The sequence below is a fragment of the Sus scrofa genome, chromosome 10, assembly GCF_054392235.1.
Source record: "Sus scrofa isolate SSC_HxYL_T2T_F1_AM1 chromosome 10, Sscrofa_HxYL_maternal_Yorkshire_Landrace_v2.0, whole genome shotgun sequence".
Taxonomy (NCBI): Eukaryota; Metazoa; Chordata; class Mammalia; order Artiodactyla; family Suidae; genus Sus; species Sus scrofa.
The window spans coordinates 26087926-26346201 of record NC_139392.1 but is presented as its reverse complement, the minus strand read 5'-3'; the positions used below and the strand labels follow the sequence as shown (position 1 = coordinate 26346201).

General features: G+C 57.8%; 6 protein-coding genes and 1 long non-coding RNA gene across 35 annotated transcripts; 4 read left to right on the top strand and 3 right to left on the bottom strand.

Annotated features, from left to right (window-relative positions):
• Positions 1-14702: 14702 nt before the first annotated feature.
• On the top strand, positions 14703-43040 carry TMEM9 (transmembrane protein 9). Of its 6 annotated transcripts, XM_084980745.1 has the most exons (9): positions 14703-14968; positions 17982-18121; positions 21464-21603; positions 23321-23481; positions 29030-29132; positions 30377-30468; positions 33731-33839; positions 35827-35958; positions 41211-43040. In XM_084980745.1, exons 5-9 carry the CDS (start codon positions 29067-29069, stop codon positions 41355-41357), a joined length of 546 nt encoding a protein of 181 aa, XP_084836871.1. In that variant the 5' UTR covers positions 14703-14968; positions 17982-18121; positions 21464-21603; positions 23321-23481; positions 29030-29066; the 3' UTR covers positions 41358-43040. The 6 variants fall into 6 exon arrangements, with proteins under 6 accessions (XP_084836871.1, XP_084836873.1, XP_084836872.1 ...); XM_084980746.1 differs by lacking the exon at positions 17982-18121 and having other exon boundaries at positions 14723-14968; XM_084980747.1 differs by lacking the exons at positions 17982-18121; positions 21464-21603.
• A 15787-nt stretch (positions 43041-58827) lies between these two features.
• ASCL5 (achaete-scute family bHLH transcription factor 5) lies at positions 58828-59609 on the top strand. Its single transcript, XM_005656790.3, has one exon. It carries the CDS (start codon positions 58934-58936, stop codon positions 59468-59470), a length of 537 nt encoding a protein of 178 aa, XP_005656847.1. The 5' UTR covers positions 58828-58933; the 3' UTR covers positions 59471-59609.
• A 1305-nt stretch (positions 59610-60914) lies between these two features.
• On the top strand, positions 60915-125435 carry CACNA1S (calcium voltage-gated channel subunit alpha1 S). Of its 6 annotated transcripts, none has more exons than XM_084980731.1 (44): positions 60915-61215; positions 62759-62864; positions 77274-77413; positions 79630-79772; positions 79888-80040; positions 80894-81099; positions 82293-82396; positions 84933-85078; positions 85510-85591; positions 86771-86931; positions 90408-90633; positions 91163-91370; positions 92593-92713; positions 93387-93501; positions 94283-94376; positions 95014-95083; positions 95660-95792; positions 96681-96810; positions 97538-97597; positions 98802-98908; positions 99331-99418; positions 99749-99856; positions 101750-101802; positions 102052-102198; positions 102599-102800; positions 103169-103327; positions 105602-105712; positions 106644-106727; positions 112661-112714; positions 113530-113658; positions 113841-113906; positions 114513-114604; positions 115148-115307; positions 116233-116360; positions 117548-117644; positions 118018-118120; positions 119265-119366; positions 119605-119729; positions 121065-121193; positions 121791-122041; positions 123579-123664; positions 124380-124471; positions 124658-124798; positions 124899-125435. In XM_084980731.1, exons 1-44 carry the CDS (start codon positions 61064-61066, stop codon positions 125160-125162), a joined length of 5628 nt encoding a protein of 1875 aa, XP_084836857.1. In that variant the 5' UTR covers positions 60915-61063; the 3' UTR covers positions 125163-125435. The 6 variants fall into 6 exon arrangements, with proteins under 6 accessions (XP_084836857.1, XP_084836856.1, XP_020920163.2 ...); XM_084980730.1 differs by having other exon boundaries at positions 121791-122044; XM_021064504.2 differs by having other exon boundaries at positions 112661-112717.
• LOC146398869 (uncharacterized) lies at positions 120167-137691 on the bottom strand. The gene is made up of 4 exons (XR_014818274.1): positions 137495-137691; positions 134405-134547; positions 120998-122784; positions 120167-120695 (listed from the first exon to the last, which is right to left on the bottom strand). It is a non-coding gene; the product is annotated as an uncharacterized LOC146398869 (long non-coding RNA).
• A 184-nt stretch (positions 137692-137875) lies between these two features.
• On the top strand, positions 137876-184142 carry KIF21B (kinesin family member 21B). 10 transcript variants are annotated; one of them, XM_084980735.1, is made up of 37 exons: positions 137876-138211; positions 151537-151759; positions 152150-152332; positions 154491-154640; positions 154722-154856; positions 155173-155334; positions 155624-155739; positions 156173-156368; positions 157716-157905; positions 158288-158351; positions 158519-158719; positions 159042-159123; positions 159435-159552; positions 160234-160425; positions 160872-161071; positions 164504-164611; positions 164988-165056; positions 165941-166173; positions 166308-166455; positions 166559-166753; positions 166851-166952; positions 168029-168194; positions 168310-168361; positions 168509-168566; positions 169234-169439; positions 169527-169601; positions 171393-171506; positions 172847-172885; positions 174332-174468; positions 175532-175712; positions 176749-176913; positions 177128-177245; positions 178207-178377; positions 178873-179072; positions 179504-180090; positions 180486-182994; positions 183633-184142. In XM_084980735.1, exons 1-35 carry the CDS (start codon positions 138171-138173, stop codon positions 179601-179603), a joined length of 4890 nt encoding a protein of 1629 aa, XP_084836861.1. In that variant the 5' UTR covers positions 137876-138170; the 3' UTR covers positions 179604-180090; positions 180486-182994; positions 183633-184142. The 10 variants fall into 10 exon arrangements, with proteins under 10 accessions (XP_084836861.1, XP_084836864.1, XP_084836860.1 ...); XM_084980738.1 differs by lacking the exon at positions 179504-180090; XM_084980734.1 differs by having other exon boundaries at positions 180486-184142.
• Positions 184143-188696: 4554 nt separating this feature from the next.
• LOC110255593 (maestro heat-like repeat-containing protein family member 7) lies at positions 188697-214399 on the bottom strand. Its single transcript, XM_084980728.1, has 24 exons — positions 214377-214399; positions 213927-213953; positions 213707-213826; positions 211650-211720; positions 211206-211328; positions 211006-211085; positions 210556-210685; positions 209618-209704; positions 208254-208361; positions 207743-207878; positions 206981-207069; positions 205243-205392; positions 204418-204572; positions 198829-198973; positions 198184-198359; positions 197314-197451; positions 197111-197225; positions 195524-195664; positions 194685-194861; positions 194220-194378; positions 193088-193189; positions 190110-190212; positions 189543-189602; positions 188697-188971 (listed from the first exon to the last, which is right to left on the bottom strand). The coding sequence occupies exons 3-24, from the start codon at positions 213792-213794 to the stop codon at positions 188838-188840; spliced, it is 2667 nt and encodes an 888-aa protein (XP_084836854.1). The 5' UTR covers positions 213795-213826; positions 213927-213953; positions 214377-214399; the 3' UTR covers positions 188697-188837.
• Positions 214400-214872: 473 nt separating this feature from the next.
• INAVA (innate immunity activator) lies at positions 214873-237871 on the bottom strand. 10 transcript variants are annotated; one of them, XM_084980726.1, is made up of 10 exons: positions 237513-237871; positions 230573-230721; positions 229797-229892; positions 229152-229268; positions 228407-228620; positions 222517-222570; positions 221219-221429; positions 220854-221027; positions 218167-218797; positions 214873-216569 (listed from the first exon to the last, which is right to left on the bottom strand). In XM_084980726.1, exons 2-10 carry the CDS (start codon positions 230612-230614, stop codon positions 216477-216479), a joined length of 1632 nt encoding a protein of 543 aa, XP_084836852.1. In that variant the 5' UTR covers positions 230615-230721; positions 237513-237871; the 3' UTR covers positions 214873-216476. The 10 variants fall into 10 exon arrangements, with proteins under 10 accessions (XP_084836852.1, XP_084836846.1, XP_084836851.1 ...); XM_084980720.1 differs by lacking the exon at positions 237513-237871 and adding an exon at positions 236976-237094 and having other exon boundaries at positions 229797-229921; XM_084980725.1 differs by lacking the exon at positions 237513-237871 and adding an exon at positions 236976-237094.
• Positions 237872-258276: the final 20405 nt, after the last annotated feature.

Genomic DNA, 258276 nt, shown 5'->3' with positions numbered 1-258276 from the left:
CTCCAGCAGATCCTAAAGGACAGATCCCAGCATGAGCCTAAAGGCTCTGCCACAGGGAAGTGTGGGCAGGGCAGGGCCCCAGGAGTCCTGCAGCCAGGAGGCCTCCCAGGAGGAGGTGAGCTTTCTTGGGATGGAAGGGGTGGCCCCGCCAGCCGAGCTGGGGCTGAAGGGCACAGCGGAGATGGCTGGGTTTTTGAGGATAGAAGTGGGGAATGGAGGAGTTCCCTGGTGGCCTAGTGGTTAAGGACCTGGCCTTGTCACTGTTGTGGCTCATGTCACTGCTATGGTGAGGGTTCAATCCCTGGTCCCAGGACTTCTGCATGACAAAAAAAAAAAAAAAAAAAAAGAAAAGAAAAGAAAGAAAGAAAGAAAAAGAAAAAAGGTGGGAATTGGGGTAGGATAGCTGGTGACAGGTTTCCCTAAGGAGAGTGGAGGGCAGGCAGGCCTGGAGGAGGTGAGGTGACAAGGCCTCTTGGTCTGCTTTGGGACGTTGATGGGCTCTCTCCTTGAGGACAGAGAACTGGTTTGCTGCCACCGAAAAGCGAGGCTTGATTAAGGGTTTGGGCAAAATTGAAGGAAAGGGGCCAGTATTTCCGGGAGGCACTGAGTATTTACAACGTTAGCACACGGCCAGCCCACGGAGTGACCTCTGCGTGTGAGCCAGGAGGCCAGGCGCCCAGCCTCTTAGACTGAGGTGTGTGTGTGTGTGTGTGTGTGTACACGTGCCCATTAGCATGCAGTCAGTCCACGGAGTGACCTCTATGTGTGATCCAGGAGGGCAGGTGCCTGGCCTCTTACACCGAGGTGTGTGTGTGTGTGTGTGTGTGTGTTTGTGTACACGTGCCCATTAGCATGCGGTCAGTCCACAGAGTGACTTCTGCTTGCGATCCAGGAGGGCAGGTGCCTGGCCTCTTACACCCAGGGCTCTGTTCGCGCGCGCACGCGCACGTGTGTGTGTGTGTGTGTGTGTGTGTGTACATGTGCCCAGTGCCCATTAGCACATGGCCAGTCCACGGAGTGACCTCTGTGTGTGATCCAGAGGGCAGGTGCCTGGTCTCTTACACCGAGGGGTATGTGTGTGTGTGTGTACACACACCCACAGGCATATCTGTGTGTTCCCTGACTCCGAGTGTCAGAAGAGAGTTCCATTTTCTCAGCACATACGTGTCGGACGCCTCCTCTGCGGGGCCCAGTGTCTAGCGCTCTTTTGGGTTCTGGGAACATGCGGGAGACGGGGCGCTGCCCCTGTGGAGCTGACAGTCTAGGGCGAAAATGCCAAATAGCCAGGGACTACCTGTCTGCCCTGGGGACCCACCGGGAGCCGGGAGAGCGGGAGGAGAGCCTTGCCAGGTGAGTTTGCACAGGTACGCTTTGGAAGCTGTTGGAGAGTCTTCATCTGTATCCTGAGCTGGTGGGTGATGGGATCCCTTTTGCATTTTGCAAACCCAGCTCTGCAGAGGGCAGAGAAGGGATCGAAGGAGGGTGGAAGCGAGAGGCAGGAGTGCGGACAGGAGGGTGGTCCCATAACCCCATGGTGTCCTTTCTCATGGGGGGACCTGGGCCACAATGCCACGTTGTCCCAGGGGGCTGGGAGGAGGCTGTGAGCATGGCCCAGCGCAGAACCCCCAGTGCTGCAGGTGCTTCTGTTGGCTCCCAAGGAGCTGGCAGACCACCCCCTCCCCGACCTGCCCTGCCAAGCCTGGGGAGGCCGGACCTCACTGGACATGCCTCGAGTCCTGCACTGCCTGTCCTGGGAGCCTCTCACTGAACAGAGGTAGAAACACCAGCCCTCTGATGCGGGAGATCATGGGCTTTCACTCGCCCTCTCCCCTCTGTCCCTTACCCTTCATCCTCTAGCAAAGGAACGGCCGGTAACGGGCAGCCAAGGGAGTTCCCGTCGTGGCTCAGCGGAAAAGAATCTGACTAGCATCCATGAGGATGCAGGTTCGATCCCTGGCCTTGCTCAGTGGGTTAAGGATCCAGTGTTGCCATAAGCTGGGGTGTAGGTCGCAGATGCAGCTCAGTTCCTGCGTAGCTGTGGCTGTGGTGTAGGCCAGCAGCTGGAGCTCCGATTGGATCCCTAGCCTGGGAACTTCCATATGCCACAAGTGTGTCCCTAAAAACCAAAAAAAAAAAAAAAAAGGCAGCCAAGCCTCTTCACCGTCCGTATGAAGGTGAGAATCTTCCACTGCATGAAATGATCTGGGCCAGACACTGACGCTGCCCTCTGTGATTGCCAGAAGGTAAGAAAACATGCAAACGAGGTACCTAGGGTCCCTAGCCCCTGGCCCAGCCCCTTCTAGGAATTTCCTGGCTGCCTCTCAAGCCAGTGATAAGTGTTCTGATTGTTCCCCAGTGGCCTTCTCAGGGCCCAGTTGGCCAGTGGGGAAATCTTCACACACACACACACACACACACACACACACACACACCCCACATCCCTGCCCTCCTTGATCAGGGGAATCTCCATGGCAAAGGGCTCTGGGCAGGGGACCTGCATGGAATGTTCCCTGTGACTTCAGGTAGAAAAATGATCACCATGTACGAACACCCTCCCGCCCCCACCAGAGGGACATGCATTACACAGCAGGTGCCGCATGGGGACCGTCTTGCTCCTGTGGCTTGGGTTGAGTGGTGTGATCTGAGGCTCAGGCCAGCTTGAACCTGCTAGAGTCCTATGACCTGCTGAGTGGGTTCCTGGGGCCAGGCCCCCCTGCACTTGGGTTATTTCACAGGAGTCAGTGGAGAAAGGGAACTTGCTCGCGGGCTGCCATTGCCTCTGTGTTGGCATAAAGAGGCTTTTCTCCAGGGAGGCAATCGTGGAGGCTGTGACAATGCTTTCTTTACTTCTGCAGAGCTGCGGAGGGTAAGCTGGAAGGCCACGGCTCTGATTAAGACACACACACAAGACACACGCACACAGGTGCAGTGTCACCAACAGAGGGGATTGGGGCCCATGCCTGGGCCCGGGGTTGAACACGGGATGCCACTCCCCTGACCCCATCCTCAGCCCAAAGGTAGAAGCAGTAGCTGAGAGCCTGCAAGGGTGCAAACACCCTGCCCCATCCCAGCCAGCCTCGCTGCTGCTCTCAGGACCCATCCATGCCCCTCACACACACATGCGTGCGCACGCGCGCACACACACACACACACACACACGCGCGCGCGCATATGTGCGAGACACAGCTGCTCACTGCAGCTCCCACTTCCAGCCCGGCCTCCGGTCAGCCCCAGTTCACATCTTTCTCACCCCCTGCGTGTAATGAATCCCCCGTGGCCTTGGGGACCCGAGGCCAATTTCATGCTTGGAAAGCTGACTCTTGGCATCGGAGAAACTCCAGTCAGAGCCCAAACGTCCTGAGTGAAAGCGCCCAGCCCGGCAGGCCCAGCGACCTGAGGCGGCAGGGCGGGAGCAGGTGGGAAGGGCCCTGCCCCAGTTTGCAGGAGGGGCCGGACCTCAGCGGGCAGGTGGGGCTTCCCAGGGGTCAGGGCTGGACAGAGCCTCTGAGCGCATCCAGCAGCAACAACACGACAACCACCACGCTCAGACCTTTCAGAGCCTTTAGCACAGCAACCCCAAGTGTGCATCTTTTTCTTTAAGTGAAACAGCCAACACACGGCAGCCTGCTAGTGAGAGTGCGCCACATGGTAATGTGGCATTTGGCCCCTTAGGTAACAACCCCCAGGATAAGCATCCCCAGCAAAGGCGTCCCCACTCTCTTGACCACGCCCCTGGTGCTGTATCCTTCATCCCCCAGGCTGGTGTATTTTGTAGCGGGAGATGGGTCCCTTTTAATCCCCTTGGCCTCTTTCCCCCCTCCCTCGGGGACTGCTCTGTTCTCTGTGTCTCTGATGGATCTAACCCAGATCCCTCCTGTTCCGAGATGGGTGTTGGGGCCTGGGGAGGAGCACAGCCTGCCCTCCAGCGCTGGGCATCACACCTGCTGAGCTGCTCTGCAGATGCGTCCCCCAGGTGCGTTCCTGCAGGAGGAGGGCTGGAAACCCATCCTGCTGACAGTCCGAAAGCCCACCTACTTCAAGAGCCTGCGTGACACAGAGCCAGCATCTCGTCCACCCTCACATGGTCCCAGGAGATCACAGCCCTCGCAGTCCCCGGCTGCTTTGTGACACTGACCTCCTGGGGTGCTTCATTTGCCCACATGACAAACGGAGACAGAAGTGTCACGTCCGCTTACAGAGAAGGATGCTGGAGCTGAGAGCAGCTACACAGAGCGGCGGGGGTGAGGGTGGGGGGGAGTCCTGCGGTACACGGCCCGTAAGTGATGCAGGACAGTGTGAAACCGGCCATCTGCTTCCATGCCGCTCGGCCTCCTGGCCCTGATGTTCTGAATTTTAAAAACTAGATCTAGGAGTTCCCGTCATGGCTCAGTGGCTAACAAATCCGACTAGGAACCATGAGGTTGCTGGTTCGATCCCTGGCCTCGCTAAGTGGGTTAAGGATCCGGCGTTGCCTTAGCTGTGGTGTAGGTTGCAGACATGGCTCGGGTCCTGCATTGCTGTGGCTGTGGTGTAGGCCAGCGGCTACAGCTCCAATTAGACCCTTAGCCTGGGAACCTCCATATGCCGCGGGAAGTGGCCCCTGGAAAAGGCAAAAAGACAAAAAGACAAACAAACAAACAAACAAACAAACAAAAAACCTAAAAAACTAGATCTAACATTTTTCACCCCTCATAGTTGTACTTTTCTCATGAAACGTATCCTCAAAGGCCCTATCAGGGCCTGTCGGAAGTTAAGAAGGGCCCAATCATTTGTAATTTTTTTTTTTTTTTTTTTTTTGTCTTTTTGCCATTCCTTGGGCCGCTCCCGCGGCATATGGAGGTTCCCAGGCTAGGGGTCTAATTGGAGCCTACGCCACCAGCCTACGCCAGAGCCACAGCAACACGGGATCCGAGCTGCATCTGCAACCTATCTACACCACAGCTCACGGCAACGCCAAATCGTTAACCCACTGAGCAAGGGCAGGGATGGAACCCGCAACCTCATGGTTCCTAGTCGGATTCGTTAACCACTGCGCCACGACAGGAACTCCCATTTGTAATTTTTAAGCTTCTGGTATTTTTTTCCTCTGGCCATACTCATGGGCGTTCCCCGGCCAGGGATCGAACCCCAGCCGCTGCAGAGACAATGCTGCATGCTTAACTCACTACACCACAGTGGGAACTCCCTTCTGGTTTTGGGGTTTTGTTTTGTTTTGTTTTGTTTTGCTTTTTTTTGCTTTTTAGGGCCGCTCCCATGGCATATGGAGGTCCCCAGGCCAGAGGTCCAATTGGAGCTATAGCCATCGATTTACACCACAGCCACAGCAACACAGGATCCGAGCCACATCTGCGACCTACACCACAGCTCACAGCAATGCAGGATCCATAACCCACTGAGCGAGGCCAGGGATCGAACCCGCCATCTCATGGTTCCTAGTCAGATTCGTTTCCGCTGTGCCACAACAGGAACTCCCCTTCTGATATTTTTGAAAAGAAAGGAATGATAATGGAGTTCCCTGGTGGCTCAGTGAGTTAAGGATTTGGCATTGTCACTGCTGTGGCTCAGGTCACTGGTGTGGTACATGTTGGATCCCTGGCCCAGGAGCTTCCACATTCCAAAAGCACAGCAAAAGGAAGGAGGGAAGGAAGGAGAAACAGGGGCTAAAATACGAGTGTTATATTTAAAATGTTCACATTTCGCCACTTAAACACGTTTAACCCATGCAGGCACAAAATGCAGGCACAGTAATTTTGCTGCCCACAAATTACAGCAGGATCTATAACCGCTAATCCTTGGTACCCTGCCCACGTGTAGCATGAATGAACATTGCTTGTGCTTAAAAGTATAAAATGAGTGTCCTTTCCTTCATTACCGTGGCCCATGTGCACAGTTCATTGGAGATGATTTAGGCCCCGACAAGGGGCAGCCCCCCCAGAACGTGCCACTGGGATCTGCAGGGGTCCAAGCAGCCTCGGCCTCACCCCAGCCCCAGCCCCAGCCCCCACCATCACTCAGCACAGCGCCCAGCTCACGCTGTCCTTGGAAGCCCAGCCGAGGGATGGGCATCTCAGGGGGCGGGGTGGGGGGTGGAGAGCTGTGATGAGGACAGCCGTGGGGCTGTCGCCACCTTGCAGCATTCATGCCTGTGTCCCACCCCCAGGGTGCTGCCACTGCTCCTGGTGGAGTGAGGTCTCGAGTCAGAGGCTTTCTGCCTGCAGGAGGTGGGAGGGGGCCTGCTCCCTCCCCGGAATCCCCCCCACCAATCAGGTCACAGCTCTGAGCAACTCTGCCTGCCATCTGCTCAAGGGGATGAGCTGGGTCCAGAACAAGGTGGGGACCTGGGGGGTCTGGAGGGGACCTGAGACAGATGGGGCGGGGAGCCAGGGTGGCCCCTGGAAGCTGCGAGGGTGCCGGGCTCAGATTCTTGTCCTAGATGCTGGGCCCCAGGAACATCACAGCCCTGCAGTGACCCTGTTTGCCCCAAGTCTAAGCTCCTGGAGGCATCCAGGGCCTTTCTGCCAACCGACACCCTCCTCTGACCTCCTGCTTGTCTGCTGCAACTCAGACTCCCCACCTCCTGGCCCTCCGTTCACCCTGCTCCTGTCTGCAGGAGGACATGCCTCCTTTCTGTGATTCCCACGTGAAGGACAGGCCTTGTTCCCCGCTGATTTGTCAGCCTTCACCCCTCAGGCCACTTGGGGGTGCACGCAGCCTTCCTCCAAGCCCGGGGTTCCCCAGCCCACCCTGACCTGGTACCCAGAGCTGCATGTTCTCCAGAGCCCACAGCTCTCGGGTTGGCAGGTGGTTAAAAGCAATGCTACCCTGTCTCCCAACGTCGTGTTCCCTTTGAGCAAAGGAGGCTCTGCTTCAATGCAGATGAGCAGGTGCCCTCGAGGGAGCATCCGGGCCGAAAAAAGCCTTTGAGCAGCAGCCTGCCACCTGCTGCTCACTCTGGGTGTTTGTAGTGACTTTGGTGCCCTGCCAGGAAGTTGGGTATTTATTTTGGAGTCGTTGAGGAGCCACAGAAGGCTTCCAGGCCCAGAGGTAATACAACTGTATTTTAGGAAGAGCTCTGGGGTGTCCGGTGTTGGCTAAATTGAGTGGGAAGTCAGGGCCTGTCTCCCCCATTAGACTGGCACCCCTTAGGAAGGGCTGCATCTCCCACATCAGCCAGGGGCTGGGGGCTTCCGAGCGTGGGGACTGGGACATCAGCCCCTGTGCCTCTGTGCCTAAGCCCAGACATGTCCCCAGGGAAAGCTTGAGGCTGTGGACTGATGGACTTGAGGCCCAGAGTGGGTATGGATTGCTCAGGCTCCCACGCCCATGGGCCACTGGGACCAGGACCCTGGGGGTGAGACTGGTTGACGCCACCTCCTGCCCTGGGGTCTAACGGCAGTGGCTCCTTCCCCAGGATCAGCTGTCCTCTGTCTGGCACCAGGCTCCCAGATTCCCAGCAGCCTGGCCACATGCAGGCTGAAACTCCATCCCTGATGGTGTCTTGGCCTGGAGGCACCGAGCCAAGCCCCAGGACCCAGCGGGGAGTGTGGCTGTGCCAGCTGGGCACTCAGGTCCCTGGGAGGCTCAGCTGTGGAGGAAGGTGGCTGTGAATCCCCTGCTAGAGACCCAAGAACAGGACTCTCCTGTGTCTCCTCTTCTGATGGGGACCTAGCCCCCACCTTCTCTACATGGTGACAGAGGCACCGCCCTATCCTCAGACGGCGCCGGTCCAGCTGGGGGGCTTAAATGGTGCCTGTCACTGCTGTGCTTGGCACAGATGGCCAGCCCTCACTGACAAACAGGGATGGAAACTAGCAGGTCCTGAGATCCATGGTGGGCAGCTGAACTGGGCTCCAGGTACCACAATGCCACTCGGTTGTCACATTTACTCTCACCGTTTCCACTACGATGGTGGGGAGCTGGTCCCTCCCATGGCCGTGGGCACCTTGGGATCTCCTCGTCACCTTCTCTGACTTTCCAAACCCACTATGTCTATCCACCCCTGCATTTGCTTCTTGGCGCTCTCCCCAGCTTGAAATGCAACCCCCATGAGTGATCCCATCTTGTTTACTGAGCGGAGCACAAGCTTGGCAGTCATTGGCTGAAGGAATCACCACCTCCCTGGAGCTCCCTGGTGGTTCAATGTGTTGAAGATCTGGAGTTGTCACTGCTGTGGCTCAGGTCACTGCTGTGGTGCAGGTTGAATCCCTGGCCTGGGAATTCTGGTATGCGGCAGGCCCAGTCGAAAGAAGCAAAGAAAGAAAGAAAGGGAAAGAAAGAGAAAGAAAGATAGAAAGAAAGAAAGAAAAGAAAAGAAAAGAAAAGAAAGAAAGAAAGGAAGGAAGAAAGAAAGAAAGAAAGAAAGAAAGAAAGAAAGAAAGAAAGAAAGAAAGAAAGAAAGAAAGAAAGAAAGAAAGAAAGAAAGAGACAGACAGGAAAGAAGGAAGGAAAGACAAAAGAAAGAAAGAAAGAAAGAAAGAAAGAAAGAAAGAGAGAGACAGACAGGAAGGAAGGAAAGACGAAAGAAAGAAAGAAAGACAGACAGACAGACAGGAAGGAAGGAAAGACGAAAGAAAGAAAGAACGAGAGAGAGAGAGAGAAAGGAAAGAAAGACAGACAGACAGGAAGGAAGGAAAGATGAAAGAAAGAAAGAAAGAAAGAAAGAAAGAAAGAAAGAAAGAAAGAAAGAAAGAAAGAAAGAGAAAGAAAGAAGGAAAGAAGGAAAGAAGGAAAGAAGGAAGGAAGGAAGGAAGGAAGGAAGGAAGGAAGGAAGGAAGGAAAGAAGGAAGGAAGGAAAGGAAGGAAGGAAGGAAGGAAGGAAGGAAGGAAGGAAGGGAGGGAGGGAAAAGAAAAATAACCACAACCTGCCTCCCCGGGTATCCACAGACTGTTCCCTGGACCCTAATTGGGGTGAGACCTTTTCCCACCCCCACTATGTGATTTCTGGTGGGCACACTTCGGGACCTTCGGTAATGGTCTGACTGACAGGCAGGGAAGGAGATGCCGTCGGGGTTCTGTGCAAGAAAACAGACCCAAGAACAAAGAGCTTCCCAACGGAGTGGGACCCCCTAGGAACCACACAGCCAATTTGGGAGCGATTGTTAGCACAAAGTGAGGGGCAGGGTGTGGGATTAATAGAGTGGTCCTTCCTGTCCCAACCGTGTCACTCCCAAGCTGTTGCACAGTCACCAGACCTGTCCACCCCCGCCCCCATTCTGGAGGATTGTTTACATGGGAGAACGCGTTCCTGTTGTGGCACAGTGGAAATGAATCCCACTAGTATCCATGAGGAGGCAGGTTTGATCCCTGGCCTTGCTCAGTGTGTTAAGGATCCGGCATTGCCATGAGCTGTGTGTGGTATAGGTCGCAGATGCAGCTCGGATCCTGTGGTGGCTCTGGCTGTGGCGTAGGTTGGCAGCTCTAGCTCCGATTAAACCCCTAGCCTGGGAATTTCTGTATCCCAAGTGTGCGGCCCTAAAAAGAAAAAAATTTAAGAAATCCACAAAGGCAAGAGCAGCAGAAGAACAGGAGGACATTAGACATGGCCACATAAGAATGGGGACCGTGCTGTATGTGGACCATTTGGTGACACACAAGACATTTGTCCCCAGGGGGAAGAGCCAGCCTGGGGTCTTAGTGTCTCAGACCAACGTCACCTCTTTAACCTCCCCCAGATGGTTTCACTGCAATTGGTCCCCATCTGGTTAATTTCTCAATTGCGGCTCCAAATAAATGTTTGGTTTCTTTTCCAAAGATTCAATCCAAGACCATGGTGTGTGTGGGGGGAGGTGTTCACTGCTGTCAGAGTCCAACGGGTGGTGGAGGGGTCAGGTGGACGTGACGACCTTAGCCAGGACAGGAGCCAAGTGCTCCAACCTCATGCCAGATGCCATCTGCGCTCTTACACTTGTGGGCACCTGCAGGCCCACAGCTCTCCTGCCAGGGGGCATTCCTGTCCCCATTCTGCCAAGAAGCTGAGACACTGAGAGGAGAGGGGGGCCCTGACCGACGCAGAGGCAGAGCCGGGAAGGGAGCTGGACAGACACGCCCATTTGTCCCTCCGAACTGGGGCTTCTCCGTTTATAAAACAAGAGTTTCAGGTCTGCCTGCCTGCAAGCCTGTCCAGTTCCCCCTACAGAACTTCCTCCTAGGAAGAAAAGATGGAAGGGAAAGAAAGAGGGGAGGGGCATTCCCATCGTGGCTCAGTTGTTAACACACTTGAACAGGATCCCCGGCAGGTTCGATCCCCGGCCCCGATCAAAGGGTTAAGGATCCGGTGTTGCTGTGAGCTGTGGTGTAGGTAGCAGATGCGACTCAGATTTGACATTGCTATGGTTGTGGTGTAGGCCAGCGTCTACAGCTCCAATTTGACCCCTAGCCTAGGAACCTCCATATGCCGCAGGTGTAGCCCTAAAAAACCAAAAAAAAAAAAAAAAAAAAAAGGGAGGAAAGAAGGAGGAAGAGAATCCCCTGACTCCCCAAGCCCCTGAGAATCCTGCCTGTACTCTGCTGCTGCTGGTCATGAGGAAAGTGACAGAGCCCTTCGGTTTGTCAGCTTAGTGACACTTTGGTGCTATTCCTTCCAAAGGCCCAGCCAGCATCCACCCGTGATCTCAGGGCCCAGAGCTGCACTTCCCCCTGTGTCCCCACTTCCCCTTTCCTAAGACACTCCTGCCTCCCACTGCCTCACAGTTAATTCTGGAAGATGCTCCAGGCAGTCCATGCGTGGGCTCCCCCTGGATCGCATCCCAGGGGGCCACCTGCCAGCCTTAGGTCATTGTTAGACGCTTGCTCCTGGGAGATTGACGGGAGCTGGCTGGATCTCATTAATGCCCATGGCAGAAAAGGGCTTTACTGCCTGGTGATGGATCTGTGCTCCCGGAGGAATTCCTGATGAGGCCCTGGCCTGGTGGCTCCGTGGACTGCGAGCCTGATGACCTGAGGCCCAGCCTCATGTCCATCCTGGGGACAGTAGATCTGGTGACCCGGAGAAGCCTCCAGGGTCCTCTGCTCGCGTTCAAAGGAACCCGGTCCACGCCTGGGCAGAGGTACAAATCCAGAGGAATTTGGTGGTAGGAGCGACGTGAACTGTCAATGCTACTATTGTCTGGTCTACACTGGGGGATGCTTCTGATCTTCTAGAAGGAGTGCAGGGCTCGGTCCCAGGGTTTGCCATTGTGCAGCTAAGTGCAGGTGTCTTTTCCCAGCCACGCCCACACAGCCTAATCATCAAATTATGAAACATCACTTTCCTCCTTGGTAACAGGGGCTGGTTCTATGCTTAGTGGAGAGGTGTGGACTCCTGGATCCAACCCAGGTTTAAATACCACTTTTACTATGAACAAGACGGAGGGTCATTGCTCAGTAGGGCCATGAGCCATGGCGGTGGCTTGCGTTTTACCCTGAGAAAGATGGGAAGCTGCTGCGTCAGTAGGCCTGACGTGTTTTTAAAGAACGCTTCTGGCTGCTGGGTAGCAAATTGGCTGAAGGGCAGTTAGAGTGGACGCAGAGGGAGCAGACAGGCAGCCCTGAAAGAATCCAGTGAGAGATGGGCCCCCCGGACTCCTAGGGTGGGATGGACGGGATTGGCTGGCTTGCATGGCTTGGAATTATCTGTGGGGTAGTTATTTCAAAGGTTTGTCTCTCACTGGAAGCTCTGGGGACAGAACTGTGTCTGTTACCCATGGATGGAGCCGAACTCAACCATACTTGACGAGGGACAATGAAACCCCAGGCGGTTTGTCACCGCTGAGCCTGCAGTGCCCTGAGCCGTGACCTTGTGCCCATCCAGCAGTGCTGACTCCACGGCCAAGGGACTGCAGGTCTGGAGGGGCTGCGGCCGGAACAAAGGGGCCTGGAGGGGCCTCGATGGAGGTGGATGGTGCTGATGGGAGGAGAGGGAGGCTGGAAGGCTGAAGAGTCGAGAGGCTGAGAGAGGGGGACATGATGGGAGGGGACTTGTGGCGGGGGTGGCATGGAAGCGCTGCCCCAGAGGACAGAGAAACAGGCTTTTTCAAATACAGACGATGGCACAGGTGCAGCCCACACGATGCAGCTCATGGCAGGAGCCGCTGCGGCTGTGGTCCGTCCTGGGCAGCAAAGTCTCATGTCTGCATCTGGACCCCCCCCATGCCAACTCCACCACACACACACCACACACACACATACACATACACTTCTCCTGGGTCTGATCTGGAGAGAAGCCTCTCGTGCCGCTGGACTGCTCCCCCGGCCAGCAAACCTCCAAGGACGGCAGTCCTTCCAGCCCAGGCCCCCTGGTCGCCTGGGAACTCTGTTCTGAGGTCACATAATCTGCCCTGAATCAGGGTCACCTTCTTTCTATCAAGTACCAACCCTCAAAGCTTGTGAAGGCTTCTCTGCCAGAACCCTTCCACTGTTAATTCCTCCTGACCTAGTGCCCCCTCCCCCACCCCCGCCTCCCATCATCCCAGCATCACACAGGCATGGCAGCGAGTCAGGCCAGCCTGGGTGCCCTGCTCTCCACCCCCCCCCCCGGCCCCAGACAACACCCTTGCCCCTCTGGTTACCCCGCTGCTCCCATCTTGCGTTCCACCCAGGAATCACTCAGCCTCAGGGCAGCGGCCCCAGGAGATGGATCCCATCACAGGCTCACAGATGACTCCACAGGGCATGTGGGGGGGCTGGGCACAGTGGGTGGCGTGGTGGGAGGCTGGAGACCGGGCTCATCTTTGCTCCTGAATGATCGACAGGCAGCTGCCCTTGACCGGCTGGAGAAGGTTTAGCACCTCTTAGCTCTAGCGTTTAATGAGCTGCCCAGGCTCTTAATTGCTTCGTCAGCTTTTTCTGCCAGGGACACTGGTGAGGGGAGAAGACGAGTGGGCCCAGGAACAGCCTGGAGGAGCGGAAGCCAGTCTCCAAGCTGGGGGGAGCCGGGGACATGGGAACACTTGGGAATCTGGGCCAGTCAGGCTCCTGTGTCCAGGGCCCCAGAGATGAGCTGAGAGAGCAGAGGGGAGGGTCAGGGGTGGAAGGAGGCTCGTGTATTTGTGCCATCTTTTTTTTTTTTTTTTCTTTAGGGCCGCACCTGCAGCATAGGGAGGTTCCCGGGCTAGGGGTTGAACTGGAGCTGCAGCTGCTGGCCTATGCCGCAGCCGCAGTAATGCTGCATCAGAGTCGTGTCTGTGACCTACACCATAGCTCATGCAAACGCCAGATGCTTAACCCACTGAGCGAGGCCAGGGATCAAACCCGCGTCTTCATGGATGCTAGTTAGGGTCATTACTGCTGAGCCACAGCGGGAGCTCCTGTACCATCTGTCTTTAATACCCCATCCACAGGCCTTGCTTGTCACCAAGGCCTGGTGGAGCTTGTGCCCCCTGAGAATCCTCAGAGCTGATTGCATCAAAGGCACGGGGCCCTGAAATCAAAAGAGGGGGCCAGTCCCTGGTCACAGGCCAGTGTTGCCCTGGGGCTGGGACTGCGACCATGACGATTGGCCCCAAAGGAGAGGTGCACCAGACTGGTTTCCCAAAGAGGTGAGGGGGTGGCGTGGGTGGAAAAAACTCCAGAACAGGCTGGATGGCACTGCACCCCCACCCTTCCTGCCTGCAGCACCCAACACTCGAAGATGCAGCGGCTTCTCCACACAAGGTGGTCACAGCAGCCTGGACAGCGCCAGCGCCACAACGGCCACCTTGAGAGGGACGAGCCGGGGGTGGGGGGTAGGGGGCATGGAAGGCTGTGATTTGAACTCAAATTCTCATGGGCTTTGACCTGACTTTCTTCAACCTGCATCCCAGGCTGCCCAGCTCTTTGGTGCCCATCTCTGCCCTTCCTGTTCCCTGGGGAAATTGGAACAGTGGGCAGGATGCCATCCGGAAGTGCCGCAAGTTCTGCTTGTTCTTTGGGAGACGGCTCCCGGGCCCGGGGCTACTGCAGAGCCCCAGCCCCAGCCCACGTGTCCCCAGTTGAGGGGGGTGGCAGGTAACTAATCCCGGTGATAACCGGAGGTCTCTAAAACATACGTGAGCTCGGAAACTCCCCTTTCAAAAGGAAACCACTGCAACCTTCCAGAGGGGCAGTTCTCTCTCCTGAGGGCCCTTCAGCCCCCTCCTCACACCTACCCCCCCAACACACACATCCCCCACACACACACACCATGAACACACACACACACACCAGAACACACATACACACCACGAACACACACACACACCACAAAAACACACACACCACAAGCACACACCCCCCTCATCCCCCCCACACACCATGAATACACACACACCATCAACACACACACAGCAGAACACACACACAGCTGAACACACACAGACACCAGGAACACACACACTCACATCCCCCCACACACACCGTGAACACAGACACACACCACGAATACAAACACCATGAACACACACACACACCATGAACACACACACACACCACAAATGCACACACACCATAAACACACATACACACCACAAACGCGCACACACCCACCTCCCCCCACACATACCACAAGCACACACACACCACGAACACAGTACCTCCCTGTTTATCCAGGGGAAACTAAGTCCCAGGAAAACAGGGCCCAGAGGGAGACAGGAAGTCTCGCTTCCAGGCAGAGTCCAGGAAAACATCCCTCCACCACCCCCCTCCCCACACGAAGGCCACTAAGACAAGGTGCCCGCCTCTGTCCAGCCCACGCAGACATGTGCGCAGCCATCAATTCTCGGAAACGAGCGGAAAGGGAAGGCTGATTCTCTCAGCAGAGAAAGGACTGTAAGCAGATGCAGGGGGTAGGGGGGTGGTCCCCAGGAAAGAGAACCGGCGTGGCTCCCTGGACATAACAGAAGCCACTTTCCTAAGCCGTGCTGATCTGAGCTGGGTCTGGCCACCGACCCTGCCTTTGAACGGGTCTCTGTCATACTGATCTCGAGGAACAAAAGAACACCCGCCATCAGGCTGAGGAGTAACAGCAGCATCAGAGGTAAGGACTCTGGCTGGGTTTCCACAGTAAAGATTAGCCGGAAACCCCAACCTCCAGATCAGCTGGGACCTGAGGGAGGTTGGCAACTTTTTGACCCTGGTGACATCAATCCGCTGAAGCGAGGACTCTGTCCCTTCCCAGGCACCTCATGAATATGCATGAGCCCACAGCTTAAAGCCTTCCCCGTCTGGCTGTGGGAGACGGGCTTTGGGCAAGGGCCTGGTGGTCTCACTACTGCTCCCCCCTCCACCCCAGCTCTGGCTTGGTTGTCCTTTGGCTCCACACCCACCACCAAGAGGGGACCCCAGTATTCGGAAAAGAAGACCTCTGTCCCCTCAAACTTCTTGGGCCACTTAAAGAGAATACATTTATTCCCATAATAGTGACAGGAAGGCTCTGGCCAGCGTATGGGTGAGATTCACGTGTTCGTTTGGTCAGAATTTGCTGAGCTGCTGCTGCCTGCCAGCACAGAGCAGGGGCCTCTACCATCAGAGTTCTTACTCTGACTCGCATTCTAGCAGAGGGCCAGGCAAGCATGGGATTGCAGCGAAGCACGATAAAGGCCTGCGCAGGGACTGGCAGGGCTCAATGGTAACACACGGGCCACCTGACCCAACTTCAGGATGAGACAATCCAGGGAGGCTTCCTGGAGAAAGTGGCAGGACAAGCATGTTAAAGCGAAGCAAAGACAAAGGAAGAGTGTTTCAGGGAGAGGGAACAGCACGTGCAGAGGCCTCAGGGTAGAAAAGACACAGGTGGAGTTCCTGTCGTGGCTCCATGATAACAAACCTGAGGAAGTTCCATGAGGACACGGGTTCAATCCCTGACCTTGCTCAGGGAGTTAAGGATCCACTGCTGCTGTGAGCTGTGGTGTAGGCTGCAGACGGGGCTCTGATCCCTTGCTGCTGTGGCTGTGGTGTAGGCCTGAAGCTGTAGCTCCAATTGGACCCCTAGGCTGGGAACCTCCATGTGCCGCAAGTGCGGCCCTAAAAAGCAAAAAAAGAAAGAAAGAAAGAAAGAAAGAAAGAAAGAAGGAAAGGAAGAAAGAAAGAAGGAAAGAAAGAAAGAAAGAAAGAAAGAAAGAAAGAAAGAAAGAAAGAAAGAAAGAAAGGAAGGAAGGAAGGAAGGAAGGAAGAAAGGAAGGAAGAAAGAAAGAAAAAGAAAAAAGAAAGAGAGGGGTGCCCCGAAAGAAATGACGGAATTCTGTCTGAGAGGATTCCTCCCCAGCAGAGACTTCCAAACAGGGAGCTCCCCACCAGCCACACGACCTCAGGGCACTGGCTTTGGGTTTTCTTCCAAGGGCATCAGCGGGAGATGAGACCTCAGTCACTGCTAAGGCTGGGGGCCTCCTGCCTCAGGGGAGGGCCGTCTGCACAGGTCACAAGGACTCTTGACAGCAGTCAGGGCCCCATTCCAGGTATTTCCAGGACCATAGCCGTACCCTTGGTCAGTGCTCCCCAGGGACCTCCGTCCACTCAGGATCTCCTCCCTATCTCTGGGGTGGGCGGGCTGGTGCCCAGCTGTGCAGGCCCAGGGTATGCCTTGGCCAGCTGCCCACTGCCCCAGCCCTCTGCCCCACCCAGACCGTACCCCTAAACCTCCTTCTAGCCCAAGTCTGCAATGATGGCTCCAGGCCAAACCTGGTGCAGTCTATTATCGTAAACAACATTTTATTTATTTATTTTGTGTTTTTTTGTCTTTTCTAGGGCTGCTCCTGCAGCATATGGAGGTTCCCAAGCCAGGGGTCTAATCGGAGCTGTAGCTGCCAGCCTACGCCAGAGCCACAGCAACGCAGGATCCGAGCTGCGTCTGCAACCTCCACCACAGCCACAGCAACGCCAGATCCGAGGTGCATCTGTGACCTATGCCACAGCTCACGGCCACGCCGGATCCTTAACCCACTGAGCGAGGCCAGGGATCGAACCCTCAACCTCATGGTTCCTAGTTGGATTTGTTAACCACTGAGCCACGATGGGAACATTTTATTGGAAACAGCCAAGCCCTTTCCCTTTCATGTCATCTATGGCGGTTTGTGTGTGACAACAGCCGAATTGAGTGGCTGGGATGGAACTTGTGTGGCCTGCATAAAACTGCCCCTACCTGGCTCTCTGCAGACCCCTGGGCTAGATGAGCAGAATACTTTAAACCCATGGTTGGTCAGTGGGTGGAGGTTCTGGCCTTTTCGCTGCTCTGGCTCAGGTCGCCGCCGTGGCTCAGACTGGATCCTTGGCCTGGGAAATTCCGCATGCTGCTGGCGAGGCCAAAGAAGGAATAACTAACCATCTAACTAACTAACTAACTAACTAACTAATCCCTGTATGTACCCCAAATTCCTGGAAATCCCGTCTCACCTGGCCGTGGCCTCATAACTTTGTCAAGGATGACATGTGTTGACACAGAGCATGAGGAATCTCCTTGGATGTGGATTTTTTGTGTTTGTTTTTTGCTTTTTAGGTCCGCCCCCACGGCATATGGAGGTTCCCAGGTTAGGGGTCGAATTGGAGCTGTACCTGCCGCCTACGCCAGAGCCACAGCAACGTGGGATCCAAGCTGCATCTGGAACCTACCCCACAGCTCACAGCAACACTGGATCCTTAACCCACTGAGCGAGGCCAGGGATCGAACCTGAAACCTCATGGTTCTTAGTCAGATTCGTTTCCACCGCGCCACAATGGGAACTCCCCAGGATGGAGATTTTTAAGAAGAGCTTCGGGAGGGCAGGGAGGGGGACGTGTCCTCTGAGAGGAGGCGGTGGGCTTCTGAACCGTCGGCCCTCGGTGGGGCGGAGGCCAGATACCAGGGCTAACCTGGAGGGACTGACCACCACACGTGAAGACAGCAGCTGTGAAGTGGGGGAGGGAAGCAGAAGGGCTGGGTCAGGGGAGGCCAGGCTGCGGGCGGGCGCGGGGAGAGGGCTCTGCGCTCGGCCCTTGCGAGGGTGAAATGGAGAGGCCTGTCAAGCGATCCTCTTCCCTGGCGGCCGCCTTGTCCATCAGCACCCCTAATCTCACAGGGGTTTGCACGCTCCTCCGCTGGCCCCACAACGACAGCTGACATCCATCGGTGGCCTGGACCAGCCTGGGGATGGTGCAGACAGAAAGCAAGTGAGATCAGAGAGCAGGGAATTCTCCAGGGAGCGTGAGGCTGTCACAGGTATGGAGGGCTCCCGAGGACTCCCGAGGTCACCCAGACCTGCGCTCTCCAGGGAGGGCTGCGCGCACCGGCTGGAGGGGCCCTTGGGGTGAGGCCTGATCCTGTCAGCACCTGCTGGCAGCTTCTCCAAGCCCATCCTCTCTGGGTGGTTGAAGCAGGAGCCCCTGGAGCCGGGCAGCCTGGGTGTGAAACCCAGCTCTGCCACTTCCTTGCTCTGGGACTTTGATCAAATCATGGAAGCTCTCTCCGCCTCGGTGTCCACGCTTGCAAAATGAGGATAAGGTCACACCTGCTCTGCAGGATCGTTGGGAATTGTGAGATGATATTTGAAGAATGCAGAGCAGAGTGGCTGGCGAGGCAAAATCCATGCATGCGGGGGCTGGAGATACAAGTGTTGCAATCCTTTCCCCTAATTTATGTCCACTTGCACTTATTTTAGATTCCAGCATTAAAAAGAAGCAGTTGGCACAAAACAGCAGATACACCCTCTGATTTAGACCTTCAGGGGCCATGGTGGCTCCGTGTTTGGCTGTAGGGCCAACTGGGTAGAACATTCGGGGAACAGGTGGGCTGGCCTTCCCACCCCCTCTGCACTGAGCTGCCTAGGACTCTGGCTAGAGGCCCGGAAGACTGGTCCATCTGAGTCCTGGTCTCAACCCTAATATGCCCAAGAGGGTCCAGAGTTTCCAATCAGGCCTTTTGGATGTCTGGGGCTCAGAGCAGAGTGGGCCCGGAGGCCCTGGGAAGAGATGCTGACACCTGAAGCCCACCTAGCAGAGCCTTGGGGTCCCTTCACATTCCCTGCCCCCCCCCCCCCCAGCACCGTTCAGGGAAGAACCTGGCCCGCACTGAGTGGCCACTTCTCCTGCCTTGAGGTATCTGCCATCGGATCAGCAGCTGAAACCCCCAGAACCTCTCCCTCCCTCTCTCCTGATGGTGGGCAAAGCCTCCCTCATGCCAGGCTCCTTGGTACCAGTATGTCCTGAATGTGCCAGGCACGGCACTTGGGGCGGGGGGAACCCTGCTGCAAAGAGGGAGAGATGTTATGGGTGCTGATGTCCTCACATTAGGCACTTGTCCCCTGCCTCCCTCCTGGGACTGGTTTTCAGCCTGGGGTGGGGGGGTGACTGCAGGAGGACGCCTGTGTCCTCCTGTTGTGGCGGGCCAGCCAGCTGCAGTTGGCTGTGATGGATGGCCTCTATTAACAGCAGGCTGTAAACTGATCGAGCCCTCGGTGCCACGTGGCTCTCACCCTGCTGAATCCCACACCCAGGGACACTCCAGCCCCGAAGCTTCCTGTCCCTCAGCACGAGGACAGAGGGTCAGAGAATGCCTCCACCTGAGGAGTTGAAAGCACTTTGGAAGCAGGAAACAACCCCACGACCACCTCTGGGTAGAAGGGCCCAAACCCTGGAAACTGGCTTCTCCTAGGGGGTGGAGGCGGGAGGGGGCAAGCTGGGCAGGGAAGACAGGCCAGAGCTGTGTGCCCTCAGGCAGGTCACATGCCCTATCTGGGCCTCAGTCTCCTGCTGTGTCCAGGGGCCTCCTGCTCTAATGTGACTCACCCAGGGCTCTGACCACAGGGACAATTTACAGAGTCACCCTCCCTGCCCTCCTGCCGGGACTTCCTCCCTGAGGATCCCTGCAAATAAGAAGCCCTCTGTGAGCTAGCTGCCACCGGCCTCACCTCCCACCTCCTCTAACCAGTTAGGCTGGTTTCCTTCAAGTCCAGTTATAGACTTTTGGTGGCTGCACCCAAGGCATACAGAAGTTCCTTGGCCAGGGGGCAAACCCACACCATAGCAGCGACCTGAGCCACAGCAGCAACCTGAGCTTCTGCAGTGACAATGCTGGATCCTTAACCCACTGGGCTGCTAGGGAACTCCCAGAATTTTGAAAAAGGAAATTAGCTGGCGTGCCAGAGAAGGGTGTGAGATTCCTGGGCAGGAAAAACCTCTCCCCTCCTGAGGTTTTTTTCCATGTTCCAACATTCTGTGGAATCTCTTTTACCTTAAAAGGCAGTGAGATGCATTGGGTTTGGTTCCACCCATTGAACAGGTGAGAAAACTGAGTCCAGAGAGTGGCTGTGATCTGGAGCCAGTGGATGCTCCGAGATCAGAGTCAGAACCCCTGGCGCCCCTCGCCCTCCGCCAGGTTCTGTCCCACAGGCCCCCACCCTGGGAACATGAGCCCAAATCCTCTAAAATCTCTGATCCCGCCACTATGAGAGGAACTTGAGGTGTGTATGGAACAGTGAGTATCTCATGTGAAGTGATTACGTGTAAAAGCAGAGGATTAGTGTCGCTGTGCCACCGTGTTCCCTGGGATGGGCAGGATCCACCGGAACGGTGACCTCAGGGCCCAGTAAGTCAGGCTGGCGCCAGTCTGTGGCCAGTGCCCCCTGCTGTGCCCAGCTAGCTTTCCGACTTGAGTGTCTGTTTCTAGCAGCTGGCGGGCAGGGAGCCAGGGCTGGAGCCTGGGACCCCCACTGGACCATGCAAGCTCCCTGCCAGTGCTCCAGCATTTGGGGGAGACCCCCAGCCCCTAGATTTCTTCTCTGAGCCAACCAGACCCAGGCCCCGCCTGGCGGGGAGGGCCTGGGGATGCGCCACCGCCGCAGGGCAGGGCCCAGGATTTGTCACATTTTTCCCAGGTTAATTACCTCGGGATGGAATCGGAGCTGAGCCCGTCTGGGCACAACAATCTCAGTTTTTCTCAGGTGACAGCTGCTGGCCCCGGAAAGAACTGTCCTTATTCTGGGGACGCCACCTCCTCAGGGGACCCCAGCTGTGCAGGGCGGAGCCTCCCAGGCGGCGCATGGGGATTGGACGTGAGGGTGCGCGGGGCCCATGGGCGGGGCGGGACCCAGGCCTGAAAGGCGTCCCCTCGGGCGGCCCGCCCCGCTTAGCCCTGAGCGCTGCCCTTGCCCTTTGCGTCTGCAAGGGGTAAATATGTAACCTTTCCATTTTTGCCCCGGCTTAAAGGCTCGGTGTCCAGCACAGCACTGGACACTCAGCAGGCACCTGACACCGCTGAGGATGGTGAGGCCACCGGCCCGTCTGTCTCCCAGGGGAGTCATGTTCCCAGGCTCCTTGGCACCCTCCCCCCCTCCCCCGAAAGTGAGGACGTGTCACATGTGCTGCTGGTGAAAACTCAGGCATCCAGATGGATGCATTTTTCACTTGCAAAGATAAGCCAGAACAGATTGAGGATTATTCCTGATGAAATATATCAAATACTCACCCCCGGATCTCAGCGGGAGAGAAGAGGGTGGCATCCGTGGGGGACACGTGATTGTCCCTTCCCGGGCTATGGCTTCTTTTTTTTTTTTTTTCCTTTCAGCCACCCCAGCGGCACATGGAAGTTCCTGGACCAGAGATCGAATCCGAGCTGGAGCTGTGACCTCTGCCACCCCTGTGGCAACACCAGATCACTAATCCATTGCTCCAGCCGGGGGATCGAACCAGCGCCTCTGCAGAGAGGTAAGCTGGATCATGAACCCACTGCACCACAGCAGGAACTCACTCCATCAGGTTATGGCTTCTGATTTCAATTTGGTGGCTGACCTTGGGCTGACCTTTCTTGCCAAGGGGCAGACATGAGAGTTGGTTGATTGAGGAACTGAGTCCCTCTTCGTGGCCCAAGGACAAGGGGAGCCCACCAGCTGCCAGTTCACCCCGCGGCCTGCCATGGGGGTGCTCTAGCTTTTGCCCTCTTACGCCTGTTCTTCAGCCATCTCTCAGATTTGATGGAGTCCCCCTCTGAAGATTGCGCCTATTCCCCCCCCTGCAAATGCACCTCTGTAATCCGACTCGATCTTATGTGACAGGCCTGGGGCAAGGACACAGGTCATCTGGAAGCCTCATACCCTGATGGGGGGGAAATTGACACATCCAATTTGTCGAAGTGGTAATATTTTTTTATTTTTATTTAATTTTTTTATTTTGCCTGCACTTGCGGCAAATGGAAGTTTCCGGGCATATGGAGTTCCCGTTGTGGCTCAGTGGTTAACAAACCCGATGAGTATCCATGAGCACGTGGGTTTCGATCCCTGGCCTTGCTCAGTGGGTTAAGGATCCGGCATTGCCGAGGGGCTGTGGTGGAGGTCTCAGAGTCAGCTTGGATCTGGTGTTGCTGTGGCTGCGGTGTAGGCCGTCAGCTACAGCTCCGATTCGACCCCTAGCCTGGGAACCTCCATATGCCATAGGTGCAGCCCTAACCCCGCCCCCCAAAAAAGACGAAAAAAGAAAAGACCCCCTGCGCACATGAAAGCTGCAACCCCAGCACAGCTGAAGCAACTCCAGATCCTCTAACCACGCCCAGCAGATCCTCTAACCACGCCCAGCAGATCCTCTAACCACGCCCAGAAGGCGATTGGACACCTCCCCCCACCCCGCCCCGCAGGAACTCCAAGCTGGAAGGAAGAATGGACTGAAGTTAAATGTGTGAAGTCTCCACAGCCCAGCAGCTCCACTCCCAGGCCCTTGACCAGGATAGAGGAGAGCACCGGTCCCCTGAGACTTCTGCCGTCATTTCGGCTCTGCTCCCGACAGCCCCCATCAGGAAACACCCCAAATTCTCACCTACAACAGAATGGATAGGCAAATTGTGGAATATTCTATGATGCAATGCTATTTGGCAACGCAAGTGAATGAAGTAAAAAGAATTCCTTGAGTTCCTGTCATGGCTCAGTGGTTAAGGAATCCGACTGGGAACCATGGGGTTTCAGATTCCATCCCTGGCCTTGCTTGGTGGGTTGGGGATCCCGCGTTGCCCTGAGCTGTGGTATAGGTCACAGATGCGGCTCGGATCCTGCGTTCCTGGGGCTGTGGCGTAGGCCGGCGGCTACAGCTCGGATTGGTGCAGCCCTTTTCGAAATGACAAAAAAAAAAGAATTCCCTTCAGCAGAAACTACAGGCTGTGTCTGAGGGTCTGCTCCCTCCTTGCGTGTCTGCCGTGAGCATCACACACGTGGCCCCTATGGCAGGCCTGTCCCTCCCTCCATCTCTAAGGTACACATACAACTTTATGAAAAAGGCCTTTTGAGAAGTGTGGCAGACCTCAGGCCGATCAGGACTTCCGTCTTTCCTAAATATTATAGTGGTAGTAATGACTACATGTATTTTCTCTCAAGAAGTGATCAAATGTGACCCATGTTTATTAAAAGAAAAAAAATTAAACAAGAAAATTTACTTTTAGAGTTCCTGCTGTGGCACATGGGTTAAGGATCCAACTACGGTGACTCATTGGGTTAAGAACTCGACGTGGTCTCCTTGAGGATACAGGGTCGACCCCTGGCCTCGCTCAGTGGGTTAAGGATCCGGCGTTGCCTTGATCGGCTCTTAACGTGAGCTTCCCAGGTATGTGAGTTAATATAGTCCTCTTGTTTTACGTTAAGCCTTGTGAAATTGTCATTTTTGTTTGTTTGTTTGTCTTTTTGCCATTTCTTGGGCCGCTCCCATGGCATAGGAGGTTCCCAGGCTAGGGGTTGAATCGGAGCTGTAGCCACCAGCCTACACCAGAGACACAGCAATGAGGGATCCAAGCTGCGTCTGCAACCTACACCACAGCTCACAGCAACGCCGGATCCTTAAACCACTGAGCAAGGCCAGGGATCGAACCCGCAACCTCACAGTTCCTAGTTGGATTCGTTAACCACTGCACCACGATGGGAACTCCGAAACTGTCATTCTTTAGGCCCAAAGCAGTCATATATTGGCCACTTTATATGGTGTAGCTTACTAATTTAAGCACATTTGAGTTACGTTTCTAATATATATTTTGTTAGCATCTTGACTAATTCAAGTGGGCTTTTTTTTAAAAAAAATGAAGCTTTCTGTTTGGAGATAAGTAGATTCCTGTGTCCTGTGTCATTATAAGAAATAATACACAGAGACCCCCTACACTTATTATGCAGTTTCCCACATTGCTAGCATCTTATGAAACAATACACTATCACACCCGAGATGCTAGCCTGGGAGTTCCCGTCATGGCTCAGCGGAAACGAATCTGACTAGCAGCCATGAGGACGCAGGTTCGATCCCTGGCCTCGCTCAGTGGGTTAAGGATCCAGTGTTGCCCTGAGCTGTGCGGTAGGTCGCAGACCTGGCTCAGATCTCCTGTTGCTGTGGCTGTGGTGTCGGCCGGCAGCAGCAGCTCTGAATGGACCCTCTAGCCTGGGAACTTCCCTATGCTGCAGGTATGGCCCTAAAAAGACCAAAAACAGACAAACAAACAAAAAAAGATGTTAACCTTAATGCATTGATACCGAAATTGTCACGGAACATTTTCATCCCTGGAAGGACCCCTCAGGTTGCCTCCTACCGACACGCCCTCCTTAATACCTGGAAATCACCAATCCCTTCTCCATTTCTTTCTTTTCTTCTTCTTTTTTTTTTTTTTTTTTTTTTTTTTGGTCTTTTTTGTGCTATTTCTTGGGCTGCTCCTGCGGCATATGGAGGTTCCCAGGTTAGGGGTCCAATCAAGCTGTAGCCACTGGCCTAGCCAGAGCCACAGCAACGCGGGATCCGAGCCACGTCTGCAACCTACACCGCAGCTCACAGCAATGCCGGATCCTTAACCCACTGAGCAAGGGCAGGGACCGAACCCGCAACCTCATGGTTCCTAGTCGGATTCGTTAACCACTGCGCCACGACGGGAACTCCCCTTCTCCATTTCTATAATTTGGCCATTTCAAGAGTGTTCTGTAAATGGAACCACACAGGATGCAACCCTTCAGGGGTGGCTTGTCAAGTTCAAGGTAATGGCTGGGGATCTCATGCACCTTTCCACGGACTTGTCTGCCATCTGTACACCCAGCTCAGAGTGATCTGTCTCCTTCCCTTCTGCCCATCTTCTAACTGGATTTTTCTTTTCTTTTTTTTTTTTTTTTTTTTTTTTTGTACTCTGAGGCTTGGAAGTTCTTGATAGATTCCAGATACTAGTCCTTTGTTGGAGAAGTGATTTGCACATCGTTCCCTGAACAGAATCTTTAGCAGAGCATACGTTCTCATTTTGATGAAGTCCAGTTTCATCATTTTTTTCTTTTTCTTGTTGGTCTTTTTAGGGCCGCACCCGAGGCATATGGAGGTTCCCAGGCTAGGGGTCGAATCGGAGCTACAGCTGCTGGCCGACACCACAGCCACAGCACACAGGATCCAAGCATCATCTGTGATCTACCCCACAGCTCATGGCAACACTGGATCCTTAAGCTACTGAGCGAGGCCAGGGATGGAACCCCCGTCCTCATGGATGCTAGACAGGTTTGATAACCCCTGAGCCATGATGGGAACTCCCATCATTTTTTCTTTGACATATTCTGCCTTTGGGGCCAAGCTTCTGAGTGCTTTTTTTAGCCCTAGAGTCTAATAGTTTTTCTTGTAACTTTTGTTTTTCTAAAATAGTGTCGTTTTGGAGTTCCTTTTGTGGCTCAGTGGGTTAAGAACCTGACTAGTATCCCTGGCCTCGATCAGTGGGTTAAGGATCCAGCGTTGCTAGAACCTGTAGTGTAGGTCATTGATGCGGATTGGATGGGGTGATGCTGTGGATGTGGTGTAGGCTGGTGGCTATAGCTCTGATTCGACTCCTAGCCTGGGAACTTCCATATGCCGCGGGTACAGCCCTGAAAAAATAAAAAATAAATAAAGACTCGTCTCATTAGACTGGGCCCACCCAGAAAACCCAGAATCCTCTCACCATCCCAACGGCTTGCACTGAATCACTTCTGCAGAAGTCCTTTTTGCCACTTAAGGTGACACATTCACAGGTTCCAGGTTTAGGATAAGCACATGCAGGGGGGTTGGGAAGATGACACATTATTCTGCCCCACACTGTCCCAGCTCAGGTAGCCCCCTCATTTCTTTTTCTTTTTCTTTTTCTTTTTTTCTTTTTTTTTTTTTTTTCTTTTTATGGCCACACCTGTGGCACATGAAGTTCCTGGGCTGCAGGTCGAATCTGAAGCTGCATCAGCTACACAGCTTGTGACAACACCGGATCTTTAACCCACTGAGAGAGGTCAGGGATGGAACCCACATCCTCACAGACACTATGTCAGGTTCTTAACCTTCTGAACCCCAAGGGAAACTCCAGCCTCCACAACCCTCAAGGCGTTCTCTCTACCACCTGGGCTGCCCTCGCCCTCGGTCTGGGTTTCCTATGGGCTTCCCCTTCGAAGTTTCTAGCACCCTGCATTGTCACTGCTTGTTGATGTGCCATTTTCCTGTGATAACTTCAAGTTTCACAACAGCAGGGACAGAGTCTGTCTTGTCCACCAATACGTCCTAGCAATTAGCACAGTGTGGGGTGCAGAGGGCCCCCAAAACATTTTAGTGAGGAAACTCCTCTATGACGCATCAGTGTATTCGATTCCATTTTGGCCACGTGTCTTCTCTATAAGACACCTCGTGAAAGCAGGGTTCCCATGTGGCTTGTTTACTGTGGGCCCCTGGGAGCATCTGGACAGCACCCACTTGTGGAACTGGATTGAATAAAGAGGTTCAGACTCATCTCAATGGCACACCTCTTAAACACAGGGCATATGGAGCAGGTGTGGGAACAAGGAGCCCTGGGACAGGTAGGGCTACTTGGGAAAAGTATCTGGAAGAGAAGTGCTTGGGGCACAGATTGGAAAGAATGCAGGCTGAAAGGGTGACAACATCCTGCCAGAGGACTGGAGGAGCAAAGCCAAATGCGGGGGATGCAGAGATGGGGCAGAGATGGCAGCCAGGTCTCAGGTGCCGGGCCGAGGTGTCCAGAGTTGATGGGACAGGGCGCTCCCAGGGTTAGAGAGCAGTGATTGACCACGTGCTGAAGACAGAATTGGAAGACGGGGATGGAAGCAGAGGACAGTGGAGTTCAGGATGCTGGCAGGGTGATGACCGCTGTCTCTGGGGGTCACTGGGATAGACTAGATGTGCAGAAAGGAGACAGCAGAGTCAGAGATAATTTGACACAGTCTGGGACCTGAGAAATGCAGGATGATGGCCAGAAAGGAACCTGGGAGGCCTGGCTTCCGTTTGATGGGGAAGGTGGTGAGACAGGCCCTGGTACCTTGAGCCCTGGGTGTCAGAGGACCGTGCACTGGAGGTGACCGAGACTCAGCCCCATTCTTCTGTCCCTAAGAAAGTCCCCACCTTCACATGGGAGGTAGATGAGGGGGGAGGGTCTTTTTCCAGTGCCTGAACTGCCCCTTCTGCCCCAGCCTGCTCCCCAAAGCAGTCACTCTAACCTCCAAAATGAGGTAAGGTCTCCATTGATAGATGCCCCCCCCCAGTGGTCCAGGTGCTTTGATCACATCATACCCATTTATGGATGTGGAAACTGAGGCTCCCTAAAGGATAAGCCAACCACCCAAATTCTCACAACTAGGAAGGGAGGAGCCAGGCTTGGTGCCCTGGCCATCCTAGCTCCAAAGCCTGTGAGCTTGTGTCACACCGTAGTGCTCCCCCCACCTCCTGCCCATCCTCCTGCCTGGCTGACTCTAATTCCACAGGGACTCTGCAGGTGATGAGGGTGCAGGGAAGGAGACATGTCAGTAGGAAGGCCCAACACAAGCCCAACCATGCCCACAGGAAGTGCCCACCACTGGCCACTGGCCCCATGAGGGCTGCAGGCCATGTCAAGCCCCCACCTCACCCCAGGGATCCCGGAGTATGGACTGAAAGGGACCGCAGCATCCAGCTAACTCATTTCACAGACAAGGAAATGGGCACAGAACAGGGGAGGTGTCTTTTCCAGGCAACACCACTGCTTAATGGCAGAGCAGGACCAAAGCCCATGTGGCCTCACAGGGTCGAAGCCCTGAAGACTCTTTCATTTGCAGCTGTAACGAGCTCGCTCCTGCCTCTCAGCGACCCGGACAGCCCCCGCCGCCCCGCACATCCTGCCCCTACCTGACGGGTCCAGACCAGCACCCAGGCAGGGGGACCAGGCTGGGCCTGCAGGGTTGCACTCTTTACGGGCCCCTAGCCGCCCCTATTCCTCCTCCTGGCGGCCGGGGTTGGGGTGGGGGGTTGGGGGGAGGTGGGGCCGCCCTCTGCAGCAAAGATCTGACACCAAATAACATTTTCACATTATGAATGAGGACAGAGCCCTTTAGTCTGCTTTTATCGTGTTGTGGTTATCGGCTTTATTGTTTACTAAGTGCTTTCTCTTTAAAAAGACAAGATTGACTAGCTTAAGCTCCCTCCAAAACCCTGGGTTTTAAATATGAGGACGGGGCGAGCTTCGCAGTGGGGTTCTGCAGCCTAACGGAAACCAGACCCTACCGGTTTTTCGCTCGCTTGGCTGACGCTCCCTTTTCCCGTCTGGTGGGGTTGAGAAATACCTCCCTCTCCCTTGCGCGGAGCCTCAGCGCCCTCGCGGAGGCGGGCCTCGTTGCCTTGGAGACAACCAGGTAGCGCTGAGCGGCCGCTCCGGCAACCAATAGAAGCGGGAGGGGCGGGGCCAGTCGGGTCTTGTGCCGCTGCGGCGGGGATCGCAGGTTAGCTACGTGCGTTGGGGGAGGGGTGCAGGGGTCTTAGGGGTCGCGGGGGCTCTGGGATCCATCGCGACCTGGCGGTGGGGTCGAGGTTCCTGGACTCCGCGCCCGGAGTTCTCCTAGGCCCGAGCTGGAGGAACTGCGGGCGGCTATGGCGGAGGGCGGAGGGACGCGAGGCGGGGGTCTCAGGCTCGTTTCGGGTACCCAGGGCCCATGGCCCCGCCCAGGAGGTCCCGCTGCCGGGCGTTCCATGTGGGCAGTGGGAGCCCGAGGTCTAGGGTAGATGGAAGTGGTCTTCGCCGACCGGGCTAGGAAGGCTCTGGACCCCGGGCCCAGCTCCCACCGCTTTCCTGCACCGGAGCGGGGCGGTTTGGGGCTGAGTGTGCCGCGTGGCCATCCGCCCCTTCTCTGCTTCCGTATTTCTTTTCCAGGTGTGCAGTCTTGCCGGCCCCCCCAGGCCTGAGAAGCATGAAGCTGCTGTGTTTGGTGGCGGTGGTCGCGAGTCTGCTGGTGCCCCCAGCCCAAGCCAACAAGGTGTGTGGGGGGCAAGGAGCCGCCATGGGGGGAGGTGCTGCTGCTTCCCGGCTTCTCACTCCCCTGTGGGCCCTGTTGGGGGTGTTCTGGCGGCCCTAGACTGCAGGCCTCCCAGAGAGCCGAGCCGGGGAGAGGGGTGGTCTGCTGCGCGCTGGTCTGATTTGGCCCGCCCATGCCCCAGGTAGAATTCCAGCCTGGGTTCTGTGTTTGGGGAAGTCTAAGTTTTCCTTACCTTCCTTTGCTTCTGGGTGACCTAGGGGTGGTGAGCTTTGAGCGGTGTAAGAAGTGCATGGCTGTGACTGGGGGTGAGGTCTGCATGGATCCAGGATGGGGGGGGGGGGGCTTCCCTGGAGATACTTCTTTGCCTTAGTTTCCTGTAAATGGCCAGGAGCTGGATGGGGGCAGGTCTGTGGAATTCAAGATTCTGAAGACCTTCAAGACCGCATCAGACTGAGTCTAAAGATTGGTTTCCACTTCCTCTGAGGAATTCCTAATTGGAATGGAAGTTGTGTCTTAACTGACCCTTCCCCAGAGGGAGGACTTCCAGAGGGTGTCCATGGAAACGTCCACGTTTTCGGGTTCACCCCCACCTTTTCTTTCCCTGAAGCTCACCTAGGAAGTTGGAGGTGGGGTTGTGGGACAAGGCTAGCTACCAAGACTGTTAGATCCAGGGACACACAGCAGTGTGAGGCCCAGGGCCGAGGACTGTCACCTCGCTTGCCCTTCTCCCAGCACCGTCTACCTGAGCATGGCAGCCCTTGTAGTCAGCTTTCCCTGAGTCTCATTTGCCCTCCTGGACAGTTTCTACAGGACCCTATGTGGTAGCATCCTTCCTACAGGGGTTATTCCAGCTGAACTTGGGGATGGACAAAGGTCATGATCATTCATATGGGGAGTTGTCTTTGTGGCTCAGCCATTAACGAACCCGACTAGGATCCATGAGGATGCAGGTTCAATCCCTGGCCTCGCTCAGTGGCTAAAGGATCCAGCATTGCCATGAGCGTGGTGTAGGTTGCAGACACGGCTCGGATCCTGCATTGCTGTGGCTGTGGTGTAAGCCAAGAGCTGTAGCTCCTATTTGACCCCTAGCCTGGGAACCTCCGTATGCCTTGGGTGCAGCCCTAAAAGGCAGAAAAAAAAGATCATTCATATGGTCAGCTTGTGAAACAGGGAACCGAAAGTTGAGTCTTGCTAGAGCTTGTATCCTGGGCCCCCGGCTACCTGACCGGTGCTTTCTCTTGCAGAGTTCTGAAGATATCCGGTGCAAATGCATCTGCCCACCGTATAGAAACATCAGTGGACACATTTATAACCAGAATGTGTCACAGAAGGACTGGTAAGACATTGCCCAGACTGACCCTTGAAGTTGTGGGTGTTGACGGGGGTTCTTGGACCTCTGCAGGTTAAGCTTACTCTCCCATTTCCATGGAGAATCTTACAAAAGAATATTTTGTCCCTAGTCACGCAACCAATTAGAAATAGGATCCAGATGTTCTGAATACCAGCTTAGGGGTTCCTGGTCCGAGGAATGGGTTTTGTACTTTTGCTTTGACCCGGGTGTTTGTTCACATCCGCAAAAGGGCACCAGAGAAGTCGGGAGAGGTGGGTATGAGGGCCACATACTGTGGGAGCTTCTGCTTACTTGACACTTTGGCAAAGCTCCATTTCACGTGTCAGTTTGGTGCCAACCTCATAACCACCTTGTAAGGCAGTGGGATGGGCTGTGGTCCCATTTTATGAGTGCAGAGACTGAGGCCCAAAGAGAATTTCAATTATACTCCTGGAGTCCCAAATTCATTTCCGAATGCCTCGCTTCACAGGAGAGAGAACCATTCAAAAAATTCATTCAGGGAAAGGAGATCAGCTTGCCCAAGGGCAGCGTCAACATGCTTTCCTGGAAGGAATGGTCTAAGGAACAGTCCTCTGAAAAGGAGAGGGCTTGGGGGCACAGGGGAGAGGGGCTGGCACGCCGCAAGGTGCCCACCCTGTGTGGTTTGGGTGTAGGATTGCGGCCAGTGGGTGCGAGCTCCAGGCAGACAGATGTGTGAGTGGAACAGGTACTTTCCAGGCTGTTTTAGGAGCCGGGGCGCCTCGTCCTTGGAGGGGTCTGAGCACAGGCAGGGTGTAGCCCAATCTGGTCACTGTGGGTAGGTTAGCCTCCCGTGCGGTGGGGGGGACCTAGTCAGTGTTGCCTCTGCTCTCATGAGATCAGGATCATCAGGTGAGCTTTGAGATGAGAGTTTCCCATGATTTGGGGGTTCTTCTTGTTGTCTTCCCCAGCTTTATTGAGGTACATTACAGGTAACATCGTGTAAGGTTAGGGTGGACGGTGCAATGACTGACGCATGTGTGTGTTGTGAAGTCGGGTTAGTTAATAGCTCCATCACCTTATGTAGTTACCCGGTGGGTGTGCGGTGGTGAGAACGTTACCGTCTACTCTGTTAGCAGCTTTCAGATGTGTGATGCATATTGTTAACTGCGGTCAGCACACTGTACATTAGGTCCCCTCTCCTCCAAGATTTTGATTCAGTTGGGGTGGGGGGGGCACGGCAGCATCCTTTTTCTGTTTTTGTAGGGCCGCGCTCTTGGCACATGAAGGTTCCCAGGCTAGGGGTGGAATCGGAGCTGCAGCTGCTGGCCTACACCACAGCCACAGCAGCAGGGGATCTGAGCCGCATCTGTGACCTCCACCACAGCTCACGGCCATGCCGGATCCTTAACCCACTGAGCGAGGCCAGGGATCAAACCTGTGTCCTCATGGATGCTAGTCAGATTCGTTTTCCTCTGAGCCACGATGAGAACTCCCAGTACCCTTTTCTTAAATAAGTGATTCTGAGGCTGTTGGTCCAGAGCAGCACTTGGGGGGTTTTTGAACTTGTCCGACTCTGAGATAGTCTGAGGGTGTGATTTCCAAGAGCCGGTCTGGTTAGTTGCAGACTCCAGATCCGGCTTGCTTGGCTTCACATCTGGCTTCACATCTGGCTTTGTGCCTCATTCCTTGTGACACAAAGTTACTTAATCCTCAGTGTATTCAGTTTGCTCATCTGTAAAATAGCAGCAGTATTTTGAGTGTGTGTGTGTTCAGTGCACGCTTGTGCAACGCCCGTGCAGGTGAGCATAGCGCTTGGAACAGTTCCTGGCACGGAGCAAGAGCTGCATAAACATCAGCCGATGTTACTAGTTATGTGCACAATTACGCCTGATTAGAAGCCGGCTTACATCGCAGCCCTGAATGCTCACTCGAGCTCCCCCACAGCACTCCCTCTGTCTTTGCCAGTCCTGATGGGGTCACAGAGCCCTAATACTTGGGGTCTTGTGAGTGACCTCCTTGTACCTTGTGGTTATAGTTTAGATAGCTCAGGAAGAAGGTGATGGGTGGGGTGTCCCAGCCACACACCAGGTAACAGGGCCACATCCCATGGCATCAGCACCCCCCCACCCCACCCGCACTGTCTGCATCCTGCAGCATCAGCACCCTTTCCCCGCACTGTCTACACCGGCAGCATCAGCTCGCTTTCCCTGCACTGGCTATGTCCTGCAGCATCAGCATACTTTGCCCGCACTGTCTCTGCCTTGGGGTTAGACTCGGATCTGACAGCCCAGGCACAGAGATGGGCGGACAGAGCCCTACCCCGGCCTCTCAGGCTGTGCTTTACCGCCTTCTGAGAGGGCAGTGTTAGGGCACTGGCTGATGAATGGTTCCGTTAAGGGCAGCAGATAGAAACAGCCTGGGACCTAAGACCCCCGGACCCAGTGACTGCCCAACAGGGAGGGGAGGCATCGCAGGCCGCCTGGGGCCCCTTAGGGGACAGGTGTGGCCCTACGATCTTGACCTTGGTGCCAGGCCCCATGGAGACCAGCCGTGTCCTCAGGCTTCTTCTCCATGGCCCCGCAACTTTGGGGTGAAGCCAGGGCAGCTGAGCACACAGGTCCTGTTCCCGTGTTGCAGGGCCTCTGCCATCTCATGCACGTGCCTGTGAGGGACAGGAACCCTGAGACCTTCACCCTGATGGTGGGTCCCCTGAGGAGATGAGCTACAGAGATGACCCCAGAGCAGGAAAATGCCCAGCCAGAGGGGCCCTGGGGCAGCTGAGTGATTTCAGGGATTCGGGTCAGAGCTGGAGGGGCTGGAGGGACTGGAGGGACATCTGGCACCACCCCTGCAGCTCGCAGAGGAGACAGGCCCAGGCACAGGGCCTGGGCCGGGACCACCAAGAAACAAGGACAGTGGGCTGCAGAACCAGCTGAGAGGAGGGCGGGGTCAGAGATGGTTCCGTGGGACCTGGTCACAGGAGGGGACGGTCGCGCCCGACTGGGGTGGGTAGGGTGGAGCTCGAGACTGTGGGGCTCACTTGGGTGGGTCAGGCCAGGATGGAGGGGAGGAGGGGTCCTGACTAGAGGCGCTCCCCTGAGACTTCTGCATGGACTCTGAGTAGATGAGCCATGGAGGGCTGGGGGCAGGCAGCTGAGGGCAGGACTTGGGGGCCTTGTGGGTGCAGTTTGCAAGTTTTGCAGGGTGGGGCAAGCGGGTGGAGGGTCAGGCCCTCCCCTCCTTGGGGAGCCTCCAGCCCACCTCCACAGCCCTCTCTCTGTTGCAGCAACTGCCTGCATGTGGTGGAGCCCATGCCGGTGCCGGGCCACGACGTGGAGGCCTACTGCCTGCTGTGCGAGTGCAAGTACGAGGAGCGGAGCACCACCACCATCAAGGTGCCCGGGCGCCCCGCCCCTCGCCCCGCCCCTCGCCCTGCAGGGCTGTGGCCTGTACAGCCCCGCCCTACTCCACCGTCCTGCACCATTACTTGTGGCTATGGGGCTGGCTCACAGGCTGGCTTGGACACCCACAGGGATCCTCTTCCCGCCCCCTGTTGGAGCCGCCCTCCCCTGACATCCTCCCACTTGCAGGGGAAACCTGGAAGGCGAGCTGGAGACCCCTTTCCTCCACTTTGCCTTTTTTGCGCTCCCCTCTGTCCTGACTGTTTCGGTGCTGTGTTCCTGGCACTGTGCAGGATGCTGGGAGCGCAGGTCGCCTGCCCTCTGGAGCTTTCAGTCTGGTAAAGCTTCCAGAGCGACACCAGACTCCCATGAGATGCTGTGCAGAGTTGCAGGCCTGGCCGGACGGGTCCCCCCTTTCCTTTCCCTGAGCCTCGTTCCCAGGATCTTCATGGGGTGACTTCAGCGGAGGTGGTAGGATGGGCACCAGCATGGAGTGAGGATGGGAGGGGCCTAATCCCTCCAGCAGGGCTCGCCTGGGCCACACTCTAGCAGGTTGTCCCCCCTGTGTCCTCTAATCACAGTGAGCAGGCTGTGCTTACTGATGTCGAACAGAAGCCCTTCCTGGTCCAGCTTTTAAGCTTGTTTCTGCGTGTCCTGTGAAGAAGGGTCTGGAAAGAACTCCCAGGAATTTAGTGCCACTGCTGAGCCCATGGCCCGGCTTCCTTTTTGAGGCTGTTTGGAGGGGCTTTGGTCCTCAACACTGTCCCCCCTGCCTGGACTAAGGAGCTGGCACTCACTTGTCCCAGGGTGGTCCACACTCCCCGCCGAGGTAGAAGCGCTTGCCTGTGTCCACCCTCCCATCCCCTCCTTGGGGGGACCAGGTGCCCAAGACCTTAAATTCTGAGCCAGATGTTGCCTCACCCATTTGGCAGGGAAGGGGCTTCCCACCCTGAGGCCCTCATCAGACACACTTCTTAATCCCCAGGTTCCCTCAGGTCCTCGTCCCTAAGACCCCTCCCCTGCCACCAACTTCATGCAGTTAGGGACTCCACCGGATTCCCCCCGCCACCTCCTGGGGTGCAGGAAAGAGGTCTGATCCTTTCCTCTGTCTAAAGATGCCGCAATCACGGGGGACGTGGTTTAGCTGGACTTGGCTCTGGCCTGAGCTTGTCCTACGTCACAGTCAGATCCACGCCAAGCAAGGATCAGAAGCCAGGGATGGTCAGGTTTGGGGGAGCAGAAAAGGCATTGGTGGTGTTGCCGGCAAATCTGAGTTCAAGGCACATCCACCGCTTAGTGTCCTTGGTGTGGCATCGGGGACCTCGGAGATGGACGGAGGAGCATCTTTGGCCGCAGTGACTGAGGTGTGTTTCTGGCCACCGAGGCTGAAGTCCTAGAAAATCCTACCTCGGGTGCCTGGAGGCCGCACGTGGAGGAATATCCAATTAGCCTCCTGGACGTGGCTTTTTCTGTAAAACAGAAACAACTCCTTGTAAGGCCATCTGGGTATATAAGAGATGGGTGACATTGTCCTTCTGCCCCTGGCTGGCCTCCTGCTGATGAGTGATGGGAGGGACTGTGGCCACCTGCCGGTCCCTCTCTGCCCAGGGATGGTGACACGCCTTCTCAGGACTGAAACTCCCACCCCGTCCTGCCCTCGGTTGGGTTCGGTGTTTAAATGGCCCCTGGGGGCATCTCGTGGTGTCTGGACCAGGCGTCTTCCTTCCTTGTCTGCCGTCTTTATGCTGCCAGAGAACTGATGGTTCCTGTGCCCGGGTGGGGGAGGGGGTGTGTCCCCGGGGGCAGGGGGTCCCCTCCTTCCAGGGCAGTCAATGCACAAGGTACAGGCTGGCGCTGCCCTCCCTGGCGCTCTTGCTGCGCCTGTGGTCTCCTGGCCCAGCCGCTTGCTGTGGATAGCCGGCCCGGGGAGGAGCCATCAGGGGTGGGTCTGCAGGGCTCGCTGCGTCTCTTCCGCACCCAGATTATCATCGTCATCTACCTGTCAGTGGTGGGCGCCCTCCTGCTCTACATGGCCTTCCTGATGCTGGTGGACCCTCTGATTCGAAAGCCCGACGCCTATACCGAGAGACTGCACAACGAGGAGGAGAACGAGGTACCGGCACCAGGTGCAACCCCGCCAGTCCCGCTGCCCATGCACGGAATCCTTGGGCACCGAGCGGGGCCCACGTCCCCCTCCCCCCTGCTCCAGGTCGCTCTCCTGTTTGGTGTCCAACACGTTACCCCTGTGTTTCCTCAGCGGGAGCTACCTTGTGCCCTCCCGGGTGCCTGGGCATGGCCTGAGTTGTCCCCCACCTGGCGGCAGGCAGCCCCGGCGCACAGGCTGGGGATTCATCTCCCTGTGACTGCTGCGTTCCAAGCAGAGGGGAGGTGAGCCCGCCAGGAGCCACACCCTCAGGAGCTCGGCCCTCAGGGTCAGGTTGGCAGTGCACTTGGAGAGGCACCTGGAATGTTGGGGTTGCCCTTCAGGGGAGGCTAGGGTGGGACAGAGGAGTGGAGACAGCGTTTTGTGGGAGTGAGAGGTGGCGTGCGCCAGGCAGCAGGGCCCCCAGGCCAGTGGTGGTGGCAGTGTCAGGGGCTCCTGGCCCCATGCCTTGAGCCCACCCCTCGAGTAACCATATGAGCCCCACACAGCAGTGAGCAAGGAGGGTCACCCCAAAACTCCATGTCTTCAGGCAGGCGGGGCTCAGCACGCCTCCTGCCTTGGGGACGGGCCCCACACAGGACAGAGGGCACCGGCGCCTGCCCGCCGCAAGGATATGCTTGAGTTTATCCATGGAGGGAGGACAGAACAGCTGGACTGGATGTTTCCAGGGGTATCTGGGCGTGGAGTGTCTCACCAAGTCTGGAGAGAATTTGTTGAAGAGACTGAAAGATGTTTAGTTTAAAAGAAAAAAAATCCAGCCCCTGAAGGTGCATGGTAGTTGCCTTCTAGTGCCTGTAGGGGGAGCTTAGCCTCACCCACTCTACACACGGGGGCGGGGGGGGGGGGGGGGGGGGTGGGGCAGAAGGACCACAGCCAGGAGTGGGGTGAGAGGGTTGTGGTTGTTCAGGGAGGGAGGTTTAGCAGAGGCACAGGGAGCAAGGAGGGAAATGTGTTCCTTGGTGAGATGGTGAGTGGTCACTAGGGCACCAGGCTCAGGCTGTCAGCCCCGGGAGCATGCCACACGGTGGGCACGGCTGGGAAGGGTAGGTTCCTGCCAGGAAGAGGGTCCGGGGCTCAGCCCTCAGCTGAAGCACCTAGCTGGGAGGGGCAGGCCTGCGGGCAACCGGGGAGAGAGGGGGTCTGGCCCGTCCATGGCCCCTTGGCCCCTGTGGGGTGTGCGCCTCCAGCCCCCTGCTGACAGGCGCTTGGCCAGAGGTGGAGTGGAGCCGGGCCGGGAGGTGGTGGGGCTGGCGGGTGGGTGGTCTGTGTCCAAGAGGAAACCTTGAGTCCTACCCGGTTATTAAGGTGCGGTAATAGCAGCTCTGATGGGGGGAGCGGCCTGCTGAGCGCTGGGCGATGAGGGGAGGTGGTAATTGCAGCCCTGGCTGGGGAGTGGCTGCAGTGGCGATGATTACGTGAAGCCCGGGGGGTGGGGGTGGGGCAGTGTGTGGTTCTGTGTGGCCCCCGTGTCTCTTCCTCCCTCGGGACTCAGAGCTGGGGATGCAGGGGGTCGGGTGGGTGTTAGGAGACGGTGGGGGAGCTGGATGCCTGGGGGCTCCTTCCCAGACGCAAGGTGGGGACTTGCTCTTCCCTGGGTACCTCCTATGTGGGGAGGAAGGCGGGGGTGGCCTCTCAGGGCTGAAGAACACAGAGAGAGAGGCATGAGGCACTGGCCGGGGCCGGGGGAGGAGCCCCTGACAGGCTGAGGCCACAGCTCTGGGCGCACAGTGGTCATGAGGGCATTCCCCCCAAGAAGGATGGGCTCCCCCCCCGCCCAGCTCTCACCCCAAGAGGAAGAAAGTCAGGCCCTGGGCCTGTGCAACTGTGTGAACTTGAGGAGAGAGCTCCCCCCCGCCCAGGAGTCAGGGTCAGAGGTGAGATCCGGGGGTCATCACAGTCACATCCCTGGCTGGAGGCCCCTTGGCCCCATCCCCAGACCCACAGCCCAGAGCTGCCACCCTGGGACCAAGGACCGAGGCAGTGGGGGGCCTCGCCCACCCCGGGGAGGGAGATGAAAGCCTTGCAGCCTTTGAAGGCGCGCAGGCCTCGGTGGGCCGAGCGCTGGGCACCGCCTCCCCCGGGATTCCAGCAGCATTAGGACTAATCCCTGGGCTCAGACGCCCTTTGAAAGGAGGAAGCCAGCGTGTTTGCCGGGGCAGAGACGGCAAACAGGGCTGTTGGATGTTGGAGGCGTGGCGCCCTTTGAAGACGGGAGGAAGGGTTTCCATGAGGCTCTGGCTGTCTCTGCCCCTCTCGCCAGGCCTGAGGGGGGGGAGGTCCCCAGACCACAGCCCATCAGGCAGGGGTGGGGACGGAGGGGATGTGGGACAGTTCCCGTGTCCCCTCTGAGCCCAGGGCAGGAGGGTGCAGAAGCTTGTGGCTGGGGTGTCGTGGTTCTGGGCTGAGGTCCCCACGCCACACCTGCCACCCTGCTGTTGAGTTTACTCTGAGTTCTAAGCTCAGTGTAGTTGCAGTGAAGCCGGGTGTGCAGCTTTACAAGTGTTTGCTCAGCTTTAAGAACGAGAGCTTTCTATGGGGCCCTGACCATCGGAGGAGGGAAGGCCAGGCACGGCGGGCGGCCCCTGGCAGAGTGAGGCCAGAGGCTGGGATGCACGGCTCAGCTGTCCCCGGAGGCTTGAGTGCCGGGCAGGCTCGAGAGACACGGGTTCACATCCTAGTAGCGGGTGGTTGGTCTCCCGGAACCTGAATGTATGCATCACCCTGAGGCGCCCTCAGGGCACCTGGGCAGGGGATGCTCCTCCTTATGCTGCTCTGGCCAGCGGTGTCCAGGGCTTTCCTCCTGCTCGGCGCGGGCTCCACCCATCCCACTGCCCAGGGGCTCAGCTCGGAGGGTTGGAAGTAGTGGTCCTGCAGTGGAGCCGGTCAGACGAGGCTTCTCTGGGCGTCCCTAATTCCCGTTAATCAGACTATTAGCGATGGGACTCGGAGCCTCTCAGCCGCAGCTTTGCCCCACTTAGGAGCTGTTTGTCAAGACTTTACGCAAAGGAAGAACAAGCGCTACCGCAGTGATGTGGTGCATCTCAGCTGCCCCAAATCTCACTGCCCGCGGCTCCTTCTGCAGCCAGTGCACAGGAGGAGTGGGGCCGCTTTCCCGCCACCTCCAGGCCTGCCCCCCTGGTCCCAGGAGGGGTGGGAGCTGGGATGGGCAGGGAGAGAAGCCCCCACCCCCACCCCCCAGACCCCGGGTAGTTTAGTCCTGGAGGGCGGCAGCTTCCCACGTGGGCCGCCTAGACGGCCATGCAGGGCTGCCTGAGCCAGAAGGAGCGGGTCTGAAAAGGGGGTGACGCCAGCACACCCCTCATCCTGCTGGGAGTTCCCAGCGCCGGCCTTCCGCTGACAGTTGTTGCTGTGAACTGAGCGCTCGCTGCATGCCAGGCGCCACGAAACACTAAGTGCTCAACGTCCCTGGAGGAGATGTTCCTGCAGGCTCCATCTGGGTAGGGAAGCAGGTCCACAGGACAGGTGACATCCGGGGTCGTGCCCCGGTGGGTGTCAGATGCCGAGTCAGGTTCGTTTGATTCCACGGCCGCCTTCCCACCGTGCTGAGTTGCCAGGGAGGAAGGGGACGGAGCGCTCGTGGGCGCCGCCGACCCTGACAGCCAGTGCATGAGGATTTTACGCATATGCTCTGTTTAAGCCTGTCCTCCTCATAAAGCAAATGTTTTCACGTTGTGGGCCTCACCTGTTGGGTCAGGAAGTCACCATTGTGAGTCAGGACCAGCCCTGAGAAAATGAAATGGAGCAGAGAGAGTTGACCTGCATCATCACCCTGAGTGTCATCTGAAGCGTGTTTTTTTTTTTTTTTTAATCTTTTTATTTTATTTTTTAATACGGCCACACACCCACAGCATATGGAGGTTCCCAGGCTAGGGGTCAAGTCGGAGCTGTAGCTGCCAGCCTATGCCACAGCCATGGCAACGCCAGATCTGAGCTGCGACCTACACCACAGCTCACGGCAACACTGGATCCTTAACCCACTGAGCGAGACCCAGGATCGAACTTGTATCCTCATGGTTACTTGTCAGGTTTGTTACCACTGAGCCACAACCTGAGGCGTTTTTAGTGTGCGTTTCTGGCCAAATCATCTGGTAAATGTAATTCCTGTTGACGATACAGTGGAAAAAGTCTAAGAAGACTGGCTTTTTTAAATTGGAGCCTGGAGAAAGAGTCGCCTATCAGGGACATGGCTGCTGGGGGACCCAGGCCAGGAGAAGGTGGCCCCCACAGCCCAGGTGGAGAACCCGGGGGTCCTGACTCTGACTTGGTACCCCTGCCTGACGCTGCTGGCACCTGCCTTCAGGCTGTCGCTGCGGTCCTCACCAGCCCAGCAGAGCAGCATCCGCCAACAGTGGGCTCCCGGGGGGCAGAGCTCCGGGTGACAGTGAGCTGCCTGCCAGCCTCCCCTCGCCTCGCCATCCTGGCAGCTGCATGGCGACAGAAGCCGTGCCAGCTCGGGGCATTAGAAGCAGAGTTGCATTTACTGGGCGGCTCTGGGCTTAGAGAGGTGTGCTAATCCCTTAAGAGGTATGTGGCAGGAGATGAGAGGCAGGGAGAGCTGCGGAGGAAATCCCCGGGCTGTGGGCCTGGCCCCCGGCTCTAATTCCCCCCGAAGATCAGGTTCGGGTCCTGCAGGAAATGCATGGGCTCTGGAGCTTCAGAGGCAGAGAAGTGGTAATTAGGGAGGGGGCGGGAGGGGGAGGTGAATTAGCCTGAGGGGTTCCGAGAGCGGGCTCTAGGATGGGGGCGAGGGGCAAGCTCTCTGCTCTGTCCCAGCAGCTCTTCTTCCAGGCCCCAGGGTCTCCCTGCTGTCCTGGGTGGTGGCGGGCAAGGCCGGGGACACCTGCAGCCTGGTACCAGCCCTGGGAGCAGTGGGTGTATTTCCCCAGACAGCGTCATTGAGCCCTGTTTGCTGACCAGGGAGGCCGGGGGCTGACCCTCCCTGTGCTCCTCTCGAGGGTCAGAAATGGACCTGAGGGGCAGCAGGGCCAGACAGAGCACCCCCTTTCCAGGCTCCCGCCCCATCCTGTGAGTCTGGGGCCTGAGCCTCTAGCTACCAGGCGCCCAGTGCCGGGTGGACCCTGGTGTGTGTCGGGGGGCAGCCTTTGGGGTTGCTCTCCTGGCACCTTTTCCATGTCAGGTGTTTGAGACCCCGAGTTTCCTTCTTTCTCTTCCCACAACAGGATGCTCGCTCTGTGGCGGCCGCCGCCTCCTTCGGGCCCCGGGCAAACACGGTCCTGGAGCGCGTGGAGGGCGCTCAGCAGCGGTGGAAGCTGCAGGTGCAGGAGCAGCGGAAGACGGTCTTCGATCGGCACAAGATGCTCAGCTAAGTGGCCGGCGCAGCCAAGTCATGGTCAAGGCCAGGGCCGGATGGTGCTGGGGCCACCGTCCCGCTCAGTGCCACCTCTGGGTCTTCCCTTTAAAGCCCGAGGCATTTTTTCTTCTCCCTTATTTAGAAATGTGCTCAGCCAGTTAACCTGGGACGCGTGCTGGGTCCCTGGTCTCAGTTTGCCTGCTTGGGGGTTTGGGGGAGGGGGGTGCCACAGGCCAGGAGGTGGGGGGGGGCTCCGACTGTCTCCTTGCTGTCCCCGTCACCACTTTCCCGGCTCCAGATCTTGGGAAGTGAGTGTGTGAGAGGAAGGCACCACCAGCTTCCTGCCGACACAACTCCTCAGCCCAGCTTGGCCGCATTCCAGCCCTCACCGGCTCTGCCGGCAGGGCAGATGCCACAGCCCTGCTGTGGCCCTCAGGGCACACCTGGATGCTGTTCCAGTTTCCCTTCCCTGCCCTTTGCTCCTGCTGCCGCCGCTGTGGGCAGAGCCCAGGACCTTGCTCAGTTCAGGAAGCCAGAGGTGCCCCCGCCCCGGCTGGCAGCTGCTGAGCATTGGTGGGACAACAGGCCCCCGAGGCTGAGGTGGCTCTGAGCACCTGGGCCCCTGTCCTGGGTCACACTTGTCCCTGCATTTTGTTGTACCAGTGCATGCAGAGAAATGTCATCCTTCCATCACCTGTGAATCAAGGAAGCGTCATTAAATTGTCTTTATTTCTCTCACTTTGTGGATTTCAAGAGATTTAGGGAACTGAGAGTGTTTCACAAGCGACGGGTAAGTGTGGCCCCGAGAGGGCACGAGACCTCAGCTAAGCAGTGTCCTTGACGGGACAGTGTCTGATGTCAGTATCTTATAGATAAGCCAGGGGGTACTTACTGTTAAACCCACGCGTTCCTCAAATGAAACTAGCAGGTGCTCTGGGGGGTGGGGGGCACAGCAGGAGAAGCTTCAAGCCCCCCCCGCCCCGGGAACCCAGTGCTGTCACCCCCTTCTGTCCCAGCAGTCCAGTGAGCCCTGCGTCCAGGACCCAGGCAGAAACAAAGACCTGGGGCCCAGTTGGATCTGACTGAGTTTCTGCCCCAGGGGTTTTGTCCGAATCACTGGGGTGGCAGCAGAGTCCCTGTGTGGAGCCCCAAGCCAGGGTCTTTCCACTTTGCAAAGATGTGCCCAAGTTCACAGCTGAGGGCAGGTACTGAGGGGCATGAAAGGAACAGAGATGGTGTTGACAGCGGAGAGGGGGCTGGGTTGACCGGGGGATCCGGGGCCGGCGTGAGGCAGGTGGCTTAGCAGGGGCTGCGTGGGCCGGGCGGGCCGGGCAGAGGAACCGGCACTGGCTCCGTTCCCACCCTCTCGGTTTGCCAAGCTACATGCTGCCTAGGTGCTTTGGCGGGCCTGTGGGTTCCACAGTGGGGTGCTGGATGAGATGTGGCCTTTGCCCAGGTGGGCACAAGGACACGTTAGCTTATCAAGATAACCGAACCCCAAACTGGTGTCCAGAACTGCCAGCTGCCCCTCTAAAACCACACCACCTGGGGGTAGTTTGGTGGTGTGAATTCCAGAATCTCCATCTCCCAGCCCCAGAATGTCTGCCTGGCTCTCAGCTGGGCCCTTTCCCCTCCCCCAGGTGCCCCAGAACCTGTCAAAATCGGCACATGCAATAATAAACTCATCCTTGCTCAAAAACGGGCTTTCTATTTCTTTTCTCTGCATTGGTGGTGCCTCCACCCGATGGTCCCGAGGCCTTGGAGGTTGACTGGTCTTGATTCTTCCCGAAGTCCCACCAGCAGCTAGGCCTCTGTCCCCTCCCCTCCGCCAGCAACACTGCCCAGTTCACTTCTCATGGGGTCCCGGAAGAGCTTGCTTTACTCCAAGACTCCAGGGCCCTAAGGCCTGAGTTCTCTATTGAGGTTGCTAGCTGCCTGCTCCTCTGGCCTTAGACCCCAGAAGCATTGGCTGTGGTTACTGGTGGGCCCTGCGGGGCCTTGGAGGGCACTGATGGGCCCCCAGACATGGTTCCCTGGTAGGGGGGAGGGTGCCAGTCGAGTTGCCCATGGGGCCTTGTGGCCCCAGTAGGAGGCCCTGGGAGGGGGGGGCATCACCTCCCCACCCAGCTGCCATGGGTCACCGCCCTGCCCTAGGAGACAGGGCTGAAGAGGGCAGAGCTAGAAGGTGACTGAGGGGCAGAAGTGAGCTGCCTGGGCCTGGCTTCACTGTCCAGTGCCCAGCATGTGGTCTCCATGCCAGGTGACTCCCACAGGCCCGGGAGCCAGCAGAGTGGGTGGGCAGTGCCAGCCTGAAAGCGTGATGGCCTGGCCTCTGGACTGCTCGGCCTCCCAGGCCCTTGGTGTCCGAGCTAGTCTGCTTGTCCATGATGACACTGGGGCCCCGCCTATGGTGAGTGCTCATCAGGGGGTGCAGGGACCCCAGCTCCTGAAGGCCAGCCCTGCATCAAGTGAAGCAGGTGCAGCAGCCTGGGGCAGGTCCCCGCTCTGCCTGTCACCCCACGGACCCTGGAGGCCATGACTGCATTGCCCTGAGCTGTGGGAGGAACCAGTTGTTACTGTGCCTGAAACACTTAAAAGCACCCTGGCTGTGTGCTGGCTGTTCTCACTGTCACAGCATAGCCCCGCCCTGTGAGGCAAGGGTCTGGGGGCTCCACTGGGAGTCCTCCTTTGAGATGGGGGACCCTCAGGGCTCCAGAAACCCCGATCTTTTAGCCATATGCCACCTTGTAGAAGTTCTGTCTCCAGCTTCTAGGGGTGATCACTCCTGCACCCCCCACCCCTACCCCCCATACCAGGGCCCTGGGTCTCAGACTCCTGGGACTCCTGCATGGGGAAGACTGGGGGGCGGGCACCACAGGGGCGTCGGGAGCCTGGGCCCCACCTGGCCCTCTGCTCCCGCCGCCAAGGGACAGCTGCTGTGTGTCGGGGCATAGCTGGCTCCTCTCCAGATAGGACATGAAACCAGCCAATGTCCCCAAAGTGTGGCTTACACGTGCAAGGGGACTTGACGCGGTGCCTGAAAGAACGCTTTTTATTCTGGTAGTTGCGTGATTATCCTGATGTGCCTTAGAATCAAATGCAATTAGCACATAAACTGTGATTTTGTAGCGATTGACGTGAGGACCACGTATAAAGGGGGAAGTGGGTACATGGAAGGGAAACTCTCAGGAAACACTGGGTACGAGGGATGCTCTGAAATGGCAGAAGTTTTGGAAGGAGTTGCGTGCCAGGGGTGCTGGTTTGGTGTCTGAGGTCCCATCAGCCCGCTGTGGGCCACCTGAGCTCTAGATTTCAGCCTCCTCAGTGGCCTAACGGGGGGACGGTACTGAGAGGGGTCTCACCCTGGCTCTGCAGGCGCGATGGCACAGCACGGCTGAGACCAGGCTCCAGATGGACCCCGGCCCGGAAACCCCGGGCTCTCCAGACCAGAAAGGGTCTCTCACGTATCGACCAGGCTTGGCGACACTGGGCCGGATTGCCTGGTCCAGGCCCAGCGCTAACCCTTGAGCTGCATGACCTTGGGAAAACTAATCTTTCTCTTTACTTTTTTTTTTTTTTTTTTTTTTTTGCTTTGTAGGGCCTCACTCGCAGCAAATGGATGCTCCTAGGCTAAGGGTTGAATCGGATCTGTAGCTGCCGGCCTACACCACAGCCAAGCAACGCCAGGATCTGAGCTGCCTCTTCCACTTCACACCACAGCTCACGGAAACACCGGATCCTTAACCCACTGAGCAAGGCCGGGGATCGAACCCGCAACCTCATGGTTCTTGGTCGGGTTTGTTAACCACTGAGCCACAAAGGGAATTCCATGGGCAAATTTATCTTTGTTTCCTCATCTGAAATGTGGGAATAGGAAATCATTTCACTGAGGAGAATAAGAGCCCGTGGGTGTGGTTTTTGTCCACGTGGCAGGCACGTGTCTCCACTGCAACAGAAGGGGCACCATGGGCCCCTCACCCCAGCCCCACACACCTTCTGTCTTCAGGGAGGCCCCATGGAACCCAGCGTTGGGCAAGGTGACAGGGGTTGGAACTCAGGTCCCCTTGCTGCTGACTCCCCCAGGCCAGCAAGGTTCACTCTTGTTCTGCAGGCTACACAGCTGCTGGCCATGAGCCTAAACCAACCCTGCCTTCTAACCCGGCCAACCACCAAGGAGGGTGGCCTGGGTGACCTCCAAGAGCCCCTGCCCAGCCCTGGAGCTGTGTCCCTGGATAGACCACTATCCCAGTTCCCAGTTCCGCCCCAGGGGAGCCCCGTGATCCCCCACAGCGCCAATACCCAAACTGGTGTCATCAAAGCCACTATGGAGAAGAGCCATCTCCCCTAACCACCCGCCAGGCTCCCCCGCAGGCAGACCCTTGTCTTCCTGCTCCTGCACTGTGCCCCCCTCCCAGGCACCTCCCACACCCGCATTCCCGGGCCCTTGCTGCACAGATGCCTGTTTCAGAGGCTCTCAGCTTCCTGGCCCCCACTGGGCAGCCCCAGAGAACAGCATCTCCCCTTGCCAGGGCTCGGCCGGAGCAGCTCCGGCTTGCGGGGACTCAGGAGCCAATCACAGGAGGCTGGGGTAGCCCTCTCCCCCCCAGGAGCCGATCCCAGATCACAGGAGCCCCCACCCCGCCCTCCGCCCTCCCCTTCTGGGTGTGTCGCTGTTTGAAGTCTAATCAGGTCGAGTGTACCTGGTTCCTGTGCCGGGAAGCCAGCCAGAGGCTGCCGAGGACGCCGAGGGGGCTGGTGGGTCCTCCGGCTGGTCCTCCCGTGGGCCCCAGGTCACAGTCCTGGAGCATCGGAGCATCGGGGCGGGAGGAGCAGCCCCAAAGGTGAGTGACATCATGACACCCCCAGCTTGGGAGAGCAAGGCCAGGCACATGGCTGGTCAGGGCTTAGTCACCTGCCGGCCACCTGCTGGTGGGGGACAGCACCCACCTCCAAGAGGACAGAGTGGCCATGCTGCCAAGGTCACTGCCACCCACGGGAGCTTTCTATGGACTTGCCTCTGGGTACCGCCAGCCAGGATCCAGAGGCCAACGTGTGGGTTTTCCAGGTGGAGATCAGCTGGGGAGCCAACATGGAAAGGCACTCCTTGCAAAGGGCCAGGGCAGCGGGAAGCCTGGTCCTGTGTCTGACGTGGGCGCGGGCTTGGGGGTGCAGGCCATGGCAAGGGGGGGGCATGGCTCTGGAGTAGACACCCAGGGGCCAATCCCAGCCCCTCCCTCAGGGCCGTGTGAGCACAGGCTGCTGGCTTGACGGGGTCTCTCCCATCACCTGTCCACTGGTGTCCAGTGGTATCTGCCTCGTCGCATGGCTGCAAGCATCCAGGGAGCCCAGCACAGAGCCAGGGCTGGAGAAATATTTTGGTGGTTTTTCAACCCTGCCACTTACTAGAAGCGCAAGCTTACTGAAGCTCCCTGAGGCTGCCTAAGCCTCGGTGTCCTCATGGTGCAAAGCACAGTCAGCAGTCACCTCGAGGGCATTAAATAAGTTGGGAGCACAGGGCAGGAGCCGTGGAGGAATGGCCTCCTTCCCGGTCAATTCAGCCCAGGTCCATCCCGGTCCAAAACCCTCATGTCCTCCATTTAAGGCTCGTGCTTTTAGCCTGCTCCCGAAGGAAGTGTCTGGACAGGAAGGTTTCATTTTTAGGACCAGAACCTCTGCACAGATGCCCCACCGCAGACGTTAGATACCCAGACGTGGCCCATGATGGCACCTGCTTCTCAGTAACCCTCTCCGATCCGTGTGGGGACACCCACACCTGACCACATGCTTGGGTACCTCCCGGTGTTGGGAGCAGTGCCCTCACTTCAGGAGGCTGCTTCCTGCGCTTCTCCTAAGCGAATGCCAGGCACACAGGGGGCAGGTGAACAGCAGGCCAGAGGGCCCCCGAGGAATACACCCCCAAATCCTGAAGATTCAGGGGACAGAGAGAGACTGAGCAGAGCAGGAGAGGGCAGGGCCTCCTGTGGACAAGAAGGGACCCAGACTGTTTGGAAAGGGGGCCTAGGATGCTGAGAGGCCATGGGAAGGGAGCAGGTGCTCCAGGAGGGGAGCAGCTGAGATGGGAGTTGGTCGTGCTGGGGTGAGAGGGGGGCTGGGGGCCGGACAGGGCAGGGGGAGCAGGCGGCAGGCTGCAGGCTGCAGAGGCCCTCCAGCGCCAGGCCACGGAGCACAGGTTTCAGAAATGCTCAGTTGTCCGTGGGAGCCACGAGGGCCAAAGGCTGCTTTAAGAGATGAGCAAGGTGATGTGTGTCCAGCATGGGTGGGGGCAGGGCTGGAGCTCAGAGAGCCCGAGGTCTCCCCTGTGACGTTGCTGGCGCTTGCCCCCTGCCCCACAGAGGAGTATAGGACTCGCTGTCCCAGGGCCTGGGATAGCCTGCATGCACAGGAGAGGGACCTGACCCCAGGCCTGGCTCTGCCTACCCTGTTCCTCCCTGCGACACACCAAACCGCTTCCTTGCAGGGACATGCTGACAATCCTATGAGGGCCCTGTAGGGGCGATGTGAGGTCACCGCTGTCCCTCCTGCAGACCAAGGCAACGCTGTGTTGTGTTCCCAAAGCCCCATGGACAGGAATGTCTTCCACCTGCAAAACCCTGGACTGATGGACTGATGGACTGATGGACTGTTGGACTGACAGTCGGAAGGGGCTCCATCCCGCGGCCCCAGAGAGTCTCCCCACGAGACACGGAGAAGGGGTGGGGGCTTCCTTTTGCGATCGAAGAGGCAAAGCCTCTTTCCCGGTCCCCCAGCTTGGGTACCTGGGGCCCAAGCGCAGTTCTCAGTCTGAGGTCAGCAATGGATGCAGGCAGGAGGCCGGGGAGGGGAAGGGGGGAGTGGGAGGCAGCCACACGGACGGTCAGGGCTGGGTGGGGACCGCAGCCCGACGGGGCAGAAGCTTCTGTGCCGCCCTCTCAGCTGCAAACCCAGCTCCAGGAGACAGGTCGCACCAAGGGAGACCCAGACACAGCATGATTCCCTGGCTGGAGCTGCTGCCCTTTGCAGAATCGCCTGGTTTATGCCACCTGTACCTTCATGGTGCCTGAGGCTGGTTTTCCTTCCTCTTCTTTTTCCTTGAAATGATACCGACTAATCCCCAAAGTTCAGAAGCCCCCTGGAGGACACGCTGTGGACAGGCAGGGACCAGAAAAGGCTCTGGAGAAGAGCATTCAGATTGTAGTGTGTTACCTTCCAGATGGGAGGCAAGGCTGGACCCTGGGCTCCCATTGTCTTGCCTTCCCCAGCCTCCCTCCCTCACCCCCAGCCCCACCTCCACGAGGCATTGGAACCCCTTTGACCCACTTTATTTTATGGTGAGATTTGTCCGCCAAGTCACATTAGCACTTGTTGGTGGCTTTGGGCCAGGGGTCCAGATGTCCTGGCTCCTAAGCTGGAATTCTTCCTGCCATTTTAGGGGCTAGATGGCGGAGCAGGGTCAGGAAGGGCCTTTCTTCCGAATCTCAAGTTGACTCATCCTCTTGGGCTGTTAAGAAAGACTCATTCCTGGAAAGCCCGTTGTGGCACAGGGGAAACGAATCTGACTAGTATCCATGAGGACGCAGGTTCGATCCCTGGCCTCGCTAAGCAGATTGGCTATCCAGCATTGCTGTGAGCTGTGGTGTATGTCGCAGATGTGGCTTGGATCCCGCGTGGCTGTGGCTGTGGTGTAGGCTGGCAGCCGTATCTCTGATTCGACCCCTAGCCTGGGAAATTCCATATGCCGCAGGTGTGACCCTAAAGAGCAAAAAAAAAAAAAAAAAAAGAGTCATTCCTGGACAGGATGAGGTGTCCCTAGGTGTACACACCAACTTTCTCTTGAATGCCAAGTTCAAAATTCATCTGCTCTGTGATCCTGGGAAAGGTACTTGATCTCTCTGTACCTCAGCTTTCCTCTCTGAAAAATAAGATGAATGCCCTTGCAGTGAGGATGCATGGCTCTGCATGCGTGTGTGAGTGTGTGCACACACGTGTGTTGCTGAGAATTGTGCGTGACACCGACATACAAGTGAGCCCTGTTCTCTGTCAGCAGCACAGAATCCCAGGCTCCTGGTGGCCTTGACCTAGCAGGTCCCAGGCTCTGGGGGTCAGCTCAGCAGGTCCCTTGGTGGTAAAGGCAAGAACAATTCCTCCCAAGGCTTGTCACAGGTCTGAGAGGACGTCTGAAGAAGCATATGATTCTCTAGTTCTCGCCCTTCCAGCCCGGAGGGAGGGTGACGTCTGAGTTGTGTGGTTGCTTCTTTTGTAATGGCAGCCACAGGAGTTCCCGTTGTGGCTCAGCAGTAACAAATCTGACTAGCATCCATGAGGATGCAGGTTGGATCCCTGGCCTCACTCAGTGGGTTAAGGATCCGGCATTGTTATGGCTGTGGCATAGGCCAGCGGCTACAGCACCAATTCGACTCCTAGCCTGGGAGCCTCTATATGCCCTGGGTGCAGCCCTAAAAAGACAAAAAAAAAAAAAAAAAAAAAAGGAGCAACCGCTGAGTTATTATAAACCTTTTATATTGGCCTGAAGCCTTACAGTCCATGAAGCAATTTTACATACTCCCTTGGTCATGACACTGACCCTGAGTGGACAGGATGTGCCCTGATGCCCACACATCCCAGCTCTGGGGAGTCTGGGCGGGGCCAAGATGGAGCACAGGACACTGCCCTCCACATCAGGCGGGTGATTTTTCATCTTCTTCCCCTCCCTTGGCTCTTAGCTCTCACCATGTGCAGGGAGTGAGCAGTGTTGCTCGGGAACTCCCGTGCCCAGATATGAATCCCAGCTCTGCCCGGTACCAGCTGTGTGACTTGGGGCAGGTTGCTTAACCTCTCTGGACCTTCGTCTCATTGTCTATAAAACATGAGGACGCTGAGCTCCCAGGACCATCATGAGCGCACCCAGAGCAGAAGTGCGAGGTGCAGCCCTGCCTGGTCCCCCCCCAACCCCCGCCCCGGGCACAGCAGTCAGGGTGGCCCTCTGCTGAGCTCTGCCTGCCAGGGTCCCTGGGATGAGCTTGGGAGATGTTAGGTGGGTCGATCCTCACGTGGCAGGATGCGTGCTGAGTACATTCAACTGATTTAGAGAATTTGGGGAACCGCTGGACACAGGCATTGGTGCTGTGTCCAGTTGCATTGTTGGGGTGGCACTTGACAACCTAGGCCTTCAGAGGCATATCCGGGGGTCTTAGCGCTTCAGGGCTTCTGGCTGATGAGGATCCACGTGACTCACATATGTTCCTGCAACTTTTCTTTTCTTTTCTTTTCTTTTTTTTTTTGCTTTTTAGGATTGCACCCGCAGCATATGGAAGTTCACAGGCTAAGGCATGAATCGGAGCTACAGCTGCCAACCCACGCCACAGCCACAGCAACACAGGATCTGAGTCACATCTGCAACCTATGCCACAGCTCACGGCAACGCTGGATCCTTAACCCACTGAGCAAGGCCAGGGATCGAACCCACAACCTCATGGTTCCTAGTGGGATTCGTTACCGCTGAGCCATGGCGGGAACTCCTGTTCCTCTTATCCTTCCAATGACCTCTGAGGCGTCGCTGCTCCAGTTCTGAAGGCAAGGAAACTAAGGCCTGCAGATCAGCACCTGGCTTGAGGCCCCTCTGCCAGGAAGGGCAGAGCCGGGATCCAGCCCGGGAGAGTCTGGCTTAGAGCTGTGCTTCCTGCTTGTGCGGCTGCCTCTCACACGAGGCTCCTAAGCCTGTGGTGTGTTCTGGGAAGCCTGATATTCCTCCTGGGGTGGGGAGGTGGGGGCAGAGGCCTCCAAAAACCTTTTCCGGTGACTCTCCAGTGTCGTAAATACCAAGGGAATTAGGAAGGAGAAGGGGAGTTCCCATCGTGGCTCAGTGGTTAACAAATCCAACTAGGAACCATGAGGTTGCGGGTTTGATCCCTGGCCTCGCTCAGTGGGTTAAGGATCCAGTGTTGCCATGAGCTGTGGTGCAGGTTGCAGACACGGCTCTGATCCCGCATTGCTGTGGCTGTGGTGTAGGCTGGCAGCTATAGCTCTGATTAGACCTCCATGTGCCACGGAAGCAGCCCTAGAAAAAGGCAAAAAGACAGGAGTTCCCGTCGTGGCGCAGTGGTTAACGAATCCGACTAGGAACCATGAGATTGAGGGTTCGATCCCTGGCCTTCCTCAGTGGGTTAAGGATCCGGCATTGCCGTGAGCTGTGGATCAGACAGCTGCAGACGCAGCTCGGATCCCGCGTTGCTGTGTCTCTGGCGTAGGCCGGTGGCTACAGCTCCGATTCGGCTCCTAGCCTGGGAACCTCCATATGCCGTGGGTGCGGCCCAAGAAATGGCAAAAAAAGACAAAAAAAAAAAAAAAAAAAAAGGGCAAAAAGACGAAAAAAAAAAAAAAGGGAAGGAGAAGGCCCTCTCCCGGCTCCGGTCCCAGGAGATCCTATAAAGTTCAGCACTCTTGCCAAAAAGTTGGTCACCCCTGCTGGGCCAAGAGGGTCCTCGTGCCCACCCTAGTGAGCTGCACCCCAGCTATGGGACCCTGGGCCACTCTCCCAGCCTCTCTGAGCCACCAATCCCTCTTCTGTGAACACGTTACACAAGGCAGGAGAGCAGGGCAACCCACAAGGCCGAGCATCAGAGGGCTCCTGGTCCACACCAGCCTTCTTTCTCGGCGTTTGCCCTCTTTCCAAAGCCCCAGCCCAGAGCCTCTGCCTCAGAGCTGTGTGTGCCTCCTGGCTCCTCTCGGGGAAGTGGCCAGAGATGGTGGCCTGGGGCAAACCCCTGCTCCCTGGTCAGATGGCAGGCGTTGTCATGGAGATTTGGAAGCCATTGGCTGTTTAGTTGGGATTGTGGCATATATACGACGCAAGGTTATCCTCCTAAAAAAGTTACAGGCTATCAAAAAGACACCCCCCACCAGGGAGATTGTGACATTTCTTATTTTAAACAGAAAAGGCATTGGCCTATCTTGGAGATTTTAAGATAGAAGTCCCTGAAATTGTATTCTATTTGATGTGAGAAGGCTTATTTAAAAAAAAAAAAAAAAAGTGTCTTGAGGTCCACCTGAGAATCCGGGTTCAATGCAAGCAGCTTTCTTTTCTTTTTCTTTCTGTTTTTCCTTTGGTCTTTTGAGGGCAACACCCACGGCATATGGGGGTTCCCAGGCTAGGGGTCAAATCGGAGCTGTAGCTACCGGCCTATGCCACAGCCACCGCAACGCCAGATTCCAGCCACATCTGCGACCTATACCACAGCTCACGACAATGCCAAATCCTTAACCCACTGATCGAGGCCAGGGATCCAACCTGCATCTCATGGATACTAGTTGGGCTCCTTAACCACTGAGCCACAACAGGAACTCCCAAGCAGCTTTCTTTACTGCAGGGCTGTCTCTGCACTAGTGCTGGGGGATCCCCAGGGAGGGCATAAAGGGGCTGCTTTTCTCGGAGCATGTGACTGTGGAGCCCTTTGGGGAGAGGTTTCAGTGGCTACCTTGCCTGGAGGCGGGGATGGGTGAAGGCCCCACATGCCAAAGCCTTGGTGGGCTAGCAAATCGTCCCCATGAGGGGCAGCGGGGAGGCTCTGGGAGAAGTCTTCCTGAAAGTGCCCATGTGCCCCATCACACTCCATCTACTGTCGGAATCCCTGAGTGGGAGGGGATGCAGGGGGTCGTGAGTGCCCCTCCCCCACAGCCACTTCCGAGCCCTGTTCTGACCTCAGACCCCCACCTCTGGCTCCAGGCCCGGTGAAGACAGTGAGGGAAGCTAGAAAGGGCTGCAGAGGGTCCAGCCTCCTCCAAGTTCACATACCCCTTGGCTTGACCAAGACGGTCAGCTCTCCCCAAGGACATCCTGTGTCAATCAACAAACATCTGTGGAGCGGAACTGTGTGTTTCAAAGACAAAACACAAGACAGAAGTCCTTGCACTTACCATTTATAACCTGCATCGGGAAGGCTCTGGGGAGAGGGCTCTTAGGCTGCCTGTGAGCAGCCATGGGGGAGGGCTAGGAAAAGGGGGGAGATGAGGCAGTGTAGGAGAGGGAGGCTCAGGGGTGGGCAGGCCATGCTCAGGAAACCATCAACAAGAAGTTACAATGACGTGCCGTTTGGGGGCAGCAGTGAGAGCCTCTGGCCGTAGGTGATGACCAGGAGCTAAGAGTGGGTGGAAGGCAAATGCCACGGGATGCAGAATTACAAGTCCAGGAGACCCCGCTGGCAACTTCTTGACCCTCTCTGTTGCAAGTTGGATTGGGGGTCATGACGTTTCTTGCACAACATCTGGCTGTGCGCGCGGCATGACTGTGAATACCACGTGGTCATGAGGCGAGGCTGGTGCAGCTGCATCACGCAGTGAGCTTCGTGGAAGAGCAGGTACCCCCACCACGCACACTTGCCCTCACTCCCGCTCCCACTCTGCTGAAAGTTAACTGGAGGGGGCAGAGCTGAGGAACCGGGTGCTGAGGGCAAGGAGGGCCCCATCCGAGAGGCCCCTTAGCTTAAAAATGAAGAGTGTGGCCCGCAGTTGTTCTGCAGCAGCTTAAACGGACCCACAAGTTAATCCAACCTCTCTCTTCAGATCACCTCTGGGCTCACGTGGGCAGGGCAAGCCCCCAAGCTCTATTTCAGAAGCACCCTTTGAGCTAGTACGGTGCTTAATATTAACACAATCTGCTATTTTGTGTTCAAAACAAATAACCAAATATGTTTAATCATGCACCTTTAACGTCTTTGTATATACTGAACGTTTAAGTGCTGTGCATTGATCCACCCACTCAGGGAGGAAAGTAGTCGAGGTTGCTGAAAACCCCATGGCTCTTCGTTGGGGTCCTCCTTTACCCTGAATTTGCCAAAAGATCTGGGGGGGACTCAGTCCCTCGCAGGGGAAGTTAGTTAGAAGGGAGTCGGGAGGCGAAACTTCAGCAACCTGTCGCTGCCATTGCGCCTCACCGCCACACGGTGCCGCTGTCGACAACGGATCCTCCCAGCAGGTAGACGACTCCAGGGATTGGTTCTCCGCTGCTGGTTCCATCCGGCCGCGTTCTTTCCGCGGATCTTTGCGTGAAGCGCATCTCAGAACTCAGGGTTTCCAAATTCAGGCGAGGGGGCTCCTCACCAGGCTCCTGGTACTTGACTTAGCCTGAGTACGCCCGGCGCTCCTCTCCCAACAGCAGAAGGCCGTGGCCATCATCCTAAGAGCGTTTTCGAGGGGGCCTTCCCTTCCCGGGTTCCCACCCTTCAAACAGTGCCATCAGTTGAATCAGCAGTGAACAGCCACCTCCCCCCCCCCCCAGTAGGAGCCATAATTTAATAAGACACTCGTATTAGGTTAGCACAAGCCCCCATCGGAACTTTTGGTTCAAATGTGGAGCTCTAGGACAAATACTTCAAGAATAGGGGGAGGAAGAGTAGGGGGTGATGAGCGTTTATGGGTTCGTAAGATCACTAACTGCGGACCTTAGGCAAGTAACTTAAACTCTACGAGCCTCAGTTTTCTCACCTGTAAAACCATATGAAATTAGCACCCACCTCGCAAGAATGGTGTAGGAATTAAATGTGATGATTCAAGTAAAGGACTTGGCAAGGTGCCTGGCACATCAGGAATAATAACGACTTGAGTTCCTGTCATGGCGCGGCAGAAAGGAATCCAACTAGGAACCATGAGGTTTCGGGTTCGATCCCTGGCCTTGCTTAGTGGGTTAAGGATCCGGCGTTGCCTTGAGCAGTGGTGTAGGTCGCAGACATGGGTTGGATCTGGTGTTGCTGCACCTGTGCTGTAGGCTGGCAGCTACAGCTCCTATTGGACCCCTAACTTGGGAACCTCCATATGCCAGGGGTATGGCCCTAAAAAGACAAAAGACAAAAAAAAAAAAAAAAAAGGAGAATATTGATAGCATTATCATCTCACTACTATGTTTTGGGGTTTTGTTGTTGTTGTTTTTGTTTGGTGTTTTCTTGTTTGTTTTTTTTGGGGGGGGTTTATACTTCCATACTCAAGATGTATGGAAGTTCCCAGGACTGCGACCTATGCCACAGCTGCAGAAACGCTGGATCCTTTAACCCACTGCAGAGGGCCAGGCATTGAACCTGCACCTCCCCAGTGACCCAAGCCACTGCAGTCAGATTCTTAACCCACTATGCTACAGTGGGAACTCCTCACTACCATGTTTTCTGTTTTTGTTTTGTTTTGTTTTGTTTTGCTTTTTAGGGCCGCACCTTTGGTACATGGAGGTTCCCAGGCCAGGGGCCCAATCGGAGCTGTAGCTGCCAGCCTTCGCAACAGCCACAGCAATGCAGGATCCGAGCCTCATCTGTGACCTATACCACAGCTCACAGCAACGCTGGATCCTTAACCCACTGAGCGAGGCCAGGGATCGAACCTTCATCCTCATGGATGCTAGTCAAATTTGTTAACCACTGAGACAGGAACTCCCCTCACTGCTATGTTTTGTTCACAGCTCCATCCCAGTGCCTGGACCAATCCCATGCACAGGCGGCTTTGGTACATACCTGCTTTCATGCTCCCAGACTGTAATCTACTACAAAGCCCTTCCTCTCCACTCTGGGGTGGAACATCCACAGAGGAGAATGCAGGTGAAAATTCACCTGCAGCTGTGTCCTGACCTGAGCTCCCTGCCAGGCGATCAGTCCTTTCCTGGCAGGAAAGAGAGAACTAGTTCAAGTAATAACATGGTCAAGCTGTGAGGTTTCTTGCTTGAGTGACTTTTCTGAATAGTCTTATGAAAACCATAAATAGCATGTGAGAAAGATCAATAGGTATTGTATATAGAATAGACACAAATAGATCTTATGTAATATTTATTAAAATGGTCATTTGAGGAATTCCCATCGTGGTGCAGCAGAAACGAATCCGACTAGGAACTATGAGATTGCAGGTTCGATCCCTGGCCTCACTCAGTGGGTTAGGGATCCAGCATTGCCATGATCTGTGGTGTAGGTTGCAGATGCAGCTCAGATCCTGCATTGCTGTGGCTGTGGTGTAGGCCAGCAGCTTCAGCTCTGATTAGATCCCTAGCCTGAGAACCTCCAGGTGCCATGGGAGCGGCTCTCAAAAGCCAAAAAAAAAAAAAAAAAAAATTGTCATACGATGTTAATGCACTTCTGACCTCTCAAATTATATTTAAATAATTAAGTCAAATATGAATAGACAGGGATCATGTGGGCGAGGACAGTCTGAAAGTCACGTTTTTATAAAACAAGAGCAGTGATAGCAAATAATTTGGGGCACGTGTTACATGCTTAGCACTGAGCAAGGGACTAAGTGGCTTTATTTGGAATAAAAAGAAAGCCCTCCCCTCTGGTGGCTTCAGTCTTCTGGTTGAAGCCTCCAAATGCGTAGCATCAAAAGCCCATGTTGGGGGCTGGAGAGAGAGCTCAGGCAACTGGCATGGCAGGATGGCGGGAAATACAGGGACCTCAGGACCTGACCTCTCTATGAGCCAAGGTGTGAGGTCAGGAGCAAGCAGAGTGTCAGGAGAGACTGGTCCTGGCCGAGCCCCGGGGCCATTTGGAAGAGATTTTCTAGAACCTTCTCTTGAAGGAAACTTCCTTGCAATAGGGAATCCTTGGAGTCTGCAGAGCGGGAGAGGGTTGGGTGACTCTGTCCTGAGGCCTCACATGCAGGCTCCCCGCTCCCTCTTTTGAGAGCAAGTGCCTAGAAATCTTGCGTTTTTCCAGTTTCTCTTTGGCGAAGAGTAACCAGGAACAGACTTGGGACCAGCAGGTGCAGGAGCCTTTCTCGAGAATCACATCTGCATGTCACCGACCTTCCCCCATTGGGACAGAGCCTGCCCCTTTCTGTCCCCTAGGGGGCCTGGCCTGGCACCCGAGGCCCCACTGCCCCATCATTCCACGTGGGCTGTGGAGTCTGCTCACTCAGTGAACCCTGACACCTCCCGTCGTGGGGCGGGGGGGGTGTGTCACCATAGCAGGGCCGTGTGGCACCTGCTAAGATGGCATCCTCAGGACACTGTGGACACAGGGAGGCGAGTGGGTCAGAGAGGTGCCTAGAACAAACAACAACTAAGTGGACCCTGATAACCACAGGTGTGGGGCTGGCCCTTAGAGTCAACCCAGGCTCATTCTTTCTCTTCTTTTTCGGCCACCCCTTGGCACATGGAGTTCCCGGGCCAGGGATCAGATCTGAGCCTCGGTTGTGCCCTAACACTGCTGCTGCGGCAGTACCGGATCCTTTAATTCACTGTGCCGGGCCAGGGATCGAACTCGCGTCCTGGCACTGTAGAGACGCCCACGATCCTGCTGTGCCACAGCGGGAACTCCCCATTATTTTCCTGGCGTCTGGGCAAGGCTGCGTGCAACTTAGTCCTACCCCCACAAGCCCAGCTTTCTGCCTCATCCTTCCTCTCAGTTCTTCAACACATATTAGTGCAGAATCTATGTCCTGCCAGGCTCCGGGCATTACAAAGGATGGACAGGCACTTGAGTTGAGTGGCAGGAAGGAGAAACCCAGGGAGGGGGCTTGAGAGGGCTCGTTCTGGCCCCGGAGCCTGGGGTCTGAGGTTACCCTCTCTATGGGCAGAGGGCTTTGAAGGTCCTGAACACAAGGGGTTCCTAGGAACAGAAGATGCATTGCCTTCGATAAAGGGTCAACACCTTTGCTGCCTTGTGGCTGTCATGGAGATTGATTTTTTTGTTTTTTTGTTTTTTTGTCTTTTGTCTTTTTGGGGCCGCACACGTGGCATATGGAGGTTCCCAGGCTAGGGTCTATCAGAGCTCCAGCTGCCTGCCTACACCACAGCCACAGCAACGCCAGATCTGAGCTGCGTCTGCGACCTACACCACAGCTCACAGGCAACACCAGATCCCTAGCCCACTGAGCAAGGCCAGGGATCAAACCCGCAACCTCATGGTTCCTAGTGGGATTCGTTTCCACTGCATCAGGACAGGAACTCCTGTCATGGAGATTTCTACTGCTCACTCAGCAAGCAGGCAGGGGAGCCTCCAGATGTGAGGTCCTGGAATGCGTGAGTGACAGACTCGGTCCTCACTCTCCAAAGCAAGGCCACTGCCAGGCATTTTTAATAAGACAGGCCCTGGAGGAGGTTTCTTTGGGTATATTTTCTTCTCATTTGATCCTCACACATTATTATTAACCTCCTGGGAGGGATGCTTTCATTATCTCCATATGTGGAAACTGGGGGCATGGCTCAAGAGGTCAGCCAAGCATTAAGGGGTGAGCTCTGGGTTTGAATCCCAGTCGGCAGGTGTGGATCCTCTTCAGCAGCCCCCCCCCTCATTGATGCTTACAATTGTGTCGGGGGTGGGGGACAGAATGGAGCCTTTCCTAATTGATACCTTCACTCTCCTCTTTAGCAGCCCAGGATCCCAAGGGCCGCGAGGACCAGGACCCAGGCGCGGGCCCCGCTGGAGCCACGGGCTTGGTGCCCCGGGAAGGCTCGCGATGGCTCGCGTTAGGGGGACCTCGGCCGCCTCCCCGCAGAGCGAAAAGAAGCCCTGACCAGTCCCGGCGCCCGGAGCTGCGGCTGGCGATGTGACTCGCCCGCGGTCAGGGCGCGCAGACCCCGAGTGGGGCCGACTGGGGGGGCTCGCTCCGGGTCCGGCTCCGCGCGGCATCATGAACGACGACTTCTGCCGGGCGCTGGTGGACCGCCGGCCCGCGGCGCCCCCTGGCTGCCTGCCTCTGGGCGTCAGGCCCCCTCCCCGGCCCGCGCCCCTACCCCGCGCCGAGCCACTGGGCGCGGTGCCCTTCCTGCTATACCCTGGCGCCCCCGAGCCGCCCTACTGCGACGCCTACGCGGGCGTGTTCCCCTGCGCGCCCTTCCCCGGCGCCCTGGGCGTCTGCGACTACCCCTTCGAGCCCGCCTTCATCCAGAAGCGCAACGAGCGCGAGCGCCAGCGCGTCCGCTGCGTCAACGAGGGCTACGCGCGCCTCCGCGGCCACCTCCCTGGCGCCCTGGCCGAGAAGCGACTCAGCAAGGTGGAGACCCTGCGGGCGGCCATCCGCTACATCAAGTACCTGCAGGAGCTGCTGAGCGCCGCCCCCGACGGCCCCCGTGAGCCCCCGGCGCCCCCGGCCCGGGAGCCCGACTCTTCCGAGCCCACCTGCTGCTCCTCCTCGCCCCTCTTTGAGTCGGAGGAATGCAGCCACTGACCGAGCTGGCGTTCCACCGGGCACGGGGTGCCAGGGCCCCCTGCCCTGAGGCGATTCCTTGTCTGCAACACCCTCCTTCTGCCACCGCCACCCCGGCCCCGTCCCTTTCAGCTGGAGTGCAGGGCGGGGGGCGGGGCGAGGGCACGACAGAGGCCAGAGTGGCCAGAGCGGCCGGCAGGGTGGGGAAGCTCGGTGCGTGCTGCTGCGCCCGGTCCAACTTGGGCCCTGGCTCGGCGTCAGCCCAGTTCCTGTTGTCCCAGTTCCTGCAGTGTACACCGGCTGTGGGGGCCCTGCTCCGTCCTTGGGGGCCACAGGCTCAGCCCTGCGCCTGCGAGTCCCCAGGAAGCGGGCCTGCTTTGGTGCGCACGTTATGCCCCGGCTCTCCGGGAGATGGCCTCCAATACCAGCGTCCTCTTTGGGAGCTTGCTTGCCACCCCCCGCCCCCAGAGGAGCCTGGAGGGTGAGGTGCAGGCCAGGGGCAGCGTGCATTCAGCCCAGATCCAGCCAGAGACTCCGGAGGAGGCAGAGCGAGTGCGCCAATGGTGCTCTCTCTCCTGCTTCCTTCATGGAGGGTGTTATCACCCCAATACCCCCCCCCCCAGTGTGGCCTTTTCCTCCCCCCACCCGGGCTAGGAAAGGACTGCGTCCCCCTCACCCCCAGACTACTCTGTGGGCGTGGGGACCACATGGACATATTGGCGCTGTGTTTGCACCAAGGGGCTGAATAAAGACAGGTGTGGAGTTTTGTGATTCCTGGGTCCCTGTCCAACCTCCCTTCCCCCTGCGCCCCTTTTTCATGCCGCCGACACTGCCTAGAGTACTTGCCTCCAGCGGATATGGGGTGTTCTGTTAGCTCCGGCATTCAACTAACATTTACAGAGAGCTTAGAGCATGCCAGCGGCAGAGCCCGGAGGGGACAGAGTCCCGGAGTTAGACACCTGCCCCTTGCACAGTTGGGAGTGGGGGAAAAAGGGCACATGAGGTGCTGCACCCTAGGTGTGCAGACTCAGGGAACTCCCACTCGATGCATGGGGTGGGGGGGTCAGGGTGGGAGGGTCTCCACCTGGTGGCTGCAGGTAGAGATGAGAGGATGAGCTGGGGACGCCTACAGAGCTGGGCCACCAGCTCCTTTTCTGGACAGTGTCCTGGGGGGTGTGAGTGGGGAATGATTAATCTTGCCAGCAAGAAGACAGCCTGAAGCTTCAGGCTCCATGTCGCTTCGTGAACTCTCAAGCGCCCCAGCCTTGAACCTCACATCCTGTCTCCCTCTGTCCCAACCCAGGCCCGTGTGTGAGTCCCCCCCACCCCCAGCCTCCTTGGGGACACTCTGGGATGTCACTGGCTGGGCTGGGGAGGATGACAGCTGCCTGGCCGCAGGAGCTCAGGCTGGGCAGCAAGGAGCCAGCGGAGGCTAATTTTACTCCCTGGGAGCAGGGAGCGCGCTCCCCGCCCCGCCTGGCTGGCTCAGCAAGGCAGGCTCCCCAGCGGGCTCAGCCGCCCAGTCCCCAAGGCGGGGGTACCGGACGGACGGACGGGACGCAGGGAGGAGAGGGCAGTGGTGGGTGAGCCGAGAGAGTGAGCCTGCTGGGAACCATGGAGCCGTCTTCACCCCAGGACGAGGGCCAGAGGAAGAAACAGCCTAAGAAGCCTCTTCCCGAGGTCCTGCCCAGGCCACCCCGGGCCTTGTTCTGCCTGACCCTTGAGAACCCAGTGCGGAAGGCCTGCATCAGCATCGTGGAATGGAAGTATCCTTTAGGGCTGCGGGGCCATGGGGAGAGAGAGTGTGTCCTGGGGGTGTCGGGGGTGGGGGGAGAGTGGTCCCAGGTCTCAGGCTTTGGGGCCAGGAGGCGGCCGAGACGGAGTCAGGAGCCTGGGGAAGGAAGTCCTCCACGGAGGTGGTGGAACTGGTGGGGCTTCCAGGGGCTGAGGGTGAGGCCCAGGCCCTGGGAGCCGCCTGTGCAGAGTCTCTGGAAGGTGCTGGGGTGTTTCGATGGGCTGCTGGAAGCTGAACCCAGTCCCCAAGTCATGGGCTCCATGCAGCTCCCTGTGATGTGGGGGGAGGGGGAGAGGGGAACAGTGAGCCTGTGGGAAAATCCCTTCCACCGCCCCCCCCCACATGGGAGGGGGTGAGAGTCAAGCGAGGTGGGGAGGGGTCTCAGCGGGGGAGGAGAGATGAGTTTGAACCAAACTCTGCCATGAACAGCAGGCCCGGCTGGGCCTTACCGCCCCCGGGCCCAGGGACCAGAATGCCATTCTGTGCAGACATTTGCTCTGGGAGGAAGAATGATGGAAATTTCTGGCTTATTTGGGGAAGGGAGGAAGGAGAGGGGCCAAGGGCCTCTCCAGTGGGTCTGAGAGAGCGGGCAGGAATATTTGAAATATTTCTGAAGGGTTTTGGAAGACCGGGCTCTTACCAGCTGTTCCCTTGAAGAAAGAGAACATGGGAACTGGGGGACCAGGAAAACCAGGACTGGGCTGGAAAGTCGGGGTCAGAGTCGGTGCTGCTCCCTCGCTGGGCGTGGTCCCAGGTCCTCCTGCTGTCCCCTCATCTTCATCTCTCACCTGCATCCTCTCTCCTCTCCCAAGGCCCCTCTCTTCAAACCCAGAGGAAGGTGGCTGGGAAGAGAATGGGATTTACCCTCAAACTGTCTACACAGAGTGCCCTGCAACCACTCACAGACAGCCCCCCCTTCTCCCCCTCAGCTCCCTGACACCAGCCTTGCAATGATCAGCGCCCTGGGGGCTGTGCTGCTCACCAGCAAATCCAGGGAGCCAGGGGTGCCCCTGGAAACGGCGGGCAGAGGCCCGTGTGAGTGGCTGCTTGGCTCTGGGGGCACTGATGCCAGGTTCCCATGCCCTCCTCAGGCTGTGCAGTCCTGCCCCGTGGGTGCTCACTCAGCCTTCAGCAGCTCAGGGGCCTCTCATACTGTTTCTCCGAGGGACCTTTGGTTGTCTGGCCATGGCTCCTCGGGGATGGGGAGAGTAGCAGTGGGCTGGGCAGGGGGCCTTGGGGGGGGCAGGTGCTGAGAAGGGAGGGTTAGGACCCCCTGGCCCTTGAAGCTGAGAAGCCCCCAGCCAGGACCCAGAGCTTTGTGGTCCCAAAGCATCTTAGTGGGTGCTCCCTGTTCTGGATGAGAGGGGGGCCGGCCCGATTTGTGCCCTGCAGGACGGCACTGTGGGCCCATCAGCCTGGCCCTGTGGTCGGTCCAGACAGACCCCCAGTGCACTCTTCCCCTTAACCCCTCAATCCCAGGCCTCCCTCGAGCGTGCTCCTTAACCCTTTGCCAGACCCTTCGAGACCATCATCTTACTCACCATCTTTGCCAACTGTGTGGCCCTGGCCGTGTATCTGCCCATGCCCGAGGATGACAATAACGCCCTGAACCTCGGCCTGGTAAGAGGGGTCTGCCCTGCCGGCCTGCTGTGCCCGCTGGGTGAGGCTCGAGCTTCAGCCCCTGGATGATACAAGCCCGTGTCCCCACCGCCTGCAGAGCTGATGCAAAGCTTTGCAGGGTAAACCTGCCTGGGCTGGGTTCTGTCATCTCAACAGCCAGCACTGAGCGAGGAAGCGCGGCCATCCTGTCCACAGCCCCTAATATGGTCCCATTTGACAGATGTGGACAGTGAGGCTTAGTCAGATCGGTTCTGAGGGCTGAACGCCACCGTCTCTTCCTTGGTGATAATTGGGAAGATGCTGGTTGCCACGGAGCTTGCCTTTCGAGTAGAGTTTGCTGCAGGCATCTCCGAGAGCACGTGTGTTACAACCACGTCTCACCTCATGGCCAAGACCACATCCGGGCCACCCGATGCCACAGCTGGAAGGGCTTTTCCAGAATCAGGTGGCCCTGCCCCTCCCATCTCATGCTGCTTTGTGGATGAGAAAATGAGGGCTGCAGGAGATAAAAGACGTGCTTACCTGAGAGCTAGAGAATGATAAAGTGCTTGATATGTATTAAGGGCTTATTAGATGCCAGGTTTTGTCCTAATATTTCTTTTAGACACATATCGTCTATATTGTCTATTAGACCCATTGCAAGACAAGGAAACTGAGGCTCGGGGAGTCTGGGTACCCTGCCCAGAGCCTCCCCACTTTCACATCTTCTGCTAAGGCCTCAGACACAGGCCCTGGATTTTTGGACCTGGCCTGGATCCGCTATGCTGCCTGCGTGGACACAGCGCCAGGGCTCCTGGGAAGCTCCTGGAGACATGGTCCCAGGCTCTCGGCGGGGACAGGGAGGGCAGGACGGTGGCCCTGGCACTTGTGCAGACTTTTCCTGCACTTGCTTTGCGGGGTGGGGAGAAAGGGGGCCCATCAGGGAGCGTCCCGGGCCTGAAAGATGGCCTTTACCTCTGCCTCTGCTTTCTGCTGCTTTCCATGGAAATCTGTTCTGAGTTGGTGAGAGGCTGGGGGTCTAATCGTGGGCTTGGCTCCACCTGGAAAAGCTAGAGTGGAAACCCCCCCCACACACACACCTAGGGGACTTGGGCCCTGCAAGGCAAGGCTGGCTCACTTCCCTCTGCTCTGGGGTCCAGGAGGCCTTGGGTCCACCCCATCCTTCAGGAGCTCACATCGGGGGTCGGGGGGGCCTTGGATCCATTTCAGCCCCTTAAGAAGTTAAAGACATTGGGAAGAAACTACCTTCCTGGAGGATATTGAAGTCCTACCTTAGCGGGTGTGTTTCCATCTTGAAACAAAATGGCTGCCCTAAAACGTTCGGTGCTGTGCGCTTGCCTTTAGCCTGTGGGCTGAGTTACAGAGCCGGGGGAAAGCTCTAGAGCTTGTTGAGATAGGGTGATGAGCTCCTGGTGGAGATAAACAGGTCCGGAAGCCTGCCCAAAGCAACGACCATCACGTCGAAGTCAGAGCTGGGCAGGCTATGGCTAGTCAGTGAGGGACCCTTTGCTGTGAAGCCCAGAGAGGGCAGGCAATAACTCAAGGTCACACAGCCCACTCCCACTTGCCAAGTTCATCTCCACAAAAGCCAACAAGAGGGACGTGGGGGCAGTTAGAACAGGAAGAAGGAGATGGGGGTCTTTCTTCCTTGCCCAACTGGCTGCTTTGTGGGCATCTGAGAAAGGTCAGGGGACCCACCCCCAGGCACCCAACATAACTGTGGCGAGGAGAAGGGAGGCCCAAGCTTACACTCTTCAAGAACGTTCTTTCTTATTCATTTAACAAATATTGATTGAGGGCCTATCACCTCACTGGCACATTCAGGGGACACATTCGTGAACCAGACATAGCCCCGACCCCCTTCCCTGAAGAGTCTGATTCAATCAAATGAGTGGTGACAGTGCAAGTGGGCAAGGTTTGGGGGCCTGGGGACAGGGTCCTGGAGGGGAACTGAGTGAGACATGGGGGCAAGGAGGCTTCCCAGAGCACCGCGTGCTTGACGTGAGCCTAGAGGTGAGGGCAGATGTGCTCTGCGTGGTCCCCCAGGGGCCCGCGCTAGGGGGTCACGCTCTATGGTCATGGTATTGAAACATCTTTTTTTTTTTTTTTCTTGCTTTTCAGGGCTTCACCCACAGCATGTGGAAGTTCCAAGGCTGGGGGTCAAATCGGATCTACAGGCGCCAGCCTACACCACAGCCACAGCCACGCCAGATCCCAGCCACGTCTTCAACCTACACCACAGCCCGTGTTAATGCTGGATCCTAAACCCACTGAGCGAGACCAGGGATCAAACCCACATCCTCATGGATCCTAGGTGGGCTTGTTAACCACTGAGCCATGATGGGAACTCCCGTGGTAGTGAAACAGCTGATCCTTTCATCTTTAGTCCATGATCTGTAAGCGAAATCCAACAGGGACCACGTGCTTGGACCAGGAGCTTGATGCCACGGCTCACTCACGTCCTGCCTTCTGCCCCCTGCCCAGCCTCTCCGGCACCCTGGGGCCCTGGGCCACCTGGCAGGGAGGGTCAGGCTGGCCCATGTGCTCTTTGATGTCAGGACAGCTGTCCCCACCCTGGGCTGACAGTACCACCGCCCATTCAGAGGTGGCTCTGCAGGGTCCAGCCCCCGGCCCCCCCATCCAGGGGCTCCGTGTTACTTCTGGAGCAGGTGTGAGCTGAGGACTGGGTGTGAAGTGGAGGCTGCAGCAGCCCCGAGGGAAGAGGGTTCCAGACTGAGGGTGTGTGGAGGGCTAGGGGCAGGACAGGGACATGAGCTGGGATTTGGAGGGTCTCTCGGCCGTCACGTAGGGCGAGGGTTGGGGTGGGGGCGGGATGGGAAGCAGAGAGGTGGTGAGTAGGCCCCAAGAGTGTCCAGTGGAACCGCGGCCTCGGGTGAAGATGGAGATGTGGGTGCCCCCAGGGGACCCATGCACTCGGAGCCTGAAGGGTGGGGACGGAGCGTGGGGGAGGGGAGGAAGAAGACAAGGATGACACTTGGGTTCCAGAGTGGGGGATGGCGTAGGTGGTGGTATGACTTACCTGCTGAGACAGGCATCCCTGGGGAAGGAATAGGCTGGGCTGGGAGCAGGGACAGAGTGTGGTCGCCCAGCGACACAGGTGAACTTGCAGGTCTGAGTGTCAGATGATGGAAGCTTCCTTGCTTTGAGTGACTCCAACCTCGCTGGGGTGAGGGAGGGGTGGTCTGGGGCAAGAAAGACTTCCCACGGTGGCCTCGTGTGCAGATCCACGGCCTGGGGTGCAGAGCCGTGGCCTTGTGTGCAGACCCAAGGCTGGCACCCCCTGCTCCTTGGAGGGACGCCTGACACCTGTCCTGGGAACAAACTCCCCTGGACGGCCGGGCCCCCTGGGGGCTTTCTCTCCTGCTCCCCTCCTCCCTGCCCAGCGCTCACCGAGGCCGAAGGACTGAGCAGCAGGGGCTCCCTGACTCTGCCTACTCTGTGTCAGTGGGAAGCCCAGGGTCAGAACACAAGGGGAAACTGAGGCTCAGCAAGGGCCAGGCGTCCTGGGAGACATCGTGGGTCAGAGGACGGCTGTGTCATCCTGGTGGCGGGGACGTGGACCCTGAATCAGCTGGGCTGGAGAAGCAGAGGGTGGCGCAGAGGGTGGCTCAGGGAGTGGGTTCTGGAGCTACAGCTGTGTGATCTTGGGCCAGTTACTTAACTTCTCTGTGCCCTCTGTTCCCTCATTTGTATGATGCGGCTAACAGTAAACTTGAGAGAATTTCCTAGATGAGTTGAGACCTTGTTAAGTTGTGCTGCCTGATCTAGTGACACAGGGGAACTTTACGGTGCGGGTGACACAGTGTCTCGGCAAGGGGGCCCCAGCCACAAAGTCCCGGTCACAGAGACCCTAGGTTGTGCTAGAGTCAAAGGAGTAACCCCTAACAGCTATGACCGGAGGGTTATTTCAGACAAAAGAATTCCTCTTCTTCCCGCTCACCATCTGTCCCCAATTTCACAACCCCCCCCCTTTTTTTTTTTTGTCTATTTGCCTTTTCTAGGGCCGCTCCTGCAGCATATGGAGATTCCCAGGCTAGGGGTCCAATTGGAGCTGTAGCCGCCGGCCTACACCAGAGCCACAGCAAGGTGGGGTCTGAGCCGCATCTGCAACCTACACCTCAGCTCACGGCAACGCCGGATCCTTAACCCACTGAGCAAGGCCAGGGATTGAACCCACAACCTCATGGTTCCTAGTCGGATTCCTTAACCACTGAGCCACGACGGGAACTCCTCACAAACCCTTCTGTTCTCCTTCCAACCTCCGACTTTGCAGAATGGCTTTCCTGGACCCCTGCCCCCATCCCTCAGCCAATCATCATCATCTTCATCATTTTCATCCCCATCTGTTGGGCACCTGCCGTGTGGCAGCACGACTCTGATGTTTCCCATACCTTTTCCCATTTAGGGCTCCTCACAGCCCCCCGGGCAGCACAGTTACATTTCTCATTTTCACAGATGGCGAAGCTCAGGCACAGTGAGGTGAAGTCACTGGACATGCCCACTGGGCTCCGTGGGCAGACCTGCACCCCTTCTGGGGCACTGGATGTGGCTCCCCAGGACATCAGAAGGGGACACAGGAGATGCGTGGTTTCTGCTTCCCTGGGGAGTGGTTCGGGGGAGTACCAGGCCAGCAAGTCCCAGCCCCCCACTGTGGCCCCGCTCTCCCATAGCCCACCCCCGATTATGGAGCACGTGGAGGCCAGAATGGACCTCAGAAGTCCAGCAGTGCCTCTAGGCTGGACCCTGCTGGCCCAAGAGAGGAGGCTGCTTTAGACCCGCGGGATTGGTGCCTGCAGCCCATCCAGCATCCTCCCAGCGGAGCGGAGGCAGGGGACACAGGTCACGGAGGGGCAACCCTTTGTCCGAGAAGCAGGAGGATGGACTAGACTCTGAGCTGCCACTGAGGTCACAGAAAGGGCTGTGAGATGTTCGAGGGTGGCCAGAAGCCGAGACCAGAAGGCAGGGCGCTGGCCCCCAGTCCAGCCCAGGACCCTGCAAGGCGAGCTGCGGCCCGGAAGGCCCATCTGCTCCCTGAGGCCTGAAGGAGCTCTGCTCCCAGGGGGGGTCCTCTGCCTGAATTAAAGGAGACCTTTGGGAGGGTCTCCATTCTAGCCTGGGCCTGCCTGGCTAGAATAGTTACCAGTTGTTGGGAAGGGCTAGAAATGATTGTTTTAGCTGCCTTATCTGTCCCTGTGCTCTCCAACATAAAGTAAAAACAGACTCTGGTTAAAATATAGAAGGAATAGGAGTTCCTGTCATGGCACAGTGGTTAAAGAATCGAACTAGGAACCGTGAGGTTGCGGGTTCGATCCCTGACCTTGCTCAGTGGGTTAAGGATCCGGCGTTGCCGTGAGCTGTGGTGTAGGTTGCTGATGCAGCTCAGATCCCGAGTGGCTGTGGCTGTGGTGTAGGCCGGTGGCTACAGCTCTGATTTGACCCCTAGCCTGGGAACCTCTATATGCCATGGGTGCAGCCCTAGAAAAGGCAAAAAGACCAATATATATATATATATATATATATAAAAGAAACAAATGTCAAAGGTTTATTCACGAGTTCCCATCATGGTTCAGTGGAAACAAATCTGACAGACATCCGTGAGGATGCAGGTTCGATCCCTGACCTCACACAGTGGGCTAAGGATCCGGCGTTGCCGTGAGCTGTGGTGTAGGTCACAGATGTGGCTTGGATGTGGCATTGCTTTGGCTTCAGCGTAGGGCGGTGGCTACAGCTCTGATTAGACCCCCTAGCTTGAGAACCTCCATATGCTGCAGGTGCAGCCCTCAAAAGACCAAAAAAAAAAAAAAAAAAGGTGTATTCAAGGCATAAGAGAACAAGGACAGTAGGGCTGGTTCAAAGAGAATTCGAGAAATAGGTGTCTATGATCTTGGAGAAATACTGATAGGCCCGGGTTGCCAGGTGAGACACAAAGCTGGCCGGTCCTATGGGGAACAGAAGTGTGTCCGCTGGGGCGGTCTTCGTACAAGACAGAATCCTGAGTCAAACAGAGCTGCAGCCCTCAGGCCAGTGGCTTTCAGGCAGGCGAGGGGAGGGCCATTTGGCAATGTCTGGACGTTGGAGGGGGGAGCCTGTGTCCTGAGTGGGCACAGGTGCTGCTGTCCGATGGGCAGGGGCCAGGGACCACACTGCGAGTACACGGGACAGCACCCTGCCGCCAACAAACAACCATCTACCCGAAACTTGGGGTTGGGATGGGGCCGAGGCTGAGAAACCCGCCCTAGACAGCAAGACTCCTGGGCCAGGCCTGTTACAAGAGGCTCCAATAAGACGTGACAAGGGCACGGCGCCCTCGCGGTGACTGATTTCCAAGTTCTGGGTGATTTTTGGTAACACGGGTCATGGAGGCCTTGGTGCTGCGAGCACGGGGCAAGGCTGCAGGACTGGACAGGCCAGTGGCCCCTCCTGGGTCGCCTCCCCTCCCCCCAAGCGCTCCTGCCCTCAGCCCCGCGGCCCCTGCACATTCCTGGGGCTCCGGTTGCTGCCGCCTAAGCCTCTGGCATCCAGGGCTGCCGTCTTTTTATAGGGTTCGGAATGTGCCTGCTGCGGCCGCAGCCCACTCCACCTCTCCTTGGAAGGACCCCACCTCCGGCCTGGCCCTTCAGGGACCCAGACCTGCAGGGCTCCAGCATCCAAGCCGAGGCCACCAGACAAGGGTCTGGTGAAACGGAGGGAAAGCCTGGCTTCTAGGCCAGCTCAAAACCTACCCCGTCCCACCATGGGGCTGCTGCGTTCCCCTCCTTCATCTGCACCCCTCACCCCAGGCACAGGTTGGACCCCAAGAGAGTGCACGAGCCAAGGCTTCGCAGAGGCCCTGGGGCCCTTGGCCCAAGCTGTTGGGTCTCGGGCCTTCAATCAGCCAAAGCGGCTCCGACCTGGACCTTGGCCCGAAGTGTCCTGAGTCTGTGAGCCTCCGCACCCTGCTTTGTGCCCCTCCTCTGTACCTGATCGAGTACCAGGCTGCCCTCCAGGACGCTCATGTTGGAGGGCGTCCAGCCTGGTGCCAGGCCTGGCTGATAGGTGGTCCTTCTGCTTCCTCTCTGCCCTCCCAGCACCCCTGGGAGCCAGGCCTGGGGCTGGGGCAAGATCAGGGGGGCCCATCCAGTTGTCCCCGCGTGCCCTTTCTGCCCTCCTGGCACGGCTCTGCTTTAGCTGTGTGACCCTGGAGAAAATACTGAACCCTCTGTGCTTCAGTTCCTTGTCTGTGAGGATTCAGTGCATGTCTGTGGCTAGAACAGTGCCTGGCACACAAGTGGGTGTTTAATGAACTGGAGCTGTTGTTACTACGATTACACAAGATGGTACCGTTTCCCGCCCTCTTCCCGGCGGCGGGGGGTGGGGGGTGCTCCACTTTCCCCTTGCCTGTCACCACCCCCCTCAGTTACTCTCAGCCCTGCTGGCTCCCTTGTGTAGACAGCCCAGGCGCACCTGATCCTGCCCCCCCACCAAGCTGACTCTCCACATGGGAAGGGGAGGGGGAGGCAGGATGGCGGGGAGACCTGCAGAGACCCGTCCATTTGGGGGAGAGTTCATCAGAGTAAATACAGCCACTTCCCTCACTCCCGTGGGTCACTTTCCAAACCTGGAGGCTGAGGAGATCACGGAGATGGATGCCAGGGCCCTGGGCACATGTGGGCAGTCTGGCCACAGGATGCCACTGACTTCAGGGCAAATGGGCCAGGTCTCACCCCCCCTGCCATCCCCAAGCCCCAGCTCCCTCAGGTACAAAAATAGCAGAGCAGGAAGGACCCTCCACCCAGCCCCGAGGTACCCAAGAAATACCACCGTTTTTCCTAGAAATATTTTTGTGGGTTCTGAGCCCGCATCCCTCTGGGCTGGAGGGACCGTCAGTGGTGGGTGACACCTGCACTCTGGGCATTGCTGCCCTACGTGGTGCCCAGGTCCGGGGCTCAGGCAGGACCAGGAGCAGGACCATAGGCCCCCGTCCACCGTGGTCCAGGCCATATTGTTCTAGTTCCTGGGCTCTGCTGGGCCACCAACCCCATCTCTGTGTGAAGCTGAGGAAGCAGGAAGCCTTGGCAAGGCTGGAGCCTGATTTCTCGGGGGTTGCCAGGGCCCCTCCCAGACCCTGCCCCCTCCTTAGGGGGCTATGACGAAGCAGGACCAAGGCAGAGCTACCCTCGTGACCCCTGAACCCTGGGGTGACTCTGTTTTGCTGGTGAGAGGGCCCCTCTCTTCAATCCCTCCTCCAAATAATGGTTGGACTTTAGGAAACAAGTGTTTGGGGCCTGTCCCACCGTGTCCTGCATAGTCACTGAGGTTGTAAAAGCATCTCAAAGCAGCAGCAGGGAGTTCCCGTTGTGGCTCAGTGGGTTATGAACCCCACTAGTATCCATGAGGATGTGGGTTTGATCCCTGGCCTTGCTCACTGGGTTAAGGAGCTGGTATTGCTGTGGCTCTGGTGTAGACCAGCAGCTGCAGCTCCGATTGGACCCCTAGCCTGGGAACCTCCGTATGCCGCAGGTGTGGCCCTAAAAAGACAAAAAAAGTAAAGCAGCAGTGGCCGATCAGCCGGCTCTGCGCACTGGCTGTGAGGACCCCCCGGTGCCCCCCCATCCCCCCCAGCCTGAGTTCCCTACAAGCACTGGCTTCCCTCCCCCTCAGTCAAATCCAGTTTGATTCATTGAAGCAGATGTGCCTTCAAGAGTTAACTAGGAGTCAGATGCCCTAACCCCCCAGCCCAGTGCCTTGACCCGAGGCTGGGAGGGGGCGCAGCTCCGTGACTGCAGTAGCCGGGGCTCCCCTGAACCCCAGCCCCGATCAGCCTACTGGGGTCTTTCCGTGGCCTCGGCAGGTCCCAGCCCTCCAAGGGGCTGCCAGGCCAGCCTCCTTCAGGCCTTAGTGCCGGGGTGGCTGTGTGGTTAGACAGGGAGACTCCGATGAGCAGGGGAGCCCAGCCCGCTCCCACCGCTTCCGCCCAGAGCCTGGGGCCTGCAGGGCCAGGATGGACTCTGGACATAGAGACCGTGGGAGGATGGGGGAGAGGCGCGGTCCAAGCCTGCTCTTTTCAGCCCAGGACTTTGGGAGGATCTGGCTTCCACGCCCCCAGGAGCAGGTGCAAGGCCTGTAGGTCGGGGCTAACCATGGGCCCCAGTGAGAGGCATGTCTGGGGCCGGATATTTGGTAATCAGGCCCCTTCCTTGCAGGGAGCTGGCATCAGAGCCCTCCCCTCACAGTCAGGCAGGCTCATGGCCCCCCACAAAAGTCAGGAAGCCCAGGGCAATGTCTCCCTGGCTCTGGTGTCAGAGCTTGGAGTCTCCCATCTCTCTTCAGGAATAGTGATCATGAGATGGCACCTGCCTTTGAAGTGAGCAGTGGCAGAGATTGTATTCTCCTTTGTTTGTTCATTCAACTAAGTTTTTCTTTTCTTTCTTTCTTTATTTATTTATTTATTTATTTATTTATTGTCTTTTTAGGGCCACACCCATAGCATATAGAGGTTCCCAGGCTAAGGGTCGAATCGGAGCTGTAGCCACCAGCCTACACCACAGCCACAGCAACATGGGATCCAAGCCATGTCTGTGACCTACACCACAGTTCACGGCAATGCTGGATCCTTAACCCACTGAGCGAGGCCAGGGATCGAACCTGCGTCCTCATGGATACTAGTCAGATTCGTTTCCACTGAACCACAATAGGGATGCCAACAAACTTAAGCACCTACTGTGTGCCAGGCAGTACTGTGTTCTTTTTTTTTTTTCTTTCTTTCTTTTTTTGTCTTTTTGCCTTTTCTAGAGCTGCCAGATCCTTAACCCACTGAGCAACGCCAGGGATCGAACCCGCAACCCTGTAATTCCTAGTCAGATTCGTTAACCACTGAGCCATGACGGGAACTCCTCCAGTACTGTGTTCTTTAGAGCAGAGCTCTGCAGATGATCTGTGAGGAAAGACCAGTTTGTTACTTTTAAATCTCAGCCAGGTGAGGACTGACCCCATTGCAGCAGGCGATGGGTGGGCAGGGGGGCACCGCCTATGCCAAGGGGGCCTCGCCCTGTGGCTTTCATGAGCCCAGGCTGATCTCTGCTCCACCGCGTGCCAGAGGTTGGGACATGTCACTCTGATGGTTTCCAAATGCTCCTTCTCAGAGTCTGCACATTGCTCATCTCAGTGTGACAACAGTGGACCAGGGGCACTACACCTGTGTGGCCGTGTGTTCGAGACGCAGGTGACAATGCAAAAGCTCTGGACTGTGCAGTCAGGTCAGGGGAGCAGTCAAAGGAAAGAGGGAGACGGGGCGTGGCCAACGGTGACACCTGCTGACAAAACTCAAGCAGAGAAGAAAACCTGTGGGGGAGGGGAGGAGGGTCTAGAGGGTCTTGGTGACAAGGTGACATTGGAGTTGGGGTCGAAAGAAAGAAGACAATAGCCATGGGGCTGGCTGGGAAGGACATTCCCGGCAGAGGGAACAGCAAGGGCGAAGCCCTGAGCCCTAGGTGTATTTAGTGGGGTGTCGGGGAGCCACGCCCAGGGAGACCCAGAATTTCCTGGCATGTGTGTGTGTGGGGGGGTCCCAACCACAAAACCTCCCCTCATGCACCACCATGGGGACTCTAGAAAGCTGCCTGAGGGTGACCCTTGCCTCCTCCCCAAATCCCTTTGCTGATTGGGGGTGTTACCTCTTCTGCCTGGCAGAGAAACCATGGGGCCCCTCGCTGGGCCTCGTGGTCTCAGGCAGGCTCCAGTTTGAGGGAGCAGGACCATTATGGGTTGGAGGGGCCCAGGATGATCTTGCCTCGTGGGGTCAGAGGGATTTGTGCAGATGAGAGGGCTGCATGGATCATGGGCCTTGGGGACAGTCCAGGCAGAGGGGCCGCTGTGAGCAGGGACACAGGGACACCGGGAGAGCCAGGACATCACTTGGGACCATCAGTAGGCAGGCCAGGGGGTCAGGGAGTTGTGCGGCCCCAGACAGGGTTTGGGCCAGGCCATGGTAGGGTCTGTACAGAGCAGGGGCCGAGGTGACAGGGGAGCAGACAGCGAGTTTGGGGGCAAGTGGTGCGGGGCGCAGAATCCAGGGGGATGTAGTGGACATTAGGGCACAGAAAGGCCTGGACTCGAAGGGTGGCGGGGCCCGGACAGAGCAATGAGGGAAGACAGGCTGGGACTTCTGAGCCTCAGAGGGGTCGGGCGAGGCAGACACCCCCACAGGACAGCCTCCCCCCGACCCCCGGGCGACTCTGCAGGGAGCAGCCATCATCTCAGTTTTACAGATGAAATTCATGGACACTTCGGAGCTGCCCAAGGAAGCAGAGCTGCCGAGAGAACCGTTACACCCTAAGCCTCCTGTGTCCACCTGCAGGTGGGGGGCAGCCAGAGGAAGCGGGGGTGTTTCAAGTTCATGGCTTGGATCTTGGAGGGATGCCAGGGGCTGCCCAGATCATCCAGGGTAGGACTTGGTAAACCCCCTAGTGTAGACAGCACAGGCTGCACCTGAGGTGACACGGATGGCACCATTCCTATGATGACGCAGGAAGGGACACACCCCTGCCTCTCCTGAGGGCGGGCGCGGGCCACGGGCACACCCAGGGCTCCCACAGCAGGTGCTCTAACCCCAGGTGCTCCAGGGTGGGTGGGGGAGCTGGGGGGCCCCCGGAACCGGAGTGACCCCATCTGTAGCCCATGGCCCTTGACAACTCCCTGGGGGCCAGGCGGCAGCGGGACAGGCAGTGGCAGGTGCAGGCAGCCCTCCCGGGCACAGGGCCGGCCGCCGGGGCTGTGAGCTCTGCAACTATTTTGGGCCCTGTTTTCCCTCCCCCCACCCCCATTTCTGCTGCCTCGCGCCGGGGTGGCAGCCACTTGAACACTTAAATGCTGACTTGACTCCCCTGCTCCTTTACCTTAAAGCTGTGTCTGACTCCCAGAAAGCCTGCCCTGCAGGGGAATGGACCCCCCACCCCACCCCACTCCCAATAGGGAGCTTCCTGGACCCCCCCTCCTTGGTAGTGCCTTTCCACAGAGCCATTGACCCCCAGTTCCCACCTAGTGTCAGGTCAGGCACAGTCCCTGCGTGGGCCACTTCGTAGACCGTGCAGCTTTGCCTTTAATCCTGCATAATTGTTTTCTTTTTCCTTTTAGGGCCACACTCGCAGCATATGGCAGTGCCCAGGCTAGGGGTCGAATTGGATCTACAGCAGCCGGCCTACACCACGGCCATGCAGCGGGGGATCCGAGCCACGTCTGCGACCTAGGCCATAGCTTGTGGCAACGCTGGATCCTTAACCCACTGAGTGAGGCCAGGGATCGAACCTGCATCCTCATGGATACTAGTCAGGTTTTTAACCTGCCGAGCCACAATGGGAATGTCATATCCCATATGATCATTTTCTGGAAGGAGAAAGTTTGGGATGGAATTAGGGGCGTGGTTAGGGAAAAGCAGGCTTTGTTTGCATATGCCTCTGTTTTCCTCTCTGTCTAGAAGCAGAAATTCAGGAAAATTCTCTGCAGACCAAGCTGGGAGTTTTTGGGGTCCTCATCCCTATTAATGAGTTATTGGGGACCTGGTTCCTTTCTTCCCAAACCTATCTGCTTAGACGGAAAAGCAGGAGTTCCTGTCGTGGCTCAGTGGAAATGAGTCTGACTAGTATCCATGAGGTTGCGGGTTCGATCCCTGGCCTCACTCAGTGGGCTGAGGATCCGGTGTTGCCGTGAGCTGTGGTGTAGGTCGCAGACGTGGCTCAGATCTGGCATTGCTGCGGCTGTGGTGCAGGCTGGCAGCTACAGCTCCGATTCTACCCCCAGCCTGGGAACCTCCAGATGCTGCGGGTGCGGCCCTAAAAAGACAGAAACAAAAACAAAACAAAACAAAAAAAGAGAAGTAAAAAAAAAAAACAACCAAAAAAAAAAAAAAGAGAAGCAAAAGTTGAGTCCCTTCCAAGTAACTAGCGGGGTGGCCCAGATAAGTAGCAGCTTTGCAGTTTGCAGGGTGCTGGCAGAGAGGCCTGGGGTGGGTGTGGGTGACTGATGGTGACACAGGTGTGGGTGTGGGGCCCAGACATTCTCGCAGCTCGGCTCCGGGGGATGCGGTTCTGTTCTCTGTATGTGTTCTTGGCCGCAGCCCCTTCCGGGGCCGGCTGGCATAAGGAGGCCTGGCTGGGGCAGGCAGCACAGCGCTCCTGGAAGCTGCGAGCCTGGCTCGATGGCTGCAAGGACAGCGGCATCAGCCTGGAGCCCTGACAGAGTGACCTGCTTCTTTAGAAATAGCTCTCTCTCCTGGGCCCAGAGGAGAAGGAAGGGTGACCAGGCCAGGGACAGGGTGACCAAGAGAGTTGGGCCACAGCCAACAGCCTGGAGGAGTTGGCAAGGGTGGGGGAGGGGGACGGAGCAAAACCCTTGACCTCTGACCTGCAGGGCATCCTCCACGCCATGTACCTCAACTCCCCTACCCTGCGTGATAGTGCTGTGCCCTTTAAGTGGCTGCCTGCAGGCCGCCGGTGTGGTGGGTGGGTGGGCTGGGCAGGGGAGGTTACAGAAAAATGAATGAAAGCTAAGACCCTGACCAGCCAGGAGGGCAATCTGAAGTCCTGAAGGACCCCCCCCCCCCCAATCAGGCCTCAGGACAAAGGAGAAAAAAGATGCCCAACAGGAACCCCCTGGGGCCTTCACTTTGAGGACTGCCCAGACTGCTCACTGATTCGTTCAATTCTAGGCCCAGGAAGCAGAGTCATGAGAAAATGAATACAGGGAGTTCCCGCTGTGGTTCAGCGGGTTATGAACCTGACTGGTATCCATGAGGATGTGGGTTTGATCCCTGGCCTCACTCAGTGGGTAAAGGATCCAGCGTTCTGTGAGCTGTGGTAGGTCACAGATGCAGCTGGCATCTGGTGTTGCTATGGCTGTGGTGTAGGCCAGCAGCTGCAGCTCCAATTCAACCCCTAGCCTGGGAACTTTCATGTGCCACAGGTGTGGCCCTAAGAAAAAGCAAAAAAAAGAAAAAAAGAAAAGAAAATGAACAAATCCCCCCACACATGAAATCTATATTCTAGTGGGCGAGATAGAGCTTGAACCAGAGGGAGCTCCCTGGCGATACCGTGGGCTAAGGACCTGGTATTGTCGCTATTGTGGCACAGGTTCCATCCCTGGCCTAGGAACTTCCACGTGCCCCAGGTATGGCCCCAAACACACAAACAAAAGACCCAGCTAGAAACAGGTAGGACACTTTGGCCAGGGATAAGCTAAGAACAAGTGGAAAGAGGAATAGAAAAGCTCAGAGGTCACTTCCGTGTTGGGACCACGTGGTAAAGGGAGGGGCTGGCAGCGGGGGCGGCCATCCAGGCAGGGGTCGCCGGGAGCAGAGGCTGTGGTGTGTGGCCCGAGGAGCAGGGGGCAGCTGAGCGATGACCACCTCGCCTGCAGGAGAAGCTGGAGTACTTCTTCCTCATCGTCTTCTCCATCGAGGCCGCCATGAAGATCATCGCCTACGGCTTCCTGTTCCACCAGGACGCCTACCTGCGCAGCGGCTGGAACGTGCTGGACTTCATTATCGTCTTCCTGGGGTGAGGCCCGGGTGGGGATCGGTGGGTCCCGAGGCAGGAGGGGACCCAGCGTGGTGCAGGCCACGGCCCCACGTGGAGCCACTGGGGGCGGGGCAACCCACAGGTGCAGCAGGGGGAGGGGGAGGGCACAGCGGGCACAGCCTCCCCTGCCCAGGCACCGCCAGTGTCCTATTCTTTTTTTTTTTTTTTTTTTTTTTTTTTGTCTTTTTGCCATTTCTTCGGCCGCTCCTGCAGCACATGGAGGTTCCCAGGCTAGGGGTCTAATCAGAGCTGTAGCCGCCAACCTATGCCACAGCCACAGCAACGCGGGATCCAAGCCGCGTCTGCAACCTACACCACAGCTCACAGCAACGCTGGATCGTCAACCCACTGAGCAAGGGCAGGGATCGAACCTGCAACTTCATGGTTCCTAGTCGGATTCGTTAACCACTGCGCCACAACGGGAACTCCGAGTGTCCTATTCTGCTCTCATCACACGGAATTGCAAATGCCTGCATGGTTCCAGGGCCTGGCCGTTTCCGGGGGCTCATACGTTTCTCAGCCTTGACTCTCACCTACGCGCAGATTCCGTGGACCTGTATTGAGCGCCTGTTGTTTGCATCCTTTTTTTTTTTTGTCTTTTTGCCATTTCTTGGGCCGCTCCCGCGGCATATGGAGGTTCCCAAGCTAGGGATCTAATCGGAGCTGTAGCTGCCGGCCTATACCAGAGCCACAGCAACTCGGGATCCGAGCCACGTCTGCAACCTACACCACAGCTCAGGGCAACGCCAGATGCTTAACCCACTGAGCAAGGCCAGGGATCGAACTGGCAACCTCATGGTTCCTAGTCAGATTCGTCAACCACTGAGCCACGACAGAAACTCCCTGTTGTTTGCATCCTTGAGAACAGGTGTTTAATAACCTGTAGGAGCCTGTTCAGTGGCCATAACCAGATGCCACAGACTAGGGTCTAAAACCACAACAGTGTACTTCCTGGCAGTTCTGGAGGCTGGGGGTCCAAGGTCAAGGTGTTGCCAGGTCTAGTTTCTTGGGAGGGTCCTGTCCTTGGCTTACCTATGGCTGCCTTCTTGCTGTGTCCCTAAGCAGTCCTTCCTCCATTCACATGCACCCCTGGTGTCTCTGTATGCATCGAATTTCATCTTCTAAGGACACCAGTCAGATTAAATTAGAGCTCACTTTAACTGGCTCCTTCTCACTTCATTTCCTCTTTAAAAGTCCTGTCTCCAAATACGGCCGCATTCTGTGGTCCCAGAAGTGAGGGCTTCAGCAGGTGAATTGGGCGGTGGGGGTGGGGAGGGTCATGACTGAGCCCATAACGTCGTGTTGAATAATCACCACCTAATTATAGCAGCAGCGTTTATCAGGCACTGACTCTGTGCTGTGCCTGTAACATCTCATCTGATTCTTCCAACAATCCTCTTATGTTCTCCATTTAAGGACGCTAAGGCTCAGAGAAGTCTAGCACCTCACCCAAGGTCACACAGCTAGCCAGTGGCAGTGCCAGGACATAAACCAAGGCCCCCTTGCTGCCCTTCAATTCAGTAAAATTAAGTTGTCATCTGCTAATTGTCCAGTGCTGCTTTAGGCACAACAGGGAAAAGAGGGCAATTCTGGGAATCAGCCTCTGCCCTGATGGACTGACTGCCCTGGCTGGAGGCCAAGGCCAGTGTGTATAGATCAAGTGCACACAGGGCACCGTTGTCTCACACGCAGTGCAGCTCAGGGGCGGGGCTGGGGGGGGTAGTTCCGAAGAAGGACTTGAGATGACTTCAAAGGATAATGGCCATTTGAGTCAATTGGGAGCCAGGAACACAAGGGGCTTTGTCAGAAGAGCAGTGTGGCGGGGGCGGGGGGGGGGGGAGTGGCTGAGGGAGACCAGCCCACCAAGTGCACCTGCCACTGGGGGGCTGTATGCAGCCTGCAGGCCTGACTGGGGGTGCCTGAGGCTCACGTCCCTGCACCCTCTCTGGCCCCAGGGTGGACATCACATATGGACCCACCACCTTTCTCACTGCCTGGAATGTGGCCTCAGAATCTTTTCTAAAGTCCCCAGACAGGCATCCCCACATCAGAGCCAGTGCATCATCCGTGCCCCCCACCGCCCCAGCCTGGTCTTCCCACAGGTCCCTTGTGCATGGAGGGGACCCAGGGTCCTCGACCCGGCGCAGTGGCTTAGCTGCCCGCTGGCCCTCTGGCCTCCCTCTCGTCCACTGTAGGGTCTTCACTGTGATCCTGGAGCAGGTCAACCTCATCCAGAGCAACACAGCCCCGCTGAGCAGCAAAGGCGCTGGCTTGGACGTCAAGGCACTGAGAGCTTTCCGCGTGCTCAGACCCCTCCGACTGGTGTCCGGGGTGCCCAGTGCGTGGCAGGCCCCTCCCCCCTTCCCCCTCCCTACCCCAGGTTTTGGCCCCTCTCTCTGGGAGGGCCAGGAGACCCAGAGGGGAGATGAGCCCTCCCTGCCTTTCCCCCACAGGCCTGCAGGTGGTCCTCAACTCCATCTTCAAGGCCATGCTGCCGCTGTTCCACATCGCCCTGCTTGTGCTCTTCATGGTCATTATCTATGCCATCATCGGGCTGGAGCTCTTCAAGGGCAAGATGCATAAGACCTGCTATTTCATTGGAACGGGTGAGCTGCCGGGGCTGGGCTCCGGGAGGGCTCCTGGGGTGTCTCGAAGGGGGTCCACCCAAGCCACCAGAAGCCCCCAGGATCAGGCGGTTGCTCCCACACCCGGGAACCTGGGGACAAAGGAGATTGGGGGGAAACACCTGTCCAGGGTCCACGGTCAAGAGGAGTGAGCAGCAGGGGCCGGGGCAGAGTTTGCTCTGAGGCGCCCCTGCCCCAGATAAGGGCACTGTCTGGGCTCTCTGGTCACCCGTGGATTAAGATGCAGGCGGTTTGGGATCCACCAGAATTGCCATCTGCACTTGCCTGGGAGAAAAGGGACCCAGGATGTCATCCAAATGGCAGGATTTTAGGGACAATAAGAGCATCATGCAGGGGTTCCCTGGATGCTAAGGCAGACCTGCCCCGAAGCTGGATGTCTGTCCAGCACATCCCAGCCCCAGGGGTGCCCTGGTTTCAGTATCCTGGAAGGATGCTGGAGTGCCGGCAGAGGCCCCGCCCACAACTCCGCCCACAGCTCCGCCCAGCCAGGCGCTGCCTTCTTTTCCAAAGCTCTGTGGGTTCAATCACACCAGCTTCAGGAGCTGTGGTTCTAAAAGCTATGCCTCCAGAGAGGCCCAGGGTCCGAGCTACTGCCCGCTGGCTGTACCCTAACCATACCCCTATCCGCAGCCGTGGCCGTGTCCTCACCGCAGCCTACTGTCATTTATACCACGCTCTCCCGCAGTGCTGTCCGGGTCTGCCGGGGGCATCTTAGGCCCATCTTTCCCGCTTCAAACTGTTGTCTCGACCCTCCCCCCATTCCCCCCCTCTCCGGGCCTTGCCCGGGGCTCACCTGCCCTCCGCCCACCCACAGATATCGTGGCCACTGTGGAGAACGAGAAGCCGTCGCCCTGCGCCCGGACAGGCTCGGGACGCCCCTGCACCATCAACGGCAGTGAGTGCCGGGGCGGCTGGCCGGGCCCCAACCACGGCATCACCCACTTCGACAACTTCGGCTTCTCCATGCTCACGGTGTACCAGTGTATCACCATGGAGGGCTGGACCGACGTCCTCTACTGGGTGGGTCTGGGGCTTGTCAGGAGCGGGCGGGCCTGCAGTCCCAGGCTGAGGGTCTGCTGCTTCCCCTTCCCACCCCCCTACCCCACATCTTCTGGGCGGGGCCCCAAGGTACCACCTGCCAGCGCAGCCCCGAGATTGGGTGGGGATGGACGCCAGGCGCTCCCTGGGTTCTGGTCTCAATTCCTAACTTCTCCCTAAGCTTGGCTCTGGGTGGCTTACTCCTCCTGGCCCAGAGTCTCAGATTTCCTGAGGGAGGAAGGGCCCTTCGAGTCTCTTCTTGCTGCTGGACCAGACTGCTTCCCCATAAAAATACTACTGGACATCAGGTTCCCCTTCTGTACCATAAAAATACTAACTGCATCATAGGGTAGTTATGATGGTTAGTGGGGGAATAACTGAGTTACCACAGTAACGCACTCAATGCTGCAGAAGCTCTCTTCCTGGTGAAGGTTGCTTATTTTGTGTTACTAAGAGCTCGGTGGCATTTATTTGCTCCGCCAACAATGGAAGGCATGAATCCCACTTTCCAGATAAGGAAACTGAGGCTCAGAGAGGTTCGGTAACTCGGCCACTGTTGGACGGATGAGAGACAGAGCCAAGAATCAACCTTTAATCCACCTGGCTGAAATCTGAGGCTCCAGCCACAGGGGAGACACTGCCCTCGGGGGGATTTTGTAAACCTGCCAAATGCTTTGCAAATATAAAGGATTAGCATGACCAGTTCTCATCATGCTAATGACGGGATGATGATACTAATTAAATGTTTCCAAGGGCTGTCGGGGGTGTTATCTCACCTGTGACCAGCCTGTGAGGCACCAGCTCATATCCTCACCCCAGGAGGCAGAGGGGACAATGCTCAGAGAGGCCGAGCTAGACTTGGTCACAGAGGTGGTTCCTGAAGGAGCCGGCCAAGCGCAGGCCATGGCTTTTTAGTGTTTCTTCTACTTTGAAAAATCTCGCCTGTAAAGGAGCCGACTGGAGGCTTAGTCTTCAGGACAGGGCAGGACAGGGAGCCAGGACGGAGGAAGGGAGCCACCAGCAAGGCTACTGTCCCAGGTCCTCTGGCTAGAAGAGGCTCCCTCCTGGGACCAGAGGGCCTCTTTCCTTGCCTCTGGGGTCAGGTGCGGTGAGGGGCTGGTGTGAGAAGGGGTTCCTTGTGTTGGGGGTGGGACTCACACCTGCATCTGGACCAGGTCAACGATGCCATTGGAAACGAGTGGCCCTGGATCTACTTTGTCACCCTCATCCTGCTGGGCTCCTTCTTCATCCTCAACCTGGTGCTGGGCGTCCTGAGCGGGTAAGGGGCTCAGAGGCAGCTGGGAGAGGGAAGAAGAGGGGGAGGGGGAGGGGAGAAAGAAGGGGAGGGGGAGATGTGGCTTAGAAGCCCACTCCTCCCTGGGTCCCCTTTAGCCCAGCACATGCTCCCCGTTAGCAAGGAGGAGAGCAGGAGCCCCCCCACTCGTCACGTTTCTCTCTTCTCCCCAAGGCTTTTCCCATCCTCTCTTCCTTCCATCCCCTGCATGAAGCCCCCAGGATCCCAGCCTCCTGTCCCTGCACGGGCTGGGCTGGGCTAGGGCTCAGCCCTGAGCCTGGCCTTTGGGTTGAGCACACATTCTCATGAGCAAGAGGGCCCAAGTTTAAACCCTTGCATTACTGCTTGGTGGCTATGTGACCTGTGCCTCATTACCTAACCTTTCTGGGCCTTATCTGTCACATAGGAATAATTCGGTTCCTGTTTCGCAGGGAGGATTACATGAATTAACATCTATAAAGCGCTTTGAACAGGGTCCAGCACATCATAGGCGCTAAGTATTCATGGGCATCATTAACAAGAGCTGTTCTTCCTGTGACGGCTCCGCCCCGGCCGCAGCAGGCAGCCTGGAGTGGCCATCAGCCCCCTTCTGCCTTGCCATCATCCACTCCAGAATCCCAGGCGCTGGACACACAATCCAGGGGTCTGGGGACTTGGATGGGAAGAACTTGACCTTTATTTGTATTAACTCTCACTGAAATTTGCCTTTTCCTTTCATGGAGAATGCAGGCAGCAAGCCACAGTGGCAGCAGCACTGCCAGCGACTTGTCCCAATAGGAATGACAATTGTTGCAAAGAACACTGCTTTGAAATTGTGATAGTTATTAGACTTTCGACTACATCTTGCTAATTAATGAATTAATAAAGAAGCACATATAGGAGTTCCCATTGTGGCTCAGTGGCTTAAAACCCGACACAGTGTCCTTGAGACACAGGTTCAATCCCTGATCTTGCTCAGTGGGTTAAGGATCTGGTGTTGCTGTGGCTGTGGCTGCAGAATAGGCCTGCAGCTCCTATTCAACCCCTAGCCCAAGAACTTCCATATGCTGCAGGTGCGGCTATAAATGGGGTTGGTAGATGCAAACTATTGCATTTATTTATTTATTTATTTATTTTTGTCTTTTTGCCTTTTCTAGGGCTGCTCCGGTGGCATACGGAGAGCAGAGGCTAGGGGTGGAATCAGAGCCGTAACCACTGGCCTACTCCAGAGCCACAGCAACATGGGATCCAAGCTGCATCTGCAACCTACACCACAGCTCACAGCCACACTGGATCCTTAACCCACTGAGCAAGGCCAGGGACCAAACCCGCAACCTCATGGTTCCTGATCAGATTTGTTAACCACTGCACCACAACAGGAACTCCAGAAACTATTGCGTTTAGAATGGAAATGCAATGAGATCCCACTGTACAGCACAGGGAGCTATATCCAATCTCTTGTAATGGAACATGATGGATGAAAAATATCATGAGAAAAGGAATGTATATATGTGTATAACTGGGTTAGCTGCTATACAGCAGAAATTGACAGAATGTTGTAAATCAACTGTAATACAATTTAAAAAAAAAAAAAAAAGAAAAAGAAAGAAGCAAATATAGGAGTCCTCTTTGTGGTGAAGCAGAAATGAATCTGAACAGGATCCATGAGGAAGCATGTTCCATCCCTGGCCTCGCTCAGTGGGTTAAGGATCTGGAATTGCCATGAGCTATGGGGTAGGTTGCAGATGTGGCTCGGATCCCACGTGGCTGTGGCTGTGGCGTAAGCCGGCAGCTACAGCTCCGATTCAACCCCTAGCCTCTGCTGCAGGTGTGGCCCTAAAAAGCAAAAAAAAAAAAAAAATTTTTTTAAAGAAGCGTATATATTATCACAATTTCTTTGTATTTCAATAGCCACACTTTCATGAAATCCATTCCTCTGTCAGGCTGTGGTTTTATTTTGAGCATCTTATAACATAGGCTTCCTGGGATCACCAAAGGGGCCAGGGCACAAAACAGTGAAGAGCAGACCTGGCCCCTGCCCCAGGGAGCCCTGCCCGGCTGGATCCCCATCCACCCTGCTTGGGTGCCCAGGGCTGCCTCTGCTGCTGTGAAGGCTCGCTGACCCATGGGGGACCTTGTGTTCCTTTCCTTGCTGCTAGTTGCTTCTAGACCCAGGAGCATTCCCCCAGGCCTTCAGTCTGGAAGTAGAACTCAAATCCCCAGGCAGCTGAATGGGTCAGGGCAACAAGGGAGGGCAGAGGTCCCAGGACCGATTCTGAAAGCAATGGATGGTGTGTCTCTAAGCCCATGTCCAATGTCACCCAAAACAAGGAAGGAGAAATGAGCCGGGATGAGAAGAGATGCAGGAGTGGCCTGGGTCCCAGAGGGCAGGGCTGATGAGGGGGACAGGGGCTATCCCTCAGCCACCTCAAAGGGCCCCTGGACCCCAGGTGACAGCCGGGCCAGAGGGAGGCACACGTCCAGCCTGGAATGAGCCCCCTCATCCCAGAAGCATCACTCTCCCCACCTGCTCTTCCTGCAGAGAGTTCACCAAGGAGAGGGAGAAGGCCAAGTCCAGGGGAACCTTCCAGAAGTTGAGGGAGAAGCAGCAGCTGGAGGAGGACCTCCGGGGCTACCTGAGCTGGGTCACACAGGGCGAAGTCATGGACGTGGACGACCTGAGAGAAGGTGGCTGCTGCGGGTCACGGACGGCACCCCCACCACCACCAGAGCTGCCCTGGCACTTGGCACCCAGAGAGGCACTTCCCAATATGACCCCCCCCACCTGCGTCCTGGGCCCCTGGGGCAGGGACAACATCACCACTTCGCAGATGAGAAAGTCCTGGCCTTAGAGGGTGTGCCTGACACCTGGCAATGGGGGCGCCAGCTGGGCACAAGGCCCTCCCGGAGCGCAAAGGACCAAATTTCTGAGCTGTCCCTTGTAACCCTCCCTCCCGGCAGATGCAGGGGACCTGGAGCTCAGGAAAGCGCAGAGGGAGGGGTTCAGGCCCACCAGGCCCACAGTCACAGGTGTCCCCAGTCCATGGGCCCTTCCCAGGTGTGTCCAGCCCAGAGGGACCCAGAAGCCTGGCCAACTGTATGTACCTCTCTGTCCCCAGGGAAGCTGACTTCAGATGAAGGTGGCTCCGACACCGAGAGCCTCTATGAAATCGCGGGCTTGAACAAAATCATCCAGTTTGTGTGAGTACCAGCCTAGCTCCCGCTCCTCCCAGCCCCCCAGCTCCCCAAGACTTGGAGTTAAAGCGGGCACCTCCCCTAGGTGGCTTTGGGTCACTTTCCCTTAGTGCAATCAGAGGACACTCAGCAGCTGCCCTATTTAGACTCCGCATAAGGCAGGAACAGGGAGCCGGGGGTGGGGTGGGATGGGGTGGGGTGGGGGTGATTAGTCCTGAAAACCTCTGCTCCAGAGGGGGAGGCTGGGGCTATAGAGAAGCAGCAGAAGCATCTCAGGCAGGGGGCTGCAGACAGGATGCTAGAAGCTCGGGTGCCTTTGTCTCAAGAGGACCATGTGTTCGTTGATGGGCTGCTTCCTTTTGCAAATTCATACCTCATGGTGGTTTTGAAAGACCCAACAATAAATACATCAAAGAAAAGATGAGGGCCCCTCCCCTGCTGCCCTTCCTAGAGGTAACCATGGTAACAGATTCGAATCCCTCCAAGGCCTCTTCTACGCTTTCATCTCTCTTACACGGGCTCACACACGGGTGTGCACACAAACACACACCCTAGGTTTTTTTGGTTTTGTTTCCGCTTTTTGCATGGTGGGGTTTCTCATTTAACCACAGTCACTTTGGAGCCAAAAACAGTACCCAACACACAGCGGGGCTTGGTGGATAATTGAAAACGATCCACGTATAAACTAGTAACTGACATTTTTATTGTAAAATGATCTATGGATGGCAACTTTATACGCACATAAACCTCTTTTTTAAGACTTTCTCAGGAGTTCCCGTCGTGGCTCAGTGGTTAAGGAATCTGACTAGGAACCATGAGGTTGTGGGTTCAATCCATGGCCTTGTTCAATGGGTTAAGGATCTGGTGTTGCCATGAGGTGTGGTGTAAGTTGCAGACGGGGCTCAGATCCTGGGTGGCTGTGGCTGTGGTGGAGGCTGGCAGCTGTAGCTCTGATTCAGCCCCTAGCCTGGGAATTTCCATATGCCGCAGGTGTGGCCCTAAAAAGATAAAAGACAAAAAGAAAAGACAAAAAGAAATCAGTCTGCCTCTGCAGCTCACCTCGTTGGCTCCTCCGAGTGGCCAGAGGAGGGAGTGGGTGGGCAGGCTAAGCGTGGCTGGAGTTGGCTCCCCTGAAAGCAACCTCGGGAAGGTAACCTTGGCCCCATCCCCCCACCTCCTCCGCAGCCGACACTGGAGGCAGTGGAACCGCATCTTCCGCTGGAAGTGCCACGAGGTGGTGAAGTCCAGGGTCTTCTACTGGCTGGTCATCCTCATCGTGGCCCTGAACACCCTGTCCATCGCCTCGGAGCACCACCACCAGCCTCTCTGGTTGACCCACTTGCAAGGTGAGACATGCGCTGGATGCCCAGCCGGCGGCACCTCAGGTTTCGAAGAAGAGGTCAGTAGATACGGACATTGTTTTCTAGAAATTCTAGGCAGTGGGACTCTCCCCCTCATGACATTACTGGGGACTGGGGACAAGGACACCACCACTTAGGGACCAGGAGCTTGCTTGCCAGGAGTCTGGGTAAATGATTCCAGTTACAGACCCTGGATGCACAGATTACCGGCAATTGAGCACTTTGTGCATTCAAGTTCAAGTTCAACTCCAGAAACAGCGGTCATCTGCCAACTATTTATTGCACATATGCTCTATGCAAGGCCGAGAAAAGAACCTGAGATACACAGAGAGGAACGTACGGCTCTTGCCCTCGGAGGCTTTGTTAGCCAGAGAAGAAAACAGACTCCACTTACTGGTATCAGGTCGGTAGAAGCAGGGCTGTGATGGAGGGGAAGAGTTCCCACTGTGGCGCAACAGGATCGGCAGTGTCACTGCAGCACCAGGACGAAGGTCCGATCCCCAGCCTGGCATAGGGGGTTAAAGCATCTGGCGTTGCCGCAGCTGTGGCAAAAGTCATAACTGCAGCTTGGATCTGATCCCTGAACCGGGGGCTCCATGTGCTGTGAGGCGACTAAAAATGAAAAAAAAAAAAAGAAAAGGAAATTCCCATTGTGACTCAGCGGAAAGGAATCTGACTAGTATCCACGAGGACACAGGTTCAATCCCTTGCCTCACTCAAGTGGGTTAAGGAACCGGCATGGCCATGAGCTGTGGTGTAGGTCACAGATGTGGCTTGGATCTTGCATTGCTGTGGCTGTGGTATAGGCCAGCAGTTGTAGCTCCGATTCAACCCCTCGCCCGGAAACCTCCATATGCTGCAGGTGTGGCCCTAAAAAGACAAAAAATAATAATAATAATAATAATGGAGGGGAGGTTGGAACTCTGTGAATTTTAAAGACTGGGTAGACAAGCCCCACCCTTGTCGAGGGTGGAGGGAATTCCCATGGAAAGAGCAGCAGATGCAAAGATGTGGGGACATAGGGCAGGGCGCTGAACCCAGGAGCCACAGAACTTGGTGTGTGACTGAGAGCCGGTGGCTGTGTTTGCTCACACACTTCGGTGAAGTGTCAGGACTTTAAACTGCAGCCACTGGGAAGCTGAGGAAGAGTTAGAAGCAGGAACGGAATATGATCAGACTCAAGTTCTTGCGGACTGTGTGGGAGGTTGATCAGTCAGCGGGTCCCTGTAGCAGGGGATCCTTGCATGGGGAGCTCCGGATGGTGACCAGGAGTAAAGAAACCTGTCCCCTGTCCCTCCAAGCACTGCCTAAGCCATGATAGCAGAATTCCAAAGAGAGAAAAGGAGGTCTCTGGTGGCAGAAATGAAGAAGCAACTTGGAGCTGCAGCAGGGGCTCGTGAGTTGACCTCCAAGAACATTCTAGACCTAGACCCCAAAGGAGGGCTGAACACCCACACAGAACAGGAGACAGGGCCAAGGGTCTGCAGAGGTGGGGCTGGGCTGACCGCCACACAGAGCCTGGGCCGGAGGGGTGGGGGCTGCCCCAGGTGAGGATGTAACAATCTCGCTGCCCATGTCCGGGGACAGCTGGGAGCTTCTCCCTCTGGTGGCTCTGGAGGAAGGAAAAGCATCTCAAAGGAAACAGCAAAATCCAGTCTCTGCCTATGCAGGTGTGGGGTCCAGCTTGCACATCCCTTGTGGTACAGGGATCCTAAAGGCAGGACCAAGGAACATCAAAGCCTCGGGGCACACAAGTGAAACCCTGAGGGCACCCAGTGGAAGCAAACGTGATCCACCCTTTAAGGCCACTTTCCCACCAAGGCAGACAGAATTCCTCCAGGGAAAAGTGTCTCCCAAAGATGGGCTTGCAAAAGAACTGCCAACCAGATAAAGGGCAGGGCCACTCTAGGAAGAGTGATCAGCATGACCAACAGGAGCTAGTGACCCCAAGGGCCTGAGAGTAGAACAGCAAGGAAGACTCTATGTTTAATATGATGGCAGAGATTAAAAGAAGGAAAAGAGCTAGAAAAGAAGACTGTGTTTTTCTATGAGAATGAGATAGGAAACTACAGATCAAATGCAGGCATCTATGTATCCATCCATCTATTCGTCCTTCCATTATCCATCCACCCATCCATCCACTCATTATCCATCCATCCACCCATCCATCCATTCATTATCCATCCATCCATCCATTCATTATCCATCCATCCATCCGCCCATTATCTATCCATCCACCCATCATCCATCCATCCATTATTCATCCATCCACCCATCCATCCATCTATTATCCATCCATCCACCCATCCATCCATTCATTATCTATCTATCCACCCATCCATCCATTCATTATCCATCCATCCATCCACCCATTATCCATCCATCCACCCATCATCCATCCATCCATTATTCATCCATCCATCCATCCACCCATTATCCATCCATCCACCCATCATCCATCCATCCATTATTCATCCATCCACCCATCCATCCATCTATCCATTATCCATCCATCCACCCATCCATCCACTCATTACCCATCCATCCACCCATCCATCCATTCATTATCCATCCATCCATCCATCCATTCATTATCCATCCATCCACCCATCATCCATCCATCCATTATCCATCCATCCACCCATCCATCCATTCATTCCTTGTAACCAATTTTCTTGAGAGCCCCCGAATGTGTCAAGTATTGCCAATGCATTGTCCACGACCGAATGTGGGCAAGATGTGAACACTGCCCATTGAGAGGAGTCAGAGATGAATTTGAGTTTCCTGACCCACACAGATAAATGGATGGTAGTTCCCCTTGCTGAGATGGGGAAGGCTGTCAGTGACCAGGTATTTGGGGTGGAAGGAAGATGGCCAGTTCCCATCAGCTTAGTCTTGGGCATGTTAATTGAAGGTGCCATTGAGACATCCCAATGAGATGTTGAGAAGGCAGAAGGAAAGTAGGTCTGGGACTCAGTGGCGAGGTCTGGGTTGAAGAATTAAAATCTAGAGTATTGGTAGGCATGACCAATGACACTAGACATCACTAGCTCCCCAAAGGACAGCGTGTACTCATATACACGGCTAAGTCCAGCACTCAGGGGGACCTAGGGGGTACACCTGCAAAGGGGCACAGGAGAAGTCCAGAAGGATGTGGTGTCCGGGAAGCCAAGGAAAGAATATTTGAAAAAGCAAGAGGCTGCTCACCAGTGCCCATGCTTCTAGGAGGATCCCAAGGAAACAAGGTTAAGATGCTCGCGGGATGGTGGGTGGGGAGAGGAGGGGTGTGTTTGCCAAAGACAGGGTGGTTTAGCTTCTCAGAAATCTAGATTGTCCCTTCAATGGTGAAAATTCACCAGGTTTTACTGGATTTGGAGGGTAGGTTGCCTTGGAAACGTGGGGAGGGGGTCGGGGCAGGACGGGGAGGGAGGGTGGCACTGAGCCGCGTGGCCACCCCGCAGACGTGGCCAACCGGGTGCTGCTGTCCCTGTTCACGGTGGAGATGCTGATGAAGATGTACGGGCTGGGCCTGCGCCAGTACTTCATGTCCATCTTCAATCGCTTCGACTGCTTCGTCGTGTGCAGTGGCATCCTGGAGATCCTGCTGGTGGAGTCGGGTGTCATGACGCCCCTGGGCATCTCGGTGCTGCGCTGCATCCGCCTCCTCAGGATCTTCAAGATCACCAAGTGAGCGCCCCGTGCCCCCGCTCTGCCCCGCCCCCTAGAGGTCACCTCCGGCTCAGCAAGAGGAGGGACCTTCCTCTTCCAGCTTCTCTCTATTGCTCTCCTGCCTCTTGCCATGGGCTATGGCCATGGTGCAACGAGGGGGCGTGGAAAAGAGGGAAGAGGAGAAGATGAGACTGGGAGTGAGAGGGAGGAAAGGAAGATGAAGTGGGGGAGGAGAAGTAGGGGGAGCAGAGAAGGGGGTATAGGATCATCGCCTGAGCTGGGCTGCGCTGGGCACAGGAGCTCAGGATGCACAGCCAAGAGTGGTCCTTCCCCTCGTGGGGTTTGTAGTCTCGTGGTGGCAGCAGAAGCTAAACTGCCCTCATCCTACTAAACAGAATGAAATGACAGAAATCTGAGCTATGGCGAAGAAAGCTGGGCACCCCCTGAGATCCAGGCAGCCCCTTCCCCTGCGTCCCACAGCCCCAGCCTCCCTCCCTGCAGCCCCCCAGCCTCAGGAACCCCGGTGGGGGCCGCCCCCCTCCTGCAGGTACTGGACGTCTCTGAGCAACCTGGTGGCATCCCTGCTCAACTCCATCCGCTCCATCGCTTCCCTGCTGCTGCTGCTCTTCCTCTTCATCATCATCTGTGCCCTGCTGGGCATGCAGCTCTTCGGGGGTAGGTACGACTTTGAGGACACAGAGGTGCGGCGCAGCAACTTCGACAACTTCCCGCAGGCCCTCATCAGCGTCTTCCAGGTAGGCTGTGCCAGAGGGCCAGAGCCTGCTTCTCCCCCCTCTGAGATCAAGGCAGGTACCACCTCCTCCAGGAAGCCTTCTCTGATCCGATGTCCCTCTCCGCAACCCCCCTTCCCCACCACCGCATCCGCTGTCTGTCTCCTGCCTGTCTGTCTCCTCCAGGCTCCAGAGCCTGGGTGCTGTGCCCAGTGTGTCCTATTTGTCCTCATCCCTGCCCCAGCAGAGTGCTGGCCCACAGTAGGACAACAGTGCATGAGTGAAGGGGTTGGTGGGTGGCAGCTTTCTCTTCCATGTGCTGACAGTATCTCTGAGCCCAAGGTCACAAGGTGGCCCGTCCCTCCCCACAGTGAAAGCCCCAGAGGGACACACAAAGCACATCCTACTGCAGAGACACAGCTCAGCCAGTGCTCACTAACGCCACCTAAGGGAACGCGCCTGGACTTCCCAGGCCCTTAAGGCCATAGCCGCCTCCCTGGGGAGCTGCCCCAAGCTAGAGACGCTCCTCTTGTCACAGCCACTGCTCAGGGGACCCTCCTCTAATTGCCAGCGGGAAGGGCACTCTGCCAAAAGGCTGACCTGCCACCTGGCGCACCCTCTGTCTTCCACCCAACCCCAGCTGCTCGGACTTGGTGTCCTTCAAGGCACCTGACCGTTCATGTTCTTTGTGGCAGCTGGAGGGGCTGGAGGGACAGGGGGTGCCACGGGGGCAGCACAGTTAAGCCTGGGCATTAGGAACAGAGTGTGGGGAAGCCGTGACCCCACCACCAAACCCCTCGGCCCAGAAGAGCCAGCAGCGAGGTTTTTGATGAAGTTGAGGAGAACAGGGACTTTCACCCTGTGCGGGGATGACGACGAGAGGACAGGTCTGGGGGCAGCTGCAGAGGTGGGAGGGGACTTTCAGACAAGGCGGACCTGAAGTTCTCATTGTGGCTCAGTGGTTAACAAATCTGACTGGTATCCATGAGTTGCGGGTTCGATCCCTGGCCTTGCTCAGTGGGTTGGGGATCCGGCGTTGCCAGGGACTGTAGTGTAGGTCACAGATGTGGCTTGGATCCCGTGTTGCTATGGCTGTGGTATAGGCTGGTAGCTACAGCTCCGATTTGATCTCTACCCTGGGACCCTCCATATGCCACGGGTGTGGCCCTAAAGAGACAAAAAAAAAAAAAAGCCAAGGCAGTCCCCAGAGAAGATGCTCTAGTCCCTCTGTGCCTCGTCCCGGCAGGTGCTGACAGGGGAGGACTGGAACTCGGTCATGTACAATGGCATCATGGCCTATGGCGGCCCATCCTACCCTGGTGTGCTCGTTTGCATCTATTTCATCATCCTCTTCGTCTGCGGCAACTGTATCCCCCCCGGACAGGTGCAGGGAGCAGGCAGAGCCTGGGGAGGGGGCTGGGCTTACAGTGGGGGGCAGGGTGCCCAGGCCCCCTGTGGGGGTGCACTGGGGCTCACTGGATGGGGAGATAGGACTGGGCAGGTAGCTTCATGGGTACGGCTGCAGGATGGTGCTTCCAGCAGGGAAGCACAGGTGATGAGAGATGAATCAGTCCCAAGAAGAAGCGGACCTGGAACAGGAAGGACGGGCTCTGCTGAAGAGCCATGAAGGTGGTGGGACAGTCAGGGCCAGAGGTTGGGGGCAGGCAGCAAGAACCCAGGGACCCAGGGGGTTTGAGCGTGGTCAGGTGCAGGGGCGGGGGAGACGGGACAGGACAGCTGGCCATGCCCCTGGGGACTGATGCCTGCAGGGAAGGGAGGGACGAAACCTGCCCTGAGCCTGTGTGACTCCCCTCCCCTTGCGGGGCCCACTACCTCCACAGCCAGCACAGGAGCTGGGGTCAGTCCTGGGCCGGAACAGAACAGTGTTCAAAGGCCACAGTGGGTGGGGGCCCCTCATGGGCCCCCCGCAGGCTGCCTGCCCTGAGGTCCTACCCCCAGGCCTGTGCCCTCCCCCGGGGCAGCTCTGGAAGAGGGACCCCAATGACCCCACCACCAGAGCTCCTTAGCAGGCGGCCCCAGACATCCTGCTCAACGTCTTTCTGGCCATCGCGGTGGACAACCTGGCGGAGGCGGAGAGCTTGACTTCTGCCCAGAAGGCCAAGGCTGAGGAGCGCAGGCGCAGGAAGATGTCCAAGTGAGCCAGGCACCGCCCAGTGGGCGGGACCTGCGGGGAACTGGGCGGGGCCTCCCTGGGGGCAGGCGACCAAGTCCCCTGGGGTGGCTGGTGGGCAGGATGAGAGGGAACCGGGGTCCAGGGTCCCTCTGGCCAGCCCTGCTGCAGAGTCGCTGCCCTTCCTGGCTGGGGTCCCTTCCTTGTGCTGAGTCCCAGGCTCCAGTGAGTTTGCAGGTTAACCCTTCGCAGCCTGGGACCCTCCCCCTGGGAGGCGAGGCAGGGTGGGTCTTCCAGACAGTGTTTCTCAAACTCTAACTGTGAAGGAACCGCCAGGAGATTGTATGAAAATACTGACTTGGATTCAGGGGGTCTGGGGCGGGGAAGGGTCTGCATTTCCAACCAGCTCCCAGTCGGAGATGCACGGAGAGGTTCTAGGCACAGACCTGCTTCCTCCAGTGTCTTTCCAGGGGGAGGAAGAGGGAGACAGAGGCCTGCCCTGGGGTCCAGACCTTTCCTGAGAGTGGAGCCCTCTCTTGAACCAAACCAGGCTCCCCATGTCTCAGGAACCAGGTCAAAGTCAGCTCCGCCCACTCGCCGCCCACCAGCCGCTGGCTGTGGCTGACTTGGGGCCTTGCCCAGCCTGCTGTCCTGCTCCCCTGTCTGCCTTGCTCCTCCCTCCACAGCCCCACCCACCTCCCCAGCCCATGGGCCAGGTCTGCCGAGGGCATCATCAGGCCGAGCCCGTTCCCCAGAACCTTCTAGCTGGGGTTCCACTCTGGGCCTTCTTGGTCTGCTAACTCAGGGGGCTCCCTGACAAGTCAGAGGAAGAGAAGACGATGATGGCCAAGAAGCTCGAGCAGAAACCCAAGGGGGAAGGCATCCCCACCACTGCCAAGGTGAGCCCTTAGGTGCAGGGGGCAGGGCCACAGAGGGCTGTGTGCCTGGGTACCAGCCAGGTGACGGCAGCTCTGCTCCATCCTGGGAGAGTCAGTGGCCACAGCTCCCTCAGGGAGTTCTTTGCACTGAGAGCCACAGATGCCCTAATCCGGGAACCAGACTTGCTCTGAGTCCCAGCTTCACACCCAAGTCAGGTGTCCCCTGCCCCCTTGACACCCCTGTTCCAAGGAGAGGAAGCAGAGCTCAAGTGGACCGGGTCCTGGCCTGGGGACCAGAAACAAGCAGGGGTGGCAGATGCACAGGCTCAGAGGGCTGGGGTTCTGGCCTGGGGACCAAATATAGGCAGGGGTGGCAGGTGCATGGGCTCAGAGGGCCAGGATTCTGGCCTGGGGACCAGAAACAAGCAGGGGTGGCAGGTGCACAGGCTCAGAGGGCCAGGGTCCAGGCAGCTCAGGAAGCCTGTCTGATCTTTCTGGCCCTGGCTTCTCCTTTGTAAGACGGGATGGACCTTAACAGCACCTGTCTTCCAGGCTAAGGGAGGCTTAGGTGAGCCGGCACCTGCCTGGCCCTCCAGCCCACGTTCAGCACTGGGAACAGCAGCTTTGGTTTTCATCTTCCTCGTGTTCTTTCCTACAGCTGAAGATTGATGAGTTTGAATCCAACGTCAATGAGGTGAAAGACCCCTACCCCTCGGCCGACTTCCCTGGTGAGAGTCCTGGCACAGGGGTGGCACGTGCTGGGGGACTTCTCCCAGGACGGAATCCCTCTGTGTTCCCCACTGGAACAGCTTCTGTGCTGAGGACCCGGTTTTAAAGGAGCACAGACACTTGCAGGCATATGTATCTTCCAGTCCAGCCCCACCGGCCACATGGAGCAGATCATAGGTGGGGGGTGGGGGTGGGGCTGGGGCTCAGGAAGGACAGAGGCCCGCCTGGTGACACGGAGGATCAGGGCAGAGCCAGGCCCAGAGGCAGCCCTCATCCTAAGCAGGGCCCCTCCTCCTCCAGCTTGTGAGCATCTGAGGGGGTGGGTCCAGCCCTGACACCATGCCATGCCAAGGCTCCTGAGCTTGCTTCTGGCCCCACTTTTAGGGGTTCTGAGCCAGGCAGTTGAGTGGACAGCCCAGATCTGTGTGCCACAGGAAAGGGAGGTGCCTGGGTGCAACTCTGCTGGTGCCCTGGTGCGCCGGTGCTCTGTGATGCTTGCTGGCTGCTGGGGCTTCATGGCCCAGAAGCCAGCGGAGCATGGAAAGACACCCCAATTTCTCTCTCTCCTCCCTTAGGGGATGATGAGGAAGATGAGCCTGAGATCCCAATCAGCCCCCGACCACGTCCCCTGGCTGAGCTGCAGCTGAAAGAGAAGGCCGTGCCCATTCCAGAAGCCAGCGCCTTCTTCATCTTCAGCCCCACCAACAAGTGGGTGGCCCTTTGGCAGCAGTGCTGGGTGGGCAGTGGAGCTCTCAGAAAGAGCTGCTTCCTGCTTTGAGAAGCCCCTTCTCCTGACTCTCTGGGCCTACAATTCAACTATGAGAAAGTCTTTCCTTTAGCTTAAGATCTCATGCCCCATTTAAAATGCTTGTATGTCCAGGGGGGAGGAATGCTTTCAGCCTCATCAGTTACTACACCTAAGAGGGTCACATATAGCGGTTCCTATCTGAGAGTCATTTTAGGCAGGATGAGGCAGTGAGAGCTGCTGGGGCTGTAGTTCTCACTAGCTTCACATTTTACATCTTTAAAATACAGACTATGGGAGTTCCCGTCATGGCGCAGTGGTTAACGAATCCGGCTAGGAACCATGAGGTTGCGGGTTCGATCCCTGGCCTTGCTCAGTGGGTTAAGGATCCGGCGTTGCCGTGAGCTGTGGTGTAACAGATGCAGCTCGGATCCTGCGTTGCTCTGGCTCTGGCATAGGCTGGCAGCTACAGCTCTGATTAGACCCCTAGCCTGGGAACCTCCATATGCCGCGGGAGTGGCCCAAGAAATGACAAATAGACAAAAAATTTAAAAAAATAAAGTACAGACTATGGTACTCACGGCTCTCATCTGTCTGCCTCATGGATGGAGGTGGACTGTCCATCCCGCTGTTCTGGTGGAAACAATGGGAGGGGGTGAAGTATTGGGAGAGGGTCTGGTCAGGGGGTGGGATGGGGACTGCAGGGACAGAATGTGGGGCTGGGCCCTGCACGTCCAGCCATCTGGATACGGCCTCTCCTCCTCCACTGACTGGGAGGGAGGTATCCAGGGATGGAGGCTGGTGGTGAATGCCTGGATCCCCACCTCCTGACTTCCCCCCCGCCCCCACAGGATCCGTGTCCTGTGTCACCGCATCGTCAACGCCACATGGTTCACCAACTTCATCCTGCTCTTCATCCTGCTCAGCAGCGCCGCGCTGGCCGCCGAGGACCCCATCCGGGCTGAGTCCATGAGGAACCAGGTGACAGAGGCTAGCCCAACACCTTCCCAACTCCAGGCCTCAGTCCCCTGCACTCCCCACTCGGATGCCCAGAGTTCAGCTGTATCCCCATCCAGGATAAGCGTCAGAGTCGCTTAGAGTTTAAATCCCTGGAGGGCCAAGACTGCCCAACCCACACTTCTGAACAGTGTTGTCACAACACAACAGCATAGACAGGCTCTTGTTGCTGGGTTTTAGAGGTGATGACAGTGGTAATGGTGATAGTGGTGATGATGGTGATGGTGGTGATGATGGTGATGATGACGGTAGTGTGGTGCTGATGATGGTGGTGGTGATGATGGTGGTGATGATGGGGATTATGATGGTAGTGATGGTGAGGGTGCTGCTGATGGTGGTGATGATAGTGGCGGTGATGGTAAGGGAGGTGATGGTGCTGATAATGAAGATGGTGATGATGATGATAGTGGTGATGATGATGGTGATGGTGGGGGTGGTACTGGTGCTGGTGATGGTGATGATGGTGATACTGATGATGATGATGATGGGGATTATGTTGGTGGTGATGATGGTGGTGGTGATGTGGGTGGTGACAATGGTGATGATGATGGTGATCGAGGTGGTGGTCATGGTGACGATGGTGATGGTGGCAGCAATGATGAGGTGCCAATGGTGATGGTGGTGACGCCGAGGAAGATAACGATGCTCTCATTGCTCTGCCTCTTCTCACTGACCCCTGCCCTGTCACCAGATCCTTGGGTATTTTGACATCGCGTTCACCTCTGTCTTCACTGTGGAGATTGTCCTCAAGGTGAGTGACAGCTGTGAGATCGCTGGGTGAGGGGCATCTCCAGGCCAGGGACCCAGACCTGCTTACACAGCTGCATTCCCTCAGGGGCTGAATTGCAGGGAGGAAGGAAAAGCAGGAGGTGGCTGAGGGCAGCAGGGAAGGACCCACAGGACCCAGGAGACCGGGTGCTTTCAGCTCACAAGCTGGAGTATAGGGGCCAGCGGGGGGCTGAGTGGAGGCACATGGTCCCATCCTTCTCGGCTGTGTGCCTCTCCGCAGAGCGCCCTCTGTGCCCGGAAGCCTTAGGCACTGTCTTCCACAGCGACCACACAGTTGCCTAAGAGTAGACCCAGGAGCTGTGATTTGTTCCCAGACCTTTGTTATCAGAGACTGCAAGGCGACCCCCAGGGTCCCAGAGAAGGGACCTGGTGGGGTTTCTGGCAGCTCTGCCCACTCGTGGCCCTCCCATCCCTCATCCGCAGCTCATCACCTGGGTCACACCATCATGGTGGGGGTGGGGGCAGAGGCCTCCCATCTGTGACTGACACCCATAGCCCCAGCCTTCACCTCCATGAACCAGGAGGGGAGGGGGAGCTTTGTGGGGGGCAGTGGGACCAGGACAGGCTCAACATGAAATCAAGACAGTCTCTCCTTTCAGGGCTGCCATTACTAAAGGAGTTGAGCAGAGGGAGATGGTGGCTTCCCTAAGGTCCAGGAGGACTTCCCAGAGGTGGTGACATTAGAGTTAGGCCTTGACGTTGGACAAGACTTTCCTAGGCAGAGAGCAGGGGCAGGGCAGGGGGACAAAACCCTGGCAAATGCATTGAATGGCAATGTGGGGGACATGCTTGGGAGGAGACAGTGGCCCCTCTGAGCTGGGATACAGTAGGTGTGCAGAAAATGTGGGCTCCTCTTTTTTTTTTTTTTTTTTTTTGTCTTTTTGCCTTTTCTAGGGCCACTCCCGTGGCATATGGAGGTTCCCAGGCTAGGGGTCGAATCGTAGCTGTAGCCACCGGCCTACGCCAGAGCCACAGCAACTCGGGATCCGAGCCGTGTCTGCGAACGACACCACAGCTCACGGCAATGCCGGATCATTAACCACTGAGCAAGGCCAGGGATCGAACCTGCAACCTCATGGTTCCTAGTCGGATTTGTTAACCACTGCGCCACAAGGGGAACTCCGAAGTGGGTTCCTCTTGACCCAGGACCCTGCCTGTCTCCCCAGATGACAGCCTACGGGGCCTTCCTGCACAAGGGCTCCTTCTGCCGCAACTACTTCAACATTTTGGACCTCGTGGTGGTGGCTGTGTCCCTCATCTCCATGGGCCTTGAGTGAGTGGGGACCGGGGCCAGAGCGGGACCCCACCTGCTGTTGGCTTGTGGGCATGGAGATGCAGGGGAGGGTCTCCCAGGGCCACTGAGGGGGTCGGGGGTCCTTGGTTTGTCACTGGCTGGACTGAAGTGACAAGGCTGAGTGGGCAGAGCGTGTGCTGGAGACCAGGAGGAGATGCAGAGAGGGGGGGTGGTCCTCCCCCCGCCAGGGGGCCCCGGCCCTGGTGCCTGGGTGCCCCAGTCTGCGAGCAGCCCTAGGGGAAGCCCTAATGGTGCCCCAACCAGTCCAGCCCAGGGGCAGGTGGCCCCTCCATCCTGGGGCAGAGCGCACGCGGCATTAACAGGAGGGACGGGGAGGCGGGCGCTGGTGTGCAGAGCTGGGGGCAGGAGGCGGCCCTCAGCCCCACCCTGGCTGCCCCCAGGTCCAGCGCCATCTCCGTGGTGAAAATCCTGAGGGTGCTGAGGGTGCTCCGTCCTCTCCGGGCCATCAACAGAGCCAAAGGGCTGAAGGTGACCCCAGGGAGGAATGGGGAAGGGAGGACCCTGGGGAGGGCCAGGAGGATCCTGGGGAGGGACATGCCCTGCAGGACCCCAGGGAGGGACAGGGATGGAGGACCCTGGGGCGGGGATGGGGCCGGCAGGCCTGACTCCAGACACGCAGCCCAAGCATTGTTGGGACCATTCCATCTCTTTTGTGTCCAAGGAGGTGGCTGAGGCTGGGCAGCCGTGCCCCCACAAGCCCCTCTGCCCCCAACAAGCTGGGCGCCCCCCCCCCACCGGCCCTCTGGGCTGGGACAGCCCTGGAGGGCTGGGAGGTGCTGACCGGGCTTCCCTCCCCAGCACGTGGTGCAGTGCGTGTTCGTGGCCATCCGCACCATCGGGAACATCGTTCTGGTCACCACCCTCCTGCAGTTCATGTTCGCATGCATCGGCGTCCAGCTCTTCAAGGTGAGCCCCGCCTGCTGCTCCGGGGCCAGCCCTCGGCCAAGGTGGCAGCCGGTCCATACTCCCCGCAAGCAAAAGGGGTCCCGCATCTTGAAGGCAGCCGTCCTGCCGCACAAGCTTAGGGCTCAGCTCTCCTGAGTCTGGGTTCGGCTCCTAGGTGACACCCGCCTCCCCCTTCCCCGGGCTCTGCCAGCATCATCACCACGGGTACCTGCTGCCTCGCTGGCCCTCCCGGATGAAGGTCCACCTACCAGGCCTGCCGCACCCTCCCTGCTACCACCCACCGCCCCTCCAGTCCTGTCGAATGCCTCCCTGCCCCCGCCACCCCGGACCTCGGCACTGCGCATGCGCATACCCATCATTGTGTCTGGCGTCGTTGGTTGCATCCACACGGAGCCTCCGCAGGGGGGTATCCATCACCTCCCAGCCAGGAGCTCCCCTCTGGCTCTCACTTTCTGGGGAGAATCTATCTTCCCCCACGGAGCCCACCCCTGGATGCCTCTGGCTTTTAGATCACCTGCGGGATGCAGACATGGACACCTGGGGACACGTCCATTCATGACACTTCCTTCTAGGGCCTGGTGTGCTCCTGCCCCAAAGCACCATCTTTTAAATCAGGATTACGTACCTTGATCATTCTCCACCTGCAAGCGGCCCCTTACATTCCCTCACTCATTTAGCAAACACTCCGGAGACTTTTCTTGGTTCTGGGCCTCTACTAGGGCTTGCAGGGCCAAAAAGTAAATCCCACAAGGCCCTCCCTGTGGGCAGGGGTGAGCATTCAGGGTGGGGCTCCCAGAGGACCCTCAGGGGGGCCCAGTCCTGTTGGTCACTGTCCTGGAGGTGGGGAGCACCCGGGCTGAGATAGCTTAGCCTCAAAACCTAGCGCATCTAGTGCTCTGCACGTGGCCGTATCCCCAGCTCCAGCCAGCGGCCCCCCACCCTGACCCCAACCCCACTTCCACAGGCTGGGGGCCCTGAGACCACCTCAACCCCCAACTCCCTCTGTGCATTCGTTTGTCATTACCAGACCCCCAGTTCCTGCTCAGATACCAAACATGGGGTATAGGTGGCATTTACATCACGGTAATGCCCTTGTCACGTGCCTCTGTGTTATATCAGGAGATTAACCCTGCTGTCCATGCTGGAGCCAGTGTTTGCTTTCAAGTGCCCAGAAACTGGCCTGCCTGCTTCTCCCCAGTGTCCCCTGTGTCCCCTTCCGTCCATTCGATCTGGAACATTAAGGGTGAGGTGGTAGGACAGGAGCCTGCAGGGAGGGGCGGCTGCGCTGTCAGCTGGTCCTGTGTCCTGGGCTCAGGCATCTTCCTCTCCGGGCCTTTGCGGGAAAGATTCCAACTTAATTTAGCCACATTGAGACCTAACAATCAACTCCCTTTGTTCAAACAAATTCTGCGGGTGCCCAGTATGGGATGGAGATCAAAGGAGAAGCCACCCGGGCTGAAATCAGCAGAGGGATCAGAGCCCCCTACCCAGCCCTGGGGTGTGGGAGGGCTGTTGGGACGCCTGCTCCATTTCCAGATGAGAGATAAGCTGCGTCATCTGGGCCCAACTGGGCTCCATCCCTGGGCCACCCCAGGGGCCTGAGAAGGAAGGTGGGGGAGGAGGACACTACCTCTTCTTGCTCTGTGGGGGGATACCCCGCAGTGGGGGACAAGGCCGGGGCTCCAGATGGGGGAGGGGAGCCCCAGCTGCACATGTGTTTCCCCTCTGCAGGCCCAGCCTGGGGCTCCCAGCAAAGCTCGTATCTAAGAAGCTGGCACCCAGCCTCCCAGCTGTCTGCCTGGCAGGGAGGGAACAGTGACCCAGGCCCTCCCTTCCACCCCATCCTTCAGTTCTGTTTCCATGACAACCTGTCTCCCTCTTTCCTGGATGCAGGGGAAGTTCTTCAGCTGCAACGACTTGTCCAAGATGACGGAGGAGGAGTGCAAGTGTGTGTGTTGGGGGGGGGGGGGGCTCTGGGGCGGGGGCAGGCAGCCCTTCCGCTGGGGGAACTGGGGGACCTGAGTCCCTAGGCCCAGAGAGGTGCTCACAGAGGCCCCCTGCCTTGGGCACTGAGGGGAGGGTCCCTGGTCCCGATCTGCCCTGCTTCCGCATGCTCACCGCCCTAACCCAGAGGAGGCGGTGAGGGATGCGCATGCGCACAGCACGGTGACCCGGCCTCCCCACCCCCACTTCAGGGGCTACTACTATGTGTACAAGGACGGGGACCCCACGCAGATGGAGCTGCGGGCCCGCCAGTGGATACACAACGACTTCCACTTCGACAACGTGCTCTCAGCGATGATGTCACTCTTCACAGTGTCCACCTTCGAGGGGTGGCCTGAGTGAGTGAGGGCGGGGCCCGGCCCACACGGCCACGGGCCGGGCAGTGCCCACGGGCCGCCTGGTCTACTGCACCCCGGGGTGCCAGCGAGCTGCGCCGGCTCCCACGCTGTGTGCGCAGGGCTGCTGTGCTCACCTCACCCCAGAGACAGCCTGCCCGGGGCTCCCACGGCTGTGGCCCTCTGCCCACCGGGGGCCCAGCCGAGTGATGGGGAGCATCAGGCATCCTCAGAGAATGGCTGGCAGGCCCCTTCCAGGCTCCAATGCAGCCTTTCCTCACGTGGTCCTAACTTCCCCATCATGTGAGGGTCCAGAAGGCCCCCCGGGTCCCCAAACCTACCCTTCCCGGCCTGGCTCTGCCTCATCACACACCTCCCCCCTCCACCCCCCTGCTCGCCCCAGGCTGCTGTACAAGGCCATAGACTCTTACGAGGAGGACAAGGGCCCCGTGTACAACCACCGTGTGGAGATGGCCATCTTCTTCATCATCTACATCATCCTCATCGCCTTCTTCATGATGAACATCTTCGTGGGCTTTGTCATCGTCACCTTCCAGGAGCAGGGCGAGACCGAGTATAAGAACTGCGAGCTGAACAAGAACCAGGTGCCCGGCCACCTGCTCCAGGCCTCCTGCCTGCAACCACGGCTCTGGCCAGGGACAGGGGCCCTTGGGCTGGGGGGCAGGGGGTGACCCCGGGCCCTCCCCCTGGACGCCCAGATCCCACTCCAACCCTTCTCTGCCCCGGGCGGTGCACTCGGTGGTCAGGGGGAGCCCTTGGGACACCCAGGGCCCAGGGCTGGGTGGGGGCTGAGCTGGAAATGGACCGTGATTGGCTCCCGGGGCACCCTCTTCCCTCCACAGCCCACAGGGGCCCCTGGCCTGTGGAAGGCGGGGTCCCCCAGCCCGGGGAGGAGGGAGGGGCGGGGGAGAGGGCCCTGGGGTGCTGACCGGCCTGTCCTGTCGTGTCTCAGCGCCAGTGTGTGCAGTACGCCCTGAAGGCCCGCCCCCTCCGGTGCTACATCCCCAAAAACCCTTACCAGTACCAGGTGTGGTACGTGGTCACCTCCTCCTACTTCGAATACCTCATGTTCGCCCTCATCATGCTCAATACCATCTGCCTGGGCATGCAGGTAAGGGCCCTGGGACCAGCGCCGATGGGCCCAGGACCCAAGCAGGGCAGGGGAGGCGGCTCCCAACTGGGGGCCCCAGCACACTCTTCCTGGCCCCTGCTCTGTGCCAGTAACCACGGTGAGGTGCCCTACAGGTGGAAGAGGTGAACTAGATGCAGGCCCTGGTGCCAGGGGCTCAACACTTTATTTCTTTCTTTTTTCTTTTCTTTCTTTCTTTTTTTTTTTTTTTTTTTTTTTTTTTTTGTCTTTTTCCCTTTACTAGGGCCGCTCCCATGGCATATGGAGGTTCCCAGGCTAGGGGTTTAATCGGAGCTGTAGCCACCGGCCTATGCCAGAGCCACAGCAACGCTGGATCCGAGCCACATCTGCGACCTACACCACAGCTCACAGCAACCCTGGATCCTTAACCCACTGAGCAAGGCCAGGGGTCGAACCTGCAACTCATGGTTCCTAGTCGGATTCGTCAACCACTGAGCCACGACGGGAACTCTGGGGCTCAACACTTTCTTAAGGAGGTCACCCATGCACACACATGGTTGTGGCCATCCTAGAACCAGGAGAAGTCCAGGCAGAAGAACGGGGCTGTGTGGGAGAGACGAAGTGCCTGCTCTGTTTTCCTCCTGCTGTGGCAAATCTGGAGGGTGGCGTTGATTGGAATGTTGACTCCGGTCCCGAGAAAAATGGGTTTCATGTTCACAGAACAGGTGTCTCTGAGATGAGCACCCTTTATACACAAGGTTATAATCAGCAGCATCGTGGGAGTTCCCGTCGTAGCGCAGTGGTTAACGAATCCAACAAGGAACCATGAGGTTGCAGGTTTGATACCTGGCCTTGCTCAGTGGGTTGGGGATCCGGCATTGCTGTGAGCTGAGGTGTGGGTCGCAGATGCGGCTTGGATCCCACGTTGCTGTGGCTGTGGTGTAGGCCAGTGGCTACAGCTCTGGTTCGATCCCTAGCCTGGGAACCTCCATATGCCGCAGGAGCGGCCCAAGAAATGGCAAAAAGACAAAAAAAAGTCAGCAGCATCGTTATCCAGCCTTAATTAAGCATCTGACCATGCACACCCTGTATAAATAGAATTGCACCGCGAGGCTCCCTGGCTCCTCTGGAATCCTAGGTTCTCCCAACAACACAACTACACGTTGCCAGGTGGGGAGGATCTGTAAAGGGAGCCATGGAACCAGCAGGCCCAGGGTGGACAGAGGCTTACAAGCCGCAGCTCAAGTTCAAGCCCGAGCTGGGCAGCGGAGTCCAGCAGTTCTGCCAAGACAGAGTAGGGTGAGGCAGCTGGCAGAGCCTCTACCTGGGGAGGTTTTATGGAAGGAGTGGGGTTTTGTCAGCTTTCTTTAAAAGAAGATGAGAGAGGAGTTCCCATCGTGGCTCAGTGGAAACAAATCTGACTAGCATCTGTGAGGATGCAGGTTCGATCCCTGGCTTCAATCAGTGGTTTAAGGATCGGGCATTGCGGTGGCTGTGGTGTAGGCCAGCAGCTACAGCTCCGATTCGACCCCTAGCTTGGGACCCTCCATATGCTGTGGGGGTAGCCCTAAAAAAACAAAAAAAAAAAAAATAAGAGGGCATTCCCCTCGTGGCTCAGCAGGTTAAGAACCCAATATAGTGTCCATGAGGATGTGGGTTCTATCCCTGGCCTCACTCAGGGGGTTCAGGATCCCACATTGCCATGAGCTGCGGTGTAGACTGGCAGCTGCAGCTGCAATTCAACCCTTGCCATGGGCACGACCCTAAAAAAGATCAAAAAAAAAAAAAAAAGGTGATGAGGGATTCCTGGGAAAGGTTATAGGGACACAGATTTCAGGAGGGTGACAGGGGCAGGTGGATGGGGCTAAGGCCATTGCTTAGGGCTGCCTCTCAGTCTCCAGGCCACACGCAGGCACATGGGCCTGGTTATCTCAGGCCCCACCTGCAGGCAATGGTGGTCCCAGCCTGGAACCAGAGCTCTTCCCTCCTGGTCCTGCGCCAAATGGCTCCATAAACTCCTATAAGACTGTCCCTGAGCACCGCTAGGGGCCTCCCTCCTGGCTTCCAGAAACAGACGTGTGCGTGTATGGCTAACCCTGCTCACAGATGGGGGTCACCCCCCACCCCCAACTTGGGGTCCTTCGGAGGAGAGGGCATGGCCATTGGACCTGGTAGGATTCCAGACGTGGCCGGAGCAGGCTCCGTTTTCTGAGATTAAAGAAGGGAGGACAGGGGCCCAGGAAGAGGGGGCTCCGGGAGTCATCCCGGCCCCAGCCCGTCCTGTGCCCCCCACAGCACTACAACCAGTCGGAGCAGATGGACCACATCTCAGACATCCTCAACGTGGCCTTCACCATCATCTTCACGCTGGAGATGATCCTCAAGCTCATGGCATTCAAGGCCAGGGTGAGTCCCGGGACTCCGGAGGAGCAGGTGCGGCCGGCAGGGTGGGGCTTTCCCACAGAGCCCTCCACAGCCTCCTCCTACAGGAAGTCCTCCCTCCAGGAGTGCTGCTCCCAACCTGCTCACCATAAACACCCCACCTCCCAGCCTGCCGCCCCTACCTTCAGCCGTGCAGGCTGCCAGAACTGGCCACCGCCCCTTCTTTGAGCCTGGCTTATGTCCCCGCCTTCCCTAAGCTTCTGAACAGCAGCCCTGGGGGCTGGGGGCTGGGCAGGGTGTCGTGCTATGCCCTCAGTTCTTTTTTTTTTTTTTTTTGCTATTTCTTGGGCTGCTCCTGCGGCATATGGAGATTCCCAGGCTAGGGGTCTAATCGGAGCTGTAGCCACCGGCCTACGCCAGAGCCACAGCAACGTGGGATCTGAGCCGCGTCTGCAACCTACACCACAGCTCATGGCAATGCCGGATCGTTAACCCACTGAGCAAGGGCAGGGACCGAACCCGCAACCTCATGGTTCCTAGTCGGTTTCGTTAACCATCTGCGCCACGACGGGAACTCCTATGCCCTCAGTTCTCAAGTCCACTCCCTTGTGTTGGGTCTGCCTATGATCCCCAGGCCCGGCTTCCGGGGGGTGGGGGTAAAAGTCTCCCTCGTATGGACCAGGACCCTGACTCCTAACTCCCAGTTACACTGCCCTCCCCTGGGACCCCTTTATGCCCTGGAGGAAGGGGAGCCCCTGGAGCATCCATGGAAAGTGGCCTCACGGCCCACCCCTACGGGCCCAGCCCTTCTGCATCCTCAGACATGGACCACTGCCCTCAGCTGTCAGGGGAGCTGCTTCCCCCACAGCTCACCCTGGGGACCCCTCCCCTCGTGGCTATTTTGGGGACCCCCAGCCTCTCCCCCACAGCTCATCCTAGGCCCCCCTCCCTTTAGGGCTATTTTGGGGACCCCTGGAACGTGTTTGACTTCCTGATTGTCATCGGCAGCATCATTGACGTCATCCTCAGTGAGATCGACGTGAGTACCGAGTGGGCGGAGCCATCGCTGGGGTGGGGGCTGAAGGGCTTGTTCAGGGCACAGACACTTGTGGGGTACCCACTGCCTCTCTAGCCCAGCACCCTGGGTTATAAGGGCTGTAATCCTGCAGAGCAGACGCCTCAGATGTATGCCAGCACCATAGTGGAGGGGAGAGGTCCTCTCTGCTTGGGGCAGTCAGGGAAGGCTTCCTGGAGGTGGCGCCATCTGAGGGGGGAACCTGCTGGGTGGGGCAGTCAGGGAAGGCTTCCTGGAGGTGGCACCATCTGAGGGGGGAATCTGCAGGAAAGGGAGATGGAGAGGGGAATGAGCACCACAGGCGGGGCTGCTGCAGGAGGGGCCCAGGAGGGAGACGGAAAAACAGAAGGTTCAAGCACGTGAGGCTGAAAAGGAGTGAAGGGGACACGGTTGAGAGGCAAGTGGAGGGGCTTAGTCCTTGTGTAGCTGGCGGGGGCGGGGGTGGGGGGGGTCACTGGAGGCCTTTGAACAGGGCGGTGGAAGGACTGAAGCTACACTTCTGATAGGTTTATCTGGAGGTGAGCTGCAGGAGGTGAGAAAGACGGTGACAGGGTTAGGGAGGCGGTCACCCATTGACTCTGCAATACTACTGAGTGCCTCCCGTGTCTGCTAGAGATGTGCTGTGAACGAGAGTGTGGGCAGAAGCAGTAAAGACAAACCCACCCTGTGGCAGGTGGGGCCAGTAGGTGTGAGGAAGAAAAGTCCAGCAGGTGGAGACTTGGGGGGAAGGGGTGGAGGTGGTGTCGGATGGTGCAGAGGGCAGCCCTGCAGGAAGCATGCAGTGGTGGCCGGGGGGTGGTCACCCTGCAGCAGGAAGGGAGCCACAGCCGCGAGAGGTGTGGGAACGTGTGGGCCAAGTGTGAGGACCAGTGGGAGGCCTGGCAGCCGGGGTGGAAACTCAGGGCAGGGCCAGATGGTGCGTATGATCTTAGGTTCTGTTCTGAGGGAGCTGAGAGCCTGCTGTGACTTGAGTCCCCAGAGGATCCCTCCAGCGGCTGTGTTGAGAGGAAGCTGCAGGGGACACTAGGGTGACCCAGGGAGAGTGGTCAGGAGGCACTGTGATGACCCGGCCAGGGATGGCGGTGGCCAGGCGCGAGCTGCACAGGGGAGAAGTGACTTCAGGGTGAGAGGAAAAAAATCAATGTTGATGAGAAGGATTTTGCCCAAGAAACCAAGCTTCCATCTAGTGAGATGTGGAGACTCCAGGAGGAGCAGGTGTGGAGCAGAAAGGCGGGGTCCTGCTTGGGGCATGGCACTTTAGGATGCTGTCACCCCGCAACTTACTGATGTTGCCCTAGTCACAAACCCATGGCCTTGCTGGCTTGAACTCTGGGGGGCAAAGGGAGACCCCGAGCAGGCTTGGATCTGAGAGCCTGCAGCACAGAGGCTGCGCCTGCTGGAGATTCACCTCCAACTCTAGAGTGAACTGGCACTTGGAGTCGAGGCAGTGGGTGAGGTCACCTCCAGAGAGACGGCGGTGGCGGGCAGCCCGGGGCTGCTCCAGTATTTAGGGGCTGGGAGGGAGGAGGGGAGGGATGGGCCACTGACGCAGGGGGATGGAGAGAGGGTCCCAGAATCAGGAGCCCAGTGCATGCGGGAAACCGAGAGAAGACAAAACGGGCAGACAGGAGCTGAGCGTCTGCTCCATTCGGGCATCGGGGCCAACGTGCCCTGGGAATCTCGGGGCAGCACGCCCGGCTGAGTAGGTTTAGGAGAGGCAGGGCAGGGTGCCGTCTGGACCAGTCTCTCTGGCTATTTTGTGACAAAGAGAAACAGCCTAGCAGTTGGGGGAGAGTGTGGAGCCAAGGAGAGTTTTCCTGAAAATGGCAGAAGTGACAGCACCTCCTGGCAGGTGGAACTAGGAGGCAGTGAGGATGTAAGACCCTGTTGTGGGGCGGAGGGGGGGAGGGGTCCTGTTCCCAGAACCGTAGTCACCCTGGCAGGGTCAGGGCTGGACGTGGGTGGGAGCATGTGCACCCCCCCAGGCTCAAGGGTGGGGGGCAGGCAGCGAGATGAGTTGAGGGCCGCCGGGGCCTCCGGGAAGGAAGCCAGCGCGTCCAGGACACTCAGTGTCTCAAAGGGAAGAAGGACTGGGGGCATCCCCAGGATTCTGCCCTGGCACTGAGGATCGGGTGCTGATGTGCAAGTGGGGACGGGCTGCCTATCGTTGGGAACGTAGCCCAGGAGCTGAGGGTCACCGCCTCCAGCACGTGGCAGCCACTCCATAAACAAAGCCAGGGTGGGGCCAGATGGTGCCCAGTGTGGAGATGCCGCCAGAGTTCAATCCAAGCAAGGCCACGGGTTTGTGACTAGGGCGCCATCAGTGAGCTGCGGGGTGACAGATGGCGACCGTGGGGCTGGCACCAGTTTTAAGGACAGAGGGTGACTCGAAGGCCAGGGAACAGCTTCACGGGAGTCTGGAGGGAGGCGGAGACTGCAGGTAGTTCATTTTAGGGAAACGGAAGCTGTAGGTGGGGCCAGTACAGAGGAGCAATTCAAAATCATGAAGAAGAGGAGTTCCCATCGTGGCGCAGTGGAAACACATCCGACTAGGAACCATGAGGTTGTGGGTTCGATCCCTGGCTTCGCTCAGTGGGTTAAAGAGCCGGCGTTGCCGTGAGCTGTGGTGTAGGTTGCAGACGCAGTTCAGATCCTTTGTTGCTGTGGCTGTGGTGTAGGCCGGCGGCTATAGCTCCAATTCGACCCCTAGCCTGGGAACCTCCATATGCTGCAGGTGTGGCCTAAAAGGTGAAAAAAAAAAAAATGAAGAAGAGGTTGTAGTGGAAAGCTATTAGGGTTTCATAGGAGGCAGGAAAGGACATGACTCAGAACACTGGAAAAAGATGCATGTAAGACCGAGGCGGTGAGAAATATGAAGTGGGGAGGGGGCAGGGCATGGGGAGGGGGCAGGGGGGCGTCCATCCTGGGTGTCAGAGAGCAGGCAGAATCCTTGTGGGAGGCAGGACAGTGGGTGTGACACCACTCTGAGGGACAGCCACCGTGATGAATCCACTGCAGGAAGAGAATGGGTGGCCAAATGGCCAGGAGGCAGGGACCAGGGGTGACTGCTCAGTTTCTCCCTGGAGTCACACTTGGCAGCCCTGGAGTCTGGGACAAAGGATCAGATTCCAGCATCACTGTGGGCTTGAGGGCCAGCATGCTGGGTCTCTCAGTACAAGTTCCCAGTGCATGGGGCCCAGGAGCCGGACTGGGAGGGGACAAGGTCCAAGAGCTGGACCAGGAGGGGAAGAGGCCCAGGAGCTGGATCAGGAGGGACGGGGGCCCAGGAGCTGGACCAGGAAGGACAGTGGCCCAGGAGCTGGACCGGGAGGGGAAGAGGCCCAGGGGCTGGACCAGGAAGGACAGTGGCCCAGGAGCTGGACCAGGAGGGGAAGAGGCCCAAGGGCTGGACCAGGAGGGGAAGAGGCCCAGGGGCTGGACCAGGAGGGATGGGGGCCCAGGAGCCAGACCGGGAGGGGAAGAGGCCCAGGGGCTGGACCAGAAGGGACGGGGGCCCAGGAGTTGGACCAGGAGGGATAGGGAGGTGGGGAGCAGAAATGAGGCCTGGAGTGGGAAGAAAAGCAGCAGGGCACCAGGGGAAGTTTCTGCCAAAGGTCCACATTAAAGATCCCAAGGATGGAGCCCTCCAGGGTAGCCTCCCGAGGATCTGAAGCTGAGGTGGCTGCTGGGTGAAGGAGAGGAGCAGGGGAAATCAAAGGCAGCTTTCCCCCAGGGCTGAGCACCTGCCAGCTGCATCCCGGGAGAGGGTGGGAAAGAGCAGCATCCTTCCCAGCCTCTGACAGTGGCCGTGGTAGGTCTGCCCCAGGGGGCTCAGGACAGGACCAGCTCCAAAGCCAAGGCTCCCCGATGAGCCAAGGCTGAACCTCCTGGTGGGGGAGGGGAAGGAGAAGGCCAAGGATGAGGGAACAGCAAGGGACAAGTCTGGAGGCTGTGAGGAAGGGGCCCCTGCTCCTTAAAGGCAGAGCCTGGCAGGGAGCGGTGACTTCTGACTGTCAGGGGCAGGCCTGGCTGGGGGTCTTGTTCACCCTGTGTGCAGGGACAGACAGAGCTCCATCTGTGTCTAAGCAGGCCTGAGGATGGCACAGCCGATGGGGATGGGGTTCTGGGCAGATCGGGGTGCCCTCCCTGTCTCTGTGTGCGCATCTTTCACGCTCAGGTTTCGCTGGGAACCAGCACCTAAAGCCCAGGGGTTCAAGGCAGCATTTCTTGCCAGCACAGTCACAGCCCAAATGACAAACAGTTACTCCCTGGGGTTTGAGGTCCGTGGGGGGGGGGGGGGGCAGGACAAATCAGAGCAGTTTCTTCGGTGGAGGAGGGCTGGAGGGCACTGTCGGTCACCATTTGAATTTTAGGGACAGCAGGTGTCTCTTACCAGTACCGTTTGCTTGAAGTCACGTTAAGACTTTGAATTTAAATACTGATTTTTGGTGTTTCCTTTGTGGTGCAGCAGAAACGAATCCTACTAGGAACCATGAGGTTGTGGGTTTGATCCTTGGCCTTGCTTAGTGGGGGTTAAGGATCCAGCATTGCCGTGAGCTGGGGTGTAGGTTGCAGACTTGGTTCAGATCCCGTGTTGCTGTGGCTGTGGTGTAGGCTGGTGGCTACAGCTCTGATTCTACCCCTAGCCTGGAAACCTCCATATGGCTGCGGGTGCGGCCCTAAAAAGCAAATAAATAAATAAATACTGATTTGTATCGTTGTCATATATCCAGGGAACAGCCTAGGGCAGCACTGTCTGTTAGCATTTCCAGCGATGAGAGCAATGATCCACTTTGTCTGGTGCAGTAGCCACAAGCCACACATGTCTATTGGTCACTTGAAATGTGGCCATTGCCACTGAGATGAATTTCCAAGTGTGTGTGATTTTCACTGCAATCCAAATAGCCACGTGTGCCTGGTGGTACCCTGCTGGCAGCACAGGCCTGGAACACGGCTTGTCACCCCCGGCTGCACAGGGCTTGTCACCCCTGGCTGCACGGTTAAATCGCCTGGAGTTCATTTACACCTCGAAGCCAGGTGCAGCCTCCAGGGGCCGACTTAATCGGCCGGGGTGGGGACCCAGCAAAGGCGTATATATTTTTAAAATGCTCTGTGTGATGCTGATAGCAGCCTGGGTTGAGATGCAGTGGTCCTGGTAAAGGCTGCCCGGGAGAGTGTTGCTTGGTGGGGAAACCAGCATTCTGGGAAGCAGCCTCCTCCCCACAAAGACCTAGAAGATACAACCATGCCTACCCCATCCCAGGACTCCAGAAACAGGGCTTCTCCTGAAATGGGGCTGAGGGAGAAGCTCAGAGTAAACAGGGAAAAGGGCTCCCACACACCCCCGCCTGCCCTTTAGAAGCCCCCGAGTTGGAAGCCTTGGTCCTCCTCCCAGGCGGAGGCAGAGGTGCATCCATCAGCTGGGGTTCTCAGACACCCTCACAGGGCCTCTGCCCCTGGAGGATGGGTCCTCCGTAAGGGCCTGAGGGGCACAAGGGCGCTGGCCAGCACCCCTGGACTTGGGGCGGTGGGTGTGGCTCCCCCTGTGACAATGAGTACTAGGTCCCCTTGTGCCCCACCTCCACCCCGATGGCCCCAGCATCACAGGCCCCAGACACTTGGGCTGCATCTTGGAGGGACCTGTCCGATTTCGGTCCTCCCTCCTCTTCTGCTCCCCTGCCCCCAGCCTGTCGCCTCCCTGTCCCCAGCTTCATCCTCACACCCACTGCCCCTGCCCCTACCCTGACCGGCAGCCTTGGGGTCTTCGCCCCCCTGCCTCTCTGCCTTGTTCTCTCTTTAACTCTTCTGTGGTCTGTCCTTTCTGACGCCTCTCCTCACCTCCCACCGTTTCCTCCTCCTCCCCTCTCTCCCCCCTCCCCTCCTCTCTCTCTCCACAGACTTTCCTGGCCTCCAGCGGGGGACTGTATTGCCTGGGTGGCGGCTGCGGGAACGTTGTAATTCCAGGCTGCATGAGCCTGCCCTGCTCGCCCGCCAGCTCTGCCCTGCAGCATGCATGCGCCGGCCTGGCCGCTGGACTGCATGGGGCGGATGCACTCAGGGTCCCCTTTCCCCGAGCAGGCCCCAGAGGGTCCGGGTTGGGGTGGGAGGGGGTCTGTGCCACTAGAATGTGCATGGATGCAACAGCTTTCTTGGAGCCCTTGGAAATGGGGCCTCTGCTGGTGGGAACATCCAAAGAAAACCAGATGGCACAGACCCTTAGTGACAGGTCGCCAACACCAAGCCTATGGGGACACAGGAAGCCGGGCAGGGGTCTCTCCCCAGCCAGAGTCATCCAGTGTCTAAGGCTGGCACGGATTCAGAGGCCGGTGGGCTGGGACAGCCATGTGCTGGGCGGTGTAGGGCGGGGAGGGCCATTGGATTGATGGCCACTGAGAGCTGAGCTTTGGGGAGACTGTGCACTGGGGGGGACCCCGGGGAGCTCCCGGGGTCCTCAGCTGAGTGGCCGCTTGCGGAGGAGGCGAGATGAGGCAGGAGCCCCAGAAGGGCAGGTGCTGGGCCTGGCTGCCGCCTCCCCGCCAGGGCGGAACGCCTGTCCATTCACCTGCACTGCTTGGTGCTCAGGCCACCCCGTCTCCAGCTGAGCAACCCCAGGGCCCTGAGCCCAGGGAGGGTCAGCAGGGGCCACGGGGAGGCTGGAAGTGCCCCCACCACGACCTGTCCCCCACACACTGCCCCTCCCGCTCGCCTGCCTCCACCCCTGCCCCCTACCCCCGCCCCGGACTTACCCTGGGGCTGCGCCCCGCAGGACCCCGACGAGAGTGCCCGCATCTCCAGCGCCTTCTTCCGCCTGTTCCGGGTCATGAGGCTGATCAAGCTGCTGAGCCGCGCCGAGGGCGTGCGCACGCTGCTCTGGACCTTCATCAAGTCCTTCCAGGTGGGCGACCCCGCCCACACCAGGCGCCCCGCCCACCAGGCGCCCCGCCCACCGACTCCACCCCGGTCTGCGGTGGCCCTGGAGCCTCTGTAGACTTCAGTGCAGTCCAGGGAGCAGACTGGGGCGCGTGGTGCCTGTGAGCTAAGGGAGATGACCCTAAGCCTGCGTCCCCACTCCCGCAGGCCCTGCCCTACGTGGCTCTGCTCATCGTCATGCTCTTCTTCATCTATGCTGTCATCGGCATGCAGGTGAGGAGCCAGAGTGGAGGAAGCAGGTTGTCCCCAGCGTTAGCTGGGCAGCGTTAGGCAGAAGCAGCCCAGGAGGGACCAGCAGGCAGCCCGACAAGGGCCAGATTGGCCTCCAAGCCCCTTCTAGAAGCTCCGGTGGTCTTAGGCCACTTTTCCTCTCCTACTCAGCTCTCAGATGGGAAAACTGGTCGTCCCTCCCCCCAAACTCCCCCTCCCCCGATTCTTTGGCTTGAGGGGAAGAACTTCACCCAACCTCAAAAATGCAGGTGACCTCGAACAACACAAGTGTGAACTGCCTGGGTCCACTTATACTTGAATTTTAATAAACACATGCTACGGCACCGCATGGCTGGTTGAAGTTGCGGATGCGGAATCGCAAATATAGAGGGCCCAGAGGCTGACTCTAAAATTATGTCCTTGCATTGCTCAAGGGTCAGCCAGCCCAGTTACTTGGCTTAAGGTCTGACATGGCCTGAAGTGGAGGTGCTTGGAGGAGGCCGGGGTGGCGGGGAGGGGGCATGGGGGGGCAGTGGGGAGTAGGTCAGGTGAGAGATGAGCTGGGGGAGGCCTACCCACGGCCAAAGTCGAGCTCTTTGTGGTTTGCAGATGTTTGGGAAGATCGCCATGGTGGACGGAACCCAGATAAACCGGAACAACAATTTCCAGACCTTCCCCCAGGCCGTGCTGCTGCTCTTCAGGCACGAGGCGCCCACCCCTGATCCCCGCTGCCCTGATCCCCCTGGCCTGGCCCTGCTCTGATCTGCAGGAGACAGGCTGGCTTCCTGCTGGGTCCTGCAGCTCGAAAGGCCCAAGACTCTGCTGTCCTTTTGCAGGGCAGCTGTGCTTAGCACTGTACAGCCAGCACCACTCTTTAAGTCATTGTGCCCTGGGCCCTTCCCGGGAGCCAGCCAGTCCTGAGTAGGGTCTTGCAGACCCGCAGGCTTGTTGCACTGAGGTGGGGAACAGGTGGAATGTCCCTGGGTGGGAGGGTGAGGCCCTGGGTCACAGCTCCCTGGGTCAGCGCTCTTCCTTCCCCACCTGTGACTTGTCTTGTGCTGATTTTGCCACTTTTCTTTGCTCAGCTCCTGCCTGAGGTGCCCCCAAGAGGGGTAGAGCTGGGGGTGGGGGCACAGGGGAGGAAGCATGTGAATCCTGGGTCCCAACCCCTGCTCCCAGTGGCTGGGCTGCTGGCCTCCTGCGGGGCCACCAAGTGAGAAGCCAAGGGAGCCTGTGCCTTCCAGGTGCGCCACGGGTGAGGCGTGGCAGGAGATCCTGCTGGCCTGCAGGTATGGGCAGCTGTGCGACCCCGAGTCAGACTACCTCCCTGGGGAGGAGTATACCTGCGGCACCGACTTCGCCTACTACTACTTCATCAGCTTCTACATGCTCTGTGCCTTCCTGGTGAGCGCATGCGCGGGCCGGGCGGGCAGCCCAGGTGAGCCCAGATGCACGGAGATGCACCTGCTGAGGCAGGAGGAGGAGGGACTGAGCACCTGGACACAGGAGACCAGGGCTCTGGCTAGAGTGTCCCTGTCCTGGTCATCCTAGGTGTGGCTTCATTTTCTGAGTGCTTCTGCAGGCTCCATAGGCATTGCTAAAACGGTTTCCTTTTTTTTTTTTTTTGGCTTGCAATTAGTAAGCAAAAACATTTAATGAGGTTCTGCCCTAGATCGGTAGGGGCTTCCAGTAAATCGGCTTGCTACACCCCCTTCCTTGAGAGAGAGGTTGCTGCCTGTGAGGAGGGTGAGCCCCTGGAAACCAGATCCCGCAGGAGGTCACGGGGGTTGGAAGCAGGGCTGCTGTCTGTGCACGGGGGAGGCAGAGTTCCCCAGCGGCCCCAGCCCTCGCCCCTCCACTCCTTTTCTTTCCTGTGTTCATTCCACTAAAACCATGTTTGAGCATCTGATGTGTCTGAGGCCCTGGGCTCAGTGCAGGGGACAGAAATATGACTAGGACACAGCCCTGGCCCTGAAGGGGGTCACTGGGTGCCAGGGGTCCGGGTGCATGAAACCTTGCATTTCAGAGGCACACCCGCCAATATAGGGCAGGCAGGAGGAGCAGGGGCAGCGTTCAGTGGGGACTGGTGTGGCTCTGGGGTGTGGGCGAAAGCCCGGGATTGGGGTTTAAAGGATGAGCCCAAGAGTCCCAACAGAGATAGGACCTGGACTGGATCAGAGAGAACCAGGCTGCCCACATGTGGATGCCGTTGTCCAGAAGGGCCTGGGGCCCCGGCAGGGACTGTGCAGGGAGAAGCCAGGACCCCATACTCATGGATACACCCAGCCCCCGCCCCGTCCCTGTGCCACCCCCTGTTCTCCTCCTGCAGATCATCAACCTCTTTGTGGCTGTGATCATGGACAATTTTGACTACCTCACCCGGGACTGGTCCATCCTGGGCCCACATCACCTGGACGAGTTCAAGGCCATCTGGGCAGAGTACGACCCAGAAGCTAAGTGAGTCTAGTCCTCAGGCTCTGTGCTGGGCCCTCCCTCAACCACCTGCCCCACTGTTCTAGACCCTGTCTGGGTGTCCGGGTGTCCAGATGTCCGGGTGTCCAGCAGGAAGTCGCTCTCCTGTCTCACAGGAGAAGCAGGCTTTCCTCCTTTTATGGCCTGAGGCCCCAGATCAGAGGATGGAAGTTTCTCAGGTCAGGGGGGCATCCCCCAGCCCCCAAGCACAGAAGCCCCCTTGCCTTTATTGGGAAGTGGCCATCCAGCTTCACTTGGACACTTCCAGGAGCAGGGAACTCACTCCTTTGCCAGACACTCTAGGCCTGGCTACTCAGCATGTGGTCCACTGGCCAAGCAGCTGAGCCCCTGGAGCCACCCCAGACTGAGCGAATCAGAACTCGCATTGCCCTTAACCAGACCCCTGGTGCATCTGTCTGCCCTTTAACCCTGGGGAGCACAGCGGCCTTAAGTTCTTCCCAAGAACATGATACGCTCACCTCTGATGACCGTTTCCCAGGTGTCAGGTGCTGTGCCAACCACGACACACTCCTTACAACTCTTGACACCACCTCTCGTCTCCACCAGTCTCTGGATGTGGGTCCACCTCCCTTGATCCATATCCTCTACTTCTATTAATACAACCCAAGAGCCTCCCATCAGCTTGACTAAAACTCAAGGAAGGCTCCACTGTGGGAAAAATGAAATCCAGATTCTAGGCTCAAAGGTTCCTTATCTGAAGGGTCTCTGGCCTCTTATCACCCCTACCCCCCGAAAAAGAGAGCCCATTCCTAGTGGAAATACTGTTTCTTCTTTTAAAAGGAACCTTGGTGAGAGTTCTTGCTGTAGCACAGTGGGTTAAGACTCTGACTGCAGCGGCTTAGGTCACTGCAGAGGTGCGTGTTTAATCCCCGGTGCAGCACAGTGGGTTAAAGGATCCAGTGTTGATACAACTGCAGCTCGGATGCAGTCCCTGGCCTGGGAACTTCCATATGCCACAAGTGCAGCAATAAAAATAATAATAATGAAAAATTTAAAAATAAAAAGGAAAGTTGGGGAGTTCCCTGGTGGCTCAGTGGGTTAAGGACCTGGCCAAAAGAAAAGGGGGAAACGTGGGAAGAGATCCCTGGCTCCCCTTGATTCTCTGAGCAGGAAGGGCTGCCAGGTACACCAGTCTGGGTGCCCTCCCACAGGGGCAGAATCAAACACCTGGACGTGGTGACCCTGCTGAGAAGGATCCAGCCCCCTCTGGGCTTTGGGAAATTTTGTCCACACCGGGTGGCATGTAAGGTAACGGGGAGCTGCCAGTGAGGGGCGCCTCGCTCCCGCCCAGCAGGAGGCACAGGTGTCCTGGGTGTGGGAAGCTGGCGAGGCCAGGTCAAATGAGTCATTTCAGAGCAGTGGTCTCCTGGGGGCCCGCATCCATCCCTGGGACCCGAAGTCTAGGTAGTGTTCCCCCACTCACCTTCCCCTCCCCTCCTAGGGGACACCCTGGTTGGTCAGCACCCCAGCCCTCCTGTCCCCTCCCCTCCTGGGGGACACTCTGGTTGGTCAGCCTCCCCCAGCCCTCCTGTCCCCGCCCCTGCTGGCCCTCAGACCAGGTAAGGATGACCACCTGGCCTGGTGGTCCCAGTGCAGCAGTGAGCCCCCCTCTCCCACACAGCGGCTGGTGGGCATGAACATGCCCCTGAATAGCGATGGCTCGGTCACCTTCAATGCCACCCTCTTCGCCCTGGTCCGAACAGCACTCAAAATCAAGACGGAAGGTGAGGGCCTTTCACGGGGGCTGAGTTTTTAGCAGATTCTACCAGGTTCTCTGAGCTAAAGGTTGGAATCAAGAGTCATGGCTCAGTGGTTAACGAATCCGACTAGGAACCATGAGGTTGTGGGTTCCATCCCTGGCCTTACTCAGTGGGTTAAGGATCCGACATTGCCGTAAGCTGGGGTGTAGGTCACAGATGGGGCTCGGATCCCACGTTACTATGGCTGTGGTGTAGGCTGGCAGCTACAGTTCCGATTTGACCCCTAGCCTGGGAACCTCCATATGCCGCAGGAGAGGCCCAAGAAATGGCAAAAAGACCAAAAAAAAAAAAAAAAAAGTCATGGGGGAGTTTCCTTGGGGTGCAGAAGGTTAAGGATTTGGCATAGTCACTGCAGTGTTTTGGTTTGCTGCTGTAGCGCAGGTTCGATCCCTGGCCTAGGAACTTCCACATGGCCAGGAAAAAGAAGTCACAGGGAGGAGCAGAGAGAGGACACAGGCTATGGTCGCCAAGTCCTCATGCCCTCAGGACTCAGAAGGAGCCCGAAAATTCTGCAGGGCCAAGGTCACCATAGATCTGTTCCCACACAGCTGTGTCTGATCAGGGCCGGGGAGTGAGTGCACAGGCGTGGGGCCCCCGGTGCAGCTCTGGACCAGAGCTGCTGGGCAGCTGCTGGGCTCCCGCTTGGCCCCCTCAACCCTGAACTTGCAGGTGCCCACCTGCCAGCCAGGCAGCGGGGTGGGAGGGGGAGAGTCAAATGGGGCTGCCCCTGACCCCTCACGCAGGCACCAGCCGCATCAGAACCCCTTGCAGGTCGTGGGGACCATGGCAGGCATTGAGGAGGCCAGGTCAGGGTGGACAGAGGCGGCGCAGCAGGAGGGCTCCCTGGTGGAGGCGGGTGGAACAGAGGCATGGAGCGGGGGTCAAAGGCTGCTGGGGAGAGGGCCGACAGGAAGGGACAGTGGCCTGTGGGATCACTGTGTGACCCAAGGTCGGTTCCCTGCAAAGCCAGTGCCCGCATAGCAGCTGCCACGAGGGAAAACCCCCCAGCATGTGCTGAGTGAGAGGTCAGGAGTGCTAGGTGGCTTTGTCAAGCTCCACCGGCTCGGCTGGGTGACTTCAGGCTGCTCCGCATGTCCCTTGCTGGCAGGTAACTTTGAGCAGGCCAACGAGGAGCTGAGGGCCATTATCAAGAAGATCTGGAAGAGAACCAGCATGAAGCTCCTGGACCAGGTCATCCCGCCAATTGGAGGTGGGTGCGGCATGGGGAGCCCCGGTCTAGAGGCAGCCGAAGAAGGGGGCCGGGCGCCTCCAGGGTGCCCCTTGGGAGTCTGCTTGGTACACCCCCTGGCAGCCTCAGGTGCAAACTGCCCGCCGCCGGCCCAGTCAGCAAGAGGAGGCTGGCCTGGGGCGCCCGGTCCCGGCCTCACGTGGTCCCCATATGGACCCCGGCATCTGATGCCCACTGGCCCCTCTTGGCCCCTCTGCAGATGATGAAGTGACAGTGGGGAAGTTCTATGCCACGTTTCTCATCCAGGAGCACTTCCGGAAGTTCATGAGGCGCCAGGAGGAGTATTATGGGTATCGGCCCAAGAAGGACACCGTGCAGATCCAGGTAAGCCCGGATCCAGCCCCCAGCTCCAAGGAGCTCCAGCTGCTCCCTGTCTGTGTTCTTGGGGACCAGGGGTGAAGGCCAGAGGGTGGGAGGGGCCAGGACGAGGGGTGTCAGGTGACAGCCCTGGATGGCCCACCACCGTAGATGCTCCAGCCTCATGGGAAGAACTGGGAACCCTTCCATCCCTAGATGATACAAGAGAGAGGCTGGGGTGGGATCAGAGCAGTGGTCCACAAGGAAGGCAGATTTGCTGGGGGGAGGGGAGGTGCTTGAAATGACCCATTGGGTATGCAAAGAAATGCAGAACTCTGTTATACTGCCTGTTTTTATGTGATGCATAACGCACCTGATGGATGCAATTATATATTTGGATGCAAATTATATATATGAATGCAAAAATATATTTTCAATTATATACTGAAAAAATATATAATGTATTTGGGCTGTGTATTTCACAATTTATTTCAATTTTTGCTTTACAGAAATCTCACAAGTGTAAACATTGCACGTATAACACAAAAACCTTCTTTTCACGGATCGGATATGGTGTTGCTATGACTGTGGTGTAGGCCAGCAGCTGCAGCTCCAATTCGACCCCTAGTCTGGGACTTCCATATGCCAGCAGTGTGGCCCTAAAAAAGCAAAAAAAAAAAAAACACATTTTTTTTCCCCAGAACCATTTGAGAGTCATTCCCAGTGTTCCATCAACCCAGAGCACCTTAGCCTGTATTTCCTGCAAACCATGATGCATACGCATGAAGCAGCCATGAAAATCAGGAAACCGATGCACTGCTGCCACAGAATCCTCAGGCCCCATGCAAGTGTCACCAGTGGTCCCATAATGTCCTTTGTGGCAAAAGGGTCCAGCGTTGACAGATCAGGGGCGTGCATCTTGGACAGGAATGTCCCAGAAGTGAGGCTGTGTTCTCATTGCAGACTGTCAGGTGACACCAGTCTTGTTTTGTCCTGCCACCGATAACAGGAAGTTTGATTAGCTCAAAAAATGGTACTTAGGTCACGTGCAGTCAAAAGAGGTCCTTTGTTCAGAAGATGGTACTGAGTGAAAGGATGTCCCAACCCAGAGGCCTGGGCAGCTGCAAAATCCCCCGTGACGCCCAGAGAAGATGCCTCTCGGGAGCCATGGGGGTTGGACTGAACCCGAGGCCAGAGCCGGAGCCCCGGCACACTGAATGAGAAGGAAGTGGTGGGGCTGGAGCTGGGCCTTCTGAAGGCTCTGGTTGCTGAGTTAGAAACCAGTGTGGACTCACTCGTGGAAAGCAGTCTCTTCTGCCCTCTTGGCCTGGAGGAGTCACTGAGTCCCTTCTCTGTCCTCAGGCTGGACTGCGGACCATCGAGGAGGAGGCGGCCCCTGAGATCCGCCGCACCATCTCGGGAGACCTGACCGCGGAGGAGGAGCTGGAGAGGGCCATGGTGGAGGCCGCGATGGAGGAAGGGATATTCCGGGTGAGCGAGGCCATGGCCTCCCTGGGACCTGTGTGGTCCAGGCACAGGGGCAGCAAGAAGGCTGGAAGCCCAGCCTCGCAGAGGGGAGGCTGAAGACGCCCGCCGCCCACATCAGGGCTCAGCATCCACGATCCACCTGCTTGAGGGAGGGGGGTCCCATAGCGTGCCCTTCCCACCTTCCTGTGCCAGCCTGCCCCCTCCCCACCCCAAACCCCAGGCGACATCCATCCATCAGATGCCCTGCCTGCCTCCCATCACACTGGCCTCAACCCTTAGCTCTGTCTCTGTTCCTTGTGACACCAGAGACCTGAAGGTCCTTCACGACCCCCTAGTTAAACCTCCTTGGGTTATTGGTGAGGAAATGGTGCCCCCAGTAAGTTACCCTCGGAGGTGAGAATAAAGCCATCCCTCCAGGCCATTTGGGGCTCTGTCACCCTGCATGTCCCATCCGGATGGCTGGTCTCCCCTACGGTCCCTTTGGTCTCCCCTGTCGACCCCATGAGACTCCCACAGCCCAGTCCATTCTCCTCTGACCTGTTGCCAGTGCATCATCCAGGGTGGCCCTGCTCTCAACCCCTCCCTCTGCTCCTCCCCCAGCGGACTGGAGGCCTGTTTGGCCAGGTGGACAACTTCCTGGACAGAACCAACTCTCTGCCCCCCCACATGGCCAACCAGAGGCCCCTCCAGTTTACTGAAATCGAGATGGAAGAGCTGGAGTCCCCCGTCTTCTTGGAGGACTTCCCTCAGCATCCAAGCACCAACCCCCTTGCTCGTGCCAACACCAACAACGCCAACGCCAACGTTGCCAGTGGCAACATCAGCCATAGCAACAGCCAGGCATTTACCAGGTAGTGGTGGCAACTGTCAGCCTGGGCTGTAGGGGCAGGCATGGTTAGTGGGTTCTGGGCCTCTGGGGGGCACTGCAAAATGTGGAGGGTGTGCTTTGCTTGCCTTTGTGCCCTTCCGGACCCAGCCTGAGCCTTGAGTCTGGCCTGGAAGGCAGAGATGCCTGTGGCCAGCAGGGGGCAGCCTCGGGACAGCATTGGCTGCAGCATCTGGCAGTTCTGTCCTCTTAGCAGGTGTGGGAAGGAACACGCTGGGTTAGGAGAGGAAGGGTACTTTGTGCAAACACCTGAACAGTTAAGGCACAAATGTTGGATCTGGGTTCCAGGCGGCCCCAGTCTCGCCAACCCCAGGCTATAGACTGAATATGGACCATGATGACACAAGTGTCGGGAGAAACGGGATCAGCCAAGGGTCTCAGCGACTGTAGCCTCTGGGGTGGGCTCCAAGCTGAGCTTCTGTTCTGGACAGGAGGCCTGAGGACTAGGGGGCCCTCTGGCCTGGTGAGGCTGGGTCCCCCCCCCAACCCCATCAGGAACAGGTGGGACACAGTAGGGGCCAGGGGAGTCAGTACTTCCCAGGTGGGGCTGCTATACCCTCTTCCAGCCAAAGACCCCTGGAATTCAGCCCACAAGCCTTGAAGGGCACCTGCACCATGAGGTCACACAGACCCGGGCTCCGCCCTTAACGTCTTCTTGGGGGATGTGTCACGTGATCCGACGACAGCCAAGTGACCTCAGAGCTGGTCCTGCAAAGGCAGAGGGCATCCATCACCATGGGCCCAGGTCGCAACCACTTAGGAACATTGAGGGGGCTTCCAGAACCATGGACTCGGGGTGGGACACCCCACGGCCAGACCTTAGAGCTCCAGGTGACCCCACGCACAGCCAGGTTAAGACGCAGTGTCCTGGAGTTCCCTTTGTAGTCTCCTATGTAGAACCAGATGTAGTCTCGGTGAAGATGTGGGTTCCATCCCTAGCCTCGCTCAGTGGGTTAAGGATCTGGAGTTGTTATGGCTGTGGCGTAGGTTCCAATTCGACTCTTAGCCTGGGAACTTACATATGCCCTAAAAAGCAGGAAAAAAAAAAAAGAGTTCCCATCATGGCTCAGCAGTTAATGAATCTGACTAGCATCCATGAGGACGCAGGTTCGATCCCTGGCCTTGCTCATTGGGTTAAGGATCCAGCATTGCCGTGAGCTGGGGTATGTAGGTCGCAGATGTGGCTCAGATCCTGCATTGCAGTGGCTGTGGTGTAGGCCAGAGCTGCAGCTCTGATTCGACCCCTAGCCTGGGAACCTCCATATGCTGCGGGTATGGCCCTAAAAAAACAAACAAACAAAAAAAAAAAAGTGTCTTCAAGAGTGTGAGGCGCATCTGGGCAGGTTTGGGAGGGGCAGAGGGAAGACCAGCCAGATGGGTGGGCATTGAGCAGAGGATGCAGGTCTAAGAGAGGAGGCCGGAGGGGGGAAGGGTGTTGGGGCCACAGAGGGCAGGGTGGCAGGGGGCCAGCAGCCCCACTCAGTGCCCTGCTTCTTTTCTAGTGTCTGCTATGAAGAAGAGTTCCCAGGAGAGACAGAGACACCTGCTGCCAGAGGAGGAGCTTTCAGCCAGCCCCGGGGAGCCCTGGGTCAGTGTCTCCTGTGCTCCCAAGGTGCTGGCCCCCTCCCAGAGAGACCAGGGAGCCCTGCTCCTGTGTACAGCTGGGGAGCCTGTTCAGCAGGGCTGGGAACCTGTGGTCATGGGAACCAGCGCCTCACCCAGGCGAGGACGGGGGTGCCAACTGAGCAAGGTCCTCACCCGGGGCTGGGGGTGTCACCTAGAGACTGAGCGAGGCCCCTAACCAGGCAGAGGGGGGTGCCACCTAGGGACTGAGGCTGTAGCGAAGGGGCGTGCACTGCAAAAGGGCCCTCCCCGCACAGCCAAAGGACCACCCTGGGCACACTGGCACCCAGCTCTGCCCTTCGGCAGACAACCTGGCAGTCTCTCAGTAGGTCCCAGACTGCTGTGTGTGACAATGGGAGCCCTGAGGGTGCCTGTCCTGCTTCCCAGCACACACACACAGACATACACACATACATGCATGCACAGACACACACACACAGGCACAGACAGACAGACACACACACACACACATAGACACACACAGAACAGCTTGGCCAATGCCGGTCAGACTCTGGCCTTGATCCGCCCCAAACCCTCAAGAATAGACGCTGGATTGGCTGGGTTTCTAGGACCTCAGGAGTCTCAGGATGGGGCTGGCCGGCCCAGGAAAGCTCTGTGGACCCAGGGCTGACCAGGGCCAGGAGTCAGCAGCCGTCTTGCCCTCCCCCGCCTGCCCACAGGACCCCGCAGCACCTCCCATGTGGACAGGCCACAGGGACGGCTGGCCCAGAGACCCACGCCCGGAGCCCAGGCACCTCCCGCCCCCCGTCAGGTAACAGGGCAGAGGCAGGAGTCAGGTCCACGCAGAGGCCTGGAGGGGCTGGTTCAGTGTCTGTAGCAGACGGCACAGGACTGGGACCTTTGCTCCCTGGGGTCCTGGCTGGGGCTCCTTCTGAAGAGGCGGGGCTCCTGAACCCCGCATCCCTGAGGGGACTTTGCTTCTGTGCATTTGGAACAGCACACAGGGGCCAAGACTCCGGTGCCCAAGGCGAGGAGCTGCATGCCAGGCTCCCTGCCAGAGGAAGCGCCCCCCAGAAGTAGGACCGATGACGGGACCCCCCAGAACCCTGCTCCAGCCATGGCCCTGCTGATCCGAGAGGTAACAGGGGAGGGCTGGAACCGGGCTGCACCCCAGGGTGGCCTGGGGTGGCGGGGGTTGGGGATGGGCTCCCACGACCCCACCCACCTCCTCCCCACAGGCTCTGGTTCGAGGGGGCCTGGACACCTTGGCAGCCGATGCTAATTTTGTCACGGCCACGGGCCAGGCCCTGGCAGAGGCCTGCCGGATGGAGCCCGAGGAAGTGGAGGTGGCAGCAACAGAGCTTCTGAGGGGCCGGGACCAGGGATGCCAGGCCTCGGAGGGCGTGGCCCATGCCCACGGGCCCGCGGCGCCCTGGTCCTCCCTGGACAGCCTGGACCAGCTCCAGGGCTCGCGGGAGACACTCATTCCCCGCAGGCTGTGAAGCCTGTGGTCCCCATGGGCTCAGAATCCGTGAGACCAGGTGGAGGGCTGGGGTGGAGAGGGGGAGCCCAGCACAGAAGCTCCCCAACCCCACCAGCTAAGGGGACAGGCCGGGCGGGGGTTGGGGGAGGTCAGGAACCACCTCAAGTCAGGAGGGAGCCTGACAGCCCCTCCCCCACCAGCTAGAGGCCTGATTGGGTGGAGCTTCTGGTGCCACTGGAAGGGGCCCGGGCAGTGCCAACAGGATATTAAAGTCTCCAGGCCTGTGACAGGACACCTGCCTCTGTTTGTCTCCTTGGGGGGGGGAGGTCCTTCTATACTCTCTCTCCCCTCCCCCACTCCCGCAGAGGGGCTTCTGGATTGTCCTGCAGGAGGCAGAGAGGGCCCATTGCAGAGAGCGAGGTTTCTCCTGAATGCCCACGGCCGGCTCCACCGACCATTCCTGCAGCCTCGACTGGACTCCACTCCCAGCCTTGGAGAGCAAGGCACCAATGTCCACCTCCCCTCCCCTCCCCACACCGGGGAGCAATGAGTGACAGGGGCTGCTGGCCACGGAGTCCCCCTGCATGCCACCCACGCCGGGCTCAGGATGCCCTATTGGCAAAGCACCTTCACACACAGTCCACTCCATTCTCCCTCCAGCCCGCGATGGGGGTTTAGATTTCACATTAAAGAGGCAGCATCAGCATCAGCACAGAGAGGTGGTGAGACGGGCCGTGTCACTTCGCCCGAGAGGGGCAGAGTCAGTCCTCCCCTCAGCAGCGCCCCCAGGTGGGCTCCTGGCCACCCCAGACTTGGACTCGCATCCCCGCGGTGTCCTGCAGAGATCGGGCCCATCAGAGCAGCCACATCCGCTGTCTCCGTCCCCAAACCTCAACACCAGCCACCTGCCACACTCCACCCTCAGCGAGAACAAGTCCCCTCCTGCACAGCTGAGGTCCCTGCTTCAGCGTCTGTCTCCAAACTGAGGACAGCCCGCCTTGCATCTCGCCCCCGTCCCTTGACCCAGGGGGGCCGTTTCTCCTCTTCCAGCCCGTCCCGCCCCCTCCTCACCCGCCTTCCTCCATCGGCTCTCCACAGGGTGTTTTTTTGTTTGTTTGTTGTCTCTTGTCTTTTTTTAGAGCCGCACCAGTGGCACATGGAGATTCCCAGGCTTGGGGTCTAATCAGAGCTGTAGCTGCCGGCCTACCCCACAGCCACAGCAACACCAGCTCCAAGCTGCATCTGCGACCTACATCACAGTTCATGGCAATGCCGGATCCTTAACCCACTGAGCGAGGCCAGGGATTGAACCCACGTCCTCATGGATGCTAATCGGGTTCGTTAACCACCGAGCCACAATGGGAACTCCCCAATAGGGTGTTTTCACCAAACAGCACGACCCGGAAGCCTGCTGTCCACCCACCCACCCACCCGGTCTACCTGCCATCTGCCTGTCATCTATGTGCCATCTATCCTCCTGCCATCGTCTGTCTAGTTTGTCCCTGAGGACTGAGCCTCTCGCCAGGGCCATCTCCCTTCCCCATCCCACGTCTCGTCTGCCTCCTGCCCCATCCCTTTGCTGAAACGGCGGCACCCAGGCTCTGAGGCCCCACAGTCCTCAGCTCGCTGGGTTTCTAGGCAATGTGAGGTACCATTTGCCTCTCCCTGCAGGGCCTGCGTGCCATGCCTGGGATCGCCAGGGTCCCTCCCCTTCCCCATGCTCTCCCCACCCCATAACCTCCCTGGCCCTTCCGCCTCTGGGGGAGGACCCCCCAGGATTCTGTACGTCCCCCTTCCTGCTGGGTGAGCCCCTGGATGCTCCCATCAGCCTCCCACCTTAGTCTGAGGGTCCCCAGCCCATCTCTTCCAAACCCTGGATCTGTGCAAGTTCTGCTGCTCCTGGGCAGCTCCACAAATGTCCTGCTTGTGCCCTGAGTGGACCTCATTGTCATCATTGTCCCCAAACCCTGCCACCCCTCGTGCTGTGGACCCCAGGGACCCCTCGCTGTTCAAACCGAGATTCAGTGTTGCTTGGACTCCTACCCTCCCCCACTGTGCCCCACGGATCCCCTCCCAAGCATTCCTCAGACCTGTCCCCTTCCTGGTGACTTCCCTGACAGCCCCCCTTCCCCGCCCCGTCTGTTGTGACAGCCTCTGAATGAGCTCCCAGCCTCTCTCTTCCTCTCGTCCTGAGCCTCGTCCTTATAGATGGAGAAACCTACTGTCTCATCCCCTCGCTTAAAACCCTTAAGGCTCCAGCCTCAGAATGTCGCACAGAATGCTTGCCTGGGCTGACAAATGGCTCCAGATCCAGCAGGCCCCCGCTCCCAGCCCCCTGCCCTCACCTTTGAGCACCGGTCCCCACAGGGAAACTTCCAGAACCCTCAACCTGGCAGACCCCTCATCACCTTCCACCTTTCGGCCTCGCCACTGCTTCCTGCAGACAGCGACCCCAAACACCCCCAAACGCTGCAGCCAGACCCAGTGACAGGCACACAGTTCCCCTTCGAGGCCGGGTCATAACTGCGCTGTAACAGCAGTTACTTTACACCTGCCTGAGGCCAAGTTCCACGAAAGCAGGACCAGGTCCACCAGGTCGGTGCTTAACCCCTGCAGGAAAATGCTGAGAAGTGTGTCCCCCGCCTGGGGACGCCCGGTCCGGTGTCACCTGCTCAGGGCTGCAGCCTTGCCGTCCTCACTGTCCAGGCCCCGGGAAAGAGGGGGTGGTGGGTGGGAAGAATCTGCCTCCAGGGGCGGAGACTGACTCCTGGGCTCCACCCACACGCAGCTGCTCACTTCCCCGGCTCCACTGCTGCAGAAAATAATCCACTGCCCAGGATGGCTGAAAGCCTAGATAATGTGGTACATACTGAATGCGCTTTATAAGCATGAAACGTCTGCAAGAGGATATTTCCATTTACAGGTGGGACTGGAGCCCCTTGTATCCATCCAAGATCTACGGGATAGCAACTACCTGGCAGGCCCTGTGCCAAGTGCTCTGCATATATTAATTTTTTACTCCTTTTTTTTTTTTTTTTTTTTTTTTTGTATTTTTGCCTTTTCTAGGGCCGCACCTGTGGCATATAGAGGTTCCCAGGCTAGGGGTCTAATCAGAGCTGTAGCCGCTGGCCTACACCACAGCCGCAGCAATGCGGGATCCAAGCCGCGTCTGTGACCTACGCCACATGGCAACGCCGGATCCTTAACCCACTGAGCGAGGTCAGGGATCGAACCCGAGACCTCATGGTTCCTAGTTGGATTTGTTAACCACTACGCCACGACGGGAACTCCTCCAATTATTTACTCCTCTTAATAAGCAGTAAGTTTTATCTTCATTTTGCAGATAGAACATGGAGAGGGTGAGTAACTTGTCCCGGGCCCCACAGCTGGAAAGAGGGCCGAGATGGAATCGGCTCAGGCACTGTAACATATGGCTCCACGGCCCTAACGGCTGCACCATCTGGCAGGTCTGTGGGGGGCCTCCCAGCATGAGTGACGGGTCTATGCGTGCACACCGGCTCTAAGGAGCCTTCCTGCCCACGTCTCCCCCCGCTGCCCTTTCAGAAAGTTCAGGAAGTTTCCTCTGCAACACACAGGACATTGTAATTTATCAGAATGTACAAAATCTTGCCTCTCCTCAGCTCCCCTTCAAATAATCTGTGAGCTAGGAGTTCCCATCGTGGCACAGCAGTTAACAAACTCGACTAGTATCCATGAGGACGTGGGTTTGATCCCCGGCCTTGCTCAGTGGGTTAAGGATCTGGCGTTGCCATGAGCTGTGGTGTAGGTCGCAGGTGTGTCTCAGATCCTGCGTTGCTGTGGCTGTGGTGTAGGCTGGCAGCTGTAGCTCTGATTCGACCCCTAGCTTGGGAACTTCCATATGCCCAGGGTGCAGCCCTAAAAAAAGACTAAAAAATAAAAATAGAAATACAAATAATCTGTGAGCTGCCAGGATTATTTACTCAAATAAGGCACAAAAGGAGCACAGTGGGGAAGGCTGAGGGCAGGTGGGGGGAAGCAGGGATGGACACTGAGAGGGGGTGAGCCGGCGGGCCCCCTCCTCTCCACATGGACCACCCAAAAGAGTGTCCCCAGAGGGGCTGTTGGCCACCTTCTGTCTCCTGGGGCTACTGGCCAGAGCAGTGTCTGCTGCACCCCTAGCTTCTCCCTTCCAGTTCTCTGCAGATTTGGGGACTTGCTTCTGGGTGAGAGATCTGCTGGAAGGGGCGGGGTGAGCTGGCGGGAGGGGTGGGCACAAAGCTGGGCACAGGGACCAGGGCAGCCCTCCCTCCCACCTGGAAGGGGCAGAGCTCAGATCTCTGGAAGGCCAAGGAGCCCAGGCCCCAGTGCCAGTCCATCCTCAGAGGGACAGATCCCTGGCTCTGGACTTCATTTCCAAGTCCTGCCCTGGACGGGCTGAGAGAGTCTCAGAGGAGGGGTGTGTCCGCCCTCTGCCTGGTGACAGAGCAGAGCCATTCAAGCTCCTGCTCCCCCTTCTGTAAAATGGGGACAATTGCTACTTCCAGGCACCTGGAAGGCATGACTGTGACCTTGGGACGATCCAGCCCCTTGTGAGATGAGACGATGCTGTTTTGATTCCTTCAGAGGCTGGCTATTGAAGGAGCCAGATGTTAAGACGGGAGGGGGCTAGGAGTTCCCTGGTGGCCTAGGGGTTAAGGATCTGGCATTGTTGCTGCTGTTGTGTGGGTTCCATCCTTGGCCTGGGAACTTCCATTTGCCTTGGGTGTGGCCAAAAAGAGAAAAGGTGGGAGGAAGCTGAGCTCACAGGCATCCTGGGCCTCTCACTGGCTGTTCTTGGCACCCAGCAGGTGGCAGTGAGGGGGAAGCTCAGTACCTGTATTCACTGAGAGGGAAGACCAGGGGGTTGGGGGAAGAGGGACATGGCACTGTGACTTTAACTGTCCATCCAGGAGGCTTCTTCCTCCCTCCAGGGCCCCCACGTCTGTTCTTTCCACCCCCAGGCTGCGTGGTCTGGGGTCGGGGACAGACCTGGGCCTCCCCTCCCTCCGGGCTTCTGCTAATTCGTGTTCTGACTCAGAGTGGTGCCACCCAGTGCTGGCCTTCTCTCTGGAGCCTCCATGGCAGCTTGGAAATCAAAGAGGAGGAAAGTTACTTCATGCATCTTCAGACCGCCACCCCCTCCCCCGCCCCCGTCCCTAACTTTCCTCAAGGCAAAGGTCCCCACTGTCAGCTGTCCAAGCATCAGGAATGTGGGGGAGCTGGTGGCTGGGCAATCCAAGGACACAGATGGATTTTTTTTTTTTTTTTTTTTTTTTTGCTTTTTAGGGCCGCACTTGCAGCATATGGAAGTTCCCAGGCTAGGGGTCAAATTAGAGCTACAGCTGCCGGCCTACATACACCACAGCCACAGCAACACCAGATCCGAGCCACATCTGAGACCTTCACTGCAGCCCACAGCAATGCTGGATCCTTAACCCACTGAGCAAAGCCAGGAATCGAACCCACGTCTTCACGGATCCTAGTCAGGTTCGTTACCGCTGAGCCATCATGGGAATTCCAGATTGAATGTTCAAGAGATAATTTCACCCCATGCCAATGCAGGCTGTCACGGCCTTTGAAATTTCCCCAGGACCTTCGGGTAAGATTCATTGCCCAGGCTGCCTGGGGTGCCATCCTTACAGCTTTCAGCCTGGCTGCAGGTTTGGCTAGCTGGCGCTTCAGAGGTTAACCCTGTGTGGGTCCCCCCCCAACCATCACCCCCATCCATCTCCTCCTATTTTTAAAGTGGGAAATGCTTCTTTGCCGGCAGCCTGCTCTGCAGTGTCTGGCTGAAGCAAGTATCTATTAAAATCCAAGGAAATGATGCATCCTCGGGGACTGGAAATCAATGCTCAGAGGCAGGGGGGTTATTTGTTAACAAGAAGTGAGTTCCTGTCGTGGCTCAGTGGTTAGTGAATCCAACTCGGAGCCATGAGGTTGCAGGTTTGATCCCTGGTTGCAGGTTTGATCCCTGGTTGCCGTGAGCTGTGGTGTAGGTTGCAGATGCGTAGGCTGGCAATTAGACCCCTAGCCTGGGAACCTCCATATGCCATGCGTGCAGCCCTAGAAAAGACCAAAAAAAAAAAAAAAAGCTAAAAAAAAAAAAAAAGAATAGCAGTTCAATCTTATTTTTATTTACCATGCACATATGGCTACATGCTTATCATGAATATGTAGACTTCTATTCTTCTTCCTTTTTTTTTTTTTTTTTCGGTCTCTTTAGGGCTGCACCTGCGGCATATGGAGATTCCCAGGCTAGGAGTCAAATCGGAGCTGTAGCCGCCGGCCTACACCACAGCCTCAGCAACACCAGATCCTTAACCCACTGAACAAGGCCAGGGATCGACCACGCCTCCTCATGGATGCTGGTCAGATTCACTTCCGCTGAGCCACGATGGGAACTCCTAGACTTCTATTCTTAAGGAAGATACATACACATGAAGAATCAGTCAGTGAAAAGTTGTAGATTATTACATGAGTTAGTAAAAGATTGAGTTTCCTCATTCTAAGGGAAGGAGTGTTTTCTCAATTGAAATATGGTTGATTTACGGTATTGTGTTAGTTTAGAAAGTGACCTCTTTTGAAATCATTTTGGTAAGTGATAACATCATTATCTGCACAGATGGCACAACTGGATTTTTTTGTGTGTGTGTGTGTGTGTGTTTTTAGGGCCAAACCCGTGGCATATAGAAATTCCCAGGCTGGGGGTCGAATCAGAGCTAGAACTGCCAGCCTACACCACAGCCACAGCTACAGCAGATCCGAGCTGTGTCTGCAACCTACACAACAGCTCACGGCAATGCCGGATCCTTAACCCACTGAGCGAGGCCAGGGATCGAACTCACAACCTCATGGATACTTGACAGTTTCATTAATGCTGAGCCTGGACAAGTCTTTAAACAGCATCCCTTTCCATCACATGGTGCTAAAGGCGGTTCAAACCTGCGTCCTCATGGATGCTCGTCAGATTTGTTTCTGCTGAGCCCCACCAGGAACTCCACAACTGGGTTGTTTTGAAAGATGTATAGATGGCGGAGACATGGGCACCACTGGAAAGGATATGCCCACCCCTCCCCACGATCTCTGGGGCCTGTTGTAACCCGCCCCTCCCCTGATGGGCACCCCTGCCAGGCTGCTCCCTGTTGGCATCTTCTAAGCTTTCACACCAAGGACTCACACAGCCTGGGTTCTTCCTGGGCAGGTTTTCTGTGATTGTCTTGCTATGTTAGGTACCCTTGTCCTGTCCCTTCCACTGCTGAGTAGCATCCATCGTGTGACAGCCAGAATCTACCCTTCATCTGTGATGGACATTTGGGCTGTTTCCAGTTTGGGGCCATGAAAAGCTGCTAGAGCATCCACATCTGAGTCCATGTGGCCCTTGGCAGCAGGTGGCTTCCTAGGACCCTCTGCTCACTGTCCCAGCCCAGCAGCTGCCAAGGCCTCTCCATCCTTCTCCACTGGGATCCGACACAGGAGGAAGCAGGAAACCAGCTTGCTTGGGTCGGAACCCCTTCTGCCTCTGGGGGGCGCGACCTTGGGCAATTCTCAGTGGCCTTGGTTTCATGGAGATGATCACTGTCTCCCTTTTCAGTGCCCTGTGTCACCGAGGACTGAGTGCCAAGGGAAAGAGTGACGTGACCAGGCCCAGGCTTTGGGTTGGGGTCAGCACAGGTGCCTCTTGACATCCACCTGCAGGACCGCTTCCTGGACCAGCGATGGGACTTTTCTTTTTTCTTTTTTTTTGTCTTTTTGCCATTTCTTGGGCTGCTCCCGAGGCATATGGAGGTTCCCAGGCTAGGGGTCGAACGGGAGCCATAGCTGCCAGCCTATGCCAGAGCCACAGTGATGCGGGATCCAAGCCACATCTGCAGCCTCCACCACAGCTCACAGCAACGCCGGATCCTTAACCCACTGAGCAAGGCCAGGGATCGAACCCGCGACCTCATGGTTCCCAGTTGGATTCGTCAACCACTGAGCCACAACGGGAACTCCCAGACTTTTCTAATTGCTTCTCAGAGTGGATTCCGAGGGTCCCCCAAGGCACAGCCCAGCTGGCCGGAAGGTGGACATGAAACTGTGCTCGTTTCTAAGTCCCTAGGGCCCAGCAATCTGCGAGCATTATGGGGATGGGGCCAGGTGGAGGCAGAGAGGTCGCTGTCCCCTCCGCCTGCCTGCAAGGGTCTGAGTTGCCCAGGAGCCCCAGCGCCCTCCATGCGTCTGAGGTAAGCAGGCAGCATCCTGGAAGGCTCTGAGCCCCTTGGCACCTGCACAGACCGGAATTCTGGCTCCGAGCTCTACTCAGGATGAACATCAGTCAGGGCAGGGCGGGCTGGCTCTGCCAAGGCAGCCCACAGCTCATGATTTCAGAGGCTTCAAACAATAAGTTCATTTCTCACATACGCTCCAGAAACAACATGAACCTGGCGTAAGGTGCCAGGGTGCGGAGCTTCCATGGAGATGTGGTACCGGTCCTGCCCACATTGGGCTAAGGATATCACAGGCCACCCCTGACATGACAGGGAGGCCACGCCAGCCCGCCTTGTGCCACAAGGCGGAGGGCCGGAAATATTTGGTGGAAAGCAAAATGACCGCGACGCCAGCCAAGTGACCTCTGAGCCCATTTCCTCTTCTGCAAAATGAGGGCAAACAGTATTTGATCCCCAATTGTTGTGAGGATTCAAAGAGGAAACCCTTGACACAGGGGAGCACCGGGGTGAGTAAAATAAAACTCAGATGCCTCCCAGGTGGCCCCCATCCGTGATCTGACCCTCCCGCCTCCAAGGGCCCCTCCATGGAGAGGCCAGCAGAGCCTGGACGCTGTCCCCTCCCAGATCGGCGCTGACCCCTCGGGCAGGCAGACTTCACCCCGTGTCCTCACTTCCTGTCCCTCAAAGGATGTCTTGTGACAGATTCGCCCTCTGTGCTGTCAGAGGGCAGGGGCGCACAGACGGGATGGAGCGTCTGGGGGAAACGAAGGAAATTCATCTCCATCCTGTGAGAGGAGCCTTGAGCTGGTGGCCCAACCCAGGTCACCCCATTTTGACCTCATAATAGCCCTGTGATGAGCGGGTGTGGCAGTCCTCATTTTGAGGGGAACGTCGCCAGGGGCAGTTACATAACTTGCCCCAGGTCCCACAGCTCCAAGTAGCAGAGCTGGAACGAGCCCAGATCTCTGACCCGGAGACGCCACCCTCCAGCTCCGTCTTCTGTGACTCGGGTTCATGCAAACCGTAAACTCACATGTGGCCCCGTCTCGTGTTCAGCCTTGAGGTCCTACCATGCTGTGGTGGGAACTGCCCCCTCGGGGACGCCTAGGGCCAGCTCAGCAGTCACTGTGAGACTCTGGACACGTCTTGTCTCCTCTCTGGGCCTCATTTCTGCACCTGAAAATGACGCGGTTGAACCAGAGACTCTTGGGCTCCAGGTTTCTGGGATGTGGCGACTTGCCTGCACCCACATCCTCGGTGGCCCTAAGCCTGCATTCTGAGAAAGCGCTGCAGAGCAGGAAGATGGACAGCGATCCCGTGCTTGAGGATATGTGGTGTATCAAACCCTTGCTAACATTAGAAACCAAAAATAGTTGCTTTTTCTCTATTTTTTCCTAAAGCCTTGGGGGGGGAGTTGTAATCCGCAGGGCTCTCTCTTCTCTGCTATTTATAACAAATTCTGGTTTCCTCTAAGTCTGTCTCCTGCAGCAGAGGAAGTCAGGCTGAGCCCTCGCTGGGCTGAGGCCCCTGTGTCTGCACCCCGATAGCCCCTGTCTGGGGTTCTGAGCCCAGGTGCCAGGCAGGGCTGGGGCTGGAAGCCAGGAACCCTGAACTCCCCATCCCTAGAAGTTGAAGTCAGCGCTCAGAGTTCCCCCCAATGCCAGTGCCTGGTGCTAATTCTAAAGGGGAACCACAGGACGGATTCAAGTTCAGAAACCACCTCTGCATCATTTCTAGGGCCTAAGGACAGCTCTTGGGTGTGCGGATTTGTTACTATAGGGTTGCTGTGAGAACGAGGGATCCGGGCTCTTGGATGGCTGCCCCCAGTTGCTGCTGGAGTATTTTCAACACAGCAGCGTGGGAGTTTCCCAACTCAGAGAGGGCCCCCCAACTCCTCAGGCTCCCATCTGCCCAGACGCCCACCGCTCCCTGCCAACAGCTCCTGTCAGCAGAGGTGATGGGGGCCCAAGACGCCTGGGGGAGGAGCTCGGCTCAACTCCAACTCCTGTCCCGTGCGGGGAGGAGGGCCAAACATGGGCTAGCATGCATGCATCTGTGTGTATGTGTGTGTGTGTGTGTGTGTGTGTGTGTTGGGGGTGGAGGGACACATGCATACGGGCAGCTGATGTAGAGAAGCCTTAGGATTTGGGAAGGAGGAAAAAGGAGAAGCAAACAGGAGGCAGAGGGGGTGGAGTGGGAATGTACAGAGGAGGAAGCTGGGCGCTGCTGAGGCTGGACACAGGCTGACAGGGCAGGCACATCCTAGTGCCAGCCCCCCCCCCAACCCCCCCGCCACGCTGACTCTCTTAACTAAATCTGCCCAGGCTGCAGTTTAAGCCTCTTCACTACCAACTCAGATCCCTGTCTGATTTCCTCGCCTCCAGCAGCAGCGCCCGAGAGGCAGCCGCCCAGAGGCCCTGACCTCTGGGAGGCTTGAGTTTCCAGCACACGTGCCTCCCAGCTCCTCCTGGTTCGACACCCCTGTGACCTGGAGGGATGTGGAGGGGGTGGGGGCAGCGCTTCTGGCGCCATTTCCCAGCAGTGAATCTATGAGTCAGAAGGGTCACCTACTCTCAGAAGTCAGAGGGGACTTCCTGGAGGCAGGAAACCAGAGTTGGGCCCTGGAGAAGCCCAGAGTCTTGTGGGCAGGAGAGCAGCTTTGCAAAATACCGCACGAGCCTCCAAGAGGACTAAGCCTGGAGTCAAAGCCTGTGTCAGCCCAGCTCTGTCCACCAGCCCAGCTCCCGTCCCTGCACAGCTACTGGAAGGGATCTGGGAAGCCTGGAACCGGATGCAAAGTTCAAATCCGGGATCTGCCACTTATATGCTGGGTGAGACTCAGTTTCCCCATCAGCAAAAATTAGAAAGAATACAGCCTAGCTCACAAGGTCATGAGCATGAAATGAGAACATCCACATCAGGCTCCTTGCTGGTTGGAGAAGCTCCTCTCATATTAGTCTCCGCCCATCTCTCACTTTGGTTGGATGGACTCAACACTCTGCTGGCCTCCTGCCCCGGGAGGGGCAACTGCTGGCCCCAGAGAGCCCGTCCTCCAGATTCAAATGCTAGTGAAAGGTGTGGGGTCCCCCCCAGGACCTTCCCTATCCCCCTGCCCCTCCTCCATCCTGGGAAACTGCTGGCAGCTGCCGCCTGTTTGCCAGAGGATGGGGTGGAGGTGGGGAATGGGTTTGCTCTTGAAATTACTTTGGTTTGGGGGCTACGGATGGAGCAGTCATCTGTGGGGTGGGTGGGGGGAGGGAACGAGAGGAGAGTGGCACCCCAGACACTGCTCATCCCCTAACCCACAGGCTTTTCAAAATCTCCGATGTGGTTTCATCAGCTGAGGGTGATGCAAGAGGCCTGGAGCCAGGCTCCCCTTCCTCCCTTCCCCTAGAGAGCTCCTTCCACATCTGGAGCTGCAGCTGGGTCCTCCTCTTGGGCTCCTTCCAGGGAAGGGAGCTGGCTGAAGTGAGAAAAGGGAGGGCAGCTGGTGAGGGGCCCCGTGAATGGCCCCAATGTTGGAGGTGGGGGGCAGGGAGACGGGCGAGCTCAGAGGGAGGAGAGGGGGACTGGAAAGGCACCTCTGACTTTCCAGGGCAGCCTCCTCCATCACCGGGCCCGGGGCTCCCTTAGTCTTTAAAACCCACTTGAAGGCAGAAGGCAGCAGCCCTCAGTACCCCCCTCCCACTGCCTCCCCCTCAGCCTCTACTCAGGTGCCTGGAGCTGAGTACTCCCTTTGTTTCTGTCCCCCAGGGGCAGCTCAGGCCTCCCACACTTACCCTCTGCCCCAAGGCCACTCAAGCAAAGGGGTAGGGGGAAGGGGGTCATCTATGGGTCAAAAAAGTCACTGGAGCCTCGTGGTCTCGCAGAAGGGAGGGAGGGGACATCGGGGCTAGGAACTTGGCCCCAGATCAACCTGAGATGAACTTTAAAGAGCTGCAGGGTGTGGGTGGAGGGAATTTCAGTGAGACAGTAGCAAGAAACCCCCTCCGTAAAAGTTGGCAATTCACTGTAATACATGCAGAAGGGAGGCTTTCCCGGCGGGCGCCTTCAGAACACAAAACCGCCAGTCGCTGGGAGACGCTCAGCAGAGAAGCCCTAGGCCGGGAGACCGGGTTCTTACCCATGCTTAGCCACTAACTCCTGTGTGACCTTGGTAGTTCCCCTCTCTACGTCCAGGCTTCCGCATTTAGGAGCGGGGGTCCCACAGAGGCTGCAGGTGTGCATCCCTGGGGGCCTAGGCTCCAGCGTGGTCAATTCTCGGCCGGCGTCCTTCCAAGCCCCAACCCTGGCCATCCAACCAACCCCCCCAACAAGTGCGTGGACGCGAGCCGAGGGGTCCCTTTAAAGGCTCCAGGCCAGCCCCTGCTGCCAGCTCTGGCCTACGATTGGTGGGGCGGGCCCAGGGGCGGGGCTAGGGCGGAGCCGAGGCTGATTCGGGGGCGGAGCCTTCGCCGGGCCGGCCCCCGCCCCCTTTGTTCCGCGGCTGCAGGCGGCGCGGCGGGGCCGGAGGTGCGCGCGCGGCAGCCGCGCGGTTGGAAGCGGGTCGCGCCGCGGGCTGTCATCTGGCTCCGCGCCGCCGCCCGATGGCGCGAGGGGGCGCGCGGGCCTGGTCCCGGAGAGTCTCCCCCAGCCGCGGGTGAGCCCTCCGCCGGCCCCCGCGAGTATGTCACCTCCAGCCGCAGCAGCCTCCGTCCGCAGCACCCGCGCCCCCGCCTCCCGCAGCCGCAGCCGCCGCCCGGGGCATCGGCCCCCAGACCCCCGCCCCTGATCGACGCGGGACCCAGCGCCGGAGCACCATGGCCGGCCAGGGGGACTGCTGCGTCAAGGTGGCCGTCAGGTAGGACGGGCGGAGGGGCGCGTGCGCCGAGGGCTCGGCTTTGTCTCGCGTGGGCGCGGGACTGGACCCCGGAGTCCCGGAGCACCGTTCGACCCACCGCCGGCGCCCGCTGAGGTCCGGCGGGCCGGGCTGGAAGGCGCCGCGGGCTGGAGGGCGCCTCGTGCTGGCCTGGCCCCCGCAGAGATCCGCGGTCCCGGGGGCGGCTGAAGGTGGCTTTGTTTGGGTGGTAATTTCGAGCCCCTCTTGGGAGCCCTTAATGATCAGAAAATCGAATAAACAAGGAAATCCGGTATTTCACACCCAGCCCTGGCCCAGGCCAGAGCGTCTGTGTGTTTCCTCTTCACCTCCCCACGGGCTGCTGTCTCATGCGGGGACGTTGGATGGGGGGATATTTCCCCGCATCCGCATGGGCCAGCCGGTTCTGCCCGCTCTTTCCAGCTGGGAAGGCAGCACGCCACCCGGGGCTGGTTCCACAGACAAAGATCGAGTGCAGGACGAATGGGAGGGCTGGGATGGGGCCTTGGCCCTCCTAGGGGAGTGGCGGCTTTGGAGAGAGCCTGGGGCGGGGGAGGAAGGATGGGGTGTATCCGAGGTTCTGCCTCTGAGAGGGCAGGATGCTGATGCCCATCCTAAGGCCCTCAGACAGAACCGACTAGGGGAGAGCCTCAGTGGCTTACCTGGGACTTAAAGGGACATCCTGGCAGAAGTGAGGTGGGCAGAGGACAGGACACCCAGAGGTGCAGGGTGAGAGAGACGGTGTTCTTTGTGTTGGGTGGGGATGCTTCACACCACGGGCGTCACTCTTCCGGTTTTTGATTTGGTTTTTTCTCTCTGAGAGGCTCTCTTGGTGGGAGAGTGCCAATCTGGGACTGGTCACCAGCACAGGCAGTGGTACAGAGCATCACCCAGCCCTGTGTGACAGGGTGGGGTCTGCATCCCGGTCCAGGGTGGGTCTGAGACAGGTCTTTAAGCTTCCTTGGTTGTAAGTGACCCAGATTCTAGGATTCCGAGGCCATCACTCTGAGATGCCCTTTCTGCTCCAGGACAGGTGCCCCTCCCCCCAACCCCAGACACCTGGCCAGCCCTCTGCAGCCCAGAGAGGGTCAGTGGACCGCTGATCATAGCTCTGGGGTTGAAGGAGAGCTGCCCAGGTGCCTTTCCCCCTGCACTCCCCGCTGCAGTCAGAGTATTGCTGGGCCCTGGACAGCCCCAGACAAAGAGGGGCCGCAAGGTGCCTGATGGGCCACCCAGGGCGGGGCCGCTGCAGGGCTGACTTGGTGGCGGGATCCTATAGAAGCCTAGGGCCATGTGCACGGTGGGGTTGGGAGTGAGAAATGTAAATGAGACAGCTGCAGCAGAGTGGGGGAGCCTGGGCATCATAAAAGGGAAAGTGAAATCCGGCTGGGAGGAAGGGGGCTCGGGGTGCCCCTCCCAAGGGGCTTTCCTTCAGACTCCATCTTACTGGAGAGAGCCGAACAAAGCCCCCCTCCCCCACCTCCGTCAGGGCCCCCAGGCTCGACTGGGGCGTGGTAAGGTGGGGGGAAGCCCCTGGCCTTGGCCCTCTGTGCACAGGAGTGAGGGACAGCTGGTGTCCCCTTCCCACCACCATCACCAGAAGGTTCCCAGGACCCGTCCCACTTAGAGGGCATTGTGCCTGCCCACATCTCCCAGCAGGAGGCGTCATCTCTGCTTCCACTTGCCCTGGGGGTCCAGATGCCCTCACCCCTTACCTCCCTTGCTGATCTGGATGGAAGGGTGAGGAGGTTTGAGCATCAGAAGAGCCAGGCTTTCAGGGGTTCCTGGAAGGTGAAGGTCCCGCCCATGCCCCCCTCCAACCCCAGCAGAGTGTCCAGCCCGGTACACGCCAGACCTCAGTGGGCAGCTGCCCATGGAAGGCAGACAATGCCTGGACAGCACCCAGTTTCCAATCAGAGAGCTGAGGACAGGACTGGACTGGGGCTGGGGCTGGGACCGGGAGCAGATGGTGCCACTGGGGGGCTGCAGGGGAGAGGTCTCCATGCCTTGGGATCCCCACCTTTCCCTACCCTTGGAAATCACTTGTCCCACTTAAAGGACTGGGTGGTGGGCCAGAGCAGGGCACTGCTGGGAAGGCCAAGGATTTGGCATTGCCAAGGGCCTGCTGGGCACCACATTCAGCTGTCTTTCTGACTTGCTGAAAGCCCTTTCTTATCTCTGAGTCCTCATGAGAATAATTTATGGCCAGCCCTGGGGCTGAACTCTTAAGACCGGGAGGCTTGGAAGGAGACAGACTTGGTCTGGTGTGTGTGTGTGTGTGTGTGTGTGTGTGTGTGTGTGTGTGTGTGTAGGTCAGGGGCTGCTAGCCTAGGGAAGAAGTGCCATGCCCAGGGCCCTTGGCCTTGTCACCTCTGGATGAGGGTCAATGCTGGCTGTCTGCAGATCGCTGTGGAGGAGGGGGAGGCCAAGGCTGGGCAGGGCCAGGGGTGGCCACTTCAGGACTTTCTCGGGACCTGGGGCAGTGGGATAAGAGAGAAGGTTAAGATGTGAGCAGACCCCAAAGCTCCACCCCAGGCCACCCTGGAGTCTACCCGGCTGCCTCTGAACTCTGCACCAGGGATTGGCAGGCCAGCCCCTCCAGCCTGCCCTGTGATCCCTTTATCCATTAATCCCCTTGTAGATAAGGACTCAGCTCCCTGGGCCCTCAGCTGGCTGCCAGGGAGGTGGGGGGCAGCCTCTACCTGGGGTGGGGGTTTGCAGGGTGATGCTGGGGAGAGCTGACCTGCCTGCAGAAATGCAGGCCTGCCTAGTAGGGGTGGGGGGAGAAGGGGAAGGGGGTGGCGGTGAAGAAATGCAAGCAGGCAAAGTCGAGACTGGGGAAGGAAGTCAGGTCACGTGGTGTGTTTCTTTAAAACTAAGACCCTTTCAAGCCCCAGCTCTGAGCCCCCAGCATGAGGGGAGCCCTCAGTGTGGCCTAACCCCCTCTCCCCTTATCTTTGCCTGGTTTCCTTAAGTTTCCTTCCTTCGTCAGCTAAGAAGGGGGGTGAGCTCTTGGGGCCCCCAGCCCTCCATCCCTGGACACCACAGGGTCAGGCAGGGGCTGGGACACGCCAGTCAGGAGCCCAGGGGCAGTGCTGGATGGCAACCTCCCCCCCCACCCGCCTTGCTGCCTCCCAGGGGTTACACCTGCAGTTAATGCCCTGGCTCCAGGCTCCTGTGAAGTCAGTGTCTGAATTTTGAATCAAGAGAATTGATGGCTTGAGACAAAGACACTGGAGACAGAAAAAACTGAGTGAGGCTGGGGTTGCGGTGCTTTTGGAGCTCCCCCCTTGCTCTGACAGAGCCCAGAGCCACTCAGGGCCACCCAGTGCCCTCTGCGGCCCCTGTTGATCAGTTCAGAGCTGGGAAACAGAGGCCCAGGCAGAGGAGACCTGAGCCGTCTCGGGGTGGCCTCCTGCAGCAGAAATAGGGCTTATGTCATCACCAGGAAGCGGAGTGTAGAAACCACAAGGCCCCGGAAACGTGCCCCTGCCCTGCACGCCTGATTGGCTCTCAGCCTTTGAAGACCTCATGGGGCGGGGTCGGCAGGGGCTGAGGAAGTGGCAGAATGACATGTGCCTGGCACTCTTACCCTTAGGGCTCTGGGGCAGAGGGCAGGGCTGGGGCCCACGAAGTGCATCATTCCCTGGGTCATGGGGGTCATGGGGTTCCCTTTCTGTTTCTCCTTCTGGGCCTCAGTTTTGCCCGCTGTAGAATGGGAACGGCCGGCTTGATCTGGTTTGTTCATCTGGGAAGAGCAGCACTTTGGATGCAGGGAAGGTAGGATCCTTAAAGGCTGAGTCCTGGGGAGTTGAGTTTGAATGAAATGTTTTAAAAATAAGCCCTGGAGCTCCCATCGTGGCTCAGGGGAAATGACTATGACTAGCCTCCATGAGGACGCAGGTTCGATCCCTGGCCTCGATCAGTGGGTTAAGGATCCGGCGCGTTGCCGTGAGCTGTGGTGTAGGTTGTAGGTTGTGGCTCAGATCTGATGTTGCTGTGGCTGTGGCATAGGCTGGCGGCTACAGCTCTGATTCAACCCCTAGCCTGGGAACCTCCAGGCATGGGTACGGCCCTAAAAAGCAAGTAAATAAATAAATAAGTAAATAAATAAATAAATAAATAAAAAGAAGCCCTAACCCAAAGCATACCTAAGAGGTATCTGGGTTAATCCACAGTTACTGTTAGGTAAAAAGAATTCACCTCGAGGAGTTCCCATTGTGGCACAGTGATTAACGAATCCAACTAGGAACCATGGGGTTGCAGGTTGGATCCCTGGCCTTGCTCAGTGGGTTAAGGATCCAGCATTGCCATGAGCTGTGGTGTAGGTTGCAGACACGGCTCGGATCCTGCATTGCTGTGACTGTGGCGTAGGCCGGTGGCTACGGCTCCGATTAGACCCTTAGCCTGGGAACCTCCATATGCCGTGGGTACAGCCCTAGAAAAGGCAAAAAGACAAAAAAAAAAGAAAAAAAAAAGAAAGAAAGAAAAGAAAAGAAAGAAAAAGAATTCACCTCAAGCCGGGATTGACTGATTGACTGATTGATTGATTGACTGACTGCAGGAGGGACACTGAGCTGGGAGAGGGCTGAGTACTTACTTCCTGCACACTCCATGTGTGCCAGACGTCGTGGTGTTGTCCCACTCAGCCCCATGGGAGCCCGTCGAGGTGATGGATGTCATTCCCATTGGAGAGATGAGCACAGGTTCACAGCACCAATGGAGGCATCTGAACTTGAGCTTGAATGTGAAGCCAGTCCATCTCCTTCTAGGCACATGCTCCTCGCACAGGGGATTAGCTCTTTGCTGTGGTCCCTGTGCCACTGATTCCTCCTTCCTCCGATGCTTTCTGCGTACAGTTGCTGTGACTGTGAACGTGGGAGGTGCTCGGGGAGGCCTGTGGGGCTGTGCACATGTGACGAGTGAGGCGGTCCGGGCCTTCCTTATGGGGCTGCCTGTCCCCGTGTGCCCTTGGCTCCCCACCCGTGCTGGCCGCCCCTGCATTTGGGGTGCTCCTCCCTCTCCACTGCATGGGAGCCTCCCTTTTTCACGCAGCTAGCTGCCCGTGGAATCTGTTTTCCTTCCTAAGTGCCACCTTGACCCTCCCCAAGGAAGTTCTGGGATAGCCAAGTGTCCTCTCACTGCCCTCAACCCCAGTGTCCTTGGGCTCCTCTCAGTTTAACCTCCAGACAGGCAGCTACTTAGGAGGAAGCAGGGCCTGAGAGGCTGCTGGGCTGGGCTGATCAGCTACACCTCTGTCCCCTGGTGGGGGAAGGGATGGGGAGTGGGGGGATTGGAGGTGAGGCGGTCATAGAGCTTGTGGGGGATGCTGGCGGGTGGCAGCACCGTTGGCTGCAGGGTCCTTTCCTCTGGGGCAGGCCCTCTCCCCGTCAGCTGTTCTGGAATGCAATGCCACCGAGTCCTGTCCCTCTGCTGTCCTCACTGGAAGCCTCCATCACAGCCACCTCTCCTTCCTCTAGGCTGGACTGGTCCTTCCTGAGGCTGGAGTTAAGGTGCCCTGAGGGAACCCGGGCCAGTGGATGGGGAGAGGCCCAGGCCCCGCACGGCCGGCTGCTCAGGCCAGGCGCCTGTTGCTGTGCATTCCTCAGCAGGGGAGGGTCCCCAGGGCCCAGTCCCCACTGAGCTGTCCCTACCAGATGCAGATGCCGGCACAGCTCAGGGCTCTGCAGCGTCTCCTGGGAGGTCATGGGAAACCCCTGCCAGATGCCCCGGAGGCGGGGGGGAGGCGCGAGAGTGATGCTGAGCAAGTCTGAGCAGAACGCCCCTTCCCAGGCCCGGCTGCCTGCGTGGCAAAGGACAGGGTCTCCCCCCACCCCCACCCCGGCTCCTCCTTGCACCCCTGCTCCAGCCCCTGCCACCCCACCCACTCTGTCCAGCTGCTTCCTCCCCTGTGCCCACTTTAGCGTTTCCGGGGTCTTGAGCTCAGCTGAGGTCCTGAACCCAGCTGAGGTCCTGAGGCGGGGGGGTCGGGGGTGGGGGTGATGGGGGGGAGGGGGAAGACTCCCTGGCCCTCCCCCGTTGGACTGCTGGTCCCAGGCATTCCTCAGAAGTCAGTGGCCAGAGCCCTGGGATGCACGGAGAGAGGGCAAGGTTCAAGGCTCTGACCCCACATCCTGGAGGGGGGGAGGGAGGTCTGAGGCTTCCCTGAGTAGGTTTCCTCTGAGTGTCCGCACCCCTACTCTGGGAATGTGCATGGGGGCAGAAGCCAGGCAGAGGGGCAGGCAGACCCCTTTCACCAGGCAGGCCGGGGCCTTGGAAACCCATGCTTTGACCCCACCGTACAGAGCCTTCTTGTTTGGGGGTTCAGAGCCAGTCTTCTCCCCGCAGGCAGCCTCAGGAGAGTTGGGCTGAGAGAGGACCTTAGAAGCCCGGTGGGGAGTTCCCGTTGTGGTGCAGTGGTTAACGAATCCAACTAGGAACCATGAGGTTGCGGGTTCGATCCCTGCCCTTGCTCAGTGGGTTAAGGATCCGGCGTTGCCGTGAGCTGTGGTGTAGGTCACAGACGCAGCTCAGATCCCGCATTGCTGTGGCTGTGGTGTAGGCCGGTGGCTATAGCTCCGATTCCACAGCTCCATATGCCGTGTGAGCGGCCCAAGAAATGGCAAAAAAAAGGCAAAAAAAAAAAAAAAAAAGAAGCCCGGTGGGAGGCCACCAAGGCCCTCTGGCCCTCTCGGGGCTCCCACACTGCACCCCTGCAGCTGAAAGGGCTGGTGCCCCACGCTGGTCCATGTTGCAGCGAGGACCCGCCTCCAGGGGAAGACGGCTCCCCTGTGCCAAGTCAGCTAAAGCCCCCGGGTGTCTGGGAGCCAGACTCCCCCGAGAGAGCAGGGATTTCGCTTCCAGCCTCCTTCCCAGAGCTGGCAGGCTGCCATGGGGGAGGGGGAGGGGATGCCCTTAAAGTGGGTGCACGCGGCCTCTTTGTGCCGCGGAGGACTCAGCAGCGAGGCAGCCTCCTGGGTCCTCAGCCCCTGCCGCCGCTGCCCAGGCCCCAGCTTTCTTCTCTGCAAAATGGGAAAATGCCCCCCACCCCTCACTCCCGCCCCCAGCAGCCAGCTCTGGGACTGTGGGCAGCTATGGGCAGATGCTTTCATGCCAGCCAACCTTTCTCCGGGCCCGGGGCTGCTTAGAGGATGCAGTGGGGCAGGCACAGTCAGCTTGGTTTGAATTTCATCTCCACCACTGAAGTGTGTGACTCTGGGAGTTCCCGCTGTGGCGCAACAGGATGTGCAGCGTCTCTGCAGCGCCAGGATGCAGGTTCGATCCCCGACCCGGCACAGTGGGTTGAAGGATCCAGCCATGCTGAAGCTTGGGCAGAGGTCACAAGCGCAGCTTGGATCTGCTCTCTGGCGCGGGGACTCCATATACACGGGGTGGCCAAAAAAAAAAAAAGTACGTGACTCTGGGCTTGTTAAAATTCTCCTTTCTGAGCCTCAGTAACATGGTCATTACATGTGTTCACCCACACAAAGGACCACATGTAGAGTCTCCAGAGGTCCCAGGCATTGTCCTCATCAGATGAGCATGCATGGTATCAGTGGCTGTGATTCCAGGGGAAAAGGGTTGCAGACGCCAGCACCCCTCTTCCCAGGCAGGAAGGCCCTTCTGCTGGCTTATCTGAATCCCTCCCTCTGGAGCCAAGCTCCCTTTCAGGCCGGCTCTGCCAGTGATGAGGACAAGCTGGTCCCTGGCAGATCGAGCCATGACTCAGTGACTCCACGTGCCAGGCAGACAGGAGGTCACAGGGCTCCTCCTGGTGTCCCCACCACACACACACACACACACCCACACCCTCCCCATGCCTCTGATCCACACACATACACACACACTTCCACGAAGGAGGCCACAACAGCCCGGCTCTAGCTCAAGCATGCCGACTGCAGGCTGTTGTGAGGCGGGATGCTTGTGGAATTTGGGAGCCGTAGAGGCAGCACACCCTCACCTGTCCCGGCACCCCTGGGCTGTCCCTCTCACCTGGGGGCTCCTCTTTAGGGTCCCAGCTAGGAATTAGGGGGTCCTGAAGGAGGGAAGAGCAGATAGGCTTATACCCCTGGGCTTTTTCCAGAGAGACAGTGATCTTGGCCATCTAAGGCAGATCCTGGTCCGGGTCCGTGGTTCTTCTCAGAGTCTTCAGGGTGGGGCCTGGACAGTGTCTCCCAGCCTGGAAGTCAGAGTGACATTCCTCACCAGCTGCCAGCTGCAAACGGGCTGGTTCTCCCCAACCCTCCTTCTGCACGGAAGGGCTAGGAGAGGTGGGCTTCCTAGACCTTGTTACTGATGACCTCTGTGACCTGGAGCTAATTTCTCCCTGAGCCTTCATTTGTCAATGGAATGTGTGAAAAGCGTCTTAGGTACAAAGCCTAGCAAAGAGACATCTTGCTCCTTAAGTGCGGGGTGGTTACTCATTGGGGAATTGAGTCCGCAGGAGTCTGGGGGGCGGGGGGGGTGTTCCAGGTGCCAGCAAAGAAGAAATTAGGAATCACAGCCCATACACCATAACTGCATGAATTTTCTAGGATTCTGGACCATTTCTTGGTTAGCTATTTTCCTATCACAGCCTGTGACCTCTCAGCGACAAGTCACATTCTGCATCCGCCTGGGGCGGCTTCCCTGGGAGCTTGGAATAGATTTGGGGGCTGGTCAATGAGGGATCAAAGGAAGGAGTGTAGCGCGCTGACTGGGCAGGTCGGATTTCACCTGAGAGGCTGAGCCACACCCACCGCTCCTCCCCCTCCCCCAGCCCAAAGCTACTGGGCGGAGCCCTGGGTATGATTGGCCGGCTTTGTGTGATGTCACTAAGGATGGGGTGGGGGAAGGGGAGCTGGCCTCCTAAGCGGGGGGAGGGGAGGGGCGGGGCTCCCCGGCTACCCTTTGGGGGTGGGAGCCTTTTCTCCTTGGCAGTCTCAGCATCCCTCCCGCCCCCTCCCGCCTCCTCCTGTCCCCTCCGTCCTCTGCTTCCGCTCTGTCCTCCTGGCTCCCCGAGGAACCCAGAAACTGCTGAGCTCAGCTCTTCCCGCAGCGCTGGGCTGGGGCTCAGGGCCTTTGTCCCCCGCCACAGGGACAGAGCGTGGTGGGGGCGGGGGGCACCACTGACCCCAGCACAGCAGCTCCGCCTCAGTTGCGGACAGAGGAAGCCCGGCAGCGCTGTGCCAGATTCCGCCTCTGAAAAGCTCTGGCCCCTTTCTCTGCGCACCCACCCCCCACACCCCCGCCTGCTCCCCCACCGCCCTCGTGGGGTTGCTAAGTGGCGAATAGACCCAGCTCTGTTCTGCGAGATTCCGGGCCTTTCTGAGCAGGGCTATCTGCCGGCCCCTCGCTGCGGGACCTGGAGGAGTGATGGGAGAGGTGGCGCTTGGGGTGAGGTGCCCATGGGTGACATTCGGGGGCCTCTGGACAGAAATGACCCTGGACATTGCACCCACAGCACTTTACTGATAAAAACAGGGAGCACAGTTTGTCAATCTGAGTTTTGCAGATAGTGCGTTAAATTGTACTGGGTCACTGAGTTTCTTCACGCCCCCCAAATCCTTGCCCTGGAGGTGGGTACCTCACTGATTGCAGCCTGGTTCTGCATCTGCCCCGAAGCTCCTAGCGCCTACGGTTTCCTTGGATGCCCCTGGCACCTGGTTTCCCTCCCTGCGGCCCTCCAGCACCCCAGGGATGAACAGGGCTGGAGCAGGGCACGGGGTGGGGGTGGGGGTCCTGCCCTCCTGCCACCCGGTGGGGTGGGAAGCCCCCTCCTCCTCCTCATCTGGGCTGCTGTTGCTGGCAGAGGGCAGCCCACAGAAGTGACCTCTGGGGGCAGGGGCAGGAGAGGAGCTGCCAGAGGGGAGGGTGATGGAGTTCTCAGAAAGCTAAGATGCTGGAGTTCCTGTTGTGGCTCAGTGGTTAACGAATCTGACTAGGATATGACTAGGATCCGACTAGGTTGCTGGTTCGATCCCTGGCCTTGCTCAGTGGGTTAAGGATCTGGCATTGCCGTGAGCTGTGGTGTAGGTTGCAGATGCAGCTCAGATCTGGTGTTGCTGTGTCTCTGGAGTAGGCTGGCGGCTACAGCTCCGATTGGACCCCTAGCCTGGGAATCTCCATATGCCACGGGAGCTGCCCTAGAAAAGGCAAAAAGAAAAAGAAAAAAGAAAAAGAAAGCTAGGATGGGGAAGAGATGGTCCAGATGACCCAGGAGGAAGCAGGGGCTCCTGGACCACAGGAGGGTGGGGCAGAGGTGCCTCGGGGCCGCCTTTCTCTCCCAGCCCGGTCTCCTGCCCACGGGGCTGGGGCTGGAGTTCAGGTTCCCCAGGGCAGAGTGTGGTGAGAAACTCCAGCTGGTCTGTGGGCCCCTGAAGGTCTGGTGCCCAAGCCCTGGCTGACACATGCAAGTCGGCTCCGGCTCCAAGTGGTGCTGTGGAGGAAGTTTATGTATCAATCTGGGGATCAAGTTTCCCGGGCAGGAGGCAGCTGGAGACATGAGGAGCCAGGCTTCAGGCTCAGTCCTAGCAAGAGCCGATGCCCAATTTGCCTGTATTTGCTGTGTGTGGCTTAACTGCTTCAAGCCTCAACTTTCCTCTATGGACAATGGGTGTTGAAATCCTGAGATCGCATTCAGTATGGGAGACAGGCTGTGGCAGGTGCCTGACAACCATGCCATCTTCACCCACTCTGCTGCTGTCCCTAGGTGCTCGTTCAAGGCCTGTTCCCGGGACTAAGGCTGCCCCCTTGTCCCAGTCAGTGGCTCATCCTGGGCTCCTGTCCTCTGTCTCCCAGCTGGTCCCTTTTCTCTGGGTAATAGTACTCACCCCCTGGCACCTGCAAAGCACGCTCGTGCTTAAAATGGGCCCGCGTGTAGCTGGCCGGCTCTCTGATCACATCAGACCTTGTGCCAATGTGCTAGGCCGGCTGAGGGCCCCAGGGTGAACCACCTGGGTGACCCCCCCCCAACACCCGGACCCCCTGGGGCCCCGACCTCCTCGCTCTGTCCACAGACTGCTCCTCTAGCAGCTCTCTTGGTCCTGGGGCTGGTGGGTGGAGCAGGAGGTGGCCCCTGGTGGACAGGCTCTGCCCAGCAGGCCTGCTGCTCCCCACCCACTCCCACCCCACTCCCACTGTCTCTAGGGATCCTGATTCAATTTCCTCCCATCACCAGCATTGCCATCTGCTTGTGGTAATTAAATGGTATTTGAACTGGATCCAGAAATCTCATTGCAGGCGGCCCGCATGGCAGGGGAGTGTCTTTGGGAGCTGCTTCTGACCAGCAAAGCTGGAGGGTCCTCAGAGGCTGCCCCCACCAGACCCTCAGTTCCCCTGGGGAGGAAGTGTTTGGTCCTGGGTTGCACAGGCCCAGCTCCTTATTCCCACCAGGTGCCCGGTCCCCTCTGAGGTGTGCCTGCCCCTCCCCTCGGCACACTGGGCCCTGCCCCTCAGCCACTGGATGCGCAGGAGCATTGCAGAGACAGGGCATGTGCTGGGCTCAAACCCCGCACTGTCCCTGCTGCCTGGGCGTTGTCCGTTTCCTCGCGTGCAACGGGGACAGGAATGCCCCCTTGGGTGTGGTCGTGTGTGTCAGCGTTTAGCGGTGGGAGCACTGTGGGCTGAGGGTCTTACTGGCGGGTCAAGTTTCTGGTCTGCAGGTCCAGAAGCGACAGGTGGAATCCACACCTCCCTTCCCAATCAAAGCCATTCGGGGGCGGGGGTTGGTGACTGAGAAGCTGGGTTCTAACTTCAGCCTGGCTTGGAACAGCTTGGGGTGGGGAGGGGTGGGAACCACCCTGGGCATCAGGTCCCTGCAGCCTCCATGGGGAAGGCCAGGCCACCATCCAAGGGTGTGAATTAGGCCTGGTGTCACCCGCCCTGGCCCCCCGGCTGCCAGCCCCTCACAGCAGAGTACAGGTGGCACCTCACCTGGACTGCGGCTCTGGGCAGGCCTTGGGAACAGGGACAGGATGGCGGCTGGAGGGCCCAGCTCTGCCCGAGGCGCCCCTGGACCCTGGCCGCCTGCCGGCCTGGCCCTCACTCTTTTCTTCTCTCTGTAAACGTTGGCTTAGGGAGAGGGTGGCAGACAAGCAGCCCATTGTGAGTGCCCGGCTGAGGGGCTGAGTTGCACCAAGCCCCTTACTGTAGGCGCTGGGGGGTGCTCTCTGCCCGCCCCACACACGCATGCTCACTGACTCACACTTGGTTGCCATGGGGACCCCATCCGGCAGTGGCTGCTCTGAAGAGGGGAAGGAGTGGGGGACGGAGGCGGCTCTGTCCCGGGCTGCGCCCACTTAGCCCTGATGCCACTTCTTGCCGCTTTACCAGGGAGTCCCCAGGGTCTGGGATGTGGGCCTCCCTGTGGCTGGTGCCCCTGCTAGAGGTCCCTGCCCTCTGACTTGCGCTTGACGGGGACTGCAGGGTTGTGCCTGGTCTGGCCCTCTTGGCTCCCAGAGAGGAACCAGAGCTTGTGCCTGAGGTGTACCTCTGGCATTGGGGTCAGGGGGCTTCTGAGCTGGAGGATCCTGCAGCCCTGCAGGCCTGCAGAGGCCCTGGCCTCCTCCAGAACGCAGCCCTGGGCCTGGCCCTTCCTTTCCACACTGATCCTGGGCTCTGCCTCCCCGGAAGGGACCAGCCCTCTTCTGTCCCCCGCTTGGTGGGGGGGCACCCCGTTCAGTCTCAGGCATGTGCTTTGATGTCAGTCAGACCTGACTAGCATCCTTGAGGATGCCGGTTCAATCCCTGGCCCCACTCAGTGGGTTAAGAATCCGGTGTTACCTTGAGCTGTGGCGTAGGTCACAGACATAGCTCTCTGGATCCTGCGTTGCTGTGGCTGTAGGCTGGCAGCTACAGCTCCGATTCGATCCCTTGTCTGGGAACCTCCACATGCCACGGGTGCAGCTGTAGAAAAGAAAAAAACAAATAACAAAAACCCTCTCAGCCTCTGTTTTCTCATCTGTAAAATCAGGCCAGTAATTCCTTCCTGCCAGGTTTATGGTAAAGAATATCTGAATTCATGTAGGTCAAATACCTGTGACATCGCTTCGAAATATAGAGTGCTTCTAAAATGTGAGCAGCTGCTGGCTTGGGCCATGATGACATTGCTATTACTCTCCCTGTTATTGTATGATTACAAAGCCACCCTCCGCCTCAGCTTCCTTCCTCCTCCCACTTGTGGGGCAGGAGGGGTCTGGGGGAGCAGGCGCTTGGCAGGGGGAGCAGGGAGAGCCGCTGACATCCCCCCCCACCTGCCAGTGGGTCTGATGACATCCTCCCCCACCCACCGCTGCTGCTGGGTCTGATCCAGGCCCCTCCCACTCCGGCAGGATCCGGCCCCAGCTGTCAAAAGAGAAGATCGAGGGCTGCCACATCTGTACCTCGGTCACCCCGGGGGAGCCCCAGGTTCTCCTGGGGAAGGACAAGGCCTTCACCTATGACTTTGTCTTCGACCTGGACACCTGGCAGGAGCGGGTCTACTCCACCTGCGTGAGCAAGCTCGTGGAGGGCTGCTTCGAGGGCTACAATGCCACGGTGCTGGCCTATGGGCAGGTAAGCCGCCTCCCCCACTGAGGTCACCCCAGCTCTGGGTCTGCTCTCTGAGCAGGAGAGCGGGGGAGAGCCGCCCTCAGAGCAGCTGAGATGCAGCTGCAGCTCTGGCTGTGGTCGAGGGGCTGCAGCCGCTGGCCTTGGGGGCTTGGGCAGGGGGGTGGGGGGGCCCGTCGGTGCGAACAAACTGGCCACGGGGCCGGAGGACTGTCAGAGCAGACTCCGCAGAGGGTGGCTTTGCAGCCGGGCTGGGTGGGGACCCCCGCTGGCTAGGGGAGAACTTAGCCAGAGTCTGGGGCTCGCTGGCGCCTCCCCCCCACCCCACCCCCCGGGGTGCTGGGTAACCCTCCTTCCATCTTCCCTCTTCCATCTCTTCCATCTTTACCAACGCAGACGGGGGCTGGGAAGACGTATACCATGGGCACTGGCTTCGACATGGCCACGTCGGAGGAGGAGCAGGGCATCATTCCCAGGGCCATCGCGCACCTCTTTGGGGGCATCGCCGAGCGCAAGCGGCGGGCACAGGAGCAGGGCGTGGCCGGGCCTGAGTTCAAAGTCAGCGCCCAGTTCTTGGAGGTACCGTGGCCTCGCGGGGGGAAGGCAGGGGTGGCAGGACCATGGAAGCTGGGCTCCCCGCCAGGGCTACGGGAAGAGCCCTGGGAGCCACGGGGCGTCTGCAAGTGATGAGTTTCAGTCAGTGAGGACCTGTAGGATCTCTTCACATCCTGACTGGTTACAGCTGTGACACTTACTAGCCCCGTGACCTTGGGCAGGTCATTTCACTGCTCGGCAAAATGTGGGTGGTGATGTCTGTTTCCTTGGGGGTTTTAGGGGATGACAAGGAAACACATGCCTAGCACCTGGTGACAACTCCGGTTCTCACCCCTTCTTCTGGCCCCTGCTGGGTCCTTCACAGCCTCGGAGTGCCTTGTCGTGTCTCTTCTGGCTCAGGTCCTTCCTGACACTCTGAGCTTTTCTGACCCCAGGGCTGTAAAGTGCTCCAGAGGGGCCTTTCTTGCATCCGGCCCTGCCTCTCTCTCTGAGAGAACATCAGGGCGCCGAGCTGGGCTTTGGGGGTGGGGAGGGGACCTTTGGCCTGAAAAGGGGCCACTCGGAAGCATATCTAGGAAGGCCGGTGGATCTGGGTACTCCTCAGGAGTGCCAGGTTGACCAGGGTCCCTCTAGGACCCCTGAGCCAGGCAGCCACAGCATCCGAAACCCCTCCCCGCAGACCCCTGCCCAGCCCTGGAGCATTTGCTGGGTGTGGGATTGCCCTGAGCTCTCGCCCCCTGTCTTGTGCTGGGACTGCACCCGAGTTGTCCTCCTGTGAGGGACAGACGTGGCCCCAGCCCTCTCTAGGTCCCCGTGTCCCACCCCTGCCCCCTGCCCCAGCATTGTGTTCCCTCCCCCCGCCCCACCCCGGGGCATACAGCATGGCTGCTTCCCCTTAGCAGACCTGTATTTAGACTTGAGAGTTTCTCTCTGTCCTCCTTCTGATAGAGTCTGCCTGTGTGTGTGTGTCAGTGTGTGTCTGTGCGTTTAAGTGTGTGTATGTGTATATACATGTGTGTATGTGTGTCTCCATGTGTATGTGTATGTATACGTGTGTGTCTGTGTGTACGTATATGTGTATGTGTGCATGTGTGTGTCAGTGTGTGTATATGTGTCTCTGTATGTATGTACATGTGTGTATGTGTACATGTGTGTGTCTATGTGAGTGTGTGTCTGTGTATATGTGTGTTTGTCAATGTGACTGTGTGTCTGTGACTTTGTGTGTATATATGTGTATGTGTGTCCGTGGGTCTCTGTGTGTATGTGTATGTGTGTGTCTCTGTGTGTATATGCGTGTATGTGTGTGTGTGTGTGTAAGTTCCCTCATCTCTGTTTTCCCCCTCTCCATCCTTCTGCCATAGACACCCCAAAGAGCAGGGCAGTGCCTAGAAACCCCATGCCAAAGGGTGAGCCACAGGGATTCAATGATGCCAATAGACAGACAGACACCAAGCCCTCCACATCTGCACCAATCCCTTCCGTTTCCTCTTCCCCTTCCTGTGGGGTATTTCTGTCCCTTTAAGGCCATCAAAGCCTCGGAAGTCCAAGGGCTATGGCCTGCCCCCTCCCCTCACCGGCTTCTGTGGGCTGCTGCCCCGCCCCTTCCCCGCCCCTCCCTGTCCCCAGCCCCAGCCGGGGAAACTTTCCCTGCCAGAGATTCCAAAGGCATGAGTCGCCAAGACTGAGACATCTCTAGTGGGATGGCCGCTCCTGGTTATGCCACCTCCTGCACGGGTGTCCCCAGGCTCCCCAGAGGCCCTCTATCCTACATTACCCAATCCCTAGGTCTCCACTGAGCACCCTCACCCCTCTCTGGAGCCATCATCCCACCCCCTCTTTCCCACCCAGTCACGTCACAGGATGTCCCCTTACCACTGTCACATCCTCTTCATCTCCATGAGGATTCCAGCCCCCTGTCCCCTGCAGGTCCTTAGCCCCTGCCAGGGCTGAGCGCTGAATGCTGCTTCCTTGGGGAGTGGTGGGACTCTGCCCAGCGCCCAGCTGCCCCCACCCCGTCCAGGGCAAATATCCCAGAGCCCAGAGAGGACCAGGGGCGGCCAGGTAGTCTCCCAGAGCCTGGCGGCCACACCTGAAAAGCAGAGCTGGGGTGTAACACGGGAAAGCCCAGTGGGCCCTGGGCCACGCGCCAGGTGTGCCCAGCAGCTGTCTCCCTCCCACGCAGCTCTACAACGAGGAGATCCTCGACCTCTTCGATAGCGCCCGCGACCCTGACGCCCGCCACCGCAGGTCCAACATCAAGATCCACGAGGACGCCAACGGCGGCATCTACACCACCGGCGTCACCGCCCGTCTCATCAGCTCCCAAGAGGAGGTGGGCATCTGGGAACCGCAGGGGTGGGGGGCGGGGGAGCGGGACCCCATGGCCAGGGTCCTCACACCTGCCTCTCCCTAGCTGATCCAGTGCCTGAAGCAGGGCGCCCTGTCACGCACCACGGCCAGCACCCAGATGAACGTGCAGAGCTCCCGCTCCCACGCCATCTTCACCATCCACGTGTGCCAGATGCGCCTGTGCGCCCGTCCTGACCTGGTGAGGAGCCCCCGACGTCTGAGGTGTGGGGCGGTGTGGGGACCCAGGCTTGCGCTGCCCCTTGTAGACTTTTCTTTCTTTTCTTAAGCCTCAGTCGCCTCATCTGTACAGTGGGGTGGCAGCACCTCTGTCGTTGTGAGGATTGAATGAGAACCGGGCACGCGCACGCTGTGCGATGCTTTGCCTGCGTGCGCGCTCGCGAGACCCCCCCCCCCCCCACGCTCCGCCCCAAATGCACGCAGCCGTCAGAGGGCGGGGCTGGGAGCAGAGGGGCAGAGGTGGGCGGGGCCGGGGAGTCACAGCAGCTTCCTGGCAGGTGAATGAGTCCGGGCTTCCGGAGGGGACCGCTTCCGCGGGTGAATATGAGACGCTCACCGCTAAGTTTCACTTCGTGGACCTGGCTGGCTCCGAGCGGCTGAAGCGGACGGGGGCCACCGGCGAGCGGGCCAAGGAGGGCATCTCCATCAATTGTGGCCTGGTAGGCCCTCGGGGCCAGCGCCGCTCAGCCTCAGACCCTCCCCAGGCCCCACGACCCTCAGCTGCCCTGTCCCCCTTGGGCCTCTGGCCAGCTGCTGGCTGTGGCACTGTATGTCACTACTGTTGGGCCTTTGGCCCTTCACCCTCCCTGCCCCTGTCTGCCCAGTGTCACCAGTGACCACATCTGCCTCTAAACCCTCGGGGAGCCTGAGGGGTGCTGGGGTTAGCTCAGGGATCGCCCGTCCCCACCCCCTCCCCGGGTGCCCCTCGAGCATCTGTGTCTCCTGCAGCTGGCCTTGGGCAATGTCATCAGTGCCTTGGGGGACCAGAGCAAGAAGGTGGTCCATGTGCCCTACAGAGACTCCAAGCTCACCCGGCTCCTCCAAGACTCGCTGGGCGGCAACAGGTACCCGGCCACCAGCCTGAACGAAGGGCGGGGGCAGGAGCATGCGATGGGTCAGGTGGGGTGAAGTGAGTGCCCCTTGGACAGAGAGCCCTCCCGCCCCTGTAGGCTGCAGGCCTTGAGGCGACCTCAGCTTCCTTGTCTACACAACAGAGGTAGTCCTAATGGAAGGGCTGGAAGCCCAGGGGAGACTAGATGGGAAACCAAGGAGATGCAGGGCTGTGACTCTGGCAGTAACACACCATAACCTCCCCACTGTGCTAGCCGCCTTCCCCGTGGTCACCACTGTAGGCGTGGAAATGTGGCCCAGATGGTCCGGGTCCCAGGCTCTGCCCAGGTCCTCGGGGCCTCCAGGCGGGAGCAGGAGTCCACTATGAAGTGACACACCTCAGGCTGGCGGTGCCCTCATCGCTCACTGTGCACCCTCCCTCCCCAGCCAGACCATCATGATCGCCTGCGTGAGCCCCTCGGACCGGGACTTCATGGAGACGCTCAACACGCTCAAGTATGCCAATCGTGCCCGCAACATCAAGAACAAGGTGGTGGTGAACCAAGACAAGACCAGCCAGCAGATCAGTGCGCTGCGGGCGGAGATCGCGCGCCTGCAGATGGAGCTGATGGAGTACAAGGCGGTGAGCTGGCCCCATCCCCTCCCAGCCCCACCTCACTGCTCCCTGGACATTGTCGAGGTCTGGTGCCCAGTGCGGGGCTCCCCTGATGACTCCCAGGAGCCCTCGGGGCATAGAACATAGAGGGGAAGAGTGCTCTCCTGGCTGCATGGATCTCATGCACAGGGCAGACACTCTGCTACGGTTTCCCGTGTGCTGAACTGCTGTGTTGAACCAGGTGAGATTCATAGGCTGCAGCACAGAGTGAGGATAGTGGATGGGGCCACGTGAGTGAGTGGTCCAGTGTGTTCGGGGGATGCTATAGGGCAGAGGGGAGTGAGAGAAGGCCTCATGGAGGGAGCATCCTCTATATGGATTTTTTTTTTTTTTTGTCTTTTCTAGGGCCGCACCTGCAGTGTATGGAGGTTCCCAAGCTCTAATCAGAGCTGTAGCTGCTAGCCTACACCACAGCCACAGCAACGTAGAATCTGAGCCACATCTGAGAACTATACCACAGCTCATAGCAATGCTGGATCCTTAACCCACTGATTGAGGCCAGGGATCAAACCCACAACCTCAGATGGTTCCTAGTCGGATTCGTTAGCCACTGAGCCATCACAGGAACTCCGTCTACATGGATTTTGAGAAATGAAAGAGATACCAGCAAAAGGAAGTGGAGCAGGCATCCCAGGCTTCCAACAAGTCACATGCAGAGAAACAAGAGATGGGAAAGATGAGTGCCTTTGGGGAAGTGTCCCATTCTATGTGACTAAGACAGAAGTCACCAGCTGTGGCCTCTGGCCCAAACCTGGCCCAGAAGTGGCTTGTGGTTTGACTTGCCCTTTGACTTCAAAGAATGCAACATAATTGCCAACCTTTTTGAACCTTAGGGAGTTTCCTTTCCTCTCAAACTTTGAAGATCATGTTTGGCACCAAGCTGGCTAGAGTGGCACAGTGGTGCCCCTTTTAGAGTGAGTGTGACACTTTTCTCCAATCCCCCCCCTCCAGCGTACCCCCCCCCCAGTCATCTTACACCTAGATGGCCTTTCTCATTTATGCCAACCGCCTGGGCCCTTCGGGTTTTGACCCCTGAGTCAGTGTTTCCGGAGACAGGACAGTGAGCAGGAAGGGGAGCGGGAGTAAGACCGCGGTGGCCTGGAGTGGCCGGTCACAGAAGTTGGACTTTTCTGCTGTCACAGGGGCCATGTAAGGTGTCTGAGCACCAGGAGACAGGAGCTGTGCTTTAGGAAAACCTGGGCAAGAGGGAGACGGGCAGGGCTGCAACACTGAGGAAGAGGCCAGGGTTGGGGGGCGGTGAGAGTGTCTGCACCCCCTCCCCGCCCCTGACTGCCCCCACTGCCCCCCTCCCAGGGCAAGAGAGTGATCGGGGAGGATGGCACCGAGGGCTACAGTGACCTGTTCCAGGAGAACGCCATGCTACAGAAGGAGAACGGGGCGCTGCGCCTGCGGGTGAAGGCCATGCAGGAAGCCATCGATGCCATCAACAGCCGCGTCACCCATCTCATGAGCCAGGAGGCCAACCTGCTTCTGGCCAAGGCCGGTGAGTGGGCAGCAGGCCAGCGCTCCTTTTCTTTCTCTGCAAATGCGATCATATGTGTCATCCTAGAACGCTCCTTTTCACTTGGTGTTATTCCGCTGTATGGATCCTTCTGTATTAAAACACACAAGCCTTCTTCATTCCCTTAAGCCTCCCAGGGTTCCGTATGTGATGGTGACGGATAATTTATCGTAACAGCCTCTATGGAGGGACATGGGCTTGTTTCCAGGCTCGCTGTTGTGTGTGTGCATCCAGGCAAGCCCCTCTTTGATAGAGGGTCCTTCCTGGAAGAGGCCCGCGTGCTGCTCTGTTGGAGGCACAGACACAGGATCACTGGCGTGGGGCTCAAGGTCCTCACTGTACTTTTCTGAACTGTCCCGCTCAGGTGATGGCAACGAGGCCATTGGGGCTCTGATCCAGAACTACATCAGGGAGATAGAGGAGCTGCGGTGAGTGAGCCCCACCCCGGCAGTGGCGGGGGGTGGGGGGTGGGGGGTGGGCTGGGAGCCCGAAGCAGCGCCGCTCACCTGCACCCCACCCCACCTCCAGGGGCTCTGGGGGCCCGAGGCAGTGCCACTCACCTGCACCCCGCCCCCCACCCCCGTGCCCCCTGCAGGACCAAGCTCCTGGAGAGCGAGGCCATGAATGAGTCCCTGCGTCGGAGTCTCTCGCGGGCCTCGGCCCGGGGCCCCTACTCCCTGGGCGCATCCCCAGCCGCCCCGGCCAGCTCCATGGAGGATGCCTCTGAGGTCATCCGCCGGGCCAAGCAGGACCTGGAGCGACTCAAGAAGAAGGAGGTCAGGCAGCGGAGAAAGAGGTGAGGGGAGGCCCCCATGGTGGCCCCCAGGACCCGCCCTGTGCAAGGCTGCATTTTGGGCAGAAGCCACCACCTGTCTCTGCTACTCTGCTTTTCCAAGGAGAGGGAGGCTGAGCCCACCCATGGCTAATTCTGGGTGCGGGGGGTGCGGGGGAGAGAGAAAAGCAGTGGATCCCTGCCGAGCTGGAGCCCAGCCCGGGCCCGTGCCTTGGGGACAAGACACTGCTGTCCCCCCACCCTCTCCTGCGCCCTCCACCACACCTCACCCACACACTCAAGGCAGGTTAGTCCCCTAACCTGCCCACCCTTCGCTCCTGGGCAGCCCAGAGAAGGAAGCCTTCAAAAAGAGGGCAAAGCTCCAACAGGAGAACAGCGAGGAGACTGATGAGAATGAGGCCGAGGAGGTGAGGACCCTCGCGACACCCCCCCCCATGCTACCCCCATGTCCCTACTGGGGTGGAAGTCCCCCATGACATTCTTGTGTGGGGTCGGGGAAGGGCTGTGGTCAGCCGCCGGTTGATTCTTATACATGGTCTCTGGCTGGTCACCATGGTGACGTCCATCCTCCAGCCCCTCATCCCAAATGAGTGGGTGATGGGGGCAGGAGGCTCCCCTAGAGGGGTTCTGCCTAGGCTGCGGGGGAGGTGGGCAGAGACACCCCCCCCCCACCAAGGCCCATCTCTCTCCCCATCCTCCTGACGTGCCTGGTGCCCAGGAGGACGAGGAGCGGGAGGAGAGCGGCTGTGAGGAGGAGGAGGGGCGCGAGGATGAGGACGAGGACTCAGGCAGCGAGGAGAGCCTGGTGGACTCGGACTCCGACCCCGAGGAGAAGGGTATGTATTGCCAGCTGGGGTACCCAGCTCGGGGCAGTGGATGTGGGGCGGAGTTAGGCATGAAACCAGTAAGAGCAGAAGCAGCAGTGATGCAATGCTGGCAGTGAACTGACCGCCCACCACGTGCCCGGCATTGAGCTGAGCCAAACCCTTCATGTGCCCAGCCCTCTCCAACCTCACCATCACCCTGGGCACAGGCGTTGGGACCCCTCCCTTTGTTGCCATTGAAGAACAAGCTGCCCACCTCACTCCACCCCACGCCCCGCGTGGCAGGTGCAGAGCTAGGTGGTGGGCCTGGGTCTGGCTGGTCCAAAGTCACTCCTCTAGGTGATGGGACTGGTGCCCCTCAGCTCTGCCCTGCTTCCACCTCTGACCCAGAGTCCTCTCGGCCCCTCTGGGTCCTCTCCCTCCTCCACCCCCAACCCCTCCCTCCCCAGCCTTGCTGGCTCCCAGGTCTTCTGCCTCTGGGGCTCAGCGGGGGTGCGCGGGACACCAGCTCCCCAGCCCAGCCCTGCTCTTCCAGGGCTGCTCTTTAAAGGTGTCGCCCACCTGGCAGCACCTGCCCGCAGTGGGCTGTCATTTCCTCTCGCCATTGGCCACTGGCTGGTCAGGGCTGGCCGGGGGAAGGTCCCATCCCCTCCTCCTCGCCCCTCACCCGTGCCGGGGCCTCTGCTCCCACAGAGGTGAACTATCAGGCAGACCTGGCCGACCTGACCTGTGAGATCGAAATCAAGCAAAAGCTGATTGACGAGCTCGAAAACAGCCAGCGGCGGCTGCAGACGCTCAAGCACCAGTACGAGGAGAAGCTGATCCTGTTGCAGAACAAGATCCGGGACACGCAGTTGGAGCGAGACCGTGTGCTGCAGAACCTCAGTGAGGCCCCGCCCCAAAGCTCCGCCCCCTCAAAGCTCCGCCCCCAGTCTCTTCCCCAGACCCCCTCCTGGCCAAGAGCGTAGTGGCAGGGTTACCTCGGCCTCTGGGCAGGGCCCCCTGACCTGACTGTGCTCTTCAACCCACAGAAAGTTCTCGTATCCAGACCTAGACCCTAGGCCACTTTTTCAGTTTATTATTGCTATTATTTTTATCATCACCTTAGGTATTAGAATCCTATCTCCAGGCATATGAACATGACACCTCTCAGCCTTCTTTTCCCCCCGAATTCGCTCCTTGGGTGTTTCCTTGGGTCCCATTTACAAATCTGCATCTCCCTGCGGTCGCGCGGTGCGCCTGGAGCCCAGGCCTCTCCCCTGTCCGAGCCCACAGCCACCCAGGGCACCAGGGCAGGGGACCTGTCACCGACCGCGGCCCGCTGTGCGTAGGTACCATGGAGTGCTACACGGAGGAGAAGGCCAACAAGATCAAGGCGGACTATGAGAAGAGGCTGCGGGAGATGAACCGGGACCTGCAGAAGCTACAGGCCGCGCAGAAAGAGCACGCACGGTTGCTCAAGAACCAGTCTCGCTATGAGAGGGAGCTGAAGAAGCTGCAGGCCGAGGTGGCCGAGATGAAGAAGGCCAAGGTGGGGGCCCCGGCGGCGGGGCTGGAGGCTGAGCTCCAAGTCGGAGCTGAGGGCGGGGCCGAGGGTGGGGCCAAGAGGCGGAGTGATGTCAAGGTGAGGGGAGGATTGCGCTGAGAGGAAGAAGGCAGACGTGGGGCTGCAGGGCCCAGGCAATGAATGAGGCCACAGCGGGGGGCAGGGCCAAGATGGGGTCCGGGCAGGGCTGGAGTAGCGCCAAGGTGAATAGGGGGGCGGGGCTGGGACGAAGAAGGCCAAGGTGGGAGTGGGGGGCTGAGGATGGGGCAGTGGAGTGTCTCCTTAGACCCACCTACCATATCAAAAATAATTGTCTGGAGTTCCCGTCTCTGCGCAGCAGAAACGAATCCAACTAGGAACCATGTGGTTGTGGGTTCGATCCCTGGCCTCGCATTGCCAGGATCCGGCATTGCCCTGAGCTGTGATGTAGGTCAGAGACGCGGCTCGGATCTGACATTGCTGTGGCTGTGGTGAAGGCCGGCGGCAACAGCTTGGATTAGACCCCTAGCCTCGGAACCTCCATATGCCACGGGGGCAGCCCTCAAAAGACAAAATAATAAGTTAAAAAAAAAAAAATTACTGTCAGCGTGGGCGATCGTCTTGACACACATTGCCTGGTTCAGCCCTGTCCTGGTCCTGGACACTGTCCTCTCAGCCAGTGTGTTGTCCTGGTGGGGGCCGGGGGTGAAAGCACCTTACCCCATAGCGGGGCAGGTGAGGTCCCCAAGGACCCCGCCCCCTCACTGTAGCCTCCAGTCCACGTGCAGTGTGTGAGGCCTCTCCTCTGTGCTGCCTTTGCCAATCATAATAATAGCAGTAGTAGTGACAGCTGTGCGGATGTGGCTTTAGCCCAGTCCCGCTGCACCACAGCCACATTCAGTCCGGAGGAGAAGCTGGAGAAAGAAGCCCGGGTGGTGCTCCCACTTTGTGCCTGGGAGAGTGGGACTCAGAGAGTGAATGCTGCCTGGTAGAGCAGCGCTGGGATTCAGACTCACTTCTCTATCTGCAGTCTGCCTCCACTTCCGGGTGGGCCCTCATTCTCTTCTGGACCCGCAGATCCGTGCTCACGCTACATCCTCCGTCGTCTGCCTGGTCCTTGGTCCTGACCTGGCCCCAGCTCCCCGCAGCCCTGAGCCAGGCCCTGGACTGGACCCCAGCGAGCCACAGAGGGCTGGGCCTGAGAACAGGCCCCACAAAGGGGAGCAAGGATGCCATCACAGCTGCGTCCTCACTGCCCGCTGGGCTGGTGTTGATCAGCAGGCAGCAGAGGGAGGTGATCCAGATTCTGAGAGGTGGACTTTCAGCCGTCACGCCAGCCACCTCCCCTGAGCAACCTCTGTCCCCAACCAGGCCTGGGCTGGGAGCTCAGGGCCCATCAGCCAGGCCAGGGTGGAGGCGGCCGGTCTTGCTCAGCCTGGCAAGCCTGTGCTGGCCTCAGGGAGCCGGTTTGCCCTGGATGCTCCTCTTGCAGATGCGGAGGCGAGGCTGCAGGTCTCGGGAGTTGGGTCCACGGGCGCCCTCTGGCGGTAGGAGGGAGAGACGGGGCCTTGGTCTTCCCCGTTGAGATTTGCACAGTGCAGCTCCAGTAGCAGCTCTGGGGGTCTGCCTGCATCTGCACTCTGTCTCCCTTGAGGCTAACACCTCTCGAGGTGGCCCGGGCCAGTGCTGGTGAGCTGTCATCTTAGTAGGAGGTGACCCTACTCTGGAGCCCTATGACAAGGATCTTCCTATGGCCTGAAAGGACAATATAACAATGCCCAGAATGCATGGGAAGGACAGAGGGTCCTGTGTGGTCCCAGGTTTCAATCTTGTCTTGCTGGCCCTAGAGCCAGGACCCCGCTCTGCCTGGCTAATTAGTTTGCCTGGGAAAGGCTGAAAAGAGTACCCTTGCCATCCCAGATGCCCAGGAGGGGTCCAGGGTTTCTCTCAGGTGGACAGAGGGCAGCAGCCAGGGATGCTAATCAGATGCTGCCATGAGAGCCAGCGCCGAGAGCCTCCCACCGCAGTTGAGGAGCCGGGCCCCACACTGCAGAGGTGTCCTGGGGAGAGAGGTGCTGCCTTCTGCAGGTCTCAGAACCGCGCTGGCATCGGGCACTGTGCCTTCCCTGTCTAGGGTGTTCCCAGCCAATCTGAGGCCACCCCTGTGACAACCTGCAGGGGCTCAGCCCCACATTCAGACTTGGGCAGTTGGGCGCTTGTCCAGAAAGACATTTTCCCAACCAAGAAGCCTCTGGCCAGGCCCCGGAAGAGAGGTGCCAGCTTGGAGGGCACGCCGCTCCCAGTGTGCAGGAACTGGGTCCACTTCCAACCAAGGCCTGGATGGCTCTCGTCCAGTCCATCCCAGGCCTTTGGGGGAACATTCCTTCTGGACCCCAAAGGCCCAGCAGCCTGGGGCCCGCCAGCTCTCTGTCCCCCCACCCCACCCCCCACAGCCTTTCTTCTGAGGGAGAAGCCACCTGCCCAGGCACCCTTTGCGCCCCTCCCCCTCCCTTCCCAGCCTGGGGCAGGCTGGTGACATTCCTGGGGTGTCTGGGGCCTCAGTGGCGGGCGAGGGACAACCTCGCCTTGTGCTCGTGCTGCCGTGGCGTGGAAGGGAGTCTGACCCCCGTGCCCTTTGGGCTCTGTGCCCTGGGCACCAGGACTTCAGGGTGGAGGGCAGGTGCCACAGGGCAGTGTGACTCCTCACAGTGCTGGGACATCTTGGGCCACCCCGATGGTGCCTTCTGTGCCTGCAGCCGGGCCTCCGAGAACTGGACTCCAGGCTCTCTGCTGGGCCACCTGCTGTGGGGCCATCCCTGTGGATGTGGTGAGAGCTGGATTCCGAGGTGAACGACTTGGGCCGGGGTCTGGCCACCATTACTAGTTTTATGACTCCAAGTCATTTTTGTCTCTCTGAGGCTCAGCCCAGATTTATAAAACAGGAGTTGTAATACCTTGTGTGGTTATTGTGAGGACAGGGCCCCGCGTAGCGTGGTCTCCGTAAACAGTGCGGGTTTCGCTGTCATCCCGGGAATCTGGCCGGGAGTGTGCCTGTCAGTGGCTCGGCTGAGGGTGGAGACGACTGTGGTCCTTCCAAGCAGGACTGTTTGCCTCCAGCAACTCGGGCTGATCCCAGAGTGGCGGGACCCAGGCTTTGGGTGAAGGGCCCCAGAAACTGTGACATTCCAAGCAGTGGTGGCTGCTGCTGGACCTGGTAGAGCCATTGCACCTGCAGGGCTGGGCTGGCAGTGAGGCCCCTCCTTTCTGGAGGTGGCCCAGGAGGTCCAGCAGCTGCAAATCCTGCGGACGGACGAGTGGGGACCAAACTCTTGAGCCAGTGCTGCCTGGTGGCTGTCTCCGCTGCCTGGTGACCTCAGAGCAGGATGCCAGCCTCCCTGCCCCCAGGCCCGGCCTCACCGTCGCCCCTGCCTGTCCCAGGTAGCCCTGATGAAGCAGATGCGGGAGGAGCAGCAGCGGCGGCGGCTGGTGGAGACCAAGAGGAACCGGGAGATCGCGCAGCTCAAGAAGGAGCAGCGGCGACAGGAGGTGAGGGTGGCCCTGAGGGTCCCCTTGAGCCCAGCCACCCCTCCTGACCATGTGGGCTTTGATGCCCAATGTTCTGAGCCACCAGCAAGCTAGTGCCAGAACGGGCAGCTTCTAGGCCTGCAGAGAGGCCCCAGCAGGTCCAGCCCTCTGCCCCTGGGCCCCTCGCCCACAGTGGGGAGACCAGGCCGAGAGACCTGCCCATGTGCAGAAAGGGGCCTGCACTCCAGCCTCTGGGAACCAACGCTGGGTCCCCTTTACCAGCGAGCTTTGGCCACACGAGGCTCTCCCTGCAAACCAGGCGCTCACCTCCAGGGCCAGCCCGGGCGGAACCAGCTTAGGGCCTGAGTGTGAACCCCATCTCTTCTCCCACCCACAGTTTCAGATCCGGGCTCTGGAGTCGCAGAAGCGGCAGCAGGAGATAGTCCTGAGGAGGAAAACCCAGGAGGTGAGCGGGGCCCCCCACTACAGCCCCCTATCCTGAGAGCAGCGCCCCTGTGGCCTGGGTCCCCCTCACTACGTGCTGGATTTAGGTGACCTTGGCAAGAAAGCCAAGGCTGGGGGCAGGCTGCGGGCTCTGGTCTAAAGCCTGAGGTGTTTATTTTAAAAAAGAGGGGGAGGAGGAGTTCCTGTCATGCCTCAGTGGTTAGCGAATCTGACTAGGAACCATGAGGTTGTGGGTTCGATTCCTGGCCTCGCTCAGTGGGTTAAGGATCCAGCGTTGCCTGTGAGCTGTGGTGTAGGTCACAGACATGGCTCGGATCCCAAGTTGCTACGGCTCTGGCATAGGCCAGTAGCTACAGCTCTGATTAGACTCCTAGCCCAGGAACCTCCATATGCTGTGGGTGCAGCCCTAGAAAAAGGCAAAAAGACAAAAAAAATTAAAAAAAAATAAAATAAAAAGGGGGAGGAGTTCCTGTTGTGGCTCAGGGGGTTAAGGGCCACACGTTGTCTCCATAAGGATCCTGACCTTGCTCAGTGGGTTAAGGATCCACTGTTGCCGTGAGCTATACCTTAGGTTGCAGATGTGGCTCAGATCCCACTTTGCTGTGGCCGGGGTGTAGACCAGCAACTGCAGCTCCAATTTAACCTCTAGCTTGGTGGCCCGGGATCTTCCATATGCCGCAGGTGTGGCTTTAAAAAGCAAACAAACAAACAAAATATGTGGAGTCTCTCGTGCCATCCCAACCAGACCCTTGGCCCTTTCTCAGTGCCAAACCCAGGTCCGGACAGAGTGGCCTCTGTCCTCTCCCAGCCTGGCACCCCCAAGCTGAGCCTTTGCATGGCTCGGGGGGCGCCCTGCCCACTGGACCCTCTCCTCTGGGCCCTCAGGTGTCTGCACTGAGGCGCCTGGCCAAGCCCATGTCTGAGCGGGTGGCAGGCCGAGCGGCACTGAAGCCACCCATGCTGGACTCGGGGGCTGAGGTGTCGGCCAGCACCACTTCGTCTGAGGCCGAGTCAGGGGCCCGCTCCGTCTCCAGCATTGTGCGCCAGTGGGACCGCAAGATCAGCCACTTCTTGGGGAACCACCCCTCGCCCACTGGGCCGGGCACTCGCCCTGCCAGGTGAGGTGGTCTGTGCGGGCGGGGAGGGGCAGACGTGCGAGAGGCAAGTTCAGGGTTGGCTCGGGACGGGGGAGGCTCCATGCAGCTGCAGAGGCTGAGCGTGGTCCCGCCTGGCCCTTTGCCTCTGCCCTCAGAAAGAAGTTCCAGAAGAAGGGGGCCAGCCAGAGCTTCAGCAAGGCCGCCAGGCTCAAGTGGCAGTCCCTGGAACGAAGGATCATTGACATTGTCATGCAGAGAATGACCATTGTCAATCTGGAAGCTGACATGGAGCGGCTCATCAAGGTGCGCCCTTCCCTGCCACCCTCCCAGTTCCCGGCTCTGTTCCCCCCGCCCCCTGCCCTGCTCCCTTCGGGAGCTGCAGCCTGAAGCCCCCTCCATCCCCCAGAAAAGGGAGGAGCTGTTCCTCCTGCAGGAGGCGCTGCGGAGGAAGCGGGAGCGGCTGCAGGCTGAGAGCCCGGAGGAGGAGAAGGGGCTGCAGGAACTGGCGGAGGAGATCGAGGTGCTGGCAGCCAACATTGACTACATCAACGACAGCATCGGCGACTGCCAGGCCACCATCGTGCAGCTAGAGGAGACCAAGGTGCCCTTGGGGCTGGGCAGCGAGGCGGGAGGGGCACCTGGGCGGTGGGGCAGCCCCGGTGATGCGGGCTCTTTGCCTCCCCCCACCCCCGGTCCAGGAGGAGTTGGACTCCACGGACACCTCGGTGGTTATCAGCTCCTGCTCCCTGGCCGAGGCGCGCCTCCTGCTGGACAACTTCCTCAAGGCTTCCATTGACAAGGTGCGCCAGCATCTCACCTCCTGGCCAGCCCTGCAGCACTAAGCCTCTGTGACTTGCCCTGGAGGCTCAGTACATGTGGCCTGGCTGTACTGCATCATTCCCAGGAGAGAGCCAGCTGCCACCCTCCCTGCCCGACTCTGAGGCTGTAAAGCTGGGGTGGTGCAGCGAGGGGCTTGGCGTGGCTCCCAGCTCATAACAAGGTCTCTATCAGGGGTGACCCTGGGGTCGGGGGTGACCCATGCGTAGCAGGGCCGGGCCTGAGTCTTGGAGCTGGAGGGAGCCCTGTGTGTATGTGTGTCCAGTGGGGATGCAGGAGCAGACAGATGGACAGATGGACATGCTTCCCCTGGGGGCTGGGGTTTTGTGCTGGGACAGGTCCTGTGGCCTGTCTTGGGTTCCTGTCCCCGACAGAGAGCTGGTCACACAGGGGCTTCCTTCCCCCAGGGGCCCCGTGTTCTTCGAGGACCCCACTGCCTGCAGGGCAGCTCCGGGAAGGGTCAGGAGACTGGCCGCCTTGACCCCTCACCCACCCCCAGGGAGCTCTCAGCTCTGCTTTGAGGCTCAGAGTCTCAGGTGTTCCTTTGCTGGAGTCGCCATAACCAGCATCCATGGCCTCTGCTCTCCCAGGCCTGGCGGTGGGGGTCCGAGATCAGGGTGCAGGCAGGCTGCCCTCCTCTGTCCTTGGTGGTAGACGCTGCCTCTCCTTTCACGCGCTCATCCCCCCTTGGGTGTATCTGTCCTGATCTCCTCCCACGGGGATTAGGGCCCACCCTAGAGACTTCATTGTAACTTGATCATCTCTTAAAGACCCCACCTCCTGATCCGGTCACATTTTGAGGTCCTGGGTATGACAGCGTCAACACGTGCCTTCTGGGGACACGATTCAGCCCGTAACGGGGAGCATGTCCCACGGCGTGGATGTGGGGAACATTAAGGGGCAGGGGTACCTCTCAGGCCTGGGAGCTGGCGGGGAGCCCCTCAGGCCTCCTTAGGGAGCAGATTCTGCGAGGGCCGTGATGGGGTCCCCGCTGCCCAGGCCGAGAAATGTGACCCCAGGCCTCGCTCCCTGCCCTCAGGGGCTGCAGGTGGCGCAGAAGGAGGCCCAGATCCGGCTGCTGGAGGGCCGGCTGAGGCAGACAGACATAGCCAGCTCCTCCCAGAACCACCTGCTCCTGGACGCCCTGCGGGAGAAGGCCGAGGCGCACCCCGAGCTGCAGGCTCTCATCCACAACGTACAGCAGGGTACGGGGTGGGGGCCAGGGCTCCCTGCCTCCCCGTGGAGGCCGATCCCGGAGGGTGAGGGTGGGCAGGAGGCCACAGCCCTCCCGTGCCCCTCACTCGGCCCCCTCCCCCACAGAGAACGGCTATGCCAGCACAGATGAGGAGGTGTCTGAGTTCTCTGAGGGCAGGTGAGTATGCACACGTTTCCAGGTGGGGCGTGGGGCGGGGGGCGGGTCCGCAGCACCTGCCTGGGGCTGGGGCGAGGGGTTCCCGGAGGGTCCAGGGAGCCCGGACACGGGCTGTCAGCACCCTGACCCCCCTTGCTTCTTCCTTAGCTTCTCCCAGTCCTTCACCATGAAAGGTTCCACCAGCCACGATGACTTCAAGTTCAAGGTGCACCCCCCCACCCACCCGCAGCCTGCTCCCCACCTTCCTGTGGCCCTGCCCTCACCCCCGGCCCCAAACCAGCATTGCCTCCAGCTGGGATGCACGTGCCAGGGAGGGTCTAACCCGGAATGGGGGGTGGGGGCAGACGGGTGACCTGCCAGAGCCCATTCTTTTATGTGGGTGGAGTGACGTCACCGTCACCCGAGGCCCCGCTTTCAGAAATCTCCCTCTGCCCCACCCACGGCCCTGCCTCCCGCTCTGAGTCAAAGAGTAACTCTGGGTGTCTAGTCGTCTTGCGTGTGAACTACTGATGCAACAGGGAGGGAGCAGTTCCTAGATGAGACGGAACCGGGGGACAGGACTCACTAAAGTTGAGGGGACGCCCTGCAGGCAGAACCCTGACTTGAGCACAGCTTCTGGGGAAGCAGACTCACTGGGGCGCAGCGAAGAGGCCAGGCTGGGCCTCGTGTTTGCAAAGTCTGAACCAGCGCACAACAGGCATCCCTGCTGGTTCGGATGCTCCAGAAGCCTTACGAGACGGTGTCTGGATGATGTCAACCTGGCCCTCCCCCAGCTCCTCTGATGGCACTTTGCCCCATGCCCCCCCCACCAGCTCCCCATCCTGGGCCATCGTGTTCGAGCAGGATGGCCCACCCCGTCCTTCCTGTCCCAGGGTGAGCCCAAGCTGTCCGCCCAAATGAAGGCAGTGTCGGCCGAGTGCCTGGGGCCCCCGCTGGACGCCTCCACCAAAAACATCACCAAGTCGCTGGCCTCCCTCGTGGAGATCAAAGAGGACGGGGTGGGCTTCTCCGTCCGGGACCCCTACTACCGGGACAAGGTCTCGCGGACCATCAGCCTGCCCACCAGAGGGAGCACCTTGTAAGGAGGGTGCCAGGCGGGGCGGAGGGGGGAGCGGGGGGCGCGGGCGTGGCTGGGGGGTCTGGCCTCACTGACCTTCTGTTCCAGCCCCCGGCAGTCTCGAGGCTCGGAAACGTCCCCCCTGACCCGGAGGAAGTCATACGACCGAGGACAGCCCATCAGGTGAGGCGTGTTCTGGACCTGCCCAGCAGGGGCACTTGCCTTCGGCTCCCCCCACGGCCCCCTCCCCACTCTGACCGCAGAGGCCCCCGGGGACAATCCTGAGCTGGCAGGCACAACCGCTGCTAAAAAGCTACGGCTGTGAGCTCAGTGTGGACGGCTTTGCGGTGGCCTGGCTTGGTCCTTGGGCTGATGTGCTTCAGCCCTGCTCAGGGCCGTGAGTCCTTGGGGGCTCAGTCCTTTTCAAGGTCTTGTCGTGGGCAGAGTGGAGAAGGACAGTCCAGAGAGGTGATGTAGGACTGAGAAGGGACCCAGGCCGGTTGGCCACTCATGGGGCCCCGCAGGCTTTGCAGGATGCCTCCTAGGGTCACCTTTGCTTTTGGGAATGAGTGGTGGCCCTCAAGTCACACAGCGAAGCAGAAGGGCAGGGGCTCCAGGCTACCTCGTGCACCTGCCTCGGTGGGTGAGGGCTTGCTGCCGGCCCCCCCCCCCCGCCCCCCCATGGAGGTGCTCGCACCCGGGACCTCAGACAGAACTTCGGTGGGAGAAGTGGCAAGGTCACCTCTGCACCTGGGGCCAGACCGCCCGTCACCCCCGCGGGGAGAACACGCTGAAGTTGCCATCAGAGGGACTGAGCTGACCCCATGTCACCCTCCAGAGGGAGGGAGGACTCAGCTGGACCAGAGGCCTCTTTCCAAAGAGGGGGTCGTGGGTGTTGGAGCAGCGCTGGGGGTCTTGGGCTCTTCCCTGGAGATCCAGTCCCATCGCTGGCAGTAGTTGTGTGGTCAGGTCACCGTGAACACCAGCAGTGACTTCCCTGAAACGTTGTCCCTGGGACAACACAGGGTTGGCTTCCTGGGGGCCTCTGGTCACAGCATTGTCATCAACCCAGCCTAGGAGTTTCTGTTTAAAGGTCTTACTTAATACGGGCTAGGCTGTCAACTCGCTCACATTGAACTCCGGGCCATCTGTCCTCGAACTTGCGCCTACACCAAGCTCCCCTCACACGTTTCCTGTGTTTTCGTCATAAGTCATGTTCTGTCTTCCTTCAGCTCAGACCCCAGACAGCCCAGCGGCACAAGCTTGGGGGCATTTTGTTTGTTTGTTTGTTTTTGGCTTTCTAGGGCCGCACCTGCAGCATATGGAGGTTCCCAGGCTAGGGGTTGAATCAGAGCTACAGCTGCCGGTCTACAGCACAGCCACAGCAACACCAGATCCGAGCCGCATCTGTGACCCACACCGCAGCTCACAGCAGCACCGGATTCTTAACCCAATGGGCGAGGCCAGGGATCGATCCTATGTCTTCAGGGATACTAGGCGGGTTTGTTACCACTGAGCCACATCGGGAATTCCTAGGGGGCTGTTTTAAACAATGAAATCGCCAACAAATGCATGAAAATACGAAAAGCGCAACACTAGGTAGACTGTGGAAAGGCCACCTGTGTCCCATATGCGGAATGCGGAGGCCACCTCTTTTGACCTCAGCTGGGAGCCTGTGCACTTGGGGACTCGCGTTTTTCACCGCTGTCCTCCCCACATCTGCAAGTGACCAGGAAGGCCTGCGGGTATTGTCTGGGGTGAGAAATACCTTGTGATGAGCGGGTGACTTCCCAAACATGGAACCCACGAACAGTGGGGACCAGCGCCCGGGGGCTCCTCGGAAGCTGGGCTGTAGCATGACCTGTGCCGTGGGCCCTTCGGCCAGACAGACGTGGTGCTGGCGCCCTGCTCGGGTGTGCCTGTGGGCACAGGCGCAGTTACTGACGGTGCTGCTCTGTCCCGCTCGCCCGCCAGGTCCACAGACGTGGGGTTCACGCCCCCCTCGTCCCCTCCCACTCGTCCCCGCAATGACCGGAATGTCTTCTCTCGTCTGACCAGTAATCAGAGCCAAGGGTCAGCGCTGGACAAGTAAGAGCCAGGAGCCACGGGGGTGGGGAGACTGCCACAGGGACAGGGAGCCCACGGGGCCAGTCCTTGTCACGGGCAGGCGAGGCAGCGGGCAGACCCTGGCCATGCTGTCCTGGCTCCTCTCCCAGCACTTGTGCCCTTTCTGTGCTGATGGAGCATGCAGGGCCTGCAGGAGAGGGTACGAAGGTACCACAGGCTGAGGCCAGGCAGTCCGGTGGCCTCCCCAGAGCTGCCCCTGAACCCCCTCTGCTGACTCTGATTCTCCTCTGAAGGCCCTTCCTTCAGCTTCAGATGCCCCTCCCACCGCTAACGCTCAGGCCCCGCTCCAGTGCCCTTGGGAGCTTCCCCTACCCCCGCCGCAGGAGGCTGTCACCCTCACAGGGGGCTCAGGTCGGCCACCTCCCAGTGAGCTGGGTGTCACCCCCCGCTGCACCTTGCCTGTGCGTACGTGCTCTCGCTGGAACCATAAAGCAGCCACAACAGTCGTCTTCCCTGCTTTACTAAGAGATGAGGCTCCAAGAGGCCCCGGACACCCACCTAGATAGTGGCCCAGCGGGGCTGAGCGCTGGCTCCTGGTCCCAACTGCGGGGCTCAGCTCCCCACCCTCTATCCCTCCAACTCCGCTGCCTCCAGAGGGCTCCTCGGCTCTAGCAGCCCCATCTGGTTAGATGGGGCGGTGCTGTCCTTTCGGGGGGCCCAGGCTCCTAGGGGCTAGTCCTTGTCTTGTCAGCCCCTGCCCATGGACGTGCCCCATCCTGGGTCCTTTGCTCTTTCCCCGAACCTGCTTGGCTCCCCTTGCAGGAGGAGGGCACCAAGCCAGCCCACACCAACCGAGGCTCCCACACCTTCACGGTTACAGGTCCCTTTCAGCAGCCCTGGGAAGGACCCTGGCATCCCAGTCCTGGAGGCTTGCAGACCTCCGTCCCGTGGCCCCAGTATTGGGCCCATGTGTATGCAGAGCCAGCCCCCAGGGACACAGGACGTGGGGATCCGTGGGACCCAGAGGAACTGCTGGGAGTGGCCAGCTCCCCGGACGGGTGGGAGTGGACACAGCGTCGCTTAGGGGACAGGGTGCCCCCAGCTTGTACAGCGAGGTGGCCAAGAGCCTGGGACCCGCAAGGCCATCTCCACGGCCCCTTCCTACCCTTTAGCTGAGGGGCGTCCCCAGCTCCCAGGCTGGCTCCCCAGCTCCTCCCCCTCATCCCTCCACCCTCCTTCCTCTCCTCTCCGCTCCCCCGCAGAGAATAACCCCCCTCTGACCTCCTCACGCTGCTGCCGCGCCTCTGCTCCCTCGTGTGTGTTCCTCTCTCCCCCTAATCCAGCTAATTTTCTGCCCCCAGGTCTGATGACAGCGACTCCTCTTTGTCCGAGGTCCTGAGGTACACAGAGAATGGCTCACGGCCCCCTCCTCCCTGCACCCTGGCCTCAGCATGCGGCCCCCCCCCTCCGCGGCTCCCCAGACCCCCTCCTGCCCTTCTCACCTTGATTCCTCCCTCGTGGGCGCTTCGTGGCCTCTGACTGCGCCAGGCTGGAGCTGGGGGCTCAGGGAGGGTGTGGCTGCTGGGGGCTGGTCTCCTGGTGGGCGGGGCGGGGCCGGGAGCCTGGGGGCCTGGACCCCTGTGAAAGGCCAGGCGGCTGCTGGAAGGGTCAGGCCGTGCTGGGCTGTGTCAGTGGCATGCGCCGACCTTGGTTCTGAGTAGGAGTGCAGGAGACCTCCCCCCAACCCCTTGCCCCCACCATGGGAGCGAGCCCCAGGAGCTGGCAGCCCTGAGCCCTGCTGGGAATGGGCCCCCGGCCACTGCCCTCCCAGGCACCTGGGGGGACCCATCGCACCTGCCTTTCCCATCTGAGGAGGGCTACCCTCTGAAAACATGGTCTCCCCGCATCCACCTTGGGCTCCCCACCCCAGGCCACACGGTTGGAACCAAACCAGCTTTGGAAGCGGGGAGGTTGGGTGGGGGGGTGCTGTTCATGTGCGTGCGAAGCCTGGGGGTGGCTGGATCTGTCTGAGCGCCGTCCTCGGGGGAGGGCTAGCGGAGTCCTGGGCGGTGGGACGTGGTCACGTCAGATGCTCTCGGCCACAGCATCACTGCCAGGGCTGTGCTCTCTTTAGAAAGAACTAGGACATACTTTCAGACGTGCACATACTCAGCCAGGGGCTGGTTCCCCAACACCCTCACGGAGGAAAAAACCCTCATTCTCAGAACCTCCGGGAGGCTGGCATGTACCAAAGTCCTCAGGCCGCTCAAGACAGGCCCGGTTCCCTGAGTATTCGTGGGGAAGGGGGCTCTTCCAGCTCCCCAGAGAGGCCCGGACATTCTTCCCCAGAGCTGAGCAGGGTCTCTAGAGGGGCTTAGCCCTTTGTAAATGGCAGTCCCAGACCTGACCATGCTGGTCCAAAAGGCCTTGGGTAGGGGTGTGTATGCACCTGCCTGCATGTCTCTGCATGGGCGTGGCAGCTGGCCCTCCCTCTCTGCACCCCTCACCTCTCCCTGGGGTCACCGACACGGCTCAGAGGAGCCCCTCCAGCTCTGGGGCCTCTGCCCTGCCGGCTGGGGCCTGGGGCATGTGCATCCTAGGTTCCGGGTCAGGCAGGCGATGGAAGGGAACGGCCCAGTGGGGCTTGCTCCCCGCGCTGCTCAGGATGGCGACTAAGAGGCTGCTGGCCGTCAGGCCCCTGCCCACGCAGCTCTCAGACCTGGGGGCTGTGGCTGGAGCCCATGGCAGCCTGAGTGCCCCTCCGCCTGTCCCCTCACCCGGGAGCCTCGCACAGCCTGGCCATGGTCCCTGGGCTGACGGGCGCCTCTCCCCTCTCTCCCGGGAAGGGGTGTCATCACACCGGTCGGAGGAGCCAAGGGCGCGAGGACGGCCCCGCTGCAGTGCGTGTCCATGGCCGAGGGCCATACCAAGCCCATCCTCTGCCTGGATGCCACGGACGAGCTGCTCTTCACTGGGTCCAAAGGTGCGTAGAGCCCAGACCCACCAGGTGGGGTCGTGCCCCGCCCCTTCCTTCACCAGGGCGGGCTGTCATGGAGATGGGAACCTGAGGGTGTGGGGTTGGCTGGCTCCCCACCTGTCTCGGGTCTCTGGCTGGAAATCGGAGCTCCCTACCCTTGGCCTCCCCTCCTAGCTGTCCCCTGCTTGGGGCTCCATCCAGCACCCACTTCCAGACCTGCCTTAGAAACACCAGGAAGCTTGTCAGTTGCCCCACCTGTCTGCTCATCTCAGCCCCCACCTCCACCCCAACCCTCACAGCTATGCATTTCCTATGGTCTTGGCAACAGGAGTCATGGTTACTTAATCACAACGACAAAGTCAGAAAAGGTTGCCGTGGTGCAGTGGGTTAAGAATCCAACTGCAGCAGCTCGGGTCGTTGCGGAGGCTCGGGTTTGATCGCTGGCCCAGCGGCGTGGGTTAAAGGCTCTGCATTGCCGCAGGTGCGGCATAGGTTGCAGCCGTGGCGTGGAGTCAATCCCTGGTCCAGGAACTTCCATGAAAAAAAAAGAAGTCAGAAAACATTACCAGCAGAAAGAGCAGCTGTGCGGTCACAGCTAACAACGCGTCCACACACCTACGTGGCGCGGTCACAGCTAACACGTGTACACATACCACTTGGCGAGGTCACGGCTAATACACGTATACACACATGCATGGTGGCAGAGACATAGCTGTGGGTCTGGGTCAGATTGATTGATTCCAAGTTTTTCCTCGAAGATTTTGCTTGCCTTGCTCATGGGTCAGCTCAGAGCAGGCGTGGGAACTTTATTGTAGCCTGGCACCCTGGCTGTGCTGGCAGAACTGGGGTGGCTGTGGGGCATTTGCCTGCGAAGCCCTGGTCGCAAGGTCTGAGTTTGTCCAGCATGCGCACCCTGGGAGCAGGTGCGGCCGTGTTCCCCCCCCCACCACGCGGAATCCCCTCCTCTGGGCATCCAGGACCACATCCCCCAGCTGTGGTGACCCCAGGGGATGTCAGGATGGGCCTCCCCGGCCCCCACCATGACCCCTGCCCCTCGGCTCCCACGCAGACCGCAGCTGTAAGATGTGGAACTTGGTGACGGGCCAGGAGATTGCGGCTTTGAAGGGTCACCCCAACAACGTGGTCTCCATTAAGTACTGCAGCCACTCCGGGCTCGTGTTCTCCGTGTCCACCTCCTACATCAAGGTGTGGGACATCCGGGACTCGGCCAAGTGCATCCGGACCCTCACGTACGTTCCCCAGTGGCGGGGTGGGAGCCAGGGCCCGGCCCCCGGGGACCCCTCGGGATGGAGGCCCTTTAAAAGGCCATGGGTTTGACTCTGAGGGACAAGGTGAGATCCCGGGCTGGGGGCGGCTCTGGGCCAGCAGCGGGGTCCAGCCCTCGGCCTGCCTGGCTGCTGCCTTCGTCCCGCTCCAGGCCTGCCCTGTGGGCCTGAAAGAACAGCTGGGAGTCGGGGTGAGACCAGCCGGCAGCAGTCCCTACACGGTGCTGGCCACCGGCTGCGTAAACAGGTCCCTGGGTCCTGTGGCCAGAGCCTGACTGGGTCAGGCAGGTGGATGGGACCAGACCGAGATGAGGGCGCCCGCAGGACAGGTTGTTTCTCAGCAGAACAGGTTACGTCTCACCTGTTGTGTAGGCTGCAAGCTCCAATTTGCTATGGAATCCGATCCTTAACAAAGTGTCAACAGAGGATTCCTGGGTCAGGAAAGGATTCTGTAAGGTCCTCACACCTTCTTCATCCAGGTGCTCAGAACGTACCAGCAGGAGTGAAGCCTGGGGGCTCTGGGTGATGGGGACATGTCAGCGCAGGCTTGTCCATTGTCATCACTGCATGTCGGGTGGGGATGGGGGCAGGAGGGCAGCGCTGTGCGTGTGCAGGGGCTGGGAGCATCTCTCTACCTTCTGCTCAGTTTTGCTCTGAACTGAAGCTGCCCTAAAAGAAATAAAGTCTTTAAAACATGCACAGAGTAGACAGAATAGGAGTGATCAGCCCTTTTCCCAGAAGAGAGGAGACCCAGAGAGGTTTAATGATTCCCACAAGACCTGGATTGAAACCCGCCTGGGGGCTTGGTCTCTCTGAGCCCCGGCCCATGCCAACCTGGGCTGCAGTGGAGCTCACTCCAGGTGAAGCTGTTGCTTCTGTCAGTCAGGGAGGGCTTCCTGGAAGAAGCAGGTCATCAGCCTGCGTGAGGCTTGCCAGGTTTCCTGGCTTGTGCAGTGGGACGGCTTTGACTCCTGACTCTGCCTGTCTCCCTCTGGGGCAGGTCCTCAGGGCAGGTGGTCTCAGGGGACGCCTGTGCCGCCGCGTCCACCCGCACCATCACCAGCGCCCAGGGGGAGCACCAGATCAACCAGATCGCCCTCAGCCCCTCTGGCACCATGCTCTACGCTGCCTCGGGCAACGCTGTCCGCATCTGGGAGCTCAGCAGGTCAGAGAGGGTCAGAGGGGTGGAGGGCTTGGGGGGGGGGGGGCGGAGAGGCACCCCCCTCCCCAGGTGCAGGTATCTGGACCAGGGCCTGGGTGTTGATTTTACCCTGAAGGGGAAGAGCACCCAGGCTGGCATATTCACCCTGGGGCAGACCCCCAACCCCACCCCAGGGTCCCCGGATCCACTTCCCCCAGCTGGGCCTCTCCCCCAACAGGTTCCAGCCCATCGGCAAGCTGACTGGCCACATCGGCCCTGTGATGTGCCTGACGGTCACCCAGACCGCCAGCCAGCATGACCTGGTGGTAACCGGCTCCAAGGACCACTACGTTAAGGTACGGGGACAGCCTTGACCTGGAGGCTGGGGTGGGGGTGGGGGGTCATTCTCAGGCTCCTCCTCCTCCTCGGTACCCGCCCCCCACCCCGCCCCTCGCACTCAGGTGCCTTGAGACTCATCAAAAATAAGTGGATTCCTGGGATTTATGCAGAAAAGTAACTCCAAAGGAGCAAGGAGGGGTGTGCGGAAGGTCAAGATTGCAGCCTGATTTTGTAAATGGTGAAAAATTAGAGCTTCAGTGTCTACAGGTAGAATAACAGTCAAGTAAATTAGGGAAAACCCGCACGGGATGCTATGCAACTAATCACGTGATAAAAACAAAAAGCAGGAGTTCCTCTCGTGGCTCAGGGGTTAACAAACCTGACTAGCACTCGTGAGGATTCAGGTTCGATCCCTGGCCTCGCTCCGTGGGTTAAGGATCTGGTGTGGCTGTGGCTGGGGTGTAGGCTGGCAGCTACAGCTCCGATTCAACCCCTCGCCTGGGAACCTCCAAATGCCGCGGGTGTGGCCCTACAAAAAACAAAAGACATTAAAAAAAAAAAAAAAAAAAACTCGAGAAACACATACATACAAAGGGCACAAAACGCAGCACTGATTCTGTTTGCTCCCTGGTTACAGCACTAAAAACAGACCTGCAGGGTCAGAGACGGGAAGCAGTAGATAAAAAGGCAGAGTGTGGTGGGATTAGGGCGAATGCCTGTATTTAAAGTACAAGTAGTAGCATAGGTATTTGTTTAAAAATATAAACATTTCAATAAGAGGCTGACACCTTAAACCCACCTTCCTCCCTAGCAGCCATGTGCTGATGGTGGGTCACCCCTGTGTTAAGTCAGTCCCCCTTCCCCCAGCCCCCCACCTCCTGAGCCCCTCTCCACCCTAGTGTGCCGGCCCCCCGGGGACCTCATTCTGGGCACCTGGCCTCCCCTCCTCCCTGGACTCCCTCCACCCTCTCTGCGCAGATGTTCGAGCTGGGCGAGTGCGTGACAGGCACCATCAGCCCCACCCACAACTTCGAGCCCCCCCACTACGACGGCATCGAGTGTCTGGCCATCCAGGGGGATATCCTATTCAGTGGCTCCCGAGACAATGGCATTAAGAAGTGGGACCTGGAGCAGCAGGAGCTCATGCAGGTGCCGCCTAGGAGGAGGGTGGGAGAGCTGGGCGAGGTGGTCCCCCAGGAAGGGCCTGGGGACCCTGCATCCTAGGCCAGGGCCCCCAGGCCTGCTTGGTCTGCACCCTCTTCCCTGCCCACCCCTGTGCCACGGCCACCCCATGGCCGGCATCCTCTCCCTCTCCCCCTCCCCCCATACCCACCCCCTAGCCGGCCCCCTCTCCTGACCCCACCATCCACCTTCATGTAGCAGCTCTCAGGAAGGGGCTGCCCCCAGCCCCGGTCTGAGCAGTCACTCCCTTTTCCAGAATGGTTCTGGGGTCCCCTGACCCCTCTGAGGGCTGGAGGCGCTCAGGTTTGAGCCTGGGAGGGCGGCAGGAGGACAGGCTCTGGCCCCTGCAGCCCCTGCACAGCCCAGCAGGCCTGGTTTCTGGACCTGTGATGCTGCCTGGGGAGGGCTCTGGAGCCGGGGCAGGTCCCCCGCTGCCCACCCTCACGGCTGCTCCTCCTGCAGCAAATCCCCACGGCGCACAAGGACTGGGTGTGCGCCCTGGCCTTCGTCCCCGGCCGCCCCATGCTGCTGAGCGCCTGCCGGGCTGGCGTCATCAAAGTCTGGAACGTGGACAACTTCACACCCATCGGCGAGATCAAGGGCCACGACAGCCCCATCAACGCCATCTGCACCAACGCCAGGCACATCTTCACGGCCTCCAGGTGGGCACTGGCGCGAGCGCTGCTCCTGCCCCCCACCCTCCCCCTGGCGTGGGCGGTGGCGGTGGGGGGCGTGTGGCAGCTGTCTCCACAGGCCTAGATCCCAGGGCGCCCTTGGCCCTCATGGAGCGGCCCCTGGGGGTGGGGATGGGAGGGTGCCGCCCGGGCAGGACCGCCCCCTCGTCTTCCAGCCCGTCCTTCCCAGCACAGGCACAGCCGTCTTGATCCCATCATCCAGGCATCTCAGACAGAGCAGCCCCCACCACTCCGGGCCCCAGCCTCCTGCCCCAGCTCTGGTCCCGCCCGCCCGGGATGCCCAGGCCCGCTGTCCCGGGGCAGCTGCTCAGAGGGTCTCTTCTTTTTCCTTCTTGTTCCCACCGCGTCCCTTCTCTCCGCCTCCCCTTCCCACCTCCTCCTGCCTCTCCCCCCAACAGTGACTGCCGGGTAAAGTTGTGGAATTACGTGCCTGGACTCACCCCCTGCCTTCCTCGCCGAGTCCTGGCCATAAAGGGCCGAGCCACCACCCTGCCCTGACCTCCCTCCTCCTCCTCCCTCCCTCCCATCTCCTCCCTCTCCTCCCCCTCCCCCCCCACCCCTTCCCCCACCTCCCCCATCTCCTCCCTCTCCTCCCCCTCCCCCACCTCCCCCACTCCTCTCTCTCCTCCCCCCTCCTCCTCCCCCCCTCTCCCCTCCCCCCTCCTCTCCCCTCCTCCTCTTCTCTCCTCCCCCCACCTCCATCTCTCTCCTTCCCCCTCCTCCTCCCCTCTCCTCTCCCCTCCCCTGGCTTCTCCCCCCCCATCTCCTCTCTCATCCTCCCCCTCCTCTCTCCTCCTCCCCATCTCCTCCCTCATCCTCTCCCACCTCCCCCATCTCCTCACCCCCCTCCTCTCTCCCTCTCCCTCCCCCCTCCTCATCCTCCCTGTCTCCTCTCCCCCTCCCCCTTCTCTCCCCCCATCTCTCTCATCCTCCCCCTCTTTCCTTTCCCCTCTTTCTCCACTTCGATCTGAGCTGCTTCTTAACGGTACGAGATTATTTTACTCCCTCCTCTCCCTCCACATCCTGCTTGCCCCACCTGCCCCCCCGCCTTCCGAGCATGAATGGGGGACAGACCCCCCCCAGGAGAGGGGTGCCTGCTAGCAGAGAGCAGAGGGGGCGGCATTCAGGCCTGGACAGAGCAAAACCAAATAGCAACAACAAAGAAAACCATGATAAGAATCCTGCTGGGGCCTCGGTGACTGCAGGCCCCCTCCCTCTGCCCAGCACCCCTCTACCCCTGCAGCCACCCTTGTCCAAAGCCACGCTTGCCCCTGCGCCCCAGCCATCCCGGGCAAGCTGGGGAATCCTGCTCATCCTTAACTTGGGGATAGCCAGCCAGCCCCCTTCCAGAGCTGACCGGCCTTCTCTTGCCCCACCCAGTGACCTGACGGTGAAGTTCTGGAGTGCCCGGCGCTTACCCAGCGGCTCCACCTAGGACCGAGGTCAGAGGATGGCCTGGCCCGGGCCCGGCAGCCTGGACAGCATGGAGGGGAAGCTGGGGCCACTGGGGCGGCGCCCTGGGACAGAGGGTGTGGCCTGCCCCTCCTGTCCTCCTTCCACCACCATCCCCATAGGATACTGTCCCCCACCTCCACCCCCACCCCGCCTCTTAGGGACAAAGAGGTGGGGAGGAAATTAAGCTGTGAAGCCAAAGGGCGGTTCCCCTCATTTCTCTCCCTGCAGTACCACCCACGCTGCCACCTCCCCAACGTGGCCTCGTTTTCTCTTGCCTATCTGGCCGTGCCCTTTGGCCCAGGGGGCCTGAGGCGGAGGGAGGCAGCCTGCATGCAGCATGCTCCTTCTGTAGGCAGGTATCCCCTCCATCCTTGGCCCAGCCACTGCACCTGCCTCTGAGCCCAAAAAGCTAGCCCTCAGGTAACCATGGAAACCAGGTGTAGGCCACTGGTCCTGCAGTTGACACGTAGCCCCTCAGCCACCAGTAGCCGCTCCCCTTTGACCCCAGCCATCCCTGGGTCCCTTTCTGATGGGGCCACGGTGGAGCTGCCAGAAAGATTCCTTTGGGGAGATGGCCAGGATACTTCAGTTATTTAATTTATTTCCTTATTTTTATTTTTGCTGTCGCCTCCTGGAAACTGACTTGAAGTTTCTTCCCACATGTTTATTCCCTCAGCTCTGGGGGGGGGAAACGCAGGAATCCCGAGGGGGACCCACCCCTGCCTTCCCAGGCTGCCCCTCCGTTTGCAGAGGAGGCAGCGCCCCTTTGACTGCAGCCTGGGCCCATCCGTCCCCACCTCGCCCTGGGGCCACCCCCCTGCAGCCGCCTGGCGCGTCAGTGCCTTCCTCCGTCGGGGCCTGGCGCCCATCCGGCAGCCTTACACCAGCCACGCCCGCGGCGCCACTCGTGTCTTCTCACCTCGGGGCCCCCACCCGCTGCCCCCACTCCTGGAGCCCTGTGTGGCCACGTAGGAAGCAGCTCGAAGGACTGTCCCCCAGGAAGGGGCTGGGATGGTGCACCCGGCCCGGCCGTCCCCGTCCCCTGCGTCTCACCCCAACCTGGCAGAGTCCCCGTCTTTTTCTGGTTCTTCAGGGGACACACGTTCACGCCTTAACCGGCACGGCGAGGGGCTCTCCCTCCAGGGCCGGCCGTGAGGATGGACTTACTGAGTTTCTTTTTTTCTCGGGGCTGAGGACCCCCTGCTCCTGGGATGTTACTAAATCTGCATCCTGGTAGCAGCACGCTGTGCCCAGCCCTCCTCTGCCCAGACTTTTTCTGACACTTACGGTCTCGTGCTTTCTGGCCTCGGTGTGGGGGCCGGGCCCCAGCTCTGTTCAGAGGACGCAGTGACTTTTGGATCTCCCGGAGGTGGCTCTGTGGGGCCCCAGTGCATGGGGCTGCCTGGCGCACAGGGTGGAGAAGGGAAGAACACAGCCTGTCACCTCCCCTGCTCCATCGTCCCCCGCTGGGAGCTGCCCCTCTTGCTGTGAGGGGCCTCTGTGGGATACGGGGGCGACATCGAGAAGCAGCAGGGACACGCTCAGTGCCCGAAGCCCGGGACAGTGTCTCCAGGACTGGAAATCCCTCCTGCTCAGCCCCCCCACCCTAGGGGTGCCGGGAGCCCCAGGGCAGTGTCTTCCTGCCCCGGCCCCCTCCCCAGCTCTACCGGAAGCTTCAACCTTACAACCTGGAAGAAAGAATCTGCATGACTGTTTACAAACTGTAGAAACAAAAGACTGGATGCCCGGCCCAGACACCCCAGCCTGGGGCCACTGGACCATGGCTGCGAGGCCTGCCCGTGCCCAGAGGAGCCTTCGGCCGCGAGAGATGCTCGGCGTCCTTGCCTGTTTCTGCTGTTGTGACGGGTCCGCTACCTCACGGCGAGGCCGGCTCTGCCGTCCTGGCTGGAAGCATGGAACTCGAGGTCTGGGGACCAGTCCCCAGCTGTGCTCCCTCTCAAGTCCTCCTGCTCCTTCAGGGATGTCGGGAGCTCCCAGCGCCCCTCGTTGCACAAGCACCCTAAATGTTGGAAGCACAAAACGTGACTGGAGCACAACGCAGGGCTCGCAGCAGGTGGCAGGTGGCCTGGTAACTGGGCACAGGAGGCTCCCTCCTCCCCCGAGGCTCTGCTGAAGGGGGTGGGTGGGGGCCACCGGGGATGCCTGGGGCTGCCCTCACCCAGGCAGGGCTTGGGCCACGACCTGTCCTAATTCTGGGACCCAACCTACTACGTCTGCCCTTGTGTGCCCTGCCCCTCATTGTCCCCCCCCCCCACCCCACTCCCCGCAAGGCTTGAGGCTGGCCCTGCAGGCAGGCCACACAGAAGGGCTGGGGACCCTGGAGCCACCCCACCCCCACGCCCCAGATCCTTAAATACCTGAGCCCAGGCTCATCCCAGCCCCACTGAGCCTGACAAGCCTGGACCTACATCCCGTCCCCGGGCTGAGCCCCAGGAAAGCTGGTGAAGCTGGTTGGGGATCTCCCCAGATCGAACCCTCTTCCATCCCCACTGCCCGTGGCCTTCCCAGCGCAGTCCAGCCAGGCCTCTGTTCTCAGTGTTACCCAGCCAGTGTTCGCTGCCTCCTCCAGGGCTGGCCGAATCCCCGAGGCAGCAGCTGGAGGTTGCCAAGGAAGGCGAGGCTGGCACACCCAAGCCTTTGAGGGGGTCAGGGAGCCGCCCTCAGGCAGGGCCGTCTGTGGTCTGGGCTGGTCTCCCTGCCCACTGCCCCCGCCACTGTTCGGTCCCGGGAAAATTTCCAGCCTGGTCGTCTGGCCCTGCTGCCCAGAAGGCTGATTAAAGCACAAAGCACCGTGGGGAGGGAGGCTGTGTCATCCAGACCTGCCGCCCAGGGTGGTGGAGATGCAGGCCGGCAGCTGCTGTGAAGTGGCAGGTTCCTGGCCTCTCCCACCGCGAGGCCTCAGCTCCCGGGCAGCCTCCGAGGAGGCTGGGCTGGATACCGGCTCATCCCTGGTCCTTCAGCCCCCGCCTGGGCCCAGCGTGCTCATCTCCATGCTGTGTGGCCAGGGCCTGCCCTGCCAGACCCTGGGCTCCTTCCCACCCAGGGGCTCAGCCCGGAGCCTCTGTCCCTCGGCCTCCCTAGGCAGGAAGCAGCGCTCCTTGCAGCTCGGCCGGGCCTCCGGGTCCAGGCTCAGGAGCTGGGGCTTGGCCGGTGGCTCCCAGACCCTGCCCTGCCTCTGATGTACAAGGATAGAGTCCACAGAGATGGTTCTGGTTTTTCTAAAACATCTGTGTTCTCTCCCCCCTCCTCCCTCCCGGTGCGCAGAGGAGCCCCCAGCACACCCCAGGCCAGCCCTTGGCCCCAAGGGCCTCGCGGGAAGCAGGGACAGCCCTGGGAGGAGCCAAGGGTCAGAGAAGAGCCCTGATGGAAGCCCTGCCCTGCCCACCAGCTCTTTTCTAGCTGTCCCCTGCCCACGCAGGGCGGGAGCACCGGTGTATATGTGTTTTGTACGTCTGCGAGGACTGTACATAGTGTATGGATGTTATTTATGCTGTACATTTCTGTTCCAAGACTGGATGTGTGTTCTAAGAAGCCGTCGTAAATAAAACACGAACGACCAGAGTCTGCGCTGTGACCCTGAGGGCAGCGGGTGATGTGCTGCTGGCCCTTCCCTGGGTGGGGGGTGGCAGGGGCTGGTGGCAGGTGGGGCAGGCTGCTGGGCCGGGCCCAGCCCAAGGGTCTCCTGTGCAGTGAGTTGGGGGCTCACTCACCGAGGAAGCGTGTCAAGGGAGCTGCTCTCTCGGGCCCTCCCCGGCCCCCGAGTCGCCTCCTGGGACAGGTGCAGAGCTGGAGGCCAGGACGCCAGCGTGTCCTGTGAGCCTGCTCCCTTCCACACACTGTTCCAGGCACCCTGCCGTGGGTCACCACCCGTGGATCAGGCAGAGGGCGTTTTTTGTTGTTTTTGTTTTGTTTTGTTTTGTTTTTTGTCTTTTTGCCATTTCTTGAGCCACTTCCACGGCATATGGAGATTCCCAGGCTAGGGGTCTAATCGGAGCTGTAGCCACCAGCCTACGCCAGAGTCACAGCAACACAGGATCCGAGCCGCGTCTGCAACCTACACCGCAGCTCACGGCAATGCCGGATCCTTAGCCCACTGAGCAAGGCCAGGGATCGAACCCACAATCTCAAGGTTCCTAGTCAGATTCGGTAACCACTGAGCCATGACAGGGACTCCCAGAGGGCTTTTTGAAATGAGCTCTGTTTTGAAATTTCACTTGAAATGAGTTCAAGTCTCAGGAAGCATCTCGTCTGCGATCCCACCTGGCAAGGACGTCCCTGTCCCCAGTGTAAATTCACCTGCTCCCTTGGGCAGGAGGCTCTGTGGGGACTGCACCCCAGACACAGTTCTGTCCCTCCCCCGCCGCTCAGGAGGAGGGGACCGAAGCAGAAACGGTCACGGAGGGAACAGCTCCACCGGACGGTGTGATGGCCAGATCATTGCTTCTCGGTCTTCAAACTTCATATTCCTTTGTTCTTTCACCCCACCCCCGCCTGAAAAACCCTCTGTGCTCTGCCTAGAAGCCCCGTTCTTTTTCACAGAAAAATATCTTTGGGTCTGTGAGATGGCAAACAGCTCCAGAACACGCCTCTCACCCTGCAGGACACAGAGCTGTTAGCGTAAAATGGAGCCGCATCCTGCCCTTTAGGCTTTCTGGGCATCGGCACCTGTAACTTAGGGCTGTACCTCCGAACCCACAGTGCTCTGATGCCTGCCTTTGTGGCAACAGCAGCCTGCATCAGCCCAGTGTGCGATTAGCCACCCAGTCAGGTTTAGCTCTACAAAGGAAACATCTTTCAGCAGATCCCTGGGTTCCTTTAGGTGGCTCAGCAGGTTAAGGATCCCACATGGTCACTGCTATGGCGCAGGTTCCATCCCTGGGCTGGGAACTTCCACATGACGGGCATGGCCAAAAAAAGAAAAAAAAAAAAAGAAAAGAAAAATTTTTTTTTGTCTTTTTAGGGCTGCACCCGCAGCATGTGGAGGTTCCCAGGCTAGGGGTCGAATTGGAGCTGTAGCTGCTGGCCTACACCACAGCCACAGCAATGCAGGATCTGAGCTGTGTCTGCGATCTACACCACAGCTCATGACAATGCCAGATCCTTAACCCACTGAGCAAGGCCAGGGATCGAACCTGCATCCTCATGGATGCTAGTCAGATTCGAAGAAAATATTTTTATAACGGTATTATCAAGATATAATTTCCCTCCCATAAGACTTACCCTCTTTGGGGCAGCGGTAATGGCCTTGTGGCCATAGATGCTGAACAGACTTTTAGAGAATGAACGAAGCAAAGACAGAACTGCAGTCTCGAGGGTCGAATTACGAGCCGTGAGTCACTAAGTGTCTAAAGCTGAGCTTGGATCATCACACGTCACCCCACAGCCCCAGGGCGCAGAGTCTGCACCTTCCCCACCCCATACCCTGCACTGGAAAGCCATCCTTTCTGATGCTTGTACTGAGACAATAGAATCTCCCTTTGCTCTGTTTTCTGAATACAAAACCAAGCAGCCTGTCAGACTCCAAGACCAATCTGGATTTACAGCCGGTGACTGATGCCACCAGTGGGGCTGTGAGTCTGCAAGAGACACGAGTCCTTGTGGTGGGAGAGCTTGAGAAACGAGGGGACCCTGAGCCAGTGCAGGAGACTCACCCCAGCCCTACAGCGGGCGCAGGGGCCTTGCTGCCCTGGGGAGCTGGTAGTTTCCAGCTGCCCACCGAGCCCCACCCTGGTGCTCTCCCATCCCAGACCAGCCTCCTCCCCACAGGCCATCTTTACATGGGAGCCTTTCCTAGGGGACAAGCCCATTGTCAGCTGGGAAGTGACAACTGGGCATCGCCAGCAGCAGGGAGAGGGCAGTATGCAGGGGAAACCCAGGCCCAGGTGTTGCTGAACTGGTCAGGGTGGGCCCAGGGGCTCACTCCCCAGGCAGCTGGCCACAAGAGGTGGTTTTTCCAAACTCGGGGTCTTGAAGATGCCCAGGCACTTGGGGGTGGGGAACGGGGTGTTAAGGGACATCCCTTTTTATTCTCACGTGGGATTTGTCTTTCCAGATCATAATAATAATAACGACTTCTTACAGAAAATTTGGAAAGGAGTTCCCATCGTGGCGCAGGGGCTAACGAATCCGACTAGGAACCATGAGGTTGCGGGTTCGATCCCTGGCCTTGCTCAGTGGGTTAAGGATCCGGCGTTGCCGTGAGCTGTGGTGTGGGTTGCAGATGAGGCTCGGATCCCGTGTTTCTGTGGCTCTGGCGTAGGCTGGTGGCTACAGCTCCGATTCAACTCCTAGCCTGGGAACTTCCATATGCCGTGGGAGCGGCTCCAGAAAAAGCAAAAAGACAAAAAAAAAAAAAAAAAAAAAAAAAAAAAGAAAGAAAGAAAGAAAAGAGAACTTGGAAAAACAAATGAGTATGAAGAAGAAAACTTCTGTTGAGGATATAAGTTCCCAGGCACTTTCCTGGACAGAAGGAATTGGCACCTCTCAGAATTTTTTTTGTTTGTTTGTTTTTTAGGGCTGCACCACAGCCTATGGAGGTTCCCAAGCTAGAGGTCAAACTGGAGCTACAGCTGCCAGCCTACACCACAGCAATATCAGATCCGAGCCACATCTGCGACCTACACCACAGCTCATGGCAACACCGGATCCTTAACCCACTGAGCGAGGCCAGGGATGGAACCCGCAACCTCACGGTTTCTAGTCGGATTTGTTTCTGCTGCGTCATGCCGGGAATTCAGGCACCTCTCAAAATTTGCCAGGGCTGGGGGGCATCTTAAAAGATAGTTTTTCCCAACTCTCACAATTTACAGATGAAGGGAATTGAGGCTCAGGCGTGGCCAAGATGATCCTGGGACAAGAAGGCCCCAGAATCCATTCACTGCTCTGGCTGGTCTCTGCCCCTGTGCCCTTCAACTTGGCTCCACCAGGGCCAGGGGAGTGATTGGTGGGGGTGTTAGAACAGTCTCTGAAGCGGGTCCTGTACCAGTGCCCCTTGACCTCTCTTTTGTCGTTGCTTATAGCAAAGTGAGACTGCTCTGGAGGGCGACGAAGGGACTGAGGCTTGTGACATTGTCCACACACCTCCATCTACAACAGATGCAGCCCATAAGGCCTCTAGTGACAGCTGGTGACAAGGGCCATGGGTGGAAGAGCCTTCTGGCCAATGCAGAGGTCAGTGTGGGCTTTAACGCTGCCTCGGAGGTCTCTTTGCAAGGATGACAGTGACGCCAGCTGCTGTGCAGGCTCAGATAACACGGGAGCGTGGCCACCCCTGAGAGGCAGGCATGGAGGGGTGGAGAGGGCCACCAAGGGGGAGCTCCACACTTTCCGCAAGGGTTCAGGGGCAGGTGACAGAGGCTGGGCATCTGCCTTGCTGTGGCCAGAGCTCACGCAAGTCAGCAGGTGTGACCACAGGGACCTGCTCATTAGGTCACTGGCTCCTTGCCCCCGCACCCAGAGCTCTGTCCAGGGCCCCTGCTGAGGTCAGGGGTAATAGGACACACCCCAGCTCTGAGGTGAGGGCAGTGGTGGCAGTGGGGACAGACAATGACCCTGCATGGACTCGGAGCTGCCCCAGGACCTTGGGACGGACTGGGTAGGGCTGCTTCCAGCATGAGACAGTGGACACTCGCCAGGTGGCCCCTCCGCATGTCAGGAAGGAATATCCAGCTCTCAGGAGGATCAGTGGCCTAACTGCCCGTGTCCAGGCCTGAGCACTGTCACCTGGCCCGTGGCCTGGCTGCACCAAGGAACAGCCACAGCCATGTTTTTATCGAGCCGCCTGTGCCTGGCGGGCAGCATCCAAACTCTCTGATCTGCCCGGGTATTTCCCGAGCTGACTAATGCCCTTTAATAAACCCCTTTCCTGCTTAAACCAGCCAGTGCGGACTCCGTTGCCTGCGGCCGGGGAACGCTGCCCACACCCCGTCCATCCCAAGCCTGCTTTCCTCCCAGCATGCAATTCAAGTTCAAGAGTCTCAGGGCCTCAGGGCCCTGGGCTGAGTCGGGGAAGAGTATGGAGGGAGGGGCAGAACCTGGACCCAGAAGTTCATGGCCAGGAAGGCGGCTGCCCCACGTGGCATGGACGGACTCTGGGGACAGACAAGGGACACCTCCTGCCAGCAACCGCTTCTTTCTCCTTTTATTACAGAGCTTTGTGGGGACACCCCCACATCCCCAGCAGGGCTCAGGCACCAGGCCACGGTCATGGCGGCTGCAGTCTCGTCGGCCCTGGATGCAGGCTCAGAAGTAGTCCTTTCACGGCCGCCTGATGCAAAAGCAGGAGGTGGAGCTGGCGACTGGCCTCTTCTCCTTGGCTTCCAGGACGTAGAAGGTCTGCACGGCCAGGCAGCTGACGGCGGGGTCGGGGTCCTCCTGCATGTCCCTTAGGGCTGTGACACAGAGATGGCCGGGCAGGGGCAGGGGACTGCAGCTGATCAAATGAGAGCAAGAATCCCCTCCGGGAGCGCACACGGCCGGGCCTGGAGCAGAACCACACACCCGCCACGGCCTCCGGGAGACATGGCCCCTCCCTGCTCCTGGTCCATGTTGGGGACCAAACCCTGAGGTCCTGTCCGCTCCCCAGCCCTGGGTCTGCCGTTCTCTCCCAGAGACGGCCCCTGAGCGCAGGCTTCTGACTCAGGAGACTCAGCCAGCCTTGGGGAACCTAGAGGCAGGGACTGGTGCCAGGGGCAGGGGAGGGGGGCGCTCCAAGGATCAGGGGATGCCAGGCTGCTGTCCCTCCTGTAAAAAGCTTGAGGAACCCTCCCGGTTGATGACCCGCTGGAGCACAAAGGCTTGGGGGTGTGGGTGGACCAGAGAGAACCCCAAAGCCAAAGGCCTGGGGGAGGCCTCCCCCGACCCCCCACAGCGCTCTTGGCGAGCTGTCTGCCCCTTGGCCCTTGCTTCTGAGCCTTCCCCACCCACACCTGCCCCCCTGGAGCTGGGGGGGTCACCACTGACCTGTGAAGGCTTCTTCCACCTCCCGGGCCTCGGCGTCACTCAGGGTCTGGAGGATCTGGCCTGCGGGGCGCAGACAGCACCTCACTGGCCCCAAAGAGGACCAGAGGGCCCTACTGGCCCAGTGCCTCCGCCCCAAACACCCGCCTTTCCGGCCCTCTGTCTGTCCCTCCCACCACTGGCCTTGGCCGCCAGCCTTGCCAGCCTCGGTCCAGACTCCGTGAAGTCGAGGTGATGTCCCCCCCGCTTGTCAAAGGTCCCAAGCAAGCTGGGCTGGGGAAGGGGAGGGTAGCATCTGCCCAGAGGAGGCTTTCCTGGGGCTGGGGGGAGGGGAACAGTCTCTGGGCCCCCAGGACTTGGCTCATTTTGCAGACAGGAAGACCTCCCAGCCCAGCCAGCAGCTTCCTGCGGGGAGGGGAGGGCAGGGCAGGTGCAGACCCCTCCAAGGTCACCACCCTCCAAGGTCACCAGCCCAGGCCCTATTTGCACGCTGTCCCGGCTCCTCGGCTGTTTGAGGGATGCAGGGTCAAGGACACGGGGGCCCCGCGAGGAGGGCTCTGAGCGCCCTACCTGCAAACCACACGGCCGCCTGGCGGATGGGGGCCTGCGGGCTCCTGAAGAGGGTCACGCTCTGCTTCAGAAACCAGAGGGCCTTGCTTGCCTCTTTCTTCAGCTGCAGGAGGCGGTGCTGCGTGGGCACGGTGCCCATGGCCAGTTCTTCCGCCCCCGCCCCCCAGCAGTCTTGAGACCACGCTGGAGTCATCAGGGCACACTGCCCCCAACCCCTGATGCCTTATTACTCTGAAGGCTTCCTGGATGGATGGAGCCCCGGGGGTGGGCATGCAACTCCAATGGATGCATCCCAAACTTTGGCTCCCATGTTTTCCCTCCTATCTTGTTGTTTCTAGATTGCTGATTTACACTTTGGCTGACAATCTTCAATCTCAAGGTCAAAGGCTGCAGGAGAACCCACTGCGTCTACACCACTTGGTTGAAACAGGGACCCTAGGGCCATGTGTAATTAAGTGTTGGGTTTTTTTGGGTTTTCTGTTTTTGTTTTTGTTTTTGTTTTGGCCAAACCCATGGCATCAGAAAGTTCCTAGGCCAGGGACTGAATCTGAGCTGCAACTGCAACCTGCACCACAGCTGCAGCAATGCCAAATCCTTTAACCCACTTCACCGGGCTAGGGATCAAACCTGCACCTCCACAGCAACCCGAGCCACTGCGGTCAGATTCTTTTTTTTTTTTTTTTTTTTTTTTTTGTCTTTTTAGTGTCTCATCCTTGGTATATAGAATTTCCCAGGCTAGGGGTCAAATCAGAGCTGCGGGTCTACACCAAGGCCACAACAACGTGGGATCTGAACCACATCTGCAACCTACACCCAGCCCGAGGCAACGCCAGATCCTTAACACACTGAGCAAGGCCAGGGATGGAACCCGAATCCTCATGGATCCTAGTCAGGTTTGTTACTGCTGAGCCACAGTGGGAACTCCTGCAGTTGGATTCTTAACCCACTGTGCCACGATGGGAATTCCCGTAATTAAGTATTTTTCTACCTTCCTCCCCGGCTGGGCACACACCCACTTCTGTGTTCATCCAGACTGCCTCCCTTGAAGGTTCTGGGGACGATGCATCCTTCGTTTTGTGAAGGCCACCAGCCCTAACCCTGTCTCCTACTTTTCCTTCCCAGCTACAGCTATTCTCTTTTTCACTCTGCATTGTCATTCCAAACCTCCACCACACAGTACGGTCCAATCTCCTGCTTCCTGTTCTGTGCTCCTGGGGCCGGAACTGCACACTGGCAGCCAGGAGCCAAAACCAGCCTACAGATTTTGTTGGTTTACTTCGCACAATGTTTTAAACATTCTATCTTAATTGCCAATTTAAGGTGGGCAATTTCACCTAGCATCAGGACTTCCTACAAAGTGGGAGGCGTGGCAACCCTGAGCCCAATTTCCCTCAATGGCGCGGTCAGCCAGTCTCAGCCTTCTAGGCTGTGCCGTCTGGTGGGGGAGAGGGGGTTGGTTTTGGTCGTCAAGGTGATGAGAGAAGGCACACCCGTTCCTACTGTCCCACTGCATATTTCTGCCGATCAAACCCTATTTCTAATCGTCTGTGCTCAGAATTTGACTGTCTTTTAGAAACAGATTCCTTTTTCATGGTTCAAACACATGCCAGATTTTTCTAGGGACACATTTATGATATAAATCAAAGCAAGACTGTACTTTTTTCGGAACGACACCCAAAACTGTTCATCACTTTGGAGATCACATCTCCATAGCAACACCTCTCAGGCTGCTGTCTGTGTCCTAACAAGGAGTCCTGTACCTGCATTTGTGACAGGTGTCTTCACAGGCAAGAGGCCTCATGTCACATCACCTTAAAGGTGCCGGGCCAGGCACGGCTGCACTCATATCACGGTCACGTTCTGCCGTGTTTTCCAGTCACATGACAGCATGTTATACACGTATTTACAAACTGATTCTATTAAAATGTACTTGCATTTCTCCTTCGGAGCTGGGGCTCTCCAGCTATCGATTTTGGGTTTTTTGTTTGTTTTTGGTTTTGTTTTTGTTTTTTAGGGCACGCCGGAGGGGTATGGAAGTTCCCAGGCTAGGGGTCGAATTGGAGCTACAGCTGCCAGCCTACAGCACAGCCACAGCAACACCAAATCCAAGCCGTGTCTGCAACCTACACCACAGCTCAAGGCAACGCCGGATCCTTAACCCACTGAGCGAGGCCAGGGATCAAACCTGCAACCTCATGGCTCCTAGTCGGATTCGTTTCCGTTGTGCCACGATGGGAACTCCCTCTATCTATTGATTTTGGAAGTCTGCAGAGTTGGATGAAATTTCCCACATAGTCCATCTTATGGCAGTAAGTTATCAAACACGTGCTCTAACAAGGCCACGCTGCATCCACGGTGCCCAGACGCACAGCCAGAGCTGGACTACGACCCTGGGCCCTCCAGGCCCGCCTGCTTCTCTGGCTAATGTCTCTGCGTGGCCCGTGGGCATGTGGCTTTTCTGCTCAGGCTCTGATGCTTCCCAGCCACTTGGGGCTCCTGACATGCCAGGCGCTTGCACCCTCATTTCTCTTTATCAAATCCTAGGAGATGAGGTGAGCCTGGTCCCTGCTCCTCACCCCATGTAGGGAAGCACCCCTGCTGCCTTCCCTTCATCCGGGTGCTCCCTCACCTTCACTTCCCCCCCCCAGACGATACCTCCTCCAGGAAGCCTTCCTTCACCTCCCAGACTGGGCCGAGTGCCCCTCCTTGCACTAGGAACTATACTCCTCTCTCAGCTGTTCCTGAATATTCCGAAGTGATCTACCTGTGTGCCTGGACCCCCAACTCAGACAGGATGCAGGGGCGGGCAGGAGGCACATTTAGGGGCTGGGCGCAGAGCACATGGCCAGCAGCCACCTCATTTTTGTACCCTGTGACTGCAAACCCCAGAAGCTGCACAGAGATGACGCCGAAGACAGCTGGGTCCCCCATCCCGGGCTCTAGGTACAAGAGCAGGACAGCGGGTGACCCTGACTTACCAGGGCTCTCAGGATCGTCCAGGTGTCTTTCTCGGCAAATATCACTTTGAGCTTTGACCAGCGCAGCACGGTGGCGGTGTGGCAGAGGGCGGGCCGGGCGATCTGGAGAGACAGGAGGGCTCAGCTCCAGGAGTGATGGGGGCGGAGTGATTGGGGGGGGCAGCAGGGGCGGGGGTGGGGTGGGGAGTGATGGAGTGGGAGCGATGGTGGAGGAGGGGGACTGCAGGGAGTGGGGAGGTGTGACGGGGGCAGGCTTATGGGGCAGGCATTGTGGGGCAGACCCGGAGGGGCACAGAGAGAGGAGGCAGAGGCAGCAAGGTCAGCCTTGGTGGGACGGAGACTCAATGACCCCAAGGACCGGAACAGGTGCGTGGGGGAGAAAGGCTGGCCCGTCCTGCTCTTTGGCCGAGACTGCACCCTTTCTCCCACCGATGGGACGCTTAGCGATCGTGGTGATAGCAATTCTCCCAGGGGCTGTCACGATCTGAGACCCACCTCCCAGCCCGTCTGCCCTCACCCCACCCTTGGCTCCCCAGCCCCCAATAACCCCTCAGAGAAGAGTCCCCGGAGTCTTGATCCTCTGACTGGGCAGTCACTCCTCTCACCACGGTTGGCTGTGACAGAGATATTACTACCGAGTTCATTGGGAGACCCCACCCACGAAAATAACACCCAGCCCTGACGGCTGGCTCAGTGCCCCCTGCGCGCCAACCCCCACCCCATGTAAACCAGTGGTGCAGCTTCTCCCAGATCACGCCCCTGGGCTCCTGGGCTCAGAACGGGGCCATTTACCCCAGAACGTGGCCCAGCACGGGCCCCCGATGTTCCACCTGCAGTGCTGCCCCCGTGGGTGCCTCCCCGCCTGGAAACCCATCTCTGGTCAGTGGCAGAGGGCAGAGAGGCTTGGAAAGAAAGCCAGGGACAGCAGGGCTGGGAACCTGGGAGGGAACTGCAGGGGAGGGGGCTTTACACCCACCCCCACCATGGGCTGGCAGCCGGCTGGGGAGAACTGGGGCCTGAGGAAGGTGTCTGGTCACCCAGAGCCTCCTCCAGCCCCTCCCCGAGGGCTCACTGCATCCTGTCAGCCTCCGCCCCCGCCCCACCTGAGCTGGGGCTGAACGTCTGGCCTCACCTGAGCCACGCTGACGTTCACGTCCTCCAGGTGGAGCACGAGGAGGATGAGCAAGTTGAAGACCTGGTGCCTCAAGGGGAAGACAAGGACCCTCCTGCTGACCTTGGCCAGGAGAGCACCATAGCTCTCAAAGGCCATCAAGCGCAGAAGCTCCGACTCCTGGGTAAGAATGCACATGCACACACGCGCGCGTGGGAAGGTGACTCCCGTCTGCACTCGCCTCCCAGGATCGGGTCTCTGAGCCCCTCCATCCGTGCACATGCTCCCCCCCACCCCCCGCCAAAGGATGTGCTCTGGCTCCAGGGCGTCACGCCACTCCTGCCACCGCCCTCTGCTCTCTGTCCAGGTCACCCTGTGCAAGCCCCAAACTGGCATCACACGCCAGCCGGAGGCCTTGGAGACAGTTCCGGCAGCTCCCTTACTTGACAGAGGCCAGAGAAGGGAAACAGGCGTCGGGGGCCTCACCTCCTCCAGGAAGGGCCCCAGCGTGAAGGCCAGCTGGATCAGGAAGGCAGAGGAGTGCTCCCAGGTCAGCTGCTCCACCAGACACTTCAGCATCTTGAAGGTCTCAGCCACGATGCCGCTGTCCTCGGAGTAGCAGCAGTTGAGCACGTAGGGCTGCAGAGCGCGAAGCTGCTTCCCCTACAGAGCACGGGCACTCAGGGGAAGGCCCAGACCCCCAGACCCTCACCCACTCCCACCCTGCACATGACCTGGGCTGGTGCCACCTCTCACCCAGACCTGGGGCAGCGGCAGAGAGGGTGTGGGCAGAGGGGGTGCAGGCAGAGAGGGGCAGTGGCAGAGGGGGTGCGGGCAGAGGGAGTGCAGACAGAGAGGGTGCAGGCAGAGAGGGGCAGTGGCAGAGGGGGTGCGGGCAGAGGGGGGCAGTGGCAGAGGGAGTGCAAGCAGAGGAGGGCAGTGGCAGAGGAGGTGAGCGCAGAGGGGATGCAGGCAGAGGGGCTGCCCCAGAGGGCATTGGGCAGCAGGTCTGTCCTGGCAGGAAAGGGAGAAGACAGAGGACACCCTGCCCCCTCGGCCCCATTCCACGCTTCATCCCTGGGAGCTGGGCTGGTCTGAGATCCTGGTCTGGTGCAGGGAAACCTCCTCTCTCCTCCCGCAGGAAGGATCATTCGCAGCTCCTGTCCCCAAGCCCCTCCTCGGTGGGCTGCCTCATGAGCGTTTCCTGGTCTGACTCTGGGAGTGTGGTCCACCCGGCCCACCATCGGTCACTGCGAGCCTCCAGGTCTCCGCGGTTCCTTCCCCGGATGCCAGCATCCCTGGGAGTCTGCCCACGGCCGGCTCACCATGTTTCCGTGCATCGCGAGGATCTCCACTGCCCGCAGCAGCAGCTTCACCACAGCCGGCTCCTTGCACTGGAACCAGCTGGCCAGCATCCTGAGCGTGACCTCGTCCACGATGGCCGCCATGTCCGGGGACCAGAGCAGCTGCACAAGGACACCAAGAAGGTAGGAAATGATGGGCCAGGAGGAAAAGTCCCCAACAACTTTGAAGCCATGGTCCCACTTGTAAGTCATGCTCCTTGGAAGAAGGGCTGGAGGCCAAAGCTGAGCTGAAAGGTCTTCCCCACCCCATCATTCCCAAGTCATCGCTCCAGGCAAGTTATCCCGAGGTACCTTTTTTTTTAATTTGTCTTTTTGCTATTTCTTGGGCCACTGCCACAACACATGGAGGTTCCCAGGCTAAGGGTTGAATCGGAGCTGTAGCCACCAGCCTACACCAGAGCCACAGCAACGCGGGATCCCAGCCACATCTGCAACCTACACTACAGCTCACGGCAACCCCGGATCCTTAACCCACTGAGCGAGGCCAGGGATCGAACCCGCAACCTCATGGTTTCTAGTCGGATTCGTTAACCACTGTGCCACAACGGGGAACTTCCCGAGGTACCTTTGATAAGGGGCCTACAGGGGATGAAGGAGGAAACCATCCATGTGTACAGAAATAAGAATGTATGGAAGGATGTGTCTTTGGTTGCTTGCATCCGAGAAGCGTGGGGGTGGTGCCGATGTGGCAGGAGGGAGAGGCAAAAACAGGGGAGGAAACCAGGCAATTTTGGAAGGCTTGGCCACCGGGGACCTGCTGTGCAGCACAGGGAAACCTACCCAATATTCTGCGATCATCTATGTGGGAAAAGAATCTGAACAAGAATGGATGTGTGTACGTGTATAACTGAATCACTTTGTTGCACAGCATAAATGATCACAACTTTGTAAATCACCCCTTGAACAAAACTTTAAAAAATTTAAAAGATAAGGGAGTCCCCGTCGTGGCGCAGCGGAAACGAATCCGACTAGGAACGATGAGGTTGCAGGTTCGATCCCTGGCCTCGCTCAGTGGGTTAAGGATCCGGCGTGGCCGTGAGCTGTGGTGTAGATCGCAGACATGGTTCGGATCTGGCTGTGGTTGGCTGTGGCAGTGGCGAGGCCAGAGGCTACAGCTCCGATTTGACCCCTAGCCTGGGAACCTCCATATGCCGCAGGTGTGGCCCTAAAAAGACCAAAAAAAAAAAAAACCAACACACATCCCTCCACTCAGGCCAACAAGTGTGGTTTCCTCCGGGCACCACAATGATTCACAGTTTGGTACTTTTTAAGATTCTTTTCCATGTTTCCTAAGCTTGCTATGCCTTTTGCCTGCCAGGCGGATGAAATGCATTGAGCCCATTTGTGGCGCTGAGCAGGGAGAGTGTGAACAGCTGAGGCGGCTGCAGGGAGGAGCCGTGCAGTCCCCTAAGGCCTGTGACTCAAAGGAACACAATGTCCCTGGGCCCCATGTGAGGCCACCAGTGAGGCAGGTCATGGGTTTGGAGAATGACCTCCCAGAGGGGGCCGCCCTCACCTGCCCGCCCCACCCCTCTGAGAGCCCCTCACCTCCGTCAAGAACACAAGGGCCGTCAGATGGTTCTCGTGCTCCAGTTCCTGGAGCATCCTGACGACCAGGCTGAAGATGGGGCGGTTGTGCCAGCAGTTCTTAACGACCATGGCCCTGCAGCAGGAGCAGGGTGCTCGGGGTCAGGCCTGAGCCAGGCGGGTCCCCGGACGGGGTGTCCCAGCCAGGCGCCGCCCCAGCTCACCTGGCCAGCAGGGCCACCCCCTCGTGGTGCCTCTCAGGACTGGTGAGCAGCTCCCAGCCCCTAAGTTTCTGAATGTAAGACACGAGGTCGCTGTAGCCTGTGCTCCTCATCAGGGCCTTCAGGGCCTCCACGGTGGAGCTGGTCGAGGGAGCACATGAAGAGTGGGGGGGGGGGGGGTCGTCCTTCTCACCTGCTTGCCAGCTGCCTATGTCCCCAATCTCCCTCCAGCTGTGACCCACTGGGGGCCGGATGGCCCTCAGAGACCCTGGCCATGGTGCACTGTCTGGGTGCCTGAGGTCCAGAGAGGCGTGGTGCCCATGGTGACACAGGTGACGCAGAAGGTGGGGGGCCAGGGCTGGGGACTCAGGTGCACCATTTCACTTTTGATTTTGCATTGGTGGGAAGCCCGGCATCAGCCAGAGATAAAGGAGGGGTCTTTTGTTTGTTTGTTTGTATTTTTAGAGCCACACCCACAGCATAGGAAGGTTCCCAGGCTAGGGGTCGAATCGGACCTGAAGCTGTGGCCTACACCACAGCCAGAGCAATGCCAGATCAGAGCCACATCTGGGACCTATGCCACAGGCCACGGCAACACCGGATCCTTAACCCATTGAGCGGAGCCAGGGGTCGAACCCGCATCCTCATGTATGCTAGTCGGGTTTGTTAGCTACTGAACCACGATGGGAACTTCAGGTGTCTTTTCTAAAAGCCCAGCAGCAAGAGCCGCTGAAGGATGTATGGGGAGCACACCCAGGGGCTCCGGCAGAGGGAAAAAGGGTGGGGCTGGGGGCGGGGAGATGACAGACAAGGGCCCTAAGCCACGGCCCTGGGGCACAGTCCCTCGTAGCCCTGGCCCGAGGCCAAGGGTACCTGATGGGGTCCACCCACTCGGTCACGTGCTGCTGGTCCTGGAAGGCCTCCGCGGCCCCCTCGACCAGGAGGGTGGAGATCTGGAACAGGAGGGCCATGAACAGGGGGGAGTAGAAGGCCTGCATCTCCATCTTCCGGCTGGGCTCCAGCAGCAGCTCGTGGATGGCCCTGGTGGCCTGCAGGGGGCGGAGAGCAGGGCCAGCATCACCGTCACCTTCCACGCACAGCCCCGCCACCAGGAATCTGCCACAACCGACTACCCTGAAGGGCTGGCCCGGAAAGCCCACTGCTGAGTGTGGAGACCAAATCAGTGGGAGCAAGGGAGAAGGAGGACCGCGGCTGGGATGCTGTCGTTTTAAAGTGCTCCTGGAACCCTGCTGGTGGTCTCACCACACATCCTTGAGGGCTCAGGAGGGGCTGGGGTGATGGTCTCACCCAACTCCACCCAGAAGCCTCTCTAGGCACTTCCGGTTCCCTTCTGGGCAGAGCCACTGGGATAACCCTCCCTCCCGCCCCACTGGAGACTCAGCCACGAGGATGTCCAACTTCCACTGTAAAAGGCAGGGGCCTGAGAGCTCAGGACAGCTCAGGACCACTCCCAGGGAGCCCCTGGCCAGCCCCCAGCCCCCTCCTTGGGCCTCATACAATCAACGGAGAGATGGCCACTCTGCGGCTGGGCTCCTGGCCCCTGGACTCGGGCTGCGGACTCAGCCTCTGCAGGAGATATTCCATGATCACTTCATAGCCTTTGGGGAAGGATGCCAGGATTTCCCAGGGCTTGCGAGCCCCCCTGCAGAGAAGCAAGGTGTGTCCAGGTGCCCAGCGCCTCAGCCCCCACCTCTCCTCTTCCTTCCCTCTCTCTGTTCTCCTCTCTCTTTCCCTCCTTCTGTCCAACTCATCACCGCCAGACACCCCTCCTCCCGGCCTCTGCAGCTCACTCACAGCTGAATCTGAAAATGTTCACCTGGCCCATGAACCTGATATGAGAAGATATCTGAGATCAAAGACTTTCTGGCTGGGAGTTCCCATCGTGGCACAGTGGTTAAGGAATCCGACTAGGAACCATGAGGTTGCGGGTTCGGTCCCTGCCCTTGCTCAGTGGGTTAACGATCCGGCGTTGCCGTGAGCTGTGGTGTAGGTTGCAGACGCGGCTTGGATCCCGTGTTGCTGTGGCTCCGGCGTAGGCCAGTGGCTACAGCTCCGATTCGACCCCTAGCCTGGGAACCTCCATATGCCGAGAGAGCGGCCCAAAGAAATAGCAAAAAGACAAAAAGACTTTCTGGCTGGACTTCAACACGTCAGGTCAGCCAGAAGGGCCTCCTCTTGGTGGCCCTGACTGAGCTCTCAGTCTTCCAGAAGGTGGCCCAGTGCTAGCCCATCACCCCTGGGACCAGTCCAGCTACCTGCCCGCACAGCGCCCTTCCAGCCCTGCCCCAACGCACTGGCTCTTCTGCCAGTATGCTTTTCCCTTTGCCTGGAATACCTTCCCTGCTCATTTGACCTGACAAAGTCACTGTCAGGAAATCTCAGGAAAAGGATACGTGTGAAACATATTTGCTACACGGAGTTCCCATCATGGCTTCCTATCATGGCTCAGTGGTTAATGAATCCGACTAGGAACCAAGAGGTTGCAGGTTCAATCCCTGGCCTCAATCAGTGGGTTAAGGACCCGGCATTGCCGTGAGCTGTGGTGTAGGTCGAAGACAGGGCTCCGATCCTGTGTCGCTGTGGCTGTCGTGTGGGCCAGTGGCTATAGCTCTGATTCGACCCCTAGCCAGGGAACCTCCATATGCCACAGATATGGCCCTAGAAAAGACAAAGAAAAATTTTTGCTACAAATAACATGCCATTTCAGGGAAGTCTGCAGTGTCTTCAAGAATGAGGAGGAGAGAGCAATGAGGGAGATTAAAGATTAAGAGGCTAAAGGCAAAGATGAAGACACTCTTCCTGACAGCAACGCAGCACCTTAGATCCATCCCTGAGAGACAAAGACCAAGGGAAGAATCCAGAGAGAGGATCTCCCATTGTGGCTTAGCCACTTAAGTAACTGGCTATTATCCATGAGGATGAGGGTTCAACCCCTGGCCCTGCTCAGTGGGTTAAGGATCCAGGGTTACTGTGAGCTGCGGTGTAGGTCACAGATGTGCCTCAGATCTGGTGCTGCTGTGGCTCCAACTGCAGCTCCAATTCAACCCCTAGCCTGGGAACTTCCATATGTGGCAGGTGTGGCCCTAAAAAAAAAAAAAAGGAAAAAATAAAAGGAAAAAAAAAAAGAAGACATCAGACATCTACAAAAAACCTAGCATCATACTTAATGGTGAAAGACTGAAAGCTTTTTCCTAAGACTGGAAACAAAGCATAAATGTCCATGCTCACCACTTTTCCTCAGCATTATACAAGGAGTTCTAACCAGCGCAATAATGCAGGAAAAATAAATATAAATTGGAAGGAACTATAAATTGTCCCTATTGGCAGATGATATGATTGTCTACATAGAAAAGCCCAAAGAATCTACAAAAAAGCTCCTTAGAACTAATAAGCAAGTTTAGCAAGATCAAAGGATATCAGGTTTGTATACAAACATGAATGTTATTTCTATGGACTAGTAATAAACTATCAGAATTCAAAAAAAATTGTATCACACTTGCACCAAAAATTTCTTAGGATGAAACTAACAAAATATTTGCAACATTTATATGCCGAACATATAAGAGGAATGAAAGAAATCAAAGAAGACCTAAATAAATGGAAAGGCATACCATGTTCATGGATGCAGAGACTCAATATTATAAAGTGTCAATTCTCACACTTATCTATAGAGGCAACACAATCCCAATGAAAATGCTGGCTGGATTTTTTTTTTTAGGAAATAACAATGCCATATACATTTTGATATGGAAAAGCAAAGGAAATAGGGTAGCTATAGCATTTTTTAATAAGAGTTTAATAATTGGAGGACCCACACTATGTGATTTCAAGACAATATAAAGTTAGGCTATCAAGACAGGGTGGTATTGGTGACAGAATGAAAACTTAGATCAATGGAATGGAATTAAGAGGCTGCAAATAGATGCACACAAATATGGTGAGTTGTGTTTTGATAAAGATGCAAAGGCAGAGACATGGAGAAAGCTTAGTTTGTTCACCAACTGGTGCTAAACAGATGTCTGTATGCAACAGGCTGAACCTAGACTCATCCATCATACTTTATAAAGTTAACTAAAAGTGACTCATACACTCAAATATAAAACTCAAAAGTATAAAGCTTCTAGGGGGAAGCATCAGAAGTAAATCTGTGAACTTAGACACAATGAGAAGAGAAAAAGATAAGTCAGACTTATCAAATTAAAAACGTTGCTCTCAAGAGAATGGAAAGGTACTCCACAAAAATGGGAGACATGTTTGAAAATCATATATCTGAAAAATGACTTGTATTCAGAATAAAGAACTCTTAACACTCAATGATAAAAAAACAAGCCACCCAAAGAACCCAATTAAGACAGGGGTAGAAGGTTGGGATACTTGACCAAAGAAGATAAAAATACAAATAAAAACATGAAATCATGTTTAACATCATTAGTTGCAGTTAAATTAGGGAAATGTAGGAGTTTCCTGGTAGCTCAGTGGGTTAAGGATCTGGAGTTGTCAGTTCGATCCCTGGCCTAAATAAATAAATAAATACATAAATGGGGAGATGCCAATAAACACAACAATGAAATGTCACCACACACTTGTTAGAGTGGCTAAATTTTTCTTAATGACAATACCAAATGTGGACAAGCATGGTAGCCACCACAACTTTCGTAGGTTACTGGTAGGAAAGTGAACCCTATAGCCATTGTGGAAAAGTTTGGTGTTTCTTTTCTTTTCTGTTTTTTTTTTTTTTTTTTTTTTTTTTTTTTGCTTTTTAGGACTGTACCTGAGGCATATGGAAGTTCCCAGGCCGGGGGTCAAATCAGAACTACAGCTGCTGACCACACCAGAGCCACAGCAACCCAGGATCCCAGCTGTGTCTGGGACCTATACCACAGGTCATGGCAACACGGGATCCTTAGCCCACTGAGGGAGGCTAGGGATCAAACCTGCATCCTGACTGGATCCTAGTCAGGTTCCTTAACCACTGAGCCACGAAGGGAACACTGTGGTGGTTTCTTAAGTTAAACACACACAACTCCCATATTGCCCAGAAATGAAACCCCAAGGAACTTAGCCAAGAAAGATGAAAGCTAATGTTTGCACAAAAACTTATGCACAAATATTTATAGCAGCGTTATTTGTACAGACCCAGAATTGGAAACAAGTCAAAAGGTGACTGGATAAACAAACTATGGCACAGCCACACAAAGGGACACTGTTCAGCAAAGAAAGGAAGGGACGGACCGTTGACACACCCACCAACCTGGATGACCCCCAAATGCTTCGCATAAGTGAGAGAAGCCAGACTCAGACTGATTCTGTTTCAGACAGTGTGACCCGTACTGCGTGATTCTATTTCTGTGATATTCCTGGAAAGGCAAACCTTAGGGATGGAGAACGGGTCAGGGGCTGCCAGAGTTGGTGTTGGGGGAAGGGGCCACTCCAGGAGGTTCCCAGACTACGGGTCTAATTGGAGGTACAGCTGCCGGCCTACACCACAGCCACAGCAACGCCAAATCTGAGCCTCCTCTGCGACCTACACCACAGCTCATGGCAACGCCCGATCCTTAACCCACTGAGTGAGGCCAGGGATCGAACCCGCAACCTCATGGTTCCTAGTCAGATTCATTTCCTTTGAGCCACGACAGGAACTCTGGAAATACTTTGCATCTTAATTATGCTGGTGATGATTTATATATTCAAGAAAACTTGTAGAACTGTGTAGCGAAAGGGTGAATTTTATTGCATGTAAATTTTTCTTTTTTGTTTTTTTTTGGTTTTTTTTGTCTTTTTTTAGGGCCGCACCCGCAGCATATGGAGGTTCCCAGGCTAGGGGTCTAATCAGAGCTGTAGCCACCAGCCTACACCACAGCCACAGCAAGGGCAGATCCAAGCTGAATCTGAGACCTACACCACAGGTCACGGCAACATCAGATCCTTAACCCACTGAGCGAGGCCGGGGATTAAACCCGCCTCATGGTCCCTAGTCGGATTCATTAACCACTGAGCCACAAGGGGAACTCCTACTGCATGCAAATTTTTAATTAATTCGTTAATTAATTAATTGGTCTCACCCGAGGCATGCAGAAGTTCCCAGGCCAGGGATCAAACCCGCATCACAGCAGTGACCCAAGCCACAGCAGTGATAGCGCCGGATCCTTAACTGCTAAGCCACCAGGGAACTTCACATGTAAATTTTAATTTTTTTTTATTTAAAAAAAGTACAGCATAGTATAGCCATACAATACGATATCAGGCACCCATTAAAATTATGTTTACAAAAGGGTGTGAACTGGGAAACTGCTGTGAGAAAATGTTAACGAAAAACATGTGCAAACTGGTACATACAGTATGAGGGTGACCATACATTTTTAAAAAATCTTTCTGTGTGTGGTTTTTTGTTTTGTTTGTAAACATATGTTTTTAAAGGTGGGGAAATTATGGAATTCGTGTGGCAGCTCAGTGGAAATGAATCTGACTAGTATCCATGTGGACACAGGTTCGATTCCCGGCCTTGCTCAGTGGGTTAAGGATCTGGCATTGCCATGAGCTGTGGTGTAGATCACAGATGCAGCTTGGATCCTACATTGCTGTGCCTGTGGTGTAGGCCGGCAGCTACACCTCCTGAGTCAACCCCTAGCCTGGGAATCTCCACATGCCATAAGTGCAGCCCTAAAAAGACAAAAAAAAAAAAAAAAAAAGATGGGCAAATTATAAATTTATTTTATATATTTACATATATTATTATTTATTATTATTAGGCTACATTTTTTTTCTTTTTCAAAAATGTATGCTTTACAGAGTTCCCTGGTGGCCCAACAGATTAAGGATCCGACATTATCAATGCTGTGGCTTTGGTCACTGCTATGGCGCAGATTTGATCCCTGGCCTGGGCACGTTCTCATGCTGCAGGTGTGACCAAAACAAAAAACAGGGCATGCTTTCCAAAGATTCTGCGAGAAGCCCATATTACTTTTACAATGACCTTGCCCCAAACACATAAGGTACTTGCTTGTACTGAAAATTAGCGATATTGGAAGAACAAGCAAATCAAGAGTGTTGGGGACGCGCTCGCCTGGCACTGAGGGCGCCTCCTACCTCTGCGACTGATCGTCTATTTTGAACAGCGTCAGGATAACCTCGTCGGTGTAGGTCCGGGCCAGCAGGTGAAGAATTTTCTTTACGGTCTCCTGGGCCGTGGCTTCCGTGATGCTGTTTATATGGAGGTAAATGAAGGTGACGATTTCTGGCACCTGCGGTGGAGGGAGGAGAGCGGGTTCTTCCTGGATGCTCAACATCAGCTCAGCGGGTGCCCACATCAAGCTGGGGCCACACACAGATGCGGGGCTGGGGCCGCCCGCCTGCCTCCCAGGTTTAAGAGGCACAAAGTAGGAGGAGTTCGATCGTGGCTCAGTGATTAATGAACCCAACCAGCATCCACGAGGATGCAGGTTTGATCCCTGGCCTCACTTGGTGGGTTAAGGATCCGGCGTTGCTGTGGCTGGGGTGTAGGCTGGAAGCTACAGCTCCCATTCGACCCCTAGCCTGGGAGCCTGCGTATGCCGCAGGTGCAGCCCTGAAAATACAACAGAGAGAGATGCCACTTCTGCTTCATTTTACTGAGAGCCTGCCCCACCCTGACCGAGGTCCCTCCTGGTCCCGGGAGCTCACAGGGGACTCCTGCTTTGGCTTTGACCCTTCCTCTTCCCGGAGGTAGGGGCTGGGGGTGGGGGTGGGGTCCACCGGGCAGGGCTGTCCACACAGCACAAACGACTCCCCCATTGAACTCTTCTCCTCTGGGTTAAAGGATTGCAATTCCTCAACCCTGATCAGTAGGAAATGAATGAAAGCAAGATCCAGAACGGAAGAGAAAGGAAGAGCCCTGCGATTGACCTTGAACCCTCAGCCCTGCAGAGCGGCTACCTTCCCGATTTCTGGCAGAGAGAACTTCAGGATCATCCTCAGCATCTCGGAAGCCGCCTGGGCGTCGTGCCTGCTGGTGCTGGTCAGAGCCCCCATGGACACCACCAGCACGTCTGCCCGCTCCTCGGGGGTCAGGTATTTCTGGAAGGACTGAGGAGGGAAGCGCCCCCACGCCGTCTGTGAAGCATCGGGTCCTGCTCTGGGACAGCCCACAGCTTCTGGACCCCAGGGACCAGCAAGGCAGGGTTCTGCACAGGCAGCCCCGCCAGCACCTGGCTATTCCGTGTCACGCCATGGCCAAGCTCTCGAGGTGACAAGTCCCCAGGTGGGATCAGTGGTCCGGACAACGACACACAGAGAACAACAGCTAACATACAAAAGCTAAAGGCATCTGTGTCTTGAATTTGGAACACAAGGGGATTCCCTTCGGAAGTGAGTTTAGGGGTTTACAGCATTCCCGGTGTGGCCTCCGGGGTCCAAAACAGATGTGTGGCGTGTCCCTGAGGCCAGACATTCCTGGGACGATCACTCACTCCGACAGCACTGAGTCCTGACTCCGTGTCTGGCTCTACTGCTGGCAGCCGTGGAGGCCCCCAGACCAGACGCCTCTGCCCTGGAGGCACTTACTGCCAGGGCAGGGCATGGAGGCAGGCAGGCCTGTCAGGGGCAGGGTGGGCGTCAGAGCTGGACAGAAAGACCAGGGAAGGCTTCCTGGAGGAGGCGCCTGGTGAAAACAGGGGAAGCGTTCTAGGCAGAGGGAACAGACTCTGCAAAGGCCTGGAGTGGCTGGTGTCCTACAGGGGAGACCTGAGCTGGCGGGAAAGGCAGAGGCGGGGAAGAGGGGTGAAACTGGAGCAGATCAGATAGGACTCGCTGAGGGTGTGAAGTCGGGACTTGAGTACACATGCAAGGTCTGAATGGGAGCATGGGGTGCCATCTCTTAGAAAAAAATTCTCTGGGCGTTGCCACCATGGCACAGCGGGTTTAGAACCCAACCGCAGTGTCTCGGGTCCTGGCAGAGGCTCGGGTTTGATCCCCCGGCTGGCGCCCTGGGTTAAGGATCTGGTGTTGCTCCAGCTGTGGCGTAGGTGGCAGGTGCAGCTCAGATTCAACCCCCGGCCTGGGATTTTCCATATGCCGCAGGTGTGGCCAGAAGAAAACAAGAAAGAGAAAGAATTCCTTGACTGCAGTGAAGAAGAGGGTGTGACAGGGGCACGGCTGGAAACCAGAGGAGCAGGACCCGGCTGCAGCTGACTTGGGGGGGGGCGGGGAGACGGGGGCTGGAGTGGAGTGGATGGATGCAGGAGATTTAGGAGGCGGGATGGACAAACGTGGGATTGAACTGGGTGTGGAGAGGGAGGGGGAGGAAAGAGCCGAGAGTGGTTCTTGGGTTTCTCGCTGGAGTGGCTGAGCCCCGGACATTCCACCTGAGCCCAGCAATCCACCTCTGCTGGGACCACAAGTGGGAGTGCCTGGAGGGTACCCCTGACTGCATCATATTTTCAAAACCCTCTCAGGGACTCAAACATCGGTGCACCCAAGTGCAGCCAGCGGAATGGGCCTCCCGCTCCTCATGCTGTCCACGAGACCTCGAGCCCTAGGGCTTGTCCCCTGCGGGGGTCGGTGTGGGGGGGTCACTCCTCCGTGCCCTGGCCAGCCCTCTCCACCGCTCCTCCCCTCAGCTCTCTGCCCCCCTGCAGACACGCCCATGCGGGCATCCCCTAAGAGCGAGGGTTACCATGGTGAGGTCCTGTATGTTGGCAAACCACTCCCCGCGGAAGTGCTTCTGCAGATCCTTCAGAATGATCTCTGTCTTCTGCTTCATACCTCCATCCAAGAACAACAAATCAGAGGCAGGGCCCTGGCCGGGAAAAGGAGCACACCCTCCCTCCTCCCCCACACCTCCGAGACCGAGAGGCTTCAGCAGGTGGCATCACGTTTGCCCCAGCGCCAGGCGGATGGGCGGAGGGACAGTGACTGGGAGGCATCCGGTCCTCTAGCAGCCGCTCACTGTCCTGTATCACATCCCCACCCCCTGCTAAGCAACCAGGAAAAAACCCTATTCAATCACAAAAAAAAGCCAAGTTTCTGAAACTCCCTTTGGGGGGAGATTTGCAAATTCCTCAGACACCTCTAAGGGTGTGGGGCTGCTGGACCTTTAGCTTCCCTGCTAGAGCAAGGGATTCCCAGGTTGTACCCTGGGAAAGGAGCCTCCTGACCTGAGTACACCCGGAAGCAGCAGGGGAGCCACGCTGACCCCACAGGTGGCGGCACGCTGAGCTCCCTTTATGCCCAGGAATTTCCTAGAATCCCTTAGATGGCACGGCATCTCCCTATACATGCAGCTCCTCCAGAGACCGCGTGTTCATTGCAGCCCCCTGAGGGAGAGGCCAGCCCTTTGGTGTTCCCCACACCCTCTGGGGGCTCCGTGACAGGTGCTCCTTCGAGCCACTGGGCCTGCAGCCGCAGCCACGAGGAAATGCAGGCTCCAACCACTTACTTCTGTGAAGCACAAGGACTTTGAACAAGTAGTGCAGGGCCTCCGAGGCCCCCATGCTGATCTCGTAGTTGGAGTTCATGCAGAAGAGGCCCAGGGTGCCCATGAGTTTCCCACTCATGGAGAACTCGGCCACGTGCTGCAGGCGGAGGACTCGGGTCATGCCCTGCCGTCCACAAGGGAGGCCCCCCCACCCTGGCCGCCATCACCTTCCCCCTCACCTCCTCAGCTCGGTGCCATCCTGGCAGGTGGGGGGACCTTCCCAACCAGCACCCTGGGGACCCCTGAAGCATGCTACCCCATGCCAGCTGCAGACCCTGCCCAGCCCTCCAGGCCCAGGGTCCCCCACAGGACTGAGATGCATCTGGCCAATGGGAGGTCACAGGTGCAGGGGAATGAAGACACGCTGTGTTCAGCCTCCAGGGAGCCCCGCAGAGGCTCGGACAAGGGTGGCCCGCGTGCAGAGGGGCAGGGCCCGCAGGGTCAGCCTTCCCTGTTCCCCTGAGGCACTCACCGACAGCTCAGGGAAACTGCAGATAGATCTCAGCATCCGGGAAATGGTGCCCAAGGCCCGGGTCTGTTCGTGCACTTTCTCCGACTCCACCAACCAAGGCAAGATGATCTGGAAAGGAAATAAAGAGACTCCATCAACACCTCCTGTGGGAGCGCCCCCCCACCCCCAAGTCTTCAGTCCACAGCCCGACCACCTCAGAGACAAACAGGGGCTTCCTCCCGAGGCACAGATGCCAAAAAGACAGTGAGAGATAACGGGGCCCCAGAGTTTACGTATTTCTTTCTTTCTTTTTTGTCTTTTGTCTTTTTTTTAAGGCCGCACCCACGCCATATGGAGGTTCTCAGGCTAGGGCTCTGATTGGAGCTGTAGCCGCCAGCCTACGCCACAGTCATAGCAACGCCAGATCCTTAACCCACTGAGCAAGGCCAGGGATTGAACCCAAAACCTCATGGTTCCTAGTCAGATTCGTTTCCACTGTGCCACGACAGGTATGCCGAATTTACATATTTCTAGTTTTCTAAAAATGAATGTGTATAGCTTGTAAACTTAGAAAGAAAACAATTGATGTCATTAAAAATGGAAAAAAATACAAGAAATTATACATTCCAGAAGAACTCTGTCCCAGAGTTCCCTGGTGGCTCAGCGGGTTAAGGATCCGGCATTGTCACTGTTATGGCTCATGTTCAATCTCTGGCCCGGGAACTTCCCCTTGCCACAGGTGTGGCAAAAAAAAAATATTACTGAGCAATCTCGTTTCCTTATTTTCAGTCACACCAACTGTTTTACCCCACATTATGGTATTCTAATTAATTTCCATCTTGTACATGACACTTGGTTTCAAGTGACTCTTGGCTATTCCTTGAAGTCAAACTCACCCTTGAGAGTGACCATTTATCAAAACTAAGAATATCTAAGGCTCTGGAGTTCTCATCGTGGTGCAGTGAAAACGAATCCGACTAGGAACCATGAGGTTGCAGGTTTGATCCCTGGCCTCGCTCCGTGGGTTAAGGATCCGGTGTTGCCTTGAGCTGTGGTATAGGTTGCAGACACAGCTCAGATCCTTGTGTCTCTGTGGCTGTGGTGTAGGCTGGCAGCTGTAGCTCCGATTGGACCTCTGGCCCAGGAAACTCCCTATGCTGCGGGCGCGGTCCTAAAAAGCAAAAAAAAAAAAAAAATTTAAGGCTCTGAAGACAGAGGGAGGGGCAGGATCTGTCTCCAGGTGACCGTCATGCATGCTGAGATTTGAGGACTGATGGCCTTTAGCCACAATGTCACCCTGACAGTCATAATGTCCCTTTCCGTCCCTCCCAGCACACAGGATCTAACATGGGGTTGCAGCTTCCCTGACTTCTGCGGCTACTCACCTCCAGAAAACTCTGCAGCATGACCATGCTGGGCCCTGCGTTCTCCATCATAAGAGCTTGTACCATGTCATCCAAGGCCTGGATGGTCTGGCGGGTGGGGGACGTGCAGTGAAGGAGGCTGGGCGGCTCCCGGGCACCCCATCTCCTCAGTCCCCTCCCTGGGGGACGGGTGGGGCTAGGGCAGCTTTGCAGCCACACTTCGATCCGCCCAGGTCCTGGCCTTTCCGGACCTCCCTGGCCAGGGCCAGCTCAAACTGCAGGCCAAAGAGAACTAGCCCCGGGCTAGAACTAGCAGTTCGAGCCAACAGGGAGCTGCCGTGGGGCTCACGGTGGGAGATTCATTCTGTTAGAGCAAGGAAACATCCATCCCTCTTTTTTTTTTTTTTTTTTTTTTGTCTTTTGTCTTTTTAGGGTCGCACCCAAGACATATGGAGGTTCCCAGGCTAGGGGTTGAATCGGACCTGTAGCTGCCGGCCTACACCACAGCCACAGCAACACAGGACCCAAGCTGCATCTGTGACCTGCACCACAGCTCACGGCAATGCCAGATCCTTAACCCACGGAGCGAGGCCAGGGGTCGAATTTAAGTCCTCATGGATGCAAGTCGGGCTCATTAACCACCGAGCCACGAAGGGAACTCCAGAAACTTCCATCTTTAAAACAGAAAGTTTTTGGGGAGATCTGACCAAGTGTATTGGCCAGTGATTCCATAGGTTCCATGGGTTTATTAGCAGACTGTCACCTCCTAAGACAGGCTGTCGTCGACCAAGTGAGAGAAGCCTCGTGATGTAGCCATCATGAGAGAAGGACAGGGATCCTATGAGAGCAGGAAGCATGCCGGGTGGACAGTGGGGAGGGTGGGCAGCCTGGGCTCTGAAGTAGGGGTCAAGGGACGGGGCAGGGGAGCCCAGAAAAGAGGGGCCAGGCCACGCGTGTACCTGGTTATAGAGGCTGGCACTGCCCCTGCGGTCCAGACTGGGCAGGATGAGCGGCAGAGGGATGATGCTGGAAATGCTTGCCTTCACCAGGTCCAGCCTCTGAGACAGGTGGAACGGCGGGCTCACCTGGCTGTGGGGAAGGGCGCGCAGGAGGGCTCGGGGGACAGCAGTGAGAGGCTGGGCTAGTGTCTAAGGGGCCAAGGGCACTGGAAACTACAATGCCTCCTTCCCAGGGATGGGGCCCTGGCGTCTGGGGGAGCCATCTGCTCACTGATGTCCTGATTGTGAAAGCTGGGGGGATCCAACACCCAGATGCTGGGAGCTGAGGGGCAGTCATGGGCCCTGCTGCCCACAGCCCCCACCTCAGGTCCCGGGCTGTGCCCTCCTCCCAACCCCAGATGCTCTGGGCAGCAGAGACCCGGGGCCCAGCAGAAGTGGCAGAGCAGGAACCTGAGGGCCACAATGCAGAGCATGGCTTGCTGACGCAGGGGGCCGACCAGGACCTCCAGGGGTTCTTCCAGGATGAACGCCTAGAAGGGCCGGGAAGGAACAGGTGCCTCAGAGAGTGATGCCAGCCCGGGACTGAGACCTGCCACCCTCGTCCCCCAAGTGCCCATGCCACAAAGACCAGGTGAAGGGGTTTTTCTCACCTCAATTTTCTTGGCCAGGACGGCTTTGGGGACAAAATCATCCATAGTGCCATCGGCCTGGGCATGAACGGCGCCGCTCAGCATTGACACTGCCCTCAGGAATTTCAGCTTGTCCAACTCGGGCTAAGATGGACAGACACACCGACTCCTGCCCGCGGCCCTGCCTCCACCTTTGGCCCTGTTGCCCCCAACCCGGCCTAGACCCCAGATCAGCGGGAAGGTTTCCTCCATGCACACCATGCCCCCAGCTGGTGCCACCAGCGTCCCGGCCCCTCTGCAGCCGTCCAGGGATAGTGGCTCCCGTCTGGTGGCCTGGCTGCCTAAAATGCCAGGTCAGACGGCTTCCAAGCCAGGACTGGCATCCAAAACCCATGGAAGCGAGAGCCCTCGTTGTTTTACCTACTTTCCTCCTGGGCTCGCAAAAGCTCCGGAGAATTTCCTTACCACTTGTTCTTGCTCTTGTTCTAGAAAGTCCACAATGAACTCATAGGCTTCTCTTTCTGACTGGCGCAGCCCTGCAAAACGCAGTTGGGAGGAAGCTGGCAGGTGCTGGAATGGGGGCAGGAAAGCAGAGCCACCCCACCCACAACCCTCTGCTGACGGGGCTCAGATGCTGCCGGGGTCCCAGGGGAGGGGAGGGTGGACCTCAGAAAGTCCGTGGACAGGCAGGTATGTGGGGGCTTAGCTGAGAGACGTTCTGCCTCCGGCACTGCCCGAAATAAAAAGAGCAATGGAGAGAGTCCTTTGGTCCCCCCCAGAGGCCACAGATTACTGGCACAGTCCTGGGTGTCAGGACACCCTGACTGGGAGTGGACTTGGACCCCCTCAATTGGCCTGAGCATCTCCCCTGGCAACAGGCAGGTGTAACCTTCCAGGTATGGACACCAGGGCTGGGCGTGGGGCTAAAAGGAGGGCCTGTCCACCCAGAGGTGTCCAGAGGGGGCCAGGATGGAGATGGTGACAGCACTGGGACCAGGACAGCATGGACCATCAGGCCTGAGGTCGGGTCATTTCTTATTGCCTGGGGAACGGAGCACCCTGGGGGTTGGGGGCGGTGCTGAACGTCAAATGCCTGAATTCCAAGCCCAGCTCTTCTGCTTCAACAGCCCCGTGACTTTGACTTTCGCAAGTCAGACCGCCTCAGCTCGCTTCCCCGTCTATACTGTGGGGAGGGGGCAGTCCCCATTCCTGCTGTGAGGATTAAAGGGACACAGGCATGATAACGATAAATGGTCAAAAATGAGAACGAGAAATCCGGCATCCCGAGCAACTTAAATCTCCCTTAACGTGGGGATGAGACCCATAGGATCCTTCCCTGTTAGGAGCTTTCAACTAATTCAGTCATGTTAACAATTTAGAATGACCCCTGGCCCACAGTAGGAAGTCAATAAATGCGTTTATCTGCATGCATTTATTGAGCACCTTCTATGTCAAAGGTGCTCTTTTTGGCAGAGCTGACAGACCTAGAACGTACAAACCAAGGGGTCCCTTCTTGAGACACTGGTCTGTCTGCTTCTAGAGGGATTACTTATGCATTTGCTCATAAACACACACACACACACACACACACATATGAGGTCAGAGAAAAACCTCATTGAATCTCAGTGGTCTTGGAGGACGTGAGAAGCAAGCCCTACAGGTACCTGGGAAAGAATTTTCTAGGCCCAAAGAGCAGCCAAGGCAAAGGCCCTGAGGTAGGACCAAGCCTGGCACACTCCTGCAACAGCATGGGAGGCCCAGAGCCTGGAGTGGGGGATATAAGAGGGGTGGAGGCCAGGGGACAGGTGAGGAGGCCATGAGGCCACATGAGGCCTCTTGCAAGGACTTTGGCTCTCACTCTGAATGGGATGGAGCCTGGGTAGGTCCTGGGCAAATGAGTGGCGTGGTCTGGCTTCCGGTTCAGACTGGACGATGGGGCTGGGGCAGCCCTGAAGAGCAAGGACAATAACCCCTGGCAGGGGTGATGGGGGCCTGGAGCCAGGAAGGCAGGCGTCAGGGTCTGGCTCTGTACCTACATCGAAGGCAGGACCGAGAGGGAGAGCAGCGAGCCAGGTGTGCACATGACAAGGACCAAAGTCCAGAGGTGGGGGCAGGGGACCTAGAAGGATGACCCTGCATTAACGAGATGAGGATCAGATTTGGGGGTAACAGGACAGCACATCATCAGAATATGATAAATGTAAGGCACCTGCTAGGCCTCAACATGGACATGTCATTGGGCAGTGAGGTTTAAGAGTCAGAATTCCAGGGCTGGCTCTGGGACACAGAGGCCAGTTTGGGGCTTGGTGACACACACAGGAATCTGAAACACACAGCAGAGAGACAGCCCCGGACAGTGTCCTGCTCCCCGCCCAGCTCCAGCCCCTCATGCCAGGTCTGCAAAGAGACCAGAACTGGGGACATGGTGGCCAGAGAAGGTGGACTCGGGCCCCCAGCGAGTGCTGAGCCATCACACACCACCACCTCTGAGCCTTGGAGATAGGACACAGGCGGCCACTCACTGGTCAAGTTAGGGTTCCAAGAGCCATGGTCAGCAAATTGCACAAAGCTGACTTTGTTGAATTTCCGTTTGCCGGGGGCGAAATTCATCTGCACGCTGGGGCAGCAGCCAGGCCAGGCCTCTGCAGAGGAAAGGCAACCAACTGAGCCCCCGGGCCAGGGTCCTCCTCCTGCCTCCTGGGGAGGGGGGACAGGGGGAACCCCCCATTCCTCCCCACTTACTGACAGGTCTTCCATTTAGGGCTCCTCCTGCATGGGGACATTGCAGACTCGGGGCGGCCTCCCATCCCTCTCTCTGCTAAAATCCTGAAGGCCAGGCCCTTCGCCCAGTTCATAGTCCAGTGGGCCCATGGTTGGGGGTCCTCCAGCCCCCACGTCGCGCCCCTCCTCCACCGCCCGTGGAGCGCAAGGAAAGCACCGCCCCCCACCGCCCCAGAATCCCCACAATCGCCTAAAACCCGGAATCCACAAGGTCAGGCCCCCATCCCTACCACAGGGCGGTAGAGATTCGGCTGAGCTGGGGATGCCCGCAGGGGCCGTGTCCCTCACAGCCCAGCCCCGCAAATGGAGCACCCAGGCCCCTGAAGCCTCATCCCTCTGAGCCCAGGGCTGGCACCGCAGGGGGCCCTCGCCTGGCGTCAAATCCCCAGGGCCGCCGGAGGGACCCCTCACCTGACACGCTGGGCGCTTCGCTCCGGGCCGCCTCCAGGGGGAGCCGCGCCCCACAGCGGCCCCTGCAGGCGGGGCGTGGAGGTGGGAGTGGGAGCGCCTTCCCCGGGGTCACGTGGGCCGTACTGCCCCAAGGAAGCCCCCTCGTTCGGCTTTGGAGGAAGAGTCTGTTTCCCAGGAGAACCTCCACTCCGGACCACAAGAGACCCCAGGACGGCCCCGAGGGGAGGGGACAGCCACATCCACCCCTGGTCACCCCCTTGAGACGGCCAGACGCCACCACGGCCTGGGTCTTTCTTGGGGAAGGACCCCCAGAGCCCAGCTCCTCAGGGCTGGGGGGACGAGGGGGAGCCTTGACTCCCGCTTTCATCCCACTGGGGCCCAGAGAGCTCCCCCCACCAACCACCCCAGGACCCTGGCTGGACCAGCTGGGGAGTCCGGAGGGGCTGAGCAGAGCCTCTGCTCAGGAAACCTGCCCAAAAGAACATGCCTTACCAGCTTGGCCTCACAAAGAACAGACTTTATTGAAGAATTTGGCACAGAGACAGCACAGCTCTAGCCCCACAGCCCAGCACACAGCCATGCAGCAGGTGCATTAGGCATCACACAGGATCAATAAGGTACATGAGGGACACGCAGGTGCATGGTGCTCCATGTCCCCTGGCCCAGCCCGAGGAGCCCTGTGCTCCAGGAGGACCTGGGGTGGGTAGAGGGCTGTGCAGAGGACGGAGGCTCAGACAGACCACGAGAGAACAGCATCTGGCATCAGACAGTCCACACCCTGGGGCAGGTGGCCCTGCGGGGTGGGGGTGGGGGGGGCCTGTGGCAGGGACAGGGGAGGAGCACAGAGACAGGCTTCCCTTCAGCTCTCTGCCCTGACCCCCCGCCCCTCGGACGGACCACCCTGGGCAGGCGGGGGACCGGTGCTTGCTCTGGGTTGGGCTTCAAAGTTCCTGGAGCCTCAAGCTGCATTCCAACCTCTGCTCTGCAGATGGAGGACGATTCACGAGCAGAATCAGAGCTGGGCGCTCCTGGCCCCTCCCAGCCTCAGCTCAGCAGCTCTCTCCTGGAAGCAGAGTCCCAATCGTGGGGTCTGACCCAGCAGCAAAGGCCCCAGAACAAGAGCGTGGGACCATGGATGGTCTTAGCACAGCCAGTTTCCAGGCCTCCTCAAATCTCCGGGCTGGCACCATTCAGGAACACCCTGGGGGCCAGGTAGCCCCGGGTCTGTAAAAATAAGGACTTGCCCCATTTCAATGAAATTCGGTCTCCGAGCAGAAGCACAGCCCGGTCAGAAGAATGACCGCCACCCCACCCCCACCCCAGAACACACCACAAACGTTCACATCCTAAGGCATGAGCCAAATACTGGCTTTAGGACCATGACAAAAAGATGTTGGAGGGAGCAGGTCCTGCAAGTCCTCATGATGCCCAGAGAAGATGGTGGGTCCCCAGCTGGGGCCTCCGGATGCTCCGATCTGAAGAGGCCTCCAACCCAAGGGCGCACAGAGGGCCCAGGGCCCCTACAGGGGAGTCGTGGAGGCAGAGAAAGGGCAGGGCCCAGGAAGACAAGACTAAGCCAGGACATGCTGACCTTGAATCTAATCCTTGGCATGTGCACCTCGGAGCATATTATAGAGGGGTGGACATACCCCCAGCCCGGGCACCCCTGGGAAATGGGGGACTGAAGTGCAGCCCCCAGTAGCAGGGGGGCAGAGGCTGCTCCCCAGGGGCATTCTCAGCACCCACTGCCCCCATGGCCCTCTGCCCCCTGCATCCCCAGCCGAGCTTCTTGCACAAGGAGACAGGTGCCAGCCAGAGGCCAGGCCTGGGGTCCAGGAGGCCGGTCCTGGAGAATAAAGCATCGGCCTCTCTTGAAGACAAACCACAAATAAAAAGCTTCAGGCCGAGGCTTCTGAACGATATCTGGTGTAAAAAACAAACCAAACAAACAAACAAAAAAAACAGTCTCAGCTCCAGGTCATCGACCTGCGACACTTGGGGGGGAGCTGAGGGGGGGCTTCAAGGGCAGGTTCTCGGCCCAGCCCCGCTGGGTAAGTCTCTTCGGCCGGCAGCCAGCAGCCAAGGCCTCTGCAGCCAGGGTCACACCTGGCTGATGATCTCACCATTCTCAGGTACAAAAACTTGCACAGGGGCCCCCTCAGGCGATCTCCGGAGCACACACACGGCGGGCACCTGCCAGGGCCGGGAGAAAGGAGAGGAGGTTGAGCAAACCAGGATGTGCAATGACCGGACAGCAAGCTCAGCCCTTAAGGATGCCGACTGGCAGCAGCACCGGCTCAGCACTCAGCTTTCTGCCTCCCAGGAGGCTCTCTGTGCCCAGGGGCCGCTCTTATTCATTACCACTCCAGCTTTCTTTGGGTGGAATGGGCACCTTGACCTCTTTGCTGCACTCCCCCCCCGCCGCCCCTTCCCTGGGCTCACTTCTCATCACCCTCCCCGTCTGGCAGGCTGGGGTGGGCTGGGCCTGAGCCAGGGACAGGTCCCAGCTCGCAGGAAGGGGGAGGCACATCAGCTGGAGGGTGCGGCCTGAGACTAGTGCCAGGGTGCTGCCAAGCCCAGGGTGCCAGCTGCAGCCAGAGAACTGGTGAGCGGGGGAGGCGGTGCGGTTGGACCTGCTAGAATCTTGGGTCTCAAAGCAGCAGCTTGTTGGGAGACTGATGGATGGAGCAGCTCCCTGCAGAGCCCTCCCTACCAGGGAGAAAGAATTTAAAAAAGGCTCACGGGTGGTACCCCTCTTCCAGTATGAAGAAACTAGGCATAGAAACCAGAGTAGCCACCCTATCTCATGTCAGGAAGCTCTACCTACAGGCTGTCCACTAACCTGGTCCCTGGCCCTGGGGGCTCATTGATCACACTACTTACCTAGTACTTTCTAGGCATTGCTCTAATCACTTTTATTTATTTATTTATTTTGGTCTTTCTGTCTTTTCTAGGGCCGCACCCACGGCATATGGGAGTTCCCAGGCTAGGGGTCTAATCGGAGCTGTAGCCACCAGCCTACACCAGAGCCACAGCAACGCAGGATCTGAGACGCAATCTACACCACAGATCATGGCAATGCTGGATCTCTAACCCACTGAGCAAGGCCAGGAATCGAACCTGCAACCTCATGGTTCCTAGTTAGATTCGCTATCCACTGAGCCATGACAGGAACTCCTCATTTTTAATATTTTTAATATTCCTAATGCCCCTAACGACAGTTCCTTCACTCTACTCCCATTTTACAGAGGGAGTGACAGAACCTCAGCAGAGTTAATTAAACTGCCCAGTCCTATCGCTGGCAAGTGGCAGGTCTGAGACTTGAACCAGGGCCTGCGCACTTAGCCATCAGTCACCTGCTTCTCAACTGGGGCGTGGAGGTGGGAGAAGCTGACCTACAGACCGTCACAGGCCCTGGCTTCTGCAAACACATTTCCTTCCACCAGGACGAAGGCCTGGGCCCTCAAGTCAGGGAACGGGACGGGGGGCGGGGGGGAATGTGTGTGAATCGGACTGAACTTCTGATCATGAAGAGAGGCCTCGTTGTTTTGCGGGTCATCGGTGGAGGCGTCAGGGAACAGAGATCTTAGACGGACTGGAAAGATCACTCCGCCAACACACGTGGGATTGGGCTCTCGAGCTAATCGCAGCAGGCAAACTTCGAAGGCCCCCAGAGGAGTCTTCCAGAGCCCAGAGGAGCTACTCTGGGGCCCGCTTTTCCTAGCTCAGGGCTGCCTGGCCACCAGACCACGGCGATCCACACACCCGGAAGGGTCGGCCGTGCGCGTACCTGTGCGCGCTGGAAGCGCTCGGCGCCCGGCGGCAGGCTGCGCACGCGGAAAGCCCCTTGGCGGTCCAGCGAGTGGGGGCGCGCGCTCCGGAGCCGGGCCCGCTCGTGCCACGACTTGAGCTCCTCCGACACGGCTGCCTTGCTGAGCCCGCGGCCCGCGGGGTTGTCGCGCAGCGAGGGCGTCCGGGCCACGCGGCTGTGGGCGGGCGGTGGGCGCTGCCAGCGCAGGGCGGCCGCATCCTCGCCGCGGCCCGGGCCCCACTCGCTCCACGGCCCCGGTGGCACGCGGCCCTCAGCCAGCACCACGTAGCGCGCGGCCCGGAGGCAGGCGACTGGTGGCCGCGGCCGGGGGCCTGCGGGGCCGCGGGGCGCGCGCGGGCGGGACGGCGCGGGCGGGGAGAGGGGCCGCAGGAAGGAGATGTCGGGGCTGCTGCTGCCCGGCGGCGTGGGGTGCGACAGGCTGGAGGCGTCGGAGCCGCTGTCCTCCGAGCAGGAGTGGCAGGCGGGGTGCGGCGCGGGAGTGGGGCGGGCGCAGCAGGGCTCAGGCGCCGTCACCGTGTAGTAGGTGGGGCGGCGCCGCGGGAGGGCGCTGCGACCCCGGCCTTCAGGGCCCGCGCGGAAGGAGTCGGTCCTGCAAGGAGAAGAGGGGGCGCTGAGCCAGCCCTGCCCGGGGTGGTGGCGGGCTCGTGGGTGGGTAGGTGGGGAGGGGACGGAGGCCACACCTCCCCATGCTCCCACACCCTCCCGTTCCATTGCTCAGGCTGAGGTTCGGGTAGAGGAGGCCACATCTGCCTCGCTGTTCTCAGCCATCTTTGGCACAGGGCATTCGATGGCATTTCACCCACACAATCTGTCCAGGCGGACACCGTCAAGCAACTGAGATAAAGGCTGAAGCGGGCATGTGGCAGAGGGATGACACCGTGAAGGGAAGAGAGGGCTGGCCCCCGACAGCCTGAGAAGAAACCGCCCTGCGGCACCAGGACCCTGGACTTCCAACCTCCAGACTGGGAGACAGTGGTTCCTATCCTGGAAGCCACCCAGCCTCGGTGCTCTGTAGGGCAGCCCCAGCCGACTAGGACAGGGTCGCTGCACGCAGCTGGCTGCCCCCGAGGGCATCAGCCCAGGACGGACAGCTGGGCTCCAGCCTCCATCAGCCAGTAGCCTGGAGCAGGCCTATCCGTCCAGAGGGGGCGCCTTTTAATAAGCTGCACAAAGGCCCTGTTTGTAAAAATACCCCCCACCCATGTAGTGTGTAAAATATAAAATGCATTGCTGGACTCCAGCCCAGGGCTGCAGACAGCAAAGTCAACCTGATGGAAGATACCAGCAGTATCCTGAGGCTGCCCCAGCTCTCCAGCAGTGTGGCCAACACCGCCTGTCATGACTCAGCCACTGAGCGCCAAACAGCAGGGGGCTTGGAGAGCAGCACTGCTGGGCTCTCATTACTCATGGGTTCTGTGTGTGCAAATTCACCCACTGGTCAGATTTATCTGTAACCTCAAAGTCAACACTCTCAGCACTTCCCAGGTCACACATGGACCCCGGCAGGGTGGTGAAAATTTTGAGCTGCCAGATAGGCAACCCCTCAGGCTCTGAGTTCTTGGTTCAGCTCTTATACGAGACACAAGTAGCCTTGCCACAGGCAAGTTAGTGTCATGCTTTTCGCATTTTCATGCATCTCACTGTTTCTTTTTCTTTTTCTTTTTTTTTTTCTTTTTTGGTCTTTTGTCTTTTTAGGGCTGCACCTGCAGCATATGGAAGTTCCCAGGCTAGGAGTCCAATCGGAGCTATAGCCGCTGGTCTATGCCACAGCCGCAGCAACGCCAGATCCAAGCCGAGTTTACGATCTACACCACAGCTCACGGCAACGCCGGAGCCCCAACCCACCACGAGGCCAGGGATCAAACCCGCAACCTCATAGTTCCTAGTTGGATTCGTTTCTGCTGTGCCACGACGGGAACTCCCGATGTCACTGTTTAAAAGGGCCCCCAAGCCAGTGCTGCAGGGCTGTATGGTGTCCTGAGCTGAAGGCAGCTGGGATGTGACTTATAGGAAAAACACGTGTGAGAGGAGCTTGGTTTAGGGGAGAATTCTAGGGCTGCTGGCCCTGACTTCAATGCAGATGAGTCAACAGTCCGCATTCGATAAGGTCTCTCAACAGAAACTCCATAAAACAAGGTTACTTGTTGATCAGCTGACACCTTGTGACCAAAAGCTGTAGCCCTGGGTGTCCCCGGGAGCAATGGTTCAGCACTGATGGTGACTTCCCAGGACGTAACTACCCAAATAATGAGAATCAACTTCACATCAACTGAAAAAGTGAACTGCCCATCATCAGTGACCAACAAGAATCAAAGGCGACCGCCAAAGTACCTGCTGAGATTCATTCGTTTTGCCACAAGGAAATCGGGGCCGTGGGGAGGCGGGGAGCGGGAGCCAGTTGTGCAAAGAGACAAAACTGGAGTCTTAGGAAAAAAAAACTTGCTTCCCAAGGACTCGCCCTTGGCTTGGCTGGCTGGGGCGCTGCCTCTACTGAAAGGTACTTCAGAACGGATCCCAAGGAGGAGCCACTGCACCAGCCACGTGTCACCCACAGGTGTCCCACATAACCCTAGAAGACACCACCCTCTGCCCGTAAACTCTCAGGTGGGTCCCACCCCCTGCCTTGGTGGTGGGGGGGCTCTTACCTTAGAGACTGTGACTGGCCCCTCCTGCCCTGCATCTCAGGGGTGGCTGGGGCGCTGGTACGGCCCTGCCGCTGCCCAGGCACGCTGCGGATGGGGACCACGTAGTAGGAGGCAGGATCCAGCAGCCACAGGCTGGAGGCACTGGGCCCATCCTGCGGGGTGGCAGCCGGACTGCTGGAGGTGGGAGAGGTGGGAGACGGGTCAGCGGTGGGAACGCCTCCATCCAGGGGCTCCAGCTGTGCCCAGGGATGGACACAGCCCCCCCACTCCCTGCCACACGCAAGGAGGGTGGCCCCTCCAGGGTGTGCAGCTATGTCCCCGCACAGGCTCCCCCTGCGCCCCGCCCTCCCCTCCTCCCGCTGAACCTGGACTCGCTGCTGGGCTCAGAAGACTTCCTGGGCTTCTCGTAGGGGTGGTCCAGGCTTGTCTCTTTCCAGGGGCTGTTCTGGATGGGGGCCCGCTCCAGATCCCCCGTCTCAGGTCCTGCTGGCTGCAACCCTTCAAGGCTCTGGGGCGGGAGGGGCCGGGAGGGTGGATCTGGGGACTCTGGGGGAGGTTTTGGCGCTTCAGAGGCCTCTGCAGGTGAAACAAACCTAGTGAGAGCAGTGGCGGGGGAACCGGCCCAACTAGAACTCCCCCGCCTTGCCTGGCCCTTGCTCCCGCTGCTGCTGGTCTGGCTGGTCCAGGCCATGGCTCTGGGCCCAGATGCTTCAAAACACTTTCTTCTTCTCCTCCCTCCCAGCTCCATTTTACACCTGCCTCCTACAGGAAGCCTCCCCAGATAGACTCTCCCAGCTCACGTGACTCCACCTTTACCCTTTCCTGGTGCCCTGTTTGCAGCTAACTGCCTGCTTCCCTACCTTCCTGGTCATGCTGTGCCCATGTGTGCTATTTCCTCATTGCCCTGGCACTCCCCAGGGCAGGACCGCACCCCACTCTTGGTCCGCATTAACCCTCCAGCATCCCTTTTTTTTTCCTGTCTTTTCTAGGGCCACACCCACAGCATATGGAGGTTCCCAGGCTAGGGGTCCAATCAGAGCTGTAGCTGCCAGCCTACCCCACAGCCACAGCAATGCTGGATCCTAGCCGCATCTGTGACCTACACCACAGCTCCCAGCAACGCCGGATCCTTAACCCACTGAGTGAGGCCAGGGATCGAATCCGCAACCTCATGGTTCCTAATGGAATTCGTTAACCACTGAGCCATGACGGGAACTCCAACGCCCCCCTCCAGCATTCTGTGGGTTTGGCTTCTTGATCTGTGGCCGGTGTCCCCTCTCCCAGTGCTGCCCTGTTTTCGAAAAGGCAACGACTGTGGCCAGATGGCTGAGGCTCTGCCGGGCGTGTACATTGGTAATGTCCCTGTCGCAGGCAGGGGGGCCAGGAGCTCAAGGCTCTGCAGGAATTCACCCCCCCTCCCTGTCAACATGACTGAGCAACAGCAAAGGATCAGCTTGTCCCCCCTCGGTGCAGGGGCAGCGGGAATCAGCATCCAGGCTGCCCCCGCCACCAGCTCACTAACGCTTCACCCCCCCTCCACCCCCTCTACCCACCTCCATTCCCTGCTGGAAGGACCCACTAGTAAATTTCACCAAAGCCCAAAGCCCCAAGTTCTTGCAGAGAAGCCCAGCCCTGACAACCATCCCCACACCACTCCTCTCACCTTCCTCCAGGAGCAGCCCATCCGACAGGGAGCTGTCATCCGAGGCGCTGAGCTCTGGGGAAGCCAAAAGGGAGAGAAGGGGGTGAGGAAATCCACCCACCCGAAGATCTGGGGAACCAGCGGTGCTCAGCTGCTCTGGCCTGCCCGGCCCCCCTCCTGAGAGGGTCCCCTTATCAGGAAGTGCCAACCATGTGTTCAGTACTAGGCTGGGTGTGAATTTATTACTTGGAAGTAGAAAAAACTCAGAAGACAGGCGTGGGAAGACAGGAAACCCGTTTTTGTTTTTGTTTTAATTTTTAGGGCCGCACCTGCGGCATGTGGAAGTTCCCAGACTAGGGGTGGAATTGAAGCTGCACCTGCCAGCCTAGACCACAGCCATGCAACACCAGATCTGAGCTGCGTTTGCGATTGATGCTACACCCTGCGGCAACGCTGGATCCTCAACCCATTGAGCGAGGCCAGGGATCAAACCCATATCCTCAGAGATGATGTCAGGTCCTTAACCTAACTGAGCTGCAACGGGAATGCCAGGAAACCCAATTTTTTTTTTTTTTCTTCCTTTGCTAGGACCACTCCTCCGGCATATGGAGGTTCCCAGGCCACAGCAATTCTGGATTCGAGCTGTGTCTGTGACTTACACCACAGCTCATGGCAAAGCCGAATCCTTAACCCACTGAGCAAGGCCAGGGATCAAACCCGCAACCTCATGGTTCCTAGTCGGATTTGTTAACCACTGAGCCATGACGGGAACTCCAGGAAACCCAATTTTAATTTCAGCTCTGCCATTAGTTTTGCAACCTCGAATAAGCCATGCCAATGCTCTGGCCCTCTCCTTTCCGTCTGTTAAACAAAAAAGATCAGGCCTTCCTCTGGCAGGGTTTCCACGCAGTCGGGGGAAAGGCAGCCACTTTGGAAGGCCCTGAGGGTGAAGTGATGTTTGCTGAGTTTTTTTTTTTTTTTTTTTTTGCTTTGCTTTTTAGGGCCGTGTCTGTGGCATATGGAGGTTCCCAGGCTAGGGGTCAAAAGGGAGCTGGCCTACGCCACAGCCACACGAAATCAGTACCCCATCTATGACCTACACCACAGCCCATGGCAACATCAGATCCTTAACCCACTGAGTGAGGCCAGGGATCGAACCCGCATCTTCATGGATTTGTTTCCATTGCACCACAACAGGAACTCCCTGCTAACTTCTGTATAGTCTTCAGATGCCATAAACACAGCTCGATTCAAGGACCCCGACTCTGAGAACCCCTGCATTATCAGGACAAGAGCAGTGCAAGCGGGATCTGAGCTATGGGGTCGAGGAGCCAGTTCAAGCGAGGGTCTGGGCGGCTGGATCAGGAAAGTCCTTCACTGTGCCAGGGCAGCCAGCAAAGGACATGGACAGTGGCACTTCCACGGGGCACAGAAGCACCGGAAGTCAGAGGACTCCCCTTTGCCACTGTCCTTGAACACACTGAAACTTCAGATACTGGGTCCACACCTGACATGACCCAGGTGGCAATTTCAATGTCTGAGAACAGCGAGGAGGACAGATCGCTGGTATTTCTCTCAGGCTCTTTTAAGCGCTTTGTACACACGGATTCATAACACCTTGTAAGGCAAGCGCCACCCTCATCGCCAAGAAGCAGCCGGGATGCAGGGGCTTGGAGGAGCTGAGTAACGTGGCTGAGGTCAACCCCCCAGAAGGTGGCTGAGTCAGATTCACGCCCAGACAGTCTGAGCAGAGTCTGGCTCTGCATCACCACCAGGTATGGGCTTTCCTGTTAGCCGGCTTCTACCAGAGGTCATTACCCAGCAAAGTCTAAGAAAAGTGGATTCAGAGTCCATCCCTCTGAAAATCCTCTATTCACAGAGAGCAGCTGATTGCAGCCTATGGGGCAAATCCAGTTAACTGGCTGTTTTTGGAAATAAAGTTTTATTGAAAGACAGCTACTGGCTTGTTTACAGAACATCTGGCTGCTTTCATGATACGAGGGCAGAGCTGAAGAGTTGTGACTAAGACCTCATGGCTCACAAAGGCTAAAATATTTACTCCCTGGGCTTTACAGAAGATCGTCAACCTTTGCTCTGCGATTTAAATGACAGAGGGAGAGGGAGTTCCCCTCGTGGCGCAGTGGAAAGGAATCCGACGAGGAACCATGAGGTTGCGGGTTCGATCCCTGGCCTTGCTCAGTGGGTTAAGGATCCGGTGTTACCATGAGCTGTGGTGTGGGTCGCAGACGCAGCTCGGATCAGGCGTTGCTGTGGCTGTGGTGTAGGCTGGCAGCTGTAGCTCCGATTCGACCCCTAGCCTGGGAACCTCCATATGCTGCAGGTGCAGCCCTAAAAAGACAATAAATAAATAAATGGATGACATACAAACTGTACACGGACAGAGCAGCGGATAAACGTTGCAGGCCAGCTACCTGAGGGGCCCGGGGGGCTCCCCTCCCCTCACACCAGCCTGTGTTCTAGGCTTCACCTGGGGAAACACCTCTGATCTTTTACAAACACCTGGGGAATAGAGATCATTCTTTTTCACCAAGGTCAAGTTGAAGAAATCGTGGGACTCTTACTGTCATGGCCTAGGGGTTAGAGTCACGCTGTTTGGGTTTGAGTATGCGGCGTGCGACAAATGCCATCACCCCACCATCCTGACTCCTCATAACCAGATTCCCACGGGCTGAAAGGTGCAACCCAAGGAGGGTGCTAGAAGCCCACTGCCACTGCAGGGTGGGGCGTGGGCACAGCCACCTGCCGCCGTTGAAGCCCAGTGGTCCCTGAGGGCTGCTCACTATCCCGGCCACACTGCCCCAGCCAGCCCCACAGGATCCGGCCTAGCAGGCAACAGCGGGACACCCCAGGCGGAGGGATGGCCACGAGGTCACGCTCACAAACGCTGAGCATCCCAAAGGCCACACCATCCAAGGCAGCAGCCACACTAGCTGCCCGTGGCTAGTTTAAAGAAAATGAAATGAAAAATTTAGTTGCTTGGCCACACGAGGCACAATCCTTGGGCTCCACGTCCCAGGGGGCCAGTGGTGGCCATACTGGACACTGTGGATCTGGAATGGGGCCATCATGGAAGAAATGCAACCAGACGCATTGCTAAAGCAGGTGCTATCAGCCGACAGACATGTCCTGGGCACGGGGTGGGGGGACATTTCTCTCAGGCCCCCTGTAGTCGCCTAGTCCTACAACTGACCGCTCTCTGCCACCTGCCGAGGACTAGCTAGTCACACTCACCTGGCAGGATGATAGCAAAATCCAACAACTTTGGTGTCAAAGCCAAAAAGGGTGGGTGGATTTTTCTTTCTTTTTTTTTTTTTTTTTTTTTTTTTTCTTTTGGTTAATGTGTTTGCTTTTTTAAAAAAAAAAAAAAAAACTTTTTAATTCAAAACACCTTTTGGCTACTAATTAATTATTAATCCCTCACTACTTCCTCCTTCAGGGAGAGCCCAGTTGGGCAGAGGAGCCACAGAACAGGAAGGACTTGTCTAGAACCGCCTCCTCCTGGGCTCCCAAGACAGGACAGTGAACACAGAAGCTCAGCCTCATCAACACAGGTATAACCTAGAACTTCTATTAGGACAGGACATTAGACCCAGGACCTTGACCTCAACAAGACATTAGACCCAGGACCTCGACCTTGTCAGGTCAGGACATTAGACTCAGGACCTGGGCCTGGTCAGGACATTAGACCCAGGACCGCAGCCACATCGGGTCAGGACATTGGGCCCAGGACCTTGACCTCGTCAGGACATTAGACTCAGGACCTGGGCCTGGTCAGGACATTAGACCCAGGACCTTGACCTCATCAGGTCAGGACATTAGACCCAGGACCTTGACCTCATCAGGACATTAGACCCAGGACCTGGGCCTGGTCAGCCTGAAGGTGGAGAGCAGGGCTGCCTCTCTGACGAGGCAGGCAAGCAGCTGCCGGGCCAGGTCCCTTCCCCGCAGCTCTAGTTTCCCGGCACTCAGTGCCCGCCTCCCGTAGCCTGCTAACCAAAGCCCCAGGCGTGTCCTGGCCTGCTCCCCACTCCCAACAAGAAGCGTCACTGTTGCAATGGTGGCAGCAGAGCGGCGCCCCTACTCGGTCTGCCACCCCACCGGGCTCAGAGGCACAGGATAGGACCCTGTGGGGGTCTGTGATACGTGGCCAGGGCATAGCCCACCCTGTCCGCCCCTGCACCAGCACAGCAGTGAGCCCCTGGGGTCTTTCCTGCCCATGTCAGCGGCTGCCTTTCAAGGGGAGGTCACGTCCGGGCCCTGTGGGGAACTGAGGGAGGACAAGGGACTCGCCCATCAGCTGGGTTCTGCAGGGCGTTGGCCACCCCAGCTGGTCAGCTCCCATCTCGTGGGCTGACTGGGTCAACCATCACGTGGTGGCCCCTCCTCCCTCGTCTTCCAGTCCTGGCTGCTGGCAGGACCTGGCAGATGTGTGGACACACCCCTTTGACATTAAATTAGAAGCGCTATGTGGGGGCAGGGACTCCTGAATTTGCCCTCCCCCCCACCCACCACAAGGAGCTACCATGGGGTGTGGGGACCACAGAAGCCTTGCCCCCTGGGACAGAATCAGGTTCGGCAGAAAACCAACCTGAGGGACGGGGCGGGAGCCCTGAGTCTGGCTCAGCCCAGGGCCACCAGCCCACTCCCTCCAGTCTGAGACCCAGGAGAGGTCTGGGGGAGGAAGGGAGACCTCTGAGGACTGACCTGATGAGCCAGGCTCGGGTCAGAAGGAACCAAAGGTCATAGCCAAAGGCCCAGAACCATCTGCTGGAAGGGTGACCAGGCTGGATGCACTGATTCCACTGACACCTGGGCCTGGGCCTGGACCTCTGGACCAGGGGTCACTGGCCACCAGAACTGGACCGGAGGCACAACTGGAGAGCAGCCTGCAGCAGCCCCACTCCTAACCAGGGAGGTTCTAGACCCTTGAGGGGTGCTGGGATGGGGCCCTGGTGAGGCCAGATATCAAGCAGAGCAACCCCCAGGAGCCGTGGGCCCTGCAGCAGTCAGAAAGCAGAGCCCAGTAGAACCTGGGCCCCTCGGCCTCGGCCTCGCTCACAGCTGAGGCAGCAGAGCCTCGGGCTCCCCAGCGCCTCATGGCATCCGCCCTGTGGGCCTGGGATCAGAAAGACTGAACAAACCCTGGAGACCAGCCCAGGTCAGCAGGGGTGCCTCTGGCCCAGGCTGGGAACTTCCATGTGCCAAGGGTGTGGCCAAAAAAAAAATATATATATATTCCAGAGAGTTCCCTTCATGGCACAGAGGAAACGAATCTGACTAGGAACCATGAGGTTGCGGGTTCGATCCCTGGCCTCACTCAGTGGGTAAAGGATCCAGCGTTGCCGTGAGGTGTGGTGTGGGTCACAGACGCGGTTCGGATCCCACGTTGCTGTGGCTGTGGTGTAGGCCAGCGGCTACAGCTCTGATTAGACCCCTAGCCTGGGAACCTCCATATGCCGCAGGTGCGGCCCTAAAAAAGCAAAAGACAAAAAAAAGCGAAAACAAACAAACAAACAAACAAAAAACATCCAAATCGGCTCCAGAGGAACCTGCTCCCTGGGCCTGTCCCATCCCGATCCCCACCCACTGGGACCCCTCCAGCCTCAGCCTCGGCCCTGGCCCTCCCCTGAAACACGCCCCATCTCCTTAGCAGACAGCTCACTCCTTCCTGCATCGTCAGAATCCATGCCATCCAGCAGCTTCAGTCTACACCTGTGATAATGCCAGATCCTTAACCCCCTGTGCCACAGCGGGAACTCCCCATGTGGAACATTAAACAAGGTGTGGGACCCCCTGGAGGTGCTGACTCAGGGCTGCTCTGCTCAGCACCCCCAAAAGCTCACAGGCAGGCCTGGTGGCCCTGGGGTGGGGGGTGCTGAGGGCGGCTCACCTGGGCCCGGGGCAGGGGCAGGAGGGGGCATGCTGCCTCGCCGCTCCCCCAGGCAGCGCTGCAGCTCCCGCAGCTTCTTCTCCTCCTGCTGCACCGCGTGCTTCCGCTGCCGGCGCACCTGCCGGCCCAGGTTCCCCTCCTGGCACAGGCGCCGGGCCGCCTCGGCGATCTGCAGCTGCAGGGCCAGCTCCCGCTCCAGGCTGCTCAGCGGGTCCTGGGAGAGGGCAGAGTGAGCGACCCCAGACGGCGGCCGAGGCCCCCCAAGCCACCCTGCCAGCTCAAGCAGCTGGCCTGGGACCCACCCAGAAACCTGACCCTGGGCCAGGCTGGGAGGGACCGAGGTGGACAAGAGCTGGCTAGACAAGCCCAGGGGACACTGCCACTCCTCCCTCCAGAAGGAGGGACCCCAGGGCCGGAGCCACCCCAGGCCCTCCTCTTCCGCTAAGAAAAGGGAGGACAGCTCTGGGACCAGGTGACCCTTCTGCAGAGGTCACTGCCTCTTCTGCCCACGGGGACCAAGCCCAGGGTCCTCCCAAGTCCCCTCTCTGCTCTGGCGTTGGCATGGCCGCCCTGTGACCAAGTGGGCTACACACTGGCAGGTCCCCTTGTCCACCGAGAGCCAAGTGCCTTGAGCTGTGAGACAGTGCAGCAGAGACGGCCCTGCCTCCCCTCCAGAGACCTGGCCGTGGGCCCACAGTGGGCAGCTAGGGAACAGGGATCTGGGACAGTGCCCTGCAGACCTCACCTCTCTGTGCAAGGCCCGCTCGTCCAGCTTGTAAGCCGCTCCGATCCTGCGGCGGACCTTGGGGGCCTTCTCCCCTGGTTTAAGGGGATACTCTGCTGGCAGGATGCCCGTCAGCTCCTGAGGAGGAAGCAAGGTCATGCCAGGCCCTCGGCCGAGCAGGAGCAGCCTGTCCAGCGGGCCCTGCGTGGCCTGTGCCCACCCTTCCCCTCCGCCCCGTCCCAGCGTCCAGGCCGTCTCATGGGCTCTCACTGATCCTCAAGCCGCCTCCTGCTCCCCTTGTCGGGGGATCTGCTCTGACCTGGGGACAGTCCCCACAGGCCTCCGTCCACTCTGTCCCCCTGCAGTCTCTCCTCCCTCCTGCCCTGTGCCTGGGCCCCCCCATGCCCAGAGCAAACTGTCCCCTCCCTGAGCTGTCCAGTGTCCACATTAAGTACCAGGCACCACCACCCCCTTCTGAGCCCCCGGACTCTCTCAGGATTGGGGTTCCCTCCTCTCAGCCCCACCATCCTGAACAGAACGGGGCTCTGGGCCCCTCGGATCAAGCTTGAGCTTGCGCGTGTGTGTGTGTGTGTGTGTGTGTGTGTGCAAGCGTGCAGGCGCACGCACACGCGCTGAGCCTGCCCGGCGGGGGTGCCCTGCTCTCACCGCCTCCCGCAGGCAGAGCCTCCTCAGCTCCTCCAGACAGGCCTCCAGCCGCTCCTCCAGGGCCCTCTGCTGCTTGCGTACCGCGTGGGTCAGCTCCTTCGCAGGGGACACGGGGCTGTCGGGGCCTGGGCAGTGGTGGGCGGGGGGGGAACACGCGCTCAGGAGGGCCTGTCTTGGATGCCCCTGGGCCACCCCTAGACTGATGGTGTGTACGTACACAAACCCTCAGACGGCCTCAGGCCTGTGCGGACTGTGTCACAACCACAAAACACCATGTCTCCCGGCTGCCCGACGGCGCCATTACAGGTCAGAGGGACCGGCTGCCCCACCGGCCACCTGTGATTAGAACCTGGCCCTTCCCGGCCCTCCCCATCCTTCACCTGCAGCAGGTAACTTCTTCCTCTGCTATTTCTCCTCCCCCCCCTTTCTCTCTCTCTCTCTCTCTCTCACACACACACACACACACACACACCTCTTCTCTCTTGTCCTCTGTCCAAACCAGACCAGACTGGGCCCACCAACTCAGGCCAAACCAGAGCCCCATTCACAGTAACCAGATAAGACTTTTCAACATCTTAGTAATCACTGGGGACACAGGGTTGAGCGATGCAGTCACCTGTTCCAGATAGGATCAGAGCTCCAGGCCAACCCCCCCAGGAAGGAAAACTCACCAGCCCTTCCAGTGTCCCAGCAGTGGTCGCCCCGCCACCCCCCGCCCCGCCCTGGCTCAGCCTCGGCCCCCTCCGCCGCCAGCCTGGCGGGGCCGGACCACTCACCAGACTGCAGGATGATGCCGCTATCGGTGTCGCTGGCCTCATCCTTACTCTCCATGGTGGGCTTCTGGGAGGAGGGGGCGCAGAACAGAGAGAGCTGACACCCTTCCCAGCCTGGGCCAGGACTTGTAGGTGGCCTGGAGTTTCCCCAGCTTTTAAAAGAAGAGCAAAAAATGACATATGTAAAAACCCCATTGCTTCCGACACAGCTTATTAATTAGATGCATGAGGACAGGGCGGGGGGGGGGGGGGCGTGGAATGAATTCCATGTTTCCAGGGGCAGAGCTGTGGGTCTGGGTGGGGGTTCTCCGTGCTGGGGGTGTGCGGGGAGAAGGTGGTCCTCAGTGGGCTCTCTGGGCCCAGCCTAGCCTCCCCCCACACCCCACCGCTGCCTCCTTCCTAGAGAGGCCTCTGGGTCCAGGGGTGACAGGGTGACTGCAGGGATTTGAGCCTGGGGAGAAAAACCTAAGCAAAAGAGCAAAGAGAGAGGATGGGGGAGGGACAAAAAGGGGGGGCGGACAAATCACGGAGGAGGGGGGGGAACTGTGCCGTGGTGGGGGATGCTGATGGTCTTGAGCCGAGACCCTCCCCACTGCCCCTGTGCTGAGGGACCCGGGCACTGGGCCCAGGCTGCCTGCTCTGTCTGCGCCAGGCTGCCCATCTGAATGAAGGCAGGTGCCCAAAGCCAAGAGCCAACTTGCGGGCCACCAAGGAGATCCTTTGTGGAGAAGGGACTGGACCTCACGGCCAGGGAGACACAGGCCTTGGGGCAGGGGGGCCTGTCGGGCATGGAGGGGTGACCAGGGCAGAGGCTACCCCAGGACAGGAAGGGCAAGGCGGCCACTCGGCCTCCCCGGCTGGGGCGCAGGCCACCCAGCTCCAACCCCAGGTGCGCATCAGCACCGCCGGCACCAGTCACCCAAACAACACCTGCTGGCCGCCCCCTCGCTCCTGGCCAAGCCCTCACCGCTGGTCAGGGTCCCCGCTGGCCAGGGCCTGGCAGCTGGTGGCTGGAGCCGAGGTGGGGAGGGCAGGCGGGGCCTGGAGGGAGAGCCCAGCCACCTCCTCACTGAGTCAGCCATTGAGCAACAGTGCAAAAGTCCTTCCGAGTTTCTGTCTGGAGCTTATCCTGCTTTTCCTCAGGGCACGGGCTGTAGGGGGGGCGTGGGAGGGGGGTCAGCCAGCGGGACGGTGGGGAGCCTTGGGAAAGCTGAGCTCGGAGCCAGCAGGTGGGGCGGGGATCGCTGACCAGGTCTGAGTCCACCTCTCTGCCCATGGACAGCTTTACAGATCGACATAAACCACACAACGCACCTCGGGCCTCATCACAGCCCTGAAAACAACATGTACCGGCACTTGGGGGTCTCAGTTTTCCAAGGAAGTCCAGAGACAGGATGGCAGGGTTTTTTTTTTTTTCTTTTTTTTTTTAAACATAGGGCTTTGCAAAGATACCAAAGAAAGAGACTGTCTCTACGCTCTGGTACCGAGAACAGGGCACTCAGGATGACAGAGCACTGCCTGGTCCCTTCTTCCCAAACCCTCATTCTCCTGAAGATGGAGCAGGACGGAGGGAGGACGGGAAGCTCCCGTCTGCCCCCCAGCCCAGCCCTGGGCGCCTCCCCAGTTGCCAGGGCCAGGGCCCAGCCGGAGAGAGGAAGCCGGGCCGTCAGGCTAATACGTCTGCTTGGACGAGGGAGGGGGTGATGTGGGGGAAGCCACCAATTAGTCACACTTGCTAATTAATTATTAACCACGAAGGAGTTGCCTTGGGAAGTTGTGACAACGCAGCCCAGTTCCTTGACTGTGGCAGAGAAGGGTACAGGGACCCGAGTAGCCCCCTCAGCACTTCTGCACCCCCAGCCCAGGTTGGGGGTAGGCACAGACGTTGCCAGGCGATGGGGGCCCACTCCGGGCTGACCTGCCCCAAGGAGGGCAAAGGGCACAGACCCCAAGCCAGGACCCCAGATTCCAGCCTGGGCTCTACCTGTGTGACCCTGGGGCGCTCATTCCCCTCTCAGGGGACAGTGACAGTGATTAGATGGCATCGAAGGCCTTGCTGGTCCCCGCCCCGAGGCTGGACCTCTTGGAAAACACCAGGCTGGGCTGGCAACCCTCCCCCCGCCCTGTGTGGCAGCCCCCAGAAGCTGAGCCCCGAGACTGCCCTCCAGCTGCAGGGTCCCTGCCCCAGAGCCCACAGCTCCCATGGGTGTGGAGGGCGCTGCTTTTAGATAAAGACAGTTCGGGAAACATCCCCGCCCCTCCACGCAGGACTCCCCCGCCCCCGCACCGACCACAGGCCAAGCCCCTGTCTGGGGCCCTAAGCAGCGCACCCCATGGACAGTGTCCCCAGGAAAAGACAGAGGGGACGGGAGGAGAGCTGTGGAGGGAGGAGGGGGCACCTACACACTTTCCCTCTGGCTTAGCACCCTCTCCGTCCTAAACGGGGCCCCAAAGCCAGGTCCTGGGCCTCTCTGGTCCCCGCCCTCCTTTGCTCCCGTGGAAACCGAGGCCTGGGAACTACAGCGACGGGAGACCCCCCCCCCCCCACCGGCATCCCTGGGCCCCAGACACAAAGTAGACGGCGCGGACGGCCACTGCTGGGCCCCCACAGCGGGGCCCCCACGGCCGGGCCAGCTTGGCCCTCGCCCCAAAGACCCGCTCCGGCTGCCCCGCCCTCACCTGCTTCCAGGTCTTGGTCCCAGAGTCCCGGAAACGCCCCCTGGTCCCAGGTCAGGGGGCCCAGGGGCCTGGCATGTGGCCTTGGGGTGTCCCAGGCCACCCTGTGTGCTGGGACCTGGCTCTGCTCCGCACGCCGATGGCCGATGGCTGTCGGCTGTCCCCTCCCACTGGTCCCGCCTGCGTCCCTCCCAGGCTGGAGGAGCCAGGTTACCTGTTACGACTTGAGTCAGAGGGAGGAGCGGGTGAGCCAGTCTTCCCTGCCGCACACTCGGGCCTCTGCGCTTCCGGGGGTGCAGGGAGTGGGAGAGGGGCACCGCGGAGGAGCCCGAGAGAAGGCTGGGGTCAGCTCAGCCCCCCTGGGCCTGCCCCCCCACCCCAGGCCCCCAGGAACCAGTGACGGTCTTGGGGTGCTGGGGGTCCCAGGGAGAAACCCCCATGCTGACAAGGAGGGTCCCTAAAGAGGGCCCAAGGCCAACCCGGGTTGGACACTCCAGGCTGGGCTGTGACCCCTGAAGCCCATGTGGGGAGGCCTGGGGTCCCAAAGAATCCAGGCCGCTCCCTCCTCTTACCCAGCAGCCTGGCCAGGATCATCGAAGCCCTCGTCTCTCTGGTTACTATTTGCAGCCACCCTCACAGGGCCCGTGGCACACTGACCTGAACCTCGGTCCTGTCCCCGAGTCCACGGGGGGCCGCTGGGACCCCAGGCTCTAAGCCCACTCTCCAAACACGAGGGACCAGAGGACAAAATGGAACTTGTTCCCTCCAGGTCTCCCACCCCACTCACCCTGGAGTTCAGCCTGTGGCACTGCGGGAAGCAGGGGCCAAGGCAGCCTGTCCGTCCCCAGGCTCAGAGCCCAGACCGCACCCTCAGGGCTTTGCCATCCCACCCGCCCCCACCACGCCCTTCTGCTGGGGACCCCCGCACCTCAACACCTCTGGATTGTTCCCTCGCCCAGCCCCAGAGACCACCTCTCCAATGCCCAGCCCCAGAGACCACCTCCCCTCCCCCAGCCCCAAAGACCACCTGCCCCCCAGCCCCAAAGACCACCTCCCTAGACCCTAACCCCAAAGACCACCTCCCACAGACCCCCTCCCCTCCCCCAACCCCACAGACTACCTCCCCCCCAGCCCCAAAGACCCCCTCCCGAGCCCCCAACCCCAAAGACCCCTTCCCCAACTCCCAGCCCCAAAGACCACCTCCCCAGGCCCTCACCTCAAAGACCACTTTCCCAGCCTCCAGCCCCCCAAACCACCTCCACAAGCCCCAGCCCCCAGAACAGGGCTGAGGGAGGAAGTCACCCCCCTCATCTAAGCATCTCTTAGGGGGCCCAGGGATAGAACCAGCGCCCCCCTCCCCCCATGCACACCCGGCTCCTCTTCGCATTCCTGTACACACCTCTTTCCAAACAATGCTAGCCCCAAGCCCGCAGGCTGGCCACCTCCTTCCTCCCCCAGGCTGAGGCTGAAAAGCCCCAACAGGAGACAGCCCTCCCTGGGCTGGGGGTCCACTCTGGGTCACCCAAAGAGCCCAAAGCCCTTCCCTCCACTCCAGCCCTCCCCATGCCCTACGGCTTGGTCACATCCTTCCCATGACAAACAGAGGAGTTGACGCTGCACAGCTGGCATCCAGCCTCCACCTTGCTCATCCCCCAGCGCCAGGTGGGGATTTATGGAAGATTCTAGAATCAGTGCATAGCATATTATTTCATGCATAAAGAGGAAGAGAACCACTAAGAGAACCAATGATACCGAAATACAGTTCTAAAGACAGAAAAACGTAGCGATCTATATATATGTGGGGGGGATGTCTTTTTTTGGGGGGGGCCGCAGCCGTAGCATATGGAGTTTCCCAGGCTAGGGGTCAAATTGGAGCTGGAGCCACTGGCCTACACCACAGCCACAGCAATGCGGGATCCGAGCTGTGTCTGCGACCTACACCACAGCTCATGGCAACGCCAGATCCTTAACCCACTGAGCAAGGCCAGAGATCGAACCTGCGTCCTCATGGATGTTAGTTGGGTTCGTTCACTGCTGAGCCAACATGGGAACTCGTGTTTCTTTATTAACCTTAAAGAAGCAGTGGGCCATTCCATAGCAGTGACCACAGTGGTAAACTACGTTTCAAGACGGCTACCAGAACTGCCCCATGATACGAAACCATCAGAGACAGCAAATCACAGCTACTGCTAATGGTTTCTCGCGTTCACCAATGAAGGCACTGCTAAATTTCAGTAACGGTCGGTGAAAAAATAAACCTTTCCCATCCATGTAAATCCACAACCCTCTGAATTCTACCCATGGATGCTTTGGTGCCCATGGACCAGGTCAGGAACCCAGCCATCCATCATCCTCCATCTCTGAGTTCAGGGAGAGAAGGACAGAGGACCAACCCCTGCACTGAGCCTCCGGAATTCTCCAAGACCCCTTGCTCCCTCTGATTCACATGCAGCATCTCCCAACCCAGCAGCATCCGCGGCTTGGATTGGGACTAGCAAACCCACTCGCCCAGAACCTGAGAGTCCTCAGATCACACTGGCTGCCATGCTGTGCCGCTCAAAATACCCAGGGCAGAAGGCCAGCTGAGACCTCGGGCCTCGGCTCCCTGCCCCAGGCCAGTACCCCAAACCCCAACCCCCCAGAGCATCATTACCAAGACCACTGGTTGGTGAGGAAGTGAGGTTTCCCAGCAAAACGTCTGAGTGTTTGGAATCTGATCTTTGAAAGGAGGAGAAAAACTGCATCTCTTCAGGGTTTTCATTTCCTAAGGAAAAGTCCTGTGGCAGAAAATTCTTCCAGTCCTGCACCCATCCACGCTCCATTAATTTTTTTTTTTTTTTTTTAAGTTGCTAGTGATGCCCAGGACTGGAAGTTAAAGCGAGGGCCTGGCCTTGCCACCAGCGCCCACCAGCACCCAGCAGAGTACAGTCTCAGGCACTCCTAAAATTTCACTTAAACAATTAAGTGTTTCAGGGCCCGGAGCCAAAACAGTGAAAAGAGAAAGGAAGGACGTATCCCGGGCCCCTTCAGGCGAGGTGGGGGGCGGGGGGCGACGGATCTTTCACTGTTTTCTTGCCCCTCCCCGCCCTTCCCACTGGGAAAGGTGCTCGCCTCCAGCGAGCGCTGGTGGAGCGGGCTGGGACCCGGGACCCACAGCAGCCTGGAATGCGCCCTGCAATCAGACCTCTAGGCTCTCCTTAAAAAGCCCCTTTGTCCGGTCCACCCTGCTCCCCTCCCCCACCGCGCCCTCCGCGTCCAGGCGGCCCGAGTCTCGACTCCTTTTGTCTGGCTTCCCGGAACCTGGCCAGGGGATCCACAGGCGTGGGGAAGGTCGGAGGAGAAAGGTCGAGCAGACGGAAACGTGCACTTTTGGTAGGAACTCGGAATTCTCACCCCCACCCCAACCCCCAGCAAATTCCCCCATTCCCCGCAGGGCCCCCTCCGCTAAGGCGGAAGACGCGGGTTAGGGGTTCGATCCCCCCCTCCCCCGAGCGCACGCGCTGCGCCCCCGGTGCTCCCCCTTACCTGTCCCATGGAGATCCCGCGCCGCCCGCCTGCCCCCGCGCCCCCCGCGCGCGCCTCGCAGCCTCAGGACCTGCTCGTCCAGGCCAGCTCTCCTCCCCCCGCGCCTCCTCCCGGCCTCCCCTCCCCGGAGGTATTTCATTTAACTTCGGCATTTGCAGCATCCCAAATGTTAAAGATCCCAAGACATCTGTCCCCTGGGGCGTACCAAGGCCCAGAGGAAGGAGGGGAAGGGCGCAGGAAGGGACTCGTGAAGCCGATCCGCGAGCCGGGGCGGGGCCGCGCGGCGGGGCGGGGAGGTGCCCGCGGGGGTGGGCGTCCGCGGGGACCCCGCGCGGGGCGAGGCCGGCCCCCTCCTCCAGCTTCCGGACCCGCGCGCGGCGGCCCCCCACCCCCCCGAGCGCCGCCAGTTCCCGCGGCCCGGCGGGGGAGGCTCTTCTCCAGCCGGGGCCGCCTTCCCTCCGCGCGCGCCGGCCGGCCCGGCGGCTTCCGCGCGGGGAGATCCCGGGCGGACGGAGGGGCGCCGCGCCCACCCCCGCGGGCCTACCCGACCCCGCCGCCCGGCCCCCTGCGTGGCCCCGCCGTCCCCCGCACTCCTGCGGCCCCGGCTGGGCCTCCTCCCGCGCGCCTGGCGGCCCCGGCGGCAGAGAGAGAGGCGCGCGCTCTGGGGGGCGCCTCCCGCCGAGGACCCGGAGCCGGCGCCCCGCCCGTCATTCATTCACCCACCGGTTCAGTGAATACTTACTGAGCACCTACTAGTGCCCGGCACGGCGGATCAAAGTTCAGGGGCCCTGGGGATCCCCAAGCTAGATGAGCAACAGTCAGAGAAGGAAGGCCAAGGACCGTGGGTGGAGGGGTGGACAGGTAGGCCAACGCAGGCGGAGGACCGCACAGCCTGCCCGAAGAGGCCGTGCCAGGGGAACTGGGAGTGGGCATACGAGGAGGAGCCCAAGGCAGCAGTGACAAAAACAAAATGGCAAAGGAGCTCAGGAGGGTCTAGGGGCTAAGGGACTTGGGGTGTAGGCTGAGGAGGAGGCCGGGGGCTAGGAAACTGGGGCGGCGACCGGGGGCCGTCGACAGGGGGCCGTCAGGAAGCAGGGGCCGCTCCCGGTGGTTGTCTAGGTTGTGCACCAAATGGAGAAGGAAGGCTCGCCCGGGCTCCACCCACCAAGCCCTGGGCCTTCTGCCTGGAGGAGGCGGCTTTTTCGATTTGTACAGAAGCACTAGGTGGGCTGAGTTAGCAGAAGAGCCATGCTGAAGAGCCATGTGGACTGGCTAAGGATTTAAGTTTTGTTTTGTTTTTGCTGCACCTGCGGCATGTGCAAGTTCCCAGGCCAGGGATCGAACCTACACCACCCGAGCCACTGCAATGACAATGCTGGCTCCTTAACCCAGTGCGCCACAAGGGAACTTCAGGATTTAAGATTTTTATCCTGAAATTAAAGCAAAACTCCAGGGAAATAGAACCAATAGGAGAGCTCCCTCTTGTCTCCCTCTCAGTCCACGTGTGTGTGTGTGCACGCGCGTGCTCACACATGCCTGCACACACATACACAGAGAGAAGAATTGGTTCATACTATTTGAAAGGCTGACAGGTCTGCAATCTGCAGGCTGGAGACCCAGGCAAGAGTTGTGGTCCAGAAGCCATCTGTTTGCAGACTTCCCTCTTTATTAGACATCATGCTTTTTGCTTTTCAAACCTTCAACTGATCAGATGCAACCCACCCACATTATAGAAGGTCTTCTGCTTCACTCGGAGTCGACTGTGTACTTAATTATTATTTTCTTTTTTGGCTACCCTGTGGCATATGGAGCTCCCAGGCCAGGGATCAGATATGAGCCGATGTTGCAACCTACGGTAAAGCTGCAGCAGCACGGGATCCTTTAACTCGATGTGCTGGGCTGGGGATCGAACCTGAGTCCTCGCGCTGCAGAGATGCCTCCGATCCCATTGTGCCATGGCAGGAACTCCTGTGTGTTTATTTTTTTCTTTTTCTTTTTTTTATTTTAAATGATTTTTATTTTTCCGTTATAGCTGGTTCACAGTGTTCTGTCAATTTTCTACTGTACAGCAAGGTGACCCAGTCACACATTCATATATATCTTCTTCTTTTTTTTTTTTTTTTTTTGTCTTTTTGCCTTTTCTGGGGCCGCACCCAAGGCATATGGAGGTTCCCAGGCTAGGGGTCGAATCGGAGCTGTAGCCACCAGCCTACACCACAGCTACAGCAACATGGGATCCGAGCCGCGTCTGCAACCTAGACCACAGCTCGTGGCAACGCCGGCTCCTTAACCCACTGAGTGAGGCCAGGGATCAAACCCGCAACCTCGTGGTTCCTAGTCTCATTCATTAACCACTGAGCCACGATGGGAACTCCATATATATATTCTTTTTCTCACATTCTCCTCCATCATGTTCCATCATAAGTGACTAGATATAGTTCCCAGTGCTATTATATAGCAGGATCTCATTGCTTATCGGAACTCCTGTTTATTTAAGTGTTAATCTCATCTTAAAAATACCTTCATAGAAGCATCTGGAATGTTTGACCAAATATCTGGGTACTATGGCCTAGGCAAGGTGACACATAAAATGAACCATCACTTTACTGAAGACTGTCCATCAAGGACAAGCTGGGTGGACTCACTTTTCCGCAACTTTGGTGTGTGAGCCATTGGCACGGGTAGAGTTTTGAAACCGGGGAACCAAGAGGCATTGGTGATCTAAGCAAGGGGCGATGGAGCCTGAATTCACGCCGTGACAAAGGGGTGGGTGGTGGGGGGCTGGAGGGAGTCAGGAGTTTGGCGCAGGACCTGGCCTGACTCTGTGATTGACTGAAGGTTGGCAGTGAGGACGAGGGCGGAGCTGGGTGACTCCCAGGTTTCTGGATCGAGTCCAGGCTAAGGTGTGTTCCCTTTTCACCTTAGGACGTGAGTGGGAATGTCCCGTGAGCAGCCTGGCTGGAGGAAAAGGTGCTGCACCGGGCCTGGGTGAGGTCACCAGGAAGGGTGTGCAGAATGAGACAGAGCTGGGCTGGGATATTCTGGGAACCCTTAAGGGGCGGGCAGAGCAAAGCATCTCCAAAGGTGAGCCTTATCACCATCACTCAGGCCATGGGATGATTTGTTGAAATACTGATCTGGACCGCTTCCCCCTCCGTCTAGTCTGGGTGGGAAGCAGAGGCTTCCTAAAGGCTTCTAGAGTGCCTGTCATGGCACGGCAGAAGCAAATCTGACTAGGATCCGTGAGGTTGCAGGTTCGATCCCTGGCCTCGCTCAGTGGGTTAAGGATTGTGGTGTTGTCGTGAGCTGTGGTGCAGGTCACAGTTGTAGATCAGATCCCATGTTGCTGTGGCTGTGGTGTAGGCCAGTGGCTACAGCTCTGATTGGACTCCTAGCCTGGAAACCTCCATATGCCTCGGGTACAGCCCTAAAAAGCAAAAAAAAAAAATAATAATAAAGGCTTCAGCCCAGAGCCCACTCAGACCATGCCAGTGGGGGGTATTGCTGAGAAACAAGAGCAGGGAAGAGGCTTTTCAGGGTCTGGAAACAGTTGAGACGGACTGGGAAGGTAGGGGAGAGAAGACGCTCCGAGCACAGGGACCCTGCACTGCCTTGTGCAGAGCCTCTGGAGTGGCCAGACCCCAGTGGGGATGGGAGTTGGGGTGCGGGATCCCAGATTTCTGTCCTTAACAGATTATTGCACCAAATATGTCCAGGGGCCAGGAGCTCCAGCTCCCAGAAACCCCTGAGGGCCAGAGCAACCAGGATGGCAGCCGTCCCCCACTTTCTGGGCTCCCCTAAGCCGTCAAGGAGACTGCATGAGAAAATGGAATTTAAAAAAAATTTTTAGGAGTTCCTGTCATGGCTCAGCAGTGAATGAATCTGACTAGCATCCATGAGGATACGGGTTCAATCCCTGGGCTCGTGCAGTGGGTTAAGGATCCAACTTTTCCATGAGCTGTAGTGTAAGTTGCAGATGTGGCTTGGATCCTGCATTGATGTGGCTGTGGCATAGACCAGAGGCGATAGCTCTGATTGGACCCCTGGCCTGAGAACCCACATATGCTGTGGGTGTGGCCCTAAAAAGACAAAAATTTTTTTCTATTAATGTATAGTTCATTTACAATATTGTGTCAATTTCTGCTGTACAGCAAAGTGATCCAGGCATACACATATATACGTTCTTTTTCTTTTCCTATCATCCATCATGTTCTATCCCAAGTGAGTGGCTACAGCAGGACCTCATTGCTTATCTACTCTAAATGCAATAGTTTGCATCTACTAAACCCAAACTCCCAGTGCATCCCACTCCCTCCTGCCTCCCCCTTGGCAACCACAAATCTGTTCTCTATGTCTTTGAGTCTGTTTCTGTTATGTAGGTAGGTTTATTTGTGCCAGATTTTAGATTCCACGTATAAGTGATATCATATGGTATTTGTCTTTCTCTTTCTGACTTATTTCACTTAGGATGAGACTCTCTAGTTGCATCCATGTTGCTGCACATGGCATTATTTTGTTCTTTTTTATGGCTGAGTAGTATTCCATTGTGTATATGTACCACATCTTCTCAATCCATTCATCTGTTTTGGGTTTTTGGTTTTTGTTTTTTTGTTTGTCTTTTCTATGGCCGCACCCACGGCATATGGAGGTTCCCAGGCTAGGGGTGGAATCAGAGCTGTAGCTGCCAGCCTATACCACAGCCACAACAACGTGGGATCCAAGCCCTGTCTGTGACTTACACCACATCTCACGACAATGCCGGATCCTGAACCCACTGAGCGAGGCCAGGGATCAAACCTGCATCCTCATGGGTATTAGTCAGATTGGTTTCTGCTGAGCCGCGATGGGAACTCCTCCATCCATTCATCTGTTGATGGCCATTTAGGTTGTTTCTGTTTCTTGGCTATTGTGAATAGTGCTACAATGAATATAGGGGTGCATATATCTTTTTGTCTGAAAGTTTCGTCCAGATATATGCCCAGGAATGGGATTGCTGGGTCATAGGGTAGTTCTATATTTAGTTTTCTAAGGAACCTGCATACTGATTTGCTTAGTGGTTATACCAACTTACATTCCCACCAGCAGTGCAGGAGGGCTCCCTTTTCTCCACGCCCCCTCCAGCATTTGTTATTTGTAGACGTACTGATAATGGCCATTCTGACCCGTGCGAGATGGTACCTCAGTGTAGTTTTGGTTGGCATTTCTCTAATAATTAGTGATGTTGAGTATCTTCATCTCACCAGTCCCAGAACAGAATCACCCTGATTTGAAAGAAATATGTGTGTCTTGCAAACCTGGGACTGTAGGTTGAGATTCGTAGCAATACTGTTATCTTCATGTGCAGACAAGGAATCGGAGGCCCAGAAAAAGAAGCTCAATAGTTTAGGGTTAAAGGCACAGCCAGTAAGAGACGTTTTCTGATTCCATAGCCCTAACCTGAGGGACCAGACAGACAGTGAAGGGAGGGAGCGTGTCAGGGCCAAGAGTTCTGGCTTTTTTTTTTTTTTTTGTCTTTTTGTCTTTTCTAGGGCCACACCTGCAGCACATGGAGGTTCCCAGGCTAGGGCTCTAATCAGAGCTGTAGCCACCGGCCTACACCACAGCCACAGCCACATGGGATCCGAGCCACATCTGCGACCCACCCCACAGCTCACGGCAACGCCAGATCCTTAACCCACTGATCGAGGCCAGGGATCAAACCCGCAACCTCATGGTTCCTAGGCGGTTTCGTTAACCACTGAGCCACAACAGGAACTCCTAGAGTTCTGGCATTTATTCCCTGTCAGTGCAGCTCTCACCTGGCCTTGGTGTGGGCTGCAGGGGAGGTGTGAGCACGAAAGGGCTTGATGGAGACTGCGGCAAATTCAAAACTCAGGCTTTGTCTCCAAGGGGCTGTCACTGCAAATGCAAATGTGGCCACAAGGAAAAGCCTTCTATTTTCAAAACAAAGCTGGAGGAGTTCCCGTTATGGCTCAGTGGGTTAAGAACCTGACATAGGGTCTGTGAGGGTGTGGACTTGATCCCTGGCCTCGCTCAGTGGGCTAAGGATCTGGCCTTGCTGCAAGCTGGGGTGTAGGTCTCGGAAGTGGCTCAGATCTGGTATTGTTGTGGCTGTGGCGTAGGCCGGCAGCTGTAGCTCCAATTCGACCCCTAATCTGGGAACTTCCATGTGCCATGGGTACAGCCCTGAACAAACACAAAGCAGGAAATCCATCATTTTCACATGAAATCTGATTGGCATAGCTTCAGTCACTTTACTGAAAATTCAGAGGTGTCAGGCAGGACGTGTCTGCGTCTCTGCAGCCCAGCCCCAGGCGCTGGTTTGGGCAGGAGGCCTCAGGCATCTGAACAGTGGGCTTGAAAGCAGAAGCTGAGCCCTAGCTGGGGCCTGACCCACCCAGACTGTGGAGGGAGGGGCAGGCAGCTTAAAGAACCCACCAAGCCCCCATCAGTCTTCTTTCCTTCCTGGTTTGGCTGAAGGCGCCCGCGGCTCGCCTCCATCAATCATCAGATGGGCTTTCTGGGGCGTGGTGGTGGGTCTTTGGGAAATTTTCTGAGTCCCTGCTGGGGAGGAGAAAGGGGAGCAGGGTAGCGTGTCCACAGCTGAGCGTCTGAAAGCTGCTCGGTAGTTGTGCAGCAGCCTGTCTGTACCCTGAACTCTGCTCCATTCCCCTCTTCCACACTCCTAGTGGAGGGGGCTCACCCAGACCTTTCCCTGCCTGGTGGATGATGCCCTGGCCCTGCCCGCCCCTCCCTCTCCCCTCCTGCTCTGTGACCCAGACCATGCCCCGTCGATGCCCTAGGCCAGAAGCTCTTGGGAAACTCCAGGATGACTCGGAGCCGAGGCCCCGCTTCCTCTCCTGACCGCATCCTGCAGCTCGCAGCAGGGCAGGTGCAGGAGGGGCACTGCCTGGGCCTCTGCCTCTGCCGCCAGAACCCTTGATGGGAGCAGGCTGGGTCCCAGTGAGTAGCTCTGCCACCTGTGGAAAACCGACTTGGGAGTCAAGCCAGGGGGCGTCACTCCTCCCCTCGACGGAAGGGAGCCCTGACCCTGGGGCCAGACAGAAGTCAGAGCTGCCTGGAGCGCGAGGCAGACCCATCACCGGGGCTCAGGCTCCAGACCTACCTGAGGTAGGGGAGGAGCCCACCGCCCAAGGCGCCAGCGTCCTCCAAGCCAGGGGTTCTCTCTGGGTTCTCTCCTGAGTTTAGGGTCCCGTCCCGCACCCTCTCCACCTGCGTTCTTGCTCCTCTTTCATTTTTTCCTGTGCCTTATCTCCTCCTCCCCTTCCTCTCCGGCCCCTCCATCCCGAGGCAGGACAAAATCTGAGCACCGCCTGGACCGAGGTCCCGCGGCGCCCTCCCTCGCCCTGCTCCCCCCGCCCAGACCACCAGGGGGCGACAGTTCCCGGCGGACCCGTTCCCTGTGGTCTCCGTGAGCCCAGAGGAAGAGCCGACTGGAGCTTCGGTCCAGCGGGGACCCTGCCTTGCTCCCCACGGCCGCGGGAGGACCTGGACCCTCCGTCCCCACCAGCCCTGGGCTCCCGCCTCCCCTCCATCCTCCCCAGGACCACGTGTCCGGCTCGCGCCACCACCCCGGCCTCTGGGTAGTCCCTCTTTCCCCGCAGGAACACCCAAAGAGAATCAAGAACTTTAAGCAAAGGTAGTGGATTGTGTTTAAAATACTACAACTGCAGAGATAAAGTTAAATACCAGAGCAAGGGAGGCAGGCATTTGGGGGGCGGGCTTTCCACTTCGGCAGAGACCAGCATGGGGATCGGGAGGACCCCCGGGGCCTGGGGGTGGGTCCTGAGGGCAGCTCTGCTCCAAGCTCCTCGTGGGTCCCGGAGAGCTGGTTAGATGGCACAGGGTGGACACTGGCCGCGGGTCCCCACCCCACTTCCTCCCTGGGAGGAGGGGGGGGGGTGTGGAGTGGAGAATCCCACCAGGCCCGGCAAGATCCCATTCTCAGGGCCCTGTGGGGTCTCCCCTGGGGACAGCTGAGGACCCGGGAAGGGGTGCTGCTGGGAGGCGGAGGGTTGCTGCTCTGATCAGGACTGGATTGTTGCCAGGACTCCAGCCGCGCCTCCCCTCTCTAAGGCCTGGGGTGTGATGCCCCCCAGAAACCCGCCTGGCCCATCTGCGGCCTTTTCCTCACCTTACCTGGCAGGTGCACCTTGAGTGGCTCAGGTACATGGTTTGGGAGGGATGTTGAGAATATGAGTTTTGGAGTCAAACTGCCTCGGTTTCTTCCTCGGAAAAATGGGAGTGACAGGACCCCGCGCATGGCCAAGGATCATGACATCACACAGAGAAACGTGTGCTGCAGGGAGTCAGTTCCCTTCAGAAGGTAGTGATTTTTTTGAAAAAGGCTTTTTCACATCCCTTATCTTGGGGGAAAAAGGGGTTCTCTTCTTTCTCGTGTTATTTTCTCATTTCTCGGGAAAATAACAATATTTCTGTACGATAACTGCATCTTTCATGTTCCAAACCTGTTTACCGGTGACCAAGTTTCACTTCCTGTGGTTTTGCAGCTCGGGGCTTCAAAAGGCCAACCTCCTCCTTGGACCAGGCGGTGGCCTGTGGCCTTGGCACTGCTTAACTGAAAACAAATTAGTGCCTCCCCACTTTGGTGGCTCTTAAACTACTCAGTGATGAGAAAGGAGTGTGTTTTGAAAGGAGGTTGGTTTCAAATGCGGTCAGATGCTGTTTAAATCCGTCGAAATGGTCCATAAACCCAGCTACGTGGCACCTCCCTCTGAGGCCCGGTCCCAGCCACTCCTGTCCCCACTGCTCTGTGACCCAGTGACTTAGATCAGTGCATTTCCATGTATTCATAAATGCATTTACTAGGAGTTCCCGTCGTGGCTCAGTGGTTAACGAATCTGACTAGGAACCATGAGGTTGTGGGTTCAATTCCTGGCCTCGCTCAGTGGATTAAGGATCCAGCGTTGCAGTGAGCTGTGGTGTAGGTCGAAGACGCGGCTCAGATCTGGCATTGCCATGGCTCTGGTGTAGGCCGGCAGCTACAGCTCCGATTAGACCCCTAGCCTGGGAACCTCCATATGCCGCAGGTGTGGCCCTAGAAAAGGCAAAAAAAAAAAAAAAAAAAAAAAAAAGACAAAACAAACAAAAAAATACATAAATGCATTTTCTAAAGTGTTCTGGGTGCTTTGCTTGCTCCGGCGGGGGGGGGGGGTGGGGTGGCCGAGAGTCCCCAGGAGGAACAGGGCCTTGAAGCACAGGCTGGCTGGGGCCCTGCCAGAATGGGCAGGAACCCCCAGGCTGAAATCGGGACGATGCCCATAGCCCGGTTTGTTCAAGAAACCTCAAATAGCTCACTGTTGTTTTGGATGCTAGAAAGTGGGTGATTCCCCTATTCTCACCACCTGTTAGGAGCAGAGCTTCTAAAAGGAATAGATAAGAAACTGAAAAACAATTACTATGTGCCCAAAAGGTGCCAGTGGTTACTTCTGGGGAGGGGGCACAGAGGGCGTGAGGTTTACCGTTTCAGTGTGAGCTTTGTGCTGTGAAAATGTATTCCTTCTCTAGGTGCAGTTTCTCTTCTTTGCTTTATTCCCTTTTTTCTTTTTTTTAATTAATTGATTTTTTTTTTTTTTTTTTTTTTTTTTTTTTTTTTTTTTAGGGCTGCACCAGCAGCATATGGAGGTTCCCAGGGTAGGAGTCTAATTCGAGCTGTAGCTGCTGGTCTACTCCACAGCCACAGCAACATCAGATCCGAGCCAGGTCTTCAACCTACACCACAGCTCATGGTGACACCGGATCCTTAACCCACTGAGGGAGGCCAGGGATCGAACCCGAAACCTCATGGATCCTAGTTGGGTTCGTTAACCAGGGAGCCATGAAGGGAACACCCTTGTTTTATTTTTAAAAAAAATTTTAATTATAGTTGATTTGCTGCCGTGCAGCAAAGTAGCCCAGTCACACATATATACCTTCTTTTTCTCATAGAATCTTCTATCCTGTTCGCTCACAAGTAATTGGATGTAGTTCCCCATGCTATACAGCAGGGCTTCGTGGCTTATCCACTCTAACTGTAACAGTTTGCATCTACTAACCCCAAACTCCTGATCCATCCCACTCCCTCTGTAGGTGAAATTTCTGTAATTAACTAGTTCAAAACTTAATATGAAGTCTTTCCAACATTAATAAAATAGATTCTAGGGCGTTCCCATCGTGGTGCAGTAGCAGCAAATCTGACTAGGAACCATGAGGTTGCGGGTTTGATCCCTGGCCCCACTCAGTGGGTTAAGGATCTGGCGTTGCCATGAGCTGTGGTGAGGTCGCAGACTCGGCTCGGATCTGGCCTTGCTGTGGCTGTGGTATAGGCCGGCAGCTGTAGCTCCGATTGGACCCCTTGCCTGGGAACCTCCATATGCCACGGTTGCGGCCCTAAAAACAAGGGGAAAAAAATGGAGTCTAGTATGATGAACTCCTATTTATCCATTGCCCAGATTTAGTCATTATCAACATTTCCCTGTATTTTTATAGTTTATCTTTTCTTTAAGGAAATATTTTAAAGAAAATCCCAGGCCTGGTAACCCATCAGTTCTAAATGTTTTGGAATGCATCTCGGAAAAAGATTGGACGTCTTCGTCTATAATGTGTGACCATTAGCACAATAATTCCTTCATATCACCTAAAACCAAGTCCATTCAGAGTTCTCCAACTGTCCCAATCCTTTTATTTATTTATTTATTTTATGTTTTGTCTTTTTGCCATTTCTTGGGCCGCTCTCACAGCATATGGAGGTTCCCAGGCTAGGGGTCCAATCGGAGCTGTAGCCGCCAGCCTACTTCAGAGACACAGCAACACAGGATCCGAGCTGCGTCTGCAACCTACACCACAGCTCAGGGCAACGCCGGATCCTTAACCCACTGAGCAACACCAGGGATCAAACCCGCAACCTCATGTTTCCTAGTCGGATTTGTTAACCACTGAGCCACGACAGGAACTCCCACTTCTTTTTTTTCTTTTTCTTTTTCTTTTTCTTTTTCTTTCTTTTTTTTTTTTTTTTTTTGGCCAATCCTGTCTTTTAAACTTAGTCTGTTTAGGAGTTCCCTGGTGGCTCAGTAGGATTAAGGATCCGATATTGTCACTGCGCCTAATGACGCAGGTTCGATCCTTGGCTTGGGAACTTCCACATGTCACGGGTACACCAAAAAAGAAAAAGTCTGTTTGTATTTGGCTCTAGTGAGGTGTTTTTGTACTGCATTTACTATGTGCCAGTGTGCAGGGTCCTGGGGCTTCAGGAATTAAAAAGACCCCAAGTCAGGTCTACATGTTGCATTCTGCTCTTTTAATCGTGACCCTCCACCTTGATTTTTTTTGTTGTTGTTTTTGGTTTTTTTTTTGGCTTTTTAGGGCCCCCCTTGCAGCATACGGAAGTTCCCAGGCTTGGAGTTGAATTGGAGCTGCAGCCTCCAGCCTACACCACAGCCACAGCAACAGGGGATCCAAGCCGCATCTGCAACCTACACCACAGCTCACTGCAATGCTGGATCCTAAACTCCCTGCTGATCCCAGGCCAGGGATCAAGCCTGCATCCTCATGGATCCTAGTCGGTTTCGTTAACCACTGAGCCATGAAGGAAACTGCATCCTGCTCTTTTAATCGTTACCCTCCACCTAATTTTTTTTTCAATCGAGGCAGTGACTTTCAGGTTCGTTGCCCTCATGCAATGTCCTACATCCTGCGTTTCATCTGTTCCCTCCTCACACTGCATTTAAGGTGCTCCCCACCCCACACCCCCTGCAACCTGGGACTTAACGGCAAAGGCTTGACCTGGATCCTGGGTCTGGGTTCCGGCAGGAACACCTCACAGGTGGTGCCTGGCGCTCGGTCGCCCTCTTCACTCGGAGCCTTGTAACCTCTGACCGATCCTCTTACAGGATGTGGGGTTGACCAGAGGCTGGGGGTGGCGGCCCCCCCACCACCATCTGACTGTCTCCCCCTTGTCACTGGGAGCTAATCTGCATGGGGACAGTATCTTGCTGTCGTCCCCTCACTTCCCCCTCGTGGTTTCAGTATCTAACAAACACCGTGGCTGTGGCCTGAATCAGTTATTTTATCAGAGGTTGCAAAAGGAGATTTTTCTCTGTCTATTTAAGATAATCTTTTAAAAACAATAAACTTCAAACAATGCGAGCAGTTGCCTTCTTATTGATCGATCTTCCCAATTCAGATTGTGATACGAGAAAACCCCCAGAGGACGTCCACGTGGGTTCATTGCATTTTCCAACAAGCTCCCTATGTTTTTAAATGAGTTCTATTTTTTCCACTATAGCTGGTTTACAGTGTTCTGTCGATTTTCTGCTGTTCAGCAAAGGGACTCAGTCACACATACATATATATATATACATTCTTTTTCTCACATTATTCTCCATCAGGCTCCATCACGAGTGACTAGATAGAGTTCCCAGGGCTATACAGCAGGATCTCATTGCTAATCCATTCCAAAGGCAATAGTTGGCATCTATGAACCTCAGATTCCCAGTCCCTCCCCTTCTCTCCCCCTCCCCCTTGGCCACCACAAGTCTGTTCTCCAAGTCTATACGTTTCTCTTCTGTGGAAACGTTCATTTGTGTGGTATATTAGATTCCAGAGATAAGTGATATCATATGGTGTTTGTCTTTCTCTTTCTGACTTACTTCGCTCAGGATGAGAGTCTCTAGTTCCATCCATGTTGCCGCAAATGGCATCATTATGTTCTTTTTCACGGCTGAGTAGTATTCCATAATACCACATCTTCCTAATCCATTCATCTGTCCATGGACATTTAACAAGCTCCCTATTTATCCCACGTGCGGGGGAACCCTGGGCAGCCTCTGCTTAGGTGTCTCTCCCATTGGAACATCTGGGAGCACAGCGTGCTGTGGCTCGATGCAGGATCCAGAGAAACAGCCTCTTAAAATATCAAAAAGCATTTATAAAGTGGACCAATGCATGAATTTTACTTGTTTGTCTTTCTTTGGCCTCTTGTTGATGGGGTTGTTTATAGTAGAAAATGACATGGTTGAGTGCGTGTGTGCGTGCATGTGTGTGTGTGCGCGCGCATGTGTGTGTCGTTCTGCCTTGACTTTTTTTTTTTTTTTGGCTGCACCTGCAGCATGTGGAGGTTCCCAGGCAAGAGACTGAATCTGAGCCACAGCTGCAGCAACACTAGATCCTTAACCCCCTGTGCCACAGTGGGAACTCCTGCCTGGATTCTTTCATTTTTAATTGATGGATATATGCTTCTGGCCTTTGATGGATGCATTTGATAAAATATTTAAAATATTTTTTAAGGCAATAAACTAGGTAGGCCTCTGGAGAACAGGCTGGGCCCACAATCAGGGGATTGTGGACCCTTTGGGCCGACAGGGACCAGAGAGGCCCCCTTACCTGAGCTCACCCAGGGCTGGAGTCTCGTCTATGACCAGACACAGAGCCTCAGCAGAGTGGCCACAGCGGATGAAGCCTAGTCCCTCTCCCTGCAGGGGAAGCCCTGGGCTGTGTGGGACATGCCTGGGCTGCAGGCACCCAGCCTATGGGGTCACGGGCTTTCTCCGAAGGGTCACTCGTGATGCTGACACTCTGGAACTCAGTGATGGACCAAAGGGACTCTATCACAGGACAGAACGCTTAGTGTGATTTTTGGTTTCAAGAAAAAAGAAATAGGAAAAGGAAAATAACATTTTATCCAAATTAAAGGTCCAGATGGCTTTTTTTTTTTTCTTCGTTGAAACCAGTTCGCCTCCAGCCTCCAGTTCCCATCTTTTTGTTTTGTTTTGTTTTGTTTTTGGCCACACTCACAGTGGCATGCAGAAACTCCCAGGCTGGGAGTTCCCATGGTGACTCAGTGATTAACGAATCTGACTAGGATCCACGAGGACACAGGTTCGATCCTTGGCCTCGCTCAGTGAGTTAAGGATCCGAGCCGAGAGGGGTGGTGGGTCACATGGCTTTTGGGAGGCGATAAGCCCAGAGGAGATCCGGGAGGCAGGGAGTTGGGGACACACATTCAGACCAGCCCTGGACCCGGAGGAAAAGGGGAGCACCAGGCACCCTAACCATCCCAAGGCGGGGGAGCCCCTTAATCACCCCGAGGCCCCTCCACGGGGAGCATCTTCAGCCCCAGCACTATGACAGCTGTGTAGTGGCAAGGAAAAATGTTTACCATACCTTCTGAAAAAGAAAAAAAAAAGTCAGGGCAGCTCGTGACTCACAGGATTTCACCTTGTGGCTGCAACAGTGAGATGGGATGGGGTCAGGGCTGGGAAAGGATGCGAGAAAATGAAAATGAACTCCCTCGGGCTGGGCGGTCCTGGGTTATCTGCCTGTGAATAGGATCTTTCTCTCCTTATGGGGACACAGCTTTAGAATATGAGACCTGAGGAGTTCCCTCTGTGGCGCAACAGGTTAGCGGCCTCTTGGGAACACCGGGAGACAGGTTCGATCCTGGCCCTGCACAGCGGGTTAGGGATGCGGCGCTGCTGCAGCTGTGGCTTAGGTCTCAGAGACAGCTCAGATCTGATCCCCGGCCCGGGAGCTCCATATGCCTTGGGTCGGCCCAAAAAAAAAAAAAAAGAGAGAGAGAGACTTGAGAAAATTTGAGGTGAAACTTCCAGAAAAACAAAACTGAAAATACAGAAAACACTGAGTGGGGCCTGGGACCTATAGGATGCTGGGACTTCAGCGTGGGGACAGTCAGGCTCGACCTGCTTGATTTAGGGTGTGTGTGTTGGGGGGGGCATAGACCCGGGAAAGCGGGGGACCAGGAAAGTGCACGCTGAGGACAGTCATTTTTAGAGCAGGACCTAAATGAGTCACTCGTCTGGCACATCTTCCTGGGGCAAAACCACAGCCTCCCAGACACAGCAGCTGCCACCCCTCAGGCTACTGCCTCTCTAAGCCCAGCATCTTCCACCTGCCGGCGCCTGCTGGGGCCACCAGGCAGTGTGGGGAAGGTGGGCTTCAGCTGTGTTCCTCTAGGTCAGAACCCCGACCTCAGGGTCCCCCCACTGCCCAGGAAAGGGTGTTTGGATATCTGATGAAGAGGAGGTGTTAGGGGAGTTCCCACTGTGGCGCAGCAGAAAGGAGCCCAACTAGTATCCACGAGGTTGCGGGTTCGATCCCTGGCCTCACCCAGTGGGTTAAGGATCTGGTGTTGCCATGAGCTGTGGTATAGGTCGCAGACGTGGCTTGGATCTGGTGTTGCTGTGGCTGTGGTGTAGGCTGGCAGCTGTAGCTCCGATTAGACCCCTAGCCTGGGAACCTCCATGTGCTGCAGGTGCAGCCCTAAAAAGACAAAAGGGCAAAAAAAAAAAAAAGCTGTTGTGAGGATTAATCAGATGGTGTATCAAAAACCCCAGCTCAACATCTGTCGTAATAAATAGTGCTCAACAGATAGTGAATAGTAGCCATTATTTTAATACATTATTGCAGGGGATACTGTGATAATATGTTGTGTATAAAAGACCTTTGAAGTGATATAACAAGGTGGTAATATATACTCTTTTAAAGTTGGGCAGATACCAAATGGGCAAATATTATTTTTACAACCGCAGTGCCTGGTGTTTGCTAAGGGCGTGGTGAACAGGTGCTCACACGCCTCTTGAGAGAATGTGAATTTTTCAACAATTCGGCACAAGGTACCATGGTCCTAAGTGGTATCATGATCTCTGATGAGTAATTTCGCTTCTAGGAATTTGTCCTGAAGAATCAGAAATGAATATAAAGATTTTGGTATAAAGAGGGTTCTCACTGAATTAATTATAAGAGTGAAAAATTGGGGAGTTCCCGTTGTGGCGCAGTGGCTAACAAATCTGACTAGGAACCATGAGGTGGAGGGTTCGATCCCTGGTCTTGCTCAGTGGGTTAAGGATCTGGCATTGCCGTGAGCTGTGGGGTAGCTCGCAGATGCAGCTCAGATCCCACGTTGCTGTGGCTCTGGCGTAGGCCGGTGGCTACAGCTCTGATGAGACCCCTAGCCTGGGAACCTCCATATGCCGTGGGAGCAGCTCAAGAAAAGGCAAAAAGACAAAAAAAAAAAAAAAAAGGAGTGAAAAATTGAAGAAAAATAAAAAAGGCTAGGGGATCCGTTAAATCAGTCTGGCTTGTCATTTCATGCAAGGATGTCGTGTCACCTTAAAAAGATGTTTAGATTACCGTCTAAAGACATCATAACATGCAGCATCCTGCCGTGTGAAGGAAGCAGCCTACAAATTAATGCACAGACTCCACAGTCAGCATACAATTCCTGAAGGCCTATCTGGTGGCTGGCCCCGGGGATACACTTGAGAATGAAATAGATTCAGGGTTTGGTCTCATACACCCTGACCCTATTGTAGCTGCAAAAAGTATACATGTGTTATCGTATACATAGAAAACGAAGGTATCTCTTTGATGGAGTGGTGGGTATTTTCCATATTTTTCCTTTATGGTTTCCTATCATTTCCTTTTTTTTTTTTGTTTTTTTTTAACAAAGAAGCTGCATTCCTGTAACACTCATTTGGCTGGGGTGTGTGTTGGGGGGGTGTGGGGAGAGGGGACGGACTTTCGACTTTTAAGAGAGAGGCTGTGTCTGGGTGTCCCCAGGCGTGAGCTAGGTGTCGCCCGGGAGAGGGTGGCAGGGGGCGGGGGAAGGGAGAGGCAGGGGAGTGGCTGAGGCTTAATCTGCCCTGCTGCTGACCTGTGACCCTGACCAGTTGCTTTCCTGAGCAAGATGAACTGATGGTTCCCCGCTTGCCCCAGGGTCGTGAGAGCGAAGAAGCCATGCACACCGGCTTTTGACAAACACCTGCCAAACACCTGCCGTGCTGCAGAGCAAGAGGGACTGCTGTCACCCTGAGCAGGCGACTCCCCGTGCCTGGGCCTCCGCATCCTTCTCTTAGAATGAACAGACCTGGCCTCCAGCTCTGATGGCTACGACAGATGTAAAAGAATCTCACGCAGCACCCGCTCCCCAGAAAGGTGGCACTGCCCACTCAGCAGACGCTTGGCTTTGATGGCATCCAGAGGAAGCGTGGTGTCAGCCCTCACTTCCTCCTTCCCTTTCTCCCTCCCCCGCACTCAGCACCACCCTGGGCTCCACTGGACTGAGGCGGGGGTCTTGACAGGGCCAGGGTTGTCCCAGCCGAGGCAGCCCAGGATCTAAACCGCATGAGCTCCCACAAAGAAGCGTGCTCACCATGTCCCAAGTGACGCGGGCGCTGAGTCACAGTCCCAGGCACAGCCTCGGCTGCTCTGCCACTCCTGTGAACTCCCCAGATCACTCACCCCGGGGCCCTGGGCCACCACGGTGCCCTGAGAAAGAGCCCAAGAAAGCCCAGAATTAGTCATAAGATGTGAAATCAGAATCACACAGGCCATGTGCCCAACCTTTAAACAGCCAGGGCAGCTCCACCCCACGGCTCCTCTGTAGGCCCCAGACAACGGGCAGGGGAGGGCAGCCAGGCCTGTACCCAGACAGGCCTGAAGGCAGGGCTCCTGGGGGCCATCTGTCTAAATCATCAGTTCCCGTTGTGGCTCAGTGGTTAACCAATCCGACTAGGAACCATGAGGTTGCAGGTTCAATCCCTGGCCTTGCTCAGTGGGTTAAGGATCCAGCGTTGCTGTGAGCTGTGGTGTAGATCAAAGATGTGGCTTGGACCCCATGTTGCTGTGGCTGTGGTGTAGGCCAGTGGCTCCAGCTCCGATGAGACCCCTAACCTGGAAACCTCCATATGCCTCAGGTGCGGCCCTAAAAAGACAAAAGACTAAATAAATCAATAAATAACATCAGTTTAAAGTCCTCTTAAGAACATGGGTTTCCTCTGATCTGTGAGCTGCCCAAGCAGACAGGACCGTCTCCATCCTTCCCATGAAGAAAGAGAGGCTGCAGGAGGCTGGCGGAGGTGCCCCTGGAAGGCACCGGCTGTGACTGCTCTGGGTCAGGACCAAGTCTGCCTTTAGGGCCCAGTCTGGTTCTGGCGAGTCTGCCGAGTTACCTGGGTAGCATGACAGCTCTTTGTTCACCGCCCTTTAAACAAGTTTGTGGATGGGAGTTCCCGTTGTGGCTCAGCTGGTTAGGAACCCAACAGAGTGTCCGTTGGGATGTGGGTCCGATCCCTGGCTTCACTCAGTGGGTTAAGGATCTGGCCTTGCCATAGCTGCAGTGTAGGTCACAAATGAGGCTTGGATCTGGCATTGTGGTGACTATGGCATAGGCCAGCAGCTGCAGTTCCAGCTCCGATCACCTCCTAGCCCAGGAACTTCCATATGCCACAGGTGCAGCTGCTTAAAAAAAAAAAATAGACATTCCCATCATGGCTCAGAGGAAATGAATCTGACTAGTATCCATGAGGATGCAGGTTTGATCCCTGGCCTCGCTCAGCGGGTTAAGAATCTGATGTTGCCCTGAGCTGTGGTGTAGGTCGCAGATGCAGCTTGGATCTGGCGTTGCTATGGCTGTGGTGTAGGCCGGCAGCTACAGCTCCAATTCAACCCCTACCCTGGGAACCTCCATATGCTGAGGGTGTGGCCCTAAAAAGACCAAAGACAAAAAAATTAAAAATTAAAGTAAAATCAAATAAAAATAAAAAAGCTTATCGATGGGAGTTCCCTGGTGGCTCAAGGGATTAAGGATTCAACATTGTCACTGAAGTGGGTCTGATGAGTCCTGTGGCCCAGGTTCCATTTCTAGCCCTGGAATTTCCACGTGCTTCAGGCACGGCCAGAAAAGCACCCCAAAAAACCAACAACTCATAAAACTTTCAAGGCAGAGACAGGGGCTACAGTTCCCTCCCCCTACACAACCACTGTCCACACTGGCTGTATTTCCTCCAGCCTTTCCGGTGTGGCCTTATAGAAATCATACATCAAATGCGACTTGTGGTTGCCAAGGGGGAGGGGGAGGGAGTGGGATGGACGGGAAGCGTGGGGTTGGTCGATGCAAACTATTGCATTTGGAATGGATCAGCAGGAGTTCCCGTTGTGGTGCAGTGGTTGACGAATCTGACTAGGAACCATGAGGTTGTGGGTTCGGTCCCTGCCCTTGCTCAGTGGGTTAAAGATCCGGCGTTGCCGTGAGCTGTGGTGTAGGTGGCGTTGCCGTGAGCTGTGGTGTAGGTTGCAGACGAGGCTCGGATCCCTCATTGCTGTGGCTCTGGCGTAGGCCAGTGGCTACAGCTCCGTTTCGACCCCTAGCCTGGGAACCTCCATATGCCGCGGAAGCGGCCCAAGAAAAGGCAAAAAGACAAAAAAAAAAAAAAAAAAAAAATGGATGAGCAATGAGGTCCTGCGGTACAGCGCCGGGAACTCTAGCCAGTCTCCTGGGATAGACCATGGTGAAAGACAACCAAAAAAAGAACGTATGTATGGCCAGGTCACTAGGCTATGCAACAGAAATTGGCATAACATTGCAAGGCGAGTGTACTTTAATTAAAAAAAAAAATGCACCAGCCTCCCTTTTACTCTTTACATGATTTCTTACTATTTTATAGGCAGGACCCCAAGGATCATTCCCTCCACAGGAGGTTAAGCATCCCCCCCGCCCCACAGCCCCCTCCCGCCCCCTTCCCTGAGTACTGGAGACACAGCATCAAGCCAAACAGACACACTCCATTTGAGCTCACATCCTGACCAGAGAGACAAACAACAAACACAGAGAGAAAACATGGCTAAAAAGAGACACCGAGGGTGCTTAAGACCCATGCCAGAAAAAGAAAACAGCAACATTTACCCGAAGGGCTGTGGTCCACGGGGTTTGCTTCAATGACAGGGATGCTGAGGACTGTTTTATAGCCTCCAGGCTTGAAGGGTGTGGGTAACACGAGCAATTTTGTTACCCTTTTCTCTTTTAATTTATCAGCATTTTCCAGTCTCCCGGCAACGGAGGAAAATGCTGAGTTTTGATAACTACTGGGGCTGGGGGTGGGGAGGGGGAGAAGCTTTCTTCCTGTCTGTCTTTAGGGAGCTCACGTTGTCAGCAGGTGGGGAGAAGCAAGGTGGCAGGAGACGAGCTGGGGGCTCTGCCAGAACAGCCCAGAAAGCTGAGGTCTCCAGCACCCCCACCACCACAGCAAAAAAAAAAAAATACCCTGAGGGGAGCTGGATCCCAAGGATCCTGAGGCTTTAAGTCTTGGCTTGGAATTATTGCCTTGCAATGGTGAGGCGAGGGAGGGCCTCAGTGGACCTGAGCTCTGGGGTATCAAAATGTCTGGGATGGGTCTTGCTGGCCTCGCTGACCGCAGGCTGCAAGGCTTCCTCCCTGCCAGGGTGGGAGGTGCCTGGGTGTGTTGTGTGTTTCTTCCTAGCTTGACCTGCTAGGGCAGGCTGACAGGCAGGCTCTATTCCAATGCCCCAATTGGGTGACGGAAGAGCAATTGGGTGGCACTAGACCAAGGGGAGGGCTGCCAAAGGGGGGCCCCAAGGGAGAACTTCTTTTTTTGTTTGGTTGGTTTTTTGTGTTTGGTTTTTTTTTTTTTTGGCTTTTTTTTTTTTGGCTTTTTAGGGCCACACCCATGGCCTATGGAGGTTCCCAGACTAGGGGTCCAATTGGAGCTACAGCGGCTGAACTACACCACAGCCACAGCAACACCAGATCGAAGCTGCATCTGTGACCTACATCAAAGCTCACAGCAATGGCCAACGCTGGATCCTTAACCCACTGAGCGAGGCCAAGGATTGAACCCTCAACCTCATGGTTCCTAATCGGATTCGTTTCCCTGAGCCAGAACGGGAGCTCCCCAGAGAGAATTTCTGAGTTCCTTTCCACACTGACAACCATTTTTTTAGGCTAAATCCTCTTAAAGTATAAACCTTGAATGTCCAGCTGCTCCAGGAATCCCAAAGGGTGTCACAGAGCCAGAAAATGGATACTCTTAAACATTTGTACCGGAGGGTCTTGAAACGTACAGGAGGAAACGTCCCACACTGGCTTGAGAGTCGCAATGACACATTTCCTCTTTGACGTGACACCTGCCTGGCAGATGCCCCCCCTTTTCTGTCTCTCTGTAACCTTTAAAATGGGAACTGTCCTTTAAAAGAAGAATAAACGAAGCACTGGCCTGAGGGCTCACTGTGCCCACAGTGGGGCGGCGAGCTCTCTTGGTCCCAGACTTCGTATCAAACCCGGAGCACCTGAGGTCAACCTCAACTCTTGGGTTGAGTTTTGTGTGACCCTGTGTTCGATTCACCTCCTGACTCTCACATCACCTCCCCTGCCCAAGTAAAGACAGACACAGCTGTGGGCCAGGCAGCAAAAGCATTTATTGAAAAAGGGGAACTCACAGAGGGGCCTGGTGTCCCGGCTGAGGGATGCAGAGACCCCCCAGTGCCTGGCGAGAGATTCCAGAACCCTCTGTCCAGAGGGATGGGGCAGGAGAGCTTCTGGGGTGAGTGGTGCTGCTTGCGGAGGTGGGGGTGAAGGGGTGGGGATATAAACCCAGGGCCTGGAGCTGGGAAATCACCAGGAGGAATGGCCTGGGGAGCCCCCAGCAAGGCTGGTTCCCGCGCTTTGATGAGCT

Coding starts and splice junctions, on each gene's coding strand:
- TMEM9 (XM_084980744.1), top strand. CDS start 28,750: ATGGCGGAGGGCGGAGGGACGCGAGGCGGGGGTCTCAG. Junction 28,788..29,029: donor ACGCGAGGCGGGGGTCTCAG/GCTCGTTTCGGG, acceptor TTTCTTTTCCAG/GTGTGCAGTCTTGCCGGCCC. Junction 33,840..35,826: donor GGAGCACCACCACCATCAAG/GTGCCCGGGCGC, acceptor TTCCGCACCCAG/ATTATCATCGTCATCTACCT.
- ASCL5 (XM_005656790.3), top strand. CDS start 58,934: ATGAACGACGACTTCTGCCGGGCGCTGGTGGACCGCCGGCCCGCGGCG.
- CACNA1S (XM_084980729.1), top strand. CDS start 61,064: ATGGAGCCGTCTTCACCCCAGGACGAGGGCCAGAGGAAGAAACAGCCT. Junction 115,308..116,232: donor ACATGCTCTGTGCCTTCCTG/GTGAGCGCATGC, acceptor CTCCTCCTGCAG/ATCATCAACCTCTTTGTGGC. Junction 123,665..124,379: donor CCAGCCCCGGGGAGCCCTGG/GTCAGTGTCTCC, acceptor GCCTGCCCACAG/GACCCCGCAGCACCTCCCAT.
- KIF21B (XM_084980735.1), top strand. CDS start 138,171: ATGGCCGGCCAGGGGGACTGCTGCGTCAAGGTGGCCGTCAG. Junction 155,335..155,623: donor TCTCCATCAATTGTGGCCTG/GTAGGCCCTCGG, acceptor TGTCTCCTGCAG/CTGGCCTTGGGCAATGTCAT. Junction 158,352..158,518: donor AGGGAGATAGAGGAGCTGCG/GTGAGTGAGCCC, acceptor TGCCCCCTGCAG/GACCAAGCTCCTGGAGAGCG.
- LOC110255593 (XM_084980728.1), bottom strand. CDS start 213,794: ATGAATTTCGCCCCCGGCAAACGGAAATTCAACAAAGTCAGCTTTGTG. Junction 211,086..211,205: donor TCCTGGCCAAGAAAATTGAG/GTGAGAAAAACC, acceptor CGGCCCTTCTAG/GCGTTCATCCTGGAAGAACC. Junction 210,686..211,005: donor CTCTGCATTGTGGCCCTCAG/GTTCCTGCTCTG, acceptor CCTTCCCCACAG/CCAGGTGAGCCCGCCGTTCC.
- INAVA (XM_021064503.2), bottom strand. CDS start 236,931: ATGCTGCAAATGCCGAAGTTAAATGAAATACCTCCGGGGAGGGGAGGC. Junction 230,722..236,770: donor GCGGGATCTCCATGGGACAG/GTAAGGGGGAGC, acceptor TTCTTTTAAAAG/CTGGGGAAACTCCAGGCCAC. Junction 218,798..220,853: donor GGCCAGTCACAGTCTCTAAG/GTAAGAGCCCCC, acceptor TTCTCCTTGCAG/GACCGACTCCTTCCGCGCGG.